This window comes from Cydia strobilella, chromosome Z (assembly GCF_947568885.1).
Source record: "Cydia strobilella chromosome Z, ilCydStro3.1, whole genome shotgun sequence".
NCBI classification, from domain to species: Eukaryota; Metazoa; Arthropoda; class Insecta; order Lepidoptera; family Tortricidae; genus Cydia; species Cydia strobilella.
This window is the reverse complement of record NC_086068.1, coordinates 8243616-8473436: the sequence shown is the minus strand read 5'-3', so window position 1 is coordinate 8473436 and position 229821 is coordinate 8243616. Positions and strand designations below refer to the sequence as shown.

General features: G+C 36.9%; 3 protein-coding genes across 7 annotated transcripts; 2 read left to right on the top strand and 1 right to left on the bottom strand.

Annotated features, from left to right (window-relative positions):
* Positions 1-15668: 15668 nt before the first annotated feature.
* Positions 15669-139157, top strand: LOC134754285 (UNC93-like protein). 2 transcript variants are annotated; one of them, XM_063690510.1, is made up of 8 exons: positions 15669-15845; positions 83272-83337; positions 119996-120683; positions 121340-121562; positions 125111-125276; positions 127483-127750; positions 137674-137870; positions 139030-139157. In XM_063690510.1, exons 3-8 carry the CDS (start codon positions 120017-120019, stop codon positions 139150-139152), a joined length of 1644 nt encoding a protein of 547 aa, XP_063546580.1. In that variant the 5' UTR covers positions 15669-15845; positions 83272-83337; positions 119996-120016; the 3' UTR covers positions 139153-139157. The 2 variants fall into 2 exon arrangements, with proteins under 2 accessions (XP_063546580.1, XP_063546581.1); XM_063690511.1 differs by lacking the exon at positions 83272-83337.
* A 7308-nt stretch (positions 139158-146465) lies between these two features.
* LOC134754370 (peptidoglycan recognition protein-like) lies at positions 146466-170722 on the top strand. 3 transcript variants are annotated; one of them, XM_063690668.1, is made up of 6 exons: positions 146466-146851; positions 159989-160087; positions 164846-165007; positions 166374-166581; positions 169636-169748; positions 170420-170722. In XM_063690668.1, exons 1-6 carry the CDS (start codon positions 146659-146661, stop codon positions 170689-170691), a joined length of 1047 nt encoding a protein of 348 aa, XP_063546738.1. In that variant the 5' UTR covers positions 146466-146658; the 3' UTR covers positions 170692-170722. The 3 variants fall into 3 exon arrangements, with proteins under 3 accessions (XP_063546738.1, XP_063546739.1, XP_063546740.1); XM_063690669.1 differs by lacking the exon at positions 159989-160087 and having other exon boundaries at positions 146468-146851; XM_063690670.1 differs by lacking the exons at positions 159989-160087; positions 164846-165007; positions 166374-166581; positions 169636-169748; positions 170420-170722 and adding exons at positions 149543-149695; positions 150198-152553 and having other exon boundaries at positions 146468-146851.
* A 5065-nt stretch (positions 170723-175787) lies between these two features.
* Positions 175788-228780, bottom strand: LOC134753823 (cold shock domain-containing protein E1). 2 transcript variants are annotated; one of them, XM_063689765.1, is made up of 17 exons: positions 228609-228780; positions 227798-228277; positions 220059-220291; positions 212083-212262; positions 211357-211553; positions 209946-210153; positions 196579-196764; positions 195639-195790; positions 194920-195103; positions 192428-192619; positions 190408-190533; positions 189766-189959; positions 186863-187080; positions 184869-185045; positions 183682-183859; positions 181882-182048; positions 175788-180253 (listed from the first exon to the last, which is right to left on the bottom strand). In XM_063689765.1, the coding sequence occupies exons 2-17, from the start codon at positions 227913-227915 to the stop codon at positions 180237-180239; spliced, it is 2727 nt and encodes a 908-aa protein (XP_063545835.1). In that variant the 5' UTR covers positions 227916-228277; positions 228609-228780; the 3' UTR covers positions 175788-180236. The 2 variants fall into 2 exon arrangements, with proteins under 2 accessions (XP_063545835.1, XP_063545836.1); XM_063689766.1 differs by lacking the exon at positions 228609-228780 and having other exon boundaries at positions 227798-228362.
* Positions 228781-229821: the final 1041 nt, after the last annotated feature.

Here is a 229821-nt window from a genome sequence, read left to right as displayed (position 1 = left end):
AAATATATGTGAATAATAAAAAAATACAAGACCTCAAAAAAAACGGCTGTTGTATTTATAATAAACGATACAGTCCTTTAGGTTTTGTTCGACGACGAATGTATAAGAATTGTAAGGGGCTGGTGTAAGTAACGGCCGGCAATTCTTTTCAGCCTGGCAACTTCGGGTTTGTTAAGCCAAGGAACATCACTACAAGGATCAGAAGTTAAACTGTGGTGAGTGTCTAATCTAGCACTACGCAGTAGGACTTTATTGAAGCCTATTAACACCGACACTACCATACTTGGTGCTCATATCTTTTTACTATTTAAGATAGATTTTCTGTAAAATCTCATAAATGTTCCGGAACGTGTCAGGGAGTAATACTCGTACCTAACTCATGACGTAACATAGCAATCGATTCGTTAGATGTTGGGTGGTATTCCATCTATCCAATATTTTGATCCAATGTGTATTTGCTGGTAACCATGGTACCGGGTTTAACCGGTTAACCTGGAGTTACCATGGTTACCAGTACAATTTGACACTGGGTTAACGGTTTAACGGGTTAACCCCGGCTTTGTTGGATGGTGCAAGTGGCCTGTGTCGTAATTTGCGGTTAAGTTTAAACAATAACATTTAATTCTATTGTTTTCCTTTTCTTACACCGCAAATTGGATTGAAGTACACTGGCTGGCCTATTTAGCCATGAAACGAATTAGCTTGGCAAGGTCGACCGCCGTATATTTAATGGTCCCTTTTTTAGTTTTTCGTAAATAACTCTTAAACGGTGGCGGATAGCAAAAAATGTTTCTCTACATAAGTAATCTGTATAAAATTGCCTACAAGAAAGATTCAGTACAATGTTTCGCTGGGATTAATATTCAGAGAGATATTAACGCGGGAAAGTTAATTATAATCAATTCTAAGGTCCCTTTTTTGTTTTTCGTAAATAACTCGTAAACGTTGGCTAATAGCAAAAAATATTGTTCAACGTAAATAATCTACACAAAATGTTCTACAAAAAAGGTTAAGTACACGTTTCGCAGTAATCGATATTTAAATAGATATCAAAGAGGGAAAATTAATTATAATCAATTCTAAGGTTCCTTTTTAGGGTTCCGTACCCAAAGGGTAAAAACGGGATCCTATTACTAAGACGCCGCTGTCCGTCTGTCTGTCACCAGGCTGTATCTCATGAACCGTGAACCGTGATAGCTACTAACTTGTTGTTATAGCTGCAACAGAAATACATCATCTGTGAAAATTTCAACTGTCTAGCTATCACGGTTCATGAGATACAGCCTGGTGACAGAAAGACGGACAGCGGAGTCTTAGTAATAGGGTCCCGTTTTTACCCTTTGGGTACGGAACCCTAAAAAACTACTTACTAGATCTCGTTCAGACCAATTTTCGGTGGAAGTTTGCATGGTACATCATATAATTTTTTCAATTTTATCATTCTCTTATTTTAGAAGTTACAGGGGGGGGGGGGGGACACATTTTACCACTTTGGAAGTGTCTCTCGCGCAAACTATTCAGTTTAGAAAAAAATGATATTAGAACCCTCAATATCATTTTTGAAGACCTATCCCTAATACCCCTCACGTATTTCAATTTTTGTGTGAAACCTTTAATGCGCTTCACAGAATACATCTACTTACCAAGTTTCAACAGTATACTTCTTATAGTTTCGGAAAAAAGTGGCTGTGACATACGGACGGACAGACAGACAGACATGACGAATCCATAAGGGTTCCGTTTTTTGCCATTTGGCTACGGAACCCTAAAAGCTAAGCTACAGCTACAATACAATTTGGAAACCATGTTTTGTATTGTTTAATACTTAATTGAAATGCTAAGTACTGAAAGTACCGAATAAAGCACTGTTAAACATAGCGGTACCGATGAATTTTACTATGAAATAATTTTATGTCAAAAGAATATATAGCAACGGAGCTATTAAATAACATATACGCAGTTTAACGTTTATAAAGTTTATTAAGGGTTAAACACAGTCCACAGAAGATAGTCAGTACAGTACGGAAGAAAGAAAATAGCACAGGACACCATAGAAGAAGAAATACAGAAAAGTACATGTAAAACGTATTTAAAACATAAGCGAGAGCGATTGGCCTGCGCGCGGCCTTCCGGCGTCGTGTAGCGGATTCGACTGATCTGGCAAGAAAAACCGGGAGCGCACGAATGCGCCCGAAGATGTGCCGTTACTTTTAAGTACATCGCTCGGCCGCGGGAGCGCGGCGCGCGGGCAACTAATATTAACAATAAAATTATTTGAAACATAATATAATATGTGTTGCTACATCAGCCCCTTCGGAGACCTTTAGGTCGATTACAAGTAACTAGGGAAACGTACAACACGTCCTGAGCGAGTTCTGCGTTCGGCCTTTGCTGGCTGTGGCGCTGCGAGCTGCTGATCAGGAGCCGGACTAAGATCGGGTTCGCTTAGCATGTACGCGGGCTTGAGCCGATCGATGGAGACACTATTTGGCTTACCTTTAATAAGGATCTTGAAAAACTTGTCTCCCCGTTCAATCACCTGATAAGGCCCAGTATACGTAGGTTGCAGGGGCTTCCGTACGGCATCATTGCGTAGAAATACATGCGTCGACGTAGCCAAGTCTTTATGTACGAACACTTTATGCGTACCATGGCGAGCCACTGGTGAAGGCTGTAACTTGCGCATTATAAGCTGCAAGCGAGTGAGGAAGTCTGTGTAATCAGCTGGCGCATCTTGACCCGAGGATTCAAAGAAATCCCCTGGCAAGCGCAGTTGCTGACCGTACACATATTCCGCGGTGGAAGCGGCCAAGTCGTCTTTCCATGCCGTCCTGATTCCTAAAAGAACCAGAGGCAGGACTTCAACCCAATCCTCGCTCGCATGGCATTTGATGGCAGCCTTCATCTGTCTGTGGAAGCGCTCGCACATTCCATTCGCTGCGGGGTGGTAGGCAGTCGTCTGTATGTGCTCAGCTCCGATAGACTTCGCCAAGCGCCGGAAAGTCTCGGAAATAAACTGCCTCCCCCTATCTGTTGTTATACGCTTGGGGCATCCGAATCGCGATACCCAACCGGAGAAAAATGCTTGAGTGACGGTTTCTGCTTTAATGTCAGAAATTGGCATCACTTCAGGCCACCTTGTAAAGCGGTCCAATGCCGTCAGGCAGTACTGGAAACCCTGCGAAAATGGCAGTGGACCAACCAGGTCAATATGAACGTGTGCAAAACGCTCTGTGTCAGTCGCGAATGACATTACAGGCGAGTGCACATGCCTTGACACTTTGCATCGCTGGCAGTGTTGACAAGCTCTAGACCAATTGCGACAGTCTCTATTTACTCCAGGCCAGACATATCGCTGAGTTACAAGCTTTGTCGTAGCCTTAGGGCTAGGATGACTAAGTCCATGTATCGAGTCGAAAGCTTGTCGACGGAACTCGGGAGTCAGATACGGACGAGCCATTGGTCCAGACGTGTCACAATAAACTGCAGCGTCACCAGCTGTACCAGGAACAACTAACCTTTTGAGCTGCAATGACGATCCGGTCTTTAGCAACTGCTGGAACTCAGCATCGCGTTCCTGAGCAGAAGCTAACGCGTTGTAGTCAATGGCATTGCCGCTGACTGCATCGACAGGACGAGAGAGCGCGTCGGCGACCACGTTTTCCTCACCTGCTATGTGGCGGATGTCGGTGGAAAACTGCGCAAGGAAATCCAAGTACCGAAACTGGCGAGGCGAGCACTTGTCCAAGGGTTTAGTAAAGGCATACACGATAGGTTTGTGATCGGTGTAAATTCTGAACGGCTTCAGCTCCAGCATATACCGAAAGTACTTGACAGACTCGTAAATTGCGAGCAACTCGCGGTCGTACGGGCTATACTTGCGCTGGGCTGGGTTCAGCTTACGTGAGAAAAAACCCAGTGGTTCCCACGTGTTACCTACCATTTGCTGTACCACACCACCGATCGCCACATCCGAGGCGTCACTGACCAGAGCCAAATCCGCATTCGGACGTGGATGAACAAGAAGTGTAGCCTCACCTAGACTCGCCTTGCAAGCCTCAAAACATGCGTTGAGGTCTGCGTTCCACTCGATCTTAGCAGAGCTCTTGCAATGATGACCTACTAACAAACCGTTTAGCGGTGCCTGTTTCTGGGCTGCGTGTGGAAGGAAACGTCGATAAAAATTCAGCATACCCAAGAAACGACGGAGTGCCTTGATGTTGGTGGGGCGAGGGAAGTCCATAATGGCCTTCACCTTCTCAGGTAAGGGTGACGTGCCTGAGCTGGAGATGCGATGGCCAAGGAATGTAACCTCAGCCTCACCGAATACGCACTTCGCGGTGTTTATTAGGACACCATGCTCACGCAGTCGCTCGAATACTTGCCTAAGGTGCTTCTCATGCTCGGTCGCGCATGAAGATGCCACCAGAATGTCGTCTAAATACGGGAAGCAGAATTCCAGGTCACCGAGGATTTCATCAATGAATCTCTGGAATGTCTGCGCGGCATTGCGCAACCCGAACCCCATAAAGCTGAACTCGAACAACCCAAACGGCGTCGTGATGGCCGTTTTAGCAATGTCATCTTTAAACACCGGAATCTGGTTGTAGGCACGAACCAGGTCCAATGTGCTAAAAATCTGACAGCCGTGTAAGTTGTGTGAGAAATCGGCAAGATGCCTGACAGGGTACCTATCTGGTATGGTGCGGGCGTTCAACGCGCGATAGTCGCCGCAAGGTCGCCAGCCGTTGTTCTTTTTCGGGACCATGTGAAGGGACGACGACCAGGGGCTATCGGAGCGGCGTGCTATACCTGTACGCACCATATCGTCGAACTCCTGCTTGGCTATTTTGAGCCGCTCTGCATCCAACCGTCTAGGACGACAGTACACCGGCGGGCCAGGGGTGGTACGGATGTAGTGAACCGTATTGTGCTTCACGGCTCGCTCCGTCGGGTCACCCGCAGGCCTCGTGATTTCAGGAAACTGTTGCAATAATTCGTGATACGCCGTTGTGCCTGCAATCGACTTAATACTGCTCACAGAGCAAGAAGAGGCTGAATAAGCACGAGCGGTAAGCATAGTACAATAATCTATAAGCCGTTTATGCCTAACATCTATTAACAGGTTATAGAAAGCTAAAAAATCTACGCCAATAATAGGCTTTGTTACTTCGGCTAAGATAAAACGCCAATGAAAAGCGCGGCGTAAACCAAAATCAAGCGTAAGACTAATTGCGCCATAAGTAGGTATAGGAGTACCATTAGCGGCAAACAATTGATATTTATCTTTAGTGCGGCACTGAGGATTTACAGAAGTAAAGGGAAAAACACAAAGATCGGAACCACTATCTATTAAAAATGTCAGTTTAGTTTTCTTGTCGGTGACGAAAAGACGACCAGGGGAAACTTGGCAATCACTCGTCGTCATTAGTGACCGCCGCTGGCATTTCCCTCGGTCCAGCTGCACGGCGCGCGACACTTAGTTGCACGGGGGCCGAATCTGTCGTGGTACCAGCATCGTCCGTTGCTCCCCGCACGGCTCCTTGAGCGAGAGCTGTGACGTCCCCGGGAGCGCGAGCGCGATGTAGCTCGCCCACGGGAATTTCCAGTCGTTAAGGCGGCTACTTGCCGCACAAGGTCATCTATACGGCGGTTGAGACGCTCCCCCATTGTGCTAGGTACAGATGACGACGCGAGAACAGGAACAGCTGACCCAGAAGCTTCCGCAACATGAGGTGTGTGTACCACAATATCATTCACTCGGTCGGCCAGCGCAGCAACCTTATCCAAACTGGCATCTGACATCGTAGCAATAACAGTCTGCACATGCGGCGGTAAACGTTTAGCCCATATGCTGCGCAGAAAGTCGTCCGACAAGTCGGTATCGGCCAGGTCGCGAAGGTGTCGTAAAAACTGCGAGGGCTTACGATTACCCAGCTCGGCTTGAGACACCAACTCCTCCACTCGCTTGTCCTTGGACACGGATAATCGGTAAACTAGCTCAGTTTTTAGTTTGTCGTATTTTTCCGTCGCCGGGGGCTTTGTAATTATGTCCTTTACCTCCGCTGCATATTTATGCTCGAGATTGCTCACGACATGGTAAAACTTAGTCGAGTCGGCCACAATATTCGCCAAACTAAACTGCCCCTCCAACTGGGCAAACCATAAAGCCGGTTCCTCGGGCCAAAATGGCGGAACTTTAACGGCAACCGCACTAACGGTCGAATCTACTGTCCTCGGTACAGTAACAACCGGTGGAGTAGGTGTGGTAGCACTTGGAGCAGTCGTTTCTACCATGATTATCTATTCCGCACTTTATTATAGCGATTAAAGTTTACACGGACGCTATAACACTGCACTGCACTCAGTTTTAACGTCGGAAAGTCACCAAATTTATAGCAACGGAGCTATTAAATAACATATACGCAGTTTAACGTTTATAAAGTTTATTAAGGGTTAAACACAGTCCACAGAAGATAGTCAGTACAGTACGGAAGAAAGAAAATAGCACAGGACACCATAGAAGAAGAAATACAGAAAAGTACATGTAAAACGTATTTAAAACATAAGCGAGAGCGATTGGCCTGCGCGCGGCCTTCCGGCGTCGTGTAGCGGATTCGACTGATCTGGCAAGAAAAACCGGGAGCGCACGAATGCGCCCGAAGATGTGCCGTTACTTTTAAGTACATCGCTCGGCCGCGGGAGCGCGGCGCGCGGGCAACTAATATTAACAATAAAATTATTTGAAACATAATATAATATGTGTTGCTACAAATATTTCATTCCTCATCGATATTTTATAGTAAAGAATAACACTCAGCATTATTGTAGTCTAACGCAAATTGCAAAACGTAGTATAAATATTCAACCTTAAATGCTTTGTAATAAGCTTCATTATCGAACTAAGGTAGACCCGGCTACAATACTTAATTTACGAAGACTAATATTTGCTTGTAATTTTTGTAGGGAGCGTGCAGAAACTGTAGGGGGCAGCACAGGAGACGTCAGATTTTTGGCGCGAGGCGTAAATCTGTAGTTTATGCTTCCAAAGTAGCCCACAAGATGGCAGCACTTGCTTTAGCGTGAAGTGTCAATGTACATGTGATGTACATGTTTATGGTTTCGATTCAGGCCACAAGATGGCAGACCCTCCAACGCGCACGGTCCCTATACAACATTTTAAGGACAGTAGACCTTATTAACATTAACGTGGATAAGGAACCCTAGAAATGAGAAATGTCATATACTTATTCGTAGTAGCAGCAGTAGCTTTATTTATAGTAAGCACCGTAATAGCTTTTTCCCCTCACTAGCTCGGAAAGCCGTCTTTTATCCTTTAAAACTAGCGGGTAAAAACGCATTTTATCCACTAGTGGGGAAAGTTATTTGACCTTGACAGATAACAAAACGTAAAACGCTCATAATAATGGTTCGTTCGATATTAATTATCATAAATAAATGGTTTTAGAATTTAATAAAAAAATACAAAATTTAGCTATTTAATGATTTTAAGTAATACTTAAACCCTAAATTCCATAAGAAACATTTGTTTTTTTAAATGATGTTGAATGTAATTCTGAACGCACAAGTTGAGTCGATGCAATTTCAAAACGCGTCTTCAGAAATGTCAACATTGTCAACAAAATTTTTCTCACCGACTCCGATACGTAAAAATTCACAACTTCCAGAGTTTCTGTTATAATATCGTATTATCGTAAAAAAAAATAGTGATTCCAGTGATGAAGATGATCTAACGCCTGTGGATGTTGCACTTTCCTCGCTATAGTGAGGGGAAAAGTTTTGTGTTACACACGGGTGCAAATGTGTTTTACTTCTCGTGTGTTATAACACTCGTTACGCTCAGGATTCTATTTTAGAACCACTCGCTTCGCTCGTGGTTCAACTATAGAATCATTTCGCTTTCTCGTGTTTCAATTCCACACTCGCGGGTAAAATACAACTTTGCACCCTTGTATAACAAATAACTATTAATGTTGTAATCCAGTAAGTTATTTTGTTAGGAAAGATGTAGCGATGCGTACTCCATTACTAAATCCTTCAAGAGTAGTGCCTTTTAAAAGTGCTTTCGAGGGAAGCTAAAAACAATTTGTGCGTTAGAATCTGTGAATCTGTTGGCGTTATGTAGAAAGTGGCTTGTCTTCGTTGGGAGCTTTCTTGAGCCTTAGCGATGATACAATTAGATTTTTTTTATGTAAAGGATGGAAAATCGGCCCTTATAAGTTGCCTGTCAGGGCTATCAGTTTCCGTACATGGCCGTATGCGACCAATCAAACAATAGATTAGATGTTGCTGTCTTCGATACCATAAATAAGACGATATTATTTAGATTTGGCTGTTTCATACATTTTGGCTGGTCCATTTTCTATGGGAGGGTACATTTTTATTTCGCGGTTTCGTGGTTAGTCCGCTAGCAAAAGTTGCTCAGTATAATCCCAAAACCTCCCTGGCAACGGGAATGCTCTTATTTTTTAGCCACCCTGCATACACTACTAGCGACCCGCCCCGGCTTCGCAAGGGTAACACAAACCCACACCTATACCTCCCTCAAGAATCACTATTGATATGTGAAAATTGCATGAAAATCCGTTCAGTAGTTTTTGAGTTTATCGCGAACATACATACATAATACAGACAGACAGACGCGGTGGGTACTTTGTTTTATGTGGTCCTTTTATGTGGTTCCGCATCGGTCCTCATTTACTGAGTGTTAAAGTGGTAAGAAGTTATTGTTGTTGACTACTTTTAACCACATAAATGTTTAGCTGATTGTTACTGAGCTATTTTACGCGCAGTAAATCAAAATTATTATTAAAATATTGAAACCACTTAGATTTATAGTTTAGCTAACTCCCACTATGGAACAAACACGTACCGTGAATCCTCGCAAACCGAGTGAGTTAAGCTATCGGACTGTCGTGGGCTAGCTTAACTTATCAGGGTGCCTAGCCAACGTGCCAATCGTTTACGCTCCGTAGGGTATCGTAGTCATCTCTCTCTATAACTCTTCCATAATAGCAGAGACAGTTGCGTTTCGTTCGCTACGGAGCGTTAACGATTGGCACTTTGGCTACGCACCCAGGGCGCGCTTACCGTCCGATAACAGACTTTATAATAGTTACCGATAGTCGTACTCTTAGACTTTTAGCGCCACTTGCACCATCCCACTAAGACTCGGAACAAGCTAACTCTGTATAATAACCTACTTAATACATTTCGATAACAGTCCGATCCTCTATTGTGTTAGTTAGTAATTAGTATTAGATAGCGACTGTTGTAGATGGTATTAGTAAATTGTAAGTTATGTAATGTGACCCGAATGAATGTTGTTTAGATATGAATGTTTGAGGTGCATTATCAAATCAATACTTGTTTATTGATTAATGTGAAAAATTATTTAACGATACAGTGAACAAAGTTAATGAACATTTTATTTGTGCGTGTTTCACCCTTTTAGGCAACTTTATTTTACACAAAAATTACCTACCTTACCTTACACGCGGTCACACTTTAGAGCTCCCTTTTCTACTAATGTATTCTCTTTATTTATTCTTCTTCTTAGGTTAGGATTTTTACAATATGCATATAAAAAAACCACTTACAAAACAATATAAACACATTATAAAAAAACTAACCTAGGGTGCCGCCAGCAGCGGGGCAAGGCCCAAGCTGCCGGTGGTCAGGGCCACAGAGAGAGGAACCGGCGGACTATCCGCGCCGTGTCCAAGATCACCGCCTTCTGCATCTGACCCTTGATCCAACCAGCTAGTGAGAGTCTCTCAAGATGTTGGTCGAGACTTAGACCGCTAATGTATTTATTATTATTGAATCTAAGACACGCGGCAGTGTTATATATTACACAAACCATTTGGAGCCACTTTTGACTCATACGTAACTCAAAATTTATTAAACATAAACATATGAAACATTTACATTATACTCTTAAGGCTAACTAGAACCCCAAATTTCATGAATATAGCTCAACCGGTTATTAAGATACAAACATCTACAAATCGGGATTCTTCTCAATGACTTATTGACTCACTGACGTACTGTCTCACCTAACATCATAAACCTAAGCCACTTCCAGATTACCTAGCAAGTTGAGACGTTGATTATTTTAAAGGTTTGTATTATCTTCCAAAAAAACATTTTCTATTTACACACTAAGCGCCTATCGAATTTGTAATAGCAAATATAAATTTTAGTTTCGAAATCAACTATGATGAATATACTAATAATTTCTGTACAAAAAGTAATGATATCCCATCATAGGCCGTCAAAAACATAAATGTGAAATGAAAGCCAAGTTCAATATTAAGAATATGCGTCGTTGTTGACGAAGTTCTAGTTCGCTTGGGATGTAATTAAAGTTCAGGATTTATCTTGGCTAGTTTTTATACCAACAAACTAAATTTTAGAAAAGTAACATAGACACATATAATATAGCGTGTACGTAAAAACTAGCCAAGTCAAATCCTGAAGTTTAATTACATCCCAAGCGAACTAGAACTTGGCACCCATATAGATAACCTAAATAAGTGTAAGGTAAGTACCTAGTTACCTACCTAGTCCCTTCTGTTATTGCCCCACGCGCTCGTAGCGAGAATAATTCAATAAAAATGTTTTCAATTGAACTAACATCATCAACATTTTTAACAAATTAACCGCAGGAGAACATCACGGATGTTAAACTGTCTCAACTTATGTATCCATTCCAGCGGGGAAAATTGAGAATCATTGCTCGCGCCTTATAATGGACTGATACCTTAGTTAATAGTTTAAACCACTTTGCGGTCCTACTTTCGAAAAGTATCATTTGTCTCTCTATAAGGCGGGTCTTTTAGAGACAATGAACTACATGAGAGATGGTTTTTTGGATGAGATCGTCTCCGAATTCTAGAAAAATAAATAAAAGTTAATAATAATAAAATATAAAGATCTTTATGGGCACTCTAAATTATCGTTAAGCTAATTTTATCGCGGGGTGACTTGCATCTATAATCGAACTATTAGGAGACGCCGTATACAGCTGCATGGGACATTTGGCGAATCTATGTTTGGTCGCGCCCTTGTTTGTACTTGTGTGGCCTCACAGCTCTGTCGATTTAACAGGTACCTCTGTATTAGTTATCTTTCTGTGACTACTATTAAAAGAAAAATGTTTGTATTCAGAGTGGAAAAATAACTTCTACTTCTACTTATTCTTCTAAACCTAAAAGCTATATGCATGCCAAGTTTCGTGCTTTCCGGCGAATGGGGCCATAGCTGAGGCTAAGAATAAGCCACACTAACTAGATAAACCAAAATCAAAGCAAACTATAAGTTAAACAGTCGAAATAGGTTAGTTAAATCTGTATAAATAGATGTTCGAATGTCAAACAATAAATTCAAAAGGGAACAATTATTGGTTTGCTTTCTAGCCAAGATTTTAATCGTTGACAGAAAACGCCAATCCGTGTCTCCAAATATTGCTATGGCTTGCACCAAACGCCAGAAACCTTGGCGCCTTCCTGCATCTGATTGCAGCGCGTCACCATCATAGTAACTGCCAATTTCAGCCTCCGCCATTTTTCATGATCAACTCAACTGAGTTTACACGGATTAGCCATCATTTATAATCTTACCAACATTCGCACACCCTGACATGACTTCCGCCGTACTTAATGGACGACTGCTAGTTATCCGCCATTGTGTTCGGTATTAATTTAGGACGATTATACAATAATGATGCGATATGTTCCCACGTATGTACATCACCGTTTTGATGTGCTCGTTTGTAGGTATACGGGTATTATTTGTGTGAATGAAGGCACGTGTGTTAGTCACGTTTAGGATCATGAATGTCGAGCACGCCATTTCTGACGCTGGCAGCGAAGAGCGGAAACAAGTAGCCTTTATAGTTTTACAACTACTTATTTCCTCTTCGTATGTATGTCCTGAATAGCTTTAGTACCAGATACATGAAGTTGAAGACATAGATATCACATGTACCGCGGCATAAAAAGTATAAAAAACTTGGCCGGTTTTTCGCGGTTTTATTCATATATCAAACTTTTTCATATATTTTAGAGGCTAAGTGTGGCGCACGGGTATTATAGAGTCTGTGCGGAAAGAGAAGAGTCGTGGAATGTATTGGGCCCATAGACATAGTATATACAAGTAGTTATTTATAGACGCGCCACCGAGCGACCGGGGGTAAGAGAAAGAATATTCATATAAAATTTGGGCAGCATAGGATTTTTTTCTCTTTCACTCTTATAAATTTCGGTATTTCGCCATCGCCATATGTGCCACCCGGTCGGTGATAAGGACAAAGCATGGCACTATTTTCTCTTTCCTCTTATAGGAATCGCAATAAGACTATCTTTCTCTATCAAAGAGTGTTAGGCCCTTGATTGGGCCCAATACATTCCACGACTCTTCTCTTTCCGCACAGACTCTAATAGAGAATACTATTACTTAGTCTGTGGCACGGGTAGTGTGGCACACTATTAACCTTATTTACAAACGAGGCAAAAAATCATGTTCCAAATAGTTTTCATTGAAAGCATTGTTTTTCTTTGGGGCGGGGCAGGGTTCAGTTCAGAAGTTAGTTATTTCAGGAAACTAAAGTTTCGGCACGCGAAGTAGATGCTTGAATGTAGTCTATTAAGTATATTTCTGTGCTTTTAGGGTTACAATACCCTGCATGATTATGTCAGTCGCGTTTGTGGCCAGTGATAAAACATTCTTGTTATCAGGTTGGGCATGTATGCTCGAGACATCTTGACAATATCAATCTTCAGGAGGTGGTGTGAATAAAGATGTGCAAGTTGCGTAAAATTTCCAAAAAGTTGGAAAGTTCTCGGAAATTTCAGGAGGTTCTGACAGGAAGAGAAGAAAACTTTCATTTTGGAACTTGAATATTTTAATCCCAATATAATTAGAAATTTTCCGATTTTTCCATGTGGAAATCTCGCTATTTTAGTAACTTTCCGATGGCATATCAGTACCTACCCTATATTTGTGAGTCAGGATGGCGGGTGTACCTAAATAAAAAATAACAAAAAGCATACCATATTTTCCGCGTACCGGAAGACGAACTGCCGGTAGGCCTCCAATGAGATGGAGCGACGACCTGGTGAAGGTCGCGGGAATTCGGTGGATGTGAGCGGCACAGGATCGGTCGGAGGCCTATGTTCAGCAGTGGACGTCTATCGGCTGACATGATGATGATGATGATACCATATTTTTGCACCTAATTTGATAGGTAATCTTCACTCGCTTCGTATTACAATGCCACAATTGTCAGATTGTGAATGTCATGTTACCAAAAATATACTTTTTGAAACTCTTTTGTAGTAGTACGGTGGTTTTTGGTCTAGAAGTCTTCTGGAAATCGATTTTCGCTCGTCGTCGCAAATATGGACATATTTGGTATCAGTGTGATGTCCTGAACACAAATATATGAGATGACAAGCGCGAAAGTGGTGGGGGTAGTTGCTGTGACGTCAAAAAGTCAGCAATATAAAGTTTTTTACTTTTTTTTAATCATGCCATGTGGGGTATCAAATGAAAGGGCTTTGTGAGTAGATATACACAACAACTATATAACATACTGTAACATTTTCACTACTTCGTCTAACAAATTATTAGAAAACGTTCAAAAATTTCACAATCCACAGTTGACTTTGAACTGCTCTAAATTGAAAATGACTGAATGGATCATTCCAAATTACCAAGTGTCTGTGAATAACCTCTAGATAACGTTAAAAAATAATTAACCAGATATAACCAAAAAATATGAAAAGTACATCAAGTTGAAAAAAAGTATAATTTTCTGTTACATTAAACTGCAACTATTATTAAAATAAACAAAAAACCAGACTATTTACATATATTTTTGAAATGGTCTTTTCACTAGCTTTCATTTGGTACCCATATTGCTATAGTAGGAAAAAAAAACAATCCCCCCCTCCCTTTTTCATTAGCGGGTGCCATTTTCAAAATGTATATATGTCACTAACACAATTCTGACGAATTCAACCACATCTCATATGGGCTAGCCCACACTATACGCCAATAAAAATATATCACCTCCCAAATAACATTAAAAACGAGAGTAAAATCCTTGTGACACAACTTATGACCTGACTAAGATCTCGTAGTTAGGGCGTTAAATCGCGTCGTGAGCGCTTGTCTGTATCGTGTATGTGAGTAATTTTAGAAAAATTCTTGCGAAAGCACTAATTGTAATAAACTACTTGTGAAAATTGTCTTCCACTTGGCAACAAAAGCTAATCTATATTTATATTTTTAATAGAATTTTTTGGCTTTTATCTTAATAGGACTCGATGTGCAGTTTGCTTCGCAAAAGCGTGCGGTTTTACTATAGTAAAAAAGTTGCTAAGACATATAAATAAGTGACTAGGAATTTCTCAAGAATAGGGTAATTGAAACGTGATGGTGGCACGGGCGGGCACAATGTTACCTGGTAGTCATATTGTGTTTAGTAGGAAGGTCGGCGAAGGCTTTCATATCAGGTCATTAGGTAATTACGACGAGTGTAATAATCATCGACGGCGACCGAGGGTGTAAGTGTACCTTTGCTTAATTTGTGATTTTTTAATTGATACTCTTAGACAAGCACTCACGTTTCAACTTCACGAAAGTTTTCAACTGCGAAATTTCTACATGGAAAAAATTCGGAAATTTCTCCTATTTTTGTATGGGTATCGAAATTTTCCACTTTCAAAATGAAAGTTTCCTTAATTTCCTATGAATTTTTCTAAATTTATGAGAACTCTTCCATCTTTCTTGAAACTTTCTTCAACTTGCACATCTGAACTTTTAAGTAATTAATAAATAAACACACACACAGTGACATCCGATGGTTTAGCAGGACTTAGTAGATAATTTTATATTTGCACAGACAGAAAATGGAGCTGATCATTAACAAAAAAGAAATATAACAAGTCAGTACAAAGAGCCACGTAAAATTTAATGAAAACTGGTAAATACATAAAGCACCATAGCGGTGAATTTCAGTAGTAAAGTGCGTTGTAAGTTCCCATAATCCCATTACATGCACTTTTCTTAACTGGGCGTGCGTGCGAAGTTTAATACTTGTTTTTATCAACTAGCTACGCAAACCTGTTCTCAATATCGGCCTATTTTTTGTAATATACATTAGCAGATAATGGTTCTTTTTAGTTGTTTTTTTAATAATTATCAAGTTCTTATAACAGACCTCTGGTTCGGATTTGCTCATTGACTTTCTGTATTCCGCATGCGGTCAGAGTGCGGGTTAAGGAACTCGCGTACGTACACCCTAATGTGTCGAGGTTTTAATATTTTGCATAAGAAAAATAACAACATACTTATGAGGATTTTCTCCAACAAGAATTATTTGCATATTCATTTCTATCTGGTGTTCAACATTAGAAATTAAAAATGTTATTTTGTGTTAGTTTTAAAATTATGAGTTCATTAAATGTCATATATTAATTTTTTATGAAAATAATATATACCTATTTATCACTTTCTTAATGACAAACGTGAACCTATTCTTTCCGTCGAATTAGTGCCAGTTGTTGTTGGTGCTGGTCGTTGTTGGGTGCTGGTGGTAGCTGGCGCGGGGTGCGCTGGCGCTCTTTTAAAGCGGCCCCCTTGCGTCGCGGCCTCCAGTCTCAGCACCGTCCGACGCCCGCGCACACGTACCCGCGCAGACGCACTCGCGAGTGTCCAGTGACAAGCTGCCTTTCTCTCACGCAGTGCTATCGTGTTCGACGTGAATGCTAAACCGGACTTTGAAAACACAAAAATCACTCGGAATTTTTGCCAAGGTAAGATCTCATTTTCTAGCCGCTGCGACTGCAATTATTTCTGCAAGGCGAATCTTGGGGTTGCGATGACCACCACCGTTCAGCGTTAAGGTTTATCCGGATGGTATTTTGTAAATATTCGCGGTTGTCGTGCGCGTACGGCGCTAAGGATTTTTCTGCTTATATATTTAGCATTTAAATATCTTATCGAGCACAGCAAGTGAAAAGCGGCTCTGAATTCGACGCGTATGCTCGTTTCTTTTGTTCACGTATTATTCACCCGTGACTGGCATGAAACACAAAAACCTAGGTATTTAATAACACCTATGAAACGGCGTAGTTTTCTTAAAAGCGCTCGGAAAATTATGCTGGCCTGTAAGAAAGGCTAAGTAATTATTAAGCCGTCAAAATATTTACTAGCCATCGCAGAAAAAATCAATCGAAAAAAGGAGTCCTTGATTTTTTTTTAAATTTGGGAACTTAAGGATTAGATTCTTTGCTTTTCTTCCAGCGATGTGTTTGTCGTGTGTGACCTCCAGATTTCCCACCCCTACCTCCAACGAAGCGGCACTCCTTTAAACTTGTTTACATTCCCTCATTGCATTATTATGTTGGTGCCAAGTTACGAATATGTACTATGTACAATATATATTTTATTTGTAATACTTTAAATTATTAATAACAATCGCACTAGCGGAGAAAACGCCAGGTTGCGTTAACCGAGATCATTCTGATTGTAAAAGTAGGTACCTGAGGCTTTAAATTTGACACTGATTAATAAATTAACATTAGGTTTGTACAATTTTCCGTATCTGAAGATAGATGGATGTGTCCTTACGGTAATCAATATGTCATAGTTTATTAATACATACCTATAACATTCAATTTATTACAATATTTGAATTCTTATTTCTGTTTATTTTAGGCGATAAATAAAATCGCCTATTCGTACCTAGTTTTGAACTTGTTTAATTTTATGTGTATTTTTTACTTAATGGTGCACAACAAAGATGTTTACTTATTTACGTACTTACTTAATAAGTACGTATACTATTTTGTATGTCACGAAAAATGCTTTTATCCTGTTGACACAGACCGACATGATAATACTTTTATATTTAGGTATTTGCGTGGTTTCAGAAATTAAGTTCTTGTTTAAAAACCTAAATATAACAAACACAACGAATGGTAATTATATAAAAACAGGGCACATTGAGAAAAGTTTGCTATATAGATTATTATAGGTAGGTACAAAAACTGACCCACTAAAACAAATGCAAGTTTAATACAACTGATTTTAAATTTCAAACAAATATCTCATAAATAAAGTTAAAAAATATGGTCGCAATAACTACTGTTGAAGTTATAGATACATGCATTTATTTAAATAATGCCGACCAGTATCTAAAACGTGACTACTCGAAGTCGATAAAATTCTTTTTTCTTGCAACATATAATAAAATAATAATAATTTGTTTTCTCGCAGTTCGTATACAACTAATATCGTATTATTTATAAATTGATTAATTTTAATCTTTAATTTTTTGCACTTTCTTATATATATTTAATATTTATTTAGTATTTTATTTATGTATGCTAGTATTTATTTTATTGTATAATGCTATTGATCTATTTTATTTATTCATAGACGATAATATTGTAGTTTTCCTTTTCAAATATTCTGCAAGTTTTCACTTTTCACTAATTAACTCTAAGGTTAGCTAGAAGAGATCCTTTATAGGGATAAGTTCGCCTTTACTACTACTACTACTAATTTTAAACAAAGCAACTGATCAAGTGACCAATCAGCACATATAACATAACAAGCTTTGCCTATGTAGTTAATCTTCAAAAGTGAACCTTTCCGCGGATCGTATTGTTACTTATATATCTACATATAGGTATATAATTATAAGGTTAGATGAAGTAAGATAAACATTGGGAGAAGAAAAACATTTGTAGGGAATTCTCTTGCCACGAAAAAAAATAAATTGCCTATGTACCTACCTACTCTTACCCCACATGACCTCAGATTTTCATAGTAGAAAGGAAATGTGTACCTACTAATTTGATATCTATGTAAAACCTTTTTTTTTCTTATTTAGCCACGACACGTAACTAAAAATATGATGACAAAAGCAGACAAAATTATGTTAATAAGTTGTTGGTAAATTATACATATATGTAGATACACTATTTCTTAAGCGATGATAAGCGTAGGTTACTGTTACGTTAATACAGCATTAAACTGTAATACATAAACAGCGAAATTTCTGCGATAAACTCAATACCGATGTATTTAACTGATCGTTAATGATATCGAGTTTTACTACTATTGGTTGGCCTGCATAAAAAAATGCATGCAAGGGTGCTAAGCTAATAGTTTTGCTGACTGTACATTAAGGTAGGTCACTCGTGTATGGAGAAAAAAAAGTATTAGTTATCCATCGGACACAGTTATAAAAAGTTCACAATGTCCATACATTTTAAGAAAACTTCAACTAAAATCCGGAGGCAGTAAAATTAAAGCTAAAAATAAAATAAAAACATCTCTCGTCTCTTTATTAAAACTTTAGCTAAAAATATATACCATGATTGGCTTTAAATAACATGGTAAAGGTTCAGAGCGAATAAATGAAAAAAAAACATTACTAAAAAAATACCTTTTTTTTTTCACAATGTCCATACAATTTACGAAAACTTCAACTAAAATCCGGAGGCAGTAAAAATAAAGCTAAAAATAAAATAAAAACACGTGCAATAATTCATTACCAAGTGGCACCTTTTTTAACTGTGCCCCCTAATAAAATAAAAAAAGTAAAAATGACCCACCCTACTGTACATACAAAACTAATAAACCTTTAGTTAAAATTGAAATTATGAAATCACTACATAGTATAAAACAAAGTCGCTTTCCGCTGTCTGTATGTCTGTCCCTATGTATGCTTTGATCTTTAAAACTACGGGCTTTTTTTAATAGAGTGATTCAAGAGGAAGGTATAATTTATAAGGTATAAGGTATGTATAATTTGTGAAGGTTTTGTGTAAATTAGTTGAACTACCCGTGCGAAGCCGGGGCGGGTCGCTAGTAGTAAATAAACGAACTTGATTTAATTATTTGAATTTTGACAGTAGACAGTGATACTGTGGTAGCCTCATAGATGGTAGGATCCTATAGATGAGCTATACGCGTGCGTTCGTGAGGGACAGAACATACGCAATGCGACAAAATTATTGGTCGGGTTATTTGTTACCCACCATAAACCATACTAAATTTATGGTGGGGAATAAAAAAAATGTGAGACTGTGACAAGGACAAACAATAATAGCGCATTCTCTGCTAGTCCTACCGAAAGATATATAATAAGACCCCTTAGATATCCCTTTCTATCAGTTCCCCCCGCCAACCACTCATGCCCAATAAATAAATATTATAGCAACATTCTTACACAGATTGACTAAGTCCCACGGTAAGCCTAAGGAGGCTTGTGTTATGGGTACTCAGGCAACGATATATATAATATATAAATACTTAAATACATAGAAAACACCCATGACTCAGGAACAAATATCTGTGCTCATCACACAAATAAATGCCCTTACCGGGATTCGAACCCAGGACCATCGGCTTCACAGGCAGGGTCACTACCCACTAGGCCAAACCGGTCGTCAATCAAATCCCAATCCATACTAATACTAGATTAATGGGTAGCCTTGCGGTCTTAAATATGTCTAAGTATAAATAAACAAAAAAACATTGTAGCAGTGGTGTAGCGTTAATCTGTAGGTAAGCCGGAGTTGATTTAGTGTACACGTACTTTTCTTTAAAGAACTGATATAGGTATTCGACGGTATGTTGTCTTAAATTAGGCAAAATAAGTATAGGTAGAATAAAAAGTATTTATTAAGGACTGCTTTCAGCCTGAAACTGACCTTTCAGTGAATCATATGTATTAATTAATCCGAATTGTTTTAACTCTTCACTGTGTAACTATAACAAATATATAGGTCATAAAGTAGTTTTTTCGCTAATAATAAGCATTTCGAATTTAATTTTTCACCCTATGAAAGATTAGAAGATTTTTCTTATCGTACCCCTTTGGCGATCGTCGCAGCGAGCGCAGCGCTGGTGTTGCAAGCCGAGTTAGCCGAGTGACGCAGGAGGACTGTTTGCTCGATTTCGAAACCTGGGGCTCTAAGCCTTTACGCATCTACCCAACTTACATAACCGTTTTTCCCCATGCCATTCCGTTCCACATACCAACACTCGATTAAACAAAACAAATGACTCGTTAATATTGTCAAATAATTCCATTTTGAAAATGATAATTTAAAATGTTATTGCATGGAAATTAAAACACGGCCAAAGTCGTTCGTTTTTCAAATGTTCGTAACTAAACTAGTATGTTCCAGTGTACGGCAGTTATATTCATCACAGAAGGTGGCACTGCATTGCGCAACTCGCTGGGAAATGTAAAATGTGAACTGTTTTAAATACTTAACATGAAGATTTTTTAAGTCCGCGAGGATAAAAAAGCACCGATAGTCGCATACACGTAGCCTCTACTTATTTACTGCATAGCATATAAAAATGAAAAGGCTGAACCGCCAATAAAATGTGATGTATATTTTCAACCACACGTTTTATTACCTGCATTGAGTTTATCCTTATATTATTTCGATAAAGAAACAAGTTATTTTCTTAAAAATTCACGCTGTGCATTAAAAGGCCATAAAAAATAAAACGGTAATTATCTTAAGGTAAACGTATAAATTATGTATCTCAAATGACTGAGGTTAGGTGTTAGTAACTAAATGATCGTGTAAATCTTACGTTTATCTATATTAGTTTTCCTTATATTTAAATAAGTAGGTTAACCCTTAAATGCATAGTCATGTACACAACAAAAAACATATTATAATTTTAAGCATAATTAGATAAAATCTATTTGGTCCTGTACAATTATTTTGATCGTAAATAAATACACTTTCCGTTCGTTATTCAAATTTGGGCAGTATTTAAGTTAAAAAAAATACTTTTAAGACGAAATGGCGGAAAATTGGGAAAATTTGGAAAAGTTGATGTTTTTAGTATTTAATTTAGGTGGTTTTTTCGGGGTTTGCAATTATTTATATTTAAAATCTTTATAATAGGTATATTACAAATAGTATAAATTTGTAATGGTAGTAAGAATTTTTATATATCATTTACCAATAATTGTATATATTTACATAAATTGTGATTTACCCTATGTAAATTCTAACACTTTTCCCAGAATCAGTAAACAATTATGTAAGACATATATTAATTTCAGGCTAAAAGAAAAAATCATGCATTTAAGGGTTAATGTTTTGGGGAAATTTGCAAAAAACGGTTGTTATTGCTTATGAAATTGCCAATGGGTATCCCTAACTAATAATATGAATGTAAAAGATTACTTTAGATACCTGCAGAGTTAATTTCATTATATTTGTTGGTAAGTAGGTATAAAAAAGATGTTTCAGGATATCAATAGTGTTGGATAGAACAAGGAACCGGTCTCGAAAACGGATTCCACGATACCACGAACGGGTTTTCTAACGAGCGGCGCGCTAGACGCGGGAAACTCAGCATATTTTATTATTATCAGCACCAGCAAGTTTATTAAATTATCTTTTTATTAAGCTACCCAACAGACCAGCTATGAGCGCTAGGACTAGACACGATATTATACTTACAATGCCTGCTTCGTGCGAGGTTGCTCTTGCGCAACCATCCCGCCAGTGTCAATTTGACCGCTGAAGAGTAAACATTAAAAAAACCGGCCAAGTACTAAACCTAAATTGTGATTTATCTTGTATAGATTAAGTTTTTATTTTTATTTTATTTTTATATAATACTTTAAGCTATATGTATCACCTAGTATTAGCACAATGTCAAAACTTCAGCGTAGGAAAATGTTAATTAAAAATTGGAATTGTCTCAACTGACTCCACAAGACAGGCCTAGCCTAGTGTGGAGATCATAGGTTAATAAATCAATGTAAAATTTTTTGGTAAATAAACTATTTTTTTTTTTTTTTTTTTATTTATTAAGTGCGAGTCGGACTCGCGCACGAAGGGTTCCGTACCATTAACGCAATAAACGGCAAAAAAATCACGTTTGTTTTATGGGAGCCCCACTTAAATATTTTATTATTCCGTTTTTATTATTTGTTGTTATAGCGGCATCAGAAATAAATCATCTGTGAAAATTTTAACTGTCTAGCTATCACCGTTCATGAGATACAGCCTGTTGACAGACGGACAAACAGACAGACGGACGGACAGCGGAGCCTTAGTAATGGAGACCCGTTTTTACCCTATGGGTACGGAACCTTAAAAACAACGATATTAAGGGCCCCCGGCATGCTCGGTTCTCCATACAAACGTAGTTACGCTAGTAGAAACATATATACATAAAGATCTCATTTTAAAACAAGTAGCTAGTTTGCTTTGAAACTTTGTTCTTACAATAGGATAATGGTATATCTATGTATGTAATTAGTTTATGTAGCTTCAAATACCATGTTTAAAAAAAATAACGAATTTAAGTTTTCATACTTACAAAACTACTTTTTGCTCTATTTCGTTTGTTTTATAAACAAACTTAGCTATATAAACTAATTACAGACCTAGATATACCTCATGTCATTGTATGTGCAGTTTCATTACAATCCAACACGTAGTTTTAAAATGAGAACGAAACTCTGTTTGTTAGGAACGTTGAAATTCGGCCGAGCTTGCCGGGGACTCTAACTAACTTTACTGTCACCAGCCTACTAATTATGAATTAATTAAAGTGAGCTCAATATTTAGCTCAATATTTAATAGTCACCAGTCACGACTCTTAAAAACATCACTTTAATAAAACACATGTCTGAAATACATTTTTTTATATATATTACTTAATTTTTTGTATTGTGTTCACAACAAAAAAATCATTACTATGTATTTCTAAATAATGTAAGCTGTTGACAGTACATATTTGGCAGAAATTAAGGGAAATTTTAATCTAGGTAACATCTATAATTAAAGAGGGATCTATCCGGGCTTCATTTGTCACTAAAATATATAATTCGTGTATTTACGTATAAAGTACTTGCAATGTTTCTAACCTTTTCATTATCGCAACACTAGAGCATTAAAAGCTAAGTAAAAAGATAAGTATTAACCTGTTTAATGTGATTGGGTGCTTAATTAGTGTCCAGTGACTAATCAATGGAAGATTGGGTCAAAGTTCTTAGATTCTTAATGCCCCAAACAGGTTAGATGTGGTTGCAAGGCAGTGTTTACACTGGGGCAAACATTTTAGTAAATAATTAAGTGATAATGGTATAGTAATAAAGTATCATTATAGTAATAAAAATATAAAATAAAAAACTAAAATTACAAATAAATTAAAATTAACACTAAAACTAAACTTACGTATAAAAACCCGTTATAAATATGAACACCCCATCCAGCAGCTCCAATTTTCGTTTATGTGGGGGGCTATTATTTGAATGTAGAATTTTCATGACAATATTTTTATAAATGGAATAAAAAACTCAGTAAAAACCAATCGGAACATTGGTGTTTATACTTAATTACTTGTTAAACTGGTGGCCCAGTGTATAAGCGCCCTTATAGTGCAGGTTTGTTTCTTCTGTGACGAGTTCATTAGCTCTCTGCCATTCACATAACCCAATAAATTACATTTTACATTTATTTTATTTTAACAATTTTAGAAGGATGTATGTAAATTTGTATGTTTTTTAGGGTTCCGTACCTCAAAAGGAAAAAACGGAACCATTATAGGATAACTTTGTTGTCTGTCCGCCTGTCCGTCTGTCTGTCAAGACCCTTTATCTCTGGAACGCGTAGAGGTATCTAGTTGAAATTTATATCATATCTACGGTCCCTTGAAGCTGTGAAAAAATCAAACTTCTAAGTTAACGTATAAAAAAAGATACGGCCGTTTATGCCGCAAAAAAATGTATATTTCGACACTCTAAAGAGAATCAAAATTTAATGGGGTACTTGAACCACTTCCCGGTATCTGATTCAGTTGAAATTTGGAGTACTGTCGTAATTCCGGTGACAATGCAATAATATGCTAACATGGAGGTGTTCTGATGATGCAGCCGGTGATAGTCAAAGGAACTCCTCGATGGAAAAACACAAACACATCAAGTGTGGGCTCATTATAAAGGTCTCAAGAAGTACTCGATAGACATGCAAACTAGAAGAAGTACGGTCAGCAATAAAAGTGTGTGTCACAAAAATTTTTTTTTGAAAGTTACTTGTTTTCACACGAAGTCAGATAGTCACCTACTGTGTAGGTATACATACCAGGGCTCGGAACCGGTATTTTTTAAAAACCCCGAAATAGCCCAATATTTTGAATTTTTTTATGCTCATTACGTAGGACTGAATCATGTATTTAGGAAACAATTTTGCATTATTAAAACGTCCCATTAAAAATGAAATTATAAACAAAAGAACGAAAAAGAACGTAATAATACCGGTATTTTTGTATGGAGCAAATACCGGTTTCCGACCCCTGATACATACTCTTAGTTATCTTTGATCGACAATTAATTTACATTAGGCTATTAAAAATATTGTCCCGGCATTTTGCCGCGGTTCATATAGAGAGAATGGATAACCTAATCCCAAGAAAGGCAATCGATTTTACTAAAGTAACTGCCATCTGAGGCCTAGTTATTTCTCTGGATTGGAAGTAACTAGGCCTCAGTTAGATTATAGGTCAAGCGATGTTTTCCTTCACGGAAAATTGGTACGTTCAACCGGGGTAATGGCGTCACCGTGTTTTTATACATTTTATACTCTCCTATAACCCCAAGTTATGAAATATTTAATAAGTGTATAGAAAATATTATTTTTTTGTTATTATTCTTTTGCTGTTTGCTTTCTACAACTCTATGTCAAGATATACTACACTATAATTAAAATAAAGAGGTTTTTTTTTTCAAATCGGAAATTTTGACGCCTTTGCCCCAGATGGGCAAATTGCGCCTTTTTAAAACAATTTGTAAACAATTATGATAAGACATTTCAAACCTCATGCAACGTGTTCATAATACAGTATTTTAGAAGGTATAATCAATACGATGGGCCAAAAACAGCAATTAACAACATCAAGTAGAAAATAGTATCATTTTGGTAAACGGGTCCCTAATTTGTGACGCATTTATCCAAACCTAATTTCCAGATATTGTAAACCTTTTTAGTCGGTCAAAAGACTGATATAAAAATGTTTCGAGAGCTTTTATTTTTACCTTTGTCACGAACCTATTTAACGAGTGAAATTAAATAACCATTGCTTATCGGAATTTATTTCATATGAATAATTTTAGAAGTCAACAGTGACAAATATCAAAAGCTTCTGAAAGCTACTGCCATGCCATACCACTAAACATCAGCTAGGTAATTCAAAAAACTCGTCCTGACTACAAAAAACTTCATAAATATGTTTACTTTAATTCATATCAGATTTACTAATATTATTATCATATCAGCTTAAAGGTAAAGCTCTTATTGGAGTCAGTAATGCGTTAAGTATACGTCCTAAAGAATAAAGCAATTGAAACCTAACAAAAAGCTTTCCCTTTTTTTAAACTACATAATATTATAATGACCACTAATGCCGCAGGAAAACTGTGTTTGCACGTGCATCGATATGGATTCTTATGAGAGACGGCACACCGCTGGCATGGCATGTGCCCAGGTAGGAAAGTGACGTCAGCGACTTCATAATGACGTCATAATCACGTCGCTGACGTCATAATACGTATAAATGCTACCTGGGCGTGCACCCAATATTGTAGATCACGCGCACGTGCACATTCACGCACGCGCAGCCGGTGCGCTCTGGCCTTAAAAAGTCACATAATAATGATATCAGATTTCTAAACGCTATTTTTAAAATAAAATCGGTTCAAATTTACAACTTGTTACATTAGGTACGTCTATTTATTTGTATTTGTCTACCAAAACTCGTGCTACCTAGTTTGCTTTTCCATACTAGACTGGGATCTCAGTAAAGTCTCGTTTGCAAATGTAGCGCACCGCAGTTTGACTTCTGATCCGTATAGGCTCCTAGAAACCCGATGTTTCCGGGTTGAAAAGTGGTGCCGTTACCCCCACCAGCCCTTTGAATTTCCCCATCCATAGACTCCATGGGCGGGGCGCTCTGTAAATTGTTGCGCCTTATTGGAGCCTGCTCATAAGGAACCCTGGTCTGGTAAGTGGATAAGTATTATCTGACCATTTCACGCGCGACCCGTCAAACAATTATTTTCATTTTTTTTTCAAACATAATAATACAAATACATGTCAATGTAGAGGTAATTAAACGTCCTTTAAATTGATACTAATATTAATTAGGTAGTTCAATTAGGCTAAGAGCTAGACTCAAATTAGTCCAATTGGTGCAAAAGGTGGGATTTTTTTCGATAGCCAATGTATGAGAATTTTAAGTGGGAAATTCAAAGGGCTGGTGGGGGTAACGGCACCACTTTCCAGCCCTGCAACATCGGGTTTCTAGGAGCCTAGGAACCCCACTACAACGATCAGAAGTCAAACTGCGGTGCGCTATTTTTGCAAAAACATCTTGGAGCCTGCTCTATACGTAGGTATACGTAGTATATGTACCTATAGCTGTATAGTGGATGAGTTTCGACAAATGACTGGTGTCGATGATTGTCCGAACGTCAAGTGGCCATGTCTGGAGTTCAGCATTTGAAACAGATTACACTATCTCTCACTAGAACGTGAGAATGCACGTGTTATGGTTGTGATTTAAAAAGGCCATTAACATTATGTCCACAACAATTATCTTAGTCTGGGTATTCTGAGTATCCAGAAAACTATCCTAGGAACTCCATATCGGTCAAATCGGTATAGTATACTCGCATAGTGTGATGTCGACGATCCAAGTTCCCTACGCAATGAACTGGTTAGTATATAGTTAGGTTAAGAAAAACCTACCCTACCTGAGTGAAGTTTTACGTTTTGAAATCAGTGAAATATAAATATTACTTAATCTTAAAATCTAAGCAAGTACTTATTAATATACAAAGTAAGCTATTCATTCAGGCGATTGATTAATATTATATATTTAATAATAATAATAAATAAATGTGTAAAGCGCTGAAGGCAAAATTAGGTACATTTATATTGGGGCTAGGTTGATCTGTGTAAGATGTCCCCTAATATATATATTTTTTTATCAATTGCTTTTGTAGTTATAAATAACTTTATTGGTGTGTTTGCGTTACAAACAAAATAATATTATTATACAGTTACCACTTTTTCGTACCAATTAAGTTCTTTTTAAATGATTAACGTCAGAGTTACGAGCACGTATAAATAAACCATAATCGGACATAACTGAATGTTTGTTAATAATGGCAAGACAATTCATATACACAAGGTGTAATCAAACTATATAAATAAGTACCTACATATGTACGAGTGTCGAACACGGAGCCCAACGGGAAACAACGCGAAACCAGGAGGGCCTACCGCGAACGTCGTAGTTCGCAAATTGCGGGCATCTTTATCTTTTACTCCAATTAAGGCATATTTATAGTGACAGAGAATGATGCTCGCACTTTGCGAATTTCGGTGTTCGCGGTAGGCCCTCAGATAAAATGAAATATCATTGAGTTATGTCGTTTCACATTTGATTTTGTTTCTAATCTACTTCCAATATTTACGACAAATTCTCATGAAAAAAGATTGATCCAATTCAATAAAAATCAAAAATGTCAACAAATGGCTAACTTTTAAGCTAAACAGGTAAATAATTCTGAAGTATTCAGATAAAACATTTATATTTAATAGCGTTCATTTGGATTTGATTTGCAATGTTTTACAATTAGTAGGTATTTTCCTCGCGTTGGTGTGGTGAAAAACTTTGTGTTGCACTGTCTATCAACGTTTGTTTAACACTCACGAGTTGAAAGCCTCGCGATGCTCAAAATGCGCCTTGTTGCTCGCTACGCTCGTTGTTCAATTTTGGAATCCTTCGCTTGCTCGGGTATCCCTCGGGTATAACAAATAACTATTATTCCAAATTTGAAATTTGTAGTGTAAGGTTTGCAGATTATGTCGATTATCTAACTTATGCGTTTATGTTGTTACATAGTATACAACACATATATACAGAAGGAGTTTGAAACTAGTTTTTTTTTTAATTTAAGAAGTGTTTTACTTAAATATAAATTGACATTATATTACCTACATATATTTGAAAGCAAATACAATTGTAATAATTGTTGAAAGTGTCATATTACTATATCGTGAATACGAAGTTAATTGGTACCTAAATTATATGTTTACATTTTATGCCACTTCTATTAACCTTTTGGACGCCAATGACGGATATATCGGCACCGCAGGTCCAACGCCAAAGACTGATTTATCCGTCACAGACCACAGGGCAACATAGACCTACGTGCATGTGCATAAAGTTCAATTTCAGTTTTGACACTTCAGTGACGTGGCGTCCGAGTGACAGGTTTTGTGTTTGACACGGCGTCAAAAAGGTTATTAAAATTAATTAGCTAATAAAAGCAATTACTAATTTAGTAGTTATGCAGTAGTTAAAATAAATGATGTGAAATGTAAATGACTGACTTAAGCACAGTGACATAAACAGGTCTTCTAGAATTTTTTAATTGATCTACAGTAAAAAAAAATGTTTTATGTTAATTTGATCGTGTCATATTTTTTGAATGACGGCTTTTAATGTTAACATTTTAATGTTATAATTTTTTTATAAACAATTATGTAATGCTATTGGTGGATTCACTAGTAAGAATAGTTACCTGAATATCTGTTGGATGAGTTCACAGCTATTTTTAGGAGGCAGCATCCGAAACAGGCCCGAAATGTACGACTGCCCTGAGGCTCCCTGCACCTCAAATTACGCGCATATTACATTAAAAGGTAAACCTTAAGTACCACGTTGGCATCCAAGATTGCTGTTGTTGTGCATCAATTAGTTTTAACAAGTTTTTATTAAATCTGAGCTGTTTTATCCCAATCTAAAAGAAAAATGACCAACTAGATATTGGGATGATTTGAGTTTTGATTAATTATATGTTCATGTCATGTAAAAGTGTAGTCAAACGTATGGAATAATCACAAATCATTTTATTTTTAGACAGAGTATAAATGTCATATTATTATTGAAACCTAATATTTGAAATTATTGCAGTACACAACTCATGAAACGAGTTAAAGTTTCAGAAATAATTGCTGAAAACCGAACATTGGTTACGTAAAGAGTGAATGATAATTTATGTAAGCATGGACGTTGCGACCGGGGTCTCTAGAATAGAAGCCATTCAAAACGTCGGTTATGCTTAGTTAAGTATTGTGTGTTGCCGTCAAATTTTCACGGCTTCTCTGCCCGTTTCTGTGTCAACCGATCTCTGTATTGGGCAACACTGTCAAAACAAATATTGCTCCTATGCCAAACAGAGAAAGTATAAATTCCTTAAGCACAGCTCAAAGGACGCAGGAAGCGATACCAGGTAATTAATTTAACAAATTCGCAGCAATTTGTTTCTGGGTCAGGTGAAATTTCTCGTACTCTTCTTGCTATGCGCGTTCAATCAAAAACGGAAACTCGTTATCGGTGCAACTTTGTACTGTCATAATATTTCATCGTGAAAGCGCCACACAAAATCGTCAGGAGGTAAGCTATAGTCATGTTCATAGTAGGTGAGCGCATTTTATGGACGTATTGTACTGCGACACAAAACAAGTGTCAGGAACGAGCGTTCTGATTGTTTTTGATTAAGGTTAAGGTAGTGATCATTAGGATCGTTGAAACGACTAATCGCCGCCAAGAGCGTGCTCGGCATAATGCAAACAGGCACGCAAATAGAGCGACTCTTCCACGACTATTATTTAAAATGATTTAGTTATCTCAATGATCATAGAATAGCGCTCGCGTTCCGGCCAGGAAACCGCTTCGATCCGACTCCTAATTGCTTTGTTATCTTAAATACTTCGAGTGTGGTTTTTTTTACAACACTGTCCTACTTAACAGGTATGACTTCCAAGACTCGATTCTAGTTGCGTCGACTTGACAATTAATATTGTATGTGGGACGATGGGTCTTTATCATTACTCATTATATTTTTGCATGGATCTCTGACAAAGATAAACATTTATGATTTTTGTAATTTTATTTACTCGACATCGGTACTCAAAATCAGACAAGTCGCTAATGTTGCAAACGGTGTTAAAATTAGACGTAACCATCAAAAATATACCATTCTGTTTTTCGACAGTTCTGATTCGTGTCCCTATTAACATTATAGATTGTTTACTTCGTTTAAATTTCGCGTGTGTCGATCGAGTGCACGCTCTCGGCTTTGTTTGCCAAAAGATCATGACCTCACGTTATTGACTTAGGGTAACCTTGCAGAATTGCACATTTTAATAATTCTAATTTGCACCTGGCATTTGATTTGTTGATAAAATATGGGCATTCTCTTTTTAACTATGAGTATGTCATTTAAAAAAAAACATGTGTTTTCACTGTAGCCCAGAGACGTGCGCGGCCGCTACGAGATTAGGTTAGGCTTGTAGCATGGTGTAAGCAAAAGATGTACCTACTCGTATTTACTAAAACATTTTACTGCAATATTAAGGCCAATAAAACTAGCCGTAGGTCGTGAGTTAGTTGCCACATATATCACACACACACACATATATATATATATAAAAAGGCAATATCACTGATTGACATTACTTAGATATTTTCAAAATACACTAAATAATATTATTGTAATAGTGTAGGCACATGGCCTCATAGCTATTATGGAAAAAATCTAAAACAGTTTAAAATAAGCTCGTTGGTATTTTATACATATTAACAATCGCTAAATGGATATTAAGCAGAAAACAATAGATTATAACGGAATTATTCCAATTGTCTATATATAGAATCAACAATAACAGTGCTCAAATAACTACATATGTATCGGCTTAACGATGTTTCTCATTATCATTATATTGTGTTTTTGTATGATATCGATATTTCCTCAATACAAAGCTAATAACAGCATATATCTGCTTAAGTAACATTTGTAAACACTTTTTGGCGAAATATTTTTTGTCACTTGATAAAAGTCGTGATTTGAAATTATTTCAGTAGTTTTGCATAAAAATAAAATTTCTATCACCTAAGCAAAAACTTTTATATACACGGCTTAAACATAATCCATACTAATATTATAAATGCGAAAGTCTGTCTGTCTGTCTGTCTGTCTGTCTGTGTGTTCCCTCTTCACGCTTAAACCGCTGGACCGATTTAGATGAAATTTGGCATAGAGATAGGTTGAGTCCCTGAGAAGGACATATGATCAATCAAATCATCCCTTAAGAAAGTAAAAAGCGGGGTGGAATTGAGATAATTAATGAAGTGTCTGCTAATTTGTGTGCATAATATGCTCAAATTGAATAATTGCTATAAGACTTTCTCCAGGCGCTATTCTTACTCTAGCTGGGGTTACTAAGTCCACGCAGACGAAGTCGCGGGCAAAAGCTAGTACCGTCATAATTTTGTAAAAGCCAATGACCCCGAGACAATAGATAAGCAATTTATTGTTATGTTGACCATTAAACAAAAGCCTTTTTTATTATTTACTTTACGCGCTTTATCGATTTCATTGTCAATATACCACGAGAAGGGTAGCAGTAATTATATTAACATAATAAGTGTTTTATAGGCTGTATAAGGTCATGTTCAATAGCGAAGTCACAGTTAAAATAACGGACGATATCAGTATAATAATCCGCCTTGCTAAGATAATTATTTAATTAGAGTCCAGTGGTAAAAGATAAGTATTTATTTTTGCATAATCTGTATAGCAAAGTGCTACCTGCTATTCAGTGAGCAAAAATTTTACTCCCTGCTATTTTTTTAAATTAAAATATTATGGTATAGATACCTACTTTGTGTCAAAACTATGTTTTGATGACGTAAAATGTACGACGAAATGTAAAATGTAAACGAGCACTTACAATTACTTATTTACTAAATTAAAATTGCATCGTTCTGTCATTTCAGCGTAAAGCCAGATTCTTTACCGCTTATTCATTATTCATTTATAACTTTATTCATTTATAGACGTACGAACCTGCTGCACATACCTACTTTATGTTGATCGCACATAATTTCATTGCTTGTGAGCAGATAAACTAACATAATTACAATAATATCGCGCAAAGGGGTCATAGAAAAGACATTTAGAGTCGTAACAATTAATTAACGAAAACAACGAACAGATGGAGTAAATTGGGGCACAAATAATAATTTTGTATTAAATGTAATTTGACTTCTATTATCATAATAAAGGACGTAATTATTGTCCGTGATTGGTGGTTAAAGTACTGGCAAATGTATGTAACACATTGTAACCGAGCTACATCCCAATGTTAGAATAATTAAATAGGTAATTATACGATATTATGCAGTTATTTGTAATAACATTCCGACCTAAAATACGTACTGAAAGGACAAATCGGTCGAAGTAAATAGAGTAAACAACAAACTTAAAAAAATCCTAACATTGTAAGTCTAAAAAGATCTTTTCATTTATATTCTGCTATATAACATAAAAAGAATAGGAAATTGGAAATACAGCCCAAACAAATGAAAATCGGCTATTTTTAGGTATTTTTTTACTACCTAAATATAATTAAACAGTTTTTTTCCTGAAAAAATATGGGGCATTTTCTATGAAAAGGGACCTTATTGTCGATGGCGCTTACGCCGCACAGCTTCGCGCGGCATTTTATTTTTATCGGAGCATCGTTAATAATGGCGTAAGCGCTATCGACAATAAGGTCCCTTTTTATAGAAAATACCTCATATGTTAGTACCTAACCCATCTCCTCTCCCGTAAAGCCATTACATACCCCATTACTAATTATGACAACCCTACCTATATTCAATAACATAATACAACATTATAGTTAAGAAGATCTAGGCTCAGGCTGCAGGAATAATAAAAACCGGCCAAGTGCGAGTCGGCCTCGCGCACCGAGGGTTCCGTACTTTTTAGTATTTGTTGTTATAGCGACAACAGAAATACATCCTCTGTGAAAATTTCAACTGTCTAGCTATCACGGTTCATGAGATACAGCCTGGTGACAGACAGACAGACGGACAGACGGACAGCGGAGTCTTAGTAATAGGGTTCCGTGTTTACCCTTTGGGTACGGAACCCTAAAAACAAAAGCAGACCTTAAGGATGACTCACGCTAGACCGGGCCGGACCCAGGCCGAGGCGTCCGACATGTCATTTTCTATGACGGCTGATCGTGAATCACGTGGTGCTTTCCATAGAAAGCGATGCGCTGGAAGTTCCGGCCCTGCCCCGGCCCGGTCTAGCCTAAGTCATACTTTAGCGTTATTAGAAGGAAAGAATTATGTACCTACATTGTAACATTTGTAACACATACCGTGCATACAATGACATGCGACTTTTGCTGATCAGGAAAACTAGTAAAATATCAAAGAAAAAGAAGCCAATATTACGATTTTCTTTGTTAAGATTTCTTGGCTTCACTCTCGCAAATCTTCTAGAGGTCAACCGCTACCCATTAATATTCTAATCCGATCTGTACGTTTGTTACGGGACGATGCTATTTCCTACCTAGGATAGACCTTTATTCTGTCACAAGAATCTTAAGTGGATTTATAGCTTAACTAGCTTTTGCCCGCGACTTCGTCTGCGTGGACTTAGTAACCGCAGCTAGAGTAAGAATAGCGCCTGGAAAAAATATCATAGCAATCTAAATTCTAAATGAGTATGAGTATGAGAATGAGTATGCCAAATTTCATCTAAATCGGTTCAGCGGTTTAAGCGTGAAGAGGGAACACACAGACAGAAAGACAGACAGACAGACAGACTTTCGCATTTATAATATTAGTATGGATAGTATGGATTAAACCCTTCCTTTCAGAAGATTGTTTCGGTAAAAGGACGTGGTAAACTCAGTCTGTCTTATTTTTACAACGAATGTCCTTTTATATTTATGCCATGAATAATAAACGGGGAAATGAAAATTAAACTAGATGATGAGAGCCAAATATTCACGATATAAAACTTTTCCGACACTGGGACGCGCCATTACCCTCCATTCAAAACAAAACTAGAATTTTTGTGTAACATGAGTAATTGAGTTAATTAATGGTGATATTAAAAACAGTGACATTAAACTGGCACAAAAAAAACAGTTTAAAAAGGTTGAATCAGATTACGAACGTATGTGAATACAGAATATATTTATTTACGTACCACTCGTAAAGGCGATCGGATAAAATTAAAAGTCATCAACCGTTATCGGTCTTAATCTTTTTGCCTTTTTCCCTTTCCACCAGGGCTGCCTGCAAGGTGCAACGTATTCCCTAGATATCGGCGAAACCGCTAGACCAGCAGATCACAAACTATTTTTGCATCGAGCTCTGATGCAAAAATTATATTCCTGTTAGGCATTTCACGACTTTCTTGAAGCCACTTTACGGAACTGTCAGGAATACCATTTGGCTTCTGAAACGCAAAGGAAAAAGCTCTATTTTGTCCATAGAATGTATTTATGAGACAGCTATCAAACCTGCTGTATTTTTTGAAAATGTACTTATCACAAATAATTTTTAAATGTGCTGCGGGAATCCCATTTGACGTCCTTATGTTTTTTGTATATTTGTATACTGTGTTGTAATTTGTGACTGCCTCCTATAAGTATCATAAAATAAATGTATATTCATTTATTCAAATGTGGAAGATGATACGCATTAAATATTTTTTCCGTCTGTCAATTCATGCACAGTACTTATTAAAGTTATTACTTTAACTATAGACCTGCACAATAAACTAGTACCTGTTGGATAAAATCATAATTGGTCTAAGTAAAGCCGAAAGGTCATTATCATTATCCGTTAACAAGGGCTTTTTTGTAAATCTTATCGGCGATTGATGTCTAGAATTGTAAATCATAATGACGGTACTTAAAACAATGTTCTCCTTTTACACAGTGGCCATATTGGCCGCTTGTAAGGAGGTAGTAAAAAATGTCGTGCCATCATTGTCAGCCCAATATATTCGAAGAAAAAAATAACTAATTTCTTACAATCTCTTTCCTGTCATTGTGTGGCAGCCTGTGACATGCTGGCTGATTTTATCAGGAATAACAAAGCGAAGCTAGCTCCTGCCTACCGTTAAGTTGGCATAGATAACATGACATCGTTTAGATGAACGGTAGTCCACTCTCGCAGATTGAGAATGGCTATGTCCTAACAGTTCTTCTAATGAGCTTAATTTGTATTAGCCAACTTGTTTTGGATGCCTGATTTATAATCTCCCTTTGCGTCAATGTTTGAATACCTGATTAGTCACACTGACTTTAATCTTGAAATTGCAGTTCATTGAAGAAAGTAACTACTTATGTAGGCACGTGGAACTTTACGTGGTGAAGTACATTACCAGACTGAGTACCTCCCTTTTTGGGGTAAGTACTAACAACGTAGTCCTAATGATTTTAATAGGAATCAATGAATTCTTCATGTCGTGCCTGTAGGCCTAGCACATGATTGACGTGACAGTATCTCTCGCGCGAGAGAGACTACTCGTCTTTTTCTAATTGTATTAATTAAAGAGGGACGCGTAGTCTATCTTGCGGGCGAGATACTGTCGCGCCAATTATGAGCTAGTCCGGCTGATCGTTATAGTTATGTCACGTACTACCTCACTACTTGCCGCAAAACTAAGTGGCGAGGCATTTCATAATGCCATCTCTTTCACTCTTGGTTGGTCTTAACAAGGGGAAAGGAGATAGCATTATGATCTCAGTCGCCAGTATAGACGGAGCAAGTGTGTAAAACAGTCTAGTTTCACATTTAAGCGCTCCCGTACAAATTTAGTATGAGAGCGCGACCATTTATTTCAGTTGCCCCCAAAATCACGACCTTGTAAATATAAAAAAAAATAGAAAAAAAAAATTAAGTGAATAAAAGCGTGTGCAAATAGATCATTTTGTTTGACTACCTCACCCGCTTAGCTGATTCAGCTGCTGAATGTCCCCATCTTACCTTCAGTAGGTTCTTCTGTATACAAAAGTTTCTACAGGTCCCATTTTATTTCGTTTGGACTGTTTTTGGAGTTTTGGATATTTTGAAGAAAATAAAAGCGTGTGCAGATAGAATATTTTGTTAGACTGCCTAATTCGCTTAGCTGATTCAGCTGCTGACTGTCCTCCTCATACATTCAGTAGGTTCTGTATACAAAAGTTTTAATTCCGGTTTTATTTTGTTTGGACTGGTATTGGATATCAATATTTATGTCAGGCAAAAACGTTATTGTTATAAAGATAAAATGTGCAACTCCCGGTTCAATTCAAACATCCTTTGGTAATTTGAATGCACACCTGTATGGAAGGCAAAACGAACAGACAGAATTGCAGAATACAGCTTCGCACTCTGTAGCGCATAATCTTAGCATGGACAGGCGTGGCTCACTCCGCGATTTTGTCGCGTCGCTACAATTACATGCGGTCCACACCAATTTTGGTGTCTAGCCATTGTAGTTGCCGCGCACCGCTACTAGACCGCGGAGCAGGAACAGATTTTCATGACCAATCGCCTCCCGGGCGAAAACTCGTATAGTGGTTAACGGCTATTTATGATGAACCCTCGTGAACGTCAGCTGCTGCTCCGTTGGTGGGTTGAGGAATGGCAGCAAATAGTCTATAAAAAAAATAGTTATCGCCTCCCGCTTGATACTTTGTCAGATGATAGTTTAGATGCTATTGTGAATAATCAAAATCGTCAGACGATTGTATCGCCGTGGAAAGACCGCCAGCTGGTCACATGAACATCTAAAAAAGAAAATTCTTTTCAGTCATCGGCGTCATCGCCTCCCGTTTGATACTTTGTCAGATGATAGTTTAGATGCTATTGTTAATAAAACAAATCATCAGGCGGTTGTATCGCGGTGGAAAGACCGTGTTACGCATTTCGGTGGCTGCCATTCCTCAACCCACCAACGGAGCGGCAGCTGACGTTCACGAGGGTTCATCATACATATCCGTTAACCGCTTCACGAGTTTTCGCCCGGGAGGCGATGACTGACGAAATTTGCGCCTGGCTCGCGGTCTATACAGAACGGACGCCTGTTCGCGCTTGCGCCACCTAGCGGTCATATCTGTCGTAATAGACGCGTGTTGTTAGAGAGTGAACCTTCTGTACCAAGTACTATTATTTATTCTGTGGTATGGCGCTATAGATAAATCATGCGACCTTTTCACTCGATCATCGCACGGTCGTGCGAAAACGTGAAGCAAATTTGTATAGACGTGTGTTAAGGCACAGGCCTTAGTCAGGATTTCTGATGGATCGAAGTATCGCGTGCAAACGGGGTTGGATGCATGAACCTGTCCGTTACGCAATTCTACCTCACCGCCGCCATCGCCAGCACACAAAGTAACTTGCGATCTAAATAATATTAAAACCTCTTATAAACATGAACATGAGTTATCAAAGCGGTATTTATATATAAATAGGTATATATTAAATAATAATAATAATTATTAAAATTCACCCGTAAGTAGCGAGAGAATTTTTTTTTCTTACAAATCATACTAATATTATAAATGCGAAAGTGTGTCTGTCTGTCTGTTACCTCTTCACGCCTTAACCGCTGAACCGATCTAGTTGAAATTTGATATATAGATAGTTTGAGTCCCGGGGAAGGACATATGGTAGTTTTTATCCCAGAAGTCATCCTTTAAGGGGGTGAAAAGAGGAGGTGGAAGTTAAATTGATAAATAATAAGCTACCTAAATTATTAACTCCAGGCAGACGAAGTCGCGGGTAAAAGCTAGTATTTATTATATTTTGAACTTTTTATATTTTTATCTAATTGGCAAAGAAAGTTTTATTTCATAACATACAACAATGTACTAAGACTAGACATAATGTAAACTAATTAAATTATAATATTATAAAATTAAAGCTAAAGTCAAACCTAGAAATAAAAAAAAACACAAACTATAAAATATACTTACCTACAAAAACAAAAGCAATTACAAAGAGAACACCCCTTCTAACAAGTCTAACTGCGGCATGGACCCCATGACTACGGCGGCGTTACCTCTCTGTTATTTCAGGCAATTGATCAGTTAAGTACAACTTTCATTCACCAACCACCAAAATTAAAACCGTGTCGACCTTGACTGTAAGTCGCTATTTATAAAAAGATGTAAAATAACCAATCATTGTAATTTCCGTTGGGTTTTTCTTTAGAAAACGAACAAAACCAATAATAATGTACACATTTATATGTAAACTCAAACATATAATTCGTTCAATTTTGTATACTTTCGTGGCACAATTTCTATGGCTCGAATTATGTATGTATATTTACTATGTACTGCAGTAAAACATAAAACTTCCTCACAACACGGTCAACACGTATAATTTGTAAAGCACTTCCGAACAACACTAAAAAAATCTACACATGGAATTTAAAAAAAATTAACATAACCAAAACAAGTATTTTTCTGACGGTCCGCTTTCCGCACTGGCGTGAACTGGTGTACGTGCGATAGATATCGGCGTATAAATTTAGCTGTAAAAGGAAAGAAATGGATTAATGAGATGGAGATTATGGACGATAATGGCTGTTTCAACGGGTGATAGGTACCTAAATTTAATGCCGAATATTAGTTTCGCCTGACAATTAGGGGCAATTAAAATTTTGAAAATGCCGTAAAGAAATGCGGAATACGAATAACAGCGGCTTTACAGAATTAAAAGAAATATGGCACAAAAAATAACAATGAACAATTATAGGGTTATTAAACGGGAACCGATTCCATAACGTTAAAAAATATTCAAGCTCCGTAGACGATGACAATTTGCTAGTTCCTTTCCAAAGAAAAAGTTCGGCCAATCAAAGCTGTACCGTGACCTATCGAACCGCGCAGTATGCGGGCTCGTGTCCTCTGTGGGTCTGCTAGTTCCTTTCCAAAGAAAACGTCCGGCCAACCGACGCTGTACCGTGACCTATCGAACCACGCAGTATGCGGGCTCGTGTGCTCCGTGGGTCTGATACCTGACCGCCGGTCGACGACCATCCACTGCCGACTGCCCGTCGGCGGCTGCGGCAACTACGGCCAACAAGGCCACGGAACGACGGGAAGAAAAGCGCACTCCAAGTTATTATTGGCAACTTCAGAAGAAAACGTTCCTCTCGATTAAAAGGTTAACTTGACGGAAACAAGGAAAAAAATTAAAAATAATCGCGGACCACAACAGATCTTTTCACGTCAATCTCAAAATCCATCTGAAGTCCCCCACAGAAAACAAATTTCTTCTTTCCGAATCAGAATTGAAATTCAAAATTCAACGCAATTGTAACCTGCCTACATCGAACATAGTCCAAAAAAGGTTCCATGTATTTTTTTAAAACGCCATCTAACCGTACTTTCGTGAATCAATTCCCACTGTACGACACGACTAAACAAACAAGCAAACTAGACATGACAGACAAGCAAGTAGTTTCCAAAACTAACGACAGATGTAGCGTCATGCTACAGTACTTATAGTAGGCATCTACATTGTTACAATGGTATGTTACAGTATGTTGTAAAAATTGGGATAGTTTTGTTTTGTTTGCAAGTGTGACAAATATGTTAAAGCTGTATTATAGGCATGTTGACATGAATCGCGAATATATAAAATGTTATGTTTTTACCATAGCATAATATTAGAATGCTGAAAATCATATTATCGGAGCGCGTGACGTCACGGTGTGAGAAACACGCACAGACAAGTTGTCAAACCTGGTGGTCCTCCGGCACTGACAGCAGTTTGTTTATCAGATCGTTACGTCATCCAGATCACGTGACAGCTTGGAGCGTTTTTGCGCGAAATTTAATCACTAAACTAATTAAAGCCGTTTTTTATTAAAACTTAATCAAATATTTGGATTGAAATTATGTGTATAAAATAAAAACAGTTATAAAAAACTGTAAACATCCCTATTGTGTCAAGCCGGTGGACTTTTAGAGGCAGTATATTCTTTACATATTCGTACCACCGGATTGCATCATAAGACACAACTGACACAAGGCAGCGGCCACTCAGCTCATGAAATCACTGGAAGACCCGTCACTAGAACTTTTTATCATCGATGAAACGAAGACGGGTATTGTGCATTTAGGATGAGACGCTGTTTGTTCGTTTCTGCACACGAATTAATGATTCTATTTATCTCCAAAACGGTTGGCCGATTTAGTTGTGGTCTTCGTTACAGGTTACGTGATACACCAGCGCGATGGTTCTTACATAGCTTTTAACTCACTAGGTGGCGCATTAAACTTCGAGTTGAACGGACACAGTCAAACGGAAAGCCAAGCACTCGAACTATAGTTGGTCAAACCAAATCGTCAGTAAATAAAACAAAAAGAACTATACTTTTTCTTCTGGGTGCTAGTACTAGTGTAAGACAAAGATAGTATGATTCTCTCTGTCTATAATTGAAATGAGACAATCCTTTCACAAACTATAACTATATTATGTATATCTACATCGCATTGTTTAATTTTTCAGCACACTTCCACCTTTAACAAGAACAGGCACAAATAAATCAATAAAAGTAGGTAATATTTAATATTCTCGATACGTCAGCCATTACTTATCAATGGGCACGATTTATGGTTTCTAAATATTAGTTTTAACTTTAACTTGAATGTTTTTCGCGATAAAAGGAACGTCACGACAAAACAAATAGGTACATGCATGTCGCAATGGAAACTGCGCTTAATGTATGGAATAATATGAAGCATTGTAAACAGACGGCGCGTGCCGTATTCACACCTTTTACGGTGTCAATTTGACAACATAAAGAGTTCATTGAAGGTATTATTGGACTATTTCTCACCTTGCGTGTGAAAAATTGACACTACTAGGAATACCAGTTTCCACGAAAATTAGAGTGAAAGAAGTTACATTTATATTTAGCCACAAATTATGAGTATTAAAAAATGACGCAGATTAGATATTCAATCTTAAGGGGCCCACTGACTATCAGTCCGCCGGACGATATCGGCCTGTCAGTTAGAACAAAAATTTGACATTTCCGAACAACTGACAGGCCGTATCGACCGGCGGACTGATAGTCGGTGGGCCCTTTACACTAAGTATAAAGTTCCCATATAAGTACATTTTAGACCCGGCGATCAAGGTCGTATCAAAACCAGTTCAAAACCAAAGCAAGTTTTTAAATATGAATCGGGTTCCAGACGTGACGCCTCGCGTCAAGTTTGGGCAACTTGGACACTTGAAACGTGAACATCGCATGAAATTATTTACTTATTTGTAACGTATCTACACGGTGTAACAACGGGCGTCAACATGTTGCGTTGTGTCGTGTCGCATTTTTAATACCACAAGCGTAGGCTCGCCGCATCGTGTGTTTGAATTTTCATCGCTTACCACCAAGCGATGCACTTGTACATAAATGCATCTTCCTCGGATACATGGGAAAGTGATAATACGCATACTGTATCAAGTAGGACACAAAGTGATTTATTTACTAACAAAACCCAACCGCACGCATTATTACACGAGGTTACCTAAGCCGGAGCACTCACATAACGAACAATACTGGCCGGTAATATTGTTTATGCTTTGCTCAGTAATCCGACTAATATTCCACGTCCGGCCCCGTTTCAGGTGTAGCGACCCGCGAATTAAGTTTTCCGATTAGGCCGTTTTGTGTAGTTTACCTGTCATTATGCAAATAAATGTTCGTTTGATGACAAACGCGACCGAGTGTACGTAAATATACATTTATGTTCGGTTTCATAGACGTATAAGAGGAAATAGAGACTTGTCTTACAATGATGATCCAACTGTCACTTTGTTATCCCCATACTTTATGTAATAGTGACCATTCAAAATCTATCACACTGTCAGGACAAGCTTCGGTATTAGTTAAAAATGTATCCTCTACCATGGTTTATATGTTAACATTAAAATTTATTATTAAAAAAGATTGCTCGTAATAATGGGACGAGCACGGCACTACAATCCGACGACACTGCTTGAGATCGATCCATTGTTACTACATAGTTAATGTGAGCAAAAAAACTCGCTTAGGTACATCAAATTATGTGGAAATTGTTTATACAACTCAAGGCTTATTTGTTCCCACGTTGGTATAGTCCTTCTAATCTCAGGGCAATAAAATAAGTGTTATATAGTTGTGAAAATACGGTTTAAAATGGCTAAACGATTTCATCTTCATTAAAGAGGAGCACTACAGTTCGCGTGCCGTCTGTACTTTTGCTTAAACCGATGTTTAACCAGAGCTGAAGTCTGTTTACCTACTTCGGATCTCTATTTAAGACGATCAGATATTAAGGTTTTCTAAAAAAATTATTATACTGTTGCGTGCATATATGTATACAATTTTGTAAGTTATTATGTCCACGAAAAAAAGTGGTCGTGGATGATCTGGTATATCTTTTTACCGAATGTACATTTTCAAGAAGATTTTTATTTTAATAATTTATATATATAATACTATATAACAAAATTATAATCGTATTTTAATGTATGGGTTTGTGTGAGTTTTCGCCAAATAAATTCCATCATACCTTTCATTGCTTGTACAGCGATTTTTGACAATCTTCACTCGCTTCCCGGTACAATGTCACAACTGTATTTGTATTTTTACAGATTACCTATAGAATGTCATCTTACCAAATAAATACTACTTAAAACTCATTTCTATTTGTGGTAGTCAGGAAGACTTTCTACTCCAAGCACTGAAAGTGGTTTTTATATGGGAGGCATTTTTGTGTCAAAAAGTCAAATTCACCAAAGTTAAAGAACCTCAGAACTATCTCAATCTGAATACAATTAGACAAAATTGTTTCTTTTGTAAAAAGAGGACGTCATAAGGTATAATTTGGATTATCTAATAAAAAAACTGTATATTTTGCAGGAAAACTTGGTAAAGACTGCCAGAAGACGCTGTACAAGAAAACATTGGTACCATGGGATATACACGGTGTTTCCTGTAACAGGAGCAATAAATTAAACTGGAGGCTGTACGTCTCAAACTGACCAACATTTATTCAGCAACTTTTTAAAATTATGAATTTTTTTGATTATAACTTTTGCATACTAATTAAATATTATTTTCAATGTAAGCTGCCATCTGTGTGTTTGACGTTGCTTGTCACCCTTTAAACAAACCAAATTTTGCAATACATTGCGTCTTAGAATAAACTTTAAATGTAATGAAAATCAAAACACAAGTTATTTTTAAAAGTTGCTGAACACATGTTGGTCAGTTTGAGGCGTTCAGCCTACAGTTTAATGTATTGCTCCTGTTACAGGAAACACCCGGTATATTGCTAAAATTCATAGAAAATCTAACGGTATATCATGTTTGTATTTTTAATATGTAGTTTGATATCCACAAATTACGTATAAAACGTGCTACTTGAAAATTCACATTCATATAAAAGATTTACACTATTATGCATGACCACTTTTTTCCATGGACAGACTTTATTGTTGACCACACAAATCAATTTTACAGTTACCGGTGCCGCTCAATGTGACAAACGTTGTACGAGTAATCGAAACGGTATTTGCCTGCTGGATTTTTCATTTAAGTAAATAAATATTTATGTGTCGATGACGCATAGCATATATAAAATATAAAAAAAATAACATGAATAATACATAGGTGACATATTATTTATACCTGTATATGGATATTATGGATGGTTTGGTACTGGGTTAGTGTATTTTTTTTAAATTAATTATCCAGGTAACCAATTTGTTAATAGAATTATAATGTAAAGGGGCACACTGATTACCAGTCCGCCCGACGATATCGGCCTGTCAGTTTTTCGGAACTTTCAAATTTTTGTTCTAACTGACAAGCTGATATCGTCCGGCGGGCTGATAATCAGTGGGCCCCTTTAGTATAGATATCTATGGAATACAAAAAAACCGTCCAAGTAGCTAGTAGCAAGATACTGATTTCAAATTAATTAACTTACCTAATTACAATGTTAATTGCGATTCAGTTAAATAATGGACGTAGGAGGGGTAAAGGGTCTCCGCAATGTATAACGATTGGGGAAGGAAATACCTTCATCGCATTTGTTTTTCACGGTATATCTATTGTGGATACCAATTCCTGGTCCACACTCCACACCTCCTCGCGGTCCCCCTGGTAAGTAGTACAACGAATTTTAGTTCATGTACCACTTATACCAAGCAAACGTGGCAGGAAGAAAACTCGCGCAGACGCACTGGCCAGCGTGGTGTTTTAAGGCTTTTACCCTCTTCGCACGACAAGTACCTACGCATATTCCGGTCCTCAGTCCCCAGCGGCCCCACTATCCTAGGCTCCGACAGCAGTCCTGGTAACGGTGGGGCAGAGGGTGCTAAGAATCTCTGGAAGAGATCCGGCTGCAACTCGAACAATACGTTCGAAAAATCGCGGGGCACTTTTGGATGAAACTAGCCCAGGACCGGGATAAGTGTCGTACACGAAGAGAGGCCTATGCTCAGCAGTGGGTGACTGAAGGCTAAAACGATGATATTGATAATGAGGAATAGACGTAAATCATAAAATATACTGTGGATAATTGCTATTATTAAATGGTACTCCTACTCCATTCAACTAGATCTTTTTCATCATTCGTAATCATCGGGGTAAATAGCAGGTTATATTATAACGAAGGACTTTTATTACTAAGAGACTAAGTCCGAAACTGCAGAAAGAAATTGTCTATCCCTGTAGAATTCCACCCACCAACCTGAAGAAACTAAGTGAATGAATTGTGTAGAATCAAACTTCAAACTTCGATTTAACTTCGTTTTATTGTTTTTACTAATTAAATTAATGTATCTTGTTAACAATCACAAATCGTATTCCCTCCAGAAACATATCTGACAGTTCTCCATAATAAAAACTAAGAAAAGTCATAAACACAACGACCAGAGATTATAAAGCCGGGTGCACGCCACATGGTATAAGGCCACATACAGGATATCCACTACAATCACTACTGTGATGCTTACAGCTCGGCCATCCTTTTTATTTTAGTGAATCCTCTCACTAAAAGTAATTAAACATTTATATCAACAACAATATATCATAACATGTCATCCACCTTAACACTAACAAAAGATAAACATACTTATCAACATTATTTTAACCTTATGGCAATGCAATCCCTTATTAATCAATCACAGCAAGTGAAAATATGTACATCAACCTTATTGAGAAATCAATCCTCACACTTCACAGGTTTCAATCTAAAATCATACACCTAATTAGTTTTTTTTTATAAATAATCAGCACCTGGTAGCATTATCAGCCTTCTTTAGACAATCTGCCAAACTATAAACTATCATTAACAATCTTGGCCTGCTCTAGACAGTCTGCCACAAAGGCCTGCGCTAGGCAGTGTGCCAAACTATAAACTAACAAACAATCTTGGCCTGCTCTAGACAGTCTGCCACAAAGGCCTGCGCTAAGCAGTCTGCTAAACTATAAACTAACATTAACAATCTTGGCCTGCTCTAGACAGTCTGCCATAGAGGCCTGCACTAGGCAGTCTGCCAAACCACGCCAAACTATAAACTAACATTAACAATCTTGGCCTGCTCTAGACAGTCTGCCACAAAGGCCTGCGCTAGGCAGTCTGCCAAACTATAAACTAACATTAACAATTTTGGCCTGCTCTAGACAGTCTGCCACAAAGGCCTGCGCTAAGCAGTCTGCCAAACTATAAACTAACATTAACAATCTTGGCCTGCTCTAGACAGTCTGCCATAGAGGCCTGCACTAGGCAGTCTGCCAAACCACGCCAAACTATAAACTAACATTAACAATCTTGGCCTGCTCTAGACAGTCTGCCACAAAGGCCTGCGCTAGGCAGTCTGCCAAACTATAATCTAACATCAATTTTGGCCTGCTCTAGACAGTCTGCCACAAAGGCCTGCGCTAGGCAGTCTGCCAAACTATAAACTAACATTAACAATTTTGGCCTGTTCTAGACAGTCTGCCACAAAGGCCTGCGCTAGGCAGTCTGCCAAACTATAAACTAACATTAACAATTTTGGCCTGCTCTAGACAGTCTGCCACAAAGGCCTGCGCTAGACAGTCTGCCAAACTATAAACTAACAAACAATCTTGGCCTGCTCTAGACAGTCTGCCACAAAGGCCTGTGCTAGGCAGTCTGCCAACTCAAATCAAACATTCATAGCCTATTTTCATAAAATTTGCCAAAACCTTGTCTGCTGTAACCTGAACTCACTTATCATCACTAGTGCACCCGACCAATGCTTTGTAATTTAACAAGTACCTATTTTCCGTAAAATTTGCACATCATAAAATTGCTATATTTTAGGCCATTCATTTTTACAGCTCAAAATAAGTAATATTTTTTTATAACGGCAGTTCTAGATAAGTCAAAACCTATATAAAGGGCATCGCTGTAACAATTCTTTCACATCGCTACTTGTTATTATGGGACATAAGTGGAAACATTTTTTTTGTACACACTAACAAGTAGTCATTTATTTTTATTTAAACAATTGCAATACTATTTGTATATCATCTTTGTTTTTTTTTAGTCCTCGAAGAAAGTCACATACTGCCTAAAAAGTTACCAAATCAAACACTTCTTCCAATTTATATGTAAATTTAAACCAATGAAATAAGTTACTCACTTAATTTTGTGCCATGACTTATATCATTGTTATTATTTTTACTAATCGCTTCATTATTTTGTTTATGGCAATTAGTGCTAATGTGTCCCAGTAAATTACAAGTTGTACATCTCATCAATTTCTTTGTGCAATTATAACTGAAATGTCCCTGTTCCTTGCAATTATAGCAAACCTTAGTTGTACTTACACTAGTTAGTGGTTTGGTTTTATCATTAGCTATTATCTGGTTGGTGCCTGGAATAGTAGACCTTTTGTTCTGAATCTGACTATCTTCTGAAGATTCATTGGATTGTTGTTTAACAGATTGAAAATACTCAAGAAGTTCTTGGGGTTCTTCACACCTTAAAGCTTTTGCCCCAAGTCTCAGGGACCGGTCCTCTATTCCATGCAACAAACAGTCAACAGCTTGTTTACCTGTGATTTCACAGCGATGCAATAAATTAATTTTCTCATAATAATACAACTCTAAAGACTCATTACATTTCACATTTTTGGACAACATTTCAGTTAATAGTTCTGCATAGTCATCGCTACTGGGAAATGAATCAATTAGTTTCTTTTTCCATTCACACCAAAAAAATGACATAGTAGGAAGAGCTTGATACCAAGTGCGAGCAACACCTGCCAACTTGGGCAAAGAATAATGTATAATTTGTTCATCTCTCCACTGATACAATTTTGCACATTCCTCAACCTTTTTCAGCCAAATATGTATTGTTTGCCCCTTTACCATAGGGTCAAATTCAGGAATCACATTACCTAAAAGTGGGAATTTGTTCCCCTCTGGCTTTTTACTAGCTAATGTCTTAACTAAGTCGGTCAATATGTTGACCATATTAATTGCTTCACCACCATCAGGACTCCTCGTCCTAACAACGCGTTTCGTGTGGTGCGGCTGATACTCTCGCGATTCATAACTCCGTTCACTTTCACTTGAGACGCACCGCCCATGACTCCAGCTCCTTTTACGTCCGCGACGAGAATGGCGCTGCCGACGTTCGCACGACCTGCTACTCCTCGCGTCATCACTTGATAACCTGCGTCGGCGAGGGCTCCGGCTTCTTACATGCCTACGATCCGAACGATGCCGCCGTCGATCACGCGAACTGCTCTGCCTTGCGTTGTCACCATCACCATCCTGTTGTTGCGGCGTATTGTCATCATTATCAGTACGTTGGCGAAGTAAACATGGCGTACGTACACCGCTAGAACGACGAGTTCTTTTCGTAGAACTTCTTTCACGATCTGAATGATTTTTCTTAATCCGGTCATTGCGTTTTCTTGTACGCGATCGCGACTTCCTTTTATTGACAGTGTCGCCTTTATCTAAGTTGTTTTTATTCATCTTTTCTCTCCAAGTTACGTCCGTCGTATTGTCGTCAGATTTATCAGATAGAATGACCTTTTCCGAGCGAAGGCAAGTGAATTTCATGAATCTCACTTCTGAGATGTAGAATCAAACTTCAAACTTCGATTTAACTTCGTTTTATTGTTTTTACTAATTAAATTAATGTATCTTGTTAACAATCACAAATCGTATTCCCTCCAGAAACATATCTGACAGTTCTCCATAATAAAAACTAAGAAAAGTCATAAACACAACAACCAGAGATTATAAAGCCGGGTGCACGCCACATGGTATAAGGCCACATACAGGATATCCACTACAATCACTACTGTGATGCTTACAATTGCAACTTTGTCATAATTATGAAGTAAGTATAAAAATGGCCCTTACGAGCTGGTGTGGTGAAAAATATTTTACTAAGGTAAAGTGGGGTAAGACTATCACTTGTATGGAATCCTCATACTATTTGTCTTGCCCCGAGCAAAATAAACTATGTTAGTCTTACCCCCACCTTACCTTAATTCATTTTACAAAATATCAGTTGAACAAAAAACTAGTCACTAACTACTTATTTTGTACCGCATATACTCGTAAAGCTACAAATGTGATTAATTAAGTAGGTTATTTTTTTTTTTTTTACTAGCCAAAAGTGTCCCACTGCTGGGCAAAGGCCTCCCCTCGTTTACTCCACTCGACCCTGTCGTTTGTAGTGTCCCGCCAATCCGGATAAAATGCGTCTAAGTCGTCCCGCCATCTCCTTTTCGGCCTGCCTGCACCCCGGCCAGCACCATCTATGGTGTTCCGTGGGTCCCACTCGGTAACCATTTTGGCCCACCTTTCAGGGTGCATGCGGCAAGTAGGTTATTATTTTTTATATATATTTTTTAACATATTATAATCAAATGTGTGCTTGGTAGGTACTAGGTCGGTACTTGTATAACATTGTCGGACCTTGTTTTAAAATCGTTAAGTTATAGTAATGTCTAGGCCCGCCCATAGTGTTACATTAGTTAAATGTTTATAAACCATCGCCAGTGACTCATTTTCTTCAGAAAACGTCACTTGTGCCACCTGGCGCATAGAAGAAGACTCTCATTATGCTGTTTTATTTAAATAATTACGATTAATATTTAGACTTAAGTTAAAATCGATGTAACATAATAAATGTAGGTACATTATATCACGTATGCGTACATGAATTTATAACGCCATACACGATTCATTAGGTCACTAAAAGAATTCAGTGAGCTCGTGTGGCACCCAAATATCGAGCTTTTTTGTATACCCAGGGTTTTTAAAATGGGCCAAATACCTAGCTCGCTCTTCAGATATGTTGTAACTACGAATATGCCGACCTTGCTCTACTTTTTCAAAAATTACACAGAAAAAAAGGTTGACATGAACCAAGAAAAAAGTTCTTGAACGAAGAAAATTTGAAGGAAGACCGAAATAATCTTGAACCAAAAAAAAGTTCTTGGCTCGTGAATTTTTGTCTTGGCTCAAGATTTTTTTCTTAGACCAAAAACTTTTTTTTGTTCTAGATAATTTCGGTCTTCCTTAAAATTTTCTTGATTCAAGAATTTTTTTCTTGGTTCAAGTCAACTATTTTTTCTGTGTTCCTTAGATCATACTGGCGGAGAGAAAAACAATAAAAAATGGCGACAAATAATCTTTACTTTTTTTATTAAATCTTTTTTATTGTATCAAATTGAGCCAGATACAAACAGTACAACTAAAGAGTTTTTTTTACTACTATTTTACACCTATAAAATACGAAATAACTATTCCTCGACCTAATTATTGTACAGGGGTGCGAGAAGATATAGGTAGATCATTAAGAGGTCTGCATTTTGAGATTGATATCTTAGTTTTCGAAAAAACAGACGATACGTTCTTTCCGTGAATAAATTCCCTTCAATTTATCATCATGTCAAAAAGCTTAACATAAAAGTCTCGGATTTTTGAGGCAGTGAATTGAATGCTGACAGTTGACCCAACGTAGCGCTTCCAAATAGCTGTCTAATAAATATACCTAGATCAGTGACGAATGGCGATGTTACTATGCTAAAGAACATATATTATCTAATCTATGGCAGGTCATTTTTTTATTCGGCATGCGGTAATCTTCCGAAAGAGCCTTGCAGCGAGGTTGCCAGCAGCGTGCGCGGAATTAGTAAACAGCCTTGCGAATACATCACAACAGTAATTAATATTTCTCATGGATCTTCCAATAAGTGGCTCTCAATATCATGCGAAGATGCTTTTTCGGGACAGATATACGAATTAAATAAAAATAAATGTAGGTACAACCACATCTGTGAGCCTTTATTAGTGTTACAGACTGTTGCATGCAGTGTTAAAAGTTGTTATGATTGATGACTTTTCGGAAGTAAAATTTACACGGTTACAGGTAATACTGGGGACCCTAGGCGACTTATATTTCTCGTAAATTATGCATGTACTCGATCAAAAATGACGTATGCAATTAAAAATTTAAACAATATAATATGTACGTAAAAAATAAGTGCATTCCCGCGTTGCCAGGGAGGTTTAGGGATTATACTGAGTAACTTTTACTATGGGACCAAACCCCGAAATCGCGAAAGAAATTTGGCTGTTTCATACATTTTGGCTGGTCCATTTTCTACGGTCGGCAACGCGCATGTAACAAACACCTCTGGAGTTGCAGGCGTCCATAGGCTACGGTGACTGCTTACCATCAGGCGGGCCGTATGCTTATTTGCCACCGTTGTGGTACAAAAAAGAAAATTCTATGGGAGGGTAAATTTTTTTTTCGCCATTTCGTGGTTGGTCTCATAGTAAAAGTTGCTCAGTATAAACCCAAAACCTCCCTGGCAACGGGAATGCACTTATTTTTTAGCCACCCTGTATATATATATTTACATTTTTAATTTCATATTAATTCAAAAGAATAGCGAAATTTACCGTTCATAGACTAGTCAAAATGTCACGAAATGTTACTTAAACACGTTGGGTTGGAAATCGGCACCAAAATTGACATGCCAATATGTATTCTTCAATTTAATTTGTGTTTCTTTACTTTAAAGTAGTTTACACTTTTTAACCGATTAAAAATTTCCCAACTAGTAGGTTGGTCAACGCATTCAATTTTTCTTATGTACATATTTCAGTCATATTGTTTACAAAGTGGCTTGATCAAGAGTGGCTTTAAAGATGATCTAAAATACACCGATACCTAAGTGTTGATGATTAGTAACAAATTTTCCAAATTATCACCACTGGTCGAATGGTATTCAACGAATCCGCAATATACTAGACAATAAAATGAATACAGCCATGAACAGGTGTTATAAACAGACGAAATCACCTGCATTAATTATATACGTTGAAGTATATTTGATTAGCGCTATGATTATGTTTAGAAGGTACCTAAATGAAATGTGTATATATTTCATAATTATTTTTCATGTTCAGTTTGGTATCACCTTGACTATTAGGAGTTGAATTTGGTAATTTCTTACTAATAACTAGCAACGCCCAACGCAACCCATTGCGGTAAATACATACATCATTTTCTTATAGAATAGGCCGCGGAATGCGGCTATGGACGTTGAAAGACTTGAAAGTCGCGGACTAACTTACCCAACTCAGTACTTAATACTAAATATCAATATACAATATAAGTATGTACCTATTAGTTTATAACAATGTTTCATCTAATCTTAAATTAAAACAAAATATATTTAAATGCAACTGCAATAATATTCGATACACGCATCTCGCAATCGAAAGTGCCATTTTAGAAACTGTTTTCCCTACTACCTACAAACTAAAGGAGATCAGTTGAATCCGTCGCTTTTAAAACAACTTAAGTCACTGTGATATCGATATAGTATTTTGCTGTTATTGAAGGAGTCGAGGAAGTTTGATTGGTTGAGAAATGTCTTAAGGGATTACGTGAACGCCAGTGAGTTATGTTGTTTTTGAAAGAGTGCCGTCAAGTGTTTATGTATGTGGCTCATGCGCGTGCGCGTGGCCAATGTGATTTGGACAGCGAGACGGGTTGTTGTCACTAGCGTCCTCGTCAACCATCTGCCGAATATTTATTTTCAATTATTTATATTATTCTGACAGTCCATTTTGGTGATTGGTTTTGTGAGCTACGAGTATATGTATGAACTATGAACAGCGTGCGAGGTACGTGACTGCGGCAAAATCTAATAAGAGGATTGATTTTCATGATATGAGTTATATTTATACAAAAATGTACAAGTAGCAATCTAATAAACAACCATCGGATTAAAATCACTAAAACAGTAAACAGAGAATTCCGAATCGTCCATAACTAATCAAACTATCGAAGGCCGTTATCGCCGCTATTACAACACAACAGTAAACCATAACAAAGACGATTACCGGTCTCGCGCATACTTGTAACATAGGTATTTATGTATACACACACGGGAATTTACGAAAAACGAAGGTGTCATAGTTACCGTTCGTGAGTAACTTATGGATTCATCTTTTGTCGCGTAAAGTATACAAATAATTGCACAGAGCAGGTGTTAAGTGGGATATTGGGCCATATGTAAAGTTACTCGTCGAGTAGTTAAAAGGCACTCTTCGCAGCGCGTAGAACTTTTCCGGGTCGAATTTTCATAGCAATCTCGAATAGTTGACAAGGCGTCTTGCCCTTTAAACCTGTCTGTGTTTGTATCTAATAGTTACAAATCGCGTAGTATCACATCGCATGATTTAGGATCATGCCATGTGATACTACGCGATAGGAGGAGAAGATGCCGAAAAATAGAAAACGGATTGAATTTTTATGAAATAATAATTAACTTGTAAAAATATCATGTAACCATTTAAATTAAGTTAAGTATTCAAATAAGTACAAAAACAATTAACTTTCATAGTATGGACTGTTATTCTGACTAAGCAGGCCGATTAAACTTAATAGCTGTAGGTACAGGGCACTAATAAAACGCCTGTGGTACATCTATGAAACCGCAGTAACCGCGAATCAGAATAAGTACGCCATAGAACGGTATATAATATTTCTTAAACAAGTTTGCAAGAGGATGAACTTAGCAATGCCTCCACACTTTCCAGTGTATTTATATCTCAGCATTGGCTACGTTTTCATTCAGTTCGTGTATTCTCGTTAGTTGTGCGAGTGCGCTAGTATTTTTGAGCGAACCTGTGTTACGCTGGTTCGCTCAAAAAGTCTGAACTCGATGTCGCTGTACAGTACAGCGACATCGAGATCAGCCGGCCTAGCCAAGGTGACAATCACTTGTGCTACGACAACGAAACGCTTTGTGTCTCTATCACTCTTCCATATTAGTTCAACAGTGACAGTTGCGTTTCGTTCGCTACGGAGCGTAAGCATATAAGCGATTGGCATGTTGGCTACGCGGCCTGGAACGATCTGAGAGCGATCTTATACGAGTCTGTCTTATACCTAAGCTTTCGATTCGCCCGGTAGAATGACTCCCCAGGGCCTTGGCATTTTATTCGCGATGGGGGCTTTAGGACTTACGGCTTTAGGTAATGATGACCGAAACAAATACTTCGGCGACTGGATCATTTTATTTCCAGCAAAATTATACATTTTATCTTATATTTATGAAGTGCTTTTACAATGTCCAAACATATTATGGGAATTAATTTTACTATACCTACTCGTAGGACCCAAGCCAAAAATATCGTGAACCAAAAATAGGATAGGTGGGCGCGTTCAATTGCTGCTTTTTAGAACAGTTTTTATAAAGGTCTAATCAGGCTATTCAGGTTCTTTGCCCAGCTTAAAAGTATATTCCGCAGTGAATGAGGCACAAGCAAATAAATTCAGGCATCTCCTAGGTGGCATTGCGATTACGGCTACAGTCGATCATTGACCAGTCATCCAATATCACGCGGCCGTTACAATCACAACACTATTATGGCGATAGACAATTGATGGGACTGGACGAACAATAGGTTGTAACAAATTATAAACGTGTTATATGAACGTCCTCGCAGCGGCCATTGCGGGGACCGTCACGAATTGAACCTGTGCCACAGGTGGGCAAATTCAGTGCCAGTTTTCCTCGGGGTAGGTTGGCGATTGGTTAAATTGGTGGCCACTTTCCGGTAAAAGAAGCGTGGGTCGCCCATCAGCTTCGTCGGTTGACGATAATCGAGATATGGTGGGTAACTAACTAACACCAATGATCAGCCGTGATTGATGACATATTGAAAGTAATACTCCTTACGTTTGTTCGTTTCTCTCTTAAATGCTTTAATCACAACACAACGCATAACACAAGGTTTATTGAGCTTAATGTGTGGCTAGGTCAAATTGTGTAATATTGTCCCAATACTTAATATTTTATCGTTTTTAAGTCTATTAGTTAGTTGTCAACATGTCAGGAAGTAAATTAAGAAATGAAGTAGTACTTACATACTACTGCACTGTAACAAAAAAGAAAGGAAGATTGATTACCGAGAAGGTGATTGTGATAGGTACATATTTTTGAGTCCGTCCAACGTAACTATGTACTGACTGACTTGGATGTGAAAAAGTGTGATGAAGTGTCATTATATACATCACATGTTCATAGATATATTACGTTTACGGTGAACCTTTCACACTCTTACTGCATAGTATACAGAGTGAACTTGGCCCGATTCTAGTACGTGTTATTATTAACACGTTATGTGATCACTCACGGAAAGATTCAAGCTAGAATAAGTGACTGTAGATGAAGAATAAGAAGCATTCCAACAGTGTGTCGCTTTCCTTACGCTACCACTTGCTTCTGAAAAAAGTAGAAAATTTATTTTTATTCTGAAACTAATAGTACCTAGTACTTTCAGAAGTATTTGAAAGTGGCGGATGGAATGCTCCGGCTAGGCAAGTTGCCCGTGTTGATGCTATGCACACACTCAGTAATAGGGCGTGTTGGAACCTACAAATACTTTAATAAAATCAAACAAATACTATCCATAACAGAAGTATGAAATTGGATTATAATACAACTATTCTCACACTTACCTTCCCAGGCTTCGTAGTATTGAAGTAACTACTAAGTAGAATGCGTTGAATAATTCTAAACTATGTACTATAGTTATACGTACATAAGTAGTTAACTATCTGTCGTTAAGGGTATTTTTTATATTTTACTTCGGAATTCATTAAACATATTTACAACGGTATCATAGATTAGTTATTGTTATCGATGTAACCGTAAAAGTAACCTTTTAATTTTCCTTCACCACACCAGTTAAAAGGCGATATTTTCCATATTTTTCCTCGTTTGGTTGGATCGCGGTGACCGCAGACATTCCTAAGTGTTGCCTGAATTGTAAACATTATGACTTGTAGGTATAATCGTGTGGCGCTATTCGGCGTTGCTTAATCAATCATAAATTATTTATTAATTAATACCAGAAAGGTGAATAGTTCTAGTGTCAAAGATGTGTTAGATTGGAATAAAATTATAAGATTTATGTGCTTATACATATATACTTGATGTTTATGTACTTCCGTTCAATAAAACAATTACCGCAAATTTTGCTATTTAGGTATAAGGATTAAATTTTGCATGAATAATTTACCTGAATTTCTGGAACGTAAATCGAAATTCACACAAATTGTTGACCTTACATGATCCCTCAAGTGCGCAAATATTTCTAAACGTTTAATATGCATTTATCGAAGGTACAGACTGCACTTCTAATACCTACTAGAAATTCACCCCGAATTTCGTATTCAAACACCTACACACTTAATAAACCTTGTGTATGGTATGAATCATTGCGTGCCATACAAAATGGTAACTTGGTAAATAACGTTACCGTTAGACTAAGTAAATAGGTTACTGGGGCCAACGTCCCAAAACATCTAAAAAGGAAAGCGACAACAAATAATGTGTAAATTGGTTAAGTAATAAATATACATAATGACAACATGTGTCGCATATTGAAGGCGTGAGCGAAGCTAAGCTTTAAAGACCGATTTTGGTCCAAAATAAGCTGAGCGGTTTTAGTGTAAAGAAGAAAATGTTAATCCTTGCAGTGGTTCATAAACGTTTATTTTAGCCACTGATAATTATTTGCATTATTATTCAATATCCTCACAGGACAATAAGTCTTGCATATTTTTTCAATAGGTGGGTATGTAAGCTTGCAATTAACGATAAACGAATATGAATTATTTTTTTTGTTCATTCATGAAAACAGATACGAGTTCATCTTATAAATTGATAGGTAGCAAAAATTAAATATTTATTTTATCAAATGACGTTTATGTATATTCTTGCTCTCAGCGATGTTCGTGATTTTTTAAAAGCATCTACAAACCTGCCAGTTAATTGGGCACTGCCAGCAGGCATTAGTATGAATGGCTTTAACCACGTGACAAAATAAGAGCCACTTTTTCACACCACGTATCATTATCACGTTGTCACGAAGACAAATACGACCATCTCTAATTATCTATACTGGGTCGGGTTTGAGTCTGAGAAAATGTTGCACCCAGTCTAACAGCGGAGAATATAAATATTATTTCATTTTAATACTAGCAATAGCCATGCGCCCGCGGCTACACTACCCATGCCTTACTGAAAACATATTTGTTTTCCCGTTTTACGTGCCTCCGTTAATGGCCACCTAGGTATATACAATTCGACACGCCCGTTACTTGTGCAGTACCACGTAACCTTTGTCAGTGTATTTGTTTTGTTATATTATTTCCCATTGTACTTGGTAATAAGGTTATCTATGTAGATTACCGTAAACAGCTTATGAGTTTTCCGATTGTTTAGTGCGCTAGTATAATTTTATAAAGTAAGGTAAAGTAAGATAAGAGGAACCGTCCCTCACAAATAACACGATCCATCAGATCCATGGCACCGCACTGGTAGTACCTACAATAATTTTCTAAAGTTTACATAGAGACTGTAAGCCTTTCAAGCTTCACTACATAGTATAAAACAAAGTCGCTTTCCGCTCTGTATGTATGTCTGTCCCTATGTATGCTTAGATCTTTAAAACTAGGCAACGGATTTTGATGCCGTTTTTTTTAATAGATAGAGTGATTCAAGAGGAAGGTTTATATGTATAATTTGTAAAGGTTTTGTGTAAATTAGTTGAACTACCCGTGCGAAGCCGGGGCGGGTCGCTAGTTAAATATAAATAAATAAAATTGGTAATAGTATTTTTTTATAGTTATAATGAATTTATTGAAGAAATACAACACTTGAATAATATGTTAAATAGTTGTGACTTGTAAAATTTTATTAATCTTATATTTTGCCCGGGGCAAGAGGTGTAATATAATAATATTATACAAGTGTGGTATCATTCTGAAAACACAAACCGTTTCAGGTGCGGAAAACTAAGGAAGCTGCATTACTTGCGCGTGCGTTTTATACGCCGTACCTACCTTTGCTACGATTATTCTATGAAGTACTTTGTTTCTTTTAAGTCTCATTGAATTGACTAACCGATGTAGACAAAGAATAGGTATGTGTTTTTTTTTAATCAGCCTTAATAGTCGTGGTCATATTATTTATTATTGATTCGGTCAAATTGTGTTTTTTGAATAACAAATTATAGCCAGGTTGAAAATAATGTTGTGTGATACCTTTGGGTATGGTGCTTTACGCACACTAGTGTCCCCCCCCCCTCCCCCCGACGCGACCCCCCCCCCTTTTAGCATAAGTATGTGCCAGTTGACAATTTATTTTTATTTTTTTGGGAAGTCTTCCTTATACATTAGAACATAACTTGACCGACCTTAGTGACAACCCTACTATTACTACGTACTATCTACCTACATGTAAGTGTAATGTGACACTTATGTTTACAAAAAATATTTACATTGTGATAAAGAGGTGGGTAGGAAATGTCGAGCTGCCTGCCTCGAACTAGCCCTTGGATTTTGCTCGAAATACCGCAGCACTCACTCTTCAAGCCTTGGTGCAATGTGAACTACACCTCCTCCCCGATGGTCGTTTTGGCCCGTTCGTGAATCGTGGTACTATGGGCTGATTATTTGCCACGCGATCAAGGGCCCGTAAAATTGACATACGGTTAGTTGGGTGTGGTGGAGGATATCTTTGTCTGTAGCGTCGTAACGTCTCGGCGGCATTATAATTACACTCCCCGTATAACATAAGCAAATTTAGGTAATCGCCGGCTCCCAAGGGCATTTTGAAAATAGGTTTTTTCGCGTAATTTGCAATTTATTTGCGTCACGGTTTTATCACGGGTAAAAGTGACAGTCTGTTTCCAACTGCAGCTGCATTACTGCTCCGACCCTACTGCAGCGGCCTGAACGCGTCGGTGTTATTGTCAATTTCCATAGTAAAATGAATGACTATATCGACTGCACGTATAGTGATTATTTTGTTTAAAAATAAAATGCAATTTATCAAATAATGGTCAAAACTGTTTGGATAAAAATATGTCTTAATTATACACTCGGAAACTGAAAACAGTGCAAAATCACAACCTTTTTTGAAATGCAACTTTCATTGTCAGGTGTGTTTTTGAGTGTTATATTGTAAAATTTTATAGTTTCATTGTTTTTCTTTTTACATTGTGACTTTTTTAATTAAAAAAAAATATTAACTTTTTAAGTTTTATCAAAGAGAATTAAGTAGACATAAAGTGCTCACTCCATACATTAGTTTTGTCAAAGAGGATATAATAAGATAGAGCGGTACTGTCATAATAAATTTTGTAGCCACAGTAAATTCACTGCCATCTATCGACATACTTTAAAACTAAAAATGAAGATTTATAAAAATACGTTAAAATGTATTTAAATATGGATAAATGATTTTTTTATTTGCATTCATTATTTTTATATGAATTTGACCCATGTTCTTTCACTGATATGCGTTAAAATTATAAATAACAAACGAAACAGTCAACGCCCTCTATACGAGAGTAGGCCAAAACTAGTGGCCCCTCTGATCGAGAATCAAATTTTCGTGATTTTCGAGGCACGTTTTTTCCTTAGACTGTATCCATCTATTACGGAGTTATATCTATCTTTGGTTTTGTTACCAAAAGACTATTATTCCCGTAGTCGACATCTAGCGTCAAGTAGCGGAATTATCAGTACTGCTACGATACTAGATGTCACTTGTGTCGCGACTGATGAAAAGTGTGTTGCTTAACAATTTACGACTAATATTATAAGCAGAAAGAGTTGAAAATAGGGTTCCGGTTATAATATTAGCTGAAAATCGTTGAGCATTATCGTTGCCCCGACCGCAGCTGCACTACTACTCCGACACGTCGGTGTTATTGTCAATTTCCATAGTAAAATTAATGACAAGGCCGACTGCACGTAGCATGGCCATTTTTGCGTATTTAGTGTATTATTGCAACTGCGGCTGCAGACCGCACGTCAAATCTGTGACCTGCACTGAAATTTCTTTAGGTCACAGATATTAGTAGTTCAAAGAGGATATAACCATATACGTTACTGGACCTAATGAGGGTTGTCACTTCCAGTAATTTGCATTAAAAGTTAACTGCCTATTACTTCAAAACGGTTACGAATATGAGCCTAGCTTCTTTAGAGGAATTACAGTACTCTAAATCCAAACAATCCCCCTTTTGCGGAAAGGATCGTCGTGCCTTTCCACCCTGTATATGTAGAACAATACATTTAAACAATATTTTTTTTACAATTATAAGAATTTCAACCATCGACCGAAATTTACTTAGTTCCTGTTGGGGTAGCTGTTGTGATTTATAGTAAAGAAAGTAACATTGAAATCTTTTGTCCGGTGAGTATTTTTGCATAGGTTCGCGTTCATCAGTCATATTTTAACGACGTACCGACGGCAAATAGATAATTGGGTTTCATTGCGTTCTTTTTTTCTTTTTTTTTTTATGTGATATTCAGCAAACGAGCAGACGAGCCGCCTGATGGGAAGCAGTCATCGTTATTTAGTGGTCTGTGATCGTAAATCTAGATAAGGTATATGCAGGTCCTTGACCAAGAAGATGTTATAATATTTGCTTAAAACTATAAACATCAATTCTAGGAACTGATTTCGTGGTCATTAAAAGGTCTGATACTGAATTTTAATTATTTCAAAGGCGATCGAAGGCTGCTCATCTTCGTTGCAATATAAACTCTGTTACTATAGCACAAAGGTCGAATTTTATAATAACCGCTCCGTATAAGGTGAGGAAATAATGTTTGTGGTACCAACAGGTTTGGCCGTGAAGATTCGCGCGGATGTAGACTTAATAATGCTTTCTTATTATGCAATGCTTCAAAACTTGTTATTAATTCGATTTAAAAAATACGTAGTTTGCCTCGTCTGGGTTTGGTGGACGTTTTGCAAGTTGTTTACGTCACATCGCGTACTGTAGAAAACATAATATTGTTACAATTTCCTAGCCTGACACTATTCGGACACCGTTATTTGATGGACTCTGCATAAATGTTATTTTATTCAATTTTAAATATGTTTTGTTAAGGCAACTGTTATAAAAAAAATATCAAAGTATACGCGATGAAGAATATAATTTCAGAAAAATTCAGATTTATAGGAACCCATTTCAGGAGAAACGCTGTTTTTTGGTTTTCTTTTTCGTTTCTAAATTTTCGAGTAGTTTTGGAAAGTTTTCTAACTTTTTTTGATTAAAATTTATGCCCTAGTTACAACAAGCTACCGAATGACACTTCTTTTATTTTACACATGTGCGCAGTGCGAGGCGACCGATAATTGTGCAGATAATGGTTAATTTAACTATTAAGTGCGCCCGTGTTTGGCGCTATAAAACTTTAAAAGGGTGCAATTTAAAACAGGCTGAGATTTGTCGATACCATTTATATTACTTACGTGGTTAACGGCTCCACTAGTCCACTACAACTGTCCAAGCACATTGTACATTATATTGTGTCACGGGGCCTTCGACGGAAGAACAGAGTAAGACGCTTATCTCGCTTATTCTTGTCACATCTAGTGCCGGATGCTACGGGCTAATGAATTAGTACCCCCGGCGTAGATGGCTACAGTCAGATAACGTATAATAGCCCTGTTTAAACGCCATTTACCTCTTCGCGGAATCAGAATTAATTAATATGACATGGTAAGCATGCACAGGACGTTTAGGGCCCTCGTTGTGATGTATGGCCAGCGCCCTCGAGTTGTTTTTTTAATACCTTTAATTGCTTTAAATTTTTATCATTTTCATCAGCGCGTAATACCTATAGATCCACTTATTGCACGTGACATGACAAGATGCAGCATATCATGCACAGCACTATATTATGTCATGTGACCACATTGCGAACAAACTAAAGACCGACGCACAAAGCCACTAAACCTTCGACAAAATAACGACCTCGCATTACCTACATCCAGCCTAACATTATACCATTCAGGGCCTCATACGATGTGTTCATAAAAATATATAATAAGATACCACATGAAATCAAATCAATAGGAAATCCAAAATTATTTGAGACCATTTTACAAAAATACTTATGAGATAAGAGTTTTTTACTGCAAGAGTTTTATTCACTGCAAGTGTTTTTTGGTGATACGTCCCGGAATAAATAGTACCTAGTTGCAGTATTAATTCTTTTTTTTTGATGAATAGTTTTATTTGAATGTCTGTGCAGTGTAGTTTAAAAGTAAGGCTGATACCTAATGCTTTTGTATAAGATTAAATTGCTAATTTTTATAAATATTACATTTTCATCACACTAGCTATGTGATGCGGTTCATAAATCCCAAATTTCGACCTAGGGCTCTAATGCCGTACGTACGAAATTAGGCAAAAGTTTTTTTAACTTACAAGTGAGATGTCAAACATTGTGTGTGCCACGGTACAGGAATTTAGAACTCTTATTAATTAAGCCCTCGCCTTCAACTTTGGGCTTCAATTCACACTCGATCGTAAATTATTCTTGCCTAATACACAATGTACTATAGCGATATATTATTGGCTAGTGTATTATGTATTTGTGATACAAAATGTAAAGCAGAAAATATTCATGCAATACGAACATCGTCATTATCAGACAAGCAATCTATACAGCAATTATATGCATCGAGATGATATCTTCATTATATCCTCCTCGGCTAATAATGCGATAATCTCAAGTTGTTACTCACGATTGGTAAGAAACTTGAAAATATTCTACGAAATTTCCTTCTGTTCGATGACAGTGACAACTAGGATTAATTTAAAGTGAAAAATCATCTCTAAATATTAAAAACCAGGACGGTAGTATAACATGCATACCGCTCGCCTTATCGAAAATAGTTACCATTTCCCATGGATTCTTGAAATAACAGAAGCTGAGAATGCGTCGCTGACCCTAGAGATACCTATATAATATAATATAGAATCAATCATAGCCTGTCCCTCATACCTTTTCCTATACGTGTGAGTCGTGTCAAGTCGTGTGGGTATGTGTTAATAAGTGAGATTGTTGAAAACAATAAGGCAGTAGGTATTCCACGAGGAACGCCATATGAGATAAACACAAAACTTTACTAACTGCAATAACATCTTCCCCCTCCTTCCCTCCCTTCTCACTTCCGGTTTTCCCCCCCTCTCCCCCCTCAACGCCTGGATTCCGCCGGCGGCGGCGCTTCTTTTAAAAAAGCTACAATGCACCAGCGATTAGCTTTGCATGTTAACAGCTCCGGAAGACATTTAATTGGTCGCTGACGCATTTTGATGTCACAGCACATTTTAAACAGTGAATGAGATTGCGAAATCCTTTTTTTTCTTTGCTTGTATGTTTGTTCACCGAGAAGATAATATATCTGGTTTCTCCACTCACGCCGGAGATGGAGACTCTGACCGACTCTCGGGAGTACTCGGGTCCGTAGGGTCGTTACTCCCCAACAGCTCGCCACAAGCTGCCCTGCAGAATCGAGAAATTTACCTGAGACAGACTCATAAAAATAGAAATGTGTGCGTTTGTTACAATTATGTCCAACTCAATTATTCCCTATTAATTTTACTATTACTTGAAAAATTGCATTTAGATACAAAATGTATGTTTTAAATGATTTCGAATAATAAGTCCGTACAAGTCCGTTAACTCTCAGAATGACCTTCGGATTTTAGAAAGATACATCGGGTATCGGCGATAACACGCGAAGGTGATACAGCTGTTCTGCTTTCTTATTAACTCACAAAAAGTTTTACTTACCGCAAAAAGTTAAGGATACCTATTGTCTCAATGTAAAATAAGCCCTAATCTAAAGATATTATGTTTAATATTCGGTTGATGACTATATTGCGATTTGACTTTTTGTCATAATCTGAGGCCAGGATTACACTTGTAAGTTTTACTTACGTAAGTAGGGACAAAGCTATTTGCTAGAATGAGATAACGATATTCATATCTCATTCTGTAGTATAGCTGTGTCCCTACTTACGTAAGTAAAACTTAAGAGTGTAATCCTGGCCTAAATAAAATAGAATCAGAATTTAAAATTCGAAAACAAATTTGAAATTATATAGAGTTGATAATACCAGTCACATATTTAAATTCATTTGGTAAATTTATACAATTGAAAAATTGTGATATTATTGTTATGGTGGTATTAACTACTCTTATATAGTTTAAGGCTGAAAAGACGACTGCACTCTTTGGGTGTTGGATTGCAATTAAAACAATAAGAGACTGTTTATTTTTAATTTAATGTAACTGATTCGAGTCAAAGAACACGCACAATTAAACAATATTGGCTATTATGGATTGGGCTTTGAACTAACTTGGTCTGTAATACCAGTATATTTACTACTCTTAATGAAATAAATAACCGAGAAAAATACTACGAGTTACTATATATTTTAAAAAGAAATTTGCCTGAGACAGACAGAATAAAAATAGAAATGTGTGCGTTTGCTACAATTAGGTCCAACTCAATTATTCCCTATTAAATTTAAATTAACTATGTCAGAATTTTGAATAATCAATTCGTAAATTCTTGAGATTGCATTAAAATAACTCAGTATTGGTTTAGTTTAAGGGTTACACATTTTCTCGTTCGCGTTATCGCAAAGGTCATCGCAAAGTTAAGGGAACCTAAAGCTAATTTTTACGCTGCACCATTACAGGCGGGATAAGGTTTTTCAGTACATGGGACTTAAATAAGAAAAACGTAATATAATATATGTACCAAGGTCATTGCATTGTCCACAGACGTGACCTTCTTCTTAAACCAATGCATTTGACCCTTACCTTTAGTAGCTGCATATTTATAAGAGAAATATATATATATTTGCAAAATAAATTCGCGATATTTTATTATATATTCATATTTTTAAATGTGATTTAATATGCATATTTATAAGTTTTTAGATACAAATTGTACATGTACAAAATAATGTGTGTCTTAAAGATAATTAAAATGGCGATGCAGGAGAAATTGCTTGCAAGTACAATAGCGCCTAAAAAGTTTTGAAAATTATGGTTATATTTAGACAAAGTACGTTAGCCATAAATTTCTGTTATTAATTTTGCCGCAAAGTTTTAAGTTTTAAGCTGGTACATTAAAACAAGAGTAATTTAATAGTTTAGCAAATGTTAATGCGTGTTGCGGCCGCATTGCCTTTGCTGTCGGTTTTAAGGAGCCGGTGGCGATACCTTGGTACGTGCTCCAAACGCAGTATAAGCAGACGGCTCAGACTGTGGCGTAGGACCTTTTATAAATAAAGTGGAGTTGGCTCTGATCCTGCACGACTTTCACTAAACTTCCCCGCGCAGCGCTCGCGCGCGTAAAAAATATTTAACTTGTGAACAAGCGATCCTTACTTGTAAAATAAGATCTATAGTTTTAGATAAATATGCTCAAAATTAGGTTTTGACTAGATAACTTCACTTGTTCATTTTTCTTTATCTGCCATTTTTTCCTATTCAATGAAATTATAATGTTCCAAAAAAAAAACAGAAAACAACAATTTTAACAAATTTTAGTCGAGTGTAGATGTCACCGCAGCAAAATCTGTACTAAACTTATATCTTTAATTTCTTTATGGTTAACACATACCCACTGTGTCACTTAAATTTCTACTTGTTTATTTTAACTACACGACTAACTAAAAGTTATATAAAACTATAACAAACAAGATGTATTTATGGTTAACACATACCCACTGTGTCAGTTCTACTTGTTTATTTTAACTACACAACTAACTAAAAGTTACGTAAAACTATAACAAACAAGATGTAGTCGTATTTGGCCACGGTCTGTCGCTCCTAGTTACGTGTAATTATCACGTTATTGGACGGCTTGTTTACTTGTAATTACTTATAAGTTATGATTAGCGTGGTGACTAACTCACGGTATGCATTCAGTTGTATATACTAGACACAATTTATGTAGTAATTTGACAAGTAGAAGTTTAATTATGTTGTAAGTATTTGATAATATACTCAGAAATTTACAGATTAATTACTTAAATCTTAACGCAAGTGTTTAAAGGCTTTAAAAAAAGTTATGTTACTTCTTTAATGCTTGCAATTGAGACTAATCGAACCACAACACAAACATTGATATTATATTGCTTGTCAATATAGTCTTTGAACTAAATTACATATGTACGTACTTACATCCAAAGTGGTAGATAAAAAGTATTTCAATTTAAGGGATAAAATCTAGTCTTGAATTAATATCCTTGGAAGCACCGAGTTATTTACATTCACTGTCTCAACTGCCTTTAAGGCCTGTCGGCACTTATAATGTCTATTCCACGACTGAAATACAGTAATAAAACATGTGTCAGTATTTTTTGTCTCTTAACGGATTCTTCAAATGATCGTATCAATTAGTGGACTGAGCAATTTATTTAGGTGACGTCATTCATCGTTAAGACTGTATCTCGGAGATACATTAGCAAAGATTTTTTGCTAGTAGTTAGCTCATGTGCGACGCTATGCTGACGTTTGACATTAAATATCTAAACGGGGTGAGTGAAATAAAAAAAGCAATATTATGTACCTAAAATATTTCTTCTACAACACAATAAGTATGTGTTGTTATATTATTATGTTTCCCAATGTGTGGCTACGATACGAGTGCTCATACTAAAGTAGAGAATATTTTTGAAAAAAAAACGTAAATGGAAAAACACACTAAAAACGATTACAGTGCGTATTTACAACTTACATATAAACTACGGGGAGGCGACAATGCTAAATGTGTAGTAACTCGAGCGTCGTAGAGACCTAATGGAATCGAAAGATTAGATAGGAAGAAAAAAATGTTGTATAAGATTTTCTTTTTTAGCGAGCAGGAATGCGTCTACAGATTTTTTTTTAATGTAAATAAACCATGTCACGCGCCATGTCATGTAAAACTCGAGCGCGTCAGATATTGGTAGTGTCAGTCGCGCAATATGTCTCTGATAAAAAGGGTATGTTAATCTGCCGGTTTACCACGGTTAGGATGGTCATACGGAAGGGTAGAATATTTGGAAAAAAATATTTTACTCGAGCGCGTCATATATTCAAAGGGATTGTTAAATGGACCATACAAAAGTGTCTATTTCAATAATCTGACGATTTCAGCGATCCGTAAGCAAATTGCAGTCACAAAGTTGCAAAAAAACCGCCATCTTGAAATACTCGAGCGTGTCAGATTATTATACAGGCAGGTTCAGATGCCCTAGTTATGTAAAACCTTAATCTGACGATAATATGGAGCAGTATCCTTATTCTGATGATAAAAATTTTTTTTTTCAATTTTTAAGAATTTTAATAATTCCTGTCGTAGGTATTTATTTTATATGTCAACTTTTTTAACTGTTCTCCCACAGATAAAATTCAGTAAATACACTCGTTTTGTAGCTCATTAAAGAGGCTAACTTTGGTGAAAAACTTAGAACGGACTCTGACCTGAAAGTACTTTAAAAAAATTGTTTTTTTGGTTTTTTTTATAGCAATATATCCAATAATTGATGTCATATTATTGTTATAACCAATGATCGGACAAATCATCGCAAAACCATCAAAAATCATTTATATCTCAAAATAGGACAACATTTATGAAACTCGTATTATGTACAGTATTTTTGAAAAAAATGTCTTAATTATTATCCTGTTTCATACCATATTTATTTTTGCGATAATTTGTCCGAACTCTGATCATAACTATACGCACAACATACGTGACGCACGTCCAAATTGACTGACTAGAAAAAAAAATCGAAGAAAGATCATATTTCGTATTTTTTTATTACAAAAAACTAAAGTTTTGGGGTCGGAAATTTTGCATACTTGTTACTAATAGAAAGTCACATCATCAAAAAATATTACAAACCAAAACTCGCTGGGGGCAGATTCACTTAGTTTATCCTGGCATGGCCTTTGTAAAAAATGGCCGCAATTTTGAATTTCTTTATTTTCGGTATGATCATGTTGAAAATCTGAAAACACCTTTTCACCAGTGTCTGATCCACCAAACCTTGCTGTTAGTGCCATTGTAACTGATTGTCGGTTCCTTCTACATCATGTGGTTATTAGGTTATCCAAGGAAAAACTTATCTCCTAAGGCTCCCAAAATTCATGCATACCTGGGATTGCGCGAACTCGGACTACACGCATTTAGGACCAAATGAAGGTATTGATTTAAACTAACACGATTTACACTCATAATTTGAAACAAACACTCGACTTAATCGCGTAAAAACTTACGTTAATTTTGGCCTGACGTTTCGAACGTGACGTTACGTTCGTGGTCACAGGCACACTGCCAGTAAGTTTTTACGCAATTAAGTCCCGTGTTAGTCCAAATGATGATATTAATACGATTTCCAGCTTGCTGGGAATTAAGTCCTCAAAACGCTTTTTTGGATCTAATTTGATTGGCCTACTAAGTAAATGATAATGTTAATAATATCCCTTAAAGAATAGGTACTGCGTCGACTCTTTTAGCCTATAAGTATATTTTCATTACGTTCAACAGCTCAGTTAAACAGTACTCGTAAGTTTGTTAGATCCTGATCATCAGCAATTCAGCATGTCATAGTTATATGAAGAAGCGAACTTCCTTTTATTGTTTTATCTATCTTTATGGTTTTAGTAGAATAAGTTTTAGGAGTGCTTCCTAAACCATTGTCTACTTTTTGCAAATAATTAGTTCGACAACTTACCTATAGGTACCGTAGGCAATGAAAAACCGCCGGACGCGATTGTTTTCCGTTTTTTGTAACACCTCGAATGTAAAAAAAAACGGACGTCAGTTCACCCGTTTTTGTAGACTACACCGTTTTCCCACGGACTGAAAATGCTGTAAATAATATGATCTGACAGTTGTAAAGGCAATTTGTATCGCTTAACTTCAAACTCGGGTAAATCCATTCGACCCTCTTAGGAAATATCTACCCTATTACCTTTTTTAGGATTCCGTACCCAAAGGGTAAAAACGGGACCCTATTACTAAGACTCCGCTGTCCGTCTGTCCGTCTGTCTGTCACCAGGCTGTATCTCATGAACCGTGATAGCTAGACAGTTGAAATTTTCACAGTTGATGTATTTCTGTTGCCGCTATAACAAGAAATACTAAAAAGTACGGAACACTCGGTGCGCGAGTCCGACTCGCACTTAGCCAGTTTTTTTTAAATACCAAAATCGCAAAAACTGACAGTTGGATTTACCCGAGCTTGTAGTTAGGCGACTCATTTCGAGTCTCCAAACGCATTACGTATATTATGTCCGGTTAATTTAAGCGTCTAAAGTGGTAAGTATCCAAAATGATAAATTGACGTTTGTTGACGTAAATATTAAAATGAGATCACCGCTAGAAGTCTTAAAAGGTCTGACTAAACTTACGGCAGGTTCAGTCAGAGCGCGGAGATTTTGAAAAATCGTAACGGTTTTTTAGATCACAATACGGCTACCAAAAAGTTAATTTGCAATCTAGATGATTTTCTCTAGTGACTTCTTCTATTCGAAAACTGTTTTTTTTTTAATTTCGCTCGATAGAAAAAATCACGAACATAGTCTTAACCGCACTTTAATTTTTTTACAATTTATGCACAAATTGCATCTAAAAATGCGCAATTTTATTTTTGAGAAAACAAATCGATTACTTTTTTGTTATACAACAAATTCAAATTCTAAAAGATGATATCTGCGGTCCCGAGCACGCACTTCCATCTCGTTCACGCTTAGGTACGGACGGGGCCTTAAGGCGCCGTCGAATGCATTGTGTAGCAGCGTTTATTAAATCCGTTATATTTATACCGACTATTAGCTTCTGCCCCCGACTTCGTCTGCGTGGGATAATGATGGTCGATTAACTATAACTACTATCCTATGTCCTTTTTTAGGCCTCATACTATGCATCTCCATACCATATTTCATCTAAATCGGTTCATCGGTTTAAGTGTAAAGAAGTAATGCAGATAGACAGAGTTACTTTCGCACATATTAGTAGAAATAAAGTAGTGGTCAAGTGAGTGGTTGAGAATAAACTTAAGTGTGTTAGTTTATATTCTTATCAAAGTAATCTGTCTCATCTTTGGATATTTGCAAAATAATAGATAGTACATGGATAAATATGGTTTTATATTAGTTACTATTAAATCTTGTAATCATCGAGAAGTTCATAGCCACGAGGTGCATGAAAAGTACCGATATTAAATTGAATTGAATTGAAATAGCCTTTTTAGGGTTCCGTACCCAAAGGGTAAAAACGGGACCCTATTACTAAGACTCCGCTGTCCGTCTGTCCGTCTGTCTGTCTGTCTGTCACCAGGCTGTATCTCATGAACCGTGATAGCTACACAGTTCAAATTTTCACAAATGATGTATTTCTGTTGCCGCTATAACAACAAATACTAAAAACAGAATAATATACATATTTAAATGGGACTCCCATACAACAAACGTGATTTTTTTGCTGTTTTTTTCCGTAATGGTACGGAACCCTTCGTGCGCGAGTCCGACTCTCACTTGGCCGGTTTTTCTACTCGTCGACTATAATCTGTGTATTACAACTTCATATGCAGCACTACAACCTTAGTTTAGTTTTTTAAGTGCATAGCATAAATAAATGTTTAAAATGTAAAATTGAGCGCTATCGATAGCGAATATAATTGTAAGAAAATTGTTGTGTACTTTGTGATAAATAAATTAAATTATTATAGGAAAATGAAAGATTATGACACTCACTTTCGTTGTAATAATTCTTTCATTGTTTGTCAAAATGGTGATAATGGTTTGAAAAGCGGAAAAAAATTAATATATTGCATCTCTAAAGGCAGATTTTTTATAACACGATTGTCACAAATCATAAAGTGCCTTATGGGTGGGTTACATTTGGTAATGTACCTAGCAAATTAATAGTAACTTTAAACTAACTAAAAACTTGCGAGAGAGACCTAAACAGGTGTCAAACGCTGACCGTACACTCGTCTTTAACATATTCATATTGTTTTAGCATTTCGCTTATTGTTTTGTTCGCACTTTCGCTGCCATTGGGGTCAAGTTTAAACACTCGACCGACATTCCATTATTTCGCGACAATGAGAGAATGTTAAAGTCAATATGAAAACTTTAAACAAAACATTTTCACATCACCTTATACTAAATGGTCGCCTCTTGCCCATTGACTTAAAATGGTTAATAACATGAAACACATTTTTAATGGTGTTTTTAGAAATGTAATTTTGCACGACACGCCATAAATCGTAAATTCTGTCCTTATAAAGGTCATGTTTAAGGATTAAGTATTAGAAATACATAAATCAACATTTTTAACAAATGCTCAAGATAAATATTATAGCAACTGTCGTCCCTCTGGGCATATCAGAAATAAGTCGTAAACACAAGATGGAACAAATGGTCCACGCTTTGTTTTTATTTTTTCTTCTCGAAAATTAATGACTTCCATCGGTTGTGAGCCGAGTGCGCAAAATAATGGCGTTAACGAAGCTTATTGTTCTCTGTAATTAAGGATGACCCCCACGTCGCAAAATAATCTCGGGTTTTTATTACCTCAGGCTTTTTACGAACGCATTTTGAATCATCTTGGTTATTACACAACACAACCACAATTATTTAAACTAGCCTGACTGACTTTAGTTTAGTACTTTATTGCTGAGGCCGGGATGTACCCTACATTCGTGGAAGAGTTTCGATTTTGTCGGATGACGCGAAGCGGAGTCCGAAAAAGAAGACGAAGTCACGAATTGCTATTCCTGCCGAGGCACATATAGTGCCCCCGCCAATTTGAGCAAAAAAAATGAGGCACGGCCGTACCATCCTTTTCTCGAAGCCATTCAGGCCATTTTCGACGTCCGGTCATTTTGTTCTTGCTAAAGCTAGAACTCTGAATTTTCAGTGACATATAGGGCATAATATGGCTTAGATATATTCCCAAGAACATTCTATTTGAACTTGTAGTTTTATAATTATTTCACGTCAAAGTTCCTTAGTTTTGTCACTGACACACTCACTCACTCACCGATTCCAAGTCCAAGGCAAGTTATAGCGGCAACAGAAATACATCATCTGTGAAAATTTCAACTGTCTAGCTATCACGGTTCATGAGATACAGCCTGATGACAGACAGACGGACAGACGGACAGCGGAGTCTTAGTAATAGGGTCCCGTTTTTACCCTTTGGGTACGGAACCCTAAAAACTAATTTATTTAAGACACTTCGAGAAACGCCTTGCGTTATCCTTTTTTACACGTTATATTGGCTGTATACATTGATTTCTTAGTTTAAACATGTATTTTATAGGTACAAAACAATACAGTAATATTCCTGTCCGCTAAAACTGTACGCCAGTAAAGCCAGATTCCCGTTCTAGTTTTGATACAATAAGTCCAAGCGCGCAGTACGATTTTCTGTCTTGCAATAATTTTGTCGCAGAAATGCAACGTATGTATGACATATAAACGTCAGTGCGAGCATATACGACAAAAAACTATGTATTATGTACAGCACGATTCTAAAATCGTGTCGCAAAAATTTAAATCGTAATGCGCGCTTGGCCTAAGGCGAAAAACTAACTATATTGGAGAAAAACTATTTATTTACTATAAACGGGTTTGTGCATAGATAGGTACAGTCGAAATGGTCCTTTAATTTGGTAACTTCTTTAATTACATAATTTTAATTTCAAATTAATTGAAAAACTTAACGAAGCCAAACTTCGGGCAAAATGGAAAAATCGCGCTTGTCACGTCGATAACGACTTTCCAGTCAATTTCTGACCCTAGTACCTACCTATGGAGGCTTTATGTTATAGGACTCTTGATGGATGAGTTATCGACATGGTAAGCGCGATCAACGATCATAATACTTTTATCAAGCTAAAAAACACATATCTCTTATGAGCAAATGGGCCCCTTAATAGATATTTAGATATTTATAGTCGCAGCTTATTAGGTACCTACATTAAGGCCGAATAGACATACAACATAAATAGTATGAGCTAATAGAGCTTCTGATTTAAACTTGGAATTTCGTGAAACTTAAGTTGTTTGCCGAGGTCGGCGAAGCGTAAAATTAAAGCAGTGTTAACCCGCCAAGAAATACGCAGAGGCTTTTTTCGTGCGCGAACTTTTTGTCAGAACCGGAAAACGTTACAAAAACGTATTTATGACTACGTATTATATTCTACCTTTTAGAATAAGGGTAAAAATATAGGCCTATAAATGATTTTCAGTAATACTTTTGTAGGTATATGTAGTTAAAGTTAAAGTTTAGGTATACAAGAAACAATTATATACTGAGAACTGTTAATTTAAAATAAGGTTTTATATGAAACGTAAGAAAAGTCGTTAAAAATAAAAATAAATAATCATCGAACTCCCGAACTGAAAAACTAAGACAGGAAAAAATCTAATCACCTACAGTTCAAAGAAAAGTTAAAATACAAAGTAGGGACATATTTCCATTAATGTTTGGCAATTGATTAAAGTGTAATCACGTATTACTTCACTTATTCACGCCAAATCGGATTGAGCAGATGACGTTTTATATTTCAAACTTCATAATCATTACCTTATATTACCGGCTGATGGCGGGTCGTGCGACTCGTGCGAAACGAATAAGGTTCTTATCGCTGTTGTGACGTTGGCATGGGGCTTTTTCTGACTGACAACCGTTGTATCAGTATAGACAAATATAGTGACACCCTTAGACTGCTTTTTAGGGTTCCGTACCACAAGAGAAAAAAAAACGGAATCCTTATATATAGGATCACTTTGTCGTCCGTCCGTCCGTCCGTCTGTCTGTCAAGACCCTTTATCTCGGAGAGGCGTAGAGGCATCGAGTTGAAATTAAAACCATATACTTACTCAAAGCTACATTACCTTGAAGTTAAGAAAAAATCAAGCTTCTAGGTTAACGTAAAAAAAATATACGGACGTTTATGCCCCCAAAAACGTATATTTCGACACTGAAAAGAATCAAAATTTATAGAGTACTTCCGCTGACCTAGAACTGTAAAATTTGGCATGTAATATCGTCTTACACTACAAGTACAGGAAAAAATCTGATACTATACATTTGTAAAAAACTAACCAAATAAAAAAATAAGTTAGATATGTACGGAACCCTCGGTGGGCGCGTCCGACACGCATTTGTCCGGTTTTGCACCAGAGTTAAGCTTTGTTTCCATACGAATTGTCCAAGCTAAGCTACGAAGCTATGAATGTGTCACTTGTGTATACACGTAGCTCTGGGGGAAATACAGTCTTACTCGTATACTGGTTGCGCTTGATAACGATGTACACTCCCTAAGACAGGAATAAGGGCCGAGAGGTGTTCACGTGCTGCAAAGTTTATTTTATTAAGTTATTATAGGTGCTTAAACCCGCTACCGTCCCTAGCAAGCCGAACAGTCTTCTCCTTGGCTTACAAGTTGTCAAATACATATTTGTTCATTATACCAAAGATAGATATAACTTCGTAATAGATGGATACAGTCTAAGGAAAAAAGTGCTTCGAAAATCACGAAAATTTGATTCTCGATCAGAGGGCGCCACTACCTTTGGCCTACTCTCGTATAGAGGGCGTTGACGGTTTCGTTGGTTATTTAACAATTTTAACGCATATCAGTAAAAGAACATAGGTCAAAATCATATAAAATATTTAATGCAAATAAAAAAATCATTTCTCCATATTTAAATACATTATATCGTATTTTTATAAATTTAAATTTTTAGTTTGTGTGTCGATAGATGGCAGTAAATTTACTGTACTCGTAATTACAAAATTTACTATGTCAGTACCGCTCTATCCTATTATAAAAAATAAAATAAAATATTTATTTTCAGATTATATCCTCTTTGATTATATAAACATTATTGGCCAAACTATTTGAATGTAATGACACTGTTCGATGTTGACATAATATAAACAACATTCCATTTAGCCCTACAGCCGTATGCCGTATTATTCTCAATCATTCTCGAGAAGGCAAGAGGCTGATATAAATTGTTTTGAAACTACAACCATATACATACTTGGCACTTTATAAATGACAATGTCTAGTTTTTGAACCGTAAATAGTTGAAGTGGACATATTGCATCTTTCGTTGAAAATTGTGAAATTGCTGCGCCCCTGTTGTCTAATAATCACAATCGCTTAGATTTTAGAACAAATGGATCGTGAAGTACATACTTAATCTTGCGTAAAATATGACACTACAAAACATACAATAATCTAAATACATACCAAAGATGTTTTAACTCTTTTTATTATACTAATACAAAATACAGCATGTAATTAAAATAAATATTTTTTTTTTTCATTATCAAAATGACATTTATTTACATATACAAGATATCTAAGTGACAGTACTAAACTAAATTACTACTAAATTTAAAATAGGCCGTTGAGGCATTGTACCAAGGATGCTGGCGGCATTTTCTCGCTGTATCGCCTATATCGCAATGCTGTAGGCCGAGCACATGATTGACGCGACAGTATCTCGCCGCGAGATAGACTACCCGTCTTTTACTAACTGTATGAATTAAAGGGGGACGGGTAGTCTATGTCGCGGCGAGATACTCTCGCGGCTGTCATGTGCTAGCCCGGTTGATACGTTGTGCGAGGAAGCCGCCAACTCTTATAGGTCACCACTCACCAGTTAAGTCAACCAGACGCTTCGCGATTTCTGCAAATTTTAATTGTACATTGAAAACTAAATATATTACATTAAATGATAAAAATTGTGTTGACTATTATGGGGTAGGTATGAATGTAAACGTTACGGTGAATGAGTGACTTTTCATGTGGAACAATTGATTGAAAGCTTAGGTTAAGTTAGTTTAGTTTAGCTTAGGTTATGTTGTACGTCGCGTACAATGCGGTAATAAATTAAAACAATTAACAATATCCATTCTCCTAAATAGGTAACGTAGGTGTCTCTTGTGCATAAACCTCTGCCTGAAACTCTGAGTGGTTCATGTTTATTTTGTTCTTATAGGTAAGCATTGTTGCTTATTTCTTAATGCTTGTTTTTTAGAATTGCGTAAACCAGTCCAGTGCATAAATAGTTTAAAGATGACCGGAAGAACAGCAGTATAAATAAAACATATTATGTTGGAGATCAGAAGCGGAACTGAGGTGATCGCTCTATGATGCATGGTTTTCCGGACTCGTTGACTGCATACTCGAACACATGTCATGCCCCTCCATACGATGAAACTGTAAACACTGGAAGTAGCATCCTATCGCTCAATTTCCCGAAATTCTTCCCATTTCTATAGGTATTTGTATTTGGATACCTGATCTGGACTTTCGTGAAACAAAAATGCACATATTGAATTAGACACATAAATCTGATTGAAAATTATACCTGATCATGATTAAACGTGACAAAAAAAAGTAAAAAGAAAAATGTTTTGGGTATTTTGAAAAGAATACGAAGTGCAATCCAGTACCGCGTGCTTCATAGGTACTCAGAAAAATTATCAGATCGAAACAAAAGGGCATAATTCTGGACTTGACTATTTTTCCCTTTAAAATACAGACTTAGCCGAAAAACTAAATGCGTTACTTATAAAATGCAAATAAGTAACAAAATGTAAACATTGTCAGTACAATCGTTACTCTATACTCTCTGCTACGAATCTCGCCCGCAATGTAGTAAATATAAATCGCATGAATGAACTGAAGCATAACGAATATCACATGTGACGTTTTCCACTCGAAATTGCGCGTTTAGCCTTGGTTGCCGACACTTGCGCTAGGCCCTCAGATCACTCGCCCACTACGTAAATACGCCCTCAAACCACTCATTGGCCATTCCACACTAATTTACTTAGACTTAGTGTGAAAGTGCAATCGAATATTTATTTCAGTTCAGTTATATGCTGTTCAGTTAGGCAAAAGGTATTTCCGTGTGACGTCCAAAGTGCGTGAATAAGTACCGAAGTCAATTTCATTAACTGTGACAAATTTTTCGCCTACGGACTTTACTTATATAGTAAATTAATAATTAGTTTGTTTATATCACGTAACCAACTACTATAAATGAGGTTTTACAAAATTTAACCCCTGATTTAAATATTATCGCCTCCCCCTTAGGCCCACTTGCACCATCCCACTAACCCGGGGTTAAGCGGTTAAACCGTAAACTCAGTGTCAAATTGTACAGGTAACCATGGTAACTGCAGGTTTAACCGGTTAACCCCGGGTTAGTGCAATGGTGCAAGTGGGCCTTAATGAGTAAAAGTTGTACAGGACACTAACTAGAGGTGTTTGGTTGTACATTCTAAACTTTTTACTTGTTTTTACTTAGCCAGCTCTTAGAACAGTACTCTATGGATAAGCCTGTATGGTTTGTTGTGAGTTATCGAAAACCATCGTCGAGGTCATGCGTGTTAATATACTAAAAAAGAAACAGAAGATACCTAAAAATATCGTTTTGATCGCGTAGGTACTTGTTACTGATCTCGAAGTCACTGTTCCCAGTACTCTCTTTACCCTACGACTCGCCTGCACCAATACAAATACACAAGAGATGCGAGACTGACCCAGGAAATCTTTGCTTGTCCGTCAGTAAAGCAAATTGAAATATACTGCCGATGTAATTAGTGCTATAATAGCGTGTGAAACCAACTGTACTTGCGCCTCTACAGACCTTAGGAGGTAAAAAATATGCTAAATTGTCGTGAGAAGTAAAACAGGATTCTTAGAGCATTTTATGACTTATCAGCGATTATGTTTGTGCGGCGAATTAACACGGTGGTCACCGGCCATTGTGATAACCATCGCATAAATATTTTATGGTTGTACGATTGATTGTTAAAGGTCGAGAACCAAGGACAAACTTAGTGCCGTACTTGTTCAGTGTATGGTTTTAACTCATCTATACGAATTTATTATATTACGATCGTCAAGTAGGCAAATCAACGAAATTATTATTTACAATACCAAATAATAGCAAAGAATAACGTTGTCAATATGGTTAGGTACATATAGATATTTTATACTTAATACCTAATCGTCAAATTAAAATAGGTACGGGTCAATAGAAAAGTGGATTAAAGTTAGACTATAATATTCAAGGCTCGGAGTACCAGTACTGATAAATCCGCTACTTGACGCTGGATGTCGACTGAGGAAATAATAAGCGTTTTGGTAAAAAAACTGATGTATATGGAGTGAGCACTCTATACTTATGTATTTCTCTATGACAATGCCAAAGAAGCAGGTCCCGGGTCCAAATCTTGGTAAGGGCATTACACGGTGTTCACGAGTAACCCGAAAGATTTTAACAGTCTATTCCTGATCATATTTAAAGACTAAAATGTCCTATAAACTTTTATGTAATTCACCTAGTTTCAGTTCATACCAACTTAGAAAACAAGTTTTTATTGTTACAGTGCAAAACGCCTTTTTTTATAATATCCTCATCACAAATAGCTGTTCATGTTTTCTATATGTTTAAATATTTATCTATATCTATCTATTATACCTATTTATCGTCATCAAGTACCCACAACACGTATTAATTAGTTATTTATTTATTATCCCATTCTGCTTAAAAACTTTACTCGTATGTTTTAGAAGTAGGTACTATCATTTAAGGCTTTTCACGCAAAAACTTTCAGTAGGTTTTTACACTTTTGTGTGCAATATAATAACCTATTCGATCTTTATTGTGTTATTTCCATCTTCATTCTATAGCGTCTTGTATTTATTACATATATTCTTAGAAACATAAAAACAATTACTTTGACCAGAAAAATCAACTAAGCGAATAGAGTTTTTCTTTAAACAATTTTCAACGCTTTACAATAAATAAAACCTACCTATTTACTCATTTCATCACATTTCGTAATAATTTAACTACTTCGAGAAATTTATGGTTGTTTTATGTTTTTTGCGTCGTGATATTCTGGTAGGTATTCGTTTATTCGCATTTGAGTAAACCAGCAGCTTACCGTGTAAATATTATAATTATTTTACCATTGAAAAGTAAAATAATAAAAGCTGTGGTGTCACTCATTCTCATTATTAGGGCAGGACGTGGACATTTGATACACTTTATGTTTAACCGCCTGTAACTATTTTATTTTTACAGTTAGAAGGGTATGTGCCTGTATTATTAAAGGTTATTTATTTAGTTTTTAAATAAAATGGTTACGTAATGATAGGTAATTAAAGAAAATGTGGAAGAGTGGTTCAATTGAGAGAGAGTGTGTTAATTGAAACACTATGTGGCGACGTTTGAAACACCTTAATATATTCGGCAAAATAAAAGATAATTTGTTATTTCTAATTATTTTAAAATAACTATCACTGTATTCAATGAGATCAACTAAAGTTCGCAAAAAAATTACAAATATTTTAATATTTAATCTGCGTCTGAAGATCTTGATCGAAGAAAGGGATGCAAAAATAATTGTAAGACATCTAGACTTCTTTGTTGTGAAAAGATAAATAAGTCTAAATATCAATAATCAACTATTTGTAAGACTTGTGAAAAACGCGGGGACGTTTGAAACGTTTCAATCGTCCCTAATTACGTTGTTTCAACCGTCCCCACGTCACATGTTTTACTTCAAGGAGCAATTCTGTACAAACAACACTCCATCTCTGTTTAATGGCAGTTAAAATATTGCATAACTCCCATTCAAAACACCCAAAGAATTCAAGTACTTAGTCAAAATACATAAGTAAAAAAAATTACGTAAAAGTATGCCAGTACAGTCCTTCACTTTATATTATACCGTGAAATTTTTGAACGCCTCAAGACTACTGCGTTGCTCGCGCGCTCGAGCGCTATTGGTCCAGGATTTAAGAATGACTGACCGCATAGTCTGAGTATTACGTCACATGCATAGGCATTGTAATTTTCAATAAATTTGCCTTGTTTCAATACATAACGTCTTTCAATTGTCCCGGTCCTACCCTACTATGGCTACTATGATGGTGCCGTCTAGTGAGATCTCTGACCCACATATTTTTAATTTAGTGTATTGATCTTTGCTAAACATCGTAAGGTCATCTAGTGAGCGCTCTGAGTGATTGAAAAATAATGACATTTTACCGCACCTGGCAAAATATATGGGTATGTACAAGCCCGTATAATCTCTGATTATGAATTGCACACTGTACCTAACCTACGGTATTGTCATAAACGGGTTTTTCGTAATGATTCATCATGTCTTTAACCGTAACGTCTTCAACTGTCTACACCTGCATTGATAGACAGGTATTTGGAATATCAATATGATACCAGCGGAATATTTGTCGGATAATATTGTTTCAATGAGTAATCAGTTAAATACTTTTTGGCTGCATTTCGTTACGGTGTGACTGTTAATATTGTAAGGTTTAGTCAACAGTTTGGACATGTTTCGTTCAGTAAATAATAGCCTGCAGATTACGAAGTAAAACTAATAGATTATTACCGTTAAACAGTGATGTTAACCAAATGATAAGTATTGTTTGACAACCAATTTCTATTGGCTCATAGGTAGAAAATTGAAATATTTGAAGTCGCTTTAAGTGCTAGAAAAATAAAAAAATACGTGGTATCAGTAACTTTAATTCCGTATAGTGAAATATTTTAAGTGAAACTTAGAAAACAAGTTTTTATTGTTACAGTGCAAAACGCCTTTTTTTATAATATCCTCATCACAAATAGCTGTTCATGTTTTCTATATGTTTAAATATTTATCTATATCTATCTATTATACCTATTTATCGTCATCAAGTACCCACAACACGTATTAATTAGTTATTTATTTATTATCCCATTCTGCTTAAAAACTTTACTCGTATGTTTTAGAAGTAGGTACTATCATTTAAGGCTTTTCACGCAAAAACTTTCAGTAGGTTTTTACACTTTTGTGTGCAATATAATAACCTATTCGATCTTTATTGTGTTATTTCCATCTTCATTCTATAGCGTCTTGTATTTATTACATATATTCTTAGAAACATAAAAACAATTACTTTGACCAGAAAAATCAACTAAGCGAATAGAGTTTTTCTTTAAACAATTTTCAACGCTTTACAATAAATAAAACCTACCTATTTACTCATTTCATCACATTTCGTAATAATTTAACTACTTCGAGAAATTTATGGTTGTTTTATGTTTTTTGCGTCGTGATATTCTGGTAGGTATTCGTTTATTCGCATTTGAGTAAACCAGCAGCTTACCGTGTAAATATTATAATTATTTTACCATTGAAAAGTAAAATAATAAAAGCTGTGGTGTCACTCATTCTCATTATTAGGGCAGGACGTGGACATTTGATACACTTTATGTTTAACCGCCTGTAACTATTTTATTTTTACAGTTAGAAGGGTATGTGCCTGTATTATTAAAGGTTATTTATTTAGTTTTTAAATAAAATGGTTACGTAATGATAGGTAATTAAAGAAAATGTGGAAGAGTGGTTCAATTGAGAGAGAGTGTGTTAATTGAAACACTATGTGGCGACGTTTGAAACACCTTAATATATTCGGCAAAATAAAAGATAATTTGTTATTTCTAATTATTTTAAAATAACTATCACTGTATTCAATGAGATCAACTAAAGTTCGCAAAAAAATTACAAATATTTTAATATTTAATCTGCGTCTGAAGATCTTGATCGAAGAAAGGGATGCAAAAATAATTGTAAGACATCTAGACTTCTTTGTTGTGAAAAGATAAATAAGTCTAAATATCAATAATCAACTATTTGTAAGACTTGTGAAAAACGCGGGGACGTTTGAAACGTTTCAATCGTCCCTAATTACGTTGTTTCAACCGTCCCCACGTCACATGTTTTACTTCAAGGAGCAATTCTGTACAAACAACACTCCATCTCTGTTTAATGGCAGTTAAAATATTGCATAACTCCCATTCAAAACACCCAAAGAATTCAAGTACTTAGTCAAAATACATAAGTAAAAAAAATTACGTAAAAGTATGCCAGTACAGTCCTTCACTTTATATTATACCGTGAAATTTTTGAACGCCTCAAGACTACTGCGTTGCTCGCGCGCTCGAGCGCTATTGGTCCAGGATTTAAGAATGACTGACCGCATAGTCTGAGTATTACGTCACATGCATAGGCATTGTAATTTTCAATAAATTTGCCTTGTTTCAATACATAACGTCTTTCAATTGTCCCGGTCCTACCCTACTATGGCTACTATGATGGTGCCGTCTAGTGAGATCTCTGACCCACATATTTTTAATTTAGTGTATTGATCTTTGCTAAACATCGTAAGGTCATCTAGTGAGCGCTCTGAGTGATTGAAAAATAATGACATTTTACCGCACCTGGCAAAATATATGGGTATGTACAAGCCCGTATAATCTCTGATTATGAATTGCACACTGTACCTAACCTACGGTATTGTCATAAACGGGTTTTTCGTAATGATTCATCATGTCTTTAACCGTAACGTCTTCAACTGTCTACACCTGCATTGATAGACAGGTATTTGGAATATCAATATGATACCAGCGGAATATTTGTCGGATAATATTGTTTCAATGAGTAATCAGTTAAATACTTTTTGGCTGCATTTCGTTACGGTGTGACTGTTAATATTGTAAGGTTTAGTCAACAGTTTGGACATGTTTCGTTCAGTAAATAATAGCCTGCAGATTACGAAGTAAAACTAATAGATTATTACCGTTAAACAGTGATGTTAACCAAATGATAAGTATTGTTTGACAACCAATTTCTATTGGCTCATAGGTAGAAAATTGAAATATTTGAAGTCGCTTTAAGTGCTAGAAAAATAAAAAAATACGTGGTATCAGTAACTTTAATTCCGTATAGTGAAATATTTTAAATTTTAGCTGTTATTACTAGGGAATATTTATGCTTCTGCGAATGAATAAAATGTAAATTAAATTCGGAAAATTGATAAAAAAATCATCGGTAACATTATTTTTAAAATAATATTAAGTACACAATATATATTATACTTACATGTGGTAACAAAGATGTGTCACGGTATTACTACACATTTGGCCACTTTGGCCGTCACTACCTACGAGTATTTGATGCTGATTGTAGGTACAGGGGCCTGTTTACGTTATTTATATATCTCCGGGGTAAATATACAGCAACTTTGTGGTCATAATTAATAAAAGTGACAAACTTTCATATTTTAAGAATCTTTACAAGGGTAATAATATCGTTGGTTTAAATATTTGATAATATTAAGTATGTTTTCACACGGAATCAGTACAATAATTATTTCGGTGGTTAATGTACATATTAATTGTTAAAATACCTACGTGCTGTGCGAATTAAGGTATCGCTTTCTAAAAATGGCTGATTAAGAATCATAGCTACATTATATTCATAAATTTTTAAACATAAGTATGTATAAATCTAGACACATCTAGGTATTAAGTAGTTCTGTTAATTTGTTTCATAAATAAATAGACAGTAGTTATTTATGGTCCTGGTAGTTATGGGTTATGGAGTAGTTATGGATGGTATACTTACAATCATCACTATATTGTTATGCCCTACCATACTTTTCCGCCGTAATAGCCATTGGAAAATTATTTTATTCTCACGCAATTAATTCCAAATTCACACTGGTTTTAAATTGCTGTTACGGTTGTTATGCGTGGTGATCGTCACGTTTTCCTATCAACAAAAAGTTGAAAACTGCGATTACCGACGGTCGGTGCAACCGGCCCTAAGGTAATATTTTTAGCAAAGGTTGAGTTGAATACCCCAAACAAAGGGCCTTGACCCCCGCTAAGTACTTATAAGCATACTGAACACTTAAACTAATTGCCACGCGAGAGATGTCGGTTCTGGGCTGCGCTGACCGTTTTCGTCTGGTTGTAGCCGCCCGTCAGCAGCCGGGAGAGGCGCTTCGATCCGGTACACCACACGCCACCAAGCGACCACGTAGTAAGTTCATACAAACTACTGCTTCACTCACAGTTATGTTACTTTCTGATGGGTGGAAATCTAATTCAATAGAATACTTAAATCAAGCCAAGTTTATAAACATTATCATGTGACTTTTTGTTCGCATCTGCAAGCCGATACATTTTTTTACCTCGGAGTAAATACTAGATTTTTATTTTCGATTGGCGTTTCTTGATAAAGGATTATCTTCTTGGCTACGGCCCCCTAGGTTTTACCTGAGTAAAATTTATATATCTTTATTCTTAATTCATTATTGAGAATTGTAATACGCGTCTGATTGTTTGGCTTTACATGACCAAATGTTTTTAGTTGATGTTTTAACGTAGTTTTCACTAAGTTATTTCTGTTACATTCTAAGCTCCTTTCCTTAAAATATTCAATTGTTTTGGATTTCCACACTATATTGCCTTATGGGTGACATTTATTAGATTAGATAATCACGAAGAAAAAGTACAATTACTCGCATTCTTGATTATATGAGCAAAACTAAATTTGTATGACATCTACGAAGAGGTTGATGTACCCTAACGCTTAACAAAGTCATTTTTCCTTATTATTTTTGCGCTTCAATTTCAAGTAATCGATTGAGTATTTAATTAGAATAATAATAAATTTAAAATTGGAAAAATTTATGCCTTGGTCAGTAATTTTTACACTGCCTGCTCAGATGGCAATGCGTTGCTGCAATAATAATAAAAAATACATATTATGTCATGAGAAAGAAACATAAACCACAGAATAGAATTTTTTTGGGATTCCTGTCCTGCCAATAGAAACAATTTATAATCTTTGGGGTTTAGCCCCATTAAGAACGTACATAAACATTAAGTAATAAGTTCTCGGTATAAAACCTATAATTCACAATACATGCTCTATTAGGTGTCTTTAAACCTGATTTACGATTTCGTGCCTACGATATCAATGTTGACATCATACTCGTACGACACGATAGAACCTCATCGTAGGATTTATGATCATTCGACGTACCTAAGTAGGTAATATTACTCGTATCGCCACACCCGTATCATAATGCTACATTTATTTACGACTTCTATTATGTATCTAGTATGTCAAAGAATACTTCAGTATGCTAATAAAACCCATACTAATACGACTTACATCTAATATTTGTAAAATCTAGTAATTTTTAGTTCCGCCGTTTGACCAGTCGTTGCCGCAGGACGCGTACAATCGATCCGCGGCAACTTTTCTTTGCAACAGTATATTTATCAGTTCTTTCCGGGCCGACCTTGTTTTAATTTAAAAGTAAGTGCTAGACAATACAATAGCTTTACACCCATAGGACATACCGGGATAGGTCTAAGACGAACTGATTTGCCTGAAATCGAGTAATACTAAGAGATACTAATTGCGTATAGTAATACTGCTAAAAGATACCTATTCTAAAAAAACACATTTCCGTCATAGTTATCATTGTAAGTATGTTTGGAAATGGACAGCTTTGAGTGCAACAAAACAAAAACATCTGGCTTTTTGTGCAAAATACGAGTAATAAGGACAATGAACAACCATAGGTAATGAGTATGTTAAAAAACTTATCTAAAGCCCCTTTTGCATATGTGAGTAATGTGTATTGATCAAGTAGACGTTCCATATTGAAAATTTGTACGGCTCATGGAAGCCTGGATAATGCGAGGAAGATGGAGAAGACGTTAAACTCATTATTAATTTTAATATTTTACATGGGCGAAGTCACCCGGCCGTTGGTGAAGTTAGTGTTCCTTACGGTATCTCTATCAAAACTATCTATTTTCTTTCAATGAATTCCAACATTAATATATTTATTTTTAAAAAAATATTAAAGAGGAATAGATCTATTGTCAATGCTAAGTAATCTATTTACCGCGTTTTTGTAAACTGTACACAACTACATACAAGAGGGGTTTCAGGTAATATAACCTTTTTACCTACTTATATAAATCTTTTATTAAAACCTTTAAACCTCGACATAATCTTACGGCAAATTATAGATATAAATATTATATTGTGCTATTTGCCTATGCAGTGTCACAGCCTTGTGTCAATTACGAACAGTGGCATATGAACTTTTATAATATACCTAGACTATATCTATTTTAATGTTTTTCCCAATGATTGGCTTTACTTTCAACGTAGTATTGTCTAAGATACAAGCAAACGTGTTATGCAAATAAGCTTTTATGAAAAGAGATTTTTAACTAAGAGTAGTACCCCCAGCTCGCCACAATGGGCCATTGTTACGTGTCATTGTGTTGCTGTTAGGTTTCCCGATACAGCCACTAAACTGTCGTTCAATACGGTGATAATGATGATTAGTCATTTCTTTCTCTTTCAACATCTGGACATTATATCACCAACGAGGACACTGAGCACCTAAATAAAAATAAATATTAAACTTTACAGAAACCTACTTATCACAGATGGAATTTTAAAGGAGAGCATGAAGTTAAAGGGTTATCTTTTTATTGTAAAGAATGTAAATGTGTGTGTGTAATAGCGTAAATTATGTTCTGGCGTAGAACATAATTTAGTTTAATCGTTCAGTAGTTTTATATATGCAAATGCTCGTGCAAGTTGCGAGCGATTAGAATAAATTTGCTTAGAGAAAAAATATGAATTAGTATTGTGAAATTAAATTTTGTCACCAAAACTTTATGCTGGTCAGATTACTCGGGGCTAACCTATATAAGTATCTGTACGAGCGTGGCGGATGTTTAACCATGCCGACACACGACATATGCCTACTTAAATGGATAAATCCAACAATGCTACTTCGAATTACGATACATGTTTCGACTTTATGCCTCCGCTACCTATATGTACCTACACTGTTGCCTATTGAAGAGTAGAATTCATATTCCCAACATATAATTCGGCCCGTAAAAATAACTACGTACTTTGATGCTACACCGTGCGCTGTGATCAATTTATACGATACATTCAGTATTTGACAGTTAAAATAATAAATATGTCAAATAACATAATCATGGCAGTTCACATATTCGTATCGATATTAGTTCCCATATCACGCAATTAGTACGTACACAAACGACCTTTCTATAGATACAATATAATATACATAAACGTGTGTGTATTATTAATCTGTATGTGGGTGCATCAGATGACACAGTTACATCAGTCTCACTAGGGCTGCAGGAAAAGTCATCCATGTCAAGTATGGACTAGTTATCCTCGGCGAAAAACGTGGCAAAAAACTCAGCGCGAGATTCCACTTACATTTACAACAATACAACTTACGGTGATGGAATAATAGTTATAATCGCCTGGCGATTACGTTGTTCTACAAGTCGTTTTCACGGTCTTACTGACTTCCAATGGATAGTGGTAGATGCATTAACGGTGTATGTATTGTAGACATATTGATACCTGCACAATTGAACCGCATATTGACATGCCAGTGCCAAAATGTTTATAAACCTTGGGTTTTGAGTATTTCTCGTAAAATTTACTATGTGTACTAAACCGTCTGACATCATAAAACGTTAGTTTTTTTTTGTTTTGATCAGAATCATATATATTTTTTAGAAAGTTCACTGCTGAGTGACGATTTGTCATTTAATTGTGACCGGTGTAACTGGCCCTTAGCAAGCCTTTTAAAATAAACGTTTTAAAATAAATAATAGCAAACAAGCGTCTGACAGTAAGAAAACAGTGCAGCCTAATGGACGAGCGTCTTTAAAGGTAGGTATAGAAAGAATCACTATGCCGGCAGGTTATGACACGAATCGGGTATATCATCCCCGTATTTTGCATTCTCGAGATCTCTGGCAGCCTTACTTGCCATTATGAACACGTCACTAAAATATATAAACTACAGTCTGTCTGGGAGCCTAGACAGACAACACAGGACAAAGTAGGTAGATCTGAATAAGAGAAATATAAATCCCAATACATATTTCCCAAAAAACCTCTATAATCTGTGTTAGGTATAGTGGTTATGATTAGCGCGCGTTTATTCAGCCACAGCATTCAGCGCGCGTTCTTCGAATCGTGAGAGTCAAGAGCAAAAAACGCTTATATTTAGCTATCGCGTGTGCCTCGGAAATTGCGGTGATTAAAAAAACAATAGTACTTACCGCGGGGCTACAGGTCATACGCATAATTGGCTATAGGGCTGACGTGTAATTGTCTCGTTGATCGATGATGAGTGTTTTTAATGTCTTTCTTCCTCGATTGTGATATTAATTCGTCAGCGTTTAATAATAAAAAGCTGAATAAAAGATTTTAGCATTTCAATTACGTATTAATGCAAATGGGGCTGCAGAGCGGTGTTAGTATGAGCTATGTATCCTGTGTGAGCGTATTTCTATTGCCGTTTTTATTGGTAGGTTTCTTGTCGTTCATAGATCCGTGACTAACACCACCATCTTAACTGTTACACAATAATTTAACTATGCCATCTCTTAAAGCATATTAAATTAGATTGTTATAACGATATATTGGTTGGTTTGCTTATATTTCAAATTAGCTTAACATGGACGACTACATTCTACAACCAATACAACTTAAATATGCAACTTTTCAAAAATGCTGTAACTTATAAATGGGTTTAAGTGACTGTTTAAAACGAAAACAAAAGCAAAGCCCGTAAAGGAATTTAACTTTTCGTACAGGTGTAGGTACTGCAGAACTGGCAGGCGATAATTCGAAAGCCACATGATGTGTCTGTTTAATTTGCAAAGATGATGGCAACTGTCCAAACAAAGAACCACAGAGGATGCGTTGGATGCAGAAGCGCGGGCACACGCAAGTTTTTCTTTTCAATTCGCTCCTGCAACTGTACATTTGTTCAACAACAATGCTACAGAAGGCAAGTACAGGAAGCAAATAAGGCATTTCATTTCAGACAAAGGAAAACTAAGCTGCTTAAAGTAGTTACTTCATATTTGAGAGTTGAAGTAGGTTAAACGTTTTTTGGGTGCAATAGGGAATATTGCGCGAAACTCTGCGTAGGGGGCGCCAGGGCGCCACTACCACAATCTGAGGGTCTATCATGAAACAAGAAAATTTCTTTATCTAACATCTCTGTCACTCTTGCATATTCGAGCGATTAAGAGGCAGATGAAAACTTGTCAATAACCTGTTAAAGGTACAGTATGTATAAGTTACTCTATGGTTTACTAAAAAGGCTAGTCCTGCACTCTGGTGGCAGAACATTGCAGTAGTATCCCGCGCTTGACAACCTAGAGGGCAGTACCTACAGCACCAATTATTTCAGTTATCAAGTTTGCGGTTCTATTATTTCTATATGTTATGGCAAAGATAATAGATGGATACAGTCTAAGGAAAAAACGTGCCTCGAAAGTCAATAAAATTTGATTCTCGATCAGATGGTGCCTCTACCTTTGGCCTACTCTCGTATAGATGGCGTTGACGGTTTCGTTTATTATTTAACAATTTTAACGCATATCAGTGAAAGAACATGGGTCAAAATTATATAAAAATAATTAATTCAAATATTGCAAAAAAAAAACATTTATCCATATATAAATACATTTTTTGATATTTTTATTTTTAGTTTTGATCGTGTGTCGATAGATGGCAGTGAATTTACTGTGGTTACAAAATTTACTATGACAGTACAGCTCTATCCCATTATATCCTCTTTGGTTATGGTAATAGCAATAGTATGGTCCTCTATTTTGTATTTCGGGCTCCTTTGTGAATACAGGTACAAGCCACACTACCTACCCTCTTTGCGCTTGGCTGCGATAAAATAAAATATATCACCAATTAAAGCTTCGTACCGTAAATTAGGATTGGTACTAAAAGGGTGTTTGATATTCATTTGGTTACAGTTTGTGTTCCAAGAAGCCGTTTTCCTCGTTTATTATATAATCAATTGTAAGCACTTTATACCTAACGTCTTGTTACTTTGGCTTTCCATTAACCCCACGTGATTTCCAGGCAGCAGAATACTTATTACACCGGAATCTCTCGGAACAGTGTCGTATGCAGTTTGTCTCCTGGTCCCTCTACTGGTGTTCCTAGGCTACAAGAAATAGGTACGATGTTGTGATGTTGTTGTTCATTAAAATCTTTAAAAAAAATCTCATATCCAGGATCAGAATGAGTGAACTAACAGTTTAAGGCGCTGTCACTGTCAACGTTCTTACTAAAATGAGTGACGTTTGCTTACTGCCGCCATTAGAAAGGACTACAAGGCGCATGAGACATTATAAGGGTGCCAAGAGTCCATAGCTTCCGATACACGCTTACGCTCAGATGAGCCGAACGTATGTTTGCACCGTTGTGGTATATAAAGTATATTATAGGTATGTATGTTGAATGAGACGCGTAAAATTGTGGCGAAGGTAACAGCTATCTAAATAGACACGTCATGACCCCTTTGTTGGCTTCAATAGGAACCATTGTCACGAACATTCAACACTGTTGCATGATGTTTGAACGAAACAACTCTGTGCGAAATCTGTCGTATAAATGTGTGCAACAGATTTTTACGCAATCGTCTATAATAGCTAGGTAAATTAGTAAATTGTACCTACCTATAAGCATGCGATTCTCACCAACTGGGTGTAGTCGCGAGCGCGTCATAGTCTAGTTCTTCTGTATAAAAAATAAATAAATAAAATAAATATTATAGGACATCTTGCACAAATCGACCCAGTCCCACAGTAAGCTCAATAAGGCTTGTTTTGTGGGTCCTAGACGACGATTAATTAATTAATAGCCCGTTAGTGTCCCACTGCTGGGCAAAGGCCTCTCCCCTTGATCTCCACAAATCCCGCTGTTGTGCTTTTTCCGGCTAGTTACTGATGAAGGTGTCCGAGTCGTCCCGCCATCTCCGTCTGGGCCTGCCACGTCCGCGCGTCGTTTGCGGCATCCATATATACATATATATGTATATATATACATACATATATAATATAGAAAGTTAAATACTTAAATACTTATTTAAAAGAGCGCCTTATTTTATTACAGATGTGTGATTAATGCGTGACACAATAATTTTTACAAGCTTTTTATTAACTTGCAATGTAGTATGTATGTACGGGTCAAATCTTGCAAGTTAAATTTGACCCACTTCCGATGAAGCTGAAAATTTGCATACCCATGTAAGTCGGGTGACAATGCAATATTATGGTACCATCGAGCTGATCTGATGATGAAGACAGGAGGTGGTCATAGGAATTCTGTGACGCAACCTAATTGTGTTTGGGGTTTTTAGAATTGTCTAGATGAGTATTAGTTGCCTGTGGAAAAAAGTACAGTCAGCGATAAAAGCTTGTACCAAAAATTTTTTTTTTGCCAAAAACTTGTTCTTATTTAATTTCTGTACGCAGGCACGCGCGTCATTCAACTTCTGTTGACAAACTTACCAAGATGGTAGACAGTAGTGACCAAAGCGTTAGTCAGTCTGAAGCTGAAACTATTTAAGTAGCCATACTGCCGTGTGCTTGTTTTACCCCGTGTCACGGTTTTGGACTAATCTCCCCTATATACTACCGCGGACTTTTTTGTAGACCAATTAAAGAGAGACAAACCCACCATAGTGTTCTTATATCTCAAACGGATTAGGCAGCGTTTTCGATTAATGAAGCTCCTAGACAGCGTAATTTTTTCCGACATCATTAGCAAACATCATCATATATCATATTTCAACCAATTTACACAAAACATTAACAAATTACACCTAAACCTTCCTTAATAATCACTCTATTGATAGGTGAAAACCGCATGAAAATCCGTTCAGTAGTTTTTGAGTTTACCGCTTACACACAGACAGACGCGGCAGAGGACTTTGTTTTATAAGGTGTAGGATATTTTAAATATTAAATATATTATTAATAAAAAATCAATACCTTTAAAGTTTAGGTACTTTATTATGCTTAATACTTAGCGTGGTGATCTGAAGTGTAGAGGTCAATTGCGTCGAAGATAAATATATTCGCTTAACATCTATACGCAATCGTCATAAAAAGAACCTTTTTTTCTTAACAATTATTGGATATCTACATGACGTCACTCAAACATGTTTGTGATATTTTTATGAGTAGGTAATACGAGTATAAGAACAATCATATTTGACTCGGCTTAAACCGACAAGAACCAGTATTCTTGACCAGGAAACTCCCTTCAACATGTTAGAGCAAGAATTAGTTAATCAAGGAGTGTCGTACGACACCATCAATGAAATACCAACACCGCGTGTTATAGATTGACTCATTCATATTAACATTGTTATGCTTTTAATCCGAACAAGTTTCAACAGACAATCGCAAGGCAAAATGGGCTTATGTGCTGTATTTTTTATTAAAAATCAAGAGTTCTTTATTTATTTTTTCTTCTGAAGTTGGGGGTTTATAATATGGATATAAAAGTAAAATACAAATACATTACAAAATTATTCATGTGTTTTTATTTACTTTCGTATCCTGTGAAATGTAATGGGCGTATGGACTCCGCTACGGGTACACTACATAATTCCAAAAATTTTTATTCCGAATTTTAAAAGCTCGACCCATCAAAATTCCGACTGTCGTAATTACGAATGATGAAAATCACGAAGATTTATATTTCCGAAAACCCAAAAAGCCGAATTTTGCAAATTCCGAACTACATCATTCCGATTATAACAATTCCGATGGTGGCAAACACCGAATTTAACAATTACGATTTTTGAAATCACGAATTCCGAATTGCCATTATGCTGAATTATTTAATTTCCGATCGGACAATGATTTTTCGGAATTTAGAATTTTGGAAAAAAATATTTTCGGAAAAGTGTAAAATCGGAACTTTAAGCTCAAAGCAAATTCGTGATTTTATTCCATCGTGTTTTTAAAAATCGATATTTCGGACTTATAAAAAATCGGGATTATGAAAATCGTGGTTATAAAAATCGGAAAAACGTGTTTAGGAATATTTGGGTGTTCCCTTGTATGCTATATACTAGTAAAAAGTGTTGATTTACCCACTTTGCCGCATGCAGATTTTAATGTGAGTTAAATTTACTTATTTTGAGAAACAGACATTATAATTAGGTACATTATGCATTTATGGAACTGTTCTATTTGATAGCAGTAACAGTTATAATTACAGAATCTTGTCAGTAACTCGTGTAAACATTTTTCATATCATATTTTACCTATAATTTTTGAAACCTTTCAATAAGCAATAAATTTGTTTGTTTTAAATTTACAACAAAGTATACCACCTACCATAAGAACCATATTTAGCAACAACAGGTAATAAATTTCCTATCGTTAGTAAAAACGGGCTAGCTATTAAACATAATTTCATTATTTCTTACGCATCGTACTACGTAGGCGAACAACACGCGAACGCGAAGCGACGCTGCGCGGAGCGAGATGAATCAATCCTTTGATACCTTTAGAACTGTCCTAAGTGGGCGATCTCGTTGCGAACGCGCCGCTTCGGTTCGAGTTCGGGAGTGTTCGCCTACGTAAGACCAAAGATAGATATAACTCCGTAATAGATGGATACAGTCTAAGGAAAAAACGTGCCTCGAAAATCAAGAAAATTTGATTCTCGTTCAGAGGGCGCTACTAGCTTTGGCCTACTGTCGTATAGATGGCGTTGACGGTTTCGTTTGTTATTTAACAATTTTAACGCATATCAGTGAAAGAACATGGGTCAAAATCATAAAAATAATTAATGCAAATAAAAAAAAATCATTTGTCCATATTTAAATACATTTTATCATATTTTTATAAATCTTCATTTTTAGTTTTAATGTGTGTCGACAGATGGCAGTGAATTTACTAGGGTTACAAAATTTACTATGACAGTACCGCTCTAGTATAAGTTACTCTATGGTAAGACGCAGCGTTACAAAACGTACGATTGAGAAACAAAAATAAATGCCAAAGGGGTGTCATTCTGTAGCAAACGTGTTTGGTTACGTACCTTTCACTGATTTTAATATTTAAAAAAATACATTTTATGCATTAATTATCACAAGAAGCGTAGGTATGTAAAATAGATCAATGTTACGACTAGGTATTGTCTTGTGGTACTGGAAACAGTTGCACTGCGTGCGTTCTAGAACTTTAAGGGCCCTCACCGGTTAACACCGGCTTACGCCGGATCGCCATTATCGCCTCATGCCCAAGCAAATCCATTCCGGTTTTTAAATACAAATTGTAAGGAAGAAAGTGTCTTTGCATTCCAACGGCGTGATATATCTCAGAAAGTTTTGACAATGCACGTACTCTCGCATTGTGTTGTTGCTGATTAATCTTAACTCTGCTTGCGCTACTTAGAGCCGGTCTTTAATATCTAACCTATGTACATTGACAAAGACGTCATTGTACAAAATGATGTTTCAATTGTCTGATCGGTAGTGTTTGTTCGTTAGTCTACATGTATTTATGAGTATGTTATTATGTTTACGGGGTCTCCTGTCACAAGTATTGCAATACTTACTAGGAGGTCCCAACCCTTTCTCAAATTGTAACACAATGATTGTGACCAATAAAAGATTTATCATTTTCATTTTCATTATATAACTTTAACATTAGGAAGTGGGGCACTCTGATTCAGGATTTACTTAGTTAAGTGGAATAGGAAGTCTCCGGCTCTTTGCCTAGTGGCAAAATTTTTAATAAAATTCTATTATTTTTTATTTACTTAGTTTTTATCAATGTTTGCTCTGTAAATATGTATACCGTGCTATTTGACGAGTGCTTTCTAGTTCATTATGTTTATCTGTTAATTTAGCAGCAAATCAAACATATATGAGAACCTGAAACATATCTAACAGTCGTAATCAATGTATTTATTAGATTATTTGAGAGTTTAATTTTTAAAAGAAAATAAAAACATACTTCTTTCCCTATAAATGTATACATAGTACTTAACTGCCTTTTAAAAATATTTAAACTATCGAAGTTTCTACTATTAATTCTGTAGCAGCAGGACGTCCTTAGCTTAATCTGGTCTGATACGCGAACCGATTATACCAAGTGCAGTATAAATACTATAAATAGCGACTCGTTAGGCGAGCTCGCTCGTTTGGCCCAAGTAATTATGCCCATAAAATGGCCTTCTATTAATACATTTAACTTTTACTGTTTTCAATAAAGTTGACAAACTACTTAAACATTTTTACCGCTTATAGTAAAATTCATGTTTTGTAATTATTCATGTCGTTTTCTCAACGTGGCAATGTCTAATACTTAAGCGTTAAACACTTTAATTGCATTAAAGTGTAAAAGTTTCGAAGTACGACTTTCATAATAATGTATAACAGAAATATATTTTCTATCCATCAATAAAAACTATAGTGATCAGTTGAGTACCTGAATATTACCAACTACGTGTCTTTTTATAACAAACTATCTTAATTCTAATTGTGTATAGGTAGATAAGCAGCAATATTCAAATCTTGCACTAATACATATACTCATAAACAATAGTCAGCTTAAAACTCACAAAGTGTTAAATTTGCAAATCAAGCTCCTCGCGTTACGGTCCATTATCGTTCACAAATTAAATTTTCGACTTACTGCTTTCCCATTCCAAAAGCCGACAGATTTCGTGACTTAGTATTCGCGAACAATTATGTTTCCGATACCTAATAAGACGGGGAATTCGCAATGCGTCCTCGACCCGTATTATTGTGGTCTTGGCGACAGTTGGACACAACAGCGCGAATTCTATGTCGGCAAACATTTCTGAAGTGCTAAGTGCACATGAGCGGAGATCGTGGTCGGCATTCCAATTTAAGGTGGATTCGCTTGTGCGAACTTCATACAACTTTCTTGCTTCTATTAAATAAATTTTCTACACTTGAATCCCTGATATAATTGCAAAAAATCGGATTACATACTAGTTAGGTAAAAAATTTTTTTTTGTTTTTCTTTTTTAATATTTGAAAAAACAATAAATATTTTAGGGTGAGTATTTGGTGAAATTACAACGTATATTAAGCAAAAGAAATAAGCATTTTCACCATGTTTATACGGCTACACCCTTTGGTGTTGTTTCCGAAGTTTTGCATCCGAAAAAAAATATGATTCTACAGAAGATACAATTTATTTACCTCTAAATTGTTGTGGTTAATTACGTAAATTAATATTTCATAATACGTGGCAACTCATTAATATACTCGTATACAAGGAAAAAAGTGCGTGGAACTACGTGGAAAATATGCTTACAGGGTTTTTCTAAAGTAGAAGGAAAACTCGTTAAAAGATCAAGAACTATTACTATTAACTTGATCTGATGAATTGTAAAAGTAGGCATTTTGTAAAATATGTTAAGACATTAACAGCGCCGTTTGTAATTTTCCGCGGCATTTTGGTCGAATTAGTTCTTTAATTTACCATGCGTGGCGCTGCACATAAAAACTATGAAAAACGCTGGGGTGTCGATCAAATCTGTAGTTCATCGGTCGGGGTGCGGGAGGTGGGGGAGGCCTCTGAATCCGGGTGACTCCGGCGCTGCGGAAGAGCAGCCCTTCCGCTCTCGCGTGAAGAAGCTTTCCCTCGGTGCCTTCGATTTCGCAGTTGCTCTCTAGGGGTAAGACAGACAAGACCACGTGGATAGTGGGGTGCTCTGATTCGGTTTTGGGTGACTTTGAGATTTTGGTGGCCGTGAGGATGGTGGTGTGGTATACAGGTTAACATAAATTGATAAAACAACAAACCATGGTCACCCTCAGACAACCATCACGTCGTTGACAATATAGAGAGCACTAACAATTTGCCTTCGGCAATTTGCATAACATTTCACGTTTGTAAAATGACGACGCTGTTTGTAAAATGCCGAATGTTACCATTTGACTGCGACATATATACATGGTGTAAAATAGGAGGCATCTATAAATTTATTGCCTCCACGGTAAATTAAAACTAATATGTTATTAAAGCTAAAACTAAACTAGTTGTTTTAAAGTATAGTGCGACATAAAATTGTAGAAATTAAATAAAATGGAACTAAAAATTCTATACTAAATTGTTGCCATGTCATTTACGTCAAAAATGTGACAGTTACGTAGGAAGAGGCGCCATCAATAATTTTCTACAATGTCTTGTCGGACTATACGAGAGGTAAACGAACTTTTAGGATATTAGTAATTTTTTATCTGTATTTTAACTGTGTAAGCAGTTAGCTCAAAGAAAAAACAGACCAATCGTCTAAAGATCTGCACACGCTCTTACTCTCTCAACATCGAAATGGTATCTAGACTATCTAGATAATTTTAAATTTAACACCTCGCTTGCTGCTGCCTGCTGTTTTTGACGTACATACCTACTTCTTATATAAGTCAAGATGAGTTGTATATTAAAAGTGCGAAGTCATGGGCTAATTAATATATATATATATGTATATATATATGTATATATATATATATCGCACGTCACCAGATATTTATCGCAAACAATTAGTTTTATAGCAAACAGGCTTATTTAAATACAATAAACATATTATCAACTATCATTATAAAAGTAATAAACACATCCTATTATTTACATAATTGCAGAACACTGGCAACGTACATACTGTGCAGACACAGTAAAGTACACAGTAGTCACGTGTAGATACTGTAAGTTAATAGCTATCCCAATAACTTACAGTTGACACTGATCTATACAATTTTTCCAACTTATAAATCAGTAAGTAATACAATATACAAGTAATATATATGTAGTCTAAACAAACGTAGACCTTTTGACCTTACGAGAATATGAAAAAAAGCTTGAAGGCCGTTCCATCGTTTTGCCGCTGTCTCTGTCACATTTCGCAAGAAAGAACGGGAAAGATCATGCGCGCCAAGTGTCAATTTTGATCGAATTTTATCGATTTTTATTTATTTTAAAAACTACCCTACAATATCGAAATTCGAAAGCTATGAAATTATTATTTAAGTAAATAACCGAGTAAAGTTGGATTAAAAGTCCGAGTTAGAGGTTACTTTGGGAATTAATTGTATCGAGCGAAGTGTCATAATTCGTGTATCGGAAGCTATGATATTAAAGATAATATAGTCAAGACCTACATATATTTTTTCCACGTCTACGAATATCAACGCCTCTTAGAAAAACAGGATCATATAAGGAGATTTTTCGCCTTCTGGCTCAGGGAACCTTGGTTGTACTTGATAATGTTATTCAATAGTTTTCCTACCAACCAATAGGTACTGTAAGTATTAATACTGTATAGAAGATTGTTAACCAAGGGATGAAAGGCACCCATTTCTGACGAGATGAGATGTTCGAGTCGGAATGGGTGCCTTTCACCCGACTTAATCAGTCTGCTTTTCATTTTGAATAGGTAAGGAAGTATATACTTGTATAGTATTTTGAGGGTACTTTCAATTAACAACTTAGGTAAAAGGATCGTTGTTTATGGAATCGGGAGTTAAACATCAGAATGGAAATTATGCAACAAATCCATTTAGAACCAAATTTTTATTACTAGTCTTAAAAAATCTAATTAAATTAAAAACACTTTGAAAGTCAAACTCTTTAGAGCCGAAACGATCACTTTCAATCCGCTTCATAGAACTCCGCGTGGTCCGCGTGTACGATATATTCAGGCATAACGTCGCGAACTAACGGCACACAAACTTTATATGTGGTATCTTCTATAAAAATGGACCTTATTGTCGATGGCGTTTACGCCATTATAAACGATGCTCCGATATAAATACAATGCCGCGCGATGCTGTGCGGCGTAAGCGCCATCGACAATGAGGTCCCTTTTCATAGAAAATGCCCCATATTATGTGACTCCTACGTGCTGATGTACCTACAACACGACTTGTCATCTGTGAACATGTTCGTCAGCTGTTGCGATGCCCATGTCAAAACATAATATACATACGTTGTACATATGTACATACTCACATACACATATTTTACATATAACGTAAAAGTTATCCAAAAAATAATTTTGTAGGCTTATATTATACCTAATGGCATCATATTTTAAAGTTCTAAATACACTTCAGGGAACTACATTATCTTAATGTCACTTTAATTATTTTTATTTTGAAGGCGCTTTGTGTTAAATTATGAGGGCATATTAGAATTAGGAAAAATAATGGCGTGCTGACTCGATTTAAGGAAATCCTCGAATCCTCGAGAGAGAGAAAAAAAAATCTGGGATTTTCTGTAAACAAGTTCATAAAATGTAAACAAGCAACATTTCATTTTGCGGACAACTTTTGTAAGAACCCTACAAACCATTTAAACTTAATTTAATGAATATTCAAAGAACGTTATTCATGTAGACAAATATAGCAATAAGGAAAACGACAAAAGAAATGATCGTGTAAATTCAAATGTAAACGTATGTTAACATTTTGTTGCATCTCAAGCATACACGATTTTCCATAACATTACTGTACAGAGTGGTTGATATAATTTTGTCATAGCCTGGTGATACTCTGAGCGCCATGTCTGCAAGTAACATTATAAAAATCACAACAAAATATCAAACACATACATAGCCGAAGCTCTAAGTACATTTTTGACTTCTAAATACGGTCCACATGACTGACATTTATCTGACACGTATCACCGACAGTAGAAGTAGAACCGACCTTTGCTTAAAGGGTCCCACTGACTATCAGTCTGCCGGACGATACCGGCCTGTCAGTTGTTCGGGACTGTCATAATTTTGTTCTGACAGGCCGATATCGTCCGGCGGACTGATAGTCAGTGGGCCCCTTTAATTAACAAACCGCCAGAGCAAAGACACCCTGTATATGTTGTTTAACAACAATAAAGCATAACGTAATATTTGCATTATTTAATAGGATCGTAGAAGTTCCTGCTTTTCCTTATGGCTTGATTAAGTAAATGTTCATTAAAGAACTTTACATAGTCGTTTGTCGACTTTTTTTAAATTATTTGTCGTCGAACTAGTAAAACTCAAGATATAATATTAATGCTTTGAAAAATAAATAAAAATAAAATATTAGTCTTCTTAAAACTTGGCTCACGGATTATTTAGGTAAAGTGGGATAATAAAAAACAAACCGAAGTCTTATATTGCCAAGACGACAAGTGAAACACGAAACCATACTAATACTGTCAGACAGTAAATCGGTACTACAAGCGCTATGCAGCGACAAACTTACCTCAGAGCTTTATACTTGAATGCCATCGGAGCCTCACTGAAGTGAGCAAAGAAGGCAACAAAGTAAGAGTACAATGGATAAAGGGGCATAGTGGATCAAGAGGAAACGATGCAGCGGATGAACTGGCCAGAAAAGGTTCAGAAACACCGGCATATGGACCCGAGCCAATTATGCCTCTACCAATATCCTACATACACAACCAGCTAGAACAACATCACAGACAACTGCACAACAAGTACTGGAATGAAATGAAGACATGCAAGCAAACCAAAGAAATTCTACCGGAACTGAACCACAAACTTACCAAAATATTACTGAAAACACCAAGAAGCCAACTACGTAAAATAGTAGGATTAATAACAGGACATAACACACTAAACAAACACCTACATATCATGGGTAAAACGGACAGCCCCATGTGCAGAGCGTGCATGGCAGAAGAAGAAACAACAAAACATATTCTCCTAGACTGTAAACAGGTAGAAGTATATAGGAGCAAATACCTAGGAAATCCATGCACACTAAAGGAAGCAACTAGCAACCTGAAGACCTTGCTAGGCTTCGTGGAGGAGCTGGGGTGGTTAGAGTAGCGCTACCTCGTTTCACGCAAAATAGGCACATTGGATGTCGAGTTGCGGAAAATGCCCAGCAAAACTAACTAACTAACTAACTATATTGCCTTCTAAAGTACCTACAGTGGTCTTCAGATTGTCCATGTAAAATAACATGACAATGAAAATATTTTTAGTAGTAGTAGGTACATAATTAGCTTCTAGCAGTCCCAGCGAAGAAGAAAAATGACGAACGAATTCGCTGGGACTGCTTCGAATTCGTTTCGTCTTTCTTCTTGTCTGAGTACTTTAAAGTTTCTTGTATCAGCGTAAGTAATTAAATATTATCATAGAGTAACTTATACTAGAGCGGTACTGTCATAGTAAATTTTGTAACCCCAGTAAATTCACTGCCATCTGTCGACACACTTTAAAAGTAAAAATGTAGATTTATAAAATACGATAAAATGTATTTAAATATGGATAAATGTTTTTTTTTTATTTGCATTAATTATTTTTATGATTTTGACCCATGTTCTTTCACTGATATGCGTTAAAATTGCTAAATAACAAACGAAACCGTCAACGCCATCTATACGACAGTAGGCCAAAGCTAGTAGCGCCCTCTGATCGAGAATCAAATTTTCTTGATTTTCGAGGCACGTTTTTTCCTTAGACTGTATCCATCTATTACGGAGTTATATCTATCTTTGATATTATGTAGATTAAAGTATTTGGTAAAACTCTAGGAGTTTACTCTAGTCTTTCCCCATGTGTGATCTCTTTCAATGTCGTGGCGCATCAGTCGTAATTACAGACATTTCTATAAATAAACTAGTCGCAAGCAGGAAGCGAGGCACTCGAGGAGAATGTAAACCGTCTGAGCCTACACTATGTAGAAATACCATTGAGTACTAATTAAGTAATGAAAAGTAATTATTGCGTTTCACTTTGGTCTTGTAAATGTAGTTTATATTGTCTGTTCCCTTGTGCAGTTTTGAGCCTGCATAGTTATTTACTCACTAGAAAGTGACGTACTTATGCCTTATATCGACGATACATGCTGGATACTTGGTGAGCCTGTTTAAGATGATATTCGCTTAATGACGGACGCTACGGACGTCGTTAATTCTACTTATTTGACACGTGTAACCGAACGTTTAACAATTAGAAATGTTGGCAGCTATATGTACTCGTATGGACATGGACCGAGTTTTGTACAGAGATGGGTGCACCGATCACGCGGTGCGCCGAACCGACGCGGATGTGCGTTTTCGCATACATTAAGAGTACTAAAAAGCTTTTTGCAAGCGAAACACTTTACGAACCGGTTGGTCTAGTTTTGATGTGACGGTGATTTGGTTGCTCAGTTTATTTACATTGAATAAATAAATGATTCTTATATAGGTATATCGGAGTCGGAAGAAACATTCAATTAAAGATTCGTTCGACTTCTTGATTCAGTTGTAATTGGTCTTGGTGTCTACTTAAATTATACGGAGAAAATTACACACGTTAATATAACTACCTGCTAAAATTTTTATATGCACTTACCACTTACTTACTTAGTTAAATTATGTTTTATCCCTTTCTTACAAATACACAGATCAAAATGACAGATGATTCATAACTAATTCAGGCCAGTAACGCGTTTATGAATAACGCCATTAGAATCTTACGTATTATTTTTATAATAAATTAGATGAAATATGAGAACGTAAGTAGTGTCATAAATTTCAAAAACGTCTCAATTAATCAGTTTCCTCTAAAACGCCTTAGGGTCGTCGCATGGGGTTTTCCGGGCGTGTTTACACCTTAGTGTACTAAATATATAAAATTATTATTATTTGTAATCCAATGCGTAATATATTGGTAGGGTACATATATTTTATGATACTACTGATGATACTATATTGACTTCCGCGACTTTTTATATGCTTTGTATTTCATATTTATTTGTTCCATTAACAATACAAGATCGTGTTTGAAATTATATATAACAACAGCACATAACAAATAGTACACAATTTTTAACCTACAAACAGTAACACATTATATAGGGTGGCCAAAAAATAAGTACGAGTATTAATACTTATATCCAATAAAATAAAATATAATAAACATGTCTCAAGTAAAAAAAATAGATTAAAATTAAAATACAATATTAACATTCAGATTTATATATGCACGTAATTACACTAGATTTTGTATAAAAAATCTGAAAACATTACACCTAAAAATTACTTAATACACTCAATATTAATATGGCATGCCAATCATTTGCACTAGTCATAAATTGCTCTACTGAATATAAGCTGCAGGTAATAATACTTGCAGGATTACTTAAGTTTATTACTAAATATATATGTGAATATACTTTAGACTTATCGGCAGCTTGTTGAAAAAGGATATTTCCTGATAACTTTCGGCTTGCTTTACAACTTTTTATCGAGTTACAATAGAAAGAGGCAAGTCCTTTAGTCTTATATCCCATTCCACTTTCCACTATTGAGTTGACAGCATCGTTTAGGTTGGAATAATATTCAACAGTAATATTGTATGCAAGTGACAACAGGAACTATACAAAAATATTAGATATGACTTCAATTATGAAATTGTATATTGTATAGGCATTCAATGACTTATTAGCATAAGCAAGCAGCCAACAAAAATGAGCTCACTTTATAACTAAGTTCAAGTTTTATATGCGTCCTCCGATTCTTTTGGTCGAAACGAATAGGTTTATTGTCCTCTAGTTGCGGGGCCTGCGAGCTGCGTTCGGAGATAATAAATTCTAAAACTTTAATTCTAATTTCATTTGAGTATTAACAGGGCCTCGCTCTCAAAAATCTATTAGGTACTTAATGTACTGTATTTACGAATGCATTATTGGTATCGTCAAATAATCCCGACCTTTCAATTACATTACAAAAACTCACTGATACAAAAATGAAAAGCGACATCATACTGTAAGCAATTTAGGCTTCTGAAAGTGCTAAAGTTAGTTTGACTGATCACGAAGACTATAAAATGATCAACGGAACTTCATAAACGATTTTAATGGCATTTTAAACTGTTTTGTGTATTCACTTTTTTGTGAATGATCATTTAGTTAGTGTTGACTGTGCTATTTTAGGCTACGTTTATTTTCTCAAATAATCCCTAATGATAATGTCATCTAACACGCTGCTTTTTAGCAGCCGATGGATGTCAAAGAACTTATTCCACGTCTATTGGACTGGTAATAAAAGAGATCTCCTACAAATCACAAAAAAAACGGGCATCTACATGTGTTTTTTTTGCTTACGTCGTTGGGGACCAGACTTTAGAACCTGATTCGTACGTCGTATTTCCGAACGAACGCTGGAAACCGACCTTGAGGGTCATTCCAACTGACTTCCAACATCCACGTGCGAACTTAAAAGTCGTATCTGCTAACAATACTCATAGCGGCACACGACTTTATGACTTGGCGTAAACGAATATATCGGGTTTTTATACGAGCTTTCGTTACCGTTGGAAGGAATGAGGAAACGGCGCGCTTGCGTGATGATTCGCAAAAAATGTTAACTGCTGGTGCTTAAATAAATGATACATTATAAAGTACTTACTGCTGGTTTTTTCGCTGTAAATAGTTATCTGTGTAAATAGTTTTAACTGTTTAGTTGCCACAGTATATGAAAACGGATACTATGCTATTTTAGAATTCTTTTCAAAATATTTATTTATTTATTTAATCTTTATTGCACAAAAGAAAACCTTACAGTACAAAAGGCGGACTAAGGAAAGGCGGACGGAAAGGAATATTCTTGGTTATTGTATTTAATAATAAAATGTACATTCCTATTTAATATATAATATTTAAAAATTGTGTTATTCTATTAGATAATTGCAATTGGTAACGTGTTGTATAATGTATATTAATCAATTTATTTCGTTATTTATTAATCTCCCAATTAATACTTCTACTCTCTAAGATTCTGATTTATATCGTTTCTATTATTGATGCGTGCAATAAAGGGTAAGTATTGTATTCTAAAACAGGCCAGTGAAGAAAATTACCAGCTTGTTTTTTAGTCATAGATTTACCCCTGCATATTTTGGTCTTGCAAAAACATCTTGCAAAGAAAATATTACATACGAGTAATAGTTATTTATTTCGAATTAACTTTCTTGCTTACGTATTAACCAACCGCTAACCATTGTGAAAGACTTAGCGCAAAAACTACTAGTTTTGTTTAGAGGTAGGTACTAGTAAATCAGGTGAACATGTAAAGCTCGAACAGCTGGTATCCAAAGCGCTCAGGCCGTTTAATAATTAAGTACCATGTAGTTCAAATAACAAGATAAAACAGACTATGACCAGCTTTATCATAACCGATTCGTACCCGTTTAACCGTCTCGAGTCCGATTGGTCCGGAGCCAACCAGACCAACCGTCCCAAGTCCGATCAGACCGGATCCATCCAGACCGGGCCGGACCCAGCCAGGATTAATTGTGATTAGTACCGATGCGAAAAACTTACTCCAGTCTCATACTGATTAGGCATCATCCGACTGGGTGTGCTATTTGCAAAGTATGCATCGTATGTTCATTGTACCTACAGTTGTTACTGTGCTGTGACTAAATATAGAAGTTGAATATGAATATAGATTCATCTAAATATAAAAAGGCTTTAAATTAATCCAAACGTAAATTTTAGAAATACTTTTTGTGTAGGTAACTATAAGATGAAAAATGTGTGGTTTTAGGAAACCATGATGCAAGTGAAACTTTTTTCGGATTGTAGGCATTTAACTGAAATTAAAATTGCTTTCAATTTGTTATACAAAGATAGTAACTAATAAGAGCAGGTGTAAGTACCAAGTAGGTTGAATCCACCGCTTGCAGCTTCTGACTATATCCATTTTCTTTGCAATAATTAGGTATCACATTAGGAGAATTTCGGGTTATATCACCACACCACACTCTGTAGCTCCGTACACAGTTTGCTCCAGAAATTCTTTAAAATCAACACATGAGTAATGATGTCCTGATTAGGTTCCATCTTGTAACTGACGAATTTCAGGCATAAGCTTATCTCTAACTCCATAGATGCGCTCTAGGTCCTCCCACGTGCCTTTAGCGCAATCAAATCGCACTATTTTTTGCAGAATGGCATCGGACATGGTTGTCTTGAACAAAATTTAAATTGCCTTTAGCACTACTAAAATTTTAAGCCTCCAGATGTTTTCGTATTGGGAGACTAATTTCCTTATTTGAATCATTCTCGTGTTTAATGCTTGCTCTTTAAAAGATACACTTTAAAAGAGAAATAGAGAAAAAAAAAGCTTATATTATATCTGTTTACGACATTTACTTTTGACTGAGTAAACAACAGAGTTGCTAAGTTACAGACTATTTGAATTTGCCATTCACAATACAATAGAATCAGAGTAGGTAGCGAATGTTCTTTCACATTTAGTATATCGAATATTCTAGATCATAAAGAATAATGACAAAAGACTACTAGAATTAAAGTAGAATTTTACTAACGTACATATCCATTATTCTTTATGTATTTAGACTGATTCTATTTGAATTTGACAGAAGCCCACCGTATTTAAGGTTAATAAGGTCTATTTTGTATGAAATTATAAGCAAATATCAGCCATAATGAATTAAGTATTATATCCGTGATGTTCATAAACAAAAAGTCGTATGCTTATTTTAAAGACTATGTTCTAGGAATAAAGTAGAATTTTACTAATGCTATAATGCATCACGCGAGGCAGCCCAATTTGGGGCGATAGAATAGGTTACACTTTAATAACATTTTATGGAATAATGGAAGCTATTTAGTAAAATTACGTCGATTTACAAAACTCTCGTACCTTATATCATTAACACTTTAACACCATTAAACAGGCTAACAACTGAGCAAAAACAAAATTACCTTTTTTTCAACATCCGACTTATGTATGCAGGCAACCATTTTGCGAAATGGACGTTCGTAAATCTCAAGTTTTCGGTGATCATTCTAAAATCGTGATAATTTAACACTTAAATTACATACTTAAATGGTTGATATATTATACCTACCTACTCAAATATCAAATTACTCAAGGCAAAAGGCAAAATACTAAGTATTAAATGTGTGATATTTTGGATTCAATTCTCAAATGTATTTAACTAACCACATAATAAATTTTTTGCACGATAAATAAATAAGGTTAGAGAAAAAAAAAGATCGCTTGATAGAAAATTTAAGTTACGACAATTCCGCTCGAGCGCACTTATTTATACCTACTAACAAATTGGCTTAAATATGCATAAAAAGTAATAAAAACGATCTTCTGTATGCAATAATAATAAAAAACACTTTTTCTGCTTTTAAAGTTTGTCTTTATATTGTGTGTAGGCTGCATGAAGTGGCTTTTTAAGTAAAATCATCTGTGAAGTCTTTTATTGCTTTAGCAATAGAATATTTAAACTTGAGTCACATCACAAGCCGTGGCGTGGCCCGGGCGGGCGGCGCTCTACCCGCGCTGCTGTGCTCCTCTCACGCGTATTTAAATACGATTTACTAGCATATAAAATACATTACATTTCTCTATATATTCCTCGCAATCATACTAAAAAGCAAAAAACATTAGCATAAATACGCATTTTTATCTTCGACTATATCTCTAGGTACTTTAGAGCTTACGCTTTAATTGACCGCCCCAAGGCGCAATAGTTATATAAGTAACAGTAAATATATTTATATGTGTATGTAAGTTTAAGACGGACATGTAACCTAAAAAAATGAATTTTAAACACGCGGGCCACTTTTGGGGGGTAAATGAGAAAATTAAAAAACAGTTTTTCAAACTATATCGTGTTAATGTTATATATCAAATAAAAGAGCTCATTGTGAGAATCTCAAATATATATTTTTTATAATTTTAAGATAAAAAGTTTAGAAGTTATTCAAGAAAATAGGCAAAAAATGACCACTGGGTCAAAAATTTTGAAAAAAATACACAAAATAGATCTTTACCTATAGATCACAGGAAAACCTATTAGAAATGTGCAGTCAAGCGCGAGTCGGACTTAATTACTTAGTTTTTGATCCTACCCCTACGGGTTTTTAAAGACATTTCACATAAAAAATACTGTGTTTAAATTATGTAATATACGGACCATTGGAACGCGAGTCCGACTCGCGCTTGGCAGGTTTTTATTATTATTATTGAAATTATTAACAATAAGTACTTATAACAGTTATATTATAATTTCTCGCAGATCAAACGTAATCGATTGCGTAAAACTGTATTTTATGGCTATCAAATATGCTATAGCTGAATATGTGGCTTTTCTTCGTGTTATTTGTACTAATTTAAAATAAAAATCCGAAATTAATATAAAAGGGACTTATTTTATTTCCATGACAGATGTGAGCGATTAATGCGTGAGCGTGACACAATTTTTTTTAACTATTCAAATTCAAAATTATGTTATTATTAGTAACAAGGTTGCAATCACGGGTTGCAACCTGTAACCTTTCGATAGCTCTGATAAGGTTAACACGACATAAACAGTTCCTTCAACGTAAAAGCATAACAATCATAAAAACAGTTAAGTGAAACAATTCATTACATGAAACCAATAATACATTAAATAACACCAATATGTGTAATGAATAGTTGAAAATAATAATACAATACGAGTACATTAAAACAAACAATTAATCTGCTAAAGGTAAGACATAAAGTTTAGACACTGGTCGTTTAATTAAAGAATTTTTATGGGCAACGTAACCACCCGCGTAACGTTGTCCACTCCAGGATGTTTTTTAACAATTTGACCTAACAACCACCGAGCTGGAGGCAAATCAAGCTCTTTTACTAGAACAACATCTTCCAACCTTTGGTTCAGGTACAACCTGTCGTGTCCACTTATAATCTTTGCATGAAACGTGTAAGATATTCTTGCGACCAACGCTGCCAGAAGTCTTGTAACATTCGCTGTAAAAGTTGCCATCTTCTTAATTAACTAACTGGCGAATGTTTCTGATCTGATCTGATTTTCTACGTGTAATTTGTACTATTAATTTTAAATAAAAATCCGAAATTTGTTTAAAAGTACGCCTTGTACCTATGTATGTATGTACGGATTAAATCTTGTAAGTTAAATTTGATCCACTTCACGACTTCCAATGAAGTTGTAAATTTGCATACATACAGTCGGGTGACAATGCAATATTATGGTACCATCGAGCTGATCTGATGATGGAAAAAGGACGTGGCCATACGAACTCTGTGATAAAACAAAGAAACCGAATCGTGTTTGGGGTTTTTAGAATTGTCTCGATGAGTACTTATTAGTTACCTGTGAAAAAGAAAGTACAGTCAGCAATAAAAGCTTGTATCAAAAATGAAATTTTCAAAAACTTATTGACTATTCAAATTCAGAATTATGTTATTATCAAATATGTATACGTAACAAGGTTGCACTCTGAACACTAGTTGAGGCAGTTACATGATTTACATACATAATTAATGTTTTACTCTTAAAACTAAAAGCATAAACTTTTAATAATTAAAAATTGTAAACCATAATGACTACGACTGAGGGGAATATAATAATTCCTCGCGTGTTAGAGAATCGTCTGGGTCCTATATTTTTGCGGTTTGTCAGTTTAAAAACTATAAGGGGCCCACTGATTACCAGTCCGCCTGACGATATCGACCTGTCAGTTGTTCGGAACTGTCAAATTTTTGTTCTAACTGAAAGGTGACAGGCCGATATCGTCCGGCGGACTGATAATCAGTGGGTCCCTTTACGCGGAAGAAATCGCAGGCTGAGGCTAAAATATGAAGATTTTCTCTTAATTGACCGAAACGAAAATTAATGAGAAAACGACAAAGTATCCCACCCAAGGATTGGTCGAGATCGTATCTCTAGGTGCGCGGACACGAGATCTATAGCTTAAGCTTAATCTTGCGTTCCTAACCAATTGATATTGACACGCTACGATTCAGACTGAATGCCGTTCGGCTGAACGTATATTCATATTCACATTATTTAATAACAATATTTATAACAAAAAATGACATTACTAGATTGTTTAAATATTCAAAATAACTAACAATATTATTTGTGTATATTCGCAAAAAAAATGAACAATAACAAAATGAAAATAGGATTAAGACGACAGTGGACGACCGCTTCTATACAATACAAACGTAGTCCCCGTTTTCCTTCATGGTTATTAACATAGAAAATATTTTAACACAATTTATTATGTATATTACCCGTCTTTATGCCTCTTCGTTTGCCTTTTTTCGATTTTTTTTAGTATTATGACAGATAAGAGCGAAAAACAAATTTAATACAGATTTTGAAAAGGTCTTCTTATAATAATTAAAAAAATCGAAAAAAAAAAACTGCAGGTAGATAGTATAGGTATAGGTACATCAAATTGCGTTAAAATATTTTCTATAATGTTGATATCCAGAGAAACATAGGGACTAGGTTTGTATGGAGAAGCGGTCACGTTGTCACGTGACGTCGTGCCCTTTCCTGTTAACAGTAAGACCTACAATGTTATCCAGATTTAGATAAACTGAAAATAAAAAATGTACTATAAAAATACTTGCAAGTGAAACGATTTAATTGTTCTACATTAGTGGCGGGGGCGCCTCAGATTGAGACTACTCAAGCCCCACCCCCTTCTATATATAGTTTATCTCGACCGCTAACGTTTTAGCGTTAATCGGCAACTAAAAGCTTAGTCCATATGGATTTCGCAGGCGTCTTAAAATGCCTTCTTCTGCAAATGAAACTTTATAATGGCTGATGACGATAAAAACATTTTCCAGAGGCGAGCCGAAGCCGCCTGCCTTGAGGAGCATCGGAACCTCTTATCTCGCGCAATTAAATTCTACCTAGCTCGCTATAGGTACCTATGAGTATATTATAACACTGAAATGCAGTCTTTATACACTTCTGTATACTTGGTCAAGTATTTGTATATAGTTTCAATCCTTAAAAAGCGCCTCTAAAAACCCTAAAAACGTAACTTTCATACGACGCGGGTTAACATTCGATATTTGAAATTTGAAGTAAAAGCGTTTTCCACCACATTACTATTATAATAAATAATAAAAGGCTAAACAAGACCCGACCAAAGTATAATATTTACAAAAACATGGCTCTGCCTCATATTCTAGTCGGTCCCGTGCTGGAATCGATATATGGGAATTTATTTGTGTGTGTTCATCACAAATATTTATTATTGCTGACAAAGCTGACTTTTGGACATTTTCTATGTATATAAGTCTTCTAATACCCGCAACAAGCTTTATTGAGCTTAGTGTGGGCCGAGGTCGATCTGCATAAAATTATATTTTATTCATTTATTTATAACATTTTCATTTTTAATTTAGAAACATTACCATAGTAATTGTTAATTTCTATAAAGATGTAGATTCTAACATAGCTGTAAGTACATACTAACCATAAAATATGAGTCTGTAGTTACTTGAAATAAATGATATTTATTTATTTATTTTATTTTATTTATGGTTGCGCGAATTAATTATAACCAGTGAACAATTTATCTAGGCTGTCGCACAAACTTTGACCGCTTACAATTCCTATCAATAATAGGTCTGGTATTACATAGAAATGCATAATGTTTATGTATTATTATTTATAGGAATTGTTACCAGGGTATAAATATAAAACCTAGTATGTACTTATATAAGTTCTTAAACGAGTTAAAAGACAATTTAGCCTTGTCAACCAATTCAAAAGTGACGGAAACTTTTATGAAACAGGCATCGGCAATAAAATACGTCACAGTTCCATTGAGTCTAGATAAAGAAGCATCGGTTTTATAAATGACACATGTGCTGTGTCCGGAAATAAAGGCTTATTTCAGTACATTAGTGCGTGGTTCTAATTGGCGCACAAGGTCAGGGGACAATGGTGGCACAACAATCGCCGCGGACGGCCACTGTGGGAAAATTCACTAAGAGGAAAATTTCTTGGTGGGCGCAGATTTTCTTCGTTTAGGGGGATCTTTTGTACTAAAGCCAAAAAAGGCTAAGGAGCTTTCTTTGTTTCGCTTTGACTTTTTACGAACCAATTTGGTACATTAGCAGTTCTTATTACAATATGATGTAAAGAACTAAAAACAGAAGTTGCGACTTAGTAGCGGCTAAGCGCCACTAACTTTTAGTTGTGTTCTGAGGGGGCCACCGCGGGCGAGCCTACGATGGTCGCGCTTTTATCGTCTGTTACTTATAATGGCCGTTAAGTTCTAACAAGTTTGTATGTAAATGCGAGAGTGACGCAAACCGCAACCTTCCTACCTTTACTGGCCACTGTTCACGGTGATACTACACTACGTGTATTTGAATTTATGTGGCAGCTTGTAAACTTTCTTGCATTACCTACTAAAGTATTGTATGGGCGTAAGTGCGCATTTTACGATCTCCTTTATAGACGCTTTGGTTTGTAATGTTATTAAGTATTTAAAGACCGGTCTGGCCAAGTGGGTAGTGACTCTGCCTGTGAAGCCGATGGTCTTAGGTTCGAATCCCGGTAAGGGCATTTATTTATGTGTTCAGCACAGATATTTGTTCCTGAGTCATGGGTGTTTTGTATGTATTTACCTAAGTATGTATATATTATATATATCGTTGTCTGAGTCCCCATAACACAAGCCTCTTCGGGCTCACCGTGGGATTTAGTCAATCTGTGTAAGAATGTTATATAAAATTTATTTATTATAATATAGAAAGATCATAATACAATATGCAATAGGTATTAATAATAAATAACATAATAATTGAAATTAATATTATAATAAAACAAACTGCTCTAGACTATATTTATTCATTTATTTAAGTAGAGCAACTACCTATTCAATGACTGCGTAGAAGGGAGGATGTCGTATACATTACTTCACTAAAGGCATGCACTGAATTTTTTTGACCTATTATATTTATAAAAACCATCTAAAATGCATAAATATTGAATAATATTAGTATCTATTAGTAAATTATTCCTCGAATATGAGAGAAAGATCGATAGACAAGTTTTGTTTTCAGGAAAATTGATATTTATTTCTGAGTTTTCTCAGCAACCAAGACATATCAACACCTTTACATATTTGCATCTAGTTATGTACCTACTCGTACGTACGTAAGATGAAATTTAAAAAGTAGCATATTATTCGCACGGAGCTTTTCGTTATTCAGTTACGTTTCAACTCTCAAACTATCGTGCAAACCTGGCTTCAGCTTCCGAACAGGCTCCGTGCGATTATATGCACATGTGCGCTCTCCATGACCTCACGACCCGTGGCAACATCCCACATCGCCGTACTATCTTCGACACTATTTATTAACTGACCATTTTAAACCATATAGTAAAGACATAAGCTCTACCAATGATCAGAGAATGCCGAATACCTGTGAGCTGCCACACAGTCGTATGTGCAACGGACACGGTGAACAGCGCTAATCGTATCTGCCTTATCCGTGTTCGAAAACTTATTTAATTCTGTACCTTACTGTATTAAAATAAGGTTGATAACTAAATGAGTTTTGGGATACGGATACGGCGCATGTGATTAGCATATATCATATTGTGCTTAATACCGGTTTGTAAATGCAGATCCACAAATGTCAGTGCAGCCAAATAACTCATCGGACATGTGAAGTGACCCCAGCAAATTATTGGCTCGAGGATTTCGACACTGATGATGTGCAATACATTTTGTACCAAAAAGTGAAGTTTTTGACACAAAACGCAAACAGCGCCCGTTTTAACGCCGCAGCTTGCAGCAGTAATACAGTTTCAGAACTGAAGGTGCCATCCGAAAGTCACCATATATTTTTACAAATAGTTATAATATAAGTAGTTTTCTTGATGTTACGACCAATATTGACACCTTGTTTTAGCAAAAAACAGAGGCGTGTTTGACCTATTTTTCACGAATGGCCAAGTTGAAAGCATCATAACCTCGCAAGGGATCATTAACGCCGGATGCTGCTATTATGACGTAATTCAGGTGTTCTAAATAATAATAATGTGCTCAAATAATAGTTATTTCTACAATTTTATTCTATAGTAGGTACAGCGCCGAGTACCTAAAGGTTGATCAAATAAACAACATTTAGTAGAGGCGAGCAAAACTGGGTTTTGTACTTTTGATCCCTTTACAATTATTTTCTAATGCCCTTCCCCGTCTACCTCGAGCTAAGTGTAGTACTAAGTTACCCGTCTTAGCTAACTCTGCGCCGGTTTCGACATCATATTATTTGAACTTTCATAACTTGGGTTTCGATTATACCAGAAACAAAATTCTCGGAATATGATGTCAATAGTGGACTTATTAAGCTTAAAAAATTTCAATTGCATAACTCACACTTAAAATTTTATTCATATCTAAAAATAAGTGTTCCGTTTGTCAAAACAAGGTTTTGCACGGAACACTAAAAACGATTTCGTCACTGACTCTCACTCACTCACTCACTCACTGATGATCATCAAAACCTTTAGGGTACTTCCTGAAGTCCTTTCTTCTTCTTCTGCTACCATGCCCTAGCGGGCGACGGTGGCCACCTTTGCAGTCTTTTCTACTCTTGGCCAGTCTTGTTAGCGTGGCCGCGTTCTTGATGTTTGTCCATTGTTTGATGTTATCGAGCCAGTTCATCCTCCTTCTTCCCCTTCCCCGTTTTCCCTCTATTTTTCCTTCTATTATAACTTTCAACAGATTTTACTTTTCATGTCTATGTAGATGTCCAAAATATGCAATCTTTCTCCGCTTAACTGTGTCTAGTACTTCCTTTTTCTTCTTCATTCTTTTTAGGATCTCTATGTTCGTTATTCTTGCGGTCCATGATACTCTCAGCATACGCCTGTACTGTCACATTTCGAAGGGCTCTATTTTCTTCTCCATTGTTTTATTTAAGGTCCATGTTTCAACACTATAATAAAGTATAGATAGTATATAGCATTGTACTAGTCTCCATCTTAGTTTTAACTTAATGTCTTTATTGGTATACAATTTTTGCATTTTAATGAAAGCACTACAGGCTATTTCTATTCTTACCCTGATTTCCTTTTCTGGATCCCAGTTTTCACTTTGCCAGCAGCCCAGGTACCAATATTTGGAAACTCTTTATATTTGTTTACCATCGATAAGCAGTTCGTTTGTCGGAGATGTTGATTTGCTTATTACCATCAGCTTGGTCTTACGTATGTAAGATAGACTTAGTACTCAAACAACAAAAAAATTCAAAACAAAACTTTTAGCCTCTAAGGGGGTGTTTTTGTTATGGGCAATGATATAGAACAGTTTTCAACCCCAAATCACCACGTAAGGGTGAAAAGGGGGTGGAAAAGGGCATAAGGGAGGAAAAGGGGCAGTTGAATTTTGTAAGGGGAATTAGTAAAAAGCAGATTGTATAAAAGATGCCCCCAGATAAGTATTTTAGGATTTTTAATAGTAACCCAACCCTAAAGGAGATGGAAAATTGTCATAAGAAACTTACAAAAAGAAGTAAAATCCCACCCGTTTTGTTACTACAAGAATACTACGAGTATAATAATATAATGAATACTAAATAAAATTTTCACCTTACGCCCATGTGACGGTAGCGAAACGGCCAAGCCACATATTTTGAATAAGGTGTAGTTTGTGAAGTTAGGGCTTGATGTAGGGCTTGGCTCTACAAGAGATCTCATAACTTTTTGACAGTGCAAGCCTTATGGTTTCGTCTTGGCCACATTTTACATGAAATGTTTTTAGTGGAATTGTAATATATCCGATTTGGTTCGGAACGGAGCCAATTTTGGCGAGCCTTGAAATGATCGTTACACCGGCAATGACGGGGATGGCAGGAAGTGACGACCACAGATACCGTGGGAAGGCTTCAGGGGTTTCAATCGACTAGTTTTAATGGCAGCTCATGACATTGCCCATTTTATTACGTCGAGATAACGAAAAATCACTGCTTCGTATAATTAAAGTACATAATGACATGGGGACGGGGACCATACAGCAGCAATAGCATTTTGTATTAAAGAGAATTGAAAATATAAAAGACTCAAGCTTTCTTTAATGCTAAGGTTACACGAGCGGTTTCCCGAAGATTCCATACGCAAAAATGGTCCTTCGAGCCGGATTTGCGCAAACCACATACCTATAGATTTGGCACATCCGTTATCCGATGAGCCTTTTGTTCGCATATCATTGTGCATTATGTATTTTCATTTAAGTGGATGATTTTTATGATACAACATTGGCTGTATAGAACCAGGCAGATATGACTTTTCGAATGATTATTTCATGCGGATTTCGACATGTTTGGTGTAAGAGCCGTAGGCCATAAGGTACCTTGCACGTGTTTATTGTCACAGATGACTCCATGGAATCGTTACGTCCATGACTGAGCAGATTTGCCGTCTGACAGGACAATAGGTTGGCATTATTTATGTTATTTGCGCCTAAAACCCGGTTATAAAGGTACCGAGTAATTGCATAAAATTAGGGTTAAGATAATTCTAGTTCGCTGTTAAGAGATATTGTTCAAGCGATTGCTAATGATCTTATGACTATGTATAAATGGAAGACTTTTCAGTGAGATATTACCGTCCGCCTCTATCATTAATTTATTACATGTCAAGAAGGAAAAAGAACTTGACTACTTGGTCCAGCATTGTTCTTAGTTCGAATTCTTTATCTCTCTACTTGGTTAATTCAAGAATAACAATTTTAAATGCCATCCTATAACCAAGATAAAGATAAATCGTGTAAAAGTTTTCATTAGAGTGTACAACATTGTTTCAATTTATCACCAAAATTTGCAACATTTAACGTTTAATCCATTTGTTAACTTTACTGATTGAAGAAATTGCGTCGTCGCTTAGATTTCCCTATCCTAGACACGAATTTAGCATCCGTACAAATATTTGTTTAGACCGAAAAATTAAGTAGCAATAATAGGTACAGGCCATAAAACAGGTATAAGACTAAGGTGTACCAAAACAATAGTTTGGTACATTAATTTCACAATGGTACAGCTGTGCCGCCATCACCGCCTATTTGGGTGCTACCCGATCAGCATACAAGCGCGCATTTCGTCACCACCATCAGTGAACTGGACTCTAAACACAAATTATTCTGAACTCTTTTCCCTTGCCTTAAGATTAAGTTTCCAACCCAAAATTTATTTGTTAGAAGGAAGTGAATTAATGTATTCAGTTTTTGTGCGGACTGTTGACATATTAAATGTAGTAAATACATTACATATTTAATTTTGTTGTAGAGGTAGATATTTTTTTAGCAGGAAACAATAATGTAATGCTAATATTTAATTTATCACCTCTGTATGCCGCTAGTAAGCAATATACATATATTTTCTTTCCAATTTAAATAAATTATTTCGTTTCGTGTCAGTGCAACAGTTTCCAAGTGAACGAAACTGCGAGTTAAATCATTACGATTATTCTCAGACGGAACCTATGGCGTAAATTACATCAAATACTTTCATATTCCTGTTATGTGCTCTTAATATTTGTCGCTCTCGTTATATCTAACGTTTTCAGGTTTTTAAATACAAAAAAGTGCTTAATAATATCATTGAAGGTTTCAAGCACGTCACCACAGTCGTCACGTACTATTTTGGAGTAAACCTGTATTACTTAATGCTATTGCTTCGATTGCTTTTATTTTCTCACTATCAGCTACCTTATTCACTAATATTCACACAAAGTTTTCAACTCTGATAGAATTAGGTAAAAAAGAAAAATATTCACATTTGACAATGACGAAGTGAAACTTGAGTCAAGAGAATTTACTTTGTCTCGCCTCTCGCCATAACACATCGCGAGGATATCGAACAAAAGTAATGAATAATATGAATAACAATATTCTACTTAATATATTTCTCGAATATTCATAAGAATAGCAGACGGATCGTAAAAGCATAGCCCTTGTAATTAGTCTGCTAGATACATTTATATTGCACGAATGTGTCGAACGCTTGTCTTATGTTGACGCGAGTGTTAACGGTTACGGGCAGTCTTTTCGCTAAATTTAATATAATTAAGTATTATAAAACAACATGACATTGTGTTATTGCTGCAAATATTGTATATTTAAAAGAAAAAATGTGTATGCACCTAAATTAAATTACATTGCGACTAAATAATGCAAATGCGAATTGTATTACAGTGAAACTTGGTTAACTGGGACCTGGATAAGTGGGAAACTTCTATAGCTGAGAATCATGGTGCGGTCCCGACACTTTAGCGTAGCTAAAATCTTGATAAGCAATAAGCAACACGAAAAACCAAAAAAATAATTTTCATTTATACGCAAGACGCAGTCTTAAGACGCAATGAAGTCCGTATCCTTTGTAGAATCGTTCAAAATAGATTTAATTAAAAACATAAACAGACTTTGAATAAATATTGAAGTAGTAGGATTATTCTACCTTATTTATTTTAAAAGATTCCAACTCATACATAATGTTAACAAAATATTAACCACCTCTATAACTGAAATATCCTCTATTCTCACCTCTATTAACGGAACCCTCTGTAAATGAGACTGAATTTTATTTATACCTGGCTAACTGAGACCCTGGGTAAGTGGAATACCTCTTTAAATGAGACAAATTTGCTCGTCCCTTGATGTACAGGGCTCCCGGACAATTTACGTCATTTAAATTTGGAATTTGATTAATTAAAATAAAATCGAAATTCCTTCAACTCAAGTGCCTCTTTAAAGGTAAATAAATGAATAAAAAATCTGACTTAAAATTTACTTAATACTCAATACATACTCAATATAAAAACATTTTTTCCACCTATTGTGAGTCATCTGACAAACGCGTAGCGTGCATGCTTCATAAAATATGGAAATGTACGAGTATATGACAAACAATGCATGATATGTTGTGATATGGTTGACAGAAATATGCCGGTCTTATTTAAACACTGTTAATATTATAGCGTGAATTGTCGTCAGTGGTGCGAAGGTCTTCTTGAAGACTCATTTTATTGACACGTGTCAATTACGGTTTATTAAGTTATTTTCTAATGTTTTTTATTTTATTTGTTAATAGGAAAGGTGACGACCGCTTCTCCTTATAAACGTATTCCCTATTTTCCTCATTGGATATTGACATTATGGAATAGTAGATTGTGTCACAAGGGATCAAAATTACATATTTACGGCATGGGCGTACATTGAATCCTGAGCGTAGTGACGCCCAAGGTGGAAATAATTTTGCTACCATGTGACTCATACTGCTTTTTATATCACCATCATTCATCAAGAAAAGTGCCACTTTGATGCCTCCTAGCAGGGAAGAAAAAGCCCTTTTCCAAATAGGTGATGTTAAAAACATTTTAACACAATTTGATGTATAGTGACAATAACCAAAGCTACCTTTGATTGGCTCTTTTTGATTTTTGAATATTATTTCTATAAGTGTGTATATTCATAAAATATTATGTCTAACAGTCGACGTCAATCGATAGTTTCTAACTAGACCAATCGATAGTTTCTAGCCAGGCCAATCGATAGTTTCTTGCCAATCGATTGATCGATCGACGTCGCCTGTTCCATTCTACTTGATTCTACCATCGATCGATTTTCGACGACCTTTAAGATCGGTTTCAGATGATGCTTACAGTCGTTCTGACCAGAGTATCGGTTTCTGTTTGTAAACTCTAACCAGTGATGTGTATATTTAAGTGTAGACATCGAACACCTGTCTAACTTGTTACCTTATTTTTATTTTATTTTCTGCATCGAAAAAATAACCGGCAGCTTTAAATAGAAAACAAAATGAAGTATTTCCGTATGTATAAATTGTACATATTACAGATGTCAATCACAATGAAAAAAGTAACGATGATCAACTCTTGTTGTAAACCTTAAAGTGTAGATGTCGCTAGTGATGTTGTCAGTTGCTATGGCTAAACTCGCGTTGAATGACGGATGGTTACTTGGTCTGCTAGCGGAATTGGTAACGCGTTCGATCGGCAATCCAAAGATATGGGTTCAAATCCCACGTTGACCAGTTTGATCATCGTTATTTTTTTCATTGTGAATATTGTGATTGACATCTGTATATACAATTTATAGATTGTAATGTGGTACGTCCCACAATAAAAAAGGGAAAAAATAATAACTAATAACATTTATTTCTGTATGCTTAAAATTAAAACATACATGTCAGTGCAGCCAAATCCGTCCATGGGCTGATTCCGTATACAGCGTATAAAAACTATGCGGTTACTGACTTGATTCCAGCTGTCAAAAGACTGCTCTGTAGCTGAGCGCGGATGTATAAAAATAAAACAATTTATTCTCGGCAGAAGGATTTTGCAGCACTGACATTACCGATGCGCGCGCTGCTAAAGTTGACTACCTATGTTTGTTCTCGCAATATTATTTTATTTCAACGCGAATTTCAATTGGAACTTGTAAAACAATTGCTCAAATTTGCAATTAGAAATATTCAATAAATAATTCAATAATAAATACTTGGTCATTTGTGCACACCGCACCGCCGCTCAACCAAAAATATATTAGGCATTGACGTAATAAAAAAAACTAGGTATATTATACTCTTATTTTTAGACCGCCTGTAACATTAAATTAAGTATTCTAGAACCTTGAAATACCTATGCATGTAATCTAGGAACTAGTATATTTATACCGAGTGATAGACTTAACTATAACTAGTCTCGAAAACGACAATTTACAAAGTGAAATCAAGTTATGTAAAACATATAAATAATTTTATGAATTATTGTAGTCATCACACTGCTGAAATAAACAATACATCTGCCAATCTCAAGTTAAATTATAATTCAATGTCGATTAGTTAAGTTTATTCCAGCACTGTTTTGCTCATGGCATCTCTTAAGATTGCAAACATTAATAAGTGATAAGGAACACAAAAATAAAGATGTATCGTTTTGTTTGCAGGGCTGCAAGCGATAACCCGGTATGACGGCCACACATGGAGGGGGGCGTGAAGATGACCGCCCCGACAAGGACTCGGTGTACACGCTCAAGACCGGCTTCAAGAACGACGGCTACCAGCACGACAAGGATAACGACGACATCGTCAAGCCCCCGCCTCTACCCATAGAAGATGAAAACTACCCATCGGGAAAAGTTAAACTATCAAGAAACGAAAAATGGAGAATATTGAAGAACGTGGCGGCGGTTAGCGCCGCCTTCATGGTGCAGTTCACCGCTTTCCAAGGGACGGCTAATCTACAGTCTTCCATCAACGCCAAGGACGGGCTGGGCACGGTATCGCTAAGTTCCATTTACGCGGCGCTCGTCGTATCCTGTATATTTGTTCCCACCTTTCTAATCAAGAGGCTAACTGTGAAATGGACTCTGTGTTTGTCCATGATGTGCTACGCGCCGTACATAGCGGCGCAGTTCTACCCGGCTTTCTACACGCTGGTGCCGGCCGGGGTAGTGGTGGGGATGGGAGCGGCACCCATGTGGACGTCGAAGGCCACGTATCTGACACAGGCCGGTAGCGTCTACGCGAAGCTGACGGACCAAGCTGTCGATGGCATCATCGTGCGGTTCTTCGGCTTCTTCTTCCTCGCTTGGCAGACGGCCGAGCTTTGGGGAAATTTGATCTCAAGTTTAGGTAAGTTTCATTGTTATTCACTAACTTGTGTTTGGGTAGACCATCTGTAATACTAGTTACACTACATAATTATGGTCTTACGATCTTTTCGATAATAAAGTGGTATATAGGGTAGCATATTGAACGATTAAAACATACTGCTTCTGTTTCATCTTAAGACATGGGAATGCTTCTCGGAAATCAATTGCAAGTTATTTGCAATGGGTTTTTGCAGGTTAAGGTTTATGTTTGTCACATCACTTTACCTGCAGCAGAGTCTATAGTGCACTATACACTAATTGCCACAAGTAAAGAACGCTTTACCTCTAACCTGACCTTTTGAACGAACACCCAGTTGAAAATATTAACCTAGAACTAAAGAACACTTATGTGAAATAATGCATAAAACGTCAACTAAGTACTGACCATGACTTAAGTAGTGTAGAACACTTGCAAATCCTTTTTACCAAACATAATAATCAGGTCTTATTTGACTCGAGAAAGTTTACAAAAATTTACGACACTATCCTAAGCTAGCCACATATTATGTCTCTCATATTGCTTCCCTTGTAATAAGTGGCCATGTCACAGTCGACCTGAGATTTTTTAAAGACAACAGAATCATTTTTCACGAGTAAAATAGAGCCGCGGACATTACAACAATTCCTGCATTGCAGTGTTCTCATCGGGCGTGCACAGCTCCAACGGCACCACCGAAAACAACACCAAAACCCTGCTGACTTGCGGAGCCAACTTCTGCATGATCGGCGGCGGCCAGCACGAGAACCAGAACCTGCACCGGCCGCCTGACAGCGAGATCTACGAGATCAGCGCCATCTACCTGGCGTGCGTTGTGGTCGCCGTGCTCATGGTCGCACTTCTGGTGGACCCACTGTCCAGGTACTATATAATACAACCCTTATTATTTATGAAGAGACTGAAGTTGTTCCTAAAAACTCGGAGAAGTTCTCACTGCACAGCCCTCATAGAAAATGCTCGTATGTAATCCTTATCAAAGACTAACAAAACTCCGCCTAGAACAAGTTAATTTTTATTATTTTTATTTAAGAAGGATTATGATATGAATAGATTAATTAAACTTTAAATACGAAACGCGAATAAATTTGTTCTTAGAACTTGATTTAGGTTAGGTATACAAAAAAAGGGTAAATATAAATATGAACATGTTCTGTGATCATTTTAATTTATTTCGTCTTAGTCGTCGTGCATGAAACGTGTTAAGGCTAAGCACGTCACGTATATTAAATTTATTTAATGTATTTAAATTGTTAGTAATATGTTACTCACCTCAGATAGATATATTATGTGATATGCATGTCGTATCATAGTCCAATGTGTACATACCTAATTCACAAGGACACGCCACAATTTTATGAAATGTCTGAATTTAAAAAACTTATCTTAGAGCCATCTATGGGGGCGTTGCTAAGTGAGATCACTTATAGTAGGAAACATCTATAGATACTTAAATAGTTTTCCCATGACGAAAATAAATAAAAAATGAAAATAGGGGAGCCGTTTGCATCTGTTATCCCCATATATGCTGACTTGTCTTGATTACGGCCCCGACAAACCCTTTTCAGAAGACTGCAAATATGTGCATTTTCTTTTATCTGTCACATAAACCATCTCACTCCAAGTCCAAGCTTCTTATGAGCTCCACTGTTTCCGTTTTGGCAAGTGTACCTAAAAAGAAAAATTAGAATGAAAAGAGGAATAAGGTAATATGTAGGAAAGAATAAGAAAAGGCCGTAATTATCACATATTTATGTGTAACCCACTAGCCACGAAATATCTACCCTGAACTCATTAGGTGGATCATAATTAATGGAAAATAATAATTAATAAACTTATGCAGTTAGTAAAACGCCTTAAACTCCGTCTAACGCAGGCTGTTAAGCTGTTTTTCTGTGGGGTAGGTCGGGGACACTTGAAACACAATATGATTGTCAATAAGTTAATTTTTTTGAAAATTACAATACCTATGCATGTGATGCAATACTAGAGCTATGCGGTCAATCATTCTTAAATCCTGGACCTATTGGGCTATTGCGCTCGAGCGCGTGAGCAACGCAGTAGCCTTGAGGAGCCGTTCAAAAATTTCGCAGTATAAATTGAAGGACCTGTGCTCGCATACTTTATGGTTTATTTATTTTTTACGTGTATTTTGACTACTTGAATTCTTTTGGTGTATTGGATGGAAATTATGGTATATTTTAACTGCCATTAAACAGCGACGGAGTGTTGTTTGTAAAGAATATTTGTCCTTGAAGTAAAACTTGTGACGTGGGGACGGTTGAAACAACGTACTTGGGGACGATTGAAACGTTTCAAACATCCCCGCGTTTTTCACAAGTCTTACAAATATGTAGTTGATTATTGATATTTAGACTTCTTTTTCTTTTCAAAATAATACATGCTCTGTAAATAAAAAAATTTTAGCAAAAAAAATAAACCGCCGACAAAACTGAAAAGCAAAAATAATAAACATTATTTATTTAACCTTAATAACTGAGTTCTTAAACTTATGTAAGTATACGCTAATAATTTTGAGTCGACGCCAATCAATCAAGTTCTTCATTTTCCGACGTAGGGGCGTGTAGCGCCTCTCCGCTGCCGCGCATCACTCTTTACATAATTTATCAACTTGCTTGCATAAAATTTTCAGTTTTTTCGGCGGTTTAAGTTTTTTGCTAAAAAGTTTTTGTTTTATAATTTTTCGTAGCTATAATATATAACCCGTATTAAATCGGTTATATAGCAAAATTACAAAATCAATCAACCTGTTTTTTATATGTCCAAAGTACAATACTGCTAGTGCACGAAAATACTAACGAACTTTTTTCCTTCGTTTAGTTGACTTACGAAATTTCTAATATTTTGTCCTACGTTCATCTGACCTTAGTTTAAAGAGTCTAACGTACGAAACCATGGTCCCACCGCACTGTTTCTTTTCAAAAAACATTTCCTTCACAACTTAACTAGACGGAGCCCCGGCATCGCGGGGCTCCTATTTCTGAGCGGTTTGCCCTTCGGGCATCTAAAGCTACCTAACGAACCTAACCTACCTACAGTACCTACCTACTCGTACCTACACTTTTTTCCCCAAAGTGTAATGTTTTCACGGACTTCACACTACATCAATAGGTAGGTAGGTTAGGTTCGTTAGGTAGCTTCAGATGCCCGAAGGGCAAACCGCCCAGAAATAGGAGCCCCGGTCGACTCAGGGTAACAAGGAAATGCACCCGGAAATATTTAGCTGTCATTAGGATTTTTATACTTAGCTATTTTGAGCACTAGACATATTGACTTTCAAAATGTTGTCATTACGCATTTTGAACAAAGGAATATTGATTTTTAAAAATGAGATCGTTCGTTTAAGTGTATTAGGAATTTAGGAATTTCGTACTTAGGATATTTAATTTTAGAAATTATGCTACATAACTATTAAATCACCCCTATTTTCCCACCCTTAGGGTAGGATTTTCTTTTCTCAATTTCTATGGTACCAACATCCAATAAAAAAAGAATTATCAAAATCAGACAGTAAACAGTTATGCGTACATACTACATATACATATATATATATATACATATATATATATATTAATAATACAGGCACATGCCCTTCTAACTGTAATAAATAAAATTGTTACAGGCGGGTAAACATAAAGTGTTTCAAACGTCCCCGTCCCACCCTATGTGCCATTTCTTAGTTTGATTGATACTCGCCGGGCGGAGGCCGGCACGCTTTTTGTGGCTCGTGAATTCCTGAGAACGTCATGTCATTGCCTTGATGTATTTGTATGAATACAGTTTTTCAGCAAAACCGGCCAAGTGTGAGTCGCCCACTGAGGGTTCCGTACTTTTTAGAATTTGTTGTTATAGCGGCAACATAAATACATCATCTGTGAAATTTCAACTGTTTAGCTATCACGGTTCATAGCCTGCTGACAGGCAGACGGACAGGCGGACATACGGACAGCGGAGTCTTAGTAATAGGGTCCCGTTTTTACCCTTTGGGCACGGAACCCTAAAAATGATGTACTTACATCTAAATGCGTTTATGATATAAACTCGAGTATTTGGTAAAAAATATGATTTGGTAGGCGGTAGGCTTAAACTCAACCTGTTTTATACAATATTTCTGGTTTCAGTTATTAATGGTTTTTCCTCATAAAACTTGACTTTTTGAATGGCGATTACTTTGAATGTTGAAAGATAATTATTTATAAACAATAACGTTAATATGTACAAACGTTCTCTTAACATAACGCTCTTAGGAATTATAATTAAAAGCCCTTTGATTGTTCAAGCTATGCTTAGAATTAACTTTGGATTGCATGCACTTTCAATAATTGTATATTTATATGCTCTTTCTAACGGCATATTGTTCTTGTTTTTTCTAAAGTGCCTTCGTTCTCTAGATACGGTGAAAAGCAGAGGAAGGCTGACCCGGCCAAGGAGCTGTCGGGCATCCAGCTGCTGTCGGCCACGGCCTACCAGCTCAAGAAGCCTAACCAGCAGCTGCTCATCCCTATCACTTTGTGGATCGGCATGGAGCAGGCGTTTATCGGAGCAGACTATACTCAGGTACGGACCCCAAATAAGAAATAAAAACCCTAGGGGGCGGAGCGAGCGGTGCGATGGCATATCACGGGAAGGGCGCTGATATCGATCGAATTTAGCCTGGTGCTTTTAAGGGTTAGTTAAGTTTAGCTTAGGATACCTCTGAATAATTAATAAAAAGGAACGCAGAGAAAGGCCGACCCGACCAAGCAGTTTAGTGCCCAGTGGCGGATGGCTAACAGCCCACCATTATAGTTGCTAATAAATACACGTCCTAAAAATATTACCACTTATATTACAACATTTCATACTAACTCGTGAATTGCTAGCTTATAAAAAGAATATTAACCTTTTTACTGGGCAGTTACCAATTGTGTTTAAGGGTCAGGGCAAACTAATGGCACAAGAAATATATAGCAAATTTTGAAGCATTTAAACAAAATAATAAGACTATATTATTCCTTGATCGTTAAAAGTATATATACCTGTTAAAATCTGCTCTTTGATTGATATTCACCGCTTTATTTATAAAGATATGAATCAAAGTTAACTTACCGTAAAGTCCCTTTATGCAAACTTCAAATGCGAGTCCCTTATCTGACAATAATTCTTTCTTACATAAATTACTCACAACTTTCTCAACTTTAATAAGTACTTAATAACAGCAGTTTATTAGTTACCTTATAGTTCGCGCGTATCAAAACCCTAAATCAAATTTAACAAGACACGTATCGAGTATCCTTATATACGAGTATCCTTCAGGCAAAAACCTAATTATATTATCCGCTTTTTTACTAAGCGTAAACGGTCAATATTCAGTCCGGACCTCGTCACGTTTTGAACGACCATCAAGCGAGTGGAGATGTTTCGATTGATTGCCAGTACGTGATTTGATTTCGCGCATAATGCCCATATGGCTAAAAGCGTTGACTACATAGTGGTCTCATATGGAGTTAATACGCTATTCTTTTGCGATATCAGCGGACATTGACATGAAAGAAACGGTGCATATGTTCTGTTCAATTTGCACAAAGCCTAAGACGATGAATCTGTCTGCAATAGGTTCTAGGTAGGTACACTGAAAGTTACGCGCCTCAGCGATAATTTTACTCAAATAATATGCAATACCTACTTGAATCTAATTACTGGCCGCGCGTTACTTTCGCTTACGTACTGATAACAACACCATAAGTGACTAACGCATTTTTGTAACTCACGATGTCTCTTCCTACAAAAAAAAACCTTACGACTATATGTTAAAGCTGAAATTTCAATAGACAAAGATGCTACATGTTACCGAGTCAGTTGAAACAGTAACGATTTGTTAAGGAATACGTGCTCCCAATATTTATCGTTGATTTTTATTGCGAGTTAAGACATTTCATTTTCTATAACTACTTTAAAATCTTTGCTTAGCCGAACATGAAGTTAATAAGAAATAAATTATATCGCTCTACGAAACCGTTGACAGTTATAACATTACTAATACGTTTAGTCTGTGCGGAAAGAGAAGAGTCGTAAAGCCTGACCAGAAAGAGGGCGCTGTTATTCTTATGTATAGAGTGACAGTTCAGTATAGTATGTTTTTTTTAAATGTATTGGAATTGGATCCCATACATTTCACGCCTCTTCTCTTTCCGCACAGACTCTATCTACATTTTTTGCATTGTTTGCTAAGAAACGTTAATATAAGATAACAAAACTCTTTATTGCAGACCTCAATAAAAGAAAACAGTACAAATCACAATCTTGAAAGTAAAAATAAAAACACAATGAGACTTATCATAGACATAGATATACAAGTAGTTATAGACGCGCCACCGAGCGACCGGGGGTAAGAGAAAGAATATTCATATAAAATTTGGGCAGCATAGGATTTTTTGGCTTTCACTCTTATAAATTTCGGTATTTCGCCAGCACCTCCTACCTATGATGCCACCCGGTCGGTGATAAGGACAAAGCATGGCACTATTTTCTCTTTCCTCTTATAGGAATCGCAATAAGACTATTTTTCTCTATCCGCCGTGTCAAGCCCTTAGGTCCTATCGTTGTAGAGAATACATGGAAACCTGCCTGTAATTATCGATTACTTGAAATTGAAACATTAACAGACAAGAAATTAAAACAAAGAACAGGGGTTTAATAAAAAGCCTGCCGGGGCAACGCCATGAAGATGAAGCTTGTTTAGGTACAAGAAATAGTTACATATGATGTTTGTATTTGTTCACAGGCCTATGTGTCCTGCGCACTCGGCATCCGTTCCATCGGGTACGTGATGATCTGCTTCGGGGTCGTCAACGCCCTCTGTTCCCTCGTCTTCGGTTCGGCCATGAAGTACATCGGCAGATTCCCGATCCTCGTGATGGGCGCCGCGCTGCACCTGGGGCTGATCGTGTGGCTGCTCATCTGGCGGCCCAACCCCGAGACGCCCAGCACCTTCTTCGTGATCTCGGGCCTGTGGGGCGTGGGCGACGCCGTGTGGCAGACGCAGGTTAACGGTGAGTTCAACGACCTAGCCAATTCAGTGCGTTGCAATTCAAGAGGCGTTCGCGAGTCGCGTGCCGAGATAAATAACATTTAGAAACTTCGGTATTTTACATATAGTCTTTTAACTTATTTTGGACTTACCTTCTGGGCTCATTGCAATTAGTTTAGTATAAACTAATTAACATAAAATTATCAATTAAATAAACTTAATAAGTAATCAAAATCAACTAATAAATAAATAATGATTACTAGGATCGTCGTGAGTTGCCACCTGGGTTGCCCTTAGCGCCATGAACGTTTATAAGTGTTACCGCGTACACTATATAAGTAACCTTGCTTTCGTGTAAAGTTCTAAGTAGTAACTTTGTGTGGTATCACATGCAAGATCTTGATTCTCAATAAACTGAAACTTGTTCTGTTTTGCTACATAAATGGCCAAATAAAAACAGCACTATGTAGTTCGAATGTCATTCCCGACTCAAGATGATACTTACTTTACTACATTATTTAAGACTCATAAAAATATGTATATGTTTGCGATATTTAGCCACAGTAAATATTGCACTTCATTTGAATCCATTAAATTTATGTACACGATTCAAACTTGAAATGTGGGTAGACGTTATAAATATTGGAGGGCCGCTCGCTGTTTCTAAACCCGTTTTAAATACAGCGGAACCTCCATAACTCGAACCTCCTAAAGCTAAAAGTAATAAAATTAAATCGCCCTTCCCTCCTCGCCACTAGATTTAAATCACTCGTAATATTAGACCACGGTATGCCTAAGGACACGTCCACGGTTTATTAATACATTTTTTCATTTTTTTTAATTAAAAAATAAGTTTTTTTTTATCTAGCACCTCGTAGGTATTTAAAGTAACGTTATGTTCATATTACAACGTTCGTAACCTGAGCTGAACCTACGTAACTCGAAAAAAGAGAACACAGCTACGACAATTATAAAAAAAATTGGGACAATCTTAAACAAATCAACCTAGCCCCAAACTAAGCAAAGCTTGTACTATGGGTACTAGGCGGCGATATACATACTTATATACATAAATACATAATAACGTCCATAACTCAGGAACAAATATTCGTGATAAACACACAAATAAATGCCCTTACCGGGATTCGAACCCGGGACCTCCTGCTTTGTAGGCAGGGTCACTTCGGAGGCCGTAAAATTATGATTAATTATGATTTGTTATACTCCAAAACACGTAATCTTTTTAATGAAAAAAACGAAAACTCTTCTTGTCAATCATGAACCTAATTAAAGAGCCTCTACAAGTTCACACCAATTTTAGCGTTATGCTTGAGATTCGTGTTGTTGAGGTTTCACTGTATAACGTTGAGTGCGAGTCCCTGCAGGCTCTCACGCGTGCCTAGGCATGGGTAAGTATCACCCGTACTTTTCGCTTCTATTTCCATCCTAGAACCTGTTCTCTAACTAAACTCGGACCTCGGACTTAGGCCACAGAATAGCCGATTCTATAAGTAGCAGATACGTCACTTAGGCCAGGAAATGAATGCCCAAAAAAAGTTATAGAGGGAAATGCTTGGAACACAATTTTTGACTTCGTAGCTTTGTTTGGACTAGTTATGAAGTGAACATATCAAAAGTCCAAAGGCCGTAACCGGGTTACGGTAACCCTGGTGCTGGGGGGATGAGCGGGGTTTGAAGGTTCCATTTTTCGGTTTTTCGATTATATTTTGGAAATTATGCGTCTGAGCGACTTGGCCATTTATACAAAATGAAAAGAGATTAAATTTGTTACAAGTTTTATTTAGTAAAGTTTTTCGATATCTTGTATAGTTTTTGAGATATCCGCTCTTCAAGGTTTATTTAGGGCTTTCATTTTTATCTTGATTATCTACATCAGTGAAGCTGCTAGGCCGGGTTTGGTATCGTTTTCGTATAAATCGGGGGTGCTGAATTCATTTATGGTATCAACATTGACACCATTCGTAAGTAAAAACAAAATTTAAAAAAAAGTTTGTTTTTTAAACTCCTCTTTACGCTTAAACCGCTGAACCGATTTCGTTGAAATTTGGTATAGAGATTGTTTGAGTCCCGGGACAGTACATAGGATAGTTTTTATAACCTAAATCATCTTTTAAGGGTGTGAAAAGTGGGGTGGATTTGTATGGGGAATCAGTAACCGCTGAACCTATTTAAATAATATTTGGGATGGTCTACATGTTTGATTTAGTTGAAAATGATACCAAACATTACTTCAAACCTAAACTTAAAGATTACCTCAGGAATTCAACTTCGGCGAAGAAGTTGAATTCCCCTCACACCAAATTTCACACCTTCAAAGTATGATTTTTGAAATAAAATCTATATTATATCCTGTCTCGGGACTTAAAAATTTACGAAAAATCAACTAAATCGGTTCAGCGGTTTAAGCGTGACGTGGAGTTAAAAAAAAAGTTATTTGTTTAAAGTTTATATGTTTTTACTTCGGAAAGGTGTCAATGTTGATACCATAAATGAATTCAGCACCAATTTATACGAAAACGTTACCAAAACCGGCCTAGCAGCTACACTGATGTAGATAATCAGGATAAAAATGAGCCCTAAATGAACCTTCAAGAGCGGATATCTCAAAAACTATACATGATATCAAAAAACTTGACCTAATAAAACATGCAACTAATTAAATCACTTTTCATTTTGTATAAGTGGCCATGTCGCTCAGATGCATAGTTTCCGAGATATAATCGAAAAACCGAATAATTGAACCTTCAAACCCCCTTCTCCCCCCCCAGCACCAGGGTTACGGTCGGGGACTTTTGATATGTTCATCTCCTAACTAGTCCAAACAAAGCTACGAAGTCAAAAATTGTGTTCCTAGCATTTCCCTCTATACCTTCTTATTGCTTGGCCTAACTGATAAAAAAAAACATTAATTCGGCAGTAAAAATATTTCGGAAACGTTTGTCTCGAGAGCAGCGCATCTACTCCGATCCTGAGAATACTGGATGGCTAAGATGACTCGGAAAAAAATTAATATGATTTAATTTAATAATATGATTTATTGTAGTACCGTAAAATGTGGTGAGTAGGAGCAAAACTGACATTTAAATCTCGATAACATTTTATTTTTACATATCCAAACTGAATGGTGTATATATTAAGTGTTCCGGACGTTTGTATTTTAGTTTTTATTTTATTTTGGGTAGTTCCATTTCATAACTTTGACGATAAACAGCAAAAACCACCTCACCCCGTAGTCCCTCGTAATTGGGGTGAGATGGGTTTTCATACAAAGGTGATTTTGGAAGTTTTGTTATTAAGATTGTTGGATCGTTTTTTTTAAATTATGAGTATTACTATAGTTCCATTTTAAATTGGAATACATTTTTTTTTGTAGCACTAGCCCTCAAAACCCATCTCACCCCCCTTTCATACCTTCTCTCCCCATTCATAACCCAACTCTCCCCGCGAACCCTACTCACCCTATTTAACGGTATGTAAGCTTTGGTTTAGAACTGTAAACTTACATATTTTGAAATAAATAAAATAAAAATAAAGAAATAAAAACGATTTTTCTGAAAAATTGCTAATTAGATCGATTTGTTATCTTCGTAATTCCATGGATTACAAATTAAATCTAAATCCTTAGAGCTGTTGTCAAGAACTGCTTTACAAATATACATATTTACAAGCGTATATTGTATTTATTTATTATGGTATATAATACAATAATAGTAGTTTATGTAACTGCTACATATGAAAGGCATTAAAACACGAGTATGGATTTATGAAACGAATGAAATTAGTTTCATAAAAGGATCACACGAGTATTTTAATGCCTAATTATGTGCAGTTACATACCTACACTGATTTATCTACATCAATATCATAAGTTGAAACAAAACAAAGTAATTTTACACTTACAAACTAATTAAACGTCAAAATGGCGGTAATGCAAACCTTTTCGCGCATGTCACGCATTCTTTGTTTTTTTATTCGGAGAAAAACTAGTCGGGGGCCGACTACCATATCGTAAAATTATTTGCAACTGTCACTTAATTTCAAATAAAACGTCATCTCGACTGATATCAGAATAGAGGCCAAATCAAATGTCTTTGTTTATCAAAGATGTTCTTTTCTTAATACTTTATACAAAATATTTGATCTTTTAATGTGCGCCGGCTTTCAAGAGACACCAGTTTATTCAGGTTAAGCGGTTGAGTTGACACAAGGTTTTTATATTTTAAATGTTTGATGAGCTTCTTTTGAATTCTTTCAATACTATGAATATAACATTTATAGCTAGGGTTCCATACTGTTGATCCATATTCCAAGATTGGTCTGACTAGCGAGTTAAAGAGTGTCAGCAAGGTGATAGCTTCTTTGAATTCTTTACAAGTTCTCAAGATGAACCCAAGTAACCTAAAGGCTCTATTTATTACGTTGTCGGTGTGGCCGCTGAATTGCTATCCAAATGAATACCTAAATCTTTAATGGTAGAAACTCTACATAATGACACGTTGTTTATAAGGTAGTCGTAGTTAATAAATTGTTTTTTTCTACTGAACGTTATTATGTTACACTTATTTATATTTAAGTGCAAATTATTTAATTGACAATATATATGCAGTCGGGTTAAGTCTTCCTGTAAAGCTTGACAATCACTTATGCTCTTAACAAGTTTCAGTATCTTTTTATCGTCGGCGTATAAAAGGCAGGTTGAAGATTTTAGATGGGAAGTAACGTCATTTATAAAAACATTAAAGAACAGGGGCCCCAAATGAGATTCTTGAGGGACGCCGGAGCTGACAGGGACAAAACTAGAACAGAAACCCTTAACAGCTTCTAACAATATAATGCAAGATATAATCACCCACCGTGTCCCTTGAATACAACTTTTCATATTTTCCAGTCCATACGTTTTGGGACATTTAAGCGGCGGTTAGCGGCCGCTATGAAACTCAAAAGTTGTCACGTTTATAGGGTTCCGTACCTAAAGGGTAAAAACGGGACCCTATTATTAAGACTCCTCTGTCCGTCTCTGTTGCCGCTATAACAACAAATACTAAAAAGTACGGAACCCTCGGTGGGAGAGTCCCACTCACACTTGTCCGGATTTTTAATTTTGTAGTCTGCCTATTTCGCACTCATGAAATGTTTATATCATATAGTTACATAGGTACGTGATGCCTTCCCTTTTGCACACTTCAATAATCTTTAAGCGTTAGGATCATTCTACTTATAAATCTGTGAGCATACTTTGGAACGCTAAATGAAATGCAAGTGACAGCCCTATTGTACACGTTATTACTTGCAGATCTGTATCTACGAACTGATGGCGTAGATATTGTACGCGCAACAGGAAGATGCCTCAAGGATGTGCTGACCACATTACAAAATAACACTTAATTGTCTCATGACACTACTTTGTCAGGTCTATTTCTATACAGGAAACTGTGTTATTTAATATCACATATGCCGGTAGTAATTTGTTATTCATATAAGTCATTTTGATTTTAAATGTTTATGTAAAAAGACAAATTAAACAGTTTACTTCAAAGTCGTACAAAAATTAGATTTAAAGAAAAACAATATCTGTACCCTATATCACTGCTCCAATTGAGACAAATGTAATGACACCTTATAGATTGTAATCTGGCAAACGGTAGGCCGTGCCGTGCCACAAAATTAGACATACATACATCGATGACTAGTTACGCTCGAAAAACACAATCCTCATAAACATGAAGTCACACAAACAGCAGATAAAAATAGAGCCGTATCACGCTAAATGTGGCGATTGGATGGCAACTGACGCTGCATCACTGCTGCGACGTTACTGCCGTGACGCGGGTCCTGTATCTGCCAATTTGCTTGATAAAATGAGAAACGTCACTCATTTTATCAAGGAAATAGACAGATGCAGCGACAGCAGCATAATAATGCAGCTGCATCTGACATTCATATCCTATAGAAGTGCTACGTCAAGTATGGCACTTCTATAGGATATGAATGCATTGTCACTGCCAAGTCAATGCAAACTGAGCTAGGTTGGAGTCCAGCGGTGTCAGTCACTTTCGCACTTACATACTTGTTAGAACGTGACAGGCATGGTGACAGGTGATAAAAATGCGACCGTGCTACGGCCGCTGCAGGTAGGCTTGTTATTAACAGGAGCACCATCATAAGTGTTTGATTGGTTATATTTGACAGTTACACGTGGAATGGTACACATTTATAAAATTGTATAGCTTGTACGTGTTTCCACGCTAGATAGAGCATCAAGTTCCCGTGCCAACCGTAAAGACGCAATCAATTTACAATCTATAATTTCTATACTAGGTATACTGCAATGAATGGTAAAAATGCGTGGCGAAATCATTGATATGTATCTTACGATGCACTTATTATTGCGCGGCCTTCCGGTCCTCGGTGGCACTACAGGTACATTATCTTTTAGTTACACTTATGATACTTAGAAATACGAGAGATATTACGAATGTTTAGGTCCCATGCAAACGTTTCGATAAACATTATTCACTGCGTTCGAGCGCCAATAGTCCGAGGCAGAAATGTTGCCTTTCACCCGAGTTAAACACTCTACTTTTTATTCCGAACACGAGGAAAGTAAAATGCATGTGTTTTTTTAAAAACATGACTAAGTATACATTTTTATAATAGTTTATTATCCTTGAGGGTACTTTCAATTAACAATCTAGGCAAAAATATCGTTATTTATGGAATGGGAAGTTGAAAATCAAATGAAAATTGTATAACAAATCCATTGAAACCCAAATTTCAATTGCTTATCGTAAAAAAATAAAAATAACGTACTTCGATGTAAAATGCTCCAGAGCAGAAACGTATCATTTTCTGCACACCTTTTAGAACAACAATGACCCTCTTCCAGAGCATGAGAAATGAAAATGATTTTGATGAGTTAATCGTTAACATCAATTGAAAATTAGATAATCAATGTTCATCCATTCATTTTTGATTTTTCGCTTGCATCTGTCATCCGATACTAACTTTATTTCTACGATCGTCTGAATCCCATGATGTCAGATCAACAATTGGTAACTTTAGAAACAAACACAGTAGGTACATTTAGGTAAAATGTATCTGTACCTACAACGATTACATACATTGTATAAAATTTGACCTAATACCAATAGGTAATAATTTTGACATAAACATGAAAATGCCTAGAATTCTTTAGCACTGACACGGGCAAGCCATACTTGTATGCAGTTAGCACTTAAACACATTAAACCGTGGCATCATTACATATTTATGTTTTTAAACACTGTGTTTTTCACCACTTATCAAATGAGCGCTCTGGTTGTGTAAATCACGGGTGTCACGTCTGAACGAACGTGATGTCGCACGTGTGTAGCCGCCCTAAGCACAGTTAAAACATTTTATCTACTTCCATATCATAACCTCTATCTAATTTATTCAGAAACGATACACTAACGAGGCCGTTAATATAGGCATATTAACAAACCTGTATCTTGGAGTGCATCGTAATTTTACGTTATCGTTATCGATAACCGATATCTTAATACATTCTTTAATTGACTCTCCTTATTTGTTAAGTAGACTTAGCTTTAAAACTCCCCGCTTGAACACACGGCGTAGCGATAAATTATTTTGTATTCCCTTTACTAAAAAGAAATACAAATCAAACTCCTTTCTGATAAGAGCTTGCAGATTTAATAATGATATTTTCTCAAAAATTGATATATTTAATGACTCCTTGTCTAAATTTAAACGTCAAGTATTTCTGGCTTTAAATAAACAATCGAATTAAATACACTGTAACTTTACACTTAATTGCAAATGTAATGTATAAAAATAGTTTTATCTTCATTAATTTAGCCCCTGTCCTAATTCGACCCTCGTTGTTAATCTAAGTTTAGTTATCCCGTATTTTGTTTTTCTTTAATGAGCTATTAAGTGGTGGCAACTGTCCTGGTTTATGAATTATGTATAAGACACTAGTTATAAGAAACATGTACCGTTTGTGCCCAAATAAACATTAAAACATTATTAAAACATTAGAAAAGCAAATAACCTACGCATTCACATATTATTTCTGAATTCAATACTTCCTGTGAAAGTTGATATCATTCCGATTTCAGTCACACTTTTGATATTTGATAGGCAATTTTGTACGTTGTAGATCTGTGAGTATATGCTACCGCCCATTTTATTTTGGTTAACTTTCAGCATCATAACTTTAAGTGTCTACCACCTTTCTTATTTTATTGGCACGTTCAACCTTATTTCAAAGCAAATGCAAAAAGTGGTTGCCAACTACAGGTATTTTTTGTGTGACATTATTAATCACAAATATCATGGACATTCTCTTTATCAAGCTGTCACATAGACAACGGCTACCATCATAACCTGTATGTTCATAGTTCAGACGTTACCGACCCCCGACCCGATGCCGGGTGCCTGACGGGTCGCCCTATCCATTTTTTGCGCTTAAGCCAGTTCGGCATAGCTAAATACAAATACGGTGACACTCTAAGAAGAGCAAATAATTAAGTTTAATTATAATATACAACTACTAAACTGCATTTTATTCTGCGGTATTCATGCACAAGCAAAGCATTTTTAAACTAGTTATCTAGAAAATTATACATGCATCTTTTTCAATCTTAACTTTCATAACGACCAAATTCAATTGTTAATAAGCAGAATAAAGATAATTACCCTGTTATAAAATAAAGTATCGTATGGATCAATAATGAGTAGGGTCTATAAAGATATCAATTCAATCAATTGATTCGCATTCATACTGCACTCATAGAGAGCAATAAAGGAGTTCAACTATGTACGACGCTGTACATTTCATTGTGTAGATAACCGTTAGTTTAAAAAAAACAGTAATTGTAAAATACATTCATGGCTTTCATGCCTGAAGGATTTTTACTGCTAAGGGTTCTCATGGAACTTGGCTTGTAACCGGTGCATTCTCTTCCTTTCCGCCTACATTGTTATTTAAATTCTAGTCAGCCTACAATTTTACAAAACTATAGTCGCCCACTTTAGAGATATTACCGAACCACACGTGCACACCTCTCTGTCGATTTTTGTTTTTGCTAACTTAGAAATATCGCTACTTAAAATATGAACTAGGTACGTACCTACCAGGACCTATAATTACTTTAATTTACGTTAAGTCAGTACAACGGTACATACCTACTTTATATATAGGTACACGAAGTAATTTCACGAGAAATAATTAAGAATAATTGAGTGCAGTGCGTCAAAGCCGTGAAAGGATTCATTGGGCTGAGTAATGAATGTGTTTCTTATTGATGACGTGCATTTGAGACGGCAGGGGTGCGCGTGCTCCACAGTTACTCGCAACAGTTATTTTCTGTTTCATATGTGTTGGGACTTGTCATCTTAACAGGATACTAAGCATTTGAAAATTCATTCATAAAATTTTTAAAACTTAATAATATTATCCCAAAAAAATCCGTAAGATAATATGTATAAATTCAAGACAAAATACGGGTTATTATAAATCTATGTTTTCTGAATTTATTTCCCTTGGCTTATCCGTTTTACGTTTTACATTTTGGTTACTATCAAGGTAAAACTATCAAGACCGTTTTTAATTTTTTATGGTAATATTTATGTTATTAGGACATGCTTCTCTGTAAGAATCGAAAGCACTTAGCTAGTAATACTAGTAAAACAACCGAGACTTCGTCTAATGAAATGAGGTAAATGCCTTTTCCTTGTATTTTGAGATACAAACTTTCACAAAGAGGCGTTCGACCTTGGTTGACGGCTTGACACCAATTTACTCTTATTTTTTTGTCTCACCTACCGGTACAAGTTGCCTGGGCAATTGTCGTAAGTACTCGAAACCCTACCCTATGAAATGTTGATGATGAGTCTTACCTAGTATCTCCGCCTTTCCAGGACTGTACGGTGTGCTCTTCCGGCGCAACAAGGAGGCCGCCTTCTCCAACTACCGGCTGTGGGAGAGCGCCGGATTCGTAGTGGCGTACGCTTACTCCACGCACCTCTGCGCGCGCATGAAGCTTTACGTCATGATGGTGGTGCTTCTTATCGGCTTCTGCGGGTACAGCGTTGTCGAGATCCTGCACAAGAGAAAGGTAAAATATCTAAACAAGCCTTTGATCTTTTAGGAGCTGTATCTATTGAATAGATACAATAGAATAGAATAGAATTATTCTATTCTCATTTCGGAGAAAACTCATATTTGTAATGCGTTTTGTCACGCGCGCGCATTTGAAATGCGCTCCGTAAAGATATGCGTGTACAATACGAGTATAATCGTGGACGAGCAGTAGATAAAAATACGCATAAAGGTCAATGTACGAAAGTTTACGCCCTCAGTGATAATGCTTTATTAAATTATTAGTATTATTACCAAGAATTACTATTACTCCTATCTTTCAGCCACTATGCGTTCGTTAAGCTAGATTGATTACCTGTGCACCACTTTCAAATCATTTATATTCTTAAGTAGGCTTAATATTATGTATACTAGAGATACCACGAATATTCGGTAACTATTCGGTATTCGGCCTATTCGGCCACTTTGCCAACTATTCGGTATTATGCCCGAATACCAAATATCTGTAGCACCTACCTAAAAAGAAAAATGACTCAATAAAAATAACCCAAAACTAGGTATACTTATTTATAGTGCGACATAAAATAGTAGAAATTAAATAAAATGGAACTAATAAATTTCCATACTAAATTATTGCCATGTTGAAGCATTTTACGTCAAAAATGTGACAGTTACGTAGGAAGTGGCACCCTCATTTATTTTCTACAATTTCTTGTCGGACCCTTGCAAAGACCCTTTTTTGAGCATTTCTTGATTACGAAATATTTTATTTTTATCTTGGGTCTGATATGATTGACTAACTACATTCAATAATACTGTCCAACAAAAAAAATATCGTAGCAAACGTTGTACTTTGTTGGCGAACAGTTTTCATAATAATAGTGACTCAACATGTTCGCATGTCATGCCGAATATTCGATATTCGGCCAAAACCACTATTCGAGGCATCTCTTATGTATACTACTGCCAAATGCTCACAACAAAGTTCTTAAGGTACGATAATAACAGGTTAATTGTCGATTCGTACCTGTAATCTAGTGTGTCACAGTCAAGCATTTAAATGGAACATAGACCTTCGTGGCGTGATTTACGTTGATATTTTATTATTAGCTCTATTATAAACAAAGTAATGACAGTGCAATGTTTAAGTAAATTACCAGCATGTACATTTGCAGGCCCGCCGCCTGAAGGCGATCGCCGAGGACCCGGCCGTGGCCGCCGAGGCCGCCAAGCAGCCTCCCGAGGAGGACGACGAGAAGGATGAGATCGACGATGAGATCGTAATCACGCACCTGTGAGCGCCAGCGCCCCAAAACACCCACCTTTGCCCTGGGGAATTTATGTGTCCACACATCAAATACGAAAAGCAAAAACGGACGACTTGTTTTTTAAATCATCACCGGTAGAACGTGAACATGAAACCGACCAACACCTGTAACAGTTTTTTCATTGGGCAAATTTACTTCCCGGGACAAAAATGGATAGTTTCGCGGTACCAATCGACACGGACCAAAAGGACTCCACACAAATCTTTACAAGTATTAGGTTTAACCATAGGAAGGTACAATTACAATTGACTATTTGAGACAAGGATACTCATCGCGCGTCCGCATTTTGTATAATTGTGTCATTTGACAACTATTTTTCGACACCTACTTCCTATTTGTTCAATAGAACAGTGAAATTCATTAGGTACTAAAATTAGTTTTATAGGGCTCCCGGAAGGTAGCCCTAGTTATAAAACTGCGAGTGCCATGCCCGGCAAGACGCTTGCCCGTCAATATTTTGTCATTTCGTTAAGCAAGTAAGTGTCGAAATGGGATGTGATTTTTCAATACTTTAAACGAAAATTGGGAATTTTATTTACCCAGTCCTATTATTTGGTCCGTCACTTAAGGGCGAGCTGTATTTAAACTCGAATTTATTTAGAATTATTTATATTTCCAATAGATGAATGTTGATGAGTATTAAAAAGTACAAATTTTCTCCAAATCGGATTCGACCGAATCGGAAAAATAACTAGTGCCAGCGCAAGCATTTAAAACTACCACAGGGGTCATCTCTACTTATTGTGGCAATTTTTCACACGACTTCTATTAGACCAGTGAGCCTTTCCGGATAACTGGTTTTTTAAGATGTTATTAAAATTACTCAGAAGTTATTATAGAATGACTAGAACCATTTATTTATTAGAAAAATATAAATATTTTGTTATCGACTATGCAGTGCAGATTATAATTGAGAGCAGCTGTTCAGTGGTTCGACACAATGAATTACTGATTGCGAGCAAGCATAACCAACTGTGTTGACAGTTCGTGCGTAATTGCGCGCTTTATTCTTCTGTTCCAATGACTGTGGTGTTTAATGGACTCTTTTGCGTGTTTTGTGAGTAATTAAACAATAACAAGTGGGTGCGAGCTCGAAACACTTCCACCTGCAGGAAGCGACGGGCCTCGCTCTCGTCTATTGTTGAGTTGGTATTATTTGTATTTTACTTATATCATGCTCAGAAAAATGAAGTGGCGTCACTCGTATTATTTTAAATATGAATTGACTCGACTTTATATTATATTATTTTATTGAAATCATTGATAATGTTATTTCTAAATACGAATGAAGCAATACGATATAGACTGCTCAACTCGTTTAAATAATGATTTTATATTACATTATTGTTTTAACAATGACTGTAATATCTAATTCCAGCTAAAGACTTAGAAGCGAACGCATTGATTCCAATATTATACAATCCATAGCTACATTCATATAATATTAAGTTATATAGGTAAGATTGTTGATATTATTTTTAATTATTTTTGATAATATCGTGAGACAGGTTTTCGTGTACAGAAATATGTCAATCGTAAACGACTCGGGCGGCGGTGTAAGAGCGGCCCAAGTCCTATTGTAGGTACTTAGATCAAATAAATTAATTGTGTAATCCTTACAAGCTTATAAATATTTAGGTAGGTAGATACTTAAGTTTGTTCGTATGTTTTGTGAGCAACTCACAGCGCTGTAGAACCTGTATGTTTTTTGACCGAAGCAAAGAGCCTATGGAGTGGAACCGTAGGTTGCAATTTGTTCCAATGGCCAATAAAGAAATCATATCAAAACAAGAATGGTCACATTTTCAAATGATAATGAAAATTGAATTGTTATTAAATACTATAAATGAATTAACTAAACAATGCAATGAGTAGGTATTACTTGTTTGGGCATGTGATAGATGCTGAAATGTATTGTGACTACTTACAATTTAAACGTCAATTGGCGAAGTTGATCGGAGTTTGTAAGATTCATATAAAATCTCTTCTTGGCCTACACAGCTTTATATAATTTAATTTATAATAAAATTATATAGTACGACGAGGTGTGTACCGATTGCTAGGGTAACAAAACCACGTGATAATTACAGTAAAATGTATAAATATAAGCATATTATTATTTTTATGTAAATTTAAATTAGTGATAGTCCTAATATAAATGAAATTGCTCTATTTTTGAGATAACCATTATTATTTGTTTGAATAAATATTATGTTGTATTATTAACGATGTGAATGATTTTGTGATGAAAATAAACATAGAAATTGTTTGGTCTTTGCGTGTTTCTATTACCTTTTAATTCTCACGTTAACGAGGACCGTTACTTACGCTAAGCTTACTTTTTCTGAAACTTAGGTATTACCGTTACGACATAAGTTGGGCAGTGGGTACACATCAGTGCATGACAAAGCGTCCAGAGAACGATTCCCGCCGGCTTACCTAGTTTTGTCCCAGTTAAGTTCCAACTCATATTGAAAAGGAGTCAACTCGGGCTTCGCTACGATTTTTTTTATGCGCCGCCACTGGTAGGCATACAAATAAAATTAATAATTATTAATGGACACAACTGTTTTTTTCTGCTGAACCAGCTATGGAGAGTATGTCCTTGCAGCGTGCTAGCTTAAAGTCACTGTTGCTATTTTGTTATACACTAATAAATTTTATGTTAAATATCTGGGGGTGTTAAATCGTCTAACGACTTTATATTACCGACGCTAAATCAATTTAACTAAGTTTCGAGAATATTCATTTACCACCAGGTACATCATTAAAAGCCTAACTAAAGTTTTGCTAGCGCAACGCCTCGTCGTCGACGCGCGTTTGTTTATAATATGGAGAATAAAAGATGACTCACGTTAGACCGGGCCGTGACCGGACCGTGACCGGGCCGGAGCTTCCGGCGCTTACTTTTCTATGACATGACAGGTGATCACGTGATGCTTTCCATTGAAAACGAACGCCGAAAGCTCCGGCCCGGTCACGGCCCGGTCTAACGTGAGTCATCCTTAATGGGATACAAAAGTCGTGACATACACTGTTTTACAGCGCAATAAAAACACCATTATTAAAGCACATAGAAAATATTTTTTAAGAGAAATTGTGATTGAAACAAGGAATTTTTACGATACCTGTATGAACATGTTAATTCTGCGGATGAGTTGACAGTGAATTAACCAACGTATGACTTAAGGGCTTGTATTGTATTGTAGTTCGGGCGATTTTCCGCAACTCGACGACTGGCGCCTATTTTGCGTGACATGGGGGTGGGCTAGTCCTGCCAGCCCAGCTCCTCGAGGAAACCTATGAAACCTTTGATGTTGAGTAGGACCTCGGGGCTTAAGGGCTTATTACACTTTGCTAAATTTAGTGACTAACAAGAGAAAACGCCGCTATACGTGAGACGCGATAAGAGATACATCCTATCGTTTCTCACGTATAGCGGCGTCCCTCTTGTTAGCCACTAAATTAGGATAGTGTAATAAGCTCTTAACTGTTTTGCCGGTATAATATGTAGGTAATCAAATTTCCTTCTAGGTTTTATCTCATTTTATACACCAGTCTATTTTTCTCCCGTTTGACTAACAACTTAGTTCTAAGAACAGAAAATAACTCAAAAGTTTTTTACATTTCACATAAATATACCGTCTGAATATTTTCTAGGTGTACCTAATATTAGACAGTACCTATAATTCTGTTTTTTTATTCCGTAGACTAAAATGACATTTCATGTGGTACTAAGAAATGTCATGTCTTACACATGAAACGTCATTTTAGTCTACGGAATAAAAAAAAATAGACCTTAGGTACCTATAGGGAGCGTGCATGAACTGTAGTGCATGAGCAGAAACCACCAATTCACTGGCGCGGATTCTATTTCCAGATTTAAACCCCTAAATGGCAGACCCTACTATGCGAAATAGAGCTAGCGTGAAGTGTAGGGGGTAGCACGAGCTTAGAAGCGTGAAATGTTTTGCTTTCGATTCAGGTCACGAGATGGTAGACCCTCCAACACACACGATCTCTATAACAAACCCTTGTCAGTTAATTCATTGCAATCTTTATGTAAAAACATTTGCCGCGCTAAAACCACAGGGCGTTAATTTGTGAGTATCAAGTATCAATTTCTGTCAAGCTGGCAAGTGGCAAACATCATACTTACCGGAACAGCGTAGAATTGCCCTCTTTTATTTGGTAAAATTGATATTTAGTATTGTTGGCAGTTGAAGTACCGAACTAATCAAATTATGTAGTACCTACATGTTTAGGTGCTTAGGTTCTTACACTACCTAGTTCCTACACGATTAAACTTACGGTCTCACGACATAAATTCGGGAACATTGGTAGGTTCCACTACCACTGTTGTTGCGGAAGAGTGTTCCAGTGTCCCTGCGGCCTCGCCTTATAGCTCTGAGGCGCCTGGGTGGTATGCGTAACGCATTTCCCCTCTATGAAAAAAAATAGGTTCCACTACCAGCAATTTTTCAGGGAATATCTCGCTATATAAGGTAATAAGCAAGTAATTGTTTTCTGTTCGGTTTATTTTTACTTATTCGTATTTGATAGTTAGTATTTCTTTACTATTAGGGGATCTATTCAGCGTGGGAATGTAGCCAGCCTTATGGGCACCCTTCAGCAGGGGACAGATCTGGGGGGACTTAAGATAGGTGAGTAAGTTTTATTTGTTTATTTTATTAGTTTGAATTTATTTAGTGCATACTTAATTTTAATAATAGTTTATAAGCTTTGTTAGTGTTTATATATCTTATTCGATATTTAAATTCTTCTATATTAGATAACACTTAGAAGTTTAATAAAATCGAAAATTATCAGTTTTATGAAGTTTTTTAAAGAAATCTTAGAGAAAAGTGTACGAGAACATACAAATTTTATGAAGTATTTAGTTTTCGTCCACGGAGGACGGAAAAACGAAATATATAATCGATTTTTAATTCAATAATGCAGTGGTCGAAAATTAGCTCATATATCTTATGACTATCCTATATATATAGTATAGTTTAGCACCACACACGACAACGATACCAAAATATATATTTTTTCCGTCATTAACCTCGTCGCTGTCTGTATAGCACCACCATATAGCACTTATGTACAGTCGCCATCAGATATATCGGAGCGGCCGAGGCGTTCACAAATATCTGAACACGCCTCTATTGTTAGGTCGTTAGAGTGCGTATTCAGATATTATGAACACCTTGGCCGCTCCGATATATCTAATGGCGACTGTACATTGTGAGAGAGACGAAATAAACCAAAATAATTATTATAGCTTCGTGTGTGGACTCTGTCAAATAGTATGTAAAATATATCGTAAGATGCCTTGCTATAAGCAAAGATAGATATAACTCCGTAATAGATGGATACAGTCTAAGGAAAAAACCTGCCTCGAAAATCAAGAAAATTTGATTCTCGTTCAGAGGGCGCTACTAGCTTTGGCCTACTGTCGTATAGATGGCGGTGACGGTTTCGTTTGTTATTTAACAATTTTAACGCATATCAGTGAAAGAACATGGGTCAAAATCATAAAAATAATTAATGCAAATAAAAAAAATCATTTATCCATATTTAAATACATTTTATCGTATTATAAGTCTTCATTTTTAGTTTTAGTGTGTGTCGACAGATGGCAGTGAATTTACTGGGGTTACAAAATTTACTATGACAGTACCGCTCTAGTATAAGTTACTCTATGCTATAAGATATATTTTGGTATATTATCGCTCCGTCTGTGACGGGCTTAAGTATCAGTCTCGCGCCATCGCCAGGGAATTACCTACCTTGTTAACATTATAGCGCCGCCGAAATAATTCAAGGCTCGTTAAAAAAATTACGCGGAGAACCTACTTCCTTATCAAGTTATGTATGACACTGACACGAAACACAGCAACTATTAGCAACGCTACATTTAATATTGCCAATTGAACCATTCTATTAACTCGGGGTTAACCGGTTAAAAAACCTGGAGTTACCATGGTTACCAGTACAATTTCTCACGGTTTAACCGGGGTTAGTGGGATGGTGCAAGTGTCGCTAAGTAGCTAAGTGTCGATAATAAAATAAAATTAAATATTGTTATTTTTATCTTCTGCAATAACTTGTCAACCAGGACGTTTAAACCAAAAAATCTGATTCGTTAAGACAGCTGTAATCAAGTTCGTTAAATTTAATGTATGTCAGCATTGTCACTATTGTCAATCTTTAAAAATTACACTAATATTCACATTAAATGTACGTCCCCCAACACCTTTGGGAGGTGTATTTGCGAAAATATGTATGCTTATTTTTTGGTTGCGTTGCGACACTGGCGACATATATCTAAAGCGCCATACTGGGAATGCATGAAGGTTAAAATTAAACTGTTATCTCACCATTCGTCTGTGTCTGTAACCATCATTGGCGGTCAAAGGGTAACAAGTAATAAGTTTGTATCTACTGCAAATTCAATCACCTACAACTATTTTTACTAGTATTTGGTAATCACTTTTCGATCGTGGAGGTGTAATAAATAATAATAAAGCAATATCAATCATCAATATCATATTGTCAGTGTTGTACATTGTACAAGTGCGTTATTAACTCTACCTATTTAATTGTTGACTACCGATTCGTTTAACTCACGCTGATTTCAATGCAATATTTTTATCTGCTTCTCTATCACTCGAATATGCAAAAGCGATAGAGAGGCAGATAAACCGAAACGTAAGTAGTTTAATTTTTTAGTTTTTAGTGAGTTTTATTTTATTTTTATTCTATTTTATTTTTACCGTATTTCTTTTTATGTTTTATTGTATTGTATGTAATGGGTCTATTGCCTGAATAAAGAAACATTCATTCATTCATGCATTCATAAAGATTTTTTTCAAATTCATTTATTATTAATTTATTTCGATTTTCGTTTTTCGCGGTAGGGCCTCTGTAGTTCTGTTTCATAAAGGCACAGTTCAAGAAGGGGTGTATAAATGTGTATTTTTTAATGCACCCGTTGAAAATAGGATACCTACTTATTTTAACTGTATTATTACCAACAGGTGGTTGGCCGGCCGCTTGATAAAAAGTAAACGGCCAATTCTGTATACGAACGCACCAACGGCGAGGTCGAGCCACCACGAGATTGACGTCAGATAGCTCGGGAAACCCGGCCTATAGCGCGTCCAGTGGTCAAGAGAACACACTTCGTGCAACTGGCCGTAACTTACGATCCGTGTGGTCTTACATTTATTCACACTGTAATTTGTTTTATTATTTTTAATTTATCCCCAAATAGAGACAAGATACTCGCGCGCACGGAGCGTGAGGGAGAGGTTAATAACAATAAATTATTCGTTATAAACATTATCACATGTAACACATGTAAACAAGGTTTTGCACAGATTATGTTTATCGCCGAAGTGAAGTCAGTCGCGTTCTGAGACCGGCGCAGAGACATTGTGTGTGAGTCATTGTGAATCGTTATAAGTGATGTGGTCGCCCAGTGAGCAGGGCATGTCCGGCTCGGAGATGGCGGTGGTGTCGAGCATGCCTCCCGCGGAGCTGGTGGCCCGGACGACGCCCGTGGTGTCCACCATGAACATCACCAAATCGTCGGGGGTGCACATAGGCCCGAAGTTCGTCTCGGTCACGCAGAACGTGGAGAACGCTGAGCTGGTAAAGGGTGAGTAATAAATGATGCGCCTGCGACTCTCACTTGTTTGTTTTTCAATAGATACGCCTGGCCTAATTATAACATTTGTGATAACATTATACTTTTGCCACTTAATCCGATTAAAATAATTTAATACCAACATTATATCAATACTACCTAATTATCAATAGTTCGTCCTTGTTGTAGCAATACATTAGTCCAAGTAAGACAATTATGTATAGATATCGTGAGCTTGAAGAAATTATAGTGTTGTCTTTACTTATATTATACTAACTGTTGCCCGCGACTTTGACTTTACTTCGTACAGTTCGTACGCGTGGATTTGTATATGTTGGTGTATATTCGACATATTACTTAAGCATAGATCATTATGCAGCAAAAGATAGCAGTAGCGGTTAATCATTTGTTTTATTATACAACGCATGATATTTGTCTGTCAAAATCTACGAAGTTTCAAGCCCCTAACTGAAAAAAAAATGTTCTCTGCATATATAATCCCTCTCAATCCCCTTAGATGATTTTCAAGTTCACAATAAAAAAAAACAACACAAAAACGCTTAAATCGCTTTTATTACTTACTATTGGGTCTTTTTACGGCATTTCAAGTTTTTACTATTACATTACTATTTACAAAAAATTTCGTTCCCGATGAAAACTTTCAACCCCTTTCTCACCAACCGGACTCCACCTTCGATTAATTATTACGTATATAATGCGAGAGCAAATATTGTTAACTTTTAACACACTGAAGCCCCGCTTTCCCACCACCAGTCGAAACTCGGTGTACCTACAGCTCGGCCCACACAAGGCCCAAACCCTTCCACTTCAAACTCAAGCCTAGAAATAAAATCAATTATTAATCTAAGTAGGTAAAGTGCCTCGTGTTCCGCGACTCATGACCAAGGAGTGTGTATAAGTATGATACGTGGTACGGCTACTATTGTGGGTACAGAGGTTGGTAAACTTGGTAATTGGTAATTCTGGTAACAGGTTGTATTTGATATTATTCGGAATTTCATATAGCTAAGCGAACACGAAAGAACATCCATTTGGCGTTGCCCTAATCTTTTTATGTCTAGTGTTTAGGAACTTAGAAACTTAAATTAAACTTTCATATTCATATGTCATATGTGTATATATTTCTCGTCTCAACATTATTTATTTATATATGTATTTTGCAAAAAATCTAGTAAAAAAATAAAACAGCCTCCTAGCTTAGTTGGTAGTGGCCCTGCCTACGGAGCAGGTCTCGGGTTCGAATTCTAGTAAAGGCATTTGTTTGTGTAGTAGCTTTTTCCCACGACTTCGTCTGCGTGGACTTAGTAACCGCAGCTAGACTAAGAATAGCGCCTGGTTAAAGTCTAATGGAATCATTCAAATTATCAGGCAATTCATTAATTATCTCATTTCCACCTTGCTTTTGACCCTCTTTAGAATGATTTTCGGGATAAAAACTATCCTATTTAGTTATACGGGTCTACTGCGATTTAATTTCATTGTTTTTACCTTAAATTCCGACGTTATAAACATTAAACTTTAACGGGTAGTGTAGTTGCAATTTCCGTGTCTACCCCGAACATTTTTATAAACTAATTTCGGGTAGTGTAGTGTTCTAAGAACTAATTAAATAATTTTCTATGAAAATATTTTAATTTATTTTTTATTGTATTATATATTATTTTTTTACAGTTTATAGTTTAGTGTTGTTTACTTACATCTCCGTTGACATTTTGCTGGGACGTCAGTCTTTCCGTGACCACAGGGCAATTAGCTGAAACGTTGGAATTTAAAGTAAAAACAATGAAAGTAAATCGCGGTAGACGCGTTCGTATAATTAAATATGTGTTCATAACGCGAGTTTAAAGTGTTATAAAACCTATCCTATGTCCTTCTCCGGGACTCAAACTATCTCTATGCCATATTTCAACTAAATCGGTTCAGCGATTTAAGCGTGAAGAGATAACACACAGACAGACAAACAGACTTTAGCATTTATAATACTAGTATGGATTTATCACGGATATGTATTTGTATTTGTCTATATCTATCTATTATATATAATATATATCGTATCGTCGTCTAGTATGAGGTCGATTTGTGTAAGATTGTCTTATAATATGTATTATTATTATTAATTTTTTAGTTATCTTGAACCTATACGGCTACCACCAGTTTGACACTGACATATTGTAGCGTGTGCGTAACTTACTTTATATACATCTCGCTCGCACTCGCTTATTAGTGCGAGCGAGAAAAGTTAGTTTGACATTGCTAAGGCAATCGTGGTAAAAGGCTACTGGATGAAATGAGTTCATACGTACCTACGGGGAAAAATAAGAACAACAGACAATTATGAATAATTAATACCTAATTATCACGGAATTTCGACGCGGTCTTCCTCGAACAAACTACCATACAACACAAAACATATACAAAATATAACTACAATCTACACACAAAACAAAATCCTTCAAAGCTTGCGAGGCTCAACTCAACATTTGCCGTCACAACACTTTTATTCAGCTTCACGCTGTATGCTTGTTTTAAATTTGACGTAGAAAATAGTACATTATAATGAGAGCTACGAAACTTGACAAAACGGCTAAACGTTGAAACGTACACCGATATTAATATTTCCATTTAAACATTAGATTCATTCTTGCAAAGCGCTAAAATGTTTGTTGTTTGGTAATGTTTCAGGCCGAATACTGGGCCTAGAGTTGGTGGCGCCGGTGAAATCTAACGGCCTCCGCTGTAGCGTCGCCGTGTTTGTTTGCTGGGCTCTCGTGGTGGCCGTCGGCCTCGGCCTCTACCTCTTCCAACTCGCCACCAAGCCCACCAGATTAGACCTAGGTAATATTCGGGATCTGATTCCCTATTCTCTTAACATACAATAAAAAGCTTTGATTTCTAATATATCCCAATTAATCCACTCTAATTTCATCCGATGCCACACTTGTCTGTTAGGTACGAACTACCTTCATTCTCTTCTGGCTTGTTACATACCTATTAACAATTTATTTCTGTTAAATTATCTCACCAAAGAACTACCAAAGCTACGTTGCTGCAAAGGTACGTTGCTGGTGCATACATCCTATGTTCCCATAGAAAAAAAAATACCCATAGTAATATGGAGTCAAGAGTCAACATATGACAGGATTTCAAGTCTGTCAACACCTTAATCAGATCATTTTAAATCATTTGACATACAAAATTCAAGAGCTTTGGCATTTCTGAAGCTCTTTTAACAATATTTTTAATATTTTGACCATAACTAAATGACTGGTAGACATACTTATAACTGTAATTTGGAAGTTAATAAGCACAAAATAATGCGTTTCTTTTTTTGGGTTAGGTCTAAATGAAACCTGGTATTTCCGACGTGACGATTGGCAAGCGATGCCTCCGTACAACACAGAATACCTGTCCCTACCAGTATACAAGGTTGTCATCGGCCACACGGGCGCGGGCTATTGTAACCAGACTCGCCGCTGCATTGAGACAATGCTAGCAACACAACAAGACAATCTACGAAGAGATTTGGACGATATCGTCCCTAATTTTTTAATCGGCGGTGAAGGAACGGTTTTCGAAGGGCGAGGAGCAAACGTAGTAGGGGCAATGTTGAAGGGTTACAACTCAAAGAGTGTAAGCATCATGTTCATGGGAGATTACAATACAGATATGACAGCTGATATCCAGTTTGCACACTTGAAGATTCTGATAGAGCAGCTGGTGAAGGACGGCGTGCTGGACCCAGACTACGTGGTGCACGGCCAGTGCCAGTTGTCGCCGGATACGGTGCAGCCGGGACGACACGTGTTGGAACACTTACACGAAGTGCCGCATTGGAACCCCGCGAACACGGAACATTGTCTTAAATATTTTAGGACTTCGTAGGTAACACATACTGTAAACTAAAAAAACTATGGGACGTGAAATGTTAACAAACTATAAACTCAAAAGTCCTTGGAGCCTCTAGTATTTTGAGTAAATGAAAAGAGAGTATTAGTTACTAGACTAAATAAATAGATACTTTAAACTAGTGTTTCTAAAAATTGCTATTCTAAATTTTATCAAAGTAGTTTTAAATTCATTTTACCCTCGGTTACAGAAAATTTGTCAAATTCTAGGCACTGCAGACTTGCAGTGTACAATTTTCGTAGATTGATTCACGAATGTACTGGGCACCGGGTCGCTAAGTCGCTATGGGTTCTATTTACTACGTGCACTCTAAATAGTCTACCTCTCGCGACGAATGGTAGTCCCTATATTTCCTCCAAGTTTCTCTTGGTTGGGCTAAATTATAAAATACTTGACTACATATGTTTTAACCGTATTTTTAATAAGTACTTAAATGATAAATTTCCAGAAAATGTCTACACACAATTTACGTGACATCTACTCCATCATTCGACACGAGAGGTATACTCGAATGTTTAAATACAAGAAGATAACGTATTGTAATTATTATAATTATATAATTGTTTTTTTAGTTTATTTATAAAAGAAACATTACGATATAAGTAACACATGGACCGCGATTTTTTTTATCGATTTTTATTTCGTTAGAACTGGATTAAACCTGGCTGATTTGAAATTCTCATTCTGGGTGGAATAAATATATATAAAATCACTTGCCCCGAATAAAACCTACGTAATTTTCCTTTGGGTTACGAAAATACCATACGTTTTAGTTTGGTTTTAGTAACTTAGAGGAGGATTTTTGGGACATACGGTGAAATTGCGATTATATTTTACAGAATAGAGGAAACTAACTCTATCCATCCACCTTATCGAATTCTGATAGTACGAGCCCAATTCCAATGAAAAACCGCAAATCGATGATCGATCTACAGTTTAGCCATTTCGCAATTCTTAAAAAAATCCCTTAGTAGGGGAGTGCTATCATACTTTTTAATGGGATTTTTTTTTTTAGAAACCGTTCGTGTGGTATCTTTCAATTAATCATCAAAAAAAATTTTTCCCATAGAAAAAAAATATGACAGCCCTTCTAAGCGAATTTTTTTTAAGAACTGCAGGCCAAAAAAATATGTTTTGTATGCGTGTGCCAAACGGCTAAACTGTACATCGATTTGCGGTTTTTTTTTGCGTACACCTTCACTATGACGAAATAAAAGTTCGACAACAAAAATAATTGGCCCAGATTCATCTTTAAGCTCCACTTGCACCATCTCACTAACCCGGGGTTAACCGGTAACTCTAGGTTTAACCGGTTAACCCTGGATTAGTGAATGGTGCAAGTGGCCCTTTGTGTATTCGAACGCATCCTAATGTGTACTGCAGTATTGTATTGACTATACAATTTGGATTTCAGTAGCCGTACTCGCACTGGTGTATTGGTGCGACTGAGATAGAGAGGGAATGCGATCGAGTTCACGCAGTCGCTAACATAAATGTCAAGTGTCAACTCGCGGTAACCGTACTGTATCCATGAAGTTATGCGACGTATGGTAATTGTGAATAGAAGATAGAAGATGACATCATAGGCATCATCCCATTGTATATTTTTATTATTCTATGTTATCATAAGTGTGTCACTTTGATGTGGGCATTGCAAAATGCCGGCTTTGTCTTTATGGTATTAGTAGATTAACTTAGATTATCTAGTCTAGACTGATAGCGAACAAATTTCGCTGCCAATTGATCTCCTAATTAAATGTTGTGTTTATCAGTAAATAACCCACTTTTGAATCAGTTCACATGGAAAGATTGTTTTCAACACATAAATATATAAATAACCCTTTGTCAATGCTGAGCGCTGAAAGTGACGAGATAGGGCCATACTTTTACAAACAGAATCAACGTAACTTTGCCCGACGCTAAGAAAATATTCACGCCTACCCTTAAGAAAAGGCTAGCTTACAATTCTAGTTTATATTGAATTGTTACACGTTTTTGCAAAAGCAAATGAGGGAATATTACGCGAAACTCTGCGTAAAACGTAAACGTAAACGCCAGGGCGCCACTACCACAATCTGAAACTATCGTGAAACAATAAAATTTCTTTATCTATAATCTCTGTCACTAGCATATTCGAGCGATAAAGAGGCAGATGCGTTTCCCGGTAGGTCCTCTGTAAACAAACCGCCTTGCTGCATCAATGTCATATTTTATTATTTCTGAAAATTTGTCAAAAACCTGTTAAAGGTACAGTATGTATAAGTTACTCTATGGTTTACTAAAAAGGCTAGTCTTGCACTCTGGTGGTAGAACATTGCAGTAATATCCCCTATTCACACGGAAACTATATTACATTTGCAAGGGCAGTCTCCAACTTCCTTGCTAGGTTGAAGTTAAAAAACACAAAAATGTTTTTTATTTCAATTGTAGGTTGCTATATCGTTAGTAATAACCTATCTACTTTAGTGTAAAAAAGCCAGTGATATAACCGAGGTACGTGACGAGCATAATTTTAGACCCAAGTATATATATATATATATATATATATCTAGAAGGGCAACGCCATTGAACTATTATTAAATACTAAGTGTAGAACCGACACAGAGAACTAGTATTTTACGCCATAAGTTGTTGTCGGCTGACAACAAACTATGGAAGCCGAGCGGGAATCTCGCGACCCCAACGCGTAAGCGCCATGTGGTCGCGTGGTAGAGGGTTCATCCATTAATTACGTCACACGAATTTTTAGGTTTTTTGTCCCTCCCCCTCCTTGTTACACTTGGTCACATTTGGCAAACCCCTCCCCCCTGGTGGTGACGTCACATTTTTTCAAAGATATCGGCAAATCGAATTAAGTACCTACCTAATTAATATTTTATCAAAATATTTTTGACAAATAAAATATTAGTAATTTTATAACCCAAGACTGATTAGAGTGATTCGGAAAGTAAATTAAACGAATAAAAACGATTATCGTTCCAAAAACTTGTTATTTAACTATACAGCGAATAAAATAATTTAAATACGTTAAAGTGACGTCACAGAGTTTGTGACTCCCCCCTCCCCCTTGTCACACATGTCACATTTTCTTGACCCCCCTCCCCCCCTAAACGTGTGATGTAATTAATGGATGACCCCGTACAGGTTGCAATTGCGACAATTAGTCCATGTATGTTTTTTTTTGTAATCATTTATATCGTTTGAACACCGGAAAAAAAATTGTAAACCTTCACATTATTTTATTAAAAAATATTTAAAATGTTGAAATAGTTATTTGTTATACAAGGGTGCAAAGTTGTATTTAACCCGCGAGTGTGGAATTGAAACACGAACAAGCGAAAGAATTCTATAGTTGAACCACGAGCGAAGCGAGTGGTTCTAAAATAGAATCCTGAGCATAGCGAGTGTTTCAACACACGAGAAGTAAAATACATTTGCACCCGTGTGTAACACAAAACTTTTCCCCTCACTATAGCGAGGAAAGTGCAACATCCACAGGCGTTAGACCATCTTCATCACTGGAATCACTCAATTTTTTACGATAATAGGATATTATAACAGAAAACTGGAAGTTGTGGATCTGGATTTTTACGTGTCGGAGTCGGTGAGAAAATTTTTGTTGACAATGTTGACATTTCTGACGATGCGTTTTGAAATTGCCTCGACTCAACTTGTGCGTTCAGAATTACATTCAACATCATTTAAAAAAAAAAAACAAATGTTTCTTATGACATTTAAGGTTTATGACTTAAAATCATAAAATAAAGCTAAATGTGGTATTTTTTATTAAATTCTCAAACCATTTATTTAATGATAATTAATATCGAATGAACCATTATTATGAGCGTTTTACGTTTTGTAATTCTGTCAAAAGCTACTTAAACACGCCCCATCCAAGGTCAAATTACTTTGCGTTTAGGAATGCGTTTTTCCCCGCTTGTTTTAATACTGTCTGGGGTGGCGCTGCCAAAACAAAATTTTTAGAGGTGGAGAGAGGGCAACGTTGCCTGCTCAAGGTGATGTACTCAAAACCATACTGGTTTCCTACAAAAAAACTATATGAAATTAGTGACCAATTAACAATCAGGAAGCTGTATGTTTTGAGTGCAACACTCAGGTTACACAAAACCCTAGATTTTTACCCTACAATTGAAACCCGTCGACGTAAAACAATGTTACCCCCCTATCATGCTATAAATCTATGTTTGCCAAAAGGCAATATAAAGCACAATCGGCATACATGTACAACAATATAAATAAGTTAATCAATATCTATCCATTACTGTTGTATAAGTGTAAGATAGAACTCACTAAATGGCTGAAACAACTAAGTTATGATGATACACACACACACACACACACACACACACATACATATGTCCTTCATCACAAGCACAGTATTTAAGTAAGTAATTTAATTAGGCTAACATTAATTAATACCATAAATACCTAAACTATAAGTTAAAATTATAAGTAGTTTATAAATAACATCATCATCATGTATACCAACAATATTTCCTAAATAAAAAAGACTGTTATATTTATAGAAGAGCGGGGCATCCTGATACAGGTACATTCACCTAAAAGGAAGTCCCAACCACTGATGGCAATTTGTAGACTAAGCTTACAAGGAAATAAAACAATTTTTCATTTTTCATTTAAAGGATAAAAGACGGCTTTCCGAGCTAGTGTGGGGAAAAAAAATTGCGGTTGAAACGCTCATAGTTTTTGGCGCGAATTCGACAGAGCGTGAAGACGTCACACGTTGGACGGTCCAACTGACGTTTGCTACTAATGACACTTATGTGAACTAATCTGTCGAACGCGTGACGTCACGTGACGTTTCGCGCGTTTCTCTCACTAGCTTTTCGCGGGCTAAAATTTGTACTTTTTATTTATTATTTTAAGCAATTAAATGATAATTGAATAACGGAAATGCATTTGTAACATGATATAACGGTAAGAAACATACGAATAAAAAAAATATTTCGTTCAAATATAAACTTCATGCGTGAGGCCAATTTCATACTCTGCGTATTGACTTATATAGGTCATACTGAACAACTATTATTATGGAACCAATGCCGAAATCGCGAAAAAAATTGGCTTTTCATACATTCCGGCTGATGTGATGCCGCTGCCGCTGATTTCTATGGGACAGCCAATGTTCAGTATGACCTATAAAGTCACTACGCAGAGTATGGCTGGTGATTAAAATTTCACCTTTAAATTTAATCCACCTAAATCATAATGGAAATAAATTGACGTCACTGCCGCACAGCAGACTAGCACGGTAGGAAACGTGTACACACCAGGCAAGCATAACGCCAGAGCAACTTTATAGCACGTCAAGAAGGCCTTTATCCTATATTATCTATCATGGGATGGAACTGGGATTTGTGTGGACTTGACTAACAATACGACTATGCTGCTACAAGTCTTTAGGGACTTTGCCTAATTGTGATTTGGTATTGTTTTGAGATTCTATACCTACGTACATACTAATAAATGTAAAAAATGTATTACATTTAAACAATTTGAGGGGTAGATTGGAAGAACTTCGCTCAATAGAATATCAATCGTAATTCGATTTTTACATTGTTTTTTATTTCAAATGTAGGTGCCTAATAAATGATTCGGTCACTTTAACAGGTTATTGAATTACAACTCCTATGGAAATTGCAATAAGATTCAAAATTAACAAATTGAAAAATATGGTAACTATTCTCCAGGAATATGGTGACTACGTTTGTACGGAGCAGCGGTCACGTCACTTCTTCCCCTTTCGTCTTAACCATCATACGTTAAGTTAGGCCGCTTTCCAGTTTTTTGCGGGTACGGTTTTCTGCAGCATCCAGTTTTCTGTAGTATGCGTGTAGTATCCCGCAAACAGAATGTTCGTGTGATATTAGCACGTACACTACTAAAAGGGAATCCTGCAGAAAACCGTATCCCGCAAAAAAGTGGACGTCAGTGGGCAAGAGCTAAGCTTAGTAAACAAATGAGCTCCTGTCCTGCCTGATGTCCGTGTTCCACCTGTTGCGTATTGCATCTCTGTCCCTCAACTGATATCATGATAACATGATATCTCACTTCCACTTCAGGAGTAGTCAACCTTTGGATTAATTTAAAACGCAATAACAATTACAATAATTCTTGTTTTGGAAATTATATCGGGAGAAAGCCTTTTAACTTATAAATTTGAAGTGACTTATTATTTAATTTTCCCTGAGTATCGACTTAAAAATCATTTTATGTGTGAAACCAATATGTTGGCGATTCATGAAAAATACCTTTTAATGATGGCCGCTGCCACCTTGCCCCATTCCATTTCCCAACTGCATACATATGCAATTATGCACGTCGATCGATAATAGAGCGTACGTTCAAAAACCTAAAGAGAAAGTGCCGAGTGTTGCTAACTTCTCACCAGTAAATAAATGCACTACACCCTGCCTTTCATTACAATCCTGAAATTAGTCATATCCATTTATTAGTTAAGTTTCGGAACGTAACGTCGTTTGAAACGCGCGGTCGAACCGCCGGATTCCCTAACCTCTTACCGTTTCACGGATTTTATACACCAGGATACCATTTCCGCCTAAGAGTTCTACGTAACTAAGCACAGGAGCAATAGGACACTAGTGGTGTCAGCGTTATGTGATCTTAGAATTTGTTACTAGACGATAAGGTTGTTATTTCTTTACGAGCCCAATAGAGTTATGTCGAGATGGTTTCAAGGACAGCGTTACTAGGCCAGAGGGTGGTGACCACCCGTTGCACCCCGTTAGCATATACAAATAAACTTCCTATGTAGTCGTGAATGCACTAGACTTGCGCACTGCAAGCCCTAGATCAAGGTAAGTGTGCCTTATCCCGAATAATGCATTTCGAATTAATTAAACCTACCTAATTTTCCACTTTTGTTACCATATATGCCAACTACCTATATTCAAGGTGGCTAAAAAGGAGTTATTGTGAGCAGTTTGCAAGTAAAAGGTACTATTGTCGATAGTGAAAAAAAACCGGACAAGTGCGTGTCGGACTCGCCCACCGAGGGTTCCGTACTTTTTAGTATTTGTTGTTATAGCGGCAACAGAAATACATCATCTGTGAAAATTTCAACTGCCTAGTTATCACGGTTCATGAGATACAGCCTGGTGACAGACAGACGGACAGTGGAGTCTTAGTAATAGGGTCCCGTTTTTACCCTTTGGGTACGGAACCTTAAAAAAGACTACGAGGAGCTAAGGAGCTTACCGACACTTGACAATGTGGTTTCTTTCAGTCTGAAAATCATGCAATGTGTTAACATGAACACACATAAGAACACAGTCATAAGCTATGGCAAAAAAGATTTGTCAGTAACAGAATAATAATAAAAATTATAGTAATACGATTCATCCCGTATTTTGCGCTTATAATACTAGGGGAGACCGAGGTGAGTTAAAACAGAGGTAAGTTGAAACAACGTCAATTTTGCGGTATTTATACCGGGTGTTTCCTGTAACAGGAGGCCGAGCACATGATTGACGCGACAGTATCTCGCCGCGAGGTAGACTACCCGTCTTTTACTAACTGTATGAATTAAAGGGGGACGGGTACTCTATGTCGCGTCGAGATCCTCTCGCGCCAATCATGTGCTAGCCCAGCAGGAGCATTAAATTAAGCTGTAGGCTGTACTCGTCAAACTGACCAACATTTGTTCAGCAACTTTTAAAAATATTTTTTGTCTTGATTTTCATTACACTTTAAAGTTTATTCTAAGACGCAATGTATTGCAAAATTTGTTATGTTTAAAGGGTGACAAGCAACGTCAAACACAGATGGCAGCGTACATTGAAAATAATATTTAATTAGTATGAAAAAGGTGTAATCTAAAAATTTCATAATTTTAAAAAGTTGCTGAACAAATGTTGGTTTGTTGGAGGCGTACAGCCTCCAGTTTAATCTATTGCTCCTGTTACAGGAAACATCTTGTATATAATCGTCTTGAGGCATCGTTTTTTTCCAGCTCGATAACAATTATGGGTATATCAACCCTTCACGTAGCCGAGTAATAACGACTGTAAAGAGGTTTGGTAATTTTAATCTACGTTTCACGCTTCTTTAAAAAGATCGTCATCGTTCACAACTCCACAATAGTCATGCCTCAATTTATACTTAAATGGTTAAGTTATTGCTAACTCTACCCTAACAATTAAAATGGCTGCAACTTCAGTTTCTAGACCCTTGGAAATTGAAATCAATGAAGTAGAAAATAAGACTCACTACACAGTATGCAGTTTGAAATGAACCGCTTGCAGTTATGCACTCCTGGTGGCTTGATGCACATATTTCGCGACGTTGCGTCACTTCCGGTGTGCTGCAATTGTTGCATATTGCACGAAATGCTCTAGTCCGTTTAAACTAACTTTGAATATAACAAAGTGAGGGGGTGTCATTAATAATTTTAAACATTGTATTTTCATAAAATATTGACATTAATGGTGACAAATGCCATACAGTTAGTTTGGTCCGACACTTCCATTTGAGCTTTTCTGACGTGATTCCGACTCCAAATTCATCAAAGGAATTACCACTTCTTAAGGTACCTTTTTTCATATCTTAAATATATGTACGAATAGCATTATTATAATTACTTCAGACAAAGTTTCTACATAAAATTTTCAACAAACGCTACAGGATGTTAACAAAGAGATAAAAATAGAATTTAAGAAAACGTCGTTTTGTTGTAATTGTTCATAATGCTCCGATGGCCCGACACAACCCTTATACGATCACTTTTTTGCCCGTCCGTCTGTCTGTCAAGACCCTTTATGTCGGGAACGCGTGGAGGTATCGAGTTAAAATTACTCAATTTAATATACTCAGTTCTACAGTCCTTTGAAGTTGTGAAAAAAATCAAACTTCTAAGTTAAGGCTTATAGTCGAGTTTTAGGTTTTCGAGGGTGTGAAGTAGCAGACGAAGTTAATTTGTACGGAACCCTCGCTGGGCAAGTCCGACTCGCACTTGTCCGGTTTTTTAATAGTATCACAGCCAATATTTAATGCGTACCTATATAAACTAATTAAACTATTATTTTTTGCCTAATAAATGTTGGCGCTTCATATTTTAGATGCCCGAAAAATAGTAAGGCTTATTGGAAACATGTTCGATTGACGCTGTTTGAAGTATTACTTTCATAATTACTTTAATAAAATAATAATGCTTTGTGGTAGGTACGTCATTGGAACGTCTGCTGGAAGGCGAGGACAGCGAGACCGAGTTCGATAGTTGGCGCGAGTATCAAGAACACATACGTAACCCTAGATCAACAAGTAGGTAGCGAGCAGTGAGTTTTATTTTAGGGCTACCTGTCTACAGTGTGTAAATTCAATACGAGCGAATATTTAAACGGTGTACCTAAGAAGTATATTGAGATAGATTTTGCTTTGAAAATTTTAACAATACAAAATAATTCGACCCGCAATGTAATACAATACACACGTTACGGGATACCTTTTTAAAGTAACTATCAACTCTTGTTGGGATTTACTATTAACAAGCTCGTATCTCGTATTGTCATGTGACTGATGTCATGTCCCTTAAATGTTTGCAGTATATTACTGCTCGGTAATTAAAAAAAAAATAGTTACGGGATCATAATTAAGTGTAACTTCAAAAAACTATGATTAGACGGTTAAATTCTTCGATCTGGTTTAATTTATTGCCCATATTGGATTTATACACTGTATAAAACCTTCAGTTAAAACCATAAAATGCTTCTCAATTTCAAAGCCTCATTAGTACAGGCAATTGTTTGACATCGAATCAAAATAACACAAATATGGTTCGTCTTCAACGACGACGAAGCTTTCAGTACATTTTTAGGGTTCCGTACCCAAAGGGTAAAAACGGGACCCTATTTCGTGTCACTTTTTCTTTTTATCTTTCTCTATTTTATATTATTTTCTATTTGTGTGTGCTAACGAATAAATTATTTCTATTCTATTCTATTCTGTTCTGTTCTGTTCTGTTCTGTTCTGCTCTGTTCTGTTCTGTTCTGTTCTGCTCTGTTCTGTTCTGTTATATTCTAGTCTGCGCTACTCTACTCTACTCTACTCTATTCTATTCTATTCTATTTTATTCTATTCTATTACTAAGGCTCCTCTGTCCGTCTGTCACCAGGCTGTATCTCGTCAACCGTTATAGCTAGACAGTTGAAATTTTCACACATGATGTATTTCTGTTGCCGCTATAACAACAAATACTAAAAAAACAGAATAAAATAAATATTTAAGTGGGGCTCCCATAACTACAAACTTGATTTTTTTGCGTAATGGTACGGAACCCTTCGTGCGCGAGTCCGACTCTCACTTGGCGGGATTTTTTTTAATACTTAGTGCTTTTTAACCCTATCTTCGTGATTATTTTCCGAGCGAATTTGTTTTGAATCTATTTTTTCAATTTTTATTCGTATTTTTAGCAACCCCAATCAAACGACCGGCCAAGAGCATGTCGGGCCATGCTCAGTGTAGGGTTCCGTAGTGACCCATCCGTCACAATAGGGTATTTAATAACTACTTGTATATACTATGTCTATGGTATTTGACTACTAGTCAAATCAGTTTCTTTTTTCTAACAGTCAAAACGATTTGCTGTTTGCTACTATGGAATTTATATGAAACACTAGCATGTGACGTCACGATCAAATTACCTACTCTTGATAGTTTTATACGGGTTTTATAGAAATTGTGTCTAAAAATAACTGCTGTCTACGTTTCTTTATTAATCTTCTGGTGCTTTATTTCATGCATGGTGTAATCATTTTTTGGATCCATGGTACAAAAGTTAGAGGGGACCCATATTCTTTTTTCGGAGCGATTATTTCCGAAAATTTTTACTTTCAAAAAAAGGTTGATGAAGACCCCTAATCATTTTGTTAGGCCTATCCCACTATACTCCACACCTAAAACAATTTTTTTCTACTCTAAGAACAAATTAAATTATTTTCTATGAAAATATTTTAATTTGTGGTTTTTCAAGTAGACACACTACTATTTAAACTATAAACTGAAATAAATATAATTTTTTCCTTCGTATATGATATTTATTTCAGTTTATAATTTTTTTCTAGTTTTTATTTTTCACTTTGTCGGATCTATGCCTGTTTAACTAGCTGTGCCCGCCGCTCCGCCCGCGTGGAATTCGATCTGTGTCAGTAAGCTTAAAGCGGAACTTAAAGTAAAGTTGACAGATGGATACGCTAGAGGATTGTAGTCCAGATAAAATATTTTACATTTAGGTACCGCTAAATTAAGGATGACTCACGTTAGACCGGGCCGTGACCGGGCCGGAGCTTCCGGCGCTTACTTTTCTATGACATGAAAGGTGATCACGTGATGCTTTTCATAGAAAACGAAGCGCCGGAAGCTCCGGCCCGGTCACGGCCCGGTCTAACGTGAGTCATCCTTTAAACTACACTCCAACTTTTGCCCTTATTCAAAATTAAATTGATTCAGCGGTTTAAGCGTGAAGGGGAATTCAAAAAAGTATTTTCTTTTTCATATTTTTGGGTTTAAACTTCGGATGGTATCATTTTGATATCATAAATGAATTCGGCATCAATAATTTATTCGAAAACGATACCAAACTTGACCTAGTAGCTTAAATGATATAGATATCAAGATAAAGTTACGACCCCCCCCCCCCTACATACTCGTATTTACATCACAAATCTTGGTGGCTTGGTGAAATTTTTTGTTCACGCAACGCCGTATTTTAGGACCTGCACCTTCGACTAAATCGAGTGTAGTGATTACCCCCCTTTTAGGGGTTGAATTATGATAGCATATAACCTGGCCGAAGATTTTCTCGACAGATTAGTAAAGTTTGCATATAAATCCGTTCAGCCGTTTTCACGTGATGCGCAGTCAAATAAACAGATAAACAGACAAAAATTCTAAAAACTGTTGGAACGTATTCTGTTATCGATTCTAAGTATCCTCAGCTTTTTTTCGAATATCTTCCATGTACAGACTTTCGACCTTCTTCCGCTTTATTATATATGTAATAGATTTATTTAGGAAATGCTAATTTAAAAACATCACCTAACAAAAACAAAAAAGAAAAAATACAAAAAGCTTCCTGAACTGGATTACTGCCATACTGCCAATACCCGCTAGGCTAAACGGGTTGTCAATTTTAGTTAATGCTATACAACCAGAGCGCTAGTCGTATAAAATAACTTTTGAAAGAGACATTTATTTGAATGGAGTTAACGTTCAGATTGGTAGGTACCTATAGAGGTCCATTGGTAGGTACCTATAGAGGTCCTGCCTTAGAAACGTCTATTTTGGCATCGTTCAACAATGTGCTGGGTAGTTTGGTCTTCACGGCCGCAGTTGCACAATGGGCTCTCTTTCCATCCCCATTTGTGTCGCATATTGTTGCACCTGTGCGGATTCTGTTGAGGCGGCCCCAGTATTTCCTCTGCAGCCAGAAGCCCTTGCTTCTGAGTAGGGTATGGGTACTTTTGTGGTGACCAGTCGTCATTGTGCCTTTATATAAAGATTCAAGTTCCGCACTCAAAAAATGTTTGACCTCCATACAAACTTTCAACCCCTTTTTTACCACCTCAAGGGATGAATTTTCAAAAGCGCTGAAAGTGCTTTTCTTGATTTTTAATATAATACCTTTTTGCAAAGTTTCAAGTTCCTAGCTTAAAATAAAATTTGCACCTCAAGGCAAACTTTCATCTCCTTTTCAACCCCCTGAGGGGTTAAATTTCCAAAAACGTTGAAGTTACTTTTTTGTAATCGTCTATTATGCCTTCCTAAGAAATTTCAAAGCATTTGTATTGGATTCAAACTTTCAACCCCCGTTTAACCCCGTTAGGGGACGAATTTTTGAAAACGCTGTAATCACTTTTCCTGTATTATAATAATATGCCCATATACAAAGTTTCAAGTAAAACGCACTCGAAAAAAACTGACCTCCATACAAACTTTCAACCTCTTTTTTACCACCTTAGGGGATGAATTTTCAAAAACGCTGAAATTAGTATTCTTGTATTTTAATAATATATCTTTTTACGAAGTTTCAAATTGCTAGCTTAAAATAAATCTTGAACCCCATACAAACTTACATCCCCTTTTTAACCCCCTTAGGGGTGAAATTTCTCTAATTTTGGATCCCTGGCCGTGGATTTTTTCGACAAATTAGTAAAGTTTGCATAAAAATCCGTTTAGCCGTTTTCATTTGATGCGCGGTCAAATAAACAGACAAACAGATAAACAGACAAACAGAGAAAAATTCTAAAATCTGTTGGAACGTGTTCTGTTATCGATTCTAAGTATCCCCAGCTAATTTTTTTCGAATATCTTCCACGTACAGACTTTCGACCCTCTTCCGCTTTATTATACGTATAGATATATCCATGCCAAATTGCAGTTTTCTATTAGCACTAACGATCACGGAGCAAAGCCTTGGACGGACAAACGGATATGGCGAAACTGGTTCCTAGTTGACTACAGAACCCTAAAAAGCGCTAAGATTTTTCAAAAATTCTGTTGGCCGCGCACTGTACCTTAAGCTTTTCGCCGCCATTGACTTGATATAAAGTCAGTAAATTTCGTGCCTCACACGCCATGACATTATACAATTTTTGACATGGCGTTGATGACACTTTATTACTTCCTTGACGTGGCGGCGACAAGGTTTCAAACTCTAAAGACATGATATCATTTATTGTACAAGGCGTATCTGTCGCACCAGTACATTGGTATGGGTGGGCACGAGATTATTAGGGTGGCGAGCGAGTCGTGCGTAATTATTTATATGACAACAATTTTTCCTTTTTACAATTAAAGAACAATTTTGCAATTTCATGTAGGTAGATAAAGATTATTTAAAGTCCGTCTAAGCTACCTTTGCACCAATTTGAATAGGCTAGAGTACTTAGTAACCAACTAGGCAATAAGCTGTCAGTTCTAACCTGACATTTAATTATAGCAGGTTAATTTTTATTTCTTAAATTATCGCCTCTTGATGATTTTGTTTCGTTTCCTCGATTGACGTATTCTATGTATTCGCAGCGTACTCATGCCCGCAGTACGTGTGGACGGTGGTGCGCAACACATCGCGCGCGGAGCGGCTCTCGTGCGCGTGCGCCGCGTTCGCGCTGGTGCTGTGCACGGTACTCATACTCTACTTCACGCTCGTTGTCAAGAGGGGCGAGCTCAACGTCGTCGATAGAGGTAAGGCTCTGGAGTATACATAGCCGCTATCCGACTACTTGTAAAGACATAAGGTCATCCGAGATTCAGGTAAGACATTTTCTGTCAACGCAAGCTACGCGCTACGAGCGTAGCCGACACGGGAAAACCGTATGTAGCGAAAAGGGCCTACGAACAGACAAATCTATCAATTTTACATTTTTGCTCCAAAATCGACTACGGCCTCTTAAATTTAAATATGACTGGAAATGGGTCAAATTGTTGCGTGTTTTCTGTAGACATCATAGAATAAAAGGACTTAAAGCATAATTTTCTCAATGTTCAAACCCTTTACTTTTTTAAAGGTACATATGACTAGGTAGTCTATTGTAACATGTTAGTAGCCAAACCGTTAACTTTTATATTGTTTGCAGAAAAGACGCCGGTTCTAAAATAGAATCCAATCACGCTAAGTCATACACCAAGATTACGTTGTATCGTTAATACGTTGTCACTGCCACAAGTGGCAAGTCAGTGCAAACATAGCGTATACGTATAGTCGTACACTCCGACAGGGCCAGGGCAGTTTGAAAGAGGGCATTAATGCAGACATATTTTAAGTGCAAGGTTCATGGGAAATCAAATCAGTGCCTAAAAGTCGTGAGTATAACTAGTGAACAGTTTTATTAGTAAATAATAAAAGTTACCTCAGCTTAGCATCAGTCCGTATTTACTAAGTACATTTGACCCATCATACATACATGTAAGACAAATAAGTACTTTAAATAAGTAATGAGGCTCCACAAGATAGCGTTCTAGATATCACCACAAAACGACACTTATTTTTTTATCATTACAATATTTTGAGTTGTACAAGTCTTAACCCTTAAAAATGCATTTAATTTGCTATCTATTGCTGTACTAGTATCAAGTAAAAATATATCCGGCTTATCAGTACGACTATATTTATCGAAGTATATTTAAACATTTAAGTACATTAGCGTGAATAGCAAATTCTTATCAGTTTGTTTGGTTTGTATACTTAATTCTTGGAAGACGAGAAATTGCATGGAGTCGTATCAATGGCATTCGATATTAATTAAGGATACCTAAGGTGAATAATGACAAAACATTCCGCATTATAACTTCACCAGAATAAAAGCACGAAAATTCAGGATTCACAGTAGCTGGGCAGTAAGCAGTAAGTTATAGCGAAGATTGATATAGGCTGTAGAACAGACAGCATCTTTGGTACAATGCCGCAGGGGGCAATTTTAGATTTACTTCGGTATAAGTAGGTCATTTTAGTTTCAGTTTAGAGCGACTTTAAGATTTAACTATATTATGACATCGGTATTTATAATACCACTTTTTAACAAAAAAATTAAAATAATCTCTCGTTTCTCAGCCCCTCACGAGTGGAACATCACCCGCGAAGACTGGCTGGCGCGCGACATGACGGGCAACAACACGGTGGCACAATTCGCGCCGCTCAAGCTGGTGGTGGTGCAACACACCGTCAGCCCCGAGTGCCACCGGTTCACCAACTGTGCTGCGGAGCTGCGGAACTTGCAGAATTACTTCTTGGAGTCGAAGCATCTTGGATACGATATACCGTAAGTGTACTCTAGCTGGTGGTTGTACACACCTACAGCTCCGAGTGCCACCGGATCACACCAACTGCGCCGCGGAGCTACGGAAATTGCTATTTCTTTACATTATTTGTCATTTCTATTGAACTCTCATTTATTACATATGCTAGTTATTTATCATGATAATAGTGTTTATTATGTTTTTGCGAAGCTGAAGTAGGTACCTAATATTTAAACCGATAACATACCTACTCTACTAGATTGGCAATGGCAATGTTTTAATGTAAATGCTTGATTTTCTGATGAAAATACAAAAATCAGTATACGTATGCCTTTAATATTCGAGGAGTTCCTTCGATTCCTCGTGGATCCCATCATCAAAACTAGAGCTTGACAAAAATGTGGCTTAAAAACCTAACTTGCTTAAAAACAAACATAACGAACAGGACAAATCACCAAGAGTTCGGTTCTAATCATTATCAGCAGTTCCAGTGCATCAAATGTAACTTTTTTGAATGTAAATAATGCTTGATTTGTTGATATAAACTCAAAAATCTATGTAGTGATTAATGCCTAAGATTTTAGAAGATCCTCGATTCCTCGTGGATCCCATCATCAGAACTGGATTTTGACAAAAATGGGACCTATCTGTATACAATACATACAATCAAAAAAAGAATTTTCAAAATCGGTCCTGAAATGACAGAGTTATGGAGTAAGTATATGGAGTTAGTGCAGAAAGAGAAGTCGTGGAATGTATAGGCACAGAATAAATAATAGTACTAGGTACAGAAGGTTCACTATCTAACAAAACGCGTCTATAGTTGGCCAAACCAAATGGCAGTAAATAAGAACAAAAAAAACTATACTCATCCCTTTCTTTTGGGTGCTAGTACTAGTGTAAGACAAACATTACATAGTAGGATTATCTCTGTCTATGTTTGAAACGAGACAGTCCTTTGACAAACTAGGTATATTTCGACAGATATGACCGCAAGGTGGCGCAAGCGCGAGCTGCGTCCGTTCCGTAGCGGTGCGCGGCGATAGGGAATGTTACGCGAAACTGCGTAGGGGGCGCCACTACCACAATCTGAAGGTCTATCGCGAAACAAGAAAATCGAAATTTCGCTATCTAACATCTCTGTCACTCTTGCAAATTCGAGCGATAAAGAGGCAGATAGCGAAATTACGGATTCGCGTTTCCCGGTAGGTCCTCGGTAAACAAACCGCCTTGATGCATCAACGTCATATTTTATTACCTCTGAAAACTTGTCAATAACCTGTTAGAGTTAGACCAAGAAAAGTCTGCAGCGATTTTTATAGCATACGCAGTGCAAGTGTTATTTTAAACGTCAAACTTCTATGAAATTATGACGTATAAATAACACTTGTACTGCGTGTGCTATCAAAATCCCTGCAGACTTTTCTTGGTCTAACTCTAAAAGTACAGTATGTATAAGTTACTCTATGGTTTACTGAAAAGCAAGCTAAAAAGGCTAGTACTGCACTCTGGTGGCAGAACATTGCAGTAATATCCCCTATTACTATGGCTAGACAGCAAAATTGGTGTGGGCAGCATGTACTTGTAGCGACGCGACGAAATCGCGGAGTGAGCCACGCCCAATATGGGGCCCAATACATTCCACGACTCTTCTCTTTCCGAACAGACTCTACAACCGAATTGAGAACCTCCTTTTGATTTGAAATCTTGAAGTCGGTTAAAAAACAGGTTTACATAAAATTTACAGAAATTGAGGTACAAAGGCGAACTTATTATTCCTATCAGTATCAGTTATCTTTGGTATCGCGTTGTCGCATTTGTCGTTTCTTAGAATAATGCCAGAGGAAGTAGGTAAGTAGTAAGTACGTACTTCCATATCGAGTGCATGCGCATTGGTTCCTTTACAATATTAAAGCCTGGCAAGATCATATTTGGCCTTCGCCATGTTGCGGCTTTTCAGTGGTCCATCCCTTCTCAAAGTCGTCCTATGCGTATGTCTCCCATAAAAATACTGTTATAGGTATTAAAGACCCTTATCCCTTCAAGTGGCGCCAGCGAGAAAGCGAAAAGTAGTCGAGTGGCGCCGCGGATTTGCGCGAAAGCAGTCACAGATTAAGAGAATTTTACAAAATCGTCGCTTTAAACGTCGAAAACATAAAACACGAATAGGGCATTCAACTTATAACGCGCAATGCAGTAGTAATTTTACAGGTAGCAGGTGCGGTAGCAGGTTGGAGTTAGACCAAGAACAGTCTGCATAGATTTTGACACCACACGCAGTGCCAGTGTTATTTATACGTCATAATTTCATAGAAGTTTGACGTTTAAAATAACACCTACACTGCGTGTGCTGTCAAAATCTCTGCAGGCTTTTCTTGGTTTAACTCTATCAGTGAAATAGCAAAAATACTGCAAACGTTCTCTTAAAATATACTTAGCAGTAGCAAATACATTAGCATGATGTTTATTATTGGAAACATCATCATTGCACGATAAATCCTTCGTAGTTATTTTCAAACAAAATGTCTGATTCTGTAGGTTGATTTATTTCAACTTGTTAGCCCATATCATATAACCAAACGGAGACGCCTTGTCTGTAATTTTCTGGTCCACTGCCGATTTTTGCGGGGGAGGGGCACGTCAAATGTCGTAACGTAAAAATAGCCATGTCAGATAAACGTCAGTCCATACATTGTGTATGACCATTGGCCGCCTATTTTCGAATGAGGGGAACGTCTGGGGCCCATTTCACGAACGGTATTAGTCTAATATTATTAGTGTGTTGCCGTGGTAACCCATACGATTTGACAGTTCATGGACTAATAATATTAGTCTAATATCGTTCGAGAAACGGGCCCCTGTTGACCCATTCATGGCCAAGAATCGCCGAGCGTACTCAATACGCCAGGCCATCATACAAACCGTGAAACCGTTTTTAGCTAAAACGTGTGTCTCGGCTTATGGGAATATATCATAGAGGGTTTATTGTGTGTAGATAAAATAGTGTATGTAACTGTATATAATTAGGCATTAAAACACTTTCATTATGTAGCAGTCACATAAACTACTATTATCAGGTACAACTACTTGATCGGCAACGAGGGGCGCGTGTACCAAGGCCGCGGTTGGAACCGCGAGGGTGCGCACACACGAGGCTTCAATCGGTGCTCCCTAGGCGTCGCTTTTATAGGTACCTAAGCGTTTACGATCTATTTAAATGAGGGATACCCATGGGATACCGTTTTTGTGCTCACCAGTTAGCGCCACTGTAGATGTAGGTCGAGAAAAACAGATCTTAAAATTCTTCTATGCTTATTTTTATAAAATCAATACGTTCTAATATACACAAAGGTATTTAACATGTGAATGTGCCATTTTTTTCAACCTCTTTCATTTTGCATATATTTTAGTTGGCACTTTTATAAAACCACTAAGATTTATTGAGCTATATCTTTTGTTTACCATGATTAATCAAAGACAGACAAAGATTAACTACAATTATGAATAAGGAATGAAAACTCCCAATAAAAAAGCTTGAAACCCCCAAAACTTATATGCATTTGACATTTTAAAAGACCTCTATCTACACTAGCGCCCCTAGCGGCGAAATTAAACGCGGTAGCCCTCATTTTACAAGCGAGCAATTATTTAGATATACGTAGTTAATTACTTTGACAACGCAAGCGATTAAAAGGAAACTGTCGCGCGAAGCATCTTGTTCTGTGAAGACATGATGGCCGCGCGGGTGTTTGCGATTACAGCACGTCTTCACAGACCGAGCTGTACCCCTCTGTAGTCTCTGCTGTTCTTGGCGTGCAATATCCCTGTTTCACACACAATTCACTGATTGAATGTTTATAGGAGACTACAGGGAAGAGCTGCCCATCCACAGCCGCGTGACTGATCTCCAGCTGCAGCGGTTCAACATGCTTCTAGAAGACGGCGTGACCCTGGGCTTCCTCCGCCCGGACTATTCCATCCTCCCTGCTAAGGATGTCCAGGACAGCGCAAGCCCCGGGAGCAACCTCTACCGCGCTTTACACAAATTGGATCACTACGAGAGAACCCATAGCTTTAGGGGCATGAAGTGTGAGGCTATATACGATAAATTAGGTTTACCTTATCATTTGTGAATTAGTTTGTTAATATATGACTTTTGTACTACCAATAATATATTATATATAACTGCGGGGTATTTTAATGTTCGTATCCTATGCCCAGAATTATAGGAATAGAAAGTAAGTAATTATGTATTAGGTTTTGTCACCAATAGTTATACCAAAGACCTGATGTAACTCCGTATAAGATGAATACAGTCTAAGGAAAAAACGTGCCTCGGAAATCAAGAAAATTTGATTTTCGCACAGATAGCGCAACCACCAATACCAACCTTTGGCCTATTCTCGGCTAGATGGCGTTGACGGTCTCGTTTGTTATTTAACAATTTTAACACACATGTCAGTGAAAGAACATGGGTCAAAATCATATAAAAATAATAAAAACAAATAAAAAAAAACATTTATCCATATATGTGCCATTTTCAACCAAAAGGGTACTTATTGTCGCTATTTCCATATAGCTTCAATTAGAAATCAACCTTATCGACAACCGACAATGTGGTACCTTTTAGTTGAATACTTCACATATATGTATATACAATATACTTATATACATAATTTGATATTTTTAGTTTTAATCGTGTCTCGATAGATGGAGGGGCGGATAGGAAGCAAAGAGCTGGCGCAGGATAGGGAAAGCTGGAAGATACTCCACCGACAAGAGAATAACTTAAGTTAATGATGATGATGTCGATAGATGGCAGTAAATTTACTGTGACTACAAAATTTACTATGACAGTACCCCTCTATCCTATATATTCTCTTTGGTTATACCTTAGTCCCGTCCAACTTGACTTACGAACTAGGTACTCGTAGGTAGTTGTTACGAAACTAACTCCCTAAATTTAAATGGCAAGGCTGGCCCCATGCATGTCGACTCCACATCATTTATAACAATAACGCCAGAATGGTGTGCCTTAAGGGGATCCCATGCCCCAATGACCTTCGATTTGAATCCCTTAGTTTTCTAATGTTTTTTGTAGCTTATCATATTAACAGCAACGGATTTTAGCAATATGGTATCCCATATTTATTTCAAAGTTCATTGTTTTCGAAATATTTGGCATCAAAGTTGAACAATTTTAGGCCAAAAAACTGGTTTTCTGGCCATAACTTTTGTGTTAATTAGTTTAAAATTAAAACCTTAGACAAATTTTTAGAGACGTCTAAGACGAACCCAAATATGTAGATTTCGTATAAGTAAGATCTTTCACAGCAATCGAGATACGAAGAAAGTGTTTTTTTAGACAATGTTCAAAACAATCATAAATAAATAAGTATTCATTTTTTTTTTTCACAATCCGGTAGACAAAAATGGAGATAAAAGATTGAAGAACCGATAGCCGCTTGTCTTATAATTCTATATGTAGTGCAAAAGTAGGAGATACTATTCAAAACTTGTCAAAAATCGATGAAAACCTCAGGTAGGCCCTTAAGAATCCGCAGCAAGCTCGGTTCTCCATACAAACGTAGTTCCGCTCTCATTTTAAAACGAGTATCTAGATTGCTCTGAAACTTAGTACTTATACTTACAACAGGATAGGGTATCCATGCCTGTAATTAGTTTATGTAGCTTCAGATACCATAGTTAAAAAATACAGCGAATTTGTTTTTCATACAAAACTCGTTTTTGCTCTATTTCGTATGTTTTATAAGCTGGAGCTATTATAAACTAATTACAGGCATGTATACCTCATGTGAGTTATGTCCGACCTGACTATAAGGGCCGATACGGACGGACTGCAATCCGACTGCAATTTGTATGGGAACTGCACGGCGACTGCAATGTCGGCGTGCAGTTCCCATACAAATTGCAGTCCGTCTGTACCGGCCCTTAAGAGTCGAATACATATGTACACACAGCTGCATAAGTGCATATCCACTTTATAAATGAAATAGTGGGTATGCACTTTTGCAGCTGTACGCTTTACGTCATACTCAATAATAATAGAAGCTATATAAAGTCTATGAAAGAATCGTGTCTTCAATTTGACAGAACATTGCCATGATATCCTCTTAGAATTTACTCATCTTCTGCAATCAATAATTATTTTCTTCGTATAATCGCCGGATCGGTGGGAGTTAATATTTAATGCCATAGTATAGCGTTACGGTTTCATTGTAAACAGGCCACCGAGTCGCCAGAAGGGGCCCTCTAACATGCAGCGTTTGCTCTACGGCCGTTGGACAGGGTCATACCACGAAGTCCGTTTTATTCGTCAAATTGTCTAACTTATATTAATCTCTTGAGTCCTGGAGATTTAAAATTGACAGCCAAAACTCGTCTTAGGGGAGAATGGGGATATACACACCAATACTAAGCTCAGGTGGCGATACAGTCGTCAAAAAATACTAATTTCTTATTAATGGAGTTAAGAACTATCTATATAGCGCACTGTAACAAAAATCCCTCAGGATTTGCTTGTTTAATTATTTTTTTATCAATGTTGCAAATTTGTATCGTGTCTTGCGAATGTATCTAATATTACTAATAAAAAATCAAGTGGGTCGAATGGGGTCGAAACATCATACAGACCCAAAAAGTCAGTATTTTTGGGTACCATCTTAATATGTAGGTTTCGACACTTTTTCTGCCCTGCTTATCGCAAATGCAGTAATCACATTGGAAAACTCCTTTAATAAGGTCTTCATTTAAACGATTTTTTCATGCAAGTACTAAATTATATAATAAGTAGTTAAAATTTTACCTCTTTAAATATTGATTGTCACTTCTGACCCAATATCGCGTCCGCGGGACTCAAGGGATTAATAGAGACGAATGTGTAAAAGGGAGTTTTCTAAAATAAATTTTGAAAACCTGATTCTTTCAAATCTGGACATTCTTGGGCTCATTCTACTTAGAATCGGCAGCATTCTCCATCCTACCATTAAAATAAAAGATGTCCCAAAAGTATTCCATTAGTATTCAGTATTTACCATATTAATGGATCAGTTTTTATTATTATGTAGGACGAAAGTACACAATACGGATGCATATGTAAATGTGCACGCACACATACATCGTTAGTTACAGATGCAAATCGGAGATGGCGCTTTCAAATGAGTTTCCATAAAATGCTTGAAGAGGGCTCTCTTTTTCTAATATACTGCTGGCCAGTAAGCAATAACAATATTTCAAAATAATCTTAATTTCGTCTGATTCTATTCTGAATTTCCATATTGTCACATATATGCCCATGAGATGTGTAGTATTGTGTAAATAAAATTATTCGTTTTTAAATGGAAATCTAAATTACGAGTTGTATTTTTCCTTCCAAATATGTTCGAGCTGCTGAGGTGAAAAAACTTGTCTCAGGAACACGAGATCAAAGCTATTTACATCTCGTACGCTTTAATTTGAGTCCCTTGCTACGCTCAAGAATCTTTCGCTTGCACGGGGCCACAGATTAATAAAATAGTTACTAGAGTAAACCAAGATAAGTCTGCAACGATTTTGATAGCACACACAGTGCACGTGTTATTTTCTACGTCATAATTTGAGTAATTTCATAGAAGTTTGACGTTTAAAATAACACTTGCATGGCGTGTGCTATCAAAATCGTTGCAGACCTTTCTTGGTCCAACTCTACGGGGCTAAAAATAAGCACTCGAAGATATATCAACATTTGCTCTCTTGTTGTACAAATAATTATTTCTATGCGTTAACATTTTTCATAGACTGTATGACGGCAACCAAAGATAGATATAACTCCGTAATAGATGGATACAGTCTAAGGAAAAAACGTGCCTCGAAAATCACGAAAATTTGATTCTCGATCAGATGGCGCCACTAGTTTTGGCCTACTCTCGTATAGAGGGCGTTGACGGTTTCGTTTTTTATTTATAAAATTAACGTATATCAGTGAAGGAACATGGGTCAAAATCATATAAAAATAATTAATGCAAATAAAAAAATCATTTATCCATATTTAAATACAATTAAACGTATTTTTATAAATCTTCAATTTTAGTTTTAAAGTATGTCGATAGATGGCAGTGAATTTACAGTGGTTACAAATATTACTTGTCATAGTACCGCTCTATCTTATTATGATTAAGCATGAATAGTTATGAATTTGGTTGCCGGCCGAACGTAGTGAGGGCGTAGTTATAAGGCCGGCAACCCCTTTTCACGCCGAGGTAAATATTAGTACTATTAGTTATTCTGTGGTATAATGCTTTTCTCAAAGATGCAATGAAATAATAATACAAACATGGTGATTGTTGCGGACTCTCTTTAAAGACTACTTACCTTTTTACGCCTTACTTATAAGTCTTGAATATATTTGACGTTGTCATGGTACCGAGCGTGAATAAACATGTCAGTATGGAAAAAACAGTATCTTATTTCTGAGAATGATAAAATATATTATAAATAAATAAAATACGCTGAAAATAAGTATTGTGTTACCGCGCGTCGGTAACAGTGATGATGATTGTTTCATGTCGTAATGCGTGATATTCAGTGCGTGGAGTATCGAGGAGGAACAAAAATTTAATTATTTTTGCGCTACGCCCGCACGGCACGGTTTAGGAGATACAGACCTATTTTTTCTGTTTTTTTTTTTTTTTTTTGTTTATTCGCGTTTTTTTTTTAACTTTATATTTATAAGAAAAACGCGAATAAACAGAAAAAATAGGGCTGTATCTCCTAAACCGTGCTGTGCGGCGTAGCGCAAAAATAATTAAATAAATATTTTTTTATTAAGGGTTGCTTACGGGGGAACGAAAATTTGATTATTTTTGCGCTACCACGCATGGTTTAGGAGATACAGCCCTATAAAGTTGACAAAAAAAAATTCAGCTGTTTAGTCTGTTCGCATAAACACAGACATGTTTACATTAAAATTTAAAAAAAAAATTACTTCCCGGCCTAGGCCTTCAATTTCGTATGAAATTCCTTTACAGTTCTCTGGAGTTGCTCCGCCCGAAACGTGATACTTTGAAGCCTGTTATGACGCACGTAAGGACGATTATTCATTGCATGTTTGGGAAAAAGTATTTTACATGCGCTTTTGGAAACTGGGCAAAAATGTGAAAGAGGGAAAAATCATTATTTTTACTTAAGTGTAACGTCTGAAGTTGTTCTGGCTTAAATAATAAAACTGTAATGGCGTAATCACATCGTTTATTGGTATATGTATGTACCTATTCGTACGAGTCGTACAAGCTATAAACATGGTGTGCCGGCCCGCGAGGCCGGGGCCGGCCGACGGCAAACAATCACAATAACTTTAGAATATGCAATCGTTCCAACGTATACAGCGTCATACACGTCCAACGAGCTAACCAACGTGGCTACGTTAACCCTGCGGCTCGTCGCCGTGCTGCGTCGCCGGCAGGCAACGGGGCGGGGTAGGTGAGAAGGCCCTCGCTCGAAGGCACGGGTTAGGCATCGCTGACGATTATTTATGATCAGTGAAAATCGCGAGACGCGAAGCCGTCGAGCCGTCTCACTTCTATTCTATTCACTTTCTCAGTGGAATGAGAAACCTAACTATAAAATAAAAGTCCGGATTACAAAATAACTTAGAAAGATATAGGTACACGATTCTGAGAAAGTAATAGGATAGTGAGACCATTTCTTGTCCCCGATTACGATTAATTTAGGCCCGAGCGGCACCGCGGCCGGCATTTTTCACAACAGCACGTTAACGAATCGTGTAAAGTAGCCAGTTCGTCAACAACTCCTATAAAAGTCATCACATATTATATAAAAATTATCACGTTAACATTAAAATTCGAAAGTTGTACCGTGTTAATGGCTCCTCTACAAGAAACTCACGTAGTAAAAATACATCTGATTGTGAAACTAAATGGATAGTCGGCATGGGGTGAGAAGCGTGGGAGGCCCCACGGCGCTCCTCGGCGGCTCGAGGGAGCGCCGTGGGTGCTCGCGATCGTTACCTACATCCATTTCATTCACGCTCCCAAAACCGTATGGGGTAGTATAAACATTTGGCATAGATAACTTGACTAACGAATACATTCCAACTAAATTAAAATAAAATCTTATGATTACTTTAAAAGTTTGTAATTCTGAAAGGCTTATATATATTTATAACTTTTTTTAGACATTCTGTTTCAGAGGTTCTTTTAGGCACTGGCATTTCCGAGTGGTTCCCCAAATAACAGCTACGTGTCGTGGCGTGTCACAGAAGTGTGGGTCGTGAGCTCGCGGTCACGCGGCCGCGGCAACTCCCGGCGCCGGCGACGACGACGGGCGTCGCTAGCACTAGCACTACATCTATCGTCTGCGTAGTATGACAAATTGACAATCGGCGTAATCGTTTAAGACTAGTATAATAATAATACCTATACCCGAACAGACCCGGGGCTTACCTTCGTACGCTACAACACCAAGAATCCTGATTATTATATTATTAAGACTATTACTAAGTTATGGTTACATGAGCATATATATGATACAGCAATTAAAATCTTGTATTATAAAGCGCAATTTTTAACGTTTGTCCAAAATTCCTTTTTTTTTACATTTTTAATTCTATACATGTTTATTTTGACTTACAGTTTAAATTTATTTTACATATTATTTTCAAACAATACTCGCACAATTTGATGTCACCAACAATAAACGCAGTGCAGTTTATTAAGCACTAGCAAAGTAATTGATAGTAACGATAAGAAAGAGGGAGGAAGAGACGGCCGCGGTGCAGAGGACGGGCGGGGAGGGAGGCGTCCCAACGTCGCCAGCTTAAACTATCCCTTCGTCTGAATACGATCTTGAACACATTATCGTATTGCTTGTATACTTTCAGTCTACACAACTGATAGTTTGGCGCCGCTAGAAATCAACATCTACTAAACGAATTGATTCCAAAAAAGCTACGTTTAATACCCCATTTAGACGGTTCAAGAACGTGTACGCAATATTCGCTACGTTGCTAACTACAGACAGAGTACAATGAGTTCAGTCGACCGACCAAATACCGCAATGTAAAGAAACTTGCATACAAGCTCTTGAACCGTCTTAATGGGGCTTAAAGAACGAAAAAACGCGCCACACAACCGCCAGTCATTGATACTTCCATTAAATTTGATATAAAACAATATCGAACGATGACAAACTATAACATTACTACGGCCGCAAAGTGAATGTTCACAACATACCGTTAATTAAAATAATCTAACACCAATATTATTATTGTAATAAATATTTTTTTTTTTCAGTCTTTGGTTCCATTCCAGTACATTGCATACTTCTATAAATGCTTTTTTATCCGATTAGTTTGATTTTTGTTCATTTAGTTTTTACGTAGTATATAAGGTAGAGTAGGATTAGCCATCGGCACTTATACCAGATGAAGACGGACCGCGGCCTGGCTCACCGACCGGGACCGGGACCGGGACCGGGACCGGGACCGGCGCTACGGGAGGGCCGACACACACCACCATGCCAATTTTTACCTTTCTCACTATACATTCAAAACGAACTCAACGTAATATTCGTCACATAAACGACAACAAAATATAGACAACACGAATAGATATTTAAAATTCACAGTAATGTACATTGGGATATATTCGACAGGTAAAAAGCAACACCTTATACTCCGAAGTTTTGGTGTAAGTATTTCCGAAGTATAAATTGTTTCTTTAGTAAACATTTTTGTTTTTTTCCCAATACAAGTGATTTACTATTTGATTATAATTATGACAGAATAAAGCTAGTCTGTGAGGGTAATTAGATATAATAAAAGCGGAAGTTCGGGAGTGTCTCGCACCGTGCCGTGCGCAACAGTGGCTCGCGTGCCTGATCTTAATTGATAACTAATAATAAACCAAACCTACCGCTTTACATATTGCTTTTTTCCTTTTAGTATGCGAATTTCAAATCGCCAATATTGAAAGTATGGTATGGTACTTTCTTACTGTACACTGATTTAAACTTTTCCGTGATCACGGGGACAACGCCGTCCTCGAAACGTCGGAGTTAAATTTAAAACTTATTTTACGCGATTAAGTCCCGTCGTTGTGAATAATATCTTACTGTACACACTGATTACAATGGGATCTTAATGTTTAAAATATAGACAATTAATGTATTGAATTTGATTCAGATTGAACAAACAACGATATATCTACAAAAACTGATATAGATTTTTAATAAAAAGAGCAGCTTTGTTTTTATTTTTAATTTGATTTTAAAACAAAAGGTTCAATAATAAAATTTTATCTACACAACGTGATTCAATTTCCACTGTTAAATTTTATAGAAAAATATTAACTGTCGGAGTCAAGAAATGATGATTCATTGATTGAACGGTTTGATTGTATTCATCGACTGACCCAGACACGTAGTCACACCAAGTTAGAGTATTACATCATCCTCTAGTCCTTTGGTAAACATTCATTTGGTATATAACAAGAACCTATCGCCTCACCATAATTTACACACAAAATACTTGTCAATTTGTTTAAGTGGGTTGGGCAACACAAACAATACAACACTACTTACTCGTCTATCCAAAAAGGCAATCTGCGTCTTATAAGACATATCGGCAGGGAACCTGTTTTCATAGTTGGGGTTCATCAATTTCGTGAATTAATATTGTTGTTATTAGTAATACGGCGCCAAGTCTCACAAATGAGACATGTACAATTGATTAAAATATAATCATGAGCAGTAAAATCGGGTAAATTGTATTAAATTACATTGCTCATGGGTATATTTAAAGATTAATTCACAAGGTGGAATCACGCCCCTTAAGACTTCGAAAATAGGTCGCCGTCGCTCGGGCCTTGCAAGATCGGCGAAAACAATTTACAAAGCATCAAGCGACGAGCCATACGCCCTAAACGGGCCACTTTTGTTTCACAAATGTATTGCACAAAAAAAATTACAAAATCACAGAAGAGACTAAACCGACAGAGATCTACTTGCAATAAGTTACAATAACGTGAGATCTAGAAACCCTCATTTGTTATATGTCACCTACATCTAGACAGAACGTGTCCTGGGTACGGAACACTCACGAGTCAGAGATGATTTTCTCCTTACAAATAAGCACATAAAATATTAAATGGATATCCAAGGCAGCAGTCAGTCTGTTACAGATCAGGCGGCTGACTGCTGCGGTGGGTATTTACAATAGTCTTCGAGAGCTCGATACCACAGGCACTAAACTTGGCAAACCATAACAATAGCTAAAGAACAATATGTCAAACGGAATTTTGAACAAAGTAACCATGCGAAAAAGAACCTCTTACCTAAGTAATAACGAAATTTGTAATCAAGCAAGTAATAAAGGTCCGGTTAAAGTTGATATGTTCATCGCTCATTGATCACAAGCCGCAACGTGGATGTAACTTGATCGGTATCATGGCAGCTGCCTATTTATTAACAGTGTTTTTTTTCTCCTACAATTAGTAAAAATCACAAAACAATTTCTCTAAATGCTGCTAAAGAAAAGAGAATCAGTCAGTCTCTCGTGAGTACAATGAAACAATTTGAATAGAAAATCAAACCATTAGGTTTACCTACAAACGTAGCTGTAGCTGCCGGTGTCCAGAGGCCGCGGTGCGTCGCCCGCTGATGTTCACTCGGCTAATAGTTCTGAAAACAACCACCAATAATTATATTAATATCATTTCAAAACTAACTAGTAATATAGAAAGGTTTGCATTATTTGGCGTGGTTGACAATGATGGTGAGAACGCAGTCAACCCTGCTGTTAACATTAGTTGTAGATATTTAATTGAGGTTTTCGCATATTGTGGCCTTCGGACTGAGTGGGGTTATTGCGTCTATTCGAGTTTTTTTTAAACAACATTAGTTACTACATTATTTTTACAACGACGGGACTTAATCGCGTAAAATAAGTTTTAAATTTACCTCCGACGTCTTCTCCGAGACCACGGGGACAACGCCGTCCTCGAAACGTCGGAGGTAAATTTAAAACTTATTTTACGCGATTAAGTCCCGTCGTTGTAAATAATAATGAGTAAAAATCGTGAAAGTTTAAATCAGTGATTAGTTACTACAGCTCCCTCCATCTAGAGAAAAAGGTCAGAACTATTTGGAGAACAACAAAGGAAGGAGGTTTATGTAAAGTAAAAAAATATATTAAAAAATAGTAAAGTATTTACCCCGGTTGACCTCAAGCATTTAGGACTTGAAATCCTACCTGATGCGTCAAATCAGACGTCGTCTCAAAAGATGCCGTCACAACACACGCCGTCATAACAAATGCTGTCACATGAGGGCGCGACAAATTGATGTAAATTAATCCGTACTAAATATATGAAACTGATACCGGCCGACTCACAGCATGACACGACAGTTAATTCAGACGACGCAAATCCAAGTCTGCCAAAATAGTATGGAAAGAAGCATGTTGAATATAAAACTTAGAGATAGAATAAAACTGGAGGACATTAGAAAGAGAACAAAAATAATCGACGTAAACCACACTATGAAAAAACTAAAATGGAAGTGGACCGGCCACATGCTCCGAGACAAAAGAGAAAAATTGTCAAAAGACATCACAACATGGTACCCAAGAGACGGAAAAAGGGATGATGGAAGACAAAAAATGAGATGGGAAGACGAGTTCAGGCAGGTGGCTGGAGCCTTCTGGAGAAGACAGGCTTCTGGACAGGGACTCGTGGAGGAATATGGGAGAGGCCTATGCCAAGGGCAACCAGACAAGACGTCTGCGGAGAAAGGCTAGCAGTAAGCAGTAAGTATAAACTAGTACCAGGCGACAAATATTGTCCTTAGAAAGAGACATTGGAATTCCAAAATAAGCAGTATGTTTATAATAATAATAATAATAAAATTCTTTATTTCAGGCCAGATTGCCCATAGATTGTTAGTTATATACAGACTTATAATATTAGAGTTAGTACATCTTAACCTAGGTATTACAGTTTTATTTTTTTACTTATTTGGGGTCCCGGTAAACAGGACGATGAGCCGACGCCCAGTGGCTAAAAAATGGACAATCCCACCTCTCGGCTATATCTACCAGCAAGCTGTTGGTGCTACCCCGCAGGCGATACATTTGAGAGGCGATTCTTATTCTCATTATGGCATGAAAATCGTCCATTCGTGCTTGTGCAAACATGCCTGATGCACTGCAAAAGCGTGGTAGCCCCAACAGCATCCTGAAGCCGTTATTGAACTGGACACGCAGAGCACTGTAAGCACGCTTCGTATAATTGTTCGTTTATGGTGAGTACCTGCGATGGGTCGGCGCGGACGGAAGCCTCGGGAGCCGTCGGGCCCGCGCGGGCCGCGCACCACGATGACGCGCGGCGCGCCGGACTCCTCCAGCGAGGCGGTGCGCAGCCGCGCCAGCAGCCGCTCGGGCCGCTCGGGGCGGGGCTTTGTGCCACTCTTGCCGCTGCTAAACACAACAATAGTACATTACGATACAAGTGCGAAAATAGTTATTTACGATACAAGTGCGGAAAAGAGGAAATTCGAAACGAGTGGCGATAAATTAAAACACGACCGCAGGGAGTGTTTTAAATCGACACAAGTTGCGAATTACCTATTCGCACGTGTGTCGTACAACGTTTTACGGTACATATGGCCCTTTAAACTTTCGACATATGCACGAAAAGTGCTCTTTTACGCACTAGTGCGAGAAAGTAGCACCATATGTACTGTAAAATCTCATTTACTACAATTAGCTCCATGCATTTTTTTTTTATCTTTTGTAATCATAATTTATTTCGTTTGAACACCTGAAAAAATAAAAATACTTTTGTAAACCACATTATTTTATTAAAAATGTTTTTAAACTTTTTTTTCGGTTGAAACGCTCATAAATTTTGGCGCTAATTCCATAGCGTGATGACGTCACACGTTGTACGGTCCAACTGACATTTGCTACTAATGACACTTATGTGAACTAATGTATCGAACGCGTGACGTCACGTGACGTTTCACGCGTTTCGCTCACTAGCTTTTCGCGGGAAAGTTTTTGTACTTTTTATTTATTGGTTTAAGCAATTAAATGATACTTGAATAACGGAAATGCATTTGTAACATGATATAACGGTAACAAACATCCGAATAAAAAATATTTCGTTCAAATATAAACTATATGCATGAGGCTGATTGTTTGTTTAACCATATGAACGCCACTCCTATTATCTATGACGCGCTATCGTAAACGTTGTTAAACGTAAGCATCTGTGGCCGTCTTTGGCGGTCAAAACCAGTCCCAAAAAAAAAGGGGAAAAGATCCCTCTAAACTATCTCTACACCGACTTAGACGTGACACGGTGACAATAAACGGCATAATTTCATTGTAATTTACTTTTATGCTGTCACTTACACACTTTTAACTATTAGCCCACACGCGTGCAGCCAAAAGAGTTGCAACATACACAATACACAATGCGACAAATTAGAAATCACGTCATAAAATGGCTGACATCATACCATAAAAACAATGTAGGTACCTAATTTAATCAGGTTATCATAGTTTTCCGACAAATTTAATGAAGATAAGACACCTACCGTTTTGACGTCGCTTACAGTTTTTAGGAAAAGTGACAAGGAGTTAGAACGGTTTTTCTTCTATTCCTATTGACAATTTCATAAAACTACCCTATTCTGGTAAGTATTATTCTTACGTCTTTATGTATTTAACTCAGTTTTTTTGGAAACAAATCAAATTATTTTATTAAATATTTTTGATTTGTGTTTTTTAAGTAGTCACACTACTATATATAAATTATAAACTGAAATAGAATAATAATTCCGCAATAATGTAATCCCGTAGGGAATTCGTTTAGGAGGTGCAAACGCGCACTGCTTGCCCTTAGAGCCGGTCAAAGACGCCTAGTCCTACTAAGATGGCATATAGTCGAGAAATTGGGACGGGTACCGCCATGGCTGGGTGGTCTAGGGTTTCAAGGCGTTAGCCCGGATAAAGACGCCGGTTCGAATCCGGCCTTCACCACTGGAGGGTTTCGTGACTTTTTCTTAAATATATGACATATATTTCAGTCAATTAAAGAACTCACGAGACTTTGACAACGTTGCAGGCGCTGCTCTTGCCGTTGCGCGGGTTGGTGAGCATGACGAACTCGACCGTGTCGCCGGGCTGCAGCTCGGCGGGGTTGCCGCGCACCTCCGACATGTGGAAGAACAGCCGCCGCTGCTCCTCCGCCTCCACCGCCAGTGACAGGAACCCGAAACCTCCTGTAACATTTAAATGTAGGACTATTAGTGCCAGTTGCACCATCCGCGCTTGACAGACTGATCAACGTCACCCGGCGCGCCGCGGCGGTTTATTATCAAACTTTCTATACAATAAAATGTTGCGAACTCTTTAACGATGACAAACAGTTTGGTGCAACCGACCCTTAATGTGTGCGCACCGAATGGCCGGTAATGCGGGGCGTGTAGCGCGGCGTCAATGTCAATGTTACCTTTTCATAGCAGGAGGACACTCGAATCGGCTAGTAGAAAAAATACAAGCGAACGTCTCTTTCTAATTATTTTTATTAAATAGACTTGCGCTTAAATAAATAAATAAATATACCTATATGAAAGCGTGACTACGGGTGGTATTCCATCTGTCCAATATCTTGATCTAATGTGTATTTTGTCTCCCATTTTGCATAATGAGAGAGTGAGACGCACTGACAGTGGACAAATAAATAGGATAAATGGAATAGCAACCGTTTGAATTGTAAAGTCGTTTTTATTCTCATGTATTTATATTTCGATGGAGACACAGTAACCAACCCAAGGAAGGAAAAATAGGGGAAATAATCGGTGTATAATCGAATTTTGGTATAGTTGTAGATAAAGTTGCCTTAAAAAGCGTTGCAAGTGCGAGTTGGACTCGCCCAGCGAGGGTTCCGTACCTTTTAGGATTTGTTGTTATAGCGGCAACAAAAATACATAATCTGTGAAAATATCAACTGTTTATCTATCACGGTTCATGAGATACAGCCTGGTGACAGACAGACAGAATAGGGTCCCGTTTTTACCCTTTGGGTACGGAACCCTAAAAACAAACTAAAAGTACAGATGGATGGAGATGAAGCTAACGGGTTAAGGAAGTGTAAATATCCCTTTTTTTTAAATGGTTTTTCGTAAATAGCTCGTAAACGGTGGCCCACAGCAAAAAACTTTGTTACACATAATATTTTCTACAAAAAAGATTATGTACACTTATTCGCTACAAGTGAATATGAATGACCTTTGATGGCGTCAACGGTGGCGCGTCGCTTCTTGCGTATAGGCACGATGTTGGTGGCGCGGCCCTCCGCGTCCGCTTGGAAGGTGACCGGGTCGCCGACTTGCAGGATCTCGCGCTTGCACGCAAGACCCATGATTCCGAATTCGTAAGACGTGCCACCCTCCATTTGAATCAGACCTGAAATTGGTTAATATTGGATTTAGTATCGCTGAAGAAATCCGTCCGTATCAATCCCCTAAGTCCAGAGCCCGGAATTCTCGTAGCATTTTTGATCTGTCATAGTGACTTCCCGTTTATCGACTTCCGATTATATATATGTATATCGATAAATACAGAATACAATATGTAAAACATGATTACGAGTAGAAGTAAACAACATGCAGTCTTATCGCGAATGAGCGATCTCTTCGAGTAACCTTTGGATATCAACTTTTAGGAGATTATAAATAGCAATTAAAATAATAATATTTTATTGTTTCTTATAGATTATAAGACTGCATCTTGTTTACTTCTACTCGTAATAATATTTTAAATATTGTATTCTGTATTTATCGACATACATATGTATAATCGGAAGTCGATAAACGAGAAGTCACTATGACAGCTCAAAAATGTCATGAGAATTCCGGGCTCTGCCCCTGACTCATAAAACTAAATGTGTGTCATGTGTTAACACATGTATTTTGTCTAATTTTAATACAGATAAGGTCAAAAGTATATGCGTAACCTATTAGGCTGGCTCAGGAAAGAAAGGATTGGCAAGTCCAAATCCAAATCCATCGACAAGAGCAAAGCTCTTAAGTTATGATGATGATAATGATTATGATTAGGGTGAAAACTCGCAGGTGTTTGTACAATTGACCACTGTATGCCATATCATACCATAAGTGTTACACATACGCAGAACGAGTGAACGTCCATCTCTTCTGCTGATCGCAACGCAAAGATGCGAAGCTAAAGCTGGTAAACAACAAACCATTTAGATTTAAAAACCGTCTACCCTAAGTTTTTACCGACTTGGCACTCTTGGCAGTAACAATTTATGGGCTCGCCATACTTGACGTAAAATTTGGCCCGGCGCCCGACTTACCTTAATCGTAATTCTAGCCTGTTAGTATGCTCGTATAGATTCGCCCCCTTATTATTTAAACTGAGAAAACTTGTATTAAATGGGTCGACCCATCTATTTCTTGTTGTTACTCTGTCCCATCAGCCAGGGGACAATATTAGCAGTTTGTTAGAAGAACGGGTGTACTACGTTCTACTAACATGCTTAATAGATGGCCCATCATGAAAAGGGCTGATAGGTACCAGAAAATTTCATTGTTTGTTAATTTAAATACCATAAAACCCAGATTAAGAGTGACCCAGGAGAACGTAACCATGGCAACGAGTGTCAAAAAAGTCGACACACCCAAATTGTATTTTTCTAACAAACACAAAAATCAAAATGTCGGATGATCAACAGCTTGTTGGCTTTGAACAAAGATAGATATAACTCCGTAATAGATGGATACAGTCTAAGGAAAAAACGTGCCTCGAAAATCACGAAAATTTGATTCTCGATCAGATGGCGCCACTAGTTTTGGCCTACACTCGTATAGAGGGCGTTGACTGTTTCGTTTGTTATTTATAATTTTAACGCATACCAGTAAAAGAACATGGGTCAAAATCATACAAAAATAATTAATGCAAATAAAAAAATCATTTATCCATATTTAAATACATTTTATCGTATTTTTATAAATATTTATTTTTAGTTTTAAAGTGTGTCGACAGATGGCAGTGAATTTACTGGGGTTACAAAATTTACTATGACAGTACCGCTCTAGTATAAGTTACTCTATGGCTTTGAATAACGCCATAGATATAGTTGGTCAAACCAAACTCTCAGTAAATAAGAACAAAAAAAACTATACTCATCTTTATCTTTCGGGTGCTAGTACTAGTGTAAGACAAATTTTCTCTATGTTTGACAAACTATAGGTACATACCGCAATATTTAGGCTGATCCGGGTTAAGCGCCCGCAGCGTGCGGGTGACGGTGCCGTTGAGCGCGGGCTCGAGCGGCTTGGCGAGCGGCACGGTGCCGCGCGGCAGCACGCGCACGAACTCTGCGCTGGCGCACCCGCCGCCCGAGCCGCCCGCGCGCCCCACCCCGTACTCCACCTCCGTGCCTAGCTCCAGGTTGTCCGGGTTGCCCTCCAGGTTGCTGTTCATATATTATATTGTTTATGTTGATATACGACATATACGGCAAAAGGAGCAGAGGAAGGAGAAAGCTAACCTGGATAGACAACATTAAAAGCTGGTCCAATATTAATGACACTGCCAGTTTGTCTAGACTGGCACAGGATAGAACCAAGTTCCGTAAGATGGTCGCCGACATCCGCTGAGGATATGGCACAGCAAGAAGAAGAAGATATACGAAAATGTATAGTATTGTGCAATAGGGAATATTACGCGAAACTATGCGTAGAGGGCGCCACTACCACAATCTAAGGGTCTATCGCGAAACAAGAAAATCGAAATTTCGTCATCTCATCTAACATCTATGTCGCATATTCGAGCGATAAAGAGGCAGATAGCGAAATTTCGGATTCGCTTTCCGGGTAGGTCCTCTGTAAACAAACCGCCTTGATGCATCAATGTCATATTTTATTATCTCTGAAAACTTGTCAAAAAACTGTTAAAGGTACAGTATGTATAAGTTACTCTATGGTTTACTAAACGGGCTAGTACTGCACTCTGGTGGCAGAAGATTGCATTAATACCCCCTATTATCGCAATCACACTAATGCGAATACGCACGCCACTAGGTGTGTGCTCGAGTCAGCGCTATGCACGTACACAGGCGATGTCCCGGTCACACACCAGAGCACCGTGCAGATCCGCATTTAATGTAGAGACCGCCTTACCAGCTGATTCTAGTAGTTATATATGAGAAAATGGTTCACATCACAACACAATAACAGTGCGCTTCGCTAAGTTGAGAATAAAAATTAAATAAAAAAAACCGGCCAAGTGCGAGTCGGACTCATGCACGAAGGGTTCCGTACCATTACGGACAAACATGTTTGTTGTATAGGAGCCCCATTTAAATATTTATATTATTCTGTTCGTAGTATTTGTTGTTATAGCGGCAACAGAAATAAATCATCTGTGAGTATTTCAACTGTCTAGCTATCACGGTTCATGAGATACAGCCTGGTGACAGACAGACAGACAGACAGACGGACGGACAGACGGACAGCGGAGTCTTAGTAATAGGGTCCCGTTTTTACCCTTTATAGGAGCCCCATTTAAATATTTATATTATTCTGTTCGTAGTATTTGTTGTTATAGCGGCAACAGAAATAAATCATCTGTGAGTATTTCAACTGTCTAGCTATCACGGTTCATGAGATACAGCCTGGTGACAGACAGACAGACAGACAGACAGACGGACGGACAGACGGACAGCGGAGTCTTAGTAATAGGGTCCCGTTTTTACCCTTTGGGTACGGAACCCTAAAAATATGTATTCGCCAAAAGCACGTAAGACTAGCAGCAAGCAGAATGCGAATATTTTGCAAAACTAGATCTTAAATTGGTCAATCAATCGCATAAAATAAAGCGAGGCAATGCACAAAAGCAATGCAATACTATACAATCGAACTAAAGGATCGTCTAATCTTGTAGCTGTTAGCAAAAAGATATATTTGATAAATAATACTGTCTGTTTTAAATTTCACAGTGCATTATTTCGCTGTAATGCTTTGATTTTGTTTGCATCAATAAAATAAAAAATAAAAATAAAGATATAACTGGGTCACTCGTTACCCGTGTTAATTAATAATACACTTTCGCTATAAAATCTAGTATAAAAAGGCACATTTACACAACTAGCAAAACTGTGTTAAGTATATTGACACGTTCTTGAGAAAGTTTCACGTCATTATTCAATTCGCAATAAACAAAAAGGGGATTATTGCGACAAATTTAAATTTATTTCGAATATTATAATTATAAATTACTAGTATTCATTGTATTTAAACTGACAAATACGACAGTTTAAACAAAATCTTAAATTTTTAGAACAAACACTCAAAAACCACGGACATCTGCCGTGTCTCGATTTGTAACATATGAGAGAAAGAAGAGATAATTCAGAGTTCGCTACATGCATTAAACGTTAACTGAACAAAATAGGACATGAATCTTAATATGTATCAGTACAGTAGTCCACAAACAATAAACCGTTACCCCAGTGTCAAATTGTACTGGTAACCATGGTACCTTCAAGTTTAACCGGTTAACCCCGGGTTAGTGAATGGTGCAAGTGGCCCTTATAAATATTAGATCAGTCAAACCAACTTTTGTGTCTCTTTGACACTCATATTTCTATTGAGGTTGGCTCTCTTCAAGATTGCCGACCCCTGGTGTTAGGGAACCTATTGGCAAAGATAGATATAACTCCGTAATAGATGGATACAGTCTAAGGAAAAAACGTGCCTCGAAAATCAAGAAAATTTGATTCTCGTTCAGAGGGCGCTACTAGCTTTGGCCTACTGTCGTATAGATGGCGTTGACGGTTTCGTTTGTTATTTAACAATTTTAACGCATATCAGTGAAAGAACATGGGTCAAAATCATAAAAATAATTAATGCAAATTAAAAAAAATCATTTATCCATATTTAAATACATTTTATCGTATTTTTAACCGACTTCAATTTCATAGAAGGAGGAGGTTCTGTATTCGGTTGTGGCTATTTTTTTTTATAAATATTTATTTTTAGTTTTAAAGTGTGACAGATGGCAGTGAATTTACTGGGGTTACAAAATTTACTATGACAGTACCGCTCTAGTATAAGTTACTTTATGCTATTGGTGTAGCTAATAATGAAGTGAACGGTACCTGAAGTGGAAGAACACCTCCTTGCTGTGGTCGGAGGTCTCGATGAAGCCGAAGCCGTCCTTGAGCGCGGCGATGAAGCCGTGCAGCACGCCCCGCGACGAGGCGCTGCCGTTGCTGGCGCCGCTGGCGCCGCCGTTCGTGAGGCTGTGTTGGATCGTCACTGACATCGCTACCAGCTCCTTGGTTCTCTTCACCTGGGGCAAGCAGTACATTAGTACAATCATCAGTAGACATACCAAAAGAGTGAATATAAGCTAAGCTAACCGGGATTGATAAAGTCAATTCACGCAATCAGTTATACGAGGGTGGCCGTGGTGCTCGAAAATATCTGAAGATGCACTATATCGCCTTGATAATACAGGCATGTTCTGCGCATATGAGAGCACATTGAGCAAAAGTGCATACACTATTTATGAATGGGATGCACTCGATGTACATCACGTTAAGCACGCGTAGAGCGTAGTGTCACGTACGAGTAAAACTAACCACCTCATTCTAACATTAACTGTAAACGTATCGTTCATGTTGAAATCTGAAGGCGGTCTCAATATTCACGAAAAATACGGACCAGGACCAAAGGACATCAACCCTTCTTCAATGACAGCGAACATATATAGGTTATGAGAGATAATGGGTAAGTACCTGATAAATATCGAAGATGACCTTATCGCCAACTCGAGGCAGCATCTTGGAGTCGCACTTCTTGGCCATGTAGGTAAGATTCTTCTTAGCTCCGTTGATTTGACAACTGATAACGCCATTATATTCCTGGACAAATAAATACACACATCATTATACTCGATATTAACGTCTACGTACAGGTGTTTTCTAGAATTCAGTTTACTTTAAGGCTGTATTCCTTAGGTTAAATAAAGCTAATCTATTTACCAGATAATAAATTGACATGTACAGCTTTTGTCGTTCCATGCGCAAGTTAATGGAAACTTAGTCCTTTATACATTGCACCATATGAAAGTTACGGAAAAAAATATGAAAGGCAACTGACTGCTGGGAATCCCGAACAAAGTCAGACACCTACAATACCGTTATTTTAGTACACAACTAAAGGCTATAAATAAATAATAATAAATAATAAATATTATAGGCCATTCTTACACAGATTGACTAAGTCCCACGGTAAGCCCAAGGAGGCTTGTGTTATGGGCACTGAGACAACGATATATATAATATATAAATACTTAAATACATAGAAAACACCCATGACTCAGGAACAAATATCACACAAATAAATGCCCTTACCGGGATTCGAACCCAGGAAAAGCGGCTTCACAGGCGGGGTCACTACCCACTAGGCCAGACCGGTCGTCAAATAAATATCTTATTTTTCTAATTAAGTAAGTAAAATAAAACTATGAAAACGGATTATATCGCGTATATTGAATTTATAATACATCCCGACGTTTCGAACCCTTTACAGCGTTCGTGGTCAACGGGTGACTGAGGAAAAATTACAAAGTGCAAAAATACCCACATACTAAAATAATGAACAATCATAGCTGATGACTATAATACATGCAAAATCGGTTCATACGGCTAGTTATACACTACAATTATTTTCAAGTAAAGATAAAAACTACGCCGGCTCCAACCCTACACCACGGACCCGAGAAGATTTAATTCCCTCCTAAATTGTAGGAGGGTATCCTAATATGGGACCGGCAACAAACTCGGCGGGACACATCTTTTCAAAACATATTATACTCAGAATAATCCGTTTTCATAGTTTTATTTCATGAGTAACTATCGCGGTAACCGAAGACAATATTAAGTAAGTAAAATTAAGTAAGCACAGGAGCGCCGCAACAGTATCTCGCGCGCGAGATAGACTACTCATCTTTTTCTAACTGTATTAATTAGATAGTTTTGGCACAGATTATATAATAATTCTTACGAACAGATACTTATCTCTCAAAGAAAACGCAAATACCTACCGTTATGATACCTACACAAAAAGACAATGACGTGACCTTCAACGCGCCGCTCCCCGCACCGCGCGCCGACACAACGCTAGGGTTGCCGACGCTTCTTTCAAATACTTAGGTATCTTAAGTAGATATCTAACTATAAATGTGTCATAAAAAACATTACCTACATCTTTAAAACAATTTAACAGTACCTACGTAGCTTGTAACTATCGTAAAAGTAATAACAGTAGGTGTAAGTACCTATATTGAGAATGTCTACTTACTTTTCCTCATTTGCCGGAAGAGTAAAGACGATAATTTATTATTTGTTTTGGTATTCCTGCATCCACTCACACTACAAGCTGACCTATTTTTTCGTTGCGAAGACATTTCTTTCGTATGACCTCTGGCGTATTCGAGCGCGCGGTGACGTGCGTGCGTTAGCGCGTGTGGCAACCAACTGGCTTGGTACCGTGAAGCTGAAGGGGACGCGATTCGTAGGTATAAATCCGAGCTCGCGCGGAGAGTTCCATTGGCCTGGTTTTGGGTAGTTATCTCACGGGCGAGACACTGTCACGGCGCTTCTGCGCTAAGCCATCAGGGTGTACGCCTGTGGGCACACGACGTAACGCTATGCTATCTCACCATTTGGGAATCGCTCGCGAACTGCAATCGCAATACACCTTAGCAACTTGTTGTGTTTTGAAGATACCAAATTAGCAATAATGTCAACTCACTGGAGGCGGGTTCCTAGTAGGACTGGAGTTGGAGCTGTAGAGCTGAGCCTCTTTAGTGACGACGCCGCGCCCTCCCCGCTCGACCAGGGTCTCGAAGAGCACGGAGCCGGGCGGAAGGTGCTTGATGCGGATGGCGCTCTGGCGGGTGTTCATGTTTGAGAACGACGTCACTGGGTCCACGGTGAATTCCACCTAGGGAAGGCGTAAAGGGGTTAAACAAATACCATGTTATAATATAAAAATAATAATATAATATTTATTTCAAGCACATGCCCATATCACAATTTTACAATATCACAATAAAATATTATGTTAAAATAAAAAGTATACAATCCCGAAAATCCGGAATCGTCATCGTAATTCTGAAAAGTTTTTTGAAAAACCATCAACTTTTGGGTTATTTAGACTCAGAATCAAGAGTACTATTGAATGAGACAAAGAAAAAGTGTTCCCAGTTTTTCATTCAAATTTTGGGTGTCAGTTTTGTAACGGTCCATACAAAATGTATGTTAAAATGCGTTACAAAACTGACATATTTTTTTAATTTAAATCGATAGTCCTCGTGATTCAGAATAGAAATAACCCAAAAGTTGATGGATTTTCAAAAAAAAGTAAATGGTACACTTTTAAGTGAAAATGCCCACAAACATGTTTTAAATTTAGAAATCTCCATTCTTCTTTTACTCGTATGTGTAATCTCATTCATTCATCGTAAGTTCCATTCGCTTCTCTCTAAATTGCAAAATCATATAGTTATAGCGTAATAATTTTAAGGAATTTTCAAATTTAGCTTAAAAGATTTGTACCAAACAAATGCGAGGTCTGTGTGCAAGTTTGGTAAAATTCTAATTCGGGATAGCATTGTTACTAATTATAAATCATAGACTTTGGTGGATCTTTACCGAAATATTTAATGTTAAAATTGTTTCCCTTGAAGTTACAAATGCACTGCCTAATTCTATATTGGGAGTATTGGGTGATTACCGCGTGATTGTCGCTTGTACACGGTTCATAAATATGTATACGTTTCTTCACCTTAGGCTTAGAACGCACTGCGATTTATTTGTTACGGTTTCAGAACCGCAAAAACTGTAACGTACGGCAAGCTTCATAAGCGCATGCACTTGCAAGACTGAAATCGCAAGAAATTAGACTGAAACTGCAAGAAATTAATCGCAGTGCGTTCAAAGCCTTAGTCCACAGCAATTGGGTGATTTTTTTTAAATAGTATTTATGAGATCGACTGTAAACAAGTAACTGCCAATATTTTTTTTATAACACTTTTATTGCTGACTGTACTTTTTCTCATTTGCATGTCTATCGAGTACTTCTTGAGACCTTTCTAATGAGACTAAACTTGATGTGTTTGTGTTTTTCCATCTAGGAGTTCCTTTGGCTACCTACCGACTGCATCATCAAAACACCTCCATGTTAGCATGTTATTGTATTTTCACCGGAATTACGATAGTACTCCAAATTTCAACTGAATCAGATACCGGGAAGTGGTTTAAATTTTAGTTACAAGATTTGAGGCCCTATATATATATATATATATATATATATATATATATATATATATATATATGCAGTGAAGCTAAATAAAAATGTGTAAAAACGCCGTGAGCTCCGGGACCCTACGCACCCTCCTCCTCAAATTTCGCCGACGATTGGTTGCATCAGCTTTAAATAACCCGCGACAAGGGAGCTAAATTGCTAAATTAGCTTCGATGCAGATACTAAATAGGATGGAAGGCGTGACCGTGCCGAGTTATTTGGTTTGACACTGCAGTGTGATATTTTACAGTACCATTGCATCTATAACAACCAATTGGCCAACCAATATGTTAGCCATGTTTCCCTACTTCATCTTTATTCATCCCTAAAAACTCTATACTGCCCCATTTTCACCATCTTCAGATATTTTAAGAACACTTACCAAGGATTTAAATACAATTTTATAAATAAGTTCAAGAAAAACCGGACAAGTGCGAGTCGAACACGCCCACTGAGGGTACCGTACTTTTTAGTATTTGTTGTTATAGCGGCAACAGAAATACATCATCTGTGAAAATTTCAACTATCTAGCTATCACGGTTCATGAGATACAGCCTGGTGACAGACAGACAGACGGACAGTGGAGTCTTAGTAATAGGGTCCCGCTTTTACCCTTTGGGTACGGAACCTTAAAAAGGATTTATTTTATAACAAGAACATAATTGAAACTTAATTCTTGCTAGAAACAGGATATTTTTATGTACAGATCTACAGTTTTATTGCAGTCTTTTTTGTCTTTTGAATGATTCACGGTTTGTTTTTTTAATGTTTAGTTTTATATCTACGTTCGTGATTTTTTTTCTATCGAGCGAAAGTTGTATATTCAGGTTTCGAATCGATAAAGTTACTACAGCAAGGCCTGATTGCTATTCAGGCTGAACCCACTGCAACTTAATGAAAACGTTTAAGTAGTTACATTTCGCAAAAGCATGACGTACCTCGTCACCGACGCTGAGTATATACTTGTTGGCGTTGTTAGGGTCCTTGGGCTCCTTGGGGTTCTCGGCCATGAGGCCGAAGCGCAGCACCTCCGCAAAGTGGAAGAACATGGTCTGCTCGCGCTCCACGCAGCGGAGGAAACCGAAACCTTCCCGGAGAGAGCACACCACGCCTTGCTCCCGCCTGTACACATTTCAATTTTTAAATTGTTGTCATACAAGGTGTTTTTAACGTCAGGCTTTAAGTTGTAAACTAAATAATATCGTCAGGTGGCAACCAAAATTCACTAATTACTACCAGAACTTCAGAGCCATGAACCGTAGAAGTTCAAAACAAGGTTGATTTATGTTTAATTATTTCTAATGAGTGAGTTTTGGTTGTCATCTGACGATATGCATATAGGTAAGTTAAATTATGAGACCAACTCAGAAAATAAGAAAAAAAACAGTTGTTCCCAAAACAAAATGATCTTGATTTAATCAACCTAAAAAGTACGATATGTAGCGAACTGTGGCAAAATGTTAAATAAACACTTGTAGCAGGGACTAGTAAATATTCAAAACGAACAACCTCCATACGACACCGCATTCCTCGCGTGACTTTTTACTACTTTTCCATTTTAGCTAACGTACATAACGTATATAATCTGGCATCTACTGTTTTTATGACTTCAAAACGTAAAATCAGACTTTCGTGGAGCTACAAAGCTCCAATTTACCTCTCTCCAGAAACGTTGAAGGATTCATCTAACAAGGAGATATTCGTGGCGCGTTTGAGTTGGTCCCTGCGGTCCGTGGCCACTTGGAACTGCACCCAGTCGCCATGCTTCAGCGTGAACTCGCCGCACTGATCCTTATCGCCGAACGGCACCTGAAAATACCAATTTTATATAAGCGTAATCACTCCAGCCGGATAAATTGGTAGACAAATTGGACACCGATTTAAGCTTGAAAGCGGAGCGAAAAATTTGTGCTTCGCTCGCTTTCGTAGCCGAATCTATAGCTGGGCTAGAGCTCATGTGTGAGGGCGTTATGTTGCAATTATTCTATTTATTCTATATATTAAACTTACTCAAACTTGCGTTCTATGTACCCGAAAAAATTTAGTTATAAACATGATCTCTCAAAATGGTGTAAATATTATTCAAATCGCATGAGTAGAGCTGAAGCAGCTAACAATTTTCGGGCCAGCCCTCGTAATTATTAAGTGCGTCTTTTCGTCGTTGCGCTTGTAAGTTTGTGCGGGTGTGGGAATAGCAAAATTCAAATCCGTTTATGATAAATACTACCAACAACACTTCGTTACGAAGCATAATATGTAAGATAACACCTCTAATTTGCCACTCAACAACGCTCAAAGTTTTGTAACTGAACTGAAGGTAAAGTTTTGTAAGAACTGCGGCACAAGTCGTGCCCTTACACCTACGACGTTCACGCATATTTCGTGCGTGCGTAAAAATAGTAAGTAACAAGTATTGTAATTTATTCTTGTATAAAATGGCGTGGGATGAGACTGATAATATTTCATGCCCGCCACGTCATGGGCGTGTTTTTTTAATAAAACCTGCCCGTTCACGCCCGCGGACGGGAGCCACGAACACAGAGCGGCTTGGCTTCGCTATATACCCTCCTCTAGTCCCACCAGTAGACACTACTGACCTCGACCTCGGAGTGGTCCGCGGCGCGGTACCGGATGCGGCCGGGGAGCGGGTCGTTCTGCGGCGCGCGCGCGGCGCCCTTTTCCAGCGGCTTCAGCACCTGCCCCTTCATCATCTCGGGGCTCACGTCCTCGAACACGACGGAGCCGCTTGGCAGCTTCGTTATGTTGCAGGCTACTTCCTTTCCCTGGATGGACAACAACGACGTTATTTATTTTGTTCATTTTAATTTAGACAGAGATAGATAGTATCGATACGATACGATACGATCGTTTATTGATAAAAAAATATTTTTACATGTCATTATGTCTTAAAATCTATTGCAATAGGCTTGATGACAAACAAATTTTCTTTAATGGTATCAATCGATCAGGTTTATTTTTAGGAACAAATGTCTATATGGGACCCATTGCATTAAAGCAATACAAAAGTCAGAATGTCAAAGTCCGACAGTCGTACTTCACTCGCGAAACGCTCCTAACAAAACGATGAGTGAACGTGACGTGAAGGTCACTGAGAGCCCAACTTGAACGTATGGGAAATAAAATAAATAAAATTGCGTTTTTGTCTGTGAAATATTGCGTTTATGCATATAGTTGCGGTACAATCTTTTTTTGGATAAAATGTAAGGAATCGAATGGTACCCTTACTTTATTCCTTTTTGGACGTTGAAAAAAACTTTAAATTTTGAAACTTTTAGATCCTGTATTTTTTATCATTTCCATATATTATTTAATATCCACATTATTGCGATAATGTGGATATTAAATAAGCTTGACTTCGGGACGTTACGGGTCTTCGGGCCTACGCGGATCTCGGCCCTCGGGCTTAGAAATAGCTATCTACAACACGTTTCACGTAAACCATTGCGGCTATGTCCTTTAAACAGCCTAACCGCATTTTTGTTATTAAATCCGATTTCTGGTTTTCCTGTCATCTTTAGGTAGATAACTATTTTATGTATTTTTTAAAATTTTAGACCTAGTAGTTTCGGAGATAAAGGGGGGGGGGGGTATTTTTTTTGCCTATTTTCTTAGATAGCTTAGCAAAGCATATTATCCAAAAAAATATTGTCAATAAAGACGCAAAAGGCAATACTTTAGTAAAATAAATGGCTTACTTAAGTCGCCCTATAGTGTTGAAATTTTAATGCTCTTAAACGGCGCAGGCGGTCGATTCCGAATGCATATGAAATAGAATGATTAACTGTGCCTTACCTTATGGCTTCGACTCGTTAACAGTTTCCCAACTCAAAGAATACCTACTCCAACTTGGACCAATTCAATTCGGTGTCAAAGTAGGTATATTACAAACAGGATGGGTAGGGTGACAGGTGTCATCTCCATATAATGTATAAACTAAAAACACCATCTCGCAAAATCATATTGAGATGACACCACACTACCCATCGAGTTTGAAAAATACTCTAACTTTAAAAATGGAATTGCAATTGCATTGCAACCAAACTCTCTTCAATTAGTAATTTTGAAACATACTACTACAGTTACCGACTACCTACAACCGACTGGATCGTAGATCGTATTGGATCAGCACCAGCAGTCGATCGATGTGAATGTGTCGTCACGTTGTCAATGTGTTAGATCGTATTGGATCAGCAACAGCAGTCGATCGATGTGAATGTATCGTGACGTAGTGAATGTGTTAGATCATATTGGATCAGCACCAGCAGTCGATCCATGTGAATGTGTCGTGACGTTGTGAATGTGTTTGATCGTATTGGATCAGCACCAGCAGTCGATCGATGTGAATGTGTCGTGACGTTGTGGATGTGTTAGATCGTATTGGATCAGCACCAGCAGTCGATCGATGTGTATGTGTCGTGACGTTGTGAATGTGTTAGATCGTATTGGATCAGCACCAGCAGTCGATCGATGTGAATGTGTCGTGACGTTGTGAATGTGTTAGATCGTATTGGATCAGCACCAGCAGTCGATCGATGTGAATGTGTCGTGACGTTGTGGATGTGTTAGATCGTATTGGATCAGCACTAGCAGTCGATCGATGTGTATGTGTCGTGACGTTGTGAATGTGTTAGATCGTATTGGATCAGCACCAGCAGTCGATCGATGTGAATGTGTCGTGACGTTGTGGATGTGTTAGATCGTATTGGATCAGCACCAGCAGTCGATCGATGTGTATGTGTCGTGACGTTGTGGATGTGTTAGATCGTATTGGATCAGCACCAGCATTCGATCGATGTGAATGTGTCGTCACGTTGTGAATGTGTTAGATCGTATTGGATCAGCACCAGCAGTCGATCGATGTGAATGTGTTAGGTCGTATTGGATCAGCACAGCACCATACCAGCAGTCGATCGATGTGAATGTGTCGCCACGTTGTCAATGTATTTGCCAATGTTTGTAAGAAAGATAATTGCCTATCACAACAAATTAAATTTAAGTAAGTCGAGGCAATTTAGACAACCTTTTATTTAACATAAAAATAACAATTAAGGTAGCACGATCATTTACAATATAAAGTCAAGTCAAGTATTCCACAGAGAGGAACACGCCTGTATATGCGTGCTTTCTCGACCTGTCTAAAGCCTTTGACATGGTGTCATATGGTGTCCTGTGGGATAAACTAGCTTCGAGCAGGGTCCCGCGTGAAATAATAGATATTTTTAAATATTGGTATGGTTGGAGAGCCGGCAGTAAAGTTTCGAACCAACGTGATACCGCGATGAGATGCACAATGGTTTCCCATAAAACTGATGCTAAGTCCGAATTTGATAGTCTGCCACGGCGGAACTAGCCGAAAGTACAAAAAAAATAGCCACTTCCGGTGCGAAAAAGGGGGGGTCATTTAACCCATCTGATACTGCAATAAAAGCTATGGCATCAGTTAGAAATTTACTGGTAGATACAGAAAAGCGAAATCTGCCAGTATGATTCCTGCCGGAAGTGCTTGGCATACGCTCTCAAAGGTGACCATCAGGACCCCTAAATTAACCCATCTGATACCAGCATGAAACCAATTCCAGTCGGTAGATATGAACCTTCTCTTCAGGAATATATAAGTCTGCCAGGGCGCTTTCAGCCGAAACACCTTGACATACGAGATTATGTGGCGCAACATCCGCGGTACCCGTATAACCCGTATTTTGGAATTGTACATATTACGGACGTTTCAAATACTGCAGGCTTATTAATTTATTACTCTATGCTTATATTTGTATATTATTACGTTATTAATAACACATATTTATAATAAATTAAGTTAAAATAAATTAAATAATGTGATTAATATGATTAATAGTCATTGAATTAGCTATACGAATCGTTTGTCTTTGTCTGTCATTTTGACTTATGTATTTGTAAGAAAAGGATAAAACATAATTTAACTAATTCAGGCTCGTAAAGTTTTACGAATAAGGGGGTATTAGTATTCATAGCTAAATCAGGCTTGTAATGCGACATAAAATGATTTTTGGTGGTTTCTTTTACGCTTGAGGCGTTTTTTCACCTATTTGGTGTATCTAATCACTATCTTATGTAGGGGAGAGAGGGGCAAGACGAGACGGGGTAGCGGCTTTATATGGCGACACGACTGACCAACCATCAGAATCCCGTTAACGCATGACGATGCGTCGCCATCATAGCAATCAGTTCGCACAGTGACCGGCTAGACAAATGGTGTCGTTAATTATTTATTTGCAAAAAAACTGTTTTTGCCATATTCCTTGTTATTTTTAGGGTTCCGTACCCAAAGGGTAAAAACGGGACCCTATAACTAAGACTCCGCTTTCTGTCTGTCTGTCTGTCCGTCTGTCACCAGGCTGTATCTCATCAACCGTGATAGCTAGACAGATGAAATTTTCACAGATGATGTATTTCTGTTGCCGTTATAACAAACTATAACTAACTGTATTCATTACCTGTAATGCACAATTGATGAATAAATGATTCTAAATAATTCTAAAAACATAATAAAATAAATATTTAAGTGGGGTTCCCATACAACAAACGTGACTTTTTTGCCGTTTTTTGCGTAATGGTATTATGGTACGTGCGCGAGTCCGACTGGCACTTGGCCGGTTTTTGTGTTTATTTGGTTTGCGTTTGTTTCCTTATTATCACCAGCACATATATACTATTAATTTATTCCTGTGGCCCAGCAATTACGCCAACAGCTAAGGACTTGTTTGGTTTCAAGTACGGTTTTTTTTAACAAAAAACTTTCGCATTTCATTAGGCACATGGGGCAAGATGGGGTACATCTTGACGGTCGTAGTTTTAAAGTGATAAACTGATGAAGAATTGCGGATTTGAATTTATTTATTCTTCTCTTGTAGAACGGTGAAAAAGTATAAAAGAAAGTCAAATAGAGGAGAGTGGTTAGAGGCCAAGAAAAAAGCGGTGGATGCTGTTATAAAGGGAAGATGGGGTACATGTTAGCTGTAAACACATTTTCTGTCCCTCAGACGACTTAAGAAATAAAAGTAAAACAGTTCGTGAGAAGTTATCAGTCCATCGGGACCCAATAGCCAAAAATTGAAGTTTTGTTTAGGCCCTAAATATAATATTTCTATGAATCATTCTTATCTTGTCCCGTAGGGGTTCCCCATCTTACCATACCTAGGGGCAAGATGGTGAGAAGGCACTTTCGGCCATTTTAATTTATTTTTAATTTAATTATCTAACAAGAGAGTTCCTAGTAAGTGTTGATTATGAAAGACTGATTACCAAAGATAAAATTAAAAATGACATAAAAAGAATAGCATTTTCAGTTTTATTGGACTTGAAACATTAAGTATCCCGTCATGCCCACCTCTCCCGTACATTTCTTGACGTTGACGCAAAAATGACGTAGTTTAACATTCAGGGTGTTGTTTTATAATACTACAAATTGAGATAACTAATTTATTGACGACCGGTCTGGCCTACTTACTGCCTGCAAAGTCGACTGTCTTGGGTTCGAATTCCGATAAGGGCATATATTTGTGTGATGAACTTTTCACTTCCATAAAGGGCTATACTCCAGATGTACACCTTAATCAGTAGCTTCTTGCTTTTACATGATAAACGGGATTTCAATAATTGTTTCTTGTGGTTGAAAGCTTTTTTGCCATATATCAATCCTTGCAACGATGTCCGGTGTGCACCTGGAATCCCTGGTAATTAAGCTACCTAAATATTTAAAACTTTCAACCTGCTGAATTGGGATGTTGTTGAGAACTATTGGAGGATGATTAGTTTTGCATTTTGAAGTTGTAAGGGTCTTAGTTTTCTTTATGTTTATCTTTAAGCCTAATTAGTTAAATACTGTGTCCATTGTTAACATTAGTAGTAGTAGTAGTAGTAAAACTCTTTATTGTACAAAAACAAACATATAAAACAAGAGAAAAACGCATCATTTGTACAAAGGCGAACTTATCCCTTTCAGGGATCTCTTCCAGTTAACCTATGAGCAATTGAGGGAGAATTGGAGAACGGTAGACATCAAAGCTGTACTAAACGGCATAAAAGAAAATATTTAGTTTCCTGAAAGACAGGTAAACCTATAACCTACAGTAGACATTAGATGTTCTAGTTGAGCTGAAGTTTCTGCAAACGCCGCGATGTCGTCTGCAAATCGTATAAAATGTATTTTCTCCCCATTTAATTTTACCCCTCCCTTGTCTATTTCAAATGTAAATTGGAAACGGGACTTAATCGCGTATTTAAGTTTTAAGATTTACCTCCGACGTATCGAGTACGGCGTTGTCCCCGTAGTCTCGAAGAATAATGTGTAAAAATCGTGAAAGTGAGATATATACATATATGTATATGTTTTCTTCAATTAGGCTTAACTAGTTAATAAATTCGATGTCTATGACAACTAAAACTAAATAATTCTATTCACCCCTTTCTTTCTTTTCTTATGTATATCGATCGACCCCGTTTTAAGGATGGTTATCGAGAAAATTGCTGGTTTTCTTTGATTTTCTCTGAATTAGGCGAGTAAAAATTGATTTCACAAGTGCACAATTGAAAAACTAACAAGGGACTCAAATAAAAAACCGGCCAAGTGCGAGTCGGACTCGCGCACGAAGGGTTCCGTACCATTACGGAAAAAAACAGTAAAAAAATCACTTTTGTTGTATGGGAGCCCCATTTAAATATTTATATTATTCTGTTTTTAATATACAACAGGCAACAGAAATACATCATCTGTGAAAATTTCAACTGTCTAGCTATCACGGTTCATGAGAGATACAGCCTGGTGACCGACGGACAAACGGACAGACGGACGGACAGACGGACAAACGGACAGACGGACAGCGGAGTCTTAGTAATAGGGTCCCGTTTTTACCCTTTGGGTACGGAACCCTAAAAATGATGTAAAATGTTCATATTTGGATTATTGGTAAAAAACGTCCTTGACGTTGAAAATCCTGTCTTTTCACACCCGTTTACAATAAGTATGTAATAATAATAATTTTGTAAATAAAGAATATTGTAATTTGAAATTATTTTATTATTTATATATAAGGTGCTAACAAATTAGCTACAGAAATTTTACGAGATGGTACTTTACACTAGAACAATTAACTTTTAATAGAAATTAAGAAAATTTCATATAATTTTTATTTTATTTACCGAACAAAATAAATATACTATAATTCTATCTAAAAAAGAATCATCATGTATTTAACTGCTTGTGTGTCTTAAATGTCATTGTCAACGTGTCATTTGATTTATCAACGTGAAGTGGCCAGTTAAGTTTTATATTTAAAAGAGGTTTTAGAATCTGTTCAATGAGGTATCATTTAATTATCTCATTAACAGAGTTTTTTTACAAAGCAAATTTGTTTTCCAATTTTCTCAAAATAACATCATAAAACCTATAATGTTTCTTACTTACATATACTTCAGGAGCCGAGTACTATCAACTGTAAAGATATCGGTAGCTAATTTGTTAGCACCTTTATAAGGCAAACAAAGAAGTACAAAGCCGTAAGCAGGTATTAAATTAATGCCCAAATTATATTGTGTATATTAATAAATTTGAAATATATGTTATTAATGGCATAAAAATATACAAATATACCTAGTCGGCTCATAAGTTCTGTCATATACATAGTATCAAATAAAATCAAAAGTTTAAGTTTATTCCGTATAATTTGTACAGCGTTTGAAAGCTTATAAACTAGAGAATCTAAATGTATAACATTTATTCAAAATGACCGCCATAATTATCTACACAGGCTTGAAGTCTTCGTGGCCAGTCGTCAATGGATTCACGCACCACTTTCATGTCGATATTGGCCACTGCCGTAGCAAGAGATTTTTTCAGCGAGTCTAGATTTGCATGAGGTTTTGAGCACACCTTTTCCTCTAAATACTGCCATATTTTATAGTCTAAAGGATTAAGATCTGGGCTAGAGGAGGGCCAATCTTCATGCCATATAAAGTCGATTTTATTGGAGGCGAGCCAGGCTTGTGTAGACTTTGCCTTATGGGCTGGAGCAGAGTCCTGCTGGAAAACCCAATGCTGGTTTAGAAACATCGTATGGGATAGTGGTTTCACAATATTAGTCAACACCGTGTCTTGGTACACTTTGGCACTAGTTTTTACTCCTTTCTCACAAAAATGCATACTAGTGACGCCCGCATAAGAAACTCCCAGCCAAACCATCACAGATGAAGGGTGATGACCTCTTTGAATACGGGGAATGCTATTAGACGCTTCTTTACTATTGCGAGCGTACACTCTATCATTTTGTTTATTACAGTTTTCTTCTATGTCAAAAATTTTAGCGTCCGAAAACAGTATACAACGGTGCTTATTTTTAGCGTACTTCTTCAATAAAGCTTTAGATCTTTTAAGCCTTAAAGCTTTAAGCAGACCATTGAGAAGATGGCCAGTTTTTCGTTTATAAGCACGAAGTCTCAGGTCTTGATTAAGCACTCTTTTCACCGTGTTTTTGCTCAAACCCATCTGGAGGGCCATAACTTTTTGTTTCCTAGCGGGATTTCTGGCAATGCGTGCCCTAATTGCTTGTACAACCGCTGGAGTCCTAGCTGTACGCGGACGACCGCTTCTTTTCTTGTCATTTAAACTAGACCCCTCACTGTATCTTTCTATGGTACGATACACAAATCTTAGAGAGAATTTTAAATTTTCAAGTAGCTTAAAAATTTTAGTCGGCGAGTGACCACAACGATATAGTGCAATTATTGCGGTACGGCTATCTTTAAGCGTCCACTCCATGTTGAAGAAAACAGAAAATTGCAAAATTATACTACTCAAATATTTAATAAAGATTCGAAATTCAAATGCAGAACGGTTTTTGTTTTAGGAGTTCCAAATTTAAATTTTAAAGGCCAGTGACAGAACTTATGAGCCGACTAGGTAAGCATTAGGTAATAAATCATAAGCCTGCAATAATTAAAATGTCTGTAATCTGTACAATTCCAAAATACGGGTACCACGGATGTTGCTCACATAATCTCGTATGTCAAGGTGTTTCGGCTGAAAGCGCCCTGGCAGACTTATATATTCCTGAAGAGAAGGTTCATATCTACCGACTGGAATTGGTTTCATGCTGGTATCAGATGGGTTAATTTAGGGGTCCCGATGGTCACCTTTGAGAGCGTATGCCAAGCACTTCCGGCAGGAATCATACTGGCAGATTTCGCTTTTCTGTATCTACCAGTAAATTTCTAACTGATGCCATAGCTTTTATTGCAGTATCAGATGGGTTAAATGACCCCCCCTTTTTCGCACCGGAAGTGGCTATTTTTTTTGTACTTTCGGCTAGTTCCGCCGTGGCAGACTATCAAATTCGGACTTAGCATCAGTTTTATGGGAAACCATTGTGCATCTCATCGCGGTATCACGTTGGTTCGAAACTTTACTGCCGGCTCTTCTACCAGTACGGCAACCAGACCAATACGGTTAGATGGGGGGTAGCACAGTCGGAAGCATATAGGTTGGAATGCGGAGTGAGGCAGGGGGGCTTAACCTCACCGAAGCTTTTCAACATATATGTTAACGGACTGATAGAGGAGTTCAGCAGAATGCCGGTGGGGTGTTATGTCGATGGCGTTAGCGTGAACAACATAAGCTACGCCGCGATATGGTGCTGCTGTCCCCCTCTGTCAGTGCACTCAGGAAAATGCTGAGTGTCTGTGAGGCCTACGCCGAAACTCACGGTCTTGTATACAACTCTAAAAAGAGCGAAGTCTTAGTCTTCAGGTCAAAGAAAACGAACCCTAAGCATGTGCCTTCTATAGCTTTGAATGGTAATGATCTACGAAGGGTGTCACAGTTTAAATATCTTGGGCACTATCTGACAGAAGACCTCAAAGACGATCTCGATTTGGAGAGGGAACGAAGAGCATTAGCGGTCAGAAGCAATATGTTGGCTCGTAGGTTTGCCAGTTGTTCAAAACAAGTTAAAATCACCCTTTTTAAGGCGTTCTGCCAAGTATTTTACACGGGTAGCCTATGGGTCAGCTACACGCTGAAAGCCTATAATGCTCTCCGTATCCAGTATAATGATGCCTTCAGAATCCTGTTGAGGTTGCCACGGTTCTGTAGCGCGTCAGGAATGTTTGCCAAGGCGCGTACCGACGACGTTTATGCGATCAGGCGAAAGCGGGTCGCATCTATTCTAAATCGCATCCGACGCAGCGACAACGGGATACTGAAGGTCATCGCCGATACACCCGATAGTTCCATCCTGTGTGCATGGGTCAAAACTATTAAGTATAAAAACTTTTATAAAAATATAAAATATAAAAAGGATGAAATAAAATTTATCCTTTTTAGGGTTCCGTGTTTAAGTATATGCGTTACCAACTGATATGTTTGAAGTCGGTGCCAAGCCAAATTTTAAACCATATATTCATAGTGATTTTGGTGCAATTTGATAAAGATGCGGCTATATAAGTATGTACGTTGGATTACCTAACGCAGCGTACTACGTAGGCGAACAACACGCGAATGCGAAGCGGCGCGGCACGGCGCCTTAATTAATCCTTCGATACCTATATAGAAGTGTCCTACGTGAGCGATCTCGTTGCGAATGCGAACGCCTTGGGCCGGCCGCGCCGTACCGCGTCGCTTCGCTTCGCGTTCGCGAGTGTTCGCCTATGTAAGACGCAGCGTTACACGACGACAATAAACGAACTTTCTGTACACCTCAGAACAGAACACACGGTTGAACCTTCTTGGCGCAGTTCGTACCATGCTTGTCGGCACGTTAGTGTAAATCTAATACGTTTTGTCGTCGTATTTTTTTAAAGAGCATTTCTTACTAATTCTTAAACAGTCATAGCACGCAAGTGTGGGATTGGGACTGAGTTATTTTCTGTCGCTTATCCAGAGGACTACATTTCAAAACATAAAACAATTCAAGGAACCTTCATGCAAAATTTCAGCTAAAGCGGTTCAGTTGTTTAGCCATGAAAAGGTAGCAAAGAGGCAGACATAATTGCTTTCACGTTTATAATATTTGTACAGTTGTAATGGGATTTATAGACATCAAGCTGATTATTTTTGACTGGTATTGTTACTACTTGGAGTACTTGGCTTGGCACCGACTTCAAACATATCAGTTGGTAACGCATATACTTAAACACGGAACCCTAAAAAGGATAAATTTTATTTCATCCTTTTTGAAGTCGGTTTATCTTTTTTTTATAAAAGTTTTTATTTTTCCATTTTTAGTTTTAAGCCATTGTTAAGAGCGTGATGCATGAATGAAAAACATAATCATGTTAATCTGTAAATTCGTAAACTTTATTAAATAATCAGAATTTTCCTCGAGTCCGTCTGGGAAATCATTCCTGTCAGTAAATCCATTCTCCGCCCCGCCACTGACCCAATCCCTCAAACCCCCCGATCACTCAACCTCACAGCACATCAACCCCTGATCACTGAACCCCTCGACCCTAAACCACCAACCCATCAACCGCCATTCCCCGACCCCTAACCCCAGACCCCTTAACTCCTAACCCTAACCCCCAATCCCTTAACTCCCAACCCCTCGTCCCCGACCCATCAACTCACCTCCCCTCAACCCCCAACCTCAAACCCCCCAAACACTAATACCCTCTACCTTCACCTCTCAGTCTCTTTGGTTGTTTCCAACACTACCTACATCAAAAATCATAATACACATACGAGGGAAGTTATCAGTAGCCTTACCACGAGTTTGACATTGATATATTCGCTATCGTGTGCGTAACTTACTGTTTATGCATCTCGCTCGTACTGGCGTATTAGTGTACAAAGTAAGTTACGAAGAATATTTAGTGCCAAACTCGTGGTTAGGCTACAGTTGTACTACTTCAAATTGGTGGTTTTGGTGAGGAAATGCTTGAGTTACTTTAGAAAACACCGAAATTACCATACACGTGCCTTTCAAAATTGAGGAGTTCGCTCAATTCCTCACGGATTCCATCATCAGATCAAAACTAAAAATATTACGAAAACACCTTGGAGAGGTAACTTCTTTCAAACAGAAAAAGAATAACTCAAATCGGATCATGGGTGCCGGAGTAATCGCTGAAATCATTATCATCAAAACAATCATCATCATCAGCTCCACTTCATCAAATTGGTGGTTTTCGAGAAAAAATTATCAAGTTGCTTAAGAAAACGACCAAATCACCATACATGTGCCTTTAAAAACTGAGGAGTTCCCTCAATTCCTCATGGATCCCATCATCTGAACAGCACCAGATTAATGTGGGACCACCTTGGAGGTAGTTCCTTTCAAACAAAATAAGAATTGTTCAAGTCGGACCACGGGTCTCGGAGTAATCGCTGAACATCCTACATTAAAAAAATCATCATCACTATCTTCAAAACAATCATCATCATCAGGTCCACTTCATCAAATTGGTCGTTTTCGAGAGAAAATGCTCAAGTTGCTTATGAAAACACCCAAATCACCATACATGTGCCTTTAAAAATTGAGGAGTTCCCTCAATTCCTCAGGGATCCCATCATCAGATCAGAACCAGATTAATATGGGACCAACTTGGAAGTAGCTCCTTTCGAACAAAAAAAGAATTACTCAAATCGGACCACGGGTCTCGGAATAATCGGTGAACATACATAAAAAAAAAAAAAAAAAAAAAAAAAAAACATAGCCACAACCGAATACAGAACCTCCTCCTTCTATGAAATTGAAGTCGGTTAAAAATACATATATCGACATTTGTTATGCGTGTATCTGTTGCTCTTTTGACATGAAATCATTATTTATATGAATTTAAATTAAGAAAAAAAATGGTAAATTTTTGACATTCTAATTATTATTCTGGTCTATATTATTCTGAATCTGACATATTAATTATTATTATTGTATTCATTATTAAAATTTATTGGATTTTGATTTTATTGTTGAAAGTTTTGTTTTTATTTTTCATGTATTTACTAAAGGGGCCCACTGACTATCAGTCCGCCGGACGATATCGGCCTGTCAGTTGTTCGGAACTGTCAAATTTTTGTTCTAACTGACAGGCCGATATCGTCCGGCGGACTGATAGTCAGAGGGACCCTTTAAACACAGCTATAACGATGGTACTAACAATATTGTATGGAATCTTGAATGTTCTGAAATAAAGATTTTTTTTTATAAAATACTTTTAATAACGGGGTACGTGTTTACCATGAATATTTTGCCATATTTTGGCACAGTTGGACAGGCAATCTTCACGGAATAATTACATTAATTACCTGCTGCCGCTGTGAAAAGATTGATGTTTATTTTTATACTTTCCTATGCCTGTTAAGGGTTTCCCGTACCTACTTCCTGCCTAAAACAAGGAAAACATTTCCGAGAACATTGAAGAAAAGTTTATATTTCTAAGTATCCTTTGCTGTTTACCCCGGTTACATCGTAGGTAAATATCGTCGGAAAGATTTATGACTGCAGCAAAATTGCTCATACATCGTTGTTCCTGCATCATTGTAACAGCGAGAAAAGGGATCCCTGTCCCTGTCAAGCTTCTTGGTAAACTGAGTGTTGCTCACTTCGTTCACGTTCTAACCATGACGGCAAATCGTATCGCTGAAATTAATAGGGACATCGCCAATAACCCGCTGCTGCAACGCTGCACCAGCAACGCAGCAGCCAAGGGCGTCGCCAGGGGGTGACAGGGAGGGGCGGCTGACCTTTATTTAAGTTTTGCCTCATTCTGTTACAAATTCCGTATGTGTAAGTGTAAATGTACGGAAAAATTGGCTCATTTATTTTGACCTTTATTTAAGTTTTGCCTCATTCTGTTACAAATTCCGTATGTGTAAGTGTAAATGTACGGAAAAATTGGCTCATTTATTTTTTCCCAATTGTAAAGGTGTAGGAAACCTGAAATTGAACAACATTAAAAACAAAATCGCACTTACATTTCTAGTCTGAATTATGAATTCAACGTCGTCGCCCAGCGCGAGCTCCTCTTTGGTCTTGGTCTCTGAGTAGTGGAAGAAGATCTCCTTGACCACGTCGGCGCGCTCGATGAAGCCGAAGTTGTCCTTCATGGAGCACACCACGCCGTGGTACTTCACCGGGTGCACGGGGTTCTCGAAGCGCACGTGACATGCGCCTAGGGTGCCCCTGCACGTGGAACGTATATTCAGCAAGCAATGTCACAAGAAATACACAAGCCGGTTGTTCGAAACTGAACTTTTATTACTAAAGAAAAAAGAGCGTGTGCAGATGATTTTCACACGTCACCCGAATTACTTTTGCTGACTATAAGAAATTTTAACTCTATGTACACATGTGTGCTATGAATGCTACGCCGTAGCCCGTGAGACTGCGTACAACGTTCTTGTTAAAGTGTTTCTTTATAAGGATCATCGGCACAGAAAGGGATAATTTTTACGCGTTAACTGCCCGCTTTGCACGATAGAAATATGACTAAATGACTATATTTTATGAATTATAAGATTTATAAGTGTTTTCTTTTTGCTTTTTTACAAAACCGTAACGCTGTGAAAAATATTTTGTAGCTTTTTCCAACTATCCACTTAATAAGAATTGATACTTTTCAAACTTGCATTACATAACCGTTAAAATAAGTAATGAAAATCCAAAGGTAAACTAAGGGAAATCTAACTGTTTAAAACGCCTCACCACAAGTTTCGAGTCAGTTTATCACCCGATATTCTATAAACGAAGCCTTGTGGGAGTTGTGGGAGCTGCGTGTAACCCGACTTTAATATGAAACGCCATTTTGTGTGGAAATTGATTTGAAATATATTCTGTTTTTTTATTCCGTAGACTAAAATGACATTTCATGTGGTACTAAGAAATGCCATTTCTTACACATTAAACGTCATTTTAGTCTACGGAATAAAAAAACAGACCTTAGTAAAATTTTGAATTTCATATAGGTGTGGAGTACCTATCCCAGGACAAATTGAATAATTCAATCACTCGTTGCAAAACGGAATAGCCATTATTCAGTATACAAATGTGCCTCTAATCACTCGAACATGAGAGTAAAATATATATCAGTGCTCGCGATGTGATGACATGAAATACATACTATGTCATGCATCTACGACTTCGATCTTTAGGGGGTATGACGGAAATTTATGCTACAAGAGGCGCAGGACTCGTATCACAACTTCGCCACAAAAAACTGTTCAATTGTAAACCCTGTTAGAAGATACAGTCTCCTAATAACTAGAAAGCGCTGGAATAACATATTTTGATTCACCCGTTATAAATTACAGTTGGTGATTAACAAAAGCGCCTTTCATAAAAGGGCGTGTATTCAAAAACGGTGTAAAAGATATGACCGATACTCGCCTCTGATTGGTAGCGATTTGAAAACTGACAGCGTCGCCGGTGTGCAGTGTGACGTTACCCTCGACGTCATCCTTCGTGTAGGGCAGGAAGAAGCACTCGCCGCGGTTCTCGTACGATATCCTGCCCGTGTTGTCGCCGGAGCCCTCGCCCTTCACTTCGGTGGTCACGGTGCCCGTTACTCGCGCTTCGCTCAATACCTTCGCAAACAAATACAACGGTATTGGTTTTTGTTTGGTTTTATTTTTTCAGCGCTTTAGTACAAACAACGGCAACATAATTATTCGTTGGATTTTCATGTTTTACTTTTATCGATAGAGAAAAAAGGCATCTGCAGTACGATTCGAAAAGATTAATTCAGCTAGGCAAACTAAATCACATTACATACATGTAAGATCTCAAACGCCAATATTACAGAATATTTATATCAAGTACTTGTTCTAAAATGAAAGTGTTAACTTGCGCATGTATATATGAGCCGATTAAGTTAAACGAAAACAATAACGCGATGCGCTTTGTTGTTTTTATTTTTATTAACTGTTACTGTGGTATTGTTCAATAATGTATTCATATAACGATTCAGGATAACTTCGATATAAGCCTACACTGTGCTTTTTAATAATAAAAGTGAGTACAAAAATAAAACAAATCCTGAAAAATAACTCGAAATTCCTACAAGATCAGAAAAAGCAGTGAGTATGAAAGTAAACAACACTTGTATGAACTTACCACTTCAGGTGCTATTTTGGTGACTGTAGAAGCAATAGGCTTGCCCGTACGTCGATCGTAAGTCATCTCAAACTCCACGGGATCCCCGATCTTGAGATGCTCAATGTTTCCACTAAACTGGCTAAAATGAAAGAACAGGCGCGCCTGCCTCTCACAACACTGTATGAATCCGTAGGAATGCTAAAAGAGAAAATTAAGAATCAATAGGAATTCACACCGATACAAACAAATGTTTTGCAATTCAAAAGGTTTTTCTAACGCGTCCTAAATATAAAGCCGTAACACTCCAATTTCAGTGTATTCAATAGACTTCAAAAAGGGTTGAGTATTAGTATGTATATTGGTTTTCACTGTGCGATTGATACAGGCATACGTTTGCGGACAGTCAGTTAATAAGAAAATGAAATTTAGTGTAAATTAAACTGTACTTCTTTCATAGGGTTCTACATTTTTATAAGAATTTCCGCGAGTTAGTAAAAAAGACGGTTTATAATGATATATTTTTCTTTCTTCCAATATTGTTTAAGTAAATGTTACAGTTAATTTTGAAACAATGTCAAGTAATGTAGAAGAATTATAAAAAAAGATTCAATATCATTGATCTAATGTTATAGTGTTCACTAACTTTCATTTTTTTGTTGACTGCTATTATATTGCACAATTTGCACACAACTGTAAGTTCTATTAAAATTAGGCGCTCGAGTGAAGAGAAGATTTTTCATTTAGCTCTGCGCTCAAGACAATTACTTATAGGAGAAATTTTGTGTATAGGGTATTTGACAACATTAAAAATATATAACGAATTGCTGTCACCCTGAAAGATAATAATATATTTGAATGTAAATTATGTTTATTTTTATAAAATATACGCAAGAAAATTTAATATTTTTTGAAATTTCATCAGGGACGTGAACGCTCTGTGATTGGTCAACGCTCGGATGACGTCACACGCGGGTAAACATTCTTGATTGTCTTGAGTGTTTTAACTGTTTTATTTGTATTTAGTTAATTTTAGTTATTGTTCCACAGTTTTCTGATATATTCCGATTTATCCGTATATCTAGTTGCACAATATTCATAAGAATATCAAAATGGAGCCGAAATATGTGAAAGCTGATAGCGGCAACCTAACAGACATAGACGCATTAATGGTTGCACTTTTCTTTAAAGATAATCCGGATTACTATGCTGCGGAACTTAGAAATTTAAAAACAGCTGTGTGAGTATACTTAGAAATTGTTTATTTACGAATATTTCGATTTCGATGATACGAATACGACGACGATATATATATAGAATACGATGACGAGAATAGTATCTCCATACTGCACTTTAGTTTGAAAGAAAAAGTATGCTACTAACTAATACCTACTAATGCTGAAAGAGCTATGTTATGAGGTTATGTAGTAATACTTTAAATACCTAGATCTTGTTTCGTTAAATAACAGAATCAGCTGCTTGAATTACCATATTTATTTACAGTTAAATATTACTTACATCGAAGTGGTCTTCACACATAAAAACATTTGTATGCGCTAAAATGCTCTTTGGGTCTCTTCGCGCTAGTTTTAAACACACTTTTCTTTTTTTGGGATTCGTTGGAATGTAAACAAACGATTTGGCTGGATTTTTTATAGTCGTACTTGAACATTGCGGCACTATACACCATTTATACACCATTTTACAGTGAAATAATGAATTCAATGCACATAAACCATAAGATTAACTAAGGTCATTGACTGAGTTTACTTGCGCGTGACGTCATACGTGTCACGTGATTAGCCTCTGCAAAAACAGCGTTTAAGGCGCGTTCAAAATAAATAAACTTTAACATTGTTTTTTTATATTTAATACAGGAAATTTTACGGAAATATCAATGTAGTGTAATAATTAAGTCATAAACAATAAATTAAAACCATTTTCAAAAATTTGTCAAATAGCCTATTTGAAGTTTTTTTTATAATACTTAGTCGCGCTCTCGTATGCAACGTGAATCCGTGTAGAGGATATTCATTTATAATTAATTTTATATTAAAGTTCAATACTTATTAACGCGTTTCAGCATATGAAAAGTTAAGTACTTCTTATACAATAAGTTAGGCTCTTAAAGGTACACTTATTTATGTTTACGTATTTCTGTTTTTAAGGATCGATTAGGAGGCTCTGAAATGAAGAGGCTCGAAAACAAGTGGTTGCAAGAGGGTATGATTTTAGTTTGATATCAAATGAAAGATGACTGTTTCGTCAACTTTACGACGAGTGACTGGTTACATCCTATAAAAAACTATAAGTGTTCAATTTATGCCATTTCGGCTATGAAACCTTTTAATTTAACCCTTCGTGTGTAAGCAGTGATCAGTGTGCGCATGAATTTAAAAAATACATTGTTTAATACAATAGGTTTAAATTCGTTCGCACCGATCAGTGCTAAGAAATACGAAGGGTTAAATATCTTGTATCAGTGCGTTTAATTCAGAATCAATTCAATTCAATTATTTATTTCAGGCAAATCGCTTAAGAGTCCCCGGCTAGCCCGGTTCTCCATACAAACGTAGTTACGATCTCCTTTTAAAACGACTAGCTAGAATGCTCTGAAACTTAGTACTTACAATAGGATAAGGTATATGTAGCTTCAGATACCATAGTAAAAAATATACAGCGAATTTAAGTTTTTCATACAAAACTTGTTTTTGCTCTATTTTGATTGTTTTATATACTAGAACTATATAAACTAATTTCAGACCTAGATATACCTCATATTATTGTATGTGCAAAGTTTTTTATACACAAACCAACACGTAGTTTTAAAATGAGAACGGAACTCCGTTTGTATGGGAAGGCGAAATTCGGCCGAGCTTGACGGAGACTCTTAAATAGACCTCACGGTACTATGTATTAGAAACACGCATTGTTCAATACCAAGCTACTGTATAATTCATATTGTTTGAAAACAAATCGCTTAATGTGCGGTGATAAGCGAGGTCACGATGCTACGTTTCAGATAAGAGATAGCGCGTTTAATAGGTAGGTAGGTAGGTAGGTGGTTGTGAAGTAAATATACATGCACTTGAATAGTAAGGAATCTTATTTGTTATTATTTACCATAGACATAGTATATACAAGTAGTTATAGACATGAAACCGAGCGACCAGGGGTAAGAGAAAGATATATTCATGTATGGCAGCATAATCCTTTTTCTCTTTCACTCTTATAAATTTCGGTATTTCGCCATCGCCTTCTTGCTATGATGCCATTAACCGACCATGAAAAAATGCCCGGTCGGTGATAAAGACAAAGCATGGCACTATTTCCTCTTATAGGAATCGCAATAAGACTATCTTTCTCTATCAAAGTGTGTCAGGCCCTTGTTATTTACTAAAATCTATATTTTTTCCACCTAATTAGCCGTAGCTTAACACCTTTGCTGCGGAAATTAGTCTTTCGACCCCATCCCGCAGTGAATCTTTTAACTAACCACAAGGCTCTGAGCCCTGAGCCATGTTCACTGGGGTATGAGGTCGAAAGACCCAAGGCAAAGTATGCTTAATTACGAGTTACTCTAATTGCCTCAACGAAGGCGCAACTAAATCCGACTGATAGCATTAATACACAATGGCAAATAAATGGGTTCTTTTTGTGGATCCGATTTATACAAACCGACCAGTAACCAAGGATGTTATACATATAACTACAGATACTCATACCAAAGATAGCTAGCTAGCATAACTTCTTAATAGATGGATACAGTCTAAGGAAAAAACGTGCCTCGAAAATCACGAAAATTTGATTCTCGATCAGATGGCACCACTAGTTTTGGCCTACTCTCGTATAGAGGGCGTCGACGGTTTCGTTTGTTATTTAACAATTTTAACGCATATCAGTGAAAGAACACGGGTCATAATCATAAAAATAATTAATGCAAATAAAAAAATCATTTATCCATATTTAAAGACATCTTATCGTATTAATATAAATTTTCATAATATTGTCTTCGGTTACCGCGATAGTTACTCATGAAATAAAACTATGAAAACGGATTATATCGCGTATATTGAATTTATAATACATCCCGACGTTACCCGTCCCGTGGAGTCACCCGTTGACCACGAACGCTGTAAAGAGTTCGAAACGTCGGGATGTATTATAAATTCAATATACGCGATATAATCCGTTTTCATAGTTTTTATTTCATAAATTTTCATTTTTAGTTTTAAAGTGTGTCGATAGATGGCAGTGAATTTACTGTGGTTACAAAATTTACTATGACAGTACCGCTCTATCCTATTATATCCTCTTTGCTCATACATAAAGAACACAAATAATACTTCCATATTTTTATTTCTATACCTACGAAGAAATCTATTATTTTTGATTAATTTTCGCATTCCATTCATCTTTGTCAGACTCGTTGTTAAACATGAGGTTGTCTCTTTCTTTTTCGGTGAGCTGGGAGCTCGTAAGCACGAGCACATTTCTCGCTTGCCCTGGTGCATGCGACTATAGAATGAATTTTTTCAAATGATTTTTAAGGCTAAGACCCTAATCTGTTAATCAAAAGCCATTGTTTCTTTTGTGCGAGCGGTCAGCTTCCGTTTTGAGCGCGTGGCAAAGAAACAATGTCGTTTAAAAAGCTGCTGTATCGTGGTGGTTTTAAGGTTCAAATCTAAGTAATAATATGAGCGCTCGCCCACATTGAGGTGGTCGATCGTCGTTCATTACCAAAACATGTTACATGTGCATAGACTTGAACCTTGAAACCACCACAATACAGCAGCTTTTTAAACAGCATTGTTGCTTTGCCAATGGTGACCCAGCGGCCGTGTGTTATTACACGAACCATTTGATAACTTCGCTTTAAGTTCAACGGTATATAATAGAGATTTCTGAAGTTTATTCAGCTAGCTGCCATACACGTCACGTCCCCGATAAAGTAGACCTATTTGTATAATGTACTGTTTTAAAAACGTCAAAATATTTTGTTAATGATAAATTAGTATACATTTTGTATAAATAACCTACGCCTGACGTCTATGTTTCAGTGTGAAATCTGCTTGTTTATTAGTTAGTTAGTTATGCTGGGCATTTTCCGCAAATCGACATCCAAATGTGCCTATTTTGCGTGAAACGAGGTAGCGCTACTCCAACCACCCCAGCTCCTCCACGAAGCCTAGCAAAGTCTTCAGGTTGCTAGTTGCCACGTTTAGTGTGCATGGATTACCTAGGTATTTGCTCCTATACACTTCTACCTGTTTACAGTCTAGGAGAATATGCTTTGTTGTTTATTCTTCTTCCATGCACGCTCTGCACATGGGGCTATCAGTTTTACCCATATTATGTAGGTGTTTGTTTAGTGTGTTATGTCCTGTTATTAATCCTACTATTTTACGTAGTTGCTTGTTTATTTATTTAGGCTTTAATTCTGTGAATTTTCGAAATTTATTTGAGTAATTAATACGTATCACACTAAAAAACAATGAAAATGGTTAGTATTGTATCAGAATTTCCGTACAAAATGACCATACATTATGCAAGCAAGACATTAAAGTTAAAACACTAGAATGCAGTCCAATATTAACATTCTATTGAATAGTTTATAATCAGGGCGTATCTGATAAACATTGGATCAGGATTGTCGTAATATATTATAAAATTTAGTAGCTAATTATAATTATCGATTAAAACAAAGGACTGAATGAAACATTGTTTGGTAACTAGGTTGCTAACAGATAATTAAATTTAAATGAACGAAACAGTCGTCGGCTAACATGTGAAATGAAATAAATGTAGCGAAAAAAATGTTTTTAGGCTTTAGATAATAAAATGCGCGGCCCTCTCTAGATCGCTTACGAACACATCTAAAATAATCTAAGCTAATTTTACAGATGCTACAAAAATATTACGTAAATTAGATGTGAGCCTAGGTACAGTCGCCAACAGACATATCGAGCGGCCAAGGTGTTCACAAATGTAACACTAAACAAGCCTCTTTTGTCAAGGCGTTAGAGCTCGACTGATGGCGACGTGCTGTATAGTGTACAGCTATATCTTATTGAAATTTGGGGCAGTGCTGCAAAGATAAGATTAGCTGAACTACAAATTCTACAGAATAAAATAATTAAAATGCTGTTTAATTATCACTACCTAACACCGACAAAAAAAATTTTCGCTGAAACTAAATTAATGAGTATTAAACAACTATTTATCTACAACAGTTGCATTTTAATACGTAAAACTTTAAATAAAAAAATACACACGAACTTGTCGTTTAAAAACAGAAAAATGTTCCGAACCTCTGTATAGCCGCCGCGCTAGTTTTCTTATCTTGCCGAAGATTCGTACTAACTATAACTACGGCAAATCCATGATCATTTTTGAGGGTGCGCGTGCGCGCATGCACAACAACCTACCCACATATATTAAACATCTCGACACTTTTCTCGTTTAAAAAGCAACTTGCTAAACATTTCATTGAAAACACACCTATAATATAACACTGCAAAACGAGTTGAACGTGTAGTTATGTATGTAACTTATATAATTCAGTTATACCTAGTAAAATATCCATATTATTTTTGTTATGTTGCGACAACGAAAATAGATGTAAATATTGTATTTTCTAAATATGTTCTTCAGTGATGTATTATCTTTATGAGAATAAATGTCTTAAAAACCTTAAACCTTTTTACAGTATGGTTAATCTCTATCGTCTAATAGTAACCAGAAATGGCCTTAAAATCATCCTTTTTAATAAAAACCGGTCAAGTGCGAGTTCGTTTAACTCGCGCACCGGGGATTCCTTACAAACTTTAAATCTTCTCATGTAACTATTATGACGATAGATAGACTTGACCAGAAGCACAATTGTAATGGCTAAGCTAAACTGTTTACAGCGCCATCTATCGGCAAATTGACTTACTAATTTGGGCGACCTGTATGTATGTTGGTTTTTCAGATAATTCTTTATCATGTGAACAGATTTCTACAATTTTTGATTTATTTGCAAGATGTTTATAGTGTAATATCATAGAAATTTGAATTATAATAAATACCCGCAAAGGGGCTTAAATTAAATTGCAATAATTAAATTATCAAATGTTTTTTTATAATTAAAAAAAAAGTTTTCTAGATAGAAGTGTGATTATATTTTCCCTGTAATATTTATGATAATGTTATTATAATGTAAAAATTTTATAATATTTTTTATTCGTCGTGGACGGGGGAATTTTGGTGGGGGGGAAACGGGGATGGAATTTTTTTTCACATTTTGCTTCATAACTCCATTTTGTTTTCACTACGAAAAAGATATTAAGAGTGCGGTTCCGTAACACGGCGGCTCCGTGGCGCGTAATTTTGTATTGAGACATCGAGATACCACTGGGCAGAAACGCTAGTGTGCACACGCCTTAAGAAAAATCGTATTTACAAATGACTAAGGAATCGCGGAAATATTAAAGTGAAACACAATCAAGATGAGCACCGTTTTTAGATGTTAGACGAAGGGTTGACGAGCTACAAGGCAAAATTAATTTACAGTAAAATTAAAAAAAAACTACTAAAAAAATAAGCACTCTTCAACCATGAAGTTACACTGCAACACATTGGTTTTACATAGACAAGAGAAACTTAAGAGGCATACAGTGATGAAATGATGATAAAAAATATAAAATTAGTAAGTTTCTTTTTTGTTTTCTGAATCGCTGAATTGCTAGGTAGATTGTTGTTGCTTGTCCAGACATATACAATATATAGACATATATACTGAACGACTAGCCTGTGCAGTGTGCACGCGTGTGCGTATAACCGTGCACGTGCACACCGCTTATGTGACGTGTGCGTGCACGGCTCCAACAATTAAGCGCACGTGCTAGTCTACCGCACTAGGTCCCATCCGGTGTGCACAGGCCTTAAAAGTTCTCAACAAAAATGTGTCAACATGGTGGAATGATCCTTAAATTTTTGGATTATAAGAAACTTACCAGTAGCTTTTCAATAATCCCAGTTTCTCTGATAGGCGGATGGTTGGCAGAGTCGTATTGCTGGGACGATGTGTTATTGGAGCTGGAGGAGTAGACCCCCACCGAGTCGCCCATCGGGCACCCGTCCATGTTGTAGTTGGCGAGAGTGAAGCGATTGCCGCCACTCCCGCCAGTCTTTCCCACGTTGTTATAATTATCTCTTGGAGAACTTGGATAATCACTGCTAAACGTACCTGTTGGTCAATGCAAGAGAAACAGTCTTATTGGATGTCACACTGTCAGTTCATAAGATGAGGGCTGGTAGCCTAGCGGTAAGAGCGTGCGACTTTCAACCCGGGGTTCGCGGGTTCGTTCGTAAGAGACCCCGGGGTCTTGTATAGTCAAGTGTAAAAACATGAGTGCACACATCATAATCAAAAATATGTCCCATAGCTCTTATGTTAGCAAATTAAGAACTATGGGACATATTTTTGAGTAAGTTGTATGCAACTATGCACCTGTATTTTTACACTTGACTGTACCAAGAGATTTTCGGTAAAATAAAACATCTTGAGGGTGAGGAAACCGGACTAATCCCAAATCCTAATAAGGCCTAGTTTCGTCTCTGGCTTTTAAGGTCTTCCGTAAAACTTGTGCCTACGCCAATTTTTTGGATAAGTTGTCAAGCGGACCCCAAGCTGCCATGAGCCGTGGCAAAAAGCCGTGACAACGCGAGGAAGATGATGACTATCAGTTTAACTCATAGAGAGCTTATAAGTGTGTATAGATAATACAATGTAAGTAAATGTACATAATTAAGCATTTAAACTCTTTTGTGATCCTATTATGAAACAAATCCACACTCATATTTTAATGCCTTTCATTATGTAATGTCACATAAACTACCATAAATGGCACTGTGTGACCTGTACGGCTACATCAGTCAGGCACTGACATAAACGCTAGAGTGAACGTAACATACTTTCTATGCATCTCGCTCGTAGTGACATTTTATTTATTTATTTATTTATTTTATTTTATTATTCAAATTAGTTACACAGCATTACAGTATTACTACCAAGGCACTGCGAACTACAAAACAAATAAAAATACAAAGATACGAGATAACAAGAAAACACAAAAATTTAAGTATTTAAGATTTGGGCGACGACATAACAGCGTGGCTCCGTTGCGTCGTCTGGCTTGGTGTAGAATTGGGCAAGTTGCCCCGGAACCGCCGAAACACCACACCCTTCGGCCAGAAGTCCGCGCTAGCAATGGTGTCCTGCAGCGGCCGCGGCACGCGCACCACAAATGAACTGAAGTGCACATAGTGACGCGACTGTAGCTGGTGCACCCTCAGCGTATAGCCAGTCTTCTGGCGGATGTACTCCACCACCTCGTCGGCTCCGGCGGAGTAATGCAGTCGAGACACGTAGAGCGCCTTACTCGGTATTGCAATTCGTAGACCGGAATTAACCGGCTCCGCAGTGCCACACAGAGTCTTACGGGGCGACCTGCGTGCCTTTCTCTTCCTTTCCACCAGTGTGAATCCCTCCTTATCCACATTGGTGCGGGAGGACTTCTCTGAAAGGGGAGCCTGTGATTTACACGCCTTAGAAGGCGCGTTGACCTGGTTAGCTGCGACAGACTGACCGGCGACGTCAGCATAAGCACGCTGACGTGACTTGGAGGAGACAGGAGGCGGTCGCTCGCGCGGGGGGTGCGCGGGTGGTGCAGCGGCGCGTGCGGCACATTTTGCAGTGTCAGCAGCAGGTAAATTAACCGACTCGACACAAGTGTCAGGTCGATAATCGCTCTTGAAATTTGAAACCGCCGACCGAGTTGAAGCATTCCGCAAACATGTAATTTCGTCACGTAACTCGACGATAGTGACTAGGCTAGCTTCAAACTTCATAATAACTTCGGCTAATCTTGTGGCCCTAAACCACGATTTCCTTAAACAAGAGGCGAACATCGACATTATCCGGAGCACACGACGGAAGGATAGGGGCACCCGTCGCCACAAACTCCGGAATCCGATCCTTGTTTTCACTCAGGATTTTCATTGTCCTCAAGGGACTTCTTCCCGGCTTCATCTCTTCTCCGGTGAGGTACATATGTGCCGACGATCCCGAGGGACTGGCACAGCACTTGCTTCGCTGCACAGATGTCTTCCACGGTGAAACTCGACGCCCGCGAACTCATCTGGACAGCAGTCACAGCATCCATCGCTCCTTCCTGCACCAGCTTGTTTTTTAGTTGCAGGAAGGCGAGGAACTCATTCGCGATGGGTTGAGTCTGTTCGGAGTCACTCATCGCGTCAATTTCCGAGCGGCGGCCGAGCCGCGCTAATTTCGGAATTAATAATTTAATTACATATCAATGCGTCTATGTCGCTGCGCGCATTGGACGCGACTCCACGACACATATGTATAGAAACATATATGTATAGAAAGTAAATTACGTAGACGTTAGAGTATATGTCAGTTTTCACACTGACACTGACTACATACATATTATAACTAACATTCTGGGCATAATATGTTTTGAAAAGATGTGTCCCGCCGAGTTTGTTGCCGGTCCCATATTGGGATACCCTCCTACAATTTAGGAGGGAATTAAATCTTCTCGGGTCCGTGGTGTAGGGTTGGAGCCGGCGTAGTTTTTATCGCATATATATATATATATATATATATATATATATATATATATATCTTTACTTGAAAATAATTGTAGTGTATAACTAGCCTTATGAACCGATTTTGTACAACCAGCCTTAAAGTTTATAGTCTATGATTGTTCATTATTTTAGTATGTGGGTATTTTTGCACTTTGTAATTTTTCCTCAGTCACCCGTTGACCACGAACGCTGTAAAGGGTTCGAAACGTCGGGATGTATTATAAATTCAATATACGCGATATAATCCGTTTTCATAGTTTTATTTCATGAGTAACTATCGCGGTAACCGAAGACAATATTATGTATATAGTTGTTAATTATTTTTAAGGCTATAAATTGTACGCTCGAAACGAGCAACTGTCGATACCTTTTGATATAATGAACACCTTTATGTACCTACACAGTTTACAATAAATAAATTACTTACTTACTTACTTACTAATTAACGGGTCTAACGCGACTAAGTGATTATTTTACCTTTTTTCCCACGTTTCAGCTAGGTTGCATTAGCTGTGGTCACTGATGTCCCACCAAATCGTCGGAAAAAGGTAAAAAAATTAAATTTGATCTCGTTAGACTCGTTTATGACATTAAATATAATATAAGTAAACATGTAAAAATAATTATGTATGACAACTATTAGCTAATATTCATCAAAAAAAAAACATAGTTAAAAATATTAATTATAAAGATAATTAACAAAACAAATCCTATGTGGCCTAATCACAATCCATACTATCCCTACTGATATAAATGCGAAACTTACTCTGTATGTCTGTTACCTCTGCATACTTAAACTGCTAAACTAATTTAGATGAAATTTGGTATGACGATAGTTTCAGTCCCGGGGGAGGACATAGGATAGTTATTATCATTCTACACCGACAAAGTTAGAAGCTAGTCATAAATATGTATCTGAGTTATGAATGATTCATTTTTTACAATGTGAATAGGGTATTCTCCTACTAGTCAAATCAGTTTCTTTTTTAGAACTGATAAAACAATTTGCTAATATGGAATTTATATGTCACGGTCAACACCTACTTTTTATACTTCAATCCGATTGATTAAATAGAAATTGTGTTTAAAAATAACTGCTATCTATGTTTTTATAATAATTATCTGGTACTTTATTTCATGTGTGGTGTGAAATAATTTATTATAAATACAGTGTAATACCCTATTGTTGCGTGGTACCCATAATTTCAATTTCAATTTATTTATTAAATAAAGATAACATGATCTTAATTTTTGTTAGTATATTCTTAAAAATAATGTTAGTACTTAAAAATTAAATTCGATTTTACATTTAAAATTATTTCATTAATTACAGGACAACACACATGATCAGCAATCATCTTTAGGATGCTGTTTGGGCTGTCCCTCGTTCTGCTCAGCAGAGACACTGCATTTTTGCGCAAGATTGCTGCAAACCCATCGGTGCGTGACTCCGCGAACATGGTGGATGCGCTGCAGAATTTGGGCAGGCCAATCAGCATCCTAAAAGCATTGTTGTACTGCACCCTAATAGCATTGTATGACTTTTGGGTATATCGGACCCACAGGCTGCCAGTGTAAAAAGAAGAGCAGTATGCCTTGAAAAGCGTAATTTTCACTGCTTTTGAACACCTAGCAAACCTGCGGGCCAGCATGTTCGCCCTCACACACAATCCTCTTCGCTCTCTCTCCATATCCGCATCGTCCTTCAGATCATCAGTAACAATGTGGCCGAGATATTTGAAGCGAGTGACTCTCGTGAGGGCGATGCCGTTTAATTGGACGGGAGGTATAATTGTGGGATACTTGTTTCCAGCCTTAAAAATCATTATCTCACTCTTTTTCCCGTTATACAACAGACCGTGTGAGGAGGCGTAGGATTCACATACAGCTATAAGTTTACGGAGCGCCCCAATGGAGGGAACCAGCAGTACCATGTCGTCCGCGTAACTGATGTTGTTTAGGCATACGCCATCAACATGGCACCCGACATGTGTACCGCTGAGCTGCTCGACAAGTGCATCTTCTTCTTCCTCGGTCCCTCATTGCTGAGGATCGCGACCATGTATGCTCCGTCTCCATAGTGTGCGGTCATAAGCCACATGAGTCACGCACTGCATGTTGCCGCCAACCACCCTCTTCACACCATCAGACCATCTTGTGGGTACTTTTCCTCGCCCGCGCTTGCCATCCATTTGACCCAAGATAATCTGCCTTTCTAGGTCATACTTAAAGTAAAGGCAAAATAAATACAGGCAAAAGAGTAAAGGTGAGCTCAATCGACCCTGACGCACCCCACACTCAAGCCTGTATGGTTCCGTAGCCTCACCTGCCCACCTCACACGGTTTTCCTGGTTTAAATACCAGTACCTGAGAAGCAATAATACTTTGCTTAGTTTTTTGGGGCTAGGTTGATTTGTGTAAGACGACACAAAATATTTACTTATTACGTTGCCTACTTTCAAATATTAGGTTCAGCAGTAATGTATGTCTAATCAAGTGTAGATTTATATTATTACACTTTTCATTCACGTTCCACGCGTTATCCTGACACATTGCCACGGCTCATGGGAGCCTGGGGTCCCCTTGGCAACTAATCCCATGAATTGGCGTTAGCACTAGTTTTTACGAAAGACTGCCATCTCACCTTCCAACCCAGAGAATAAACTAGGCCTTATTGGGATTAGTCCGGTTTCCTACGTTTTGCTTCACCGAAAAGCGACTGGTAAATATCAAATGATATTTCGTACATAAGTTCCGAAAAACTCATAGGTACGAGCCGGGGTCTGAACCCGCGACCTGCAGATTGCAAGTTGCACGCTCTTAGGCTATTACGCTAGGCCACCAATGCTTGCCAACCAGCACAGCGCAATTATTACACTTTTCATTTCACTTATAAAAAATATCCTGTCCTTCCCTGGGCCACAAACTTTCTCCATACCAAACTTCATCAAAATTGGTTCAGCGGTTTAGGTGTGAAGAGGTAACAGACAGACAGTTACTATCGCATTTTTAATATTAGTAGGTATGTAACAGATATATCAACTTGTGGGATTCAAACCCAAGACCTCCAGCTTTATAGGCAATGTTATTTGAATGTAATTTTTTATTAAGGACCAGAAATTCAGATTCAGATTCAGATTATTTATTGGTAAAAATAATACAATTTTTTACACGTCATATTTCCAAATGCTTTAAGATTAGACTTAAATGTACGATAGATACAAATATAATATAGAAATATGGTGGCAAATAGAACATATGTACCAAGTATGGAGTATGTGGGATCTTTACTCTTTCTAATTTAAGTTAAATTTATAAAACATTTAGTGTGGAATGCAAATGATATTTAAGAGGATCAGATGATTAACCAATATTTTGAATTATTTGATCAGCAAAGTTAAGAGGCCGGTGTCGATTTTAGTCGCAAAAATGTAAAATTGATAGATTTTGTCGATGAAATTGTACACCTTTTGTTGCCAAATTGAAATAACAAGTACTGGTTTCTATTAGCACGTCTTCTTATCTTGCCTTTTATCAGATCAATTTTTTTTAAACAGACTCACTAAATTAGTAATGATTTTTTTTCTGATGGACGTTTAGGTAAACGCGCGTAAAGCACTGATTTTGTCGCTCTTATTTGTAAATTTCGTAAAGTTTGGACTGCTAAAAATGGTAAATTTGTATTACACATATTCTGTACTTGACCTTTATCAGATTACATTTTTGTTATTATGACTTTGAAGTAGTGTAAATGAAAGTTAGACGAAATCAATTTTCTTCAGAAATTACTTCAAAACAAGTGACAATTTCTCTGAATATCGATTTAATCTCAACGTAATTTGGATACTTGAACAATCCACAACATTTGCTGAAACTATTCTTATACATCAATTTGTATAATTTACCACCATAATTTTTTGATGAATTTTTAAAAACTGCCCCTTCTCTTCATATATTACCGGTGACGCACGCTCGCGTTCTCATTATTAAAAGGCAAGATGAGAAAACGTGCTAATAGAAACCAATACTTGTTATTTAGATATTACGTAACAAAACGTGTATAATTTCAACGACTAAATCTATCAATTTAAAATTTTTGCTCCAAAATCGACTACGGCCTCTTAACTCATATAACAATTCAAGGTTGCGGAAGATTTGATTATTAAGTAATATTGTATTTACTCATTCTAATACACTTAAAAAATATATGCATTGTTGTCAAATAATCAGAAATATTAGATTGTTAACCAAGTGACGTAAGGCACTCATTTCTGCTGAGGTAGTTTAGCCAATAGTCTGAGGCTGAAATGATGCCTTTCACCCAAGTTAAGCACTACTTTTCACTTCGAATATGAGGAAAGTAAAATACAGGGTGGGCCAGTGATAAATGGATTAATTTTTTTTTATAAATAATCAATTTTTATGTTTTTCAATAAAAATTATAATTAGAATCTGGGATAAAGAAATAAATTTTACGTTTAAAAAATTAAATCAATAAGATGTCGTCGGTAGCGCTTGCGGCACTCTTCCAGTCTTGCTTGTAAATGCATTTATCTCTGGCCTACCCTGTACATGTTTTTTTAAAACATGACTAAGTATATTTTTTATAGTATTTCTTGAGGGTACTTTCAATTAACCATTTAGGTAAAAGTATCATTATTTATGGAATGTCTTGTCCCCAATATGAAAGTTAACCTCAAAATATTAGACGAAAAAGAGAGAATTAATTATGTGGATAAGTTTGTCAAATGACAGATACATTGAATCTGAAAACCAGTAAGTTGCATACCCACAAATAGAGGAATACTAGGTACCAATAAAAGATTTTATTATCCTCATTCATGAACAAATTAATCCTCATCAATATTTAAGGAATTCCTCATTAATATCTATAAAACTATAGGTTAAAAAGAAAACTGAATCTATTCCACATGCCACAGCCTTCAGAGAGCTACTGCCAGTATCATCAGATGTGAAATTTAAGGATCATTTTTACAAACTTTTTTTCACATACCGCCAATGCCCTATGACCAAATTAAGAAAATATCTGACAGTGATAATAAAATACAAAACTTACCATTTCGATAGGCCTGTTTTGCCTGCATGTTAGAATGCTGGAGATCTAGAATATCCTGCAGAGGTGATGAGTGTGAATCTGGCGGCTGGAACATCTTCCACTGAGGATTGCTTGACATTATTCCTTGTTTAACGCTGTATCTTCTGTGTATATTTCTCGAAAAACGCTGTATTTACGAATATATCACAGAATAATGTAATTTAAAAAGTGGTTACAATTTATTGAAAACAAATCACATTTTCATTAGTCTTTGTGTTCATTGGAACACCAACATGTCTCTTTCACAAGTGTCACAATTTCTTCACCAAAACCACTAATATTGAAAAATAAATCTACTTATGATTATGATATACTAGATCCTCAGATGTCTTCAATGCTTGCTGAATCGGAGCTCTGTGGTACATCGGCTTGTTGGAGGTAATCGTATATTCTGTTTCTATCTATAGGCTATACCGTTTGCCCGAAACCGACACTCACAAGCTGCAAAAGACATTCGTATTAGTAAAAATATTACTACGTATCTCCATAAGTTGAATCAATATCAAAAATTGCTCATTAGTGCACAATTGCAACAACGCGGAGCGTCGAAATACAGTTTTACATTTTATTATTGCTATCTAGGTAGGTATCGTATCGGCCGCACGATCAAACCGAGATCTGCACAAATTATATCGCCGTCGGCCGATGCCAAACGGTTATCTATAAACTTTATTTAAGGCAGGTCGATTACAAATACACACTAGTTACGATTACCGGAAACGTTAATCTAAGATGGAGATATATACAAGACGACGAAATTATTAAATCTCACCACGACACAGCATAGCACTGACGACATACCGCCATATTGAATGTCAACATTCACGACTTCACTCCGGCCATACAAACTATATAAAAGTGGTATATTAAAAATCATCCATAAGAAATATTTTAGTTGTAAAAAATTATAAATAAAATAAGAGGATTTTTAAATTTTGTCCTTATTTTTTTGTCTGAAGTTGATTTCTATCAATCAGAGAGATTTTATTTTCACGAGATTTATGGCTAAAGATTAAAGTTAGCGGCCAATATTTTATTTTGCAATAACAAGATTTTAAGTCATATTGCTTTATGAAGTTGTGAATTTGTGTGAAAATTGTGAAAAAATGTTTTTGTAAATTTGAATAGTAAGTTATTCGTGTAGTATATGTAAAATTTAATAAGTGTTTTTAGTATTTATTGTGGCAGTAAATCTTTTAATCGCAAGCTAAGTAGGTTGGATAATTATAGTTTGTCTAAAGGGTCCTCCACACTCATGCGCGAATCAAGGGCCCTAAAGGACTGTCTCATTTCAAACATAGACAGGAAGAATCATACTATCTTTGTCTTACACTAGTACTAGAACCTAAAAGAAAAGGATCAGTATAGTTTTTTTGTTCTTATTTACTGACAATTTGGTTTGACCAACTATAATACGTTTGATGTTAGTGTTGGCAATTGTCCTTTTGTTTTTGAACACTGGCAACATTGCTATGGCCATCTGTCATATAGCGTTCTATTTTTGCTCAAGCAATTTTAACGGATTTTGTAGTGAATGAATGAATATTCTTTATTTCGGACCATGTCCATATACAATTGAATAACATGTAAAATTAATATTAAATTATATAATAAATTACAATCGTAGTGTTTTTTGTTTTTTATCATTCTACGTGTTTATTTAATAATATTAAATATTAATAACTGAACTCCATTCTACTGTTGCCATGGAGACTATATAAAGGAGCCGAATCTCTATATATTAAAAGTCCATCAAAAAACAGTAATTAGGCGGCGCCACCATACACCGAAATACTACCAAAAACAACCTACGTAATTTGGTCGCGTTATTTGTTGCCTTATATGGTTCATGTTATACTCATGTCCCAGAGCCTAACTAGCGCCACCGGAGAGATTAGGAACTATTATTTACAGCTGAAAGCTGGTCACTTTTGCAATAGTTCTGTCATAAAGGTTCCTCCACACTCATGCGCGAACCGCGACGC

What these genes read in the sequence shown, in the direction of transcription:
- LOC134753823 (XM_063689765.1), bottom strand. Translation starts at nt 227,915, where the DNA reads ATGTCAAGCAATCCTCAGTGGAAGATGTTCCAGCCGCCAGATTCACAC. An exon ending in TCATAATTCAGACTAGAAAT is followed by an intron (nt 196,765 to 209,945) that starts GTAAGTGCGATT and finishes TTGTCCATCCAG; the next exon opens with GGAAAGGAAGTAGCCTGCAA. An exon ending in TTCAACGTTTCTGGAGAGAG is followed by an intron (nt 195,104 to 195,638) that starts GTAAATTGGAGC and finishes AAATGTGTACAG; the next exon opens with GCGGGAGCAAGGCGTGGTGT.
- LOC134754370 (XM_063690668.1), top strand. Translation starts at nt 146,659, where the DNA reads ATGTGGTCGCCCAGTGAGCAGGGCATGTCCGGCTCGGAGATGGCGGTG. An exon ending in GCTCAACGTCGTCGATAGAG is followed by an intron (nt 165,008 to 166,373) that starts GTAAGGCTCTGG and finishes CTCGTTTCTCAG; the next exon opens with CCCCTCACGAGTGGAACATC. An exon ending in CATCTTGGATACGATATACC is followed by an intron (nt 166,582 to 169,635) that starts GTAAGTGTACTC and finishes TACTATTATCAG; the next exon opens with GTACAACTACTTGATCGGCA.
- LOC134754285 (XM_063690511.1), top strand. Translation starts at nt 120,017, where the DNA reads ATGACGGCCACACATGGAGGGGGGCGTGAAGATGACCGCCCCGACAAG. An exon ending in CTGGTGGACCCACTGTCCAG is followed by an intron (nt 121,563 to 125,110) that starts GTACTATATAAT and finishes TTCGTTCTCTAG; the next exon opens with ATACGGTGAAAAGCAGAGGA. An exon ending in GTGGCAGACGCAGGTTAACG is followed by an intron (nt 127,751 to 137,673) that starts GTGAGTTCAACG and finishes CCGCCTTTCCAG; the next exon opens with GACTGTACGGTGTGCTCTTC.